This window comes from Stegostoma tigrinum, chromosome 22, assembly GCF_030684315.1.
Source record: "Stegostoma tigrinum isolate sSteTig4 chromosome 22, sSteTig4.hap1, whole genome shotgun sequence".
Taxonomy (NCBI): Eukaryota; Metazoa; Chordata; class Chondrichthyes; order Orectolobiformes; family Stegostomatidae; genus Stegostoma; species Stegostoma tigrinum.
In genome coordinates this window covers 39,935,825-40,224,182 of record NC_081375.1, presented here as the reverse complement: position 1 = coordinate 40,224,182, position 288,358 = coordinate 39,935,825, and the positions used below count along the sequence as shown (strand labels likewise).

Here is a 288,358-nt window from a genome sequence, read left to right as displayed (position 1 = left end):
GCCAAGCTGTTCCAATACTGTTACAACACTGGTATCTACCTGACAATTTGGAAAATTGCCCAACTATGTCCTGTTCACAAAAAGTGGGACAAATCCAACCCGGCCAGTTACTGCCCCATCAGTCTCCTCTCGATCATCAGTAAAGTGATAAAAGGTGCCATCAACAGTGTTATCAAGCAGCACCTGCTCAGCAATAACCTGCTCAGTGATGCCCAGTTTGGGTTCTGACAGGGCCACTCAGCTCCTGACCTTATCACAGGTTTGGTTAAAACATGGACATAAGAGTTGAATTCCAGAGGTGAGGTGAGAGTGACAGGCCTTGAAATCAAGGCTGCATTCGATTGAGTGTGGCATCAAAAGCCCTAGTCAAACTGGAATCAATGGGTATCAGGGGTTAAACTCTCTGGTGGTTGAGGTCATACTTGACTCATAGGAAGATGGTTGTGGTTGTTGAAGGTCAATAATCTCAGTTCCAGGACATCTCTGCAGGAGTTCCTCAGGGCAGTGTCCTCGGCCCAACCATCTTCAGCTGCTTCAACAATAACTTTCCCTCCATCATTAGGACAAAAGTGGGGATATTTGCTGATGATTGCACAATGTTCAGCACCATTCGTGATTCCTCAGATACTGAAGGAGTCCGTGTTCAAATGGAGGCTTGGGCTGTCAATTGGCAAGTGACATTTGCACTGCACAAATGCCAGGCTATAACCATCACCAATAAGAGACAATCTAACGACCACCCCTTGACATTCACTGGTGTTACCGTCACTGAACCCCCCACTATTAACATCCTGGGGATATCATTGACCAGAAACTCAACCAGAGTCAGCACATAAACACAGTGGCTACAACAGCAGGTCAGAAGCTAGTAATACTATGGCAAGTAACTCACCTCCTGACCCCTCCAAGCCTGTCCACCATCTACAAGGAACAAGTCAGGAGTATGATGGAATACTCCCCACTTGTCTGTGTGAGTGCAACCCCAACAACACTTAAGAAGCTTGACACCATCCAGGACAAAGCAGCCCGCTTTATTGGCATCACATCCACAAGCATTCACTCCCTCCACCACCGAAGCTCAGTGGCAGCAGTGTGCACTATCTACAAGATGCACTGCAGAAATTCACCAAAGATCCTCAGACAGCACCTTCCAAATCCGCAACCACTTCTGTCTAGAAGAACAAGGGCGGCAGACGTATGGGAACACCAGCACCTCCAAGTCACTCACCATCCTGACTTGGACATATATCGCGGTTCCTTCACTGTCATGGGATCAAAATCCTGAAATCCCCTCTGTAATGGCATTGTGGGTTACCCTACAGCAGGAGGACAGCAGCGGTTCAAGAAGGCAGCTCACCATCACCTTCTCAATAGCAACTAGGGATGGGCAAGAAATGCTGGCCTGCCAGCGACACCTACATCCCACAAATGAATAGAAGAAAAGATTATCTGTGAAATCATGTTGTTATAAGATACATGACAGTAGAGTAGTATGACAACACTGTTTACAAGTATGGTCACTAATTTCACATGCTCTGGTATAAATGCTTGAACGTTCCAAGAAACAGTTAAAACCTATGGTGGAATGAGATCAAAACAACCCTTCCGCACTTTATCATTGATGTTAGTTCTGTTCCAGTCAAGCTTGTCAAACAAATAAAAGAACAGCTTCGAATTCACACTGCCCTCAGAAAAAATATCTAAGAACTTTCAGCAGGGTTTTCAAAATAAACCTCAATATGAACAGTATGTGCAGAATTTCCTGTGGAATGAAGCGTACAATAATATGAGTTATGCATTATTGGAAATAGCTATTCTAAACAATTTATGCAGTCATATAAATGTAAATGATGAACAAGTGACCATTAATCTGTTAAATTTTATTGGATTTCTGACATAAAACATAATTTTCGATAATGTTTATGCCATTATTTGAGGGAAAGATGCTGAAGTGACAGTATATCACTTAGATATTATGATTACATTTCACATTGTCATTTGTTTGTTCACTGAATTCTTATATCAGCTTGCCGGGAACAAAATAACAAGTCAACTTTGAAGTTTCTTCAAGGGCAGCTAAAATCTTTATAATGTAGAATTGTAATAACTAGAAAATTCCAACTGAATGAAGATAATTAGCTGAGTATAGTTTAAAATCTCTGCAATGTGAACTTTTTAAATTGTAGATATACTGAAGTGTGGATGGTAGTAATGGTGTGGAGGTGCCAGTGTTGGACTGGGGTGAACAAAGTCAGAAGTCACATTACACCAGGGTCTAGTCCAACACATCAAGTGACTTCACCCAATGAAGGAGCAACACTCTGAAATCTTGTGATTTCAAATGAACTCGTTGGACTATAAGCTGGCATTGTGTGGCATTATACTGAGAACAGAGCTGAGATCTTTTGTGTGGCTGTGGTCATACGTAACTGAAACACAATTCAGAAGTGATTTGCAAAGTTTCCCACGAACCAGCCACCCATGTTTTACATTGAAATTGATGTTGTGTTAATATTTCTGAAGATGTGAAACAACTCCAAAAAGTCAGAAAATCTCAACCAAAATGTAATCACCTTTTCATCCCTATTTTGGTGACATTACCTCATACTTTGGTGAAGATAAACACTGTTGATTGTCTTGCATTGTCTGACTATTTTCCATGCCTAAATTGATTTGATTAGATTAGATTACCTACAGTGTGGAAACAGGCCCTTCGGCCCAACAAGTCCACACCGCCCTTTGGAACATCCCACCCAGACCCATCCCCCTATAACCTACATGCCCCTGAACACTATGGGCAATTTAACGTGGCTGATTGATGTGCTGTATGCTGCTTGATAATTTAACTAAGTGAGATATCATAGATTGACCTGAAGCTGTCCTCATCCAAAAGCCACATATGCAAACATTGGTCATTAGAAGAAGTGTCTACCCAGCTGAATTGTCACCTCTTATTTCAGGGACACAGGCCAACTCTCGCCCTGAAACTGTCACCATCAGGTGAGATCATTTGCTTAGCATGAATCGGTAACACAAAGCTTTCCTGAAGATTGGCTCAGATTCACATTCAAAGGTATGTTTATAAAAAGGACCATAAAAGTTTTTTGGCCAATGCATTGGTCTTGATCTTTAAAGAATCTGAATTTGAAGAACTCTGGAAAAGCAGTTCAATCCTTAGCCATGTCAATTTTCTTTTGTTGAAGGGATATGGGCGTGACTGGCTAGGCTGGCATTTATTGTCCACCTCTATGTGGCCTTGAGAAGATGGTGGTGAGCTGCCATCTTCAACCATTGCAGTCATTGTGGTGTAGATACACCCACAGTGCTATTAAAAAGGGAGCTCCTGGATTTTCTGGACTGTGAAGGAATGGCAAAAAAATCTCAATTTCCAAATCTTCAACTTCTAATTGAATAGAGAGATAAAATTCTTGCTAGCGAGGGGCAAGAATCCCATTTGCATACATTAGCATCCTCATTATTATGTCAGCTGTGTTGGATGATACTGATGCCAACATGCTATGTGCAAATTTTTATATAAAATGGGTGTGGGGTGAAAGATTGAGACTAGTTGGTGAGGGGAAGAGAAGAGAAGGAGACCCTGGGTGGGGGCAGGCGCAGATGGCTGTCCTGTTCACCCCAAAATTGGGCCTTCTTCCTTGTTCCTTCTTCCAGTTGTTGGGAACTGAGCGGAGGTGTTCTGCAAAGCGGTCCTCAAGCCTCCGCTTGGTTTCCCCAATGTAGAGGAAGCCACACCGGGACACAACTGCACCTCCCAGTCGCAAACCATTTCCACTCCCCCTCCCATTCTTTAGATGACATGTCCATCATGGGCCTCCTGCACTGCCACAATGATGCCACCCGAAGGTTGCAGGAACAGCAACTCATATTCCGCCTGGAAACCCTGCAGCCATATGGTATCAATGTGGACTTCACCAGTTTCAAAATCTCCCCTTCCCCCACCGCATCCCTAAACCAGCCCAGTTCATCCCCTCCCCCCACTGCACCACACAACCAGCCCAGCTCTTCCCCCCCACCCACTGCATCCCAAAGCCAGTCCAACCTGTCTCTGCCTCCCTAACCTGTTCTTCCTCTCACCCATCCCTTCCTCCCAACCCAAGCTGCACCTCCATCTACCTACTAACCTCATCCCACCTCCTTGGCCTGTCCGTCTTCCCTGGACTGACCTATCCCCTCCCTACCTCACCACCTACACTCTCTCCACCTATCTTCTTTTCTCTCCATCTTCGGTCCGCCTCCCCCTCTCTCCCTATTTATTCCAGAACCCTCACCCCATCCCCCTCTCTGATGAAGGGTCTAGGCCCGAAACATCAGCTTTTGTGCTCCTGAGATGTTGCTTGGCCTGCTGTGTTCATCCAGCCTCACATTTTGTTATCTTGGATTCTCCAGCATCTGCAGTTCCCATTATCTCTCATTCTCCCACTGACTGGATAGAAACAAGATGGTGGCAATTCTCAATGAGAAAGTCAGACTCCAATTCACCACTCACTCATCCATTAGTCACTAACATTTCAGAGCAGCTACGTGGGCTGCAACCACACACCCATTCACCAGTGCCCCAGGTTTCTCATTAGCTAAGTGGTGTCTGCCATTTCCAGAACAAGTAAAGCAAACCATGTACGGAGTCATGGACTGCCGGCTCTTGACTAGGGGCACGGCTCTAAAGATAGTGCAGGCAGTACAAAGTCCTGACAGTGTCAGGTACTTTTGCCTGTGGTGAGTGGAAGAATCTAATGAATGAGATACAACTGGGTCATGGTATACAGGTAAAGATGTGAGTTTTGGAAGCTAGCATGAGAAATCTTATTGGGCTCATGGAGAGAAGCTCTCTTCAAAAGATACCAAAAATTAGTCATGGCAATTCTTAATAAGGTTCAACCCATAAATCAAATTCTGAATGGGTGTTGTTTGGTGAGGAATTTTCAGTTCATGGTGTTCCACTGTATCTGTTACTCGTACCCTTGATGGTAGAGGTCGCAGGTTTGGAAGGATTGTTGATGAATTACTGGAGACAGTCTCGCAGATGGTGCACACTGCTGCCACTTTGCATCAGTGATGAAGGGGTTGGTAAATGTGATAAATGCAATACCAATCAAGTGGGCTGATTTTTCCTGATGATATTAAGCATCTTGAGTATTGTTGGCTCATCCAAACAAACGTACAGTATTCCATCACAGACATGTTCTATGCAGATTATGGATAGGCTTTGAGGAGACCAGGAGGTGAGTCACTTGTTTCAGAAATCTATGCTTCTGACCTACTCTTGTAGCTACAGTGATTATATGTTTGGACCAGTTCACTTTGGTGTAAAAGATAATCCTCAAGATGTAGATAATTGGAGATTCAGCAATGCTAATGGTGTTGAGTGTGATGGGAAGATAGTTAGACGCTCTCTTGTTGAAAATCATCATATGGCTGCTACCTAAGTGAAAACAAATCCAGTGTGTACTTTTCTGACGGCTGTGAAGGTTGAACTTTAACAGTGAGGGGAGGAGAGGCTGTTAAAAATCAAATTCTTCCTTAATTGCACAGCTCAAACACAAACTCCCAGGAAACTTTCATCCTGCCATTTCCATCATTCAAACTTCGCTATAGGAGTCAGATAGTGAAGTTCAATTTTAGAATTATTAATCCAGAAAGGAAACAAAGATGTTTGATCTATTTAAAAGATTTATTTCAGATATTTATTTGTATACAGAATAACGATTGGCATAATGTACAACAGGAATTTCATTGGGGTTTCAAACCACTTACTGAAAGATCAGAGTTTCCAAACAAAAATGATATTCAATGACCAGCTTCTAGCTGATACTTATTTTATGACGTGCACTTCACTAATTTATTCCAAGTCACATTAAAAATATCAGGCAAGTTAGCTAGAAAGGTAGAATTGGGTTGTTAACTTAATGTTAATTTTCAGTTTTGCAAAATGATATTATTAGAGGAATGAACAGGGTCTAGTTAAAATAATAACTCTAAATATGTACGAGTATGAACTACAAAGTGTTCTCCTGCTGCTTAACTACCAAGTCAATTCATCAAAGAACAGGAAGCTTTTCTTTGCAACTGCATTCCTGAGCCATGCGTGATTGATGCTGTTAGGTTCTATCTCAAGATAGAAATAAGACCTTGAAATCCTGTTGGATATTTGCATCTTGAGTAAGTCTTGTTTTTATTTTCATTTATATTAATGTATTGTACTGTGAAGACTATCTGGGTTTTTGCGCTCAATGTCCTGTCCGTTAGAACTAACACAAACCCACATGGCCAGTTAAAAGTAGTCATCTAATTTGGACTCTAATGGTACTATATTCTCAGTTATTTTCTTCCAAATGGTATGAAAGTTGAGATTGAGTTCTTTTGAATTCCAATATACATCTTTCTTCTTCCAAGACCATCGCTCCCATAATTGAGATTGACACGCTTCTGCTCCAGTTCGATAGCTGATAAATTCCATGTGTGATCTGCAAACCCCGCTTTTTATCAGGTAGATAAGTGTTGGGTAGATGAGTTCTTTGCAGATTCCTGCACTCTCTCTGAAGTCTGGGCCCCAAATGACAAATAGAGCACATATCGGCCACCAGCAGGCTGCCAGATAGACAATCTAGTTCTTGGCACCTCAGGGAAAATGGTTGGAAAAAGTGGGCTTTGTTGCTCATCTTGCCCACAACATTGCAGTTTGTAAATGGCAAAATTGGAGATGCTGTTTGGAATGCCCAGCGTTCTGTGAGGTAAGTCCTGTTCTGATACACTGACAGCGATAACTAGCTGCTTGCTCAAACTTCAGATACCAGAAAATAAACTGAGACTATTTTACAAGACATACTTGTAAATAGACTTTTAAAGTGTATTATAGTGTATGCAGATTCTGATTGTGGTTAACTGCATGCCTGTGAGCAAAATCAGGAAAAACCGTAACAAGAGTAGGATGGTATTGACATTGACTTTTTGCAATATGAGTTTTCTTTACTTCCTTCATAGTCTTGTCTACTTTAGCTTTAGCTTTGTTGCTCCAATTCAGGTTTTCTTTTCTTCATGTATGTTATCCTGAAAACCGATAACGAAATAATTGTGTGATGTTGAATCTTAAAGAAACACCTGCACATCTCAAAATATCCATCAGTCACTCAGCACCTATCGTGAAGTGAGGGTATTTCTGCAGAACCTGCTGCATAAAGCTTCTGTACAATATGACAATTGTTTCCAATGTAAACTTCAACAGAAATAACTGAGCATTGAAAAAAATTGTGCAGTTTGTCAATACTTTGGAGGAATAAACCATAACAAAGAGCTTAGGTCCTAATAACGTACTTTGTAACATTATTTTAGAGAGAGATACTTGCTTGACCAAACTGCTGACTAGCATTAGCTGCTATATTTCTTTAGCCGCTTTACGTCCTTGCATCCTTACCATTGGCTGGAAGTGTTTTAGTAGCAGGTTTAACTGTGACACTCAAAAGAGGAAGTGTATGATTATTCAAGTACAAACAATGGCTGGGCTATTAAGATGGAAAGGCAGCAGTTTGGCACTAAGTTAAAATGCCCAGAGACCAGTACAGATGAAATGGACCGAATAGCCTGTTTTTACATGGTCAGAATTCGGTGATTCTGTCAGGTGTTCAGGTTTACAATGGCCAATTGCCTTGGCAGATTACCAATTTAACAAAATTGGTTCATGCCAGAGGACAATTTGACAGTTGTTTCTGATAACTCTTTACCGAGAGCTGTACACTTGCGTACGACCGAGGGCGCCCATCTCCACGTCATCATACACAAAGCAGCAGCACATGGACACCATTTGACACTACTCCATGTACTTCCAGGAGCTCTCTGTCATTGTGAGTTGTCTGAATATTCAAGCTGCTTCCCTTCAGCAAATCTGAAATGAAAGCTCACTCATGGGCTTGAGATTTCCCTGGAGGCAGCTTTGGAAGTTTAGGGAGTGAGGAAATTCTAGCCTCCTTGGATTTATCCAAGAGGTGGACAGCAGGAGGCAGCCAATTGAAACTTCAATTAACCCCTATTTTAACCTTCAATGACGTGTTTTGAAACCCTCCCTGTCTGCATTTTGTTTCCTCAGAGAATGAGAATGGAACAGGATATCAGAGCAACTTGATTGGTATATGCTGAGGTTAAAGCAGTCCTTTTGTACTTTGCAGCACAACTGCTGGGGAATGATTTCGGTTGGAAATACTTGCCCTCAGTCAGATCTGGACTGATTATTGGGGTTTGGCTGCACATGCCTACATCAGTGTCATTTTCCAGCCTTTCCCCTTGCCCCCTTCTCTGTCTCTTTACACCACTTCTCAGTGTGGCTACTTCGACTACCACTCCCTTTCCTGATTGACTCACCCATGAATGATGCACATCTCACATTTCTATAATGGTGAGTATAGAAGCAGACTGTTCTTTGGCTTCTCCCATGAGCTGTCACTGGCCATGGGGAGGGTGAGGGACTTTAGCAGACCACAAAAATTGGTCTCCATATGTGAAATATTTTCAGTTATGGACAATTCTGGCCAAAGAGCTTAGTAGTTAGATTTTTTTTATTCTCAAGGCACACACATAAATGCCGTTTTCCAGCAAATAACCAATTGTATGCTCTACAATTGTTTCCTCTACATTGGGGAAACCAAGCGGAGGCTTGGGGACCGCTTTGCAGAACACCTCCGCTCAGTTCGTAACAAACAACTGCACCTCCCAGTCGCAAACCATTTCCACTCCCCCTCCCATTCTCTTGATGACATGTCCATCATGGGCCTCCTGCACTGCCACAATGATGCCACCCGAAGGTTGCAGGAACAGCAACTTATATTCCGCCTGGGAACCCTGCAGCCATATGGTATCAATGTGGACTTCACCAGTTTCAAAATCTCCCCTTCCCCCACTGCATCCCTAAACCAGCCCAGTTCATCCCCTCCCCCCACTGCACCACACAACCAGCCCAGCTCTTCCCCCCCACCCACTGCATCCCAAAACCAGTCCAACCTGTCTCTGCCTCCCTAACCGGTTCTTCCTCTCACCCATCCCTTCCTCCCACCCCAAGCCGCACCCCCAGCTACCTACTAACCTCATCCCACCTCCTTGACCTGTCCGTCTTCCCTGGACTGACCTATCCCCTCCCTACCTCCCCACCTACACCCTCTCCACCTATCTTCTTTACTCTCCATCTTCGGTCCGCCTCCCCCTCTCTCCCTATTTATTCCAGTTCCCTCCCCCCATCCCCCTCTCTGATGAAGGGTCTAGGCCCGAAACGTCAGCTTTTGTGCTCCTGAGATGCTGCTTGGCCTGCTGTGTTCATCCAGCCCCACATTTTATCAACCAATTGTATGCACTTTGTTGCAAAGGTTCTTTAAATTATATCTTCCTTAACTGACCACACTTCAATAGTTATTGATTGGCTGTGAAGTGTTGTGCGATATCCTGAATCATTATATAAATGCAAACTCAACCTTTCCTTGAAGTAGCAATTAAAAACTTCCTGCTCCATGCACGCAAGCTACATGAGGCATGGGGAGATAATTAGATAGAGACCCAGATGGTCTGGCAGGAACAGCACATTGTCTGTGGGATATAATACAGATCAACATTTCTCCTATCGCCTCACCATAAAAGCATTTTCTACTCTATGCTTCACCAGAATAAGCAAAAATGGAAGAAATTGATTTATCATTATTGTCTATTCTTCCCACACCATCACATGAATGCTTTCTCAGCCCTTCTCACATAAAAAGAGATTAATGCCTGACAGTTTTCTTCCTCAAATTGATGTCCTTATGATGGGAAAGAGCTGTCAATTCTCAGTAAGAGTGCTTAATTTGTGTTTGTCATTTTGAACACAGCCGTGTTAAAGGGATTCCACTCCTTTAATTATAGAGGAGCTCTGAAAGGGAGCAGTTGTACCATTTTAAAATATAAATAGTTGCTATGAGTGATGAGAGCACTGCAAACATTTACTGCATTCAGCTTCACTTTAATGACAGCTGTCTGCAAAAAAAAACAACAATGCTTGTTTGCAGTTTCTTTCATCACTTACTATTTAAGTCAGTGGTGAACAGTGATTTGGAGAGTGGTAAACAACAGATGTAAATAGATGAACAGATGATCAATAGATGTAACATTTGCCTTCTGATATTTGTATAGGAAATTATTTCTCAATTATTTAACTGTCAAATACTATCATGTTTGGCTGCTAACCTAACATTTAACAATTCTAACAGGAGATGAAATCAGAGACAACACTTAATTTCTTGGTGAGCATTACCACTCCATATTGTGATCAGATACCAATTCAGATACCACTTCAGCCTTATTAATGAAGAAACTAAGTGTCACATTTTTGACACTTTTTCAGCAGACAAATCATGTTTAGATTCTTTGATCAGCTTTGCCATGAACTCCACCAGGAATTTTGCATTGTTCATGATTCATTTGGATCTATATAATCTTTTAATGTTCATGCACGTTATCTTTTACTTTCTGGACCTTGATGGCAAGGCCAGTTTTTATTGTCCATTCCATAACTACTCTTGAGAAGGTGATGTAAGCTGCTGCCTTCACTTGCTGCAGTCTATGTAGTGCAGATGCATAGCCAAAGCTTCTGTGAAGGGATTTCAAGATTTTGACTCTTTGAAGAAGCTATGGTAAGTCAGAATACAGTGAGACTTGGAAGGGAATTTGCGTGTGCTGATGTTCTCATGCATTTGCTGCCCTTGTCCTTCTAAGCAGTGGAGTTCATGGGTTTGTTAGGTGCTGTCAACAAGATCTTGATGAGTTACCGTGAAGTAGGAATATGGTGCATACAATCTACGACAATCAAATAATGTGTGCAGATCACCTTTTTAAAAGAATTATTGTTTTCTCATTTCTAAGGGAGCTTGGTCATGTGTGTTGGATGAAACTAAGGGACATTGCTACCCAAATGTTTGGTCTTGTGATATAAACCCTAAGGCTAGCTGCTGAAAGTGATCTCACATATGTGGTTTATCTGAAATCTAGCCAATGTGAACAAGGGATTCAAGGCTATTTAAGGCCTGTAAATTTCTCTTTATAAATATTAGGTAAGATTGTCAAAATGCATTGCCATTGTTCAGGAAACATATGGTTTACAAATTCTAGAATGCACTTTCCAGCAAAAATCATCACATCGAACATAGAACATAGAATATAGAATATTACAGCACAGTACAGGCCGTTCGGCCCTCAATGTTGTGCCGACCTGTCATACCATGTACGTCCATATGCTTATCCAATGACGACTTAAATGTACCTAAAGTTGGCGAATCTACTACCGTTGCAGGCAAAGCATTTCATTCCCTTACTACTCTCTGAGTAAAGAAGCTACCTCTGACATCTGTCCTATATCTTTCACCCCTCAATTTAAAGCTATGCCCCCTCGTGCTTGCCGTCACCATCCTAGGAAAAAGGCTCTCCCTATCCACCCTATCTAACCCTCTGATTATTTTATATGTTTCAATTAAGTCACTTCTCAACCTTCTTCTCTCTAGCGAAAACAGCCTCAAGTCCCTCAGCCTTTCCTCGTAAGACCTTCCCTCCATACCAGGCAACATCCTAGTAAATCTCCTCTGCACCCTTTCCAAAGCTTCCACATCCTTCTTAAAATGCAATGACCAGAACTGTACGCAATACTCCAAGTGCGGCCGCACCAGAGTTTTGTACAGCTGCAATGAACAGGAATTGTATACCATGTAATGCAAAATGCAATTAAAGACCCTGAATCCATATGATATTATCACAGTAGGTGGTACCTAAGAAATTCTTCTGTGTTAACCTTACACAGTTATACAGCAGCTGTCTCATTTAAACCTATGGCCTCTGCACATGTTTAGGAAGTGGGGGACATTCTGATCTCAGTAAATTGACAGCACCGGTGCGAAATAGTGCCTAAATGGGGCTTTAGCTGAATTACTTGCCTATGCCATCCAGGTTTCTCTGGAAGATGAGTCCTTGCAAAAAGCAACTGGCTTCCAGAAGCTAATCATGTGACTGAGCTGCTTGGTATATAAACAACAGAAAAGGGGGATACCAAGATGTTAGTTACAGGAGAATTAGATTCTTAGGATGTGGTTCTCTTCCAAACAGTTTAGGTTAGCCGGCTGCAGGGAAGCTAACTTTCAAGCATGGATTTAAGTATGTCAGGAGAGATGCATCTTACCAAAGTCTTTCATCTTTCATTCATTAGGACAACTAATGCAAGATGAAAGATTTCAACAAAATGTGTCCTTTTTCAGCAATAATATCAAATAGCTTTAGGATTAGTTCATTCAATCATAGAATCCCTACAGTGTGGAAGCAGGCCAATTGGCCTTCTGAGTCCACACCAATCCTCTAAAGAGCATCGCACCTAGATCCAGAACCCCTCTGCTCCCATTTCTGTAATTCTGCATTTCCCATGGTTAACTCACTTTGTCTACACATCCCTGGACACTATAGGCAGAATTGAGTTTTTCCTTGTTGGATTTAAATTTTAAAATATTTTCCTTGCCCGTTAGATCACAACCCATTTCTCCTTCAGCATCATACTTTCTCCTTTTGTTCAGCCTACTCAGTGCTGGAAAATTGCTATCCCTCTCATTTTTTGCAATAATGAGGTATCTATGCCTGTTGTAGTGTGCGCTCTGGGGCCTTGCCCAGGCTGAGTGACCAAAACCCAGTGATCAACAAGGTGAAAATCACCCTTCCAATTTTCATGTGCAATGTTATCACATTTTTACAAGAGAAACTGCTATAAACCTGACTACTTGGGGTGACACAGTTGTTCGCACTGGTGCCTCACAGCATCTGAGGCCTAGGTTCAATTCCACCCTTGGGTGATGGTCTGGGTGAAGTTTGCACGTTCTTTCTGTGTCTGCTAGGTTTTCCATTGGATGCTCTGGTTTCCTTGCACAGTCTAAAGATGTGCAATTTATATGGATTGGCCAAATTGCCTGTAGTACATTTAATGGAGCGAGAGTCACAGACCCCTGAGAATTCAACCAGATAACCATCTCTCAGGTCAGTCCCAGAGAATTTTGTAAGGAATTGGCATTCTTACATTTCATCTTCATTTTAGAGATGAGTAATTCAGCATTTTGGGAATTACACCAAAAGAGGTGATGAAATTCCACAAATTATATTGACCAAACAAAACAGAGAAACTCAGCAGAGCTGGCTGCATCTATGAAGAGAACATAGAGTGAACATTTCAACTTAAGTGACCGATTTTGAAGATGGGTCACTGGAGTTGAAATATTAACTCTGTTTTCTCTTCACGGGTGTTGCCAGACCTACTGGGTTTCTCCAGCAATATGCATTTTTGTTTCTTTCAGATTTCCAGCACTGGCAATTCTTCATCTTAGTTCCATTAATTATATGATTTTATTACACACTCTGTGGGACAGGAGGAGCAGGAATGGTTCTCATTGGTACTACATGTAATGTGTGATCATCTAACCCATCCCTTCCTCATAACTGAACCCTCTTTCCCCACCCCCCACCACCCTTCTTGACCCCTCCTGCAACTCACATCACCCATTTATAATGCAAGATCTATCTATCACTTGTTCCCAGGATATATTCTTGCCCATGTCTCATCTGGCTTTCAGGCAAGCAATATTTGAAGTTTTGAAGCTAATTTCAACAGGGTACACAGGGAACCTTTACTTTTTGGTTTCATAATTATAATGCACTCACCACCTTGCGCTCTTTAGAGCTCTGAGTAAACATCAGAGTCCACATTACCCAATAGTCAAGTGATCTGTGGTAGGAAAGAGTGGATGCTGGAGCCCCTTTAAGAGGCTTACACAATGGAATCTTAATATGATGTACATCTTGCAGCCTTGAAGAAATAAATGCCTACAACAGAGGAGTGACTCGTGAATATTTGGACACTGCTTTATTGTGATGTTGAATTATATCTTGAACAACGTGTAAGAGCTTTAAAAAGGACACTGGCCAAAGAAATACTCACTCAAAGAAATAAAATTTGTATGCATAAGCCAAACTTATTTTAAAAGAAAAAATTGGGGTGAACTGGTTAACCTTTATTTCTTTCCACGAACCTGACTTGCTCATTTGGCATAGCAAGGTGTGGAGCTGGATGAGCACAGCAGGCCAAGCAGCGTCAGAGGAGCAGGAAGGCTGATTTTCTGAAGAAGGGCCTACGCCTGAAACGTCAGCCTTCCCTGCTCCTCTGATGCTGCTTAAGCTGTTGTGTTCATCCAGCTCTACACCTTGTTATCTCAAATTCTCCAGTATCTGCAGTTCCTACTATCTCTAGCATCAATTGGCTCTGTTTTTGTGAGGTCATTCTCCCTTATGGGATAAAACATATTTTGATTTGCTGTATTTTTTCCCATTTATTTTTAGAAGTTACTTTCTTTGAAGCCCATCTTTAAATGCCACAGGAATAAAAAAGGTCTGGATCTTATTAGAGTCAAGAGCAACTCCCATTGCTGAACACTGTGCTTCAAATTGAGGAAATGCTTTTGTTTTCCATTGTCAACAACATACAAACAAAAATTGTTATCAAATTCACAAAGATATACCATCATAGTTTAGTAACTTTGTCACACAATCTTCTTTAATGTTTTTGCATTGATTTAAATCAAATGGCAGATTGTCATACCATGAATGAAAATAGTAACATTCAAGGTGATTTTTTTTAAGGCTGCAGGGCTCACTCTAGCATCATTACTGTCATTAAGCAATGTACATACCTGCTGGTAGTGATAGCAGAGAGAGATATCTGCTTAAACTTCTATTTTGCCAATCTCTTGTTATAATCAACAGACATTCTCAGATTCCCCCTGTTCTAGCATAAAGACCCACAAATGGAGTTTTGTTGTATGAAGCAGTTGAGACTTAAAAGCTCCAGAATTCTCTTGGTTGCAAATGTGAAACAAATAATGCCCTGTGATTTTCCATTGAAGAATACATTTAGGGTTGAACAATACATTTTCTTATCATTTGTGTTTTATCCTGATTAACTCCAAAGGTAGACACTTGTCCTGAAGTTTATCTTTGTTGTCTTCCAATGATTTCAGATGTGATTCCTAACTTTCTCAGGAAAATGCTTCATTTGATTCTTCTCGTTAGTTGGTGCACACTTTGTACATAATTTTAACAAATTCACAGCAAGACTTCTTTTGGTATCTTACAGATTAATGGAAATACAGAACCACGGAACACTGTTATAAATGTCCCAAAAAAAATCTTCTTTGCACATTAGTTTTCTAGTTTGACATCTTATCACAAGATGATCCCTAGCTTGCCAAAATTTTGACATTATATTGATAAGTTATCTTCATTAGTTTGCCACATGACGTTCGATATTGTGTTGCATGCAAACAATCCTACAAAACAATTACTATGTAACAACGACGATCTGGGATCAAATGTTGAAACCAAACATTCCTACCATTCACTATACTTGGCCTTTCCTGATTTCCATTAAGGTCACTTGTTAAAATTTCCCACCTGAACATTTCTCAGAAAATTACAAAATGCAGTGAAAAATTGTGACAGGAGTAACTCAGCTAGTCTCATGCAGAAAGCAAGACTTAAATAGAATTAGATCTTTTTCGTTCCAATAGATTTTTAGTCCCTAAATTCCTAAATGAAAGATTACAGTTCAATCCAGTTTAAAATTGTGAAAATAACATGCCAGCTTGTTGAAAAAAATTAAAACAGTAAGGTCTCGTGCATTTTTTATAATGAGGTTTATCTATAATACAAAAGAGTCAGCTTAGTAATACCTACTTCCTTCACTTTTCTTGTCTCTGGCATCACCCTTCTCAATCTTGAGGTCTTTTCGACAGGTGAGCAGAGTCCAAAACTAGTGGGCATGTGTTTAAGGAAAGAGTTAAAATGGACCTAAGAGGCAACTTTTTCATGCAGAGAGTGGTGCAAGTATGGAATGAGCTATCAGAGTTGGTAATGGAGGTTGGTACAATTACAACATTTAAAAGGCATCAGGATGTGTATATGAATAGGAAAGGGTTAAAAGGATATGACCCAAATGCTGGCAAAAGGGACTAGATTAACTTAGGATATCCTACAGCATGGACGAGTTGCATCGAAAGGTCTGTTTCCATGCTGTAAATCTCTATGACTATGATTGGTCTGTTTAAATTTAACTTTTTTATTACTTTGGAACATATCACTGTTAATTATGAAACAAACTTGCTACAATCTTGCATATCTAATTGAATCACAAAGTTATGTGAAAATCTACATAACAAAATCTACCCTGTTCTCTGATCTTAGAATGCTCTGACATTAAACTAGCCACAACCAGAAAGTTAAGCTCTGGAAAGTTAATTTTGGACCGGTATGATAGTTTCATGTGAAGGTCAAAGTGACATGTGGCACAAGGAAAGCTTGATTATGAAGGGAAGCAGGGAAAAGGAATATTGTGAGAAATGGAACTCAGAACTTGAACAGAGACTAAAGAAGGGTGCATTGTTACCAGGACAGCTCTGTTGAGGTCATTGAACATTTTTTTTTGGAATTGCAGCCATGTTCTAGGAGTGGGATACAATGAAGGGATCTATGTAGGAAAATTGTCCATTATCTTTAACCCGGCCTCGTGCCATTTTTATCCTACAGTGGTCATTGTTGTCTCCTCCATGGGGTTTATGACAGGCAAGCATACACAAAATGGTTGACTTTTACATGTTTGCAGAAATGTCATACAAACCATTCCATTGTATTCACTAAAGTAGTTCACTACCATGATAGCCAATAAATCCTGGCTTTGTCAGCAACATTTCACTTTCCATGACTGAATGAATTAAGAAAAAACAAATGTTAAAGATCCCTGCAATCATATGTGTTTTATTGGGACAACATATAGTTCATGGTAATCTGCCCTCAGAAATATATGACACTAAGGTTCCGATTATCTATTTTGTCACTGTCTTATGATTGAGCCTGGCATTGTCAAGTGTCTCCAGCAAAAGATTCTATGTTCATTCTTCTGTCAAACATTAACAAAAAAGGGGAAACCACTACAAGCTCCCTCGCCGTAACTGAAACGGCTCTCCTGTTATTCTTTTGATCACCACCAACTACACTTTCTGAAGAAGGGTCCAGACCCAAAACATCATTCTTCCTGCTTCTCTGATGCTGCTTGGCCTGCAGTGTTCATCCAGCTCTACACTTTGTTATATCAGATTCTCCAGCATTGGCAGTTCCCATCTCTTATCTCTACTTCCCTATCACAATCTCTTCGACCAAACTCCCGTTCCATGCCACCTGGAATCAATAAAATAAGCTTCCAGTCAAACCATTCTCCTGTTGCTAATAGATGTTTTTTTTTTCTCATTTTTTCCTACATCCAATCGATGCATGGCACCATGGGGGTGCCCTTTCATCGATCTTCTCCAATCAAGACTACTAGGATACCCAGAAACCTGCTTTTTGCTGTGCTGACATCCCAGCAATGACAGCAGCTAGAATTCATTTGCAGGCAAGCTTTAAATAAATGTGAAAAACAATTGAGACAAACATGTAACTATCATTTTTCATCAAATGCATGCAGATAAAAATCCTGCCCTATTAAACATCAAATGAAAAATAAACTGAGATTCTGCTGTCTCTTGCTGAGCCTCTTTAATGGCCCTTTTGTGCTTTAAGATCAAACAGACACCCTCCCATCTTCGCAGCTATGGCTAAACTTATACACAAGTGCACACATTGTATCCCAGAACTGCTTTGTGTGCTGGAACACTCGTCCTCAGAGCATATATCCCGTCAGCTCCAATTTAATTGCTCCCCAAAACACTGGAAGAGCACACCCAGATCTGAGGAGGGGTCACCAGACCCAAAACATTAACTCTGTTTTTTCCTTCACAGATGCTGCCAGACCTACCGAGCTTTTCCAGCAACTTTGTTTTTGTTCCGGATTATAAATTCATACCTGTTTTAGGAATAAGGCCTTCAGACAATGCTGTTAATATGGCCATAACACAATCGTTTAGAAGGTGTGATTACAGGGGATAGATACCAGAAGGTTGGTAATACGTAATATAAGTAAAATCAAGCTTATTTTGCAAGAACTAAAAATAAAAATGATGCAAATCAGGACCATTTCCTTTTACCTGTTCATGCAAATGTCAAATTGTTGTCTTTATTGGCCAGTGCTGGTTGTCTTTCCTCAGTCTGGCTGCATCAGTGTCAGGGCACTGATGTTTTATGATTCCAGCTTTGATCTCTCATTAACCAAGTAGTTTGGATTTGGTCATCCATATGCACCCCTGAGATGACGATCACTATGTTTAGACATGCTGAAATATTGAGTTCATCTTTACTGCAGTAATTAATTGCTAATCATTAGATATAAACTTAACTTATTTGCAAAGTAATTTGTTCTGATGATATTTTCAGGATTTTCCACAAACAATGCTGCAGTTTAGAAACCATTCTGGAAAAATTAATGTCAAGTGTGTTTTTTATTTCTTCAAACGGTTTTGCTGATAAAGACGCATCATTTCAATTTTGACAAGTTATGCCTATCATATGAGCTTCACCCAATCAAAGAGCAGAAAGTGCCTTCAGGTTTTCTCTGTCAATCGGCAGTGTTTCAGTAGCTGGAAGGGCTAGTTGGAAACCTGCAACTTATTAGATAATTTTTCATTCATGCTCAATAAAATAAGTTTTGAAAGAGCTATCTCAATGATTGGACAAATTACTGTGAAATAGAAAGAAAACATTCATAACTTATTATCTGCTGAAAGAAAATTCCGACTCCTACATCATGTTTTCATATATAATTTGTCAAGATAACAAATTAGTGCTCAGTAAATGATCTGCTTTTAAAACTCTGTTGCAACGTTACACAAATATTGCTGAATACTTCCTCTGCAATATGTATACATTGACGTAGCCCAAAGCCCAAAGCCTTAAATTAGTGGGCAAGGAACATATTCTGATCTTAGTGATCAGCTATAGGGTAAAATGTGAAATATGAGTTGCATTAAAACCACACGCTTTTCCTTCAAAGATATTGGCTGAAGGTTTCAGTTACTAATACAGCTTGTTCTAAAACCAAAATATGCAGTTTTCTTTCTTTATTTGAACCTCCCATTTGATGATCTTTCAGTTTGGGTTTAAATTGATAGCTTAAAAGCTACTCTCAAAGAGAAACTTACACCAAGTGATTCAGATGTCATTCACACTTTCTCAACAAATTCCAGTCATTATTTTGTGAAAGAAAAATTATGGAAAAGTAAACTAGTATCTTAATAACTGAAATTGCAGGTCTTTGCTAGCTGGGCAGTTTTGAAGTCCCTAGTCTAAGAACATAGGACGTGATTACGGTTTATATTGCGAATACCTTATCCAGATTTCAGTCCTTCTGTACCATGTTCACAATCCAAGATACTCCCCAGAGATAACAAATTCAGTTTAGAGTGCATTTTCTCTCTTTGAAACCTCTTTGACACCCAATCAGGTGTGACCCTCCAGAGTGTCTCTCTTTCTGCAGCCATTTTAACTCTATAATAAAACCAGGAACTGCAGGCACTAGAGAGCTGAAACAAGCAAAAGCAGAAATTGCTGGAGAAACTCAGCAGACCTGGCAGCAACCATGGAGAGAAGATAGCGTTAACGTTTTGAGTCCAGTGACCAGAGTCCAGTTCTAGAGAAGGGTCACTGGACTGACACGTTAATGCTGTTTTCTCTTCACAGATGCTGCCAGGCCTGCTGAATTTCTCCAGCAATTACTGATTCTTTTGCTTTTTGATTTTATAGCCTTGCTTCTTTAAAAAAAGTTATATTAAATATCAATAGGCCCAAAGGTGATTCAGGGTCATGATCTGTGGTCACGGCAATCAATAAGCCCATTTGAATCCACATATCATCTTGACCAAACATGGATATCAGAGAAAAAGAGGAGAAGTCAGAGTAGGTGCTCATACCAAGGCAACATCAGACCAAGTGTAGAACATCTCTCAATTACCATTTTCTTCTGAGGTTGGGCAGAATCTTTTCTGTAGTCTGACTGATTTTTCCGATAAGATTTCTGGTTTGCCAGAAGTGAGGACCTGATGAACTTGCCAACTCACCTTCTCACTCTTCTGACCTACAGTGCAATGTTAGGGACTGATTAAGTGCTCATGGTGAGTACTGATGAGCAGAGGTGGGGTAAAATCCCAGCAGCAGGAATGCTGCAGAGGAAGATATACCCCCAAATGGATATGAATTTCGAGGAAGGAACTGCAGAAATGCAAACCCTCCAACACTGTTACATAAAGCACATCAACCGAAAAGCACCAGACAGAAGGCAATTCATTAACACAACATTGTAAGATGGGCATCTTCAATGAAGAGCCTGTGCAATTCTTAGTGTCTGGCTTGTATTGACACTCAGTAACATATGAAATGTCTTGAAAAGATATGCGAGGATTTGTGTTCGAATTAAGCTCATCTTGCTCACATGGTATAGGAAGTCCCTGGATTGAGAATGGCTTCTGTTCTTTGTTCACAAGTCAATTAGTACAGAACACAATTCAGGAGAATATAACACAGCTATTTATAAGTTCAGGACATGTTCACATTTCAGATCTTTAAAATTACACCTTTGTATGGTATTGCAATGCAGACTGTGTTGAAGCCAAAGTTTTTAATTCCCGGCACAGAATAGCATGGTCACACCCTAACTAAGAACTACTAAGCTAATTATGTACCTCAAGATAGTTGGGGATTTGCTCATGATCATGGCATTGAAACATTTAAGGATGGGGAGAGGGGAATCTAATAGAAACTTGCAGAATATTGACACATTTGGATCGAGTAGATGTGGAGAAGATGTTTCACTCATAGGCGAGACTAGGACCTGAGGACATAGGCCTCAGAGTGAAGGGACAACACTTTAGTACTGAAAGGGGGAGGAATTTCTTCATCCAGAGGGTGGTGAATCTGTGGAACTCATTGTCTCACATTGAATGTATTTCGGACAGAGATAGACAGGTTCTTGATTAGGCAGAGGTTCAAAGATTTCGGGAAGGTAGGAGAATGGGTTGAGAAACACATCAGCTATGTCTTAATAGTGGGCTGGACTCGATGGGCCAATTGACCTAATTCTGTTCGTATGTCTTATGCTCTTATAGACACTGTTTCAACTAAACTAGTAAACAGCTTATGAAATGGATTCTCAATCTAATGTCTCTAATTTCCCTTGTTTGCATATTCTAAACAGATTCTGCCCTGACTGGCCAGAATTTTTTTCCTCTCATGCCTGTTGTCTGTTTGTCTCGCCTCAAAGGAGATTATTCGATCTTTGGTGGTCAACCTTTGCAGTTTCTTAAATCTGGGAATGGTCATGAAGGTATCAAATTAACACACACAGCAACAACGCAACATTAATTTATCAATGAAATAAAGTCATTGTGGAACATGCCAACAGTGACATTATCTTTTTGATCCATTAAAGTGCAACTGCATTTGCTGCAATAGTTATTCAGAATACTTACAGGAACCCACCGATTTTTTTTTCAATTCCATTGAAATGCACTTTACAAATAAGCAAATATTGTAGATACTTTGTATTCCGTGGCATGTTTGTTTTTCAAGTGCATTGTGTTTCTCTTTGGTTTGCTGCATAATTAAACCCATCAGGCATGAAATACCTAACATCAAAGCAAATATAACTTCATAATGAACCTTAAAGTGATGTTCCTATCTCCAGGCAATATTAAGAAGCTGCACTGCCTTTATGATTAAATTGGTGAATACATATAGAAATACACACTCAAAAGGTGATGTGATCGACCACTAGGTACAAAGGTTGTTCCCCACCAAATTCAGATGAATTTTGGTTTAAGGGCTGGATGACACCTTAGCCAACTGACGTAGACATAAGGCATTTTATTCCATCAAAACCAAAACTTTTGAGTTTATCAAAGAGTTTTTTTTTCAAAAAGGGATAATAGGCTAGCACTCAACTAAGATAAAGGCCTGATTTATGAAATGTGGCAACTGAAGGTTCTATTGAGCATAACAGTCCATGTATGTCTATTAAAGAATGTAAGTACATGAAGATATTATCCTGCTATAAGTTGGTACTGGCTGCCCTAACAGGCTGAATTCTCATCAATCTATGGGACTTACAATTCAATAGAACTGTTGACTGATCCATCTCATATCAATATGGTTAAGTGTGTAAGTTGCACAAATGTTTGATTGTCTCACAAGGATATTTCCTTTAATATGAAATAACTTTGAAAAGCATTTGTCTTGTGACCAACGTAAACAGTGGCCCAGTAAAAATTGTATCGCAAAAGCAACTTTCTGTAATTACTTTGTTGTTTCATCTGTGATGCAGGAAAAGAATGACTGTTCTAGATATTGTTGAATGGTTAGAATCGACTGATATTCAAATTTAAATTTTTGTTTGTTCGTTAACTCTCTAAACTTTATTGTTACAGTTCCTGTAGAGTTCAATCGCTTTTAAAAAATCCTATGACTTTCCCAGCAACCTTTACAATGTTTTTAGAGATGAGATGAACCCAAGGTTTCATGTTTTGAGGTGCTTACTGTAATAAACAAATCAGCATTGATTAAACAATATTTAGTAGGAAACAAATACAATCTGTGTGTTTATTACCATAACAGAATCTCCATGCAGCATTCATGCTTTACAATGTACCCTAAATAGACAGGTAGTCTTGAGTTAAAGCCCATAGCTCTTCATGGATCCAATAAGACCTCTTAACCCTCTTTCACCAATGTGAAACTTCCAGTGCCCTTTTAAACAAGGTACTCTTCACTCAACCCTTCAAAACCAGCTGGATTGGGTTCCCATTGCAAGTTTCTCTTTAGAGAATTTGTGTGCTCTAACACTGCACAATCCTTGTTTCCTCTAAACTTTCTGCTTTGTGGTCAAAAGCAATCTTCTACTTCTCCTTGGCTGTGTGCCCAATCTTTGTCTTCTGTCATCCAAAAAATTCAGGGTGACTGTTTCTACCTCTATCCCATGTCACATCTGCCTGTCACCAGGTAACGTTCATAACGCTCCTAACTTCATACCACCACACCATTCCAAGACAATTTGTTTTGCCTTAAATCAAAAGAGAAGGAGATGAAAATCTAGAAAGTCTAACGGTCATAACTATCCATAATTGCAATTTAATTAATAAGGAATCTTTAAAGAAACATGTTGAAGAATGACTCAAAGGATCATTTTTCTTCTGCAAATTCCTTAAAATATTTCAATTACATTGAAAAAATGTAACTGAAGGCAAAGTTTTTGTTTTGGCACAAATTGTACTTGCAATAATGCAAGTTTTTGTCAAATCTTTTACTCACTGAAACTCATTAATATATGATCAAGTATAAAATCTGCCATGAGCAATCAGACAGCATACTGGAATGAACTTATTAAAAATGTCTTTAAGTAATATTCCTGAATATATTTAAGAGTGATAACTTGATGGTGTGATTTATACAGCTGAAGGCAGGTTTATTACAAAATAAACATTTTAATCAGGGTGTCTTACCCAACATTTGTGAGTAACCCAATCTGAAGTAAATTAAAATAACAAAATAAATTATGTAGAGCTATTTACTAGCTTTATTGCTATAAGGCAGTCCATTTCTGAGTAAGCTTAGCAAGAAAATACATTCAAAATCTTTTAAAACATGCTTGCATGTTTCCTTATATGGAACAACCTCCCTGACCAATATCAGCAGACATCATTGGGATCAAAATGTTAGGAACACAGGAAGTCACAAACAAAATTTTGATGACAAACCCCATGATTCAAATGAGCTTCCATGGAAAGAGTGGGCCTTGCCTATTAGATTCAGGGTAAGCCAGGATCCCTCCACAGCCAACCTCCTCCAGAGGCCAGAGTACGAATCACTTCTATACTTATGGAGAGACACAAGCAATGCTGCACATTATTGAGATAACAAGGTGTAGAGCTCGATGAATACAGCAGGCCAAGCATCTTCAGAGGAGCAGGAAGGCTGACATTTCGGGCCTAGATGCTTCTTCAGAAATGGGGGAAGGGAAGAGGGTTCTGAAATAAATAGGGAGAGAGGGGGAGGCGAATAGAAGATGGATAGAGGAGAAGATAAGTGGAGAGGAGACAGACAGGTCAATGAGGCGAGGATGGAGTCAGTAGAGGTGAGTGTAGGTAAGGAGGTAGGGAGGAGATAGGTCAGTCCAGGGCGGATGGACAGATCAAGGAGAGGGTATGAGGTTATTAGGTAGGAAATGGGAGTGGGCTTGGGGTCGGCGGAGGGGATAGGTGGGAGGAAGGACAGTTTAGGAAGGTGGGGACGAGCTGGGCTGGTTTTGGGATTCGGTAGCTGTCCTCTCTCCCTATTTATTTCAGAACCCCCTTGCCTCTCCCCCATTTCTGAAGGGTCTAGGCCCGAAACATCAGCCTTCCTGCTCCTCTGATGCTGCTTGTCTTGCTGTGTTCATCCAGCTCTACAACTTGTTATCTCAGATTCTCCAGCATCTGCAGTTTCTACTATCTTTGCACATTATTGACGAGTGTGCTTTCCACAGAATTGGTCATGGACTAATCACCCTAAACCTACAATATGAGGAGGCTATCCCATGCTTCAGAGATTTGTACTGTGAAGTAACAAACAATGATAACTTTGCAGGAGGTGGAATCTGTACTGAAAACAACAAATGCTGGAGATCACAGCAGGTCAAACAGCTGCCATGAAGAGAGAGCAAACTAACATTTCAAGTTGAGATGAATCTTCATCTCGAGCTGAAGTGAAGTGTAGAGGGGACAGCATTTATGCAATAGTTTGGGGGGGTGCGGGTCGTGGGTATAGGGTGCTGGTGAAGAAAAGTTGTTGATAATTCAAATTAAGTGATTGGAATGTGAGAATAGTAGAACAATGGTATGTCTCCTGCAAGACTTGAAAGGGCAGACATTGGGATGAGGAGAGGGGAGAGGGGATATGATAACAAGCTAAAAGAATGGGAAGAAATAGTTCACAATTTAAAAGTGTTGAACTCAATATTAAGTCCAGAAAGCTGTAAAGTTCCTAGTCTGGAGTTGAGATATAGTTGCTGCAGTCTGCTCTGTGATTCACCAGAATACTGCAGCATGCCTCTCAATGGCAACTTCCCATGTATCTGTAGAAGGTGTAACATTTGTCCCTTCACCACCCCCCGGTCACCATCCAAAAGCCTAAACGGCCTTTCCAGGTGAAGTAGCATTTCACTTGTACCTCCTCCATTATCTTTCACTGGTGAACTGATCTCAGCAGGAGTAGGGACAGCTATCTATTTCCCCTCCACTGATCCACTTGAACCGAGATGTGGCAAAAACATTGATATTCATTTGTTTTAATCTAGCACCCATTCTTGATGCATAAAAGTGCTCCATCTTAACACCATTTGTGTAAGCTGTAAATATTCAGCACATAAGCCAAGTTTCCAGTGCAAGAAAAGCTCAGAACCATGCTCCCACTTTGTTGTCATTGACTAATTCTGTATGTGTCAACGAGCTCACTCACTGCTACTCTGCAACTTCCAATCTCGTCCACATTCACTCATCTGAGATTTTTGAAGGAGGAATTAATTGTCTATTAAATTCTCCTGGTTGGCTTTTCAATAAAAAAGCCATCAATGAGAAATCCAGTAGGCTCCAAGGCATTCTGGCAGGGGAGTGTAGATTGTTTAATCAACTTGTTCAGGGATGCTATGATACACATGCTGGAGGTGTGAGACTTGAACCTTGGGCTAATTGTTCTGGGGTAGATATTACCGAGAGGTAGGACACTACCACTGTGCCACAAGAGAGGCCTTACGGGAAAGTAGATAACATTAGCTAAAACCATTAAGGCTTTGTTCTGGTGATGTTAAAGACTGCCACAAAGAGGGAGTTTAATTGAAAGTTACAAGTTTTTAAGGAAAATGGGCAACCAGTTTATTTTATATCATGTTAAAAAGGAAACCATGAGGATAATGCAACAGTGCATTCTTTATTGTATAAAATGTTATTTAGAAATAAAAGTACCGTTGTTTCTCATGTCATGTCAAGAGCAATGTCTACACAGAGAATGGGAAAACAAGACCTAAACAACTTGTGTACTCATAACTATTCATACGGTAGATGCTCTTGTTTTTTTAATTAACTTAAGTTTTTTGTTTCAACTGGAGCAATTTTTCAGTAACATGTGAATGTCTTTGTAACATTGGTCATAATAAGAGACATGTTTTTCAATGAACAAAGTTAATTGTTCCCCAGGATAATGGATTTTGTGTTTTACTCTGCTAGGGACATCTCAAAGTAATTGATTTGAAGTACATTGGAGATATCCTCTGCAAATAATGATGTTATACCAATGCACCCCTTCAACTACACCAAGGGCAGCTGCAACTACCAAAAGTCTCTTGTCAGTGCCCCACCCATTCTCCATAAACATCAATGATGCCAGGTGCCATTCTTCATGTAACCAGCAACAGAAATAACACCTACTTGATCAGCAAATACAGAAACACGATGAACAGGCAGGCTGAATGATTTTGGGGAACCTGGGAAATGTTTTTGGATTCCCTACAATGATGAGACAGCAGTCTGAAAAGTTATGCATTGAGACAAGGCCACAAGACATGAAGACACGTTGAGCTCAAGGCAGAACAATGCATGACAGAAGTGATCTGACTTAATTAAATTTAAAAGAAACTATTTGGTGCTTAGTTGGAGCTGCAATAAGGGCTGATCAGCAGGAATCTAGTCAAGCAAATAAACAACATAATAGATCTTTCTCACAATGAATACCTAACTTTTAGTTGACAGTTTAAAACTAATTACACCATTTTCCAAAAAGAAAATTGAACACTTGAATACAAAATTTGCTTTGTTGTCAGGGGATCTTAAAATTAGCTTAAGACTTGAGCATATAAAAATATTAATTTTAAATGTTAGCTGACTTTTGACTTCATTAAATGTTCATCTTTTATTGAATTTTACTTGTAATTTGGCCAAATTACCAATGATTCTGATGACAAATGCCATAAAGTTAACAAATAATGTTTTATCTGTACGTACCCTTGATTGAAATATAGTGATTTCCAGTGAACAAGGGAAATCTGGAATATTTTTGTTCTAATAACATATTGCTATCTTGGTTCAAAATTTATGCCATTGTCTTATTTAATTACCTCTTCTCTTAAGACAATCTACTTTTCTCCTGTTCAAAATGCCTCGGTGGAAAGAAAAATCGAACATTTAAAAAATTCGGAAACTTCAATGTGATTAAAAACTTAGTTTAAAGATTAGTTCTAATGATTTGAATTGTTCCTGGTATGTGAATAGAAGCTTTGGATAAGTTCAACTAAAGTTAAAGTGATCTGCTATCTAGATAAGAGCAATTAATTCAAATGAGCCGTTACTGGCTTCAGAAAAATAAAGTTGAAGAAGAGTAATATTCAGCTTGAAATATTGGCCAAGATGTCGTGTTCACTGCACTAAGTTTGGGTGATGATGCCTTGAGTGGCATGTAAAGCATTATCCCCAGCCATGTCAATGAGAAGGGCTACTGGATCAAGCTCAAATTACCCACCTTAGGAGTTGACTGGCTCACCATAATATGGATTCCAGGGCCTGAGAAAAGAGGGTGTGTCGGGAGCCAAGATATGAGGCCTGGTGCTCTTGAAGACCCACTGTGCTTGGTTCAGGTGGGAGCTGTTATCCTTGGGTCAGGAATGGGGCCACAGAGTTAGCATCAGAGTTTGGGGCAAGGGTGGAGCAAGAAGCAGCACTGGACCCTGTGATTTCTGCTTGACACTGATGTCTCCCTCTGCCAGAGGCTCCCAGTCAATCACAGGCCAACATTTTCTAAGAGCTGAAGATCATTACTGGAGGTTCGGGCTGCTTAGCCACAATTGTCTGTAACAGTGAGAAGGTAATCAACATCTTTTAGGAGACCACGGGACCAGTAGAAGGGGATGGGGGATTGTAACAAGGGCATGGGGTAGCTTCTTGCAACTGTACTTATTCCTCAGTTACCCTGGAATTAGGACAAGTCGAGCTTCCCACCAACGCAGTCTTCCCTGTTGAGAAAGCAGCAATGTTTCTAACCTGCTGGGAAGGCTGGTATTCATGTTGGTGTTGGGTTAAGGATCTTAAATGGCCATTTATTGCCCACTTAAGAACTTTAATTGGTGGCAAGTTGGTCTTCCCAACCATAATCTGATTGCTGGGATGGCAAGAAGGTGTGGTAACATTTCTGGTGTCATCCTGCTTGAGTATTTACCATTCCCACCACTGGTGTCCCAAAATGTTAAAGGCTGTAGTGGTTGAAGGGTGTAGGTCTCACCAAAACCTTCTCCAGGACAATTGGAGACAGGTAATAAATTATGGCCTAGGCAGTAATGTTCACAGCCCATTAATGAACAAGAATACTGTAGAACCTAGATATGTGAATCTGTCTACCATCCTCAAAGTTACACTGTTGATGATAATTCATGAGAACATGGCACCATCCTGGACCCAGGGCATTTATCATCCTGATTTTGACAAGCATTTAATGAATTTGATATGAGAATCTACCCTGAGGCACTGCCCCCTCCCTCCTAGAGAGACAGAGGAGTTTGTGCAGGCGCTGCAGGAGTGTTAGGTTACTGTGGCTGAAGAGTGGCATAGCATTAGCACCTGGAAATTTGCCTAAAGCAAGTAAGTCAATAGCTTTGCTAAGCTCCTACATGGTGGGTCTGCTATCCAGCTCTACCATAAAAGATAGGCTTTCTATGGCATCTAGGACTAATTAGGTGAATGTGTTTCTCCTAAAGCACAACTCAGAGTAACCACCTCTTCAGCTATTTGTTGTGGTTGGTGATGTCCTAATTTGCCACTGTTTCCAATGGAACTCTTCTTTGCTCATGGATCCGTCACTTTTTTGAGCTCTTCAAATATGACCTTTAAATCACTCTGTTAAAGGACATCTGGATATTCTGGCCAAATCGTAGCCAAACAGTAGGTTGGATTTTATTTTCAGTGGCTTTTAAATGCAGTCTGAGACTTCTTACTTGGCTCATTGGTCCAAACAGAGAGCTGAATTCCAGAGGTGAGGTGAGAGGGACCAGCCTTGAGATCAAGGCTATATTAGACTTAAGCATGACATTCAAGAGCTTTAGCAAAAGTATAATCAATGGGAAGCAAGGGAAAGCCTCTCCACTGCTTGGAGCCATATTTGGCACCTAGGAAGGTGGTAGTGGTTTTTTGGAGGGCAGTCATCTCACTTGTAGGACATCTCTGCAGGAGTTCCTCAGCCTGCTGTTTTTGACCCAATCATCTTCAGTTGTTTCATCAACGACCTTCTCACCATCATATTGCCAGAAGTGGGGGCAATCATTGGTGATTGCATAATGCTCAGCATCATTTCACGCTCCTCAGATACTGAAGTAGTCTGTGCCCAAATGCAACAAGACCTACACAATATATGGGCTTGGGCTGACAAGTGCAAGTGATATTCACACTACACAAGTGCCAGGGAATGACCATCTCCAACAAGAGAGAATCTAACCATCACCCCTTGACATTCAATGGTATCACCCTCACTGATAACTCACTTCCTGACTCCCCAGATCCTGTCCATTGTTTCCAAGGTACAAGTCAGCAATGCCATGGAATAATCTCTACTTCCCTGAATGGATGGAGCTCCAGTAAGACTCAAGAAGCTCAACACCATCCAGGGTAAAGCAGACTGCTTGATTGGCTTCACATCCACAAACACTCACTCGTCCACCTCCAATACTCAGCAGCAGCAGTTTGCACCATTTACAAGATGCACTGTAGAAATTCACTGAGACTCCTTTGACAGCACTGTCCAAATGCCTGACTACTACCACCTAAAAGCACAAGGACTGCAGATACATGGGACCACCACCACTTGCAATTTGCCCTCCAAGCTAGTCACCATCCAGATTTAGAAATATGCTATCATTCCTTCAGTGTAGCTGGGACAAAATTCTGGAACTGTCCCCTAAACATCAATGAATGCTGGCCCAGCCAGCATGCTCACATCCTGGGAGGGAATTTAAAAAAATTCTCTTTTAATGAATGAGAGCAGACCACTTAACTTCAATGGCAGGTTCTATCACAGTGATGTTAGCTGTAACTCTGTCAATATTTTTCCACTCGTGTCCCATTTGATGAGCATGCAGCCCAGCTGATGGTTAAATTGTAGAAAAGAGGAGAAAGGGGTGTGGGAACCGAGCAGATGAATGAGATTAGTATACAGGTCATGTGGAGGACAAAAATCAGCATGGGCCAGCGTGGACTGAGCATTGTGTTCCTACGTTTGATTTCTGTGTAACTCTAGGTAATGAAAGATATGATGTAGCATCTTGTGGAATGTTTGTAGCCCCGAGCAGTGCTCGTAGTTGCAGCCATGAATTTCTTGGCACTTCATCAAATGCACAACTGAATGTTGTCCCAAATTACACACTACTCCTGCACAATATGTTCAGGAGGATATGTTCACAATATGTTCCAAATTCATAGCATGATAATTTGTTGATCAGTTCTTTAAAAGTAATTACATGTTTACAATAACATTCTTGCTAATTGAATGGAAATGGATGGGACTACAACATTACACCACTATGTCAAAAATGGCATTCAATGCCATTTAACTACTTGCAACATTTCACAGCTTAAAAATTTATGAGAGATCTATAATGAGGAAAATCTTACCTTTGGTATAATGAGGTGTTGTTTATGACCCCATTCACTTCCTTTACAGCATTTCCTGTTTCTTGAAGAAACAAAATTTCTCCGCACATTCTGCCAGAAGTGAAACTCACCCAGAGATCTTACATGCCAGAACACCACTTACTTTCAATACAGTACCACTTGCAAAATCATAGATAGAGATCTTAAATTCTCCTGATACTTGTGGCAAAAAGACAAGGCTTTGTGCCTGCAGCTAGCTCTGAGAATTAACCCGATGCCATACAGAGAACCTTTCACAGAGATTCTAAAGAAACAATGATCAGAATAGAACATTATGCCACTTGTCGTGAACATTGAATTAAGTCTACTTTACCAGAACAATCACAGTGCTAAAAGAGGTGGTTCTGGAAATATTGGATGCATTGATAATCATCTTCCTAAATTTGATAGACTCTGGAGCAGTTCCTACAGATTGCAGCATGGTGAATGTAACCTCATTCTTTGTAAAGGCAGAGAAACAAATAAAAAGCTTTGGGCTAGTTAACCAGCCACCAGCAGTGGGGAACAAAGTGCTATAGGTTATTACAAACAATGTGATAACAGATCTCCTAGAAAGCATTAAAGGGATTGGACAAAGCCAGCATGGGTGTTAGAAAAGCAAGTTATGGTAAACAAATCTACAGGAGTTTTAGAACATCGAACATAGAACATAGAACATTACAGCACAGTACAGGCTCTTCGGCCCTCAAAGTTGTGCTGACCTGTCATACCAATCTGAAGCCCATCTAACGTACACTATTCCATGTACGTCCATATGCTTATCCAATGACGACTTAAATGTACCTAAAGTTGGCGAATCTACTACCATTGCAGGCAAAGCGTTCCATTCCCTTACTACTCTCTGAGTAAAGAAACTACCTCTGACATCCGTTCTGTATCTTTCACCCCTCAATTTAAAGCTATGCCCCCTCGTGCTCGCCGTCACCATCCTAGGAAAAAGGCTCTCCCTATCCACCCTATCTAACCCTCTGATTATTTTATATGCTTCAATTAAGTCACCTCTCAACCTTCTTCTTTCTAATGAAAACAGCCTCAAGTCCTTCAGCCTTTCCTCGTAAGACCTTCCCTCCATACGAGGCAACATCCTAGTAAATCTCCTCTGCACCCTTTCCAAAGCTTCCACATCCTTCTTATAATGCAATGACCAGAACTGTACGCAATACTCCAAGTGCGGCCGCACCAAAGTTTTGTACAGCTGCAGCATAAACTCATGGTTCCAGAACTCGAACCCTCTATTAATAAAAGCTAAAACACTGTATGCCTTCTTAACAACCCTGTCAACCTGGGTGGCAACTTTTAAGGATCTGTGTACATGGACACCGAGATCTCTCTGCTCATCTACACTGCTAAGAATCTTACCATTAGCCCTGTACTTTGCCTTCTGGTTACTCCTACCAAAGTGCATCATCTCACACTTGTCTGCATTAAACTCCATTTGCCACCTCTCAGCCTAGCTCTGCAGCTTATCTATGTCTCTCTGTAACCTGCAACATCCTTCTTCACTATCCACAACTCCACCGACCTTAGTGTTGTCTGCAAATTTACTAACCCTTCCTTCTACGCCCTCATCCAGGTCATTTATAAAAATGACGAAGAGCAGTGGACCCAACACCAAATCTTGCGGTACACCACTAGTAACTGTTCTCCCAGATGAACATTTCCCATCAACCACCACCCTCTGTCTTCTTTCAGCAAGCCAATTTCTGATCCAAACTGCTATATCTCCCACAATCCCATTCCTCTGCATTTTGTACACTTTTCAACAAATTAACTCATAGAATTAATGGGTATGTTGCATTTGGATTTTCAGAAGGCTTTTGATAAGAGGTTAGTGGCCAAAGTTGAAACACTTTGAATAGGGAGACTAATGTATTGGCCTGGATTGAGAATTGGTTGACAGATAAGAAACAGAGATTGGGAATAAATGGATATTTTGCCTGGTGTCAGGGGGTGGCAAATGGGATATTGTAAGGATTAGTATTGGATTCAGCCTTTTCATAGTGCATATATGTGACCACAATGAGGAAGCAAAATATAACACTTCTGCAATTTTGTTGATATCTGAAAACTAAGGATTACGAGTAGTAAGGGTAGTGTAAAGAGGCTTCAAGGTGATTTAGACAATTTGAGTGTGTGGATAAACAAATAGCAGATACAGTACAATGTGGTTAAATATGAAGTTTTACACTTCAGTGTGAGAAATAGAACTGCACAGTATTATTTAAGTGGCAATGTGTGGAGATATGTAAATACCTAAAGGGATCTGGGTATTGCTCTACACCAGTCAATAGGTAGGCAGTTGGGAAGGTAAATGACATATTGGTCTTCATTGCAAGAGTTCAGAAGTAGGGATGCATCCTTTAGTTATACAGAGTTTGGTGAAACCACACCTGGAGTATTGTCAGCAATTTTGTTCTCTCGACATAAGAGAGGATATGCTTGCCTAAGGGAGTGCAGTGGATTTGACTAGACTGATACCAGGATGGCAGGACAGTACTATATGGATAGATTGGTTTGTCTATGCCTGTGTTCACTAGAGTTTAGAAGGATGACAGGGATCTGATTGGAATGTTTGTAATTCTAACAGGACTGCACTGACTAGCCACAGAGAAGAGGATTTTCCTGGCTGAGGAGTCTTGAACCAAGGGCCACAGTCTCAAAATACAGGGTAAACAATTTAGGACTGAGATGAGGATTTTTTCACCATAAAGGTAGTGAGCCTCTGGAATTCTTCACCAAAGGAGGTTGTGAAGGTTGAGTCATTGAGTGTATGCCAGAAATAGGCAAATGCACTTTTAGATTTTATAGGCACCAAGGATATGGGGAATAAACAAAAATATGGCATCAAGATAGGGGATCAGAGGATCATACTGTATGGTGATGCAGGATCAAAGGGCTGAATGGTCTACTTCTGCTCCTTGTTTATATGTTCCTATGTAACAATGTATCTTAACATCAAAACCATATTGTGCTCTGATTGTAGCTATAACAATTCACAAACACCCAGATATCCCAGACAAACGATCACGCTAAGACCATCAGTTCAATTTTGGTTGGCTCAGAATCATTAGCTCACTCCTTCTTTCTAAAATGTCCCTCAAAATGAGTAGGACACTGTCCATGAAGTAAAATTGTCAGAGCCTCCATGTACAGTCTTTATACCAGGGGTGGAGGCTGTTGTACTGCAGCTGCCATGTGCTTCTAGCTGACCAAGACAACCTCCTTCACTTGCTGCTTTCCTTAGATGTATAGGAAGTATTCAATGGACAGATAGCTATAAAGTGCTAAGCTCACCCAGAGTGAACACAGCCTATGCCATCACAGAAACTAGTCTTCCACCCATTGACTCCATCTATACTTCCTGCTGCCTCAGGAAAGCAACCAACATATTCAAAGATCCCTTTTTTCCTTGTTGTACTCTCCTCCACCCTCTTCCTTCAGGTGAAAGTTATAAAAATTTGTATACATGTATGAATAGATTTAGGTGCAGCTTCTTCCCCACTGTTATTAGACTTCTGAATGGACCTCTCAAATTTTAAATTTAATGCTGATCTCACGCCCTGGTGAACTTCTCTCTGCAGCAGTAACTTTGGTATTCTTCGCTCTGCTCTATTGCCTGAATGCACTTTGTATGATATGTTCTGCTTGTACTGCATGCAAAACAAAACTTTTCACTCCACCTAGGTACATGTAACAATAATAAATCAAATCAAATAAAAGATTTTGGCTCAGAAGTCAGGATGCAACTCATTGCACTATAATAAACATTTCCCATTATAAACTGCTCACTGGAAGCTGGGTTTTGGTTACCTTACAAATAGATTGATTTTGCAGAAGACCCTTGTGGCAAATAAAAATTGAAGGCTTTTGTTCCATTTTTGTGAATTGGCTTTAAACATGGGCCCTACAAATAAAAAGGGTGTCTTATTTTGGTATAACATTCTCTTCAGATATAGTATTATTATTATCATCTAACAGCTCAGTTTGGGAGTTTAATGTTCAAGGATGATGCCTTCACATATTGGACCACTTAGGATTCTGTGCGTAAATCTGATTCTGTGCAATAAGCTTCCAATTATGTTTAAAATCACAAAATATCTTGCGGCAACTTAATGAATGTTTTCCCTGATCCTTGAGCCCCCTTATTTCAATACTTAAATTTGAAATTAGTTTGGATTCACACGAGTGTGGAACTGTAATAGGAAATTTAATTAGTTACTGCCTTCAATCTTCTCAGAAGTATTGCAACAACTTCACCCTGTAATTTAAGTGCTAAAAGTCAGCAGGGTATCACAATAAATGAGGGAACTGCATATAATCACCCTCCTCTGCCTAACAATGATGCAGTTAGGTCATATTCACACCTCATTAAACTGATAATAAGACACGGTGGGTGGATAAAATTGTTTTAAGGCATATTACAAATGTTTCTTCAACAGGAATAGTTAAGGATTAGCTATTGTTAGAAAACTTTCCATTTTTTTTCAATAATTTGCTTCTTAACTTCCTCCCCCTTCTAAAATCATTAACTTAGTCTGGTATAATAAAACAAAGAACTGTGGATGCCAGAGATCCGAAACAAACAAAACCAGAAATATTGGTTAGAAAGCAAAAAAGACTGCAGATGCTGGAATCCAAGGTAAACTGAAGTCCTGAAGAAGAGTAAATACCCAAAAAGTTGACTGCTCCTTTCTTCCAGATGCTGCCTGCTTTGTTGTATTCTTCCAGCCTCCTTTTTGAAAACCAGAAATAGTTTGTTTCTCTTTTATGTTGTAAACTAAATCTGCCTTGTGGTTGTAATGAAGGCAACCAATGTTGAATAATATTCAGTGGTAGTCCAGACCGTAGGTTAAGTGAATGTGCAGTGTGGATGAGACAAATTCATTTCCAAATCTGAATATATACATTTCCAATTTCAATAGTTGACCCCTTCCCAGGAAGCAAGCTATTGACATTAATTGCAGTCATAGCAGCCTTCAGAGATGATTAATTAAGACACAACCAATTAATTGAACTAACACTTTCTTAGTTCCAATATTTATAGACAATAAAGTTGTTTAGCAATATTACTAACCTTTGAAGTTTCTTCTATGTATTTTACTTTTTTTTAAAAAAAGCAACAAATAGTTTTCATTAGGATGTATGTAATATTGAGTTGTTTATCACGTGTATGGAGAACACTTTTTAATATGTTCCCCCTCAAAATTTTAATTAAATTCTCTGTGTAGGTGTACATCTCCTGCTCTGCCTCACTGTTGCTGCTTTCATCCCTGCCCTTTTGGATACTGTCACAGACCCATAGAGATTATCTGAGCTGCTGGCAATGACATCTTGCAGATCCATTGCAATTAAAGGCCAACTACTGAAGACAATGGGCCTCTAGCTGTGCCATTGTCTGGAAACAGTCTGGACTTGACCCAAATATGTCTAGAATTGACTTGTCTTTACCTAACCAGAATGAAGCAATCACTTGCAGGTTCTGGCTTGTAAATCAAAATGAAATTGCCAATGAAATAATTATAATGCATCTTTAACAGTGCACACAAAGTGAAACATTTAGTCCTAATGCAAACATTCTCTGTAATGTTCCCTTTTCATATATCTTACCATATCTTAACTTGTTGGTAGTCTGCAGAATACCCTTGTTACTTGAGAGCTGGAATTTGGCACTGTGATTTTTGACTATTTCCCTATCCATTTCGTGGACAGATCCATTATCAACAACAATGGGGTAGGGATGCTGTAGATTTCACACATGGTAATTCATTACCAAATAATTATTCAAAATTTACATTACAAGATTAAAAACCAAGGCAGTACACAGTGGGTAATAGTTCTACCTTCTTGTTTGCTGCTCCAAGAACTGATTTCAATTCACAAATGTTTTGTTTTGTATTACATGAACACTTATGATCCAATTATGTTTGAATAACATCTTGTTTTAATAAAATGTGGGAATGAGGCAGACTACCAGAGTTACTCTCATTAAACTTAACATCACTAAAATAGCGCATCTCTAAAGTACCATTAACATTGAAAAACATCTCAAGGTACTTCTCTGAGGCATAATCATAAAAAGCTGGATAGGATTCAATCAAGAAGAATATAAGAGTAGTGAGCAAAAATGTCCTCCACAAACAAGGTCTTAAGGAGGATCTCTAAAGGATGTGAAGAGGAAAAACAGCAACAACTTGCATATGTCTAGCACTTTAAATATAATAAGATATCTGAATTCATTTCACAGAAGCACTACAAAACAAAATTCGACATTGAGCCCCATCAGAAGATAATCAGGGAAATGGCCAAATGCTTGATCAAAGAACAGATATTGAGAATTGTCTTAAAGAAAGTGAAAGGACACATCTTGTGAAGGAATTTCCAGATTGTAGGACTGAAACAGCTGCAGGCTTGATCACCAGTGACTGGGCAGAGAGATTGGAGGCCCACACCAGGCCAGAGTTGGAGGAACATGGATTTCTGGTAGGTTATAGGGCCAGAAGGAATATAAAGATATAATAATGGTACATTAGCATTATTTTATTCAAGAAATGTATTCAGAGCCCAAAGAATGAATTGCACTGTGACATGCGTTGCAAATGCAGTTGAAAACATGCAAACAGATGTAGCAACAAAAACATACAAATGAGATCTGCAGGATACTAAAATAAGGATAATCTTGAACTAAAAAGATATAAAATAACAAATCCTACAAAAACAAAATTACAAAAAAAAGGTTTACATGTGCCGAAGTACTTGTAAAATGTAGCAGTTGTGAAGGACCCAAATCATAAGGAATAGAGTTATACCTGTCTTATATACTCAATGATGTTGAACAATTTGAGTAGCCAAACTTAAAAAAAACTTAAACATATGGTTCAGAATTTTAGATTTGAGGCATTGAGGGACCAGGAGTCAATATACATCACAAGCACAAAGATGATGGATGAATGGACTTAATGACTGTAGAGTCTCAAAGCCTGTATAAGGTGGATAATGGGATCCATTCTAAGGGAGTATTGGAATAGTTACATCTGAATGTGATAAAGGATTGGATGAAAATTTCATTAATTCAGCTCAGCAATGTATGATTTTCTTAAAACATAGTTTTCAGAAAGGCATCACGTCCAATTTTTTTACCCCTTCTTTCTCTGTTTCTTAAAATTGTGTTTTTCAACATTTGGACAATTTGAGCTACTTCATAATTTCTCCTGCCGACGTGTCTTTTGGCTCGTAATTGATTTTTGACAGCTCTCCATACAGCAGATTTTAAACCAGGATATATGTTCCAGACTTTATTTCCAGTGTCTTCAAAGAACTGACAGTTGGCCCCTGTGGACAACTTCAGAATTGTTTTTCCCACGTATTGCACTTCATTTTAAAAAGTTTGTAGGGATGCTTTCATCCAAAAGATTAATTGCATTACGCTGATGTTAAAAAAGACACCCCCAAGAGCATACCTTTAACTTGGTGTATTAATTCCACTTTATGGGTTTTGAGATATACTATCTGTTGTAATAATATTTGCTGTTGACTTTAAGGCAGATTGGAAGAAATATATAAAGAATAGTTAATTCACCATCACTCTCTCTGCTCTACTAAAGGTAAAACTGACACAGATGTCTTCCTATTCCTTAAAGCTTGAGTGTAAAACTCGAATAGTAATAACTCTGTCCATTAATGTTAGCTTAAATGCGATAGTTCAGCAACATGATATTTGATACCATTCAGTACATATAGGAGAAAATGAATGAAAATGTTATAGTTTCTGGTGCAATGTACAATGGAGATATAATCCCACGGCGTGATATCCCACTTACATTATGTGCAGCCTTCAGCTCTTAGGAGGTTTGGTTTACTTCCGAAGCTGTGTTTTTGCTGTGAAACCAAAGTTAAAGCCTGAACTGCAGCAATCATCTTTCTTTTTAAAAAAAAGCCTACTAAATGGATAGTTCATTCAAAAAATGCTTCCAAAATTTGAATTAACTCTAAATTGAATTTCCTGGAATGAGACAACCACTGTGAATTGATAATTCATATTATGTTTTCATCTTTGTAGACACCATCACCTGGGCGTAATCCATCATGTGCAAACAGCAGAAGATGTTTGGAGAAACGAGTTTTTCTGTGTTTGAAGATGAATGCATGCATTAAATGGCAATGCTTCAACTTGACTGATGCTGAAGATTCTGACATAATTGTCAAAAAAGATAAATTTGAGAGGGCTGCAGGATTTCCATGTTGCATAGCTGAGCAGAACTACATGTTGTTAAATACAAAAAAAACTATGTCCAATTTTGATATTGCAGTCGACTAAGCTTGAATTAACGTATTTGCACAGGCCAATTCTCTGTGATCCATGATTACAGTTCATCAACATTCCTGATAATTTTGGGATACAAATATAAATAACCTTTTCAATCAAAGCATAATTACCTGCTGAGCTTTGTCAAAGCAAGATGCATTTTTTAAGAAATAGGTTTCGTTTGGTAACCACAAATGGGCACTGACTTACATGGAAATTATTTGGTTGATTCCTGTTCTGAACTTCAACAACCAGCTTATCATCTGAATCATCTCTCCAAGTTCAATATTTCTTCCCCCAAGGAAATCTCCTATGGTTTTTATTTCCAAATATCCTCTGGAATGAGTCACATCCTGATGTTTCCATCTTGATCAAATCTTTTAAAATTTGAAACAGAGCTGCTATCATTTGCAATTGCATAGCACAATTTTTTTAAAAAAATCAACTGTAAGAATTTTTATAGAACTGTACAATAGAGAACAATATCAATTGACTCACCATGTCTGAGGTGTGTCTTTGAAAGTGTTATCTGATTTGTCTGTCACCTCTGAAATTAAATCAAGAGCTGCAGATGCTGGAAAACTGAAGCAAAAGCCGAAACTGTGAGAGAAACTCAGCAGGTCTGGCAGCATCTGTGGAGAGAGAAATAGCATTAATGTTTTGAGTCCAGAGCCTTCTCTTCAAAACAATCCTACACTGCTGCTGCTTTTCAAATAGAAGCCAATTATCTTTTGACAGTTTATATTACATTTTCTTCCACCAGACATTCAGACAATGTACTCTGTTCGTAACCACTTACGCATAAAAAAATTCTCCAGACATTACTTTGTAAATTGTCTGAAAGCTGTCATTGGTGTTTTTGCCATATTGCCAGTGGATAAACTTCATTCCTATCTACTCTCCAAAACCCCTCAATTTTGAATGCCTCTATTATTAGATGTCCCATAAATCTTCTATATTATCAGACCAATGCAAATTCTCTGGTTCCCATAAAAATTAAATCTCTCATCCCTGATATCATTCCAACAATGCGATCACTCCAACATCTTGACTTATCTCCTGAGATGAGGCATCAGTTGTACACACTAGTTAAGTCAAATTGCAACCAAAGGCTTGTAAAGGTTCATGGCAGGAAAGATAGTTTATGCTTACCTGAAAAAAGGGAAGAAAAGTAAAACAGAAAATTCAGCAATTTTCCAAACTAAAAGAAGATCAACATTTAACAAGTTACAAAGAGATGAATCGATGAAAATGTAATATAAACTGTCAATTCCTGTGTTTGATTTTTTTCCCTCTCTCATGCCTGGTTGTGAGTAAGAAGAACCTTTTCACCAAAGGGCCAACAAGTACGATCTGAATTATTGTGGACAGCTAACGTGTTTCACTAAGGTGAACACTGGGGCAGGCTGGGCATGTGCACACCATGACCTTGTGACCTGAATAGAGGCTTCACATAGACCAAAACCAGAAATGCATCCATACAATTGGTACAAAGCTTGCCAGACCAGACAGTGCTAGATTAGCGAGGTACAACTTGTACCGGGGTGCATGTTCACAACCTCACTTGCCAGATGTGTTTTCAGTTGGGGAAAGCATAAAATATGCTTTTAAAGGGTAGATGTGAAGAGGATGTTTCTCATTATGGGACAATCTAGAACCTGGCATCACCATTTAAAAATTAAGGGTCACTCATTTGAAATAGGGATGATGCAAATATCTTTTTCTCTCAACAGGTGGCGAGTCTATGGAACCCTATTCCTGAAAAGGTAGTGGTAACTGGGTCCTTGAATAATTTTATGGTGGAGAGATAAAGGGCTTGAAGGGTTATCAGTGTATGTGGAAATGTAGATTTAAGATTACAATCAGATCAGAGCTAATTCAAATGCAGAACAGGCTCAAAAGGGACTGAATAATCTACTCCTGCCCCTAATTCACATGCTCATATGTCAGTTGGGTCTACCCATGCCTGAGCTGGTCCTAAAAGTATGGAAAGCTGGTGGACACTGAAATTGGGAGCCCACCAACCATTGTTTGGATAGTTGGATTTGTTAACAAGCCATTTGTCTAATACTACAATTATTGTGGTCTGGCAGGAAGTGGGCAGAGTAGTTGGAAGGATGTGATATTTTACCTCAGCTGAGTAAAAGGTGGGAAATATGGGGTATATACTTCCAGGGCTTCATTGCTCACCTTAGGGATTCATCCGCAAGATATTACTTCTCTTTGTCATTTCCCACCTGCCTGCTTCCAATCCCTGTCCTCCCTTGGCCTCCCATTGCCCCATCCATCCTACCTCTACCTGTGATATGGAGGTGCCAGTTTTGGATTGTGGTGGACAAAGTCAGAAGTCACATGACACCAGATTACAGTCCAACAGGTTCATTTGAAATCACAATCTTTCAGAGCACCTGAGATTCAGATATTCACTTTTTGAAGGAATAGCACTTCAAAAGCTTGTGATTTCAAATAAACCTGTTGGACTATAACTTGGTGTCATGTGACTTTTCACATTTTTACCTCTACCTGACCTCTCTATCCCAATCCTTGCATTCCCCTCCCCATCCTACCCTTTGCCTAGTCTTGCCAATATTAACACAGATGAAAGATCCTGGGACCCAGCTGGCTGCAGGATACATGGACAGTTTTAACAGTCCCAGTAATGCCTACTACTGAACTCAGGCACAACTCGAACTGCTAGCCAAACTGATGGGCTAGCACTGGTTTGAGGGAAGGACTTCTTCCAACTGGGATGTCCAATCTTCACCTGTTTAAGATTACCCATTGGGTTTTATGACTGAGGGGAGGCCTCAGTAATTAACAGTAATCTGTTCGGGATAGAGAGAGAGAGAGAATGGTTCCAAGGTCCCAGCAGTGAGGAGCACGTCTGACCCCTTTGCCGTATTATTCCATGAGATGGATATCATAGAGCCTGGAAGCATAACAAAGATTGTATGAGATAAGATCCAAGCTTTATGGTGCACTGGGCAAAATGAACATCATTTGCAAATGTACCATTGAATACACTTGTTAGTGTCTGTTTCAAGTGCTTGATTCAATTCTGGAAGAAATGGGGAGATATTGGAAGAGTATAAAAGAAGTCAGCAAAGACCAGGGTTATCCTCAAAAAGAGTCAAATACAAACATGGCTATGTGATAAACCTGGATGGAGAGAGTGCATGAGCAAACACTTTAGTGATTAGCAAAGAGTCATGTGATAGGCATAAACCCCAGCTGCAATCCTGACACATAACTTAGCAGCTAGCATATGCAAGGATGACAAAGCTTCGAGTCCACATGCACACCTCAAAGTAATGAGGGACTTGAACACTGTAAATCATCCCTGATCAGCTGTTACTGTGGACAATATAATGAAGACAGTTTAATTAGTTTTGTCTTCTGTTTCAATAAAAATTGTTAGGTCACTTTGACAGAAATGATGGTAAAAAAATGTTGGTAAAGAAAGAAAGACTGGTATTACAGGCGAAGGATTGTAAAATATAGCTGGAATCAAATACACAGTAATGATTGCACTGTTAAGAAAATTGCTAGTAATGAAAAGAACATGGTACCAAATGAAGAAAAAACTTATCACATTCCCAATTGTACAAAATCATCCCTCTGATTTATCCATTGTTACGGCTTTAATGTTTAAAAGCACAATATTTGTGATGTGTGATTGTGCAGGAAAGCTTATTCAATAACTAATTTTACAGTCATCATTTATCAACTATAAAATGTTGTTTCAATGTTTGACGGACCAGAAGACAGTAACAGCAGGCACATGTTTGATTGTGTTTGCAAGGTACAGCTATAGTGACCAATGCATCAACTTGTTTAGCAAAGAATTAATTGCCACTAAAATTATGCTTGATACTTCTAAAGATCAGCTAGAATTTGCTGAGTGCGTTTATCGTAAGAAAAATTATGAAGGATTGAAAAAGGATGTTTCATTTTTGCTTACTACATCATTCCAATTAATAAGTTGAATATCTTTACATGCATGGTCCAACAAATCTTATATCAAATATACAACATAATGCGAAAAATCTTTGCACATTTCACAAGGGCATTACTTTCATAAAACCTAGGAGGTAAAGCAAGTTCATTATAAATCAACATCTATTCTGACAGGGATAAAGTTAATTTTATCCTTTACTTCTTTAGTGGCTTTATTTGTAACAGCTTTCAGGTGTTTTTTTTAAAGTTTGAGACAGGTGGTTTTCTATATTAACATCTTAAATCAGCATTATTACAGTCCAGAAAAGTTTTAAATCAGAGTATTATAGGCAAGAAAAAGAAACAGCATGTCATACCATTATATATATATATATATATATATATATATATATATATATTATATATATGTAAATCAGCCTGCAAATTCAGACTGTTAGAGAGAAATGTAAGGAGTTGCGAATATCCAGAACCATCGGCTCTACCTATGCTGCTCTACCATTAGTCCCATACAAAGGAGATATAACCCATGTTTTTTGCACACTTTTCATGAACTTTCTGGATTCGCACATATTATTAATATCATTCCAATAAACAACAAAACTGGTCAACAAGGGAGTTAAAATGAAGAATTAAACCTTATCTTCTTAATCCTTAATAGAAATATTCACGTGACAAACAAGGCAATATATCTCTGCAGAGATGATATGGGATTTTTTAAAATATCAAAAGGCAAAAACACTGTGTGGCCTAAGAGTCCAATTTCAAAGGATAAAATGGGAAGATATCACTCAGTCCGATAGATTTATCATTAATGAGATTGAAATGCTGATAGTCAAAGAATTGATAGAATCTTCAAATCAAACTTGAACTTGGGTAAGAGTTTTCACTCGATCAAGTTCCCACTATACATTCACCAAGAGTGAGATCTTTTCAGCCTGCTCAGCTTTAAGGTTTCTTCCCTTTTCAGTCTAACTTTCTGAAGTCTTTTTCTCCCACTGACAGACCCAGGTGCACATGAAAAAACAAACAGCTTCAAAAGAGCATTGGAGCAAATTTTTGCAGATGCTAGAATCTGTACTGAAAACAAAAAATGCTGGAGATCAGACGACTGATCTGGATGACTCTTCAGCAGAGTCAGTTTGCTTTCTCTCCATAAATGGTGCTTAATTTGTTGTGATCTTCAGCACTTTTTGTTTCCAAAGGAGTGTTGCTAGGCAACATGCAGCATATAGCTCCATCTCCTCAAAAAATGTCTGTGAAGCAATTGAAGTCATAAAACTATCTCTTACCTCTCTTAGAAGCCTGGCTTGCCTTCTCTCCACAAAGTCACGTAACATTTCATAAACAGTATGTAACCACAACACCCTTTTGACTTTCCATTTCCAAGAAGTCAAATGGTAAACACTCTGCAATTCAGAAAAAAAAATATATACATATTTATGTCTTATACTCAACAGACTTTTTCTTCCCCCTCACTAAATCATCCATTGCAATCAATTCAGTAACCGTTCGAATCCTTCTGTCAATTCTGGTTGTCTCCTCTAGGGATTTTCGAGGACTATTTGTAACCGACACACATCAACAGCCTATTTAATTAATAGAACATAACAGCACAGTACAGGCCCTTCGGCCCTCAATGTTGTGCCGACCTGTCATGCCGATCTCAAGCCCATCTAACCTACACTATTCTATACTATATTAATGTTGTACTCCTTAAGTGATTTACTATCTTTTTAACGCAGTCCCAATCAACTATATTGAATTATTTAAAATTTGAAAACTTATTCCTTTAGGTGATAAATAGTTCATTGAGATTTTCATAATTATCCATTTTTTTTCTGTTTATTATTTTTCTTGTCTATTTCAGTTTTCTCTCTCTCAATCCAATATTTTTGCTCTTTGGTTGTTATCTTTCTGTTTCTGTTTGACTGCAATTAATCTTTTATCACAGTCCTCTCCATATTTATTTTTCAATTCCTAATTTGCTTCTAAGTTAAAGTTGGTTCCACCACTCATTGAATTTGTCAATGCCCTGCTGCCCTAATCAGCTTCTGGATATCTGAGCTGATAATGTTGTGAAATGTCTTCAACTGTGCAGTGCAAAAAAAAACACCTTATTTTGGGCTGATAACCAATATCTCATCTGCTGAGCACAGAGCTACCAATGTCCCACATCACTCTTGTCTGGAAAAACTATTAATATTTAGAAATCCAGCACTTCATAGGCCATAGGTCTTCATCCAGGATCAGGACACCTTAGTCAGAAATCACTGCCTCCAAAGGCTTAGCTAGAGTAAAGGCAGAAAGGTGGTGAAGCCACCCCCTCTGCCCTTAAGCTGTGTTATATTTCTCTCAGTCACAAAACTCACCACAGCAAATGGCACAAGATTCTGCCCAATGTTTTACAAACAGGGCATGCATACTTTCTCCACTCCATCATAATGGAAAATAAAACAATTTGAGTATGCTCGTGATCATAAGTGTACGTAAAACAGAAGTTATTTGTTCAAGAGAGATGGTAAGAACTGCCCCTGGTGGAGTCTGAGATGACAAGGTATAGAGCTGGATGAATACAGCAGGCTAGGCATCAGAGGAGCAGGAAAGCTGACATTTCAGGTCAGGACCCTACTTCAGAAAATTTTCTGCTGTGTTCCTCTAGCTCCACACTCTGTTATCTTCTAATTCATTCAAGTTCACCCTTAACTCTGTAGAATATTAATCCAATGAATTTTCCAATGGTTTTTTATTCATGATAGGCCATGTGACCTTTAGTAATTTTCAAATGAAATTTGTGACTAACAATCATCTTTAATAATAGTTGTATTTAAAAATGGTTGTACTTAATATAAATTTGGTTATATGAATACTGTGATTTCTAGTGTGTGTCTTAAGCTGGAAGAAACTCACCTCTTGGCTGTCCACTCAACTGTAAGTCAGAAATTAGAGATGAGATGGAATATTCCCCTTGCTTGGATGAGAATCACTTCAACAAAACCCAAAAAGCTCAATACCATCAAGAACAAAGAGTGCCAATGTGACTTGCTACCATCTAACACCTTCAACATTCACTCTCTCCACCACTGATTTAAAATAGCAGCAGGGTGTTTCATCTATCTGTAAGAAGCAGTCACCAAGGCCCCTTCCAATGTGTGACCACTTCCATCTAGTCAGACAAGGCCAACACAAGCAATAGAAACACCACAGTCTGCATGTTCCCATCCAAGTCACATACCAATAATCGCAAAACATTGCGGATTCCGGAAATCTGAAATAAAACAGAAAGTGCTGGAGAAGCTCAGCAGGTCTGGCAGCATGTGTAGGGAATGAAACATTTTGAGTTCAGGCTGATTCTTCCTAGCTCCAAAAGAAACATCATACCAGAGTCAAAAGAATAACTCTATTTTTCTCTCCTCAGATGCTGGCAAACATGTTGAGTTTTTCCAGTACTTCCTGTTTCATTTCAAGCTGTACACCATCCTGATTTTCAATTACATCACTACTCTTTCATTGTTGTTGAGACAATATTCTTCAAGTCACTTCCAAACAGCACTGTAACTGCCCCTACACCACATGGACAGCTCAGTTCAAGAAGGTAACTCAACACCGTCAATTAAAGATTGGCCATAAATGTTGACAGTCAGTATTGCTCACATTCCACAATTTTTTTTTACATTTTCATTATTTCCATCCCTTCCATCCTACTGTTGCAAGTACATTGATTGCCAAACATGTAAAAGTTGATGGTAGGGAAGAAACAGACAGCCTATCAGAATTCAACTTCATTGAACTATTTTACAGTTGTACAACATGTTTGTTTGACAATATTTCAAGACCATTAATCAAAAATGTATTTTCTATATAAAGAAACAAATTGAGAATGCAGGATCAGTTTAAATTATACCCAATCTCTGTTGCCTCATACACGTATATGACCAACCAAGAAAATATTATTCCAACTTGGTCAAAATAAATGGTGTGCTCTTTTTAACAAGTGTGTAGGGGAAGTTTTATATATATACACATGCACTGCATTTCACAGACAATGACTTGAATAAACTAGTAACTGATTGCTACAATGCAACCATAAAATGGATAATGAGATTGCACAAAATACAACGTAACATGATAATGTTGGCTATCAGCTTCCAAAGCATTTACTGTAAAATGGAATTGGTTAAATGATATTTGAGGCAATTGACTTGCGAGTACTTGGAAAACATCATATATTTCTCTACCCATTTAACTGCATTCACCAGAACAAAAGCGATGTAGACAAACTGTCAATAAATCATATTAAAATTTGATTAATCACTTTAGCATAAGAAATGTAGGTTGGAAATCTTCTATCTGCCTCCAAACAGGCATTAATTATCATACAGGGCTAGTGTGGTGAGCTATCGCTTTTAAAATGGAATGTAACATCTAAGAGTGTGGTTCAGGCAGGTTCAGTTGGGACATTCAAGCGAGAACAGGAATGTTATCTGTAAAGGAAGCATACGTACGGCTATGGGGAGATGGAGAGGGTGTTTCATTCAATGAAGTGTTTCTAAGATAGGATGAAAAGTAACAATTGTGTGTTTCTGTGAAAGTTTATTGCAGTGTCTAAAATTAAAGACTGCTATTTTGTATTCTGTAGGTCATTCATTTGTCCCAAAGGTTATTGGCGTAACTTATGGCGAAACTGCTTAGCAAATGTTTATTTCATTAGATTCTTGCACTTCATGCCCTCATTTTAAACTGCTGCTGGAAACTGTTTTCACATATTCTAAACAGGTCTTTATAAATAACCCTATTGGCCATAATATCAAAGGTCTCTTATGCCTGTCTCATTAACCTTCCTCTTTATTTGTCTATTTAATACAGAACTGGTAAGTGGTTCCAGGCTGTTTAGTCAGGATAGTAAGTCTCTGGAAAATGATCCATGCAGACACTATTATTTCCTTCTGTTCTTCAATTATGTTGTATTTCTTGAGAATACTATTTGTGATAAATGATAAGACAACCTCAGCTATCTTTGTGAAATACTCTGGTGGATGTTGGTGAAACATTGTCTATGAAAGAAATGCAAGAGACTCTTTGGAATCTTTCATCCAAATTGAAAGGGCATACTTTATCTCATATGGTTGATATCTTTTTCTACTATTTTATCTTCTCTCCTTTGTTGTTTTTTTCTAAGCATAAATGGAGGCTTTAGTTGAGTGAGCTCTGAGGAAGGGTCACTCAACCCAAAATGTTAACTCTGTTTTCTCTCCACAGATGCTGCCAGACCTGCTAAGCTTTTCCAGAAGTTTCTCTTTTTTGTTTCTGATTTATTTGGATTCTTCATTCTCCTGCAAAGACTGGAACAAAAGCAAAATATTGCAGATGCTGAACATCTGAAACAAACACACTGTTCTGAGGAACTCACCTTGGACTTGAAATGTTAACACTATTTTTCTCTCTACAGATGCTGCCAGACCTGCTGGGTTTCTCCAGCATTCTCTGTGCTTGTTCCTGAAAAGACAGGATAATATTAATGAAGTTCTATCAGTCCTTATTCGAGAGGAGTGGCCTTTTTGCTTGACTAGACTGCTGTCAATTATCATTATTATTATCACTGCCATTTCAGAGGACATTTTCCAGATTAACTTTATTTTTAGTTGTATATGTTATTGAACAGCCAGGATATTTCGCTTTGCCATATTCTCTGTTTTGTTGTGGTCAGTGTTCTCAAAACCTAGATGGTAGTAAAGGTCCAATTTGGGCAAAACTGGCTGGTATATGGTCCACAAACTATGACAGATGATTGAATTTTAAATTCCAATGGCAATGAGGAGCCAAATAGCAGGCATTTTCCCAGAAAATTAAAAACCCATGTCAGTGACTTACAGCTTTAGGCAATGAGAAAGAACAAATTATGGGTAAAATTTTCTGTTAAAATGTTTTCTCGAGTGCCATTCATGATGTCCAGTCTGCCATGGCTCACAGCAATATTTTCGATTCTCCACCACATGTAATTGAACTCTGCAGCATCTTCACCGCGGAGTCATACGGCAGGAGATACAACAGCATCTGCCACTGCTGGGATTTCACAACATCGAGGTCACTGGTCCCATATTTTGGTCCCAGCTGCACACCACTTTAGACACTGCAAGCCAATTTTCATTGCTTTGCAGCCTTTGGTGTTGCTGCATTATCAGCAAGGATGTGGCCCAGAAAGGGAAGCCGACTCCTGCTTTTCAGACAGGAATATGGGATTGTGTTGGACGGATTAGTGGCGAGTACTACCAGCTTCTGTCCAGTTGATTGTCACACAGGCTGTGTCACCAGATATCACCATCTTCTCTCTGCCACATCACACTGTCAGGCCACCTCTCATTCTAACACTAACATTGAACCCTGATGCACTCCTTTGTCCTGTGCCTAACAGAATACAAACCTGTTCTGATCTTTAGGGGTCTAGGCCCGAAACATCAGCTTTTGTGCTCCTGAGATGCTGCTTGGCCTGCTGTGTTCATCCAGCTTCATACTTTGTTATCTTGGATTCTCCAGCATCTGCACTTCCCATTATCTCTGATCTTTAACCCCCTTGGTTATGGTATAATTCTGGTGAATTTCCATTACACCCCCAACAATCCTACTGTAGCCTTACTGAGGTATGTTTCTCAGAATTGAAAACACTGATCCAGGTGCAGTCTAGTCAGCGCTTTATATAACAGAAGCATAACTTTGTATTCACCCCCTTTGAGATAACAGCTGGAATCCATCAACCTTTTCAATTACTTTTTCGGGAAATACTAGTTTTTAGTGATTTCTAAATTGCTTTGGTAAACCACAGTTTCCCACTGTTTAATGCAAATGTTTGCTCATGTGCTTTTCATTTTATTTTCATTTTATTGACAGTTTCTTGCACAGAAGCTTTTCAAATACATTCTGTAAATTCCATAGTCAGTCCCATACCTATCATAAAAGCAAAAGGTTCTTGGGGTACTTAGGTTGTGTCTCTGTCTCTGTCAGTATGCCTGAACTGGACTCCTACTTGAGGTATCAGAGATAATGGGAACTGCAGATGCTGGAGAATCCAAGATAATAAAATGTGAGGCTGGATGAACACAGCAGGCCAAGCAGCATCTCAGGAGCACAAGAGATGCTGCTTGGCCTGCTGTGTTCATCCAGCCTCACATTTTATTATCCTACTTGAGGTATGTCAGGATGTATCTGAACAATTTGATGAACAATGTTTATTGTAAAGCCAAATGCTAGTGAAATAAAATTAAAGCAGAAAGTGCTTGAGAAACTCACTAGGTATGGCAGCATCTGTGGACCGAAAAACACAACATCATGAAGGAGAGCGAAATTGAACTTCAAACTACTTCTCTCTCCGCAGATCTTGCCAGATGCTCAGAGAGTCTTTAGCATTTTCTGTTCTTGTCTCATCATTATTACTTTTGTGGGATCCTCAAAAAGTTCAGCAAGTATCACATGATGCTTCCTTTGCAAATACACATAACGCACAACAGAGTTAATTATATTAATCCAAAGCTTATTTCCCCACCTCTTAACTGACAATAATATGTCGGTTTTTTTTCCTGTCTGCCTCCGCTGCTGTGATTGCCTTCCAAGTCAGCCCTCTGACCAATGTGGCATATGGAAACTGTCAAGGTTTGGCGGTGGCAGTGGGATGGGGAGGTAGTATAGAACATGGTTCAGCACAGGCCCTTCGGTCCACAATGTTGTGCCAACCAATTATCCGACTACGATCAATCTACCCTGCATACCCTACATTTTACTACCCTCCATGTGCCTATCCAAGACTCGCTTAAAAGTCTCTAAAGTATCTGACTCCACTATCACTGCCGGCAGATCATTCCACACGCCCACCACCCTCTGTGTGAAAAACCTACCTCTGACATCTCCCCAATACCTTCCTTCAATCACCTTAAAATTATCCCCCTCAATAGTCATTTCTGCCCTGGGAAAAAAATCTCTGACTATCCACTCTATCCATGCCTCTCATCATCTTGTACACCTCTATCAAGTCACCTCTCATTCTTCTTCTCTCCAATAAAAAAAAGCCCTAGCTCCCTCAACCTTTCCTCATAAGACATGCTCTCCAGCCCAGACAGCATCCTGGTAAATCTCCTCTGCACCCTCTCTAAAGCTTCCACATCTTTGCTGTAATAAGGTGACCAGAACTGAACACAACATTCCAAGTGTGGTTTAACCAGGGTTTTATAGAGCTGCAGCCTTACCTCACAGCTCTTAACTCAATTTCCCTGCCAATGCAAGCCAACACACCATATGCCTTCTTTACAACCCTTTCAACTTGGGTGGCAACTTTGAGGGATCTATGAACGTGGACCCCAAGATCCCTCTGTTCATCCACACTGCCAAGAATCCTGACATTAACCCTGTATTCTGCATTCAAAGTCAATTTTCCAAAATTAATCACTTCACACTTTTCTGGGTTGAATTCCATCTGCCACTTCTTTGCCCAGCTCTGCATCCTGTCAATGTCCTGTTGCAACCTACAACAGCCCCCCACGCTGTCCACCAATCTACCAACATTCGCGTCATCAGCACACTTGCTAACCCACACTTCTTCTTCCTCATCCAAGTCATTGTGATCTTTATAAAAGAGCAGAGATCCCAGAACAGATCCCTACAGAATGTCACTGGTCACTGAGCTCCAGGCTGAATACCTTCCACCTACAACCACCGTCAGTCTTCTATTAGACAGCCAGTTTTGTATCCAGACAGCCAAATTTCTCTGAAGCCCATGCCTCCTTTCTGAATGAACCTATCATCATATGGAACCTTAACGAATGCCTTGCTAAAATCCATATACCTCTACCCCTCACAAAGCCATGCTGACTATTTCTAATCAAACTGTGCTTTTCCAAATAACCATAAATACTATCTCTCAGAATCCTCTCCAATAATTTGTCCACCACAGAAGTAAAATTGACCAGTCTGTAATTTCCAGGATTATCCTTATTCCCTTTCTTGAACAAGTGAATGATATTTACCACCCTCCAAACTTTTGGTACTGCTCCAATGAACAGGAGGGGTCATAAAAATCATTGCCAAAAGGGCAGCAATCTCTTCACTCACTTCCTCGGGTACATCCCATCTGGCCCAGGGGACTGACCTAGCCTCATGTTTTTTCAAAATTTCTAGCAAATACTCCTATAAACCTGTCGAGCGTATCTGCCTGTTTCATGCTGTCCTCACAAACATCAAGGTCCTTCTCACTGCTGAATACTGAAGCAAAGTATTCATTAAAGACCTCCTCTACCTCCACACACAAGTTATCTCTACTATCCCTGATTGGCCCTACCCTCACTTCGGCCATCCTCTTGTTCATGACATACGTGTAGAAAGCCTTGGAGTTTTCCATGATCCTACCTGCCAAGGCTTTCCTCATACCCCCTTCTAGCTCTCCTAAGCCCAAACCTCAGTTCCTTCCTAGCTACCTAGTAGACCTCTAGACCCGTGTCCAATGTTGGCTTCCTCAACCTTAAGTAAACTTCCTTCTTCCTCTTGACTAGACGTTCCACCTGTCTTGTCATCCAAGGTTCCTTCACCTTCCTTGCCTCAGTGGGACAAACCTATCCAGTATGTGCAGCAACTGCTATCTAAATATCCTCCACATTTCTAGCATGCATTTCCATGAGAACATCTGATTCCATTTGGTGCTCTGTAGTTCTTGCCAAATAGTACTGTAATTCCCCTTCGCTCAATTAAGTACTTTCCCATACTGTCTGCTCCTATCCCTCTCCATGACTATAGTAAAGATCAGGGAGTTGTGATCACAATCACCGAAATGCTCTCCTACCGAGAGATCTGACACCCAAACTGGTTCGTTGTCAAGCACCAATTCCAATATGCCTCCCCTCCAGTTGGCCTATCTACATATTGAATCAGAAATCCTTCCTGGACACACTTGACAAAATCCATTATTATTAATCTGCTCCAAAACTATTTGCACTTCGGAGGGTCTAGTCTATATGACGATACGAAGGTGGGTCACATTGTGGACAGTGTGGAGGGCTGTTCTAGGTTACAAAGGGACATTGATACAAAGGGACATTCTCAGCTGGGCTGAGAAGTGGCAGATGGAGTTTCAACCCAAAAAGTGTGAGGAGATCCATTTTGGAAGGGCTAACTTGAAAACAGAATACAGGGTTAACGGAAAGATTCTTGGCAGCATGGCGGAGCAGAGGGATCTTGGGGCTCATGTTCACAGTTCCCTGAGAGCTGCCACCCAGGTGGATAGAGTTGTTAAGGCAGCTTATGGTGTGTTAGCTTTCATTAATAGAGGGATTGAGTTCAAGAGCCATGAAGTAATGGTCCAGCTATACAAAAGCCTGGTTCGACCACATCTGGAGTATTGTATCCAGTTCAGGTCACCTCACTACATGAAAGATGTGGAAGCATTAGAAAAGGTGCAGAGGAGATTTACCAGGATAATGCCTAGAATGTCAGGAAAGTCTTACGAGGAAAGGTTGAGAGAGCCAGGGTTTTCCTCTTAAGAACCTCAAAGGATGAGAGGTAACTTGATAGAGGTGTACAAAATGATCAGAGGTATAGATAGAGTAGACAGCCAGAGACTTTTTCCTACTATGGAGGTAACTTTTACGAGGGGACATAATTTTAAAGAGAAAGGAGGTAGATATCAGGGAGACGTAGAGGTGGTAGGGGCGTGGAATGTGTGGCCAGAGAGGATAGTGGAATCAGCCTCATTAGGGATATTTAAGTAGCTATTAGATAGGCATATGGATGAAAGTATAAGGTAGTGATGGAGGTTAGATAGACCTTTAGGTGTAGAGTGAAAGTTCAGCACAACATCATTGGCCGAAGGGCCTGTACTGTGCTGTACTGTTCTATGTTCTATATTAGGAAAATTGAGGTCAGCCATGAAAACAACCTTCTTAATTCTGCACCTTTCATTTTAAATTAGGTCAAGAAAAAGAAACAGCAAAGGATAAGGCTGGCAAATAAGGAGGTTACCCTGACCAAGGGGATTGGCCATAAGGGGAAAAGGCAGTGATGAGGGTTAACAGCTTGGAGAGGGCAGTCGGCAGGGGAGATCCAGCATGGGAAGGGGGCTATGACCAAATGATTTGCATGCAAGGCAGGCTACGAAATAAGGACGAACATCACTGGAGATGGCAGGGATGGCATGGGAGGGCATTTTTTGCAAGGGAGAAAATAAGAAGGAGGGGTTGCTAGGATTGGGATAGAAAGAAGGAAAACATATTTTTATAATGTATTTCATGATCATCGGGTGTTTCAAAGTCATTTTCAACCAATTTAGTGTTTTTTGATGTGTAGCTACTGGTATAACGTAAGCAATGCAGCAGCCAATTCATCCACAAAACAACCTCTCCATTGATAGCAATGTGATTGTAACCAGACAATTTTTCTGTGTCACATTGTTTGAGGGAAAGTATTGGGCAACATAGCCATCCAACACTTCCTGGAAATACTTCCATGGGTTCATGCACATCAACACAAGCAGACAGGTGGCATCTTGGTTAAACAGACAGCACCTCTGCAGCAATATTCGATCAGTCCTAGACCGGTATCATTGACTTTTTGTTTAAGATCCAGAGGGAAGAGGTGGTTGTGGTGTGGAAATGGTGGAATAGCAGAGTGTGGAGACTTATAGAAATACTGCAATACTTATTTTACTAAAAAATCTCAGTTAGTTCTCTAATAATTGAACATAATTCCTATTTTCCCTATGGGTAATGAAGGTGTTCTCAGTTTTAAATGACACTTCAGCAGAAGTATATCCAGTTAAAAAAAATTAATTCAACCCCATTAATGAACATTTATTATTCCGTTTCTGCAAAACATGTTCTCATATACTGCTAATTACAAAGTGAAAAAACACATACTTTGCGTTATTGTATTCACATACATGCTTCGAACGTCAATATGACTTGTGCAATATGATCATAGGAGTTGTTAAAATCTGCAGCTACCTTCAGAAAGCCAAAAGCATATTATGCTCTGCTGCAAGGTGTAGAGCTGTATGAATACAACAGGCCAAGCAGCATCCGAGGAGCAGGAACGCTGACGTTTCTGGTCGAGACCCTTCTTCAGAAATGCAGGGGGGGGGGGGGGGGAAGAAGGGGGTGCTGAAATAAATAGGGAGAGAGGGGGAGGCAGATAGAAGGTGGATAGAGGAGAAGATAGGTGGAGAGGAGACAAAGAGGTGGGGATGGAGTCAGTAAAGGTGAGCGTAAGTGGGGAGGAAGGGAGGAGATAGATCTGTCCAGGGAGGACGGACAGGTCAAGGGGTCAGGATGAGGTTAGTGGATAGGAGATGGGGGTGGGGATTGAGGTGGGAGGAGGGTATAGGTGGGCATTTATTTGAAAAGAAATGCATATCAAATTTTATGTTTTAAACAAAATAGTTAAAACTGCCATGTTTTTATATTCACTGTTTGATATTTCAAAATCCATGACTTGGTTTAAATCAATTCTGATCCGTGAACTCTAATTGCCTGAGTTCTACAAGACCATCTTTGTTTAAACATTCATGTTTGAAGTTTCATTGGCCACAGACACAGATCCAGCTGTTTCTGAGGACCCAATTCAAGAGTCACATGAGCTGTCATGAGAAAACAATCAAGCTAGATATGTTCATTCGTTCTTTTCTCAGAGCTGGAGTTTGAAATTCTTGAGTTGGTCTCACTGTGCCTTTATGATAATGCATGTTCCCTTCAAGTCAAGCACAGAAGCCACATTTTGTATTAAACTAATTTGCAGTCATTCAAACATTGAATCACCCTTTTATACAAACAGTGACCATCACTCTAAATAGCCATTACGATGACTGAAATGAAATGACAACTGTAAAGAATTGTACACAATTGTCACAGTTTTAACCTTCTCTATCTGAATAGAAAAGACTATTGCAGGCTTTAAAAAGAGATATAGTACTTGCTTCTTTGCTTAAACTGCAAATGGTTTTCTGACTAGACCTGTGATGCATTCATCACTGGCAGACAAGGACATTATAATTACGTATGTTCAAATGTCAGGGTCACAACAAAAGCTCCCCACAAGATTTTAGACCTGAGTTTGTCAATAGTGGCAGCAAAAAGATACTGCAAACTTGGATAGTTTCAGTATGTACAATGGTTTATTTCTGTTATCAAAGTAAAGCTGCTCTGGGCCACACAAAGATTCTCGTGCCACTACTTTGTACATTTCTCTTGATTTCCCCTTCACCGAAAACATTTTGTGCTGATTTCCATTCAATAGCTCAACCAAGTAAGCAGGATGTTCTCTTATACCATTAAAATGGAGGCTAAAGTATCTTTTGTTGTGCGCCATATTGTTCAATTGCTTAATTCTGGTTTCTGTTGCATCTTTATAGTAGTTATTCAGTGTTGTTCACACAAAGTCTTCTTATCAACGATGAATGAAAATCAAGCATATCAATCTAAACTTTATATATTGAGGAACTGCGCACATATAATCTGAATTGAAAAAAAGTCCATGTAATATTTATTCCAATGAAATGATGAGAACGTCCACTCTTACATCTTTAATCTTGCTGTAAAATCCTTGAAAAAAGTTATGCCTTAGTCAAAGAGGGATACTTAGGTTTTTAATGGTATATTAAGTTCATTATTATTGCTAAACAATTCACTATCCCTCAAAGAGCAACGTGATATTTTTTGAATACAATGTTTCTCTATCATACAAAATTCCAAGTATTGTTAAAATATTAGTTTATATATAGAATAATATCACGCCTTGCAGCCTTCCATCTACTAGGAACTGCTCACAGTTTGGGTCTCCTCCGCACTGATGAGAACAAACACAGACTGAATGATCACTTCAAGGAACATCTCAACTTTGACTATCGAAGCAACCAAGGCTTTCTAAGTGCTTGTCATTTGATAGGAACATAGGAATTTGGGACAGGAGTAAGCAATTCAGCCCTTCAAGCCCGCTCCACCATTTAACATGAACATGGTTGATCTTATCCTGGTCTCAACTCCACTTTTCTGCCTGTTCCCCATAGTTTTTCACCCCACTTTTCGTCAGGAACATATTTTTTTTTAATCTGTTGATTGATTCTGCATCCACTGCACTCTGGGGCAGTAAGTTCTATTTCAATACACCTCTTGTTCCTACGCTCACATCTCCATCCTAGGCCCACGGTAGCATTCTCGAGAAGGTCAACACAAAGCCAGAGGAACAGCAGTCATTATTTAAATAGGCACTTTACAGTTTTCAATATTCAACATAGATTTTAATAACTTAAGATATTGGATACTGTCCTCTATTTTGATTACATTATTTCCAAGAGTCTTGTTCACAAATGTTTGGTCTCAGCAAAACTAATCTTTCTTCCTCACTATCCATAGCTATCACTAACACCTATTTAACATCAAGACCACAGCTTTATTACTATTAGCATTCCTTTTTTTGTTTTACTCAGATCACCTTCACCATCTGTTCCAGTTGCTTCTCTTTTCCCTATGTCAACAACATAAAAACTATTGTTTCCAAGCCCTATTGAGTTCTAAAGAAGTCATGGGATTCGCAACATTAACATTGTTTTCCTTTCTCCAAATGTTGCCAGATCTGCTGTGTTTCTCAAGCATTTTCTGTCTTTATCTCAGCGGTGTAGTTTTTGTGTCTTTTTAAATCTGTCCCATTACATGCTTTCAGAATTGACTTTTGCATAAATATGAAATTACCTGTTATATTAGAGCTTATGGTTTCTTTTCAACTGCACACAGATCCTGTCATATTGGGAAGAATAAATCACTTTTTTAATGCAACTTATATTTTAGGATATTTTGGCTTCCGCATTAGAGCCATCCGTATGTCCAAAAAAAATTTGCTTCTTTTAAAATGAAAAACAAAGGATTTAATGAGGTTTGAGTCTTCATTTGCTGTCTGTTGGAATATTTCAAGGTGATTATTTGATCACTGTTTTGGATACCAGGTGATCCCTTTGACTTAGCATCAGATCAAACAGATGCTGCGAAAGAAGTACATCGTGGAGATTGTGAGATCTTTAAAAACAGCAGCACATACAATGGCTTCATTATTGACTACAGATTCCAATCCATTAATCTTTGTGGAATACTCATTTGTTGCACATTTTTGAACTCTAATTAACACCAATTTCTTTAGCACCTCAGTATATTGAGAACAATATGGTGGAGATGGCAGCTTAGGCAGTGTTTGGGCTTCTGGCCCATCAACTCCCTTTGGGCTGACTGGCCGCATCCTTCCTTTTTTTATTATTTCATCCTATTATTATTTCTTAATTTCACCTTTTATATCAAATTCATCCTTTCTTTCTGTGGCTGAGGTGCGACAGTTTCAGTTGGACAGCCCTGGGTCCTCGGTGGTTTCGGCAGTCTCCCGGATGTTGGCAGTTTTGAGAGGTTGTTGGTCCTCCGCAGTTGTGTCAGCTTCCCCAGCTTTGGAGTTGAGCAGGTCCCAATCTTCAGCAGTGACTAGTTCATGAAACTTAAGAGTTGTGGAATGAACAAAACAATGACATTTGACTTTAACTTTGCCGCCTTCTTTTACATTTACAATTTATGTACTTAAGTGGAGCTGTTTTTGTGGTGGCCGACACGTTTTATTGTATTTTCATGAACAGAAGTAACAATAAATTGCTATGTCTACAGATAGTGGTATAGCCAAAGAACTACCTATGTAGTTTCAGGGAACCAACAAGACGTGAAAACTCAGAAGTGTTTCCACAATAATGGTCAAAATAAAAATATTAAATTAAAAGACCCACTGTGCATACCAGCGTCTGGAATTACTATCAGAATAAAGTTTATTAAATGCAAACTGTACGAAAAGACAGGGAAGGGTTTGATTTTGTCAGTACAATTAGAATCTGTATCCACTTGAAAAGAAAACATGAACTCTTTATTCTACAGGTATTTCCGGTATTTATGCAAAAGGTTAATTCTGTAGTTGAGTGATGGTACAAATTAGAATTAGTCACAAACTAAACTGTTGAAGATCTACAAGCTGTGGCTGAATAAAACAGCAATATCTTTATATTACCATCTACAGGTAAATAGTTTTAGTGTATCTTTAGGCAGTTAGAATACTTGGTGTTGCAGGGGGTGGACAGTCATTGAATTAAAGAGGAACTTCATGAAATATGAAGAAGTTAATCTGAGAAGTGGATAGTTCCTATAGCTTGATCTATTCCAATCAAGCCATAAATATTGAAGATGATTGCAAGTGATTAATACATGAATTATTACTGAATGTATTCAGGATCTTGTACAAAGGTGCCATGTTATTTCTTAGTTTTGTTTTGAAAAATATTGCTTTCACTCCTGAAAGAATTATTTCAATACAAACAGGAGTAAATGAACATACAACATTACAGGCCCTTCGGCCCTCGATGTTGTGCTGACCTGTCATACCAATCTCAAGCCCATCTAACCTACACTATTCCATGTACGTCCATATGCTTATCCAATGACGACTTAAATGTACCTAAAGTTGGCGAATCTACTACCGTTGCAGGCAAAGCATTTCATTCCCTTACTACTCTCTGAGTAAAGAAACTACCTCTGACATCTGTCCTATATCGTTCACCCCTCAATTTAAAGCTATGCCCCCTCGTGCACGCTGTCACCATCCTAGGAAAAAGGCTCTCCCTATCCACTCTATTTAACCCTCTGATTATTTTTATATGTTTCAACTAAGTCACCTCTCAACCTTCTTCTCTCTAATGAAAACAGCCTCAAGTCCCTCAGCCTTTCCTCGTAACACCTTCCCTCCATACTAGGCAACATCCTAGTAAATCTCCTCTGCACCCTTTCCAAAGCTTCCACATCCTTCTTATAATGCGGTGACCAGAACTGTACACAATACTCCAAGTGCGGCTGCACCAGAGTTTTGTACAGCTTCACCATAACCTCTTGGTTCCGGAACTCAATCCCTATAGTAATAAAAGTTAAAACACTGTATGCCTTCTTAACAGCTCTGTCAACCTGGGTGGCAACTTTCAAGGTTCTGTGTACATGGACACTGAGATATCTCTGTTCATCTACATTTTACTTCTGGTTTTAAAGTTGAATAATCGATAATTAAAATTAATCTTCTATTAAGAGCAGAGAGCTATGAAGAAAATGTCAATTAAAAGACAAGACTAAAAGTTGCACATTGCTTGAACAGAGGAAGCAAAAGTAATCAAAAATAAATTTAAGTTCCTTATCATTGCAAATCTTCCATATAGATAGGATCTCTTGACTTCAGTTCATGAAAAAAACTGGAATCCTTTCAATGCTTGGTTTCACCTCAATATAGTTATGTGAATTTGTGTACATTTACTAAGTTGGGAGATGCTACTCCTGAAACGTAAGATACTTTTCTGATTTACATTGCAAATATTTCATAATTAGATAAAAACAAGACAGATAAAGAGTTTAACCTCATCCATTCAGTTGTAAAAATATTTGACATTGGCTTAAGAATTACCAGTTCTGAGGGGCATGCAAAATGGAAAGATTCTGAAGTTGGTTCTGCAATTACAATGTACAATGAACTTGCCGGAGGTCGAAGTAAGGCAGGTAACATGCAAACATTGTGCTGACTGCTAATTATGTCAATTGCAGCAGGCAATCCAGTGCTGAGTGCACTTAACGATAAGCTCATCAAGGCTGCTATTATGAGATTAGGAATTCAGTTGCACGAATTGCTCGAGCATAGTCACATGCCAAGTGGAGCACTCCTTTGCAGTTTTACTATATTACACATAGCTTACAAAGCTGTGCATGTTCTGACGATGGCAACCTGACCCAAGGTGAAGCTCACTGGCCTAGTACAGGTGCCTGCATGCTCCCCTGTTTATCTTTTCTTTAAACAAAAAGAGAAAGAAGTCTCCACCTCTAGAATGTATTATTTATGCCATTTCTCTGATGCAGCATAGGCCAGTGAACAGCAATGTGCTCACTATGTCATGTATTCCAGCCTTGAAGGATTTGAGCACAAACAATTCCAGTGCAATGGTCACTTTCACAGTCCCTGGTGGTGCCAAATATACACTGATCCAAAACTGCAGCTCTGGCTGGTCAATCCCTTGTTGAAGACCCCACTGAATTACAAAGAGCTCCCAACATATGGAGAGGTAAATGAAGTGTTCCCGTAAGATCACTGTTGGATAAGGCCTCTTTCTTAGAGCCGTTCTCCCCTGACTCTTGGAATAGCATTTGCTCTTTGCTGAACAGGGGTGAGAAAGAATTACTACTATAACCTAAACACTAACACAATAACATGGGTTTTACAATAGCAACTGATACTTTTATTGTGTGCAACCTTTACTTAATATCATTAGCTTCTCCATATCATTCCAGATGAATCAGCACACACACTGCAAGTCATTGGTGAGGTCTTTCAGCAATAGTGGTGGGGCCATCTCCTGTGACTAAACCCACTTCCAAATATATATGGGTAATAGTAGTCATTGACTTGAGTGAGAAGGTTCCAAATGACTGGGATGGCAACAAATCAAATTTGTCCACTGACTGATGATGACCTGTCTACTCTTTGTACTTTGAGCTTGGAGATAATATCAATGCTAATTCACTCATCAAGACGGGACATGGCATGCATTGTGCAGCAAGTAAGCAAAAATAATGAGTGGCAATTTGCCACTAATCCATAAATTGTGACCGGTAGAGAGCCAAAGTTTTTTTTTCTATCAATGCTGTATGAATATGCATTTTGAAATTTGGGATATTTTGTCCTTTGCACTTTGCTCAGGGCTGTCTGGAACCTTGGTGAATGATTGGATGATAGATTATCTCCTTAGCCAGGGAGATTTATAGACCAAGAAGTGATAATCCAGGAAGATAAAATAAAAAAAAATTAGCAGCTTAAAAAATCTACCTGGAGTTTTAACTGTTCCCTTTTATAGAATCACAAAATTGTTGCAGCGCAGAAGGTGAGGCAGTAGGGTTAACAGTGTTATTAATGTTCAATAAATGTTGAGCTGGATAAACACAGGTCAGACAGCATCCAAGGAGGAGGAAAATCAAAGTTTCAGGCCAAATTCCTTCGTCAGGACTGGGGAGGGAGAGGGGGAAGGGGACCCAAGATATAAATAGAGGCAGTAGGGTTGGACTGGTAGGGTAGGTGGAATGGAGATAGGTGGATGTAAGTGAGGGTTGTTTTCGTTGGTCAGTGGGAAGGGTGAAGTGGATAGGTGAGTAGAAAGATGGACAGGTTGGGGTTGGAGAGATTGTGAAGCTGGCAAAGTCAATATTCAGGTCATTGGGCTGTCAGCTCCCAAGGTGAAGTAGCCCCTCCACCTCCCTAGTCCTGACAAAGGGTTTTAGTCCAAGATGTTGATTTCCCTGCTCTTCAGAAGCTGTCTGACCTGTTGTACTTTTCCAGCGCTATATTTATTGATTCTAGCTTCCAGCATCTGCAGTCCTTACTGTCTCTGAAGTAATTATGTCACTGGACTAATAATCCAGATCCCCAGGCTGATGGTTGGGGAAGTTCTGAGGAAGGGTCACCGGACCCAAAATGTTGACTGTGATTTTTCTTCACAGATGCTGCCAAGCTTGTTGAGCTTTTCAGGCAACTTCTGTTTTTGTTGTAATTGATTGGGGATGTAAGTCTGAATCCCACCAGGGCAGATGATGGAATTTGAATTGAATTCAAAAATCTGAAATTCATATCTAACCTAATGGTGTCCATGAAGCTATTGTTATAAAGATGGATGTTTCCCTAATGGCCTGTAGAGAAAGAAATCTGCCATCATGACTTGATCCAGCCTTCACGCAATTTCAAACCCATAGCAATGGTCCAGAAATCTCCTCAGTTTGATGAAACTACAATAAAACCTAAGGTAGTGAGTGAAACCAGACTGACCGCTTAATGTGCACTTAGACACCAGAAACTACAACACAAATACAGTTCTGTTGGCCATGCATAGTCCTCCTTCATAAAAACTCCTCCAAGGGCTTGTGCCAAAATTGGAAAAGCTGCCCCACAGACTACTAATACAGCAACCACGTTTCTATTGTGTTGTGTTCCACTTCTGCAGTGCTAAAGGGCATATTTTTTTGTACAGATCTAGCAACTGGAATTCCGAGAGATTGCGAAAGCCATCAGCAGCAGTAGAATCATAATTCAACCAGAATCTGTAAATTCATGGCCCAGCAAATGCCCCACTCTATCATCAAGCTTGGGTGCAAATCAGGTTCAATGAACAGTGCAGAAGGGCAGACCAGGAGCAGTACCAGGAATACATAAAAACAAGTGTTAAAATGGCGAAACTACAATACAGGATTACTTACATGTCAAACAGTGGATGCAGCATGCAACATGCTGAAATTGACAAAGCACATCAATCCTACATCAATGGGTAAAATCTCAGCTCTGCAGTCCTGCCACTTCCAATCATAAATGGCAGTAGATAATTAAACAAATAAGCAGAGGAGGCTCTAGAAATATCATATCCTCAATCATATGGTGTCCCAGCACATCAGTGAGATTTAGGTGAACATGTTTTTAGGAGTGGTATGAATTATCCTGCATCATGGAGCGATTCACAACTCATGATGTGCCCTTACCTTTCCACAGATTCCTTAGATATGAAATGGCAGTGGATCAAACTCACAGGTCTTTTCTCAGTAAATGCCAGACTTTGGGATCTGATAAAAATGTTTCATACCAATCTGTAATGCACAATAATAAGCCAGCTAGGATGACCTATTTACATATCTACACAAGAGCAAATGAGTTAAGAGCATTGCTCTCCCATTATTTTGTTACGGCATAATTTGCAGATTGTTATCTCTCTTCAGGATAAAGCATCAGCATACGGGGCAAGGTCTTGCCTTTAAGTACAGCACATGAATGAATGAATGAACGAACGAATCTCCTTTCACTCCAATTTAAGGTAGCAGCTCTTGGGAAATAACCACTCTTTGAAGTATGCCAAATAAGCCATGCAATGAAACAATGAAGCCAGAAAGTTTTGGAAATACATTATTGATTGTCTTTGAAAATCAAAATAACTGTGGATGCTGTAAGTGAGGAACACAAACAAAGTTGCTGGAAAAGCTCAGCAGGTCTGGCAGCATCTGTGGAGAAGAAAACAGAGTTAACGTTTTGGGTCCGGTGACCCTTTCTCAGAATGCCTTTGATCTTCAGGACCAAGCAGTTAGAACTGCCTGCTCTGTGTGCTTGCAATATTATTTTTCATAATTCCAGCAGGTGCAATGCATGCAACCAATTCAAAATTGCAGCAACAATCATAGACACCCACGATTTTTAAAATTTCCTCAGTGAATCCCTCTATCTTTTCAAAACAAAAGTTTACTACCATGTGAGGTGCAGTCCTCCTTTAAGTATTTCAGGCCAGTGTTAATCCCTTAAAATTCTGCACTTTGTGATCTGGCTTCCAACCACTCAGCAAAACAAACCTTTCCCCTCTTACTTCTGAAATGACTGCTTCACTCTTAGAGACAGGTGAGGATATAGCAAAAACAAAGTCAAACCATGTCTTTAAGGTAAATAGTGACTCCCAATTGCAACTGATACTGTTATAAATACCCGTAACCTTTATTAAATGTGTGCTTTTAAAAACTCATATATGAGGTAAAAGAAATTACCCAATACAGAAATAGCACCCTCAGTTAAAGCAATCTGTGAATAAAATATTATGATAATACAAAGAATCAGCAACTCTGTATGTAAAAATAACAATTTCTGTGAAAGGGTTTTGCAATTTTGAGATAACAAGTGTCTAAAACTTCTAAATAATTCCAAGTTAAACTGAACTCTAATGCAGATGTGCTAGAGTGCTCATTCTATAACATTTTGTAATATGTAGCTAATAGTTTAAATAAATAACTCAAAAAAATGCATATTTGAACATCAGGATAAAGTAGCAACAGCATCATGTCCACATTTACTCAGTATATCTTTTCATCTTATTATTTTACTCAAAAAAGTCTCATTGGTAATATTCTACATGCTTAATATTTCAGTTATCCCAGCCGAAGTTCTGTCCTGTCATTTGGTAAAACTTCATGTTGAAAGGCCGGTAAAAGTCCCTCAGCCTCTGAACCACCTCTGGGTCAATGTTGGGATGGGTTCTGCCTTTTGTTTTGCCCAGGCAGTGGGGTTTGCTGCTGCCCTCTGGCTTCTTCAAGCAGGGAAAGCCCTTGGTCTTGTTGAAATAGAAATGTTTGTCTGTGATGATTCTCTTCAGACCCAGAAAATCTTGTACTTTGCCTAGTTCACCTGCTGGGTCACTGATCAGCCTCTCTCCACTCACAAACAGAATCTGGCCCATGGGGAAATAAAGAAGCCAATTCTCCAAGTGTTTGGCATAGATGCCAATCTGAATAGCACTCCACGAGGTGTCAATCAGGCCTGTAGTCCTGTTTTTGAAGGCCAAACTCTCAAAACTGGGGATATCTGGTTTCTTCGAGAGAGTTTGCGTATAGTCAGAAATAGCCCGCGTGACAGGATCCCGAACAACCACTATCAGCTTGGCATCCTTGGACATTGCATAGATTCTGGCAGCTGCTTCCTTGGTAACAAAGTAACTTGGTGTTTTCTCCATGGTGATTTGTCCATCCAGTGTTTTAGGCATCAGGCCCCTGTAGAAACATAAATTTATATCTTGAAAAAAAATCACATAAGAAAAATTATCTAGAATTCAAATATTTTAATAATGCTAAAATTTAGTTTGGGTACAACGGAAATACAATTTAACTTTCACAGGGAACAAATTTCCTCTATATGTTCTCACACAACTTTTTCTCCCTCCCCCGTTCAAATCAATAGACAGTAAAATTAAACAGGGGTATGACAGCAACCAGTCCACTACTTTTCCTTTGCTCAGGCTGGCCTTTCGTCCCCATAGTTCTAGATATTGTTTTTTGAGCTTTTATTTTGTGCAAGAAACATTTTGGACAACAATTCAAGAAAAATGAAATAATAATTGAGTTCCTTTATTTCCTTGACTTTTACATTTCCTGTGCGAGGCAATGTGCCTCTTTTGACTCCCTTATATGCTGTGCTGAATGCTGATTGTTTGCATGAACTATCAACATTAAGTTGTATTTTGTATTGAGGCTTCCAAAGTTGTAGGCCATTCCAAAGTGTTTTACAGGAACATAATCAGACAAATCTGACACTGTGCAGAAGGAATGCTTAGAACGAGGAAGTTTGATCAAATAGAGAAGTTTCATGGGTGAATTTAATGGAGCAAATAAACCTGGAGATGCACAGAGCTTTAGAGGGGCAAGTTCAGAGTTTAGGGTTCCAGACAGCTGAAAACACACCTTGCAATGGGTAGAATGTGTAAGAAGTCTTTTGTGGAAGAATGTAGAGTTGTTGGAAGGTTGAAGGATAGAAGATATTAGAGAGACAAAGAAGAGTGAGATAGCAAGGCATTGAATATAAGGCTATGAATTTTAAAATCAAATCTCTGCAGTATTTTCATGTTACACTCAATTATAGTTGAAGCCTTTTATATTTTCACTTTTAGAAGATCGTTACTGTCAATCTTACATTCCCAGCATTTGTTTTCTATTCCCTGAATTTGTGCACATTGATTGGCATTTGCTACTTTTAAACTCAATTCCCCAACCCTTCCTGTCCTATTGTATTTGGACTATTCTTTCACTTTTTACAGCTCTTCTCTCCCTCAATTAATTAAGATAACTTTGTTTCTGTCTCAGCTTCCAAACTCATTTCTATCCAGTATCGGAGTTAATAGCTCCATGGAACCCACTGACTGTCTTTTGCTGTTCCTTTACAGTTGAATGTGTAATTATCCTTTGTGCCTTCTGATTGAGCCAATCTTTGATTTGCTCTTGAGATTTAAACCAATTAAAGCACAATGCTGGGTCCGATGGGATCTCACTGTTTACACAATACATTCACTTTGGCTTTATTTGAGAAAAACTCAGAACCACCTTGCCAAGAAATTTTATGGTTCATACAGGATTTTCATAAACTCCAAATAAAAGAGAATCTAATTTGCAAGTCTTTATACAGCAACTCCTTAATTTTCACTCAGTGATTTGAACTCAAACAAAAGCAACAAAATACTTTCCAAAAGCACAGATTGCCCACAATAGTGATTATATATAGCTACTTCTCAAACAGACTTAAACAGTTTCCATACTCCACAAGCATTTAAAAAAAATGACCACAAAGTGTTTTATGAATGATTTTAGATTTTGTCATTGTAATGTGTAAAACGCTATCAGTGAAAGATATGATTTGCTTGGCATTTTTCAAACACAATTAAGCCTGGTTTTTCTTAACACGAGCCTATCATAGCGACAGAGTTTCCTTCAGTGTTGATTTTCTAGAATTTAGTCAGTACTTTTAAAAATCTTTTTAATCGCAAGCCTGTAACACGGGCCTAGAAATTAGCTTGGGTACAGTACGTGGGGTTCATTGTGCATGACCAATAGATGCAATAACCCTGCAAATTGATGGCACTTGGCTTTTCTCCTCTTTAACAGACTCTCTATGAGCCAGAGCTGGCCATAGCTCCACAAACAGCAATAACATTTAACGGTGGGCCATCGGCCTCACAGATTCCAGGCTTCAAGTACAGGCCGAGAGAGGTGAAAGACAGGTGACAGGTAATCATAGCACCTGTGCCATCTGGAGTGGGGGGGGGGGGGGGGTTCTAGTCCATTTCAGTCATATTGTTTTTAAAAATTGCATGGCTTTGATGGTCACAGGGAAGACTTCTAAGCAGAGCAGGCCACTTACACTGCTTATTGTCAACTGGTTTCTCTGATGTGGGCATGTCGGGTGTTCAACTGAAACGGGCAAAGTTCAAAGTCACACAGTACCAGGTTATAGTCCAACAGGTTTATTTAAAATCATCAGCTTTCAGGGCACTGCTCCCTCATCAGGCAGCGCTCTGAAAGCTAATGACTTTAAATAAGCCTGTTGGAACATAATCTGGTGTCGTGCGGCTTCTGAACTGGTCTCAGGGGGAGCCTTTCAACAGTGTCTATTTTCCATAGCTAAGAGGTCTACTGCTTTAAAATAATCTCCACGGATTTGACAATGGGATGCCTGAGCAGGTTGGGGACCAGCTATCCCAATAAATTCTGGTGTCTTGCAACAATTTTCTGTTAAAACCAGGTGTGTAAAAGTTAACAAAATCACAGAAAAACACAAAGTTGGTACTGGTCCAAACTCATTTATGTCCAGTGTAGAAAGGTATACAAAATGATTTTGGGCTAGTTTAATCATTTCAGTGCTTTAAAGCAGTTTTGTTTTCCTTCATATACCTTGATGAAATGATGAAACTCATTTTGTACACATTAACATGGAACTCCAGTTCAGAACAATACAGTGTTTCCATGTTTTATTGTCTTTTTTCCCCTCTATAGCATAATGTTAAGCAACTCTAATAACCCATGTAGCCTGAATGCTCTCATACTCCGGAGCCGATGAGAGAGTTCCAGATTTGGAGCCTGGTATGGTGTTGAGTTGGTTGGTGTTATCTGATGCAATGAGGTTGTAAAGGAGGCAAAATTGTACAAGCTTTCTCAACCTCACACGTAAGGTATCATCTGGCTTGATTGACTGAGATATTTTTCTAGTTTAATTGTCCATCAGTCTTTTTCTTGGTGGGGGAGGACAGGAGTGATGTGGGGAATTGCTCTGTTCCCATAGAAAGGGAGTCTATTCAAGTAATTGAGTGGGGCAAAATGTGAAAGCAGAATTTTTCTACAGTGCTAGATTGTTGTACAATGCAGATCAGTTAAAGCAATGTTGATCGGTTCAACATTTTTACAAGCATGTTTAGAAGTTTTAGCCTTTAAGCGTTGTTTTAATGAATTCTAGGTCAAAGAGAGGTTTCCAAGTTGGCTGATTATGAAACAAGACCACAGCTTTTAAAAATCCCATCTGATAAGTGAGGAGCCTTGGCAAACCATTAAAATGAACTTTTACAAACTGAATAGACAAATGCTCCTTGAGTAGAGAAGTGGCAGTTAAATTAACTTTCATAATAGATAAAGTGAAACATCTTGCCAGGTTCTGAGATAATGTTCATCAGTAATGTAATATCTATTCTTATGTGACCTTGGACCATACTCATTTTTAATAGACACGCACAATATATTTATTTATTCCTAGCCTTGCTTTTATCATTCATACATCTATTTGTTTAGAAGCCTAATGTTAACACTTGCTCAGGCTAGGCAGGCAGCTTATGATGTAAACCCATCACTTATGGTATTTGTGTATATGCACCTGTGGATGGTGCAAATCATAATTTTTCAGATCCCATTCCCATGGTCACCTTAGAACATTACATCTGTGCAAACTATGCACAGGGACGTCAAGTACTAATGTGATGTGTGTCTGAATTTCTTACCCAGATGTCGAACTTTCCCAGCATCCCGTAAGGGTCAAATCTTGCTCAACCCTCTCCATAGGTCACCTCCATGCCTTCTATAATATGGCACTCAGAATTGTACGCATTACTCTAGCTAATGTCCGACATGATTATAGTCAAATCACTCATCAGGAATGAATTAACCGCAGTTTGTTTTATTTAAAATGGTAAAACACATTACTAGTTATGAAGCAGACATGACAGTAAACCAAATGAAGTATGCACATGCAGATTGCAAACCCAAAACCAACTAAAAGGGTCACAACATTGTATACTCACAGCATATGGAATCCTTAAAGTTGAACTTTCTTAAAGGCAAAGTACACATACAACAGGACTTGGGAAATAAAATCATTCCCAAAAAGGGAGCAAGAGTCTGCAGTGCAAGGCAAAGTCTTCTGATTGAAGTAGTGAATGTGGAGGTGCGGGTGTTGGATGATGAGCTCATTGTCATACCAAAGTGGATGATGATCAAGATGGGACTGTAAAGGGATGACGTTGAGACCTCAGCAAAGGATTAGCAATCCAGTGTCAGAGAGGGGATAGGGAAAACAGAACAAGAAATTGAGACATCATCTAAAATTTCAAGCTCCATGTGCATGGGAACGATAATAAACTCCATCTAACTATCATTCCTCCTGAATGCTTCGCTGCCTTTGACTTTGTCAATTTGCCTATCAAACATTCAATATTAGGTGATCAGAATTTTCTTCAATAAAATGTCAGAAAAACACCAAACACTGTCTTTGGCCTTTACCACAAAATCCACAACAATGCTACTGGGTTCTGGCACAGATACTGGCAACTTTCTGAATCAGGCCATTCATAACCTTGGTATCCTATCTCAGCTTGAGATAAACTTCCAAATACATATCTACTCCAACAAAACTATATCATTTGACTTCAATAATATCATCTGGCCCCAGGTGATGTGTGGCTGAAATTCTCATCAATGCCTTTGAAAATGCTGGCCTCATTATTCCTTAACTACTCCTCACACTTAACATACTTCCCAAATTTGAACTTGTCTAGAATTCTGTCATCAGCACTTCAACTCACACCAAATTCCACTCAACGATAGCAAAAATCATCTTCAACGAGGGAATCTAACAATCATCCTTTAACATCCAATGGTATCTCCATCCCTGAATCTCCTAATATCAATATCTTGGCAGTTACCACTGACCAGAAACTGAACTGAACCATATAAATACTGTGGCAAGTAACTTATCTCTTGATTCCCCAAAGATTGTCACCTATAAGTCAAAGATTGGACGGAATTCTCTATGTTTTTACGGATGAGTGCAGCTCCAACAAAACTTCAGAAGCTTGACACCCTCCAGGACAAAGCCACCCATTAGATTGGCACTACATCCACAAACATTTAGTCTCTCCACTACTGATGCTCAACAGAATCAGTGTGAACCATCTACAAGATGCACTGGAGAAATTCATCAAGGCTCCTTGGACAGCACCTTCCACCACCACCTGTAAGTTCCCTCCATGCTGCACACTGCCCTGATTTTGAAAGATGCCACCATTTCTTCAGTGCCGCTGGATCAAAATTCTGCAACTTCTTCCATTATGGGTCTAGCTACAGCAAATAGAATTAGAGGTGCAAGAAAGTAGCTCACGACCACCTTCTCAAGGGCAACTAGGGATGTGTAAGAAATGTTGGACCAGCCAGCAATATCCACATCACATGAATGAATAAAACATCAGAGGGAAGAGCAAGGAGGAGGTTTCAGAAGCCCACCTTGCCTCTCATCCATGCTTCTGAAAGCCCCCAGATTGGGGCAATTAGATGTCCACCTTCCCAACCCAGCAGGTAGGTTGTCATGGTTTCCTAGTAGAAGCTAGTCACATTTCTTGCCTATCACAGGTTAGCGAGGAGGTGCCAAGTTGAAGTTTATAAGTATTCAATATTTGGTCATTTAAGAGCCTTAATGGGTTACAAGAAGATCACCCAATGGAACATCCTCCCCAAAACATAACTATTAAGGTGGCAACAGTGGGTGAATTTCTCTCCAGGGCAAATCTGGCCAACTCTTTACAACTTGCCTAATTTTCCTTTCTAGATACTTCCAGTGAGGTGAAAATCATGCCTGAAGTTTATTGTACCACTAAAAAAAAGCTAAAATAATCTGATATTTTCCCAATCTCTTTTCCTTACCAGAAGACATACAACTTTTCTTTCTGTTTTCAAATCACGTGTCAGTAGGGTGAAGTCCCTGAATGTGCAAATATTATAGCAATGACTGATCGCAACAGCACACATACAGCTGGGATAATAATGGAATGATCGAGAGCAGGAGCCACAACAGACTCGCCTATCTTTAACCAACCGCATTGCTACCAACAGCAATACCCCATACCATTACTCCAGACAAGATCTACTTAAAATAGCATACAGCCACTATATGAAACCGGATCCTTGTCAGACTTTACAGCTGAGACAGGAGGGTCAACATTCTATCATGGATACAGGTAAGCTACAAATTATAAGGTCTCGGTATAAAATTCACTGGAAAAACCGGGAGGCTGTTGTTCAATGCTCCACCAGCATAGAAATATATTCTCTCCAGCACCACTGAACTGTGGCTGGTGTGTGTACTATCTACAGAACGAGATACAGCAACTCCTCATGGCTCCTTAAGCAGTTCCTTGTAAATCTACAACCTCCACTACCCAGAGGACAGGGCAGCAGGTACATGCAAACAGCAGTCCCTCCACTTTCCTCTCTATCTCTCCATTTTCTTCCACTGAAAGCCAAGATGGGAGATTTCCTTTGGGGGATGTCATTACTGACAGTGACGGAACTATACAACAAAAGGTTAAGTAGCAGAACAGTTGTAATAATGGTTGCTCTAAAACAGAACAACAACTGAAAAATATTTTTCTAAGAAACTAAAAACAAATGTCAGAAGAGTTTTAAGATGATCCATTATTTTTCTAACATGACCTTTAACTGAGCTTGTGCTCACACCAGCCTTGACCACCACATACTCTTGGAAGTGAGTATGATTCACAGCGCAACACACACACAGACATCAGCAAATTGTATTCAGCTCATTCTTTTCTCATTCTCATGTCAATATTTATAAGACTAGGTGGTAGAAGCAGAAACAGGCCATTCAGCCCACTGAGTCTATTCCACCATTCAATGAGGTCATGGCTGACCTGATAATCCTCAATTTCCCTTTCCAGTCTTTTCCCCATACGCATCTGTGCTCTTACAGAATAAAATCCATTGCAGCTTTGAATAAACTCACAACCACCTCAACTGCCCTCTGTGGTAAATAATTCCACAGATTCATTATCCTCGGAGAAGAAATTTCTCCATTAGCTCTGTCTTAAATAGACTATTAATGAAGATCACACCCACCTGAACCCCACATTCCCCGCCCCAGTTTCCACAGAAAGAAAGTCAGTGCACAATGCGGGTGGTGATTCAACACATTTGGCTTTTGATAATTTACAAATGGGTTTTGAATAGAGCAAACAGGCTTGGTTGGAAAATCCTCAGGCAGTCATGGCTCAGAACTGATTTTGTTTCAAGGGGGTAGTGCAGCGGTTGGCACCGCTGCCTCACAGCACCAGAGACCTAGGTTCGCTTCTACCCTTGGGCGATGGCTTGTGTGGGTGTTTGTACATTCTCCCTGTGCTTGTTTCAGTTTCCTTCCACAGTCCATAGGTCTGTGCTTTGGGTGAATTTGCTATGCTAAATGGCCCCATGGAGTCCAGGTAACTGTAGGGCTAGGTGGATGAGCCATGGGAAATGCAGAGTTACAGGGACAAGGATAGCGGAGTGGGTTTGGACGGGATGCTCTTTGCTGGCTGGTGTGGAGATAATGGGCTGAATGGCCTACCTCCACACTGTAGAATTATTGTCATTCAAATTAAGATTCTTTGTTATTTTATTATTACGCATTGCAAAATAGATGGACTTTTTGATGTGATGGGAACAGGCTGTTTCAACATGCCACCTTCAGACAAGCGCCTAATTAAGTTAGGCACTGTGCCCGGATACATTCACTCTCTTTTGGCCACTTAAAAACACTGGTTTTCAAGGCAATAGTACTAAATCAGCAGATTTTTGTAAACAGGCTCATTCTCAAAACAATGTCCCAGTCTGTAACTGAACCAGGTTGAGCTGTTACTCTTCTTCATCAAAAATCACTCAAACTGAGCAACTTGAATGACAAACAGCAGCTTTGTTTCTTTACTGCAGTAATTCGTGTTGCAGGATGGAGAAGATGAATATTATGAAAAACTAAGACATCACAGGATGGAAGAAAGTGTCTGATAGCAACTGGACTGGCACACAGTTATGTTCAGATGGCGACACTAAAACTTGAGGCAGTTGCCACAGAGGTGCCTTGGGAAAGGCCACTTTCTAAGGTGATCCTGCTGTGGGACACAAAGGGGTCTAGAATCCTTCATGCTGTTTGTTTGTCATGGAATGAACATTATAAATAAAAGCTGCAATCGCAAACATACTGAGGCATTTTAGAGTGCCAAGTGTATCGAAAGAAATTGATCTCATTTGCACTTTATGTGAGGTCAACTGCCTTGGAACGTATTTTCATATAAGTTATGAATATTCAGGGGAACAAAAGTGCCTGATAGCTATTTGATTTTCTGGCATGCTCAAATGTTAATAAGAACATCTGTGGCAGACACTTCTCCTGGTTTTCACTGTAGTTCCATGAGTTTTGTTTGGAACCCATTTTATATCAAAAGGAATCAGTCTTGAATGAATAGTATCAGAGATGATGGATAATGGGAACTGCAGATGCTGGAGAATCCAAGATAATAAAATGTGAGGCTGGATGAACACAGCAGGCCAAGCAGCATCTTGAATGAATATCTGACAAAGATATTCCATCTGTGTTCAAATCATATTGGAATTTGCTTCAGGAAAATTGTGTCACCTTGCCTCATCACTAGTACCTAAATATTTTATTGCAGTGAAAATAATTCCATTACCTTCCCTTTTCTCCCTGTAACCTCAGAATTATTATGAGAAAAGGAAAAATACATGAGACTATGATGGCAGCAAACTTACTCCATCTAGACAATGTGATTTACTGGATCGAAAACAGAAATTGCTGGAGAAACTCAACAGATCTGGCAGCATCTGTGCAGAGAAAGCACAGCTAACATTTCCAGTCCAGTGATCAGCAATTTTTGTTTTTGTTTTATCCACAGTTGTTTGTTTTATTTTAGTGATTTACTTCAAAATGACCTGACGGCGTGGGTCATCTCCAACAATTAGAGATTCAACAGGTTGGACTTGAAAAGTGAATTGTGTGGGTCTCCTGACATGTAAATTGAAACATTTTGCACCATAACATTTTTTTATATATGATTATCATAGATTATTCAGTACCATCTTTTGAAGATTGCTTTGCTCCAAGTTGATGAAAACACCCTTCACTCTGTCAACAAAGTAGGCAAAGATTCATAAGATCTTACAGTAGATGATGAAGCCATTTGGCCCCTTGTGTCTCTTCCACCTCTTTAAGCATGAGATATTTAACTCAATAGCTGAGAACTTCCCTTTGCAACATTACCTTTGTTCTCAGAATAATTGTTAGTGAACATGCATTTGTTTGAATCTGTGACAATGTTGTACTGAAGATCTGCGAGTTAGCCTGGCTGCTTCTCATGAAAGACAAAGGGTTCTTGTATTTACAATTAATGTGTTCATGTTTATAAGATTGTGGTTTGGGCCAACTGCGTATGGTTGGATTATTAATGATTTACAGCTGTTCTCTGCCACTTCAATCTATTCTCAAGCTCAGGGAATTTCAAATTCAAAAGTCAAAAGAACAGTTTAATTATTTATTAAAACTTCTGGCACTGCTTGAAGGAGAGCTTTGTGTACAATACTTCAGCTCATAATAGCACTGCACAGCAAAGCAGGTTACATTCTGATAGCTAAATCCCAAATGAAAAGAGACTTGCCTGCACCACTTAGTGTGATGCATAAAGAACATACAGATTGTGGATATTTGTAAAGGATGACTTTAATTAGCTGGGAATCTGCTGGAACCCAAAATAGGGAACAATTTATGTGGCTATGGAATGTTGGTCAGGTTTACACCAGATGTTTTATTTCAGGCTAAACACCACTTTAGGAATAAAAGATAAAATTTGACAGAAATTTTATTCCAATCCAAAGTGAGTTTAAGATATTACTTTAAGTTTTGATGACATGGAATTCCCCATTAAGCAGGAGTTTATCGACGTAGATATGGTCTTGATGCAGCTCAAAGTGAGTACCACAGAAAATTTTGGCAATTACAGGCAAATGGTGTATCGTTTATAATCCTGAGCAATGCAGCATTACAAAGTGAATCTGTGTCAAAATGCTGGTTTTCAAATCTCTTCATACCCTCACACTTCCTGACTCCTGTTATCTTATAAAGCTCTACAAACTTCTGACAAACCTGCGATCCAACTGTGGCCTCCTGCATTCCCTTTTCCTTCCCACCACCATTTGCAGCAATATCAGTGACAATCCAGGGAGCTCAGAAGTCCCTTCAAAATTCTTTGCCTCTCTACCTTTCACCACTCTTTAGGAAACCAGTATAGTTACTGATAACTAATAGGATATGGTTAATATTACAACTTTAGAAGTAGTTAACATTACTTTCCAAATTTTATTTAAAGTGCTGCTTATTATGATTGTTTACGGATGTAGTAAACAATGGTTTCTTCAGTTAGGGCATGTTTGTAAAATATTGTACTGTAGATGGGTCAGAGGTGTTGCAACAGGAATAGGCTAGTTTTCTTAGATAGACCCTTGGACCAATGACTTCCTGTAACTTCACAGTTGTGAATCCTGAGGTGGCTAAACTGTCTAATACTGGATTCACTTGCTTCGCTGTAGGTAGAGAAGCTGGTGTTTGCTAAGGCGGGGGTAGATGGGGTTTTTGAGTTCTCACTAATTTCTCCCACTGCTTGTGTTTGGAGATACCCAATGGTTGGCACCTTCACATTCACTTCATCTCCACTTCATATGATCTCAGCCAAGAGATTTCTGTGACTCAGGAGAGATGGCCTCCTGGTAACTGTGTGTCCTGACAAAGCTCGGAGTATGGCATTTGGTTTGGAAGTCTTGTGCACATGATGTGGCCTACCTAGCACAGCAGACCAACAGTAACAAGTGCCTCAATGCTGGGGCATTGGGCTGAGAGAGAACACTGATATTGGAGTGTCTATCCTGCCAATGGATTTGCAGAATTTTGTGGAGTCAGTGCTGATGATATTTTTCTAGTGATTTGAGATCTTTGTTGTACATAAGGCCAATAAGAAATAGGAACAGAAGTAGGCCATTTGGTCCCTTGAGCCTGCTCTGCCACTCAATAGGATCACAGCACATCCAACATTTCTCACATTCATTTCCCCACCTTTTCAAAGTAAGTCTTTATTCCTCGACTGATCAAGAATCTATCAATCTGAGCCTTAAATACACATAAAGACTCTGCTCCCACAGCTCTCTGTGGAAAGAGTTTCAAAGATTCACAACCCTTTGAGCAAAGAAATTCCTCCTCATCTCAATCTTAAATTGGCATCCCTTTCTTCTGAGACTGTTCCCTCTGGTCCTAGACTCTTCCATGAAGGGCAATGTCCTCTCAGCATTTACCATCTCAAGCCCCTTAAGGGTCCTGTCATGTTTCAATGAGATCATCTCCCATCCTTCTAAACTCCAGTGAGTTGAGTCCAAACCTGTTTAGGACTTTTCTCATAGGACAATCCCTCCATACCAGGAATTGCCCTAATCAACCTTCTTTGAACTGCTTCCAATGAAATGGTATATTTCCATGAATATGGGAACCAAAACTACCCATAGTACCTCTGATGTGGTTTCACCAGCACCTTGGAAAGTTGTACTAAGACTTCCCTACTCTCGCACTCCAATCCCCTTGAAATAAGGTCAACATTTCATTAGCCTATCTGCCTAACTGCAGTACTTGTGTGCTAGTTTTCTATGTTTCACACGCAAGTACATCCAAGAGTTTTCATGCTGTAGCTTATCTCCATTTAGATAATACTGTTCTTTTGTTGTCCCTTCCAAATTGAAGAATTTCAAATTTTCCGTCATTATATTCCATTTGCCAATTTTTGTTCACTTATTAACCTGTCAATATCTGGATTTCTAAAGCTTTTGTGTGAAGTCATACTCCCTCATTTTACTACTGAATGGTTCGACTTTCACTTTAAGATCATGCCTTCTTAATTCTTGAATCCTTTATGAAAGATAAAAGCTGCTGTGTATTCATTTGTAAGGAGGTTATAAGGAGAAGTTGGATAAAATTGGATTGTTTTCGCTGGACCATCTGAGGCTGAAGGATAATCTGACAGAAGCATTGAAAAAATCTGACAGGCATGGATAGCAGGGACACCCTTTTTCCAAGGGTGGAAATGTCAAAAATTACCGAGAGTAGGATGAAAAAGTGAGGGGAAAAGTTTAAAAAAAATGCAGAGAAAAGTTTTTTTTTTAAAAGAGTATGGTCAGTGCCGGGAACATACTGCCAGGAGTGGTGATAGAAGCAGATATGCCAGCAATGTTTAGGAGGCACATGACAAATGAACAAACAGGGATTAGAGGGATATGGACCACATGCAGGCGGATGAGATTAGTTTAGAATGGCAACATGGTCAGCCCAGACATGGTGAACTGAAGGGTCTGTTCCTTGGCTGTACAGTTCTATATTGACATTGGTTATGATTGTACTCAGTTAGCTTAGTGCATCATTCAATCTCAAACTAAAGGGAACACCAGTTTGTGAAAAAAGCCTTTCCTCATAATTGGCCTCAGATGTTAGCGTAGTGGTAACGTCATTAGTCTAATAATTCAAAGGCCTAGTCTAAGGCTTCTGGAATGGTTCAACTCTCACCACGGCTGCTAGTAGAATTCAAATGGAATTTACAAAGTTAAAAAATATATTTATAAAGGCTAGTCTTAGCAATGGTGTCCATGAACTCTTAAGTTGTTGTCAAGTCTATGTGGTTCACTGATTGCCTTGATGGAAGGCAATCTGTCTATTCTAGATCTGTCTGACTCCTGAGTCATGGCCACCTTAACTCTCACTGAATTGAACAGGACTGTAATCTACAGACAACCATTGATTTTCTACACTACAGTCTCTCTCCCAGCATGAGAAAAAAAATAAACAGTGAAGATACAGTAAGAGTATGATAGATAAACCAGAATGGTGAGTAAAATTCTCAAATCGGCAAATTACTGATCTTGTCGCAAGATATTCAAATGAAGAATGATACATCGCTGACCTACAAACAGATGATCAAGACAATAAAATGGCCCAATTCTTCATTACTTTAGGAAATGAATATTTGAAAAGAGTTGATTCCTCACGTTTTTCTGACAACAGTTGGAGACATGCTGAGCAGATCATCAATCTCAAAAGATTGGTTCAAGGTTAGGGTAATATTCGAATTCACAGGCTTGAATTTCAGTTTTACACACATACATACATATGAACATACAAAACTGCAGCCGTGGAGCATTTGGTATTTCAAGCCTGTTTCACTATTCAACAACATCATAGTCGATCTGTTTATCTAGTGAGAATCTATCCAACTCTGCCTGAAAAATGATACAATGACCCCTGCTTCCACTGCTGTCTGAGACAGAGCGTTCAAAAACTACACAACGTTCTGAGGCAAAAAGAAAATTCTTCTCTTCTTTGTCCAAAAAGACTGACTGAGGGTAAGCAGTCTGAAAATAGTGCCTGTTAAACCCAGCCTGTCTAACCTATCCTTATTAGATGACTCACTCATTTGAGGTATCTGTCTAGAAAACTTCTCTGAAATAACTTCAATGCAGTTGCATCCTTCCTTAAATAAGAAGAACAAAACTGTACACATATTTGCAATGTGGTTTCACCAATGGCATGTTTAACAGAAGCATAACATCCTTACTTTTATGTTGAATTCCTCTCATTATGAAGTTAGTCATTGATTATATGCTGTATTTGTCTTTTGTCTCATACACTTCCTACCCAACTGAATACACTTGATTACTTGTGGAAAAAAAATGAAGGAATGGTACAGAAATGTGATTGAAAAGCACATAGACAATAGAAACAAGAACAGAAATTGGGCCTTTGGGTCACTGGACCCGAAATGTTAACTCCGACTTCTCTCCACAGATGCTGCCAGATCTGCTGAGTTTTTCCAGCAATTTCTTTTTTTAGTTCCTCCAACAATCTACAGTTCTTTCAGCTTTTATGACGACTATTATTTCAGTTTCATTCAGACAAACTGTACGCATTCAAAACAATAACACCAATACATCAATATGTGGAATGATGGAAAATAAACGTGCCCAAATAGATTGTACAACACATACTAGAAGCAATGTCTGTTCTAGGGCAGAACAGAAGGCAAGTTCAAATTGGATATGATAATCTACAGGTAAACCAAGATGATGTTTCACATACTGGAACAATTGTGTTAATATCAGAAGACAATATATCCATAATGAATTGTTCATTCCAATCTATATTAGCAGACTACACACAACAACATGAATGTATGCAACAAATCCCGAGTACACAATCTGGTCTTATACAAATTCACTGAAATGCATCATATTGTGTAAACATAAGACCTGCACAAGTGTCATTTATGATCTGTATCCACATAGGTTTTTCATAAGAAATCTTATCCTTTGATTGAAAAGGGGGAATGTTGCGATCTAGAGATTACAAAGTTTGGAGCTGGATGAACACAACAGGCCAAGCAGCATCTTAGAAGCACAAAAGCTGACATTTCAGGCCTAGGCCCTAGTACATATCAGCGAAGCGTATACTTATTTGGAGAGTTACATTATGATACCAGTGTGTTTTTATCCCATGTGATATTGTTGCATCAAGATATTGAAACATCATGAATAATGCTGCTATACTTTGAATATAATAAGCAAGTCAGTCAGTAGATCAGCTTAAGCCCAAGCTATAACAATGGCTATGGTAAAGTAGTAATAGTAGTTGTTTGGTAAATAAATCTTCTAATATATGTTCTCAGTAGGAACCTAGTCTCAGTGTTCATGTTATGAGGATGAAAAGAATAACTGTATAACCCCAAGAACACACCAGACTTTTCACAAAATAAACAACAGAGCTTTTGACAGGGTGATCTTCCTGTCAGAGTTTGAGATTGGGATGAGCAGTAATCTTTCCAAAGTTTAGTTGCACGAAGTTAAGATTCATGGAATATACTGCAGAAGCTGTATGACAGTTGCATTGGACAAGTTGAGAAAGATTATTGGAGGTGCAGAGCTGAGTATCATCAAAATAAGTGAAGAAGCTAAATACCGATGTTTCAGTTCTGTTAGCACAAGATTATAGGTAGACAAGGGATAGTAAAGAATTAAGATGGATCTGGACCCCCTGACGACTTTAGGATGATGGTAATGGGTTCAGAAGGCAAACAACTGCTAGAGATATTTTTGATGTGAGTGCATCAGTAAAAATGGAAGCAATTGTAAACCATCTCAATGATTGAACAGTGCTGAAGATGAATGGTGTGGTTACCATACAGGCAGAATGAGAAGGGATAATGTGCTATGATTGTAACCACATAGACATGAATTTGGTTAGGACTAACTTGTTGCTGTGAGAGGTGTATTAGTCAGCAAAGGAGGATTAAAACCACCCCCATCCATTTTATGCAAAGGAAAACAGGATATCAATTTGAACACGAAATTTCAGACCTTAGATTGGGATTTAATGGCCAATTTAGATTCTCAACGGACAATTAATTCTGTCAGATAAGGTCTATTAGCCACTGACTGACACTATAATCATTTAAAAATCACATTAAATCAAATGGTTCTTTTAATCTGCAGCACTGGACTTGGAAATATTGGGTCAGATTTTCAGTGCAAGGGGTGAGACTTCAGCATCCAGATGTCACAGCAGCTGTGCAATCTCCAGGACGTGTGCTATGTATACTCACTGAAAAGGTGCAGAAGCCCATGCAACATTGTTCTTGAGGGCTCACTGCTTCAAATGCCAATGAAGGAATTAGTGCAAATTTGGGATAATTTCCCAGTCATTATGAACTAATTACACTTTTAAAATTTACACCTGTATTTTCAGGCATAATGGGCCACCTCTGAAGTTGTGAATTCTTAATGAGGAGGAGAAGTTGAAACAATTTGGATTTTTGACAGTATTTACGAGAAAACCTTTTAAGAAATCCTTGCTTATTTATGCTGAAAAGTCATTGATTTCTACTTTATAATAAGGTGTTTGAAATATTACATTTTAAAATGATTTCTGATCAAAATTACCATACTACTAAAAATGCACTGATGTTTCTCATTTTGCAAAACGAATTGTGTGTATTAAAAACTTGATTTTTCCAATGCCTTTTCAATGGGGTTTTCCAAAATCTTTTACTCCAGCAGCCTTATTTTACTTAGTCTTTGTGGTGCAGAGACTATAAGCCTATAATCACCTGCTGTTTATGTCTGAATCAGGCTATGTTGCTAGGTCTCGTGAAATGTTGATGATATTCTTGCTCTAGCTTCATGTGGAGATTTTTAGATGTCAATGGTGAGCACTGAAGCCCAAAATCTAGGTCCCTGCGGAAGGACCTGACATTTTACATGCATTGGATACTACCTCGTACAGAAGGTACCCTGCAACGATCATTAGGGACAAAGTAAAACATTGTAATTGTCTAAGACTGTTGGAAAATATATTTCCAGATAGTTCTTTTTTCTCCTGTTTATCCAGTTGCCATTCACATTGCTTCAGGTTAAGTGGCAAGTTGTGAGAGATGGACTGAAAAAAGCCAGGAGGATTTTCCGTCTCTGTCACTGGGTGAAATCCTCTGGACCTGGAAGTGGTAGGTGGGAGGTGGGAAAGAGACTAAATTATGTGGGATTGTGGTGGACCAGAATTTTGGATTGTCAATCTGTCTCTGTATATCCAAGATGCTTCTTTTTGCTGTAGTCGTATCCTTAAGACTTTTGGGCCCCTCTTTTGTCATTGCTGCCCCACCACCATTGTGCCCATGCCCTTGCTCAAATTCAAGTCAGGAAGGCTGAAGCTCCACCACCATTTCGAGACCCTAAAGCGGTTGACTTTTAGTGCCTCTTCCCTCCTGAGCTGCAACTACTTCAGCTCCAGGTGAGACAAAGAGAGAGTTAGCCAACACCCTGGTTAAGTACTGCAGGCAAGTTGTCAGTTTTGGCAGGGGCCCTGCCTCAATCTGGGCACAGTGCCAGGGATGGCTGTCCACAGTCATTGCTTCTGACCTTTCTGTTGTCCTCTCCGCTCCTCATGGGGCCTACCTGCTGACAAGCCATGATCCAAAACTTAACTTGCCTGTTCATAATTTTTCGTCCAGGAAGTCTGGTGGGGTGTTTCCCACAGTTCAAAGCAGCCACTCAGAATTCTGGAGGTACCAACCTTTGATTGGGCGATATTTGATGGCAGCCTGTGCTTCCTGATTTGGAGCCCTAAGTCCAATGGAATGTCACGGGCTGCCAATCAACTGCCCGATCGCCAGAATATTCCTTTCTCACCTTTGTATCGCCTGGCTTTCTCTCTCAGAAACTCTCCTGCTTTTAGACTTGGTTTGAAAATGGGGAGATTCCACCCATTATTTGATGAAGACTCAGCATTTAATTTACTTCCTAAAATTTGCGAACATGATGCCTGTGGGTGAAGCATCACAGTCTGAACTTGTGTAGTGAAGTATATCAGATACGGATATTAATGCTCCCTGCTAATAAGACAAAACTTTTTCCCCAGCTTTCTGGAGGCTGTAAACTTTGTGGAAAATTGTAAAAGATTAAACAGCATTTGAAAGTTTTCAGCAGCTTTCAGAGCAAGTGAAAATAGTGAGGAGCGTAAATAATCTTTTGCTGTGTTTTTGAAAAAGCAACATTGGATCTGATTTCCAACTTGAAAGAGAAAGAAAATCTTGAACCTGATATAATGATAGACGAGACTGAGAGGTTCTAGAATGGTAAACAAAACCTGATTTATAAAAGACAATGATTTTTTTTACACAAGTAGAATACAGGAAAAATCATGATTTGTGTGAAATTAAATGAAGAACTTGCATTAGTACCTGTGAAGCTGAGAATTGGCAATATTGGTGATAGGTGCCTCAGCCATTTGTATGGTTTGAAATAATTCTCTGTGGCAAACTCGGGTACATTTAATGTTAGTCAACATAATACACAACTATGGATCAGAAGTAAAAGATGAACAGCAGCATTGTGGAAGCACTTCAGGACCTTGGAGCAAGCTTGCAATGATATCTTAGCTGCACATCGCTGAATATAAATACCACGGTGTAGGTAGAGTTAGAACAGCAAGGCAGATCACTGGAGTTTGCATGCTGGAGTGGAAGATTTATATGACCGTATGGACGTGACACAAAGGAGAAAGATTAGTCCTTACCTAATATAATTATAAAGTAGAGACTGGTACATCTATGATTATAAACAATTTAGTGTCAACGCACAATGGATAATGGGATAATGTTACTTTAAATTCTCAGCCTAAAGACAGACATTGGCTTAGCCTCCTCCTGAACCAGTCTGCAAAGAATCCAGTTTCTTGGTGTGGTATCAAGCTATGTGATAAAAGAAATGGAGCAAAGTGTTACATGGTGAAGAAAATAGAACCACTCTTAGAATATGCAAGAAAGAAGAATACACTTTCTGACGTGAAATCCGAAATGGAAACAGCGAAAAAGGAATATAGTAAATTATGTATGTGATTGCAGCAAAAGACCTGCCTTTCAGGAAACTAAAAATAAATGTGTCAAAAATAATAAGTGCAGACAAATTCAAGTACATTTTGGAAGAAAAAGTAATTTGGAAATACATATGTAGAAGCAATAGCCGCAAAGGCTGGATGTTGCTGTTAGTTGTAAATTAAACAGTTGTACCATTTAAATTAACACAGAAACACAAATGGGCGTCATATCTGAGATCACAAGCAATTACACCATAAGAGTTTGGCAGCAGTAATACTACTTAAAGAAAGTTATGTTGCTGGCTTCACACAAGAAAAGTAAACAGAAGCTATCCTTTGTAGTATGCCAAAAGATGTCCATACAATTTTTCAAGTGAAGTTCTTTGGTTTTCTTTTTCTCAGCCTTTACTTTTTAACCAAAAGTACTATGGATCACTTGCACGAGAATGCAAGAAACAACTTTAAGGACATTTCTGCTTGCTTCTGAATGCCAGATTGATATCATAATTAATAAAAAAGCTGGTCTTTTAAGGCACCCCTGAGGACAAGTGCCATTTGCACTCTAGGAAAAAATAAAAGTGGAACATGATAGAATAAAACACCTGGAAGCACATAAACCAAGAGAATGAGCAAACCTGATTGCAACTGTTGAGGAAAGGGCTTGTAAATTGCAAATTTGCCTGGAAACTACATCAGGAAATCATTAGAAATTGGAAGTGTGCCTGAGGACTGGAAAGTGGTTCACTAAAAAACAAAGAAATATAAAGAACTGCAAACGGTAAACCTAACATCTGTTGTGGGTAAAGTATTAGAAGCCAACTTGAAAGAGGGAATAATGAAAGACTTAGATAGATGTTTCATGATACCAGAGAACACTACGCATTTATAAGAGGAAGTTCCTGCCAAATAAATGTCTGTTATTTCTTTGAGAAAGTGGCAACTCTTACTGACATCAAAACACTGGAGACAATCTCAGATACAACAGCATTATATTAACAAGCCATGTGCTCTCCAGTGTGCTGCTACAATTGCAGAAGTCATAGGTGCTTTTACTGTACATAAACGATATTGAACGGAGGACAGAAACAAAGCTGTAAAAAATTGCAGACAATACAGAAGTAATATTGAACAAACAATTGGAAATTAGTCCAAGGAACCGTAAGCACATAAATTTTAGACTATAAAGTATAATGGGCTCATTGAAGCTAACAGCACAGCACATACGTAGTGGCAGTAAGGAAAGCCATTTGAATTGATGTACAGTCAGAGTGATAATGTGCAAACCTCGGGAGCTGATACTGGTTCTGCACAAGATATTTATATACAACTGTTATCTAAACAGTTCTGATCACTGTTCTAAAGCAAAAATATCCAGGCATTAGGGTCAGTACAAACTGAGCAAGTTTAGAATAATGTATATCCATTGTGGGGAACAGCTGGAGTTGGCCTAGATTTTGGGCTTCAGTGCTCACCATTGACATCTAAAAATATCAGAAATAAAACTTCAACAATTATATGTTCAAAACAGTTACTGATTCTAAAACCAGTCGGTATGGATTCAAACGTAGAAGGAAGCAGCTGTACAGTAAGCTCCAGTTAATTCTTATACATGATGATGGAATAGAATTTCCCAAGAAGCAGTGAAAGCAACTCGTGTGGAAAAATCCAAGGGTAAATGGGATAGAGGTTATTGAAGCATATTTGGTTTTCAGCCAGCCTAGAGGATGAAAGAATCTTTTCCAGTCTAATACCTCCTTGTGTTGCTACTTTGGGCTACGAAAACACAAGTTTTCAGATTTCTAACTCAATAAAATTAATAAATAATTTACTACTGCTAAATACTGTATCGAGTTACGTATGACCTCAGATTTCTGACAATTGAAGTTGAATTAACTGTGGTGTAAGCTGCACATCTGCAACATTTCTAATGGGTATTTGCATTTTTTTCTATTTTGTCTCTGGCATTGTTTCAGTTCCAGATATAGATCGAAAAATGTTATGGAAAGGTACATATAGAACATAAAACATTCATGGATGCCACAAAACCAAGAATTAGCTCAAAGAGGAATATGTTGTTTGAAGGTGGGACTGCTGGAAGATTTGGATTGAACTTTTGCAAAATTACAAAGTCATTACAGCACAGAAGACAACTATTCGGCCCATCATGCCTGTGTTGGCTCTTTAAAGGATAAGTTCATCTAGCGGCTATTTTACCACCGATCCCTGGAGCTCTGCACATTCTTCCTTTTCAGATAAATCAATTCGACTTTGATTGTCTCGACTGAACCTCTCTTCACCACACTCTCAGGCAGTGGATTTCAGGTCCCAACCATTTGCTGAGAAAGTTTCTCCTCACGTCACAATTTAAATCTGTGCCCCATACTCTTGATCCTTCCATCAATGGGAACAGTTTCTCCCGATCCACTTAGTCTAGACACATCATGATTTTGAATACCCTATCAAATCTCTTCTCAACCTCTTCTTCTCCAAGGTAAACAGTCCCAACTTACAATCTGTGTGGCTGGAACTGGAGACAATATTCCAACTGAGGCTGAACCAGTATTTTATGCCGGTTTAACATAACAATACCATTAGTACTGAATGTCCCTTTTAAAGAAATCTAGGATGGTGTATCAGAGATAATGGGAACTGCAGATGCTGGAGAACTACAATCTCAAACTGTTCTGCCACCCACAATGACTTTTACACATGTAATCCCAGGTCCCTCTGATCCTACAACTCCTTTAAAATTGTGCCTTTGTCTAATGTTGTGTCTCTGCATTCTTCCTATCAATGTAAAACATTTCACATGTTTTTGCATTTAATTTTATCTGCTCCTTGTCCATCCACTCAACCAATCTGTCCAGGCCCTTTTGAAATTCTACGTGATCCTCTTTTCAGTTCACAATGCTTCCATGTTTTATGTCATCTGCAAATTTTGAAATTATGCCCTGTGCACCAAGGTCTAGATCATTAATCAGGAAGAGCATGGATCTTATCATCAATCTCTGGAAACTATAAACCTTCCTTCAGTCATAAAAAACATCCATTAACTACTACTCTGTTTCCTGTCACTTAGCCAATATTGTATCCATGGTGTTCCTGTCCTCTTTATTAATGCCATGCTGATAATGTAACAGATCATTTGTCCCGCTTAAAATAAACCACAAATAGCATCATTTAAACTTCTGTTATTAGCATGCCAAATCATCAATATGTTGAACCTCATGCCAATTGCTATTAAATAGTCTAAGGTGTGTCAAATTTACATAATGAATGAAAAAGTGATAAATTGATACGGACCTACCTAATCAAGCCTTTCGTCAAAAAAGACCATCGTTTCTCAGCACTTACAATTTTATTTCCACAGTCTCAGTTTTAAATTACTTTAGTTGAATGAATTTGTGAAGAAGTCAGTATGCACTGTAAGGATACATTCGGTGAGTATTTTGGAGAGAAATTCAACTAAGGTCCAAAATGGATGGCAAATTAGTGAAGCAATTAGTGAACATTATGCATACAGCATTCATTTGAGGCCTAATTCGACCACAGAGGTTATTGTGATTTGATAACACATTGTTCCACAATGCTAATCAGTCTATTGTTTCACGTTGGGCAATGCCAATGAATGAATTGAATTTTTTTTTGCATTCATCCCCAAAAACAGTAAAACAAGGGCTCAAAGTTACATTGTTTAATATTGAAATAGCAGTGCTCAAAACAACATTTGCAATTGCTTTCTCTGCTAGTTTAAAAGACTATTTCAAAAATGTCATTGAAAAATAAAAGTAGTGTGTCATAACTCCAATACAACTTGAGAGCCATAATCTGCAATGTGGCAGGAGAATTTAACATACAGAGCATAATGACCTTGATGGTAGAGTTCATATAGGTTAAACCTCTGATTTCATTTTTTTTTCATTATTTAACTTCTTACATTATTATTTCGTTTGATGGCAGTCCTGATTCTGCAGTATCTAGAGTGATTTCCATTTGAAATAAATTAAAGTAAGGACATTTACAATCTGAATATAATTTCCAGTGGAAATCAAATTCCAAGTGCCTAATGGTTACTGTAATAGAAATGGTCAACATATTTCCAAGGGCTGTTATTTCACTTAAAGAAGCTATTTTCTACAGCAGTACATCACTATCACTCACGCTCAGATCTCTCACGCAATTGACTGTGACTGCTGTTTTACAAAGATGGTTTGAAAGGTGAAATAGTGTGGGCTTTTTAAATTATGTCTGATGTAGGTTGGGATGAATCCACCTAAATCAAATCTAAGTAGCAGACACTACAGCAAATTGAGACTGTCTCATCTATTTACACTGGGAGGGCCTGGTTAAGAGCATTTCAGATTTGTTCAATCTATTCAATCTTAATGGATAATCAACATTTCCATCATCTGTTATCAGTAAAATTTAAGCTATATCCAAGTCCCAAAATGCGAAATTGTTATTTTCCTTGACCAGGGAGCTGTGTAGTACTAACATCACCTCATTGTTCAAGCATAGTGACCCGTTCCTTCTTTCACATCCCTTAAGCACCATCATCTAGAATCACAAAATTTTGCTCTTAAGGGTGGCCATTCAACCCACCATGTCGTATAACATCTCCTGAAAGAGTGACGCAGCAAGTCCCGCTCTCTAGCCCTACCTCGGTAGCCCTCTGAATTCCTCATTTTCAATTATATATCCAGTTCTCTTTTGAAACCTCCATGTAATTCGCCTCCACCATTCTCCCGGATAGCTCATTCCAAATCCTAATAACTCTGAGTAAAGAAGTTTCTCCTCACCTCACTTATAGCTTTCTTGCCAAAAATTTTGAAATTGTGACCCCCCTCGTTATTGACACACCAATGAGTGGACAAAGGATATCCTTCCTTACCCAGACAAAATTGTTCATGACTTTGAACACCTCAATAAGGTCATTTCTTAATTTTCTTTGCCCCAAGGAGAATAAACCCAATTTCTCTAACCTTTCCTTGGATTTAAAATCCCTCATTCCTGGTATCATTCTAGTAAATCTCCTTTGTACTCTCTTTAGGATTTTAGCATCCTTCCTTTTAAGGAAGGTGCCCAGAACCGAACACAAATACTCCAGGCATGGTCTGGCCGATGATTTGTAAATATGGAGCATTACTTCCTTACTTTTATACTCTCTACCTCCACTTATAAGCAACGTTAGTGTGTGATTTACACACTGGCAGAACACAGCAGATTGTTTATCCTTTTGTGGTGCTGGAGCCTGTTATCTTCAGAAAGCTGTGGCTTTGACTTCCAGGCTGCCTTTCAAGAACAGTTTCCACTTGCCTGGCCACTTTTAAATAATTATGCACGTGAACTCTGAGGTCCTTTTGCTCCTGCTTTCTCTTCAAAGTTGTACCATTGAACCTTTGTCTTTCCGTACTTCTTCCAACAAGATGCATTACCTCACATTTTGCTGCATTGGACTTCATTTGTCAGGTTTGCCCATTAGGCTAACTTCTCAATGCCCCTCTGATTCACTCAGTGTCATCCTCATAATTTACTGTGTTCCCTAATTTAGTGTCATCTCAATATTTTGAGTTTTTGTGGTCAACACCCACCTCCAAATCATTTTTATGAATCAGAAAAAGCAAGGGTCCCAACACCGGTCCCTGGGGAACACCACTTTCAACTTGCCTCCAATCTGAGAAATAGTCTGTGCTTTTGGTCTGGTCGTCAACTTCTAATCCATGCTGCCAAGGACTCAGCTATCTCAAACATTTCTAATTTGTTAACCAAACTACCTTCTGGTACTGTATCAAATGTTTTCTGAAAGTCCATAATATAATATCGGAGATAAAGATTGATCTACAGCTGAATCTATGGATGGAACCATGTTCTTTTTGAGACGACATGTGGGTCTATAAGTGGGACGTAATTCCACTTGGGAGCAGGTCAGGTTGGCTTGCATGATTATATTCCACTCAGCTTATTATGTATTCACACATAGGTAAAATGGCAAATCTTATGGGTCAGCAGGTAGGATGTTTTGCCTGACATTCAGACCTTCCCAGGCCAACCTCCCGGTGTCAAATTTAAAAAGGATCTTGTCAGCACTTTGTTCTCTGAAATCCAGTAGCAGGACTCAACCTCTGCTCCTGATCACTCTACAAGCCTTGGAGATGTCAAAAACCAGGCAAAAACCAACTCCACAGTTCATATAAGCCTCCCTAGGGCTTCTCCTTAAAGCTGTCCAGGAGGGAAAGGCTTTTCCCTTGGCACAGCAACAGGGTGGCATCTAGGCGAGCAAAGGCAGCCTAAAAGTCAAAGCAACGGCTGTCTGAAGGCAACCAGGCTCCAGCACCACAAAAGGATAAGCAATCTGCTGTGTTCTGCCAGTGTGTAAATCACACACTAACATTGCTCCAAGACCCAATAAGTGGGAGTTATTATTATAAAGTTGTCTCTGCAGAGGACGGATGCAGCCAAGGTTGGGTGCCAGCAATCTCCAAGGTATGTTTCGTATGCAACCAACATTTCTCACTTTGACCTAGCAATCAATATAACACGACCTAAAGAGAGTTGTGCTGTCTCTCATACATCAACCAATATTCACACCTAAAACATAAAAGTAATCTTAACACAAAGCAGCTCACGCACCATCCTCTCACTGACCTTGAATCACAACCTGTAGAAAGTACACGCCAGCTTTCCACCACAGACATGCATGGGACAAGAAACTGCCACAAAAAATGGCCTTGGGATGAAAACTTCACAGATACTTTTGGCTCCCACATCATATGAAGCCTTATCTTGCATCAGTTCTGGTTCTTTGCTGACACAACCAGCTCTCAGTTAGAACCCACTAACTCTTAAATTTCTCCATATTACATTCTTCTGAAAAATAACACACAAACTCATCTTTTTCTTTATCTATCAATGAGGCCTCAAGCTGACATCATTTAATGCTTCTGTTCTTCCAGTGGAGAGGAATAACCGATGTGAAAATGCACAGTCAAGGATGACAGGTGGTAATAGATACCTGGCCTTGTCCAAGCAGCAAGCCACTGGTCTGGTAGGAAAGCAAGGAGAATGTGCTTGTGCTGAAGGGGAGATTGGATATCCACCGTTATCTAGTGGAAAAAAAACATCCAATTTGCTATTCCTAGTTGCACATCAAACACCAACATCTTAATACAAGCATGGGTAGGGGTGACAGTTCATGACACTTAAATATTTACGTTTTTTCTAGGGAGTATCCAGATCCTATTAGATTTAGATCTGCTAGATCCCAGATCTGTTAGCGAGGATACAAAGGAAGGCCCCTGTCCTCTTGGTCATCTTTACCCGCCCCTTAAGCCACACCTCTGAGAACGAAGTGTTGCAAATCTCAGAGAATGCAGGTAAAGATCATATTCCCAGCCGTCCAACAGTTCACCTTGATCGATCTGTTGAAAGTACACTTGGCCTGTAGTTAGAGCAGGAAGCAGTAGCTGTGGTCTCCAATACTGCTGGATTGCTGGAGAATAAGCTCTTGCTGAGCACAGTACAGATGAGAAGTCTCTAGACTCAGATATTAGTTTGAAAAATGTTTTTGAGAAGATGGATTTGAATGTTTCCTCCACTTCTTCCCCCTTTTACTCGCCCCCTTTAGAATACAATTTTCCTCCTGTGACTGTTGATAGCTTTCTCCTCTTGTCTGGTATTGCCTCTGTCCTCATTCAGTCTCCCCCTGTGACTTTCAACTGTCTCATTATATCCATTGACTTTTCTACTCTTCTCCATGATTCCACTCGCATCCAGTTTCACCATCTCCCATGATATTCACACTCTTCTTTATGTTCACAATCCAATCCAAATCTCGCTTCTCAACCTTGTTCTTACACACCCCTTACTCAGTTTGCATGCTCATTCTCCCTTCCCAGTACACAAAGCAGTTCCCATTATCTCTGACACAAAGTCATCTCATTGTTTCCCCCAACCATTAATATGTATTTGCCCCTTCACTGTGACTTATCCCTCTGCATCCCAGTTTACTCCCTCCTTCCCTCAGAATGCTTCAAGTGCCCATGACAGTCACATCCTTTAAGTTCCAGCCCACTTTTCTGTGAAACTTTCCTCATGAGTCCTCCTCAAGTAGTACCTCCTCATCTGTACTGTGCTCAGCAAGAGCTTATTCTCCAGCAATCCAGCAGTATTGGAGACCACAGCTACTGCTTCCTGCTCTAACTACAGGCCAAGTGTACTTTCAACAGATTGATCAAGGTGAACTGTTGGACAGCTGGGAATATGATCTTTACCTGTATTCTGTGAGACTTGCAATACTTCAGACCCCTCGGCAGTTGAATCCCGGCTGCTTGGCATCGGACAATGTGACTGCTTATCTTTGGAAGGCCAGTGGGTCTGGTCAGTCTCCACTGTTCACTCCATAAACATTTACGAACCACAGGAAAGACTACATCTAACTCTGGCTTCTCTTCAGATGGTTGGCCTGTTAATATTACACCTTTTTCACTCTGTGTTATAAAAAATATGAGCAAGTCTGCAGAGACTGTGACTTCTTATGAGCTGGTCAACCCAGTGAGGCTTCACCCTTTACGATGCACGCCTTTAAAATCTGTAAGCAAGACTGCACATGATGGAGCATCCTTACGAACTGATTGGCACTGACAGGCTTCACTTCTAACACTGTACGTATTTGCACAAAGTCTTGGTCATGATAGAGCCAAGTGAGAGGAAATTAATATCTAGCAGAGTTTGGAGAAAGACTTTTATTACACCAAAAGGACACCTCAAATGCATAGTATAATTTTTGAACACATACTCCCATTTTTACTTAATGATTGCGCCCATGAATGTGATTTCATTGTGCTGAGGCGTTAATGAGTATGCATAGCATATTCATAGATTCAAGAGAAGTTCTGAAAATGTAGCTTGGGAAAGCTGACTCACCTGAAAGGAACTTAGTCCCATAGTGTTCATCAATAATTGTGAGCCTGAGTTTTTGTCTCCTGTTCAACTAAGTTCTTACACTCTCCCTACTAAAAGCTCAGAAAAGGCCTGGTGTCTTCTCTTAGTTATTATATGCTGTGGTAAACAGAAAGAAAGAGTAGAAAAATTATTTTATTTATATATTGAATTTTGTCAGCTCAGAGTAAGTACTTCTCAGTCAAGTGTTACTGAAGTGTAGCCACTGCTGCAGAAAAAAGATAGTCAACTCAAGTTTAATAAATTCAAAAAAAGAGTGATCATACAAGTGACTGGAAAATCTGTTCTTGGTCAGTCAGAGTGATAATTGTCAGTAAGGATAAGAGGGAACTCCCTTGAACTTGTTTGAAAAGTACCACACAATCCTTGACATCCAGCTAAAATTGTTCTACTGTCTCATCTGAAAGATATTGAGGTGTCAGTATGGATGAAATACTCATATGACTAGAATGGGACTTGAACCAACATTCCTTTGAAGCAGAAGAGGGAGTCTAAGTGCTGAGCTAAATCTGAAAGATGAATGACTGTACAGAAACTCGCACACACACATTTTATGGTGGATTAGACACAGACCACACTTTCCCAGCATCTATGTGACTGTTTCTTGTTGGAACATCCAACCCTTCCTTAATATGAATGGCTTGATATGAATATAATGATGATTGAATAATGGATGGTGTAAATATCTATCTCTGTACAAACAGAGGACAGGAGATGCACATTAAGGGCTGTATTTTCCTGTCCAATTAATGGCAGGCATCCAGGTGAGTCATTGGCAAAATAGGAAGCAGTCATATCAGGATAGCATCCCGATATATCAAACTTCCAGAGATATTTCCCAGGGGAAGGTGGGGGCATTGGGAAGTAGGCTGGCTGAAAATGAGTGCCAATTAATTTCATGAAGGAATTTTCTGAAAAACAGTCATATCGGACTTGAACCGTTAACTGTTTCTTTTTCCACAGTTACTACCAGACCTGGTGGGGTTTCTACAACATCCTTTGCGTTTGTCTCAGATTTCCAGCATCCTCAGTATTTTTCCTTTAAACATCACTAATTATCCTAATTAGGGGTGATTTGTGTGATATTCCCAGCAGTTGGTGGCATGAGAGCACCTACTACCATCCCTGTCTTTTCTATACACTGGATTGTCGCAGTCTGTCTGTGGCAGGCTGCACCCTGAAACTGAGGCTCTGACTCAGACAGAAATACCATTCCCAGTTGTCATGCTTCACTACAGATCCCAAACAGTCATTAGAAAGAGAGGCAGTGATTTCCCCGTGTGGCTGAAGTTACAAGTAATGCGATTGACCTTAATTATTTATGAGTTACTAAAATTAGGTGGATTTGCCTAGCAAAGTAATATTAGAAACAAACTGCAAAACAATGACTAGCTGAGAGCAATACAAAGGGAAATTGACCAGTATAATTAAAATGCTTTGAATTCCTCACTTTTGTAAACACATCCTTTGGCAAAATGATATCATGTGTAGATAACCAATTCCTCTCCTAATTTTATGCCCTTATACTTTTATGAAGTGCAATAATATGAGTGATTAACAATCTAAATTGGTATTTACCACTCAACTGCAAAAGAATTAGGCAGCAAGAATGCAGTCAGGGTAGTAGGTTCATGTGACGGTAATTAATGCCCTTTTCATACATTAATGCTACTCCTACTCCTCACTGTACATTTCCCGTAGCAGTCGCCATGGCAACCAATATCTCATCAATAGCCAATCCAACATCAGTGCACAATGGTATTACCATAACCTCAGACACAGGAAACAATTTCTAATAATAGCTCAGAGCAAAGCTGAATCCTGTAAAGATAATCTGTTAATGCCTCAGAGCTGCACAATAAACCCGAAGTTCACTGTAGAAAATAAAGATAACTGGTCCATGTCTGCCTCTGGGGAAAACCCGATGCTACATGAGTTTGTACACTTTATGACATATAAGAGGTAACGTAGCACTACTCTGCAAAACAACCTCCCATACAAGTAAGTGGCTGTTTAATTTCCTTGTTTTCATTCCTTTAAGGCTTGAAAAAAAAAAATCAGTGATCGAACAAGCTATGGCATGAATAGAATACATTTTAGAGCAGGTAATGTTAAACTTTTTTACTTTACTTTCTTACTTTAAATTTTATGCCTGAATAACTAATAAAATATTACCTCATTCATTAAGTATTTTCAAATTCTTGTCACAGTCTATATCTTTATTTATCACTGCGTTAAGGACAAGTACCATTACACAAAACAAGTTTCACCCTCTACACAACCATGGAAAGTGATATTTTACATATTCTGCCAGCAAGAGACTCTTTGCCCAACAGAACTGAACATAAAATGCAACATTAACATGAATATGAAATCATCAGTGATCAGGGCTTCTCATTCAAAAATTACACTTAAACAAGTCTCCACAGTACCAAGAATAGGTGAGAAATTGATAATTCAATGTGAAGACAATTCCCAAAGTGATAAGGTTGCCAAGTCCGAGTCAATGTTATTGCTTGGTGATAATGTCAGGCTCTGTCACATGTTTAGATTTCTAGACTAACACAGTAATGGGGCAGTATCTGTCCTACGGCTGGTTCTATGTATAAGCAGGAACAGTGCAAGTCCAATAAATTTTATGCACTGAAATGTAACCAACATGGTTTTGAATAGGGGTATGACCTAAGCCCTATCCAAATGGGTAATGCTTCAGTAATGTATTTCAATTGGAGCTTCATTAGGACACCGATGTTTTTGAGATCTTCTGCGAGAAGGAGATTGTTAGCCTGGCAGAACTGAACAAAAAGAGCAACATAAAACTGGATATAAAGTCATCAGTGATTGGGGTTTCTCATTCAAAAATGTCGCTCAGTCCTCGTACCAGAATCTCTTGGATTGGCTGCCTTGCATTTTCTATATTCTCGGGGTTGTGCGTAGAATTTTCAACATGCAAATGGGCAACTGCTTACTGTTTGGGAAATATTAAACCTGGTGCAATTGAAGAAAGTCTGTCCATTCATGGCAAGTTTAACGTTGTGATGTGGTATCCCAGCAAAGGCAGACAGCTGTTTGTCGTGCTTCGTAACATTTCACATCACCCTCGCTGTCACTGTCAGGTGGGAATGCACGCAGTTCCAGTGGATTGCTGGGCCTGTGGCCATTCAGTGGGCCTGAGGACAGAGAGGAATGCTATTGGAGGCTGAGATTTTCATTTTTTGTTGGAGATTTGTTCAAGTAGATTGGAGGAAGAAAATGCAGTGAGAACATTTGGCAGGTTAACTACTTATGATGTCACAGTCTCTAAGGCAATTCTCTCTGTACATCACAAATGGATGGATTGCCAGCTTTGAATACATACAGCACTGGCGAAACCATTTGAAGCTCGCATTAGGTCTGAGTTACTGGTGCTTGGAGAAACTGAAACCACAGCAGGCAACAATCCTGTGACCCAGGCTCAACTACTAATGAGTGCAGAGATAGTAGGAACTGCAGACGCTGGAGAATCTAAGATAACAAGGTGTAGAGCTGGATGGACACAGCAGCATCAGAGGAGCAGGAAAGCTGATGTTTTGGGCCTAGACCCTTCTTCTTGCCATTACTGCAGCGTGCTGTAGAGGAGCAGAGAAAGTATTTCCAGTGAAGAGCTGGAAGGGGGTGCCCTTGAAACTGAGGAAGAGACCAACGAGGGGAACATGTACACAAACTGTCAGCAAACCTTTAACTCCCGGTGACGTCTGTCTGGTGAGGCTGTTGTTTTTGAAAGCTGATCTGTCCAAGTCTGTTCTGTTTTGGCCTAAGTCTAACTATGTAAATCTGATTAGCGGATACCTGTGATGCATTGAGCCATTTAAGATTCATGCAATTTTGCTTTTTGAAAAATGTTTGGTTAGTTCAAGTGAAAGTAACACCTTGATGGCGTACTGCTTCTTTGTTTAGTTAGAGTCACAGTACTTGATGTTTCAGAAATACTTTTCTGAACGATTATGTTGTTTCAGGTTACCTTGTTGATTCTCAGCTATAATCCACATGATTCCATGAGCATCTGGTACTGGCGAAGGAAAGAAGATCTAACTGCTGTCAAGAATGTCCATATTTTTTCAGTGTTCTTCATTTTCTAATTAAGTGCAAAATTAAAACATAGAAGGATATTCCTTTTAATGATTTTCTTATGGAATAAGTCTTCAGAATGGTTAAAAATAACATTTCACAAATCCTGTATTTACTTCACTACAAAGTGTCAGTGGTGCTGGATTTTAAAGCCGATATAAGTGGTGACAGGAACACTGCACAAATAAAGCACTACCATTCCTTTTTTGACAGCATTGGACAAATGCTTTTCACTTTGACCTTTCTCACTGCTACACTTGCTCATCCCAGCATGCTCCATGCAGCAGCTTATTGGCTGACAACAGGTCACGTCAGGTGTTTGTAACCCTCCTCGTGTCATGTGATCTGACATGGAGGTCATGTGTTTGCGGTCAGGAAGTAACTGTGTTTCCTCAACATGTGTGAAAGTCATTCATTAGTTGGAAACAAAGGCTCTGATACAACTTATTTGGCTTTCCACGTGACCACATTACAGGAAAGCCCTCAAGTCTTAAATTTCCACAATCTGCATGTGGTTTCTTTTACTGTAACATCGATAAATCTGAGCTTGTGACTCTCAGATTCCTCAGCAGAATTAAATCACATGGAACCAAAGAATGTTTCCATTCATAGTCTTATGAGAGTCAAAAAACATATCAAATGCCAGCTACATTTTTATTTTGGTGACGAGAGTCCATTCATTCAAGGCGACTGCAATCCCTCATAGTATAATGCATTTCTCATACTCTGCCACATTTTCACAAATCTTGCAACTGTGCAACTTGATTTGATATACTGTAGTGAAATGGAAGAGTCATTTTAGTGGGGACATCTTTACAAATAATTAGTATAACCATCCAGACACTTCAATTGGCTTCTGGCAGGACTAGGCTGCTGAATCAATTCTCTCTCTCATTCATTTCGTGAGAAAGCAAAGGTCTTTTTAAAGTAAACATTGCTTGTGTTTTCCAACATATTTTCTTCTGCGCATGAAGGTCTAGAGGCTCCTCTGGGAGTGTGCTATTGGCTTACTGCTGCCAGAAAAACATTTAAGTTCATCATTTCCTACTGCCAGGAGTAAGCTCATATTCTTAAATATTTAAAACATTACTGCTGGTATTCAGCAATTCTCCTAACCAAAGTCAAGAACAGCGTGACACAAACAGGAGAGGAAGTTTGATCATTCCAGCCATAGCCCACCTACACAGAACATGCTAACGACCAGCTACTGTGTTTAAGTCCACAATCCTAACTCAATTATAAAACACATACTTTCCCAAAACATAGTAAGGACCATATTAGATATAACAGTGGTCGCCCATGAGAAGGTTGTGATCAGTCTCATCTAGTAAGCAGCCTGTGGGGTCAAGATATTGCCCACAAAGCTGTCATCTGGAGGACTTTGCAGGCATGACAAGATATGTCCAACTCAGTGATACCTGATTTGTAGGCAGTGTCCCTATATATATGCTACCGTTCACTTTCTTTGCAGCTGAGTCGATAAGTTTGAGAGGTATTACTGAGGAAACCTCAGCAACTTTGGATAGTTTGTAAAGCAGCCTGCGACAGGGGAGATGGATTGGGTGTGTAAGCTAGTGAATGGGAAGCTCATCATGTGGGCGGTCTTGACAAGGGTAGCTCTGAAACGTTTGAGCATCATTGCAACTGCATCTATCTAAACAGAGGCGAAGATTGCATCACACAGAGACAGGCCATAATGCGGACTGATTTTACATGTGGCTACTCTCAGTTGTCCAGTGTAATCACAGCGAAGGATCTGCAAAGGCCCCAGTAAAACGGCAAATGATCAGGAGAGCCCTTGAAGAATTCTAACTCATCAAATGGGGTTATAGTAAACAGAATGAGACCTTTTCAGGGATGTTCAGTATACTGGGACAACATGGAAGAAGCCTCTACAAAGCTTTGAATTCAGTAGCTTATTTTCAGTAAAGTAAATATATTACTCTATCGTAACCTGACTTAAATTAATGAGGGCTATGTACTATGGTCAATGTGCAAATGTATATTAAAATAATGAAATAATTTAGTGCTCTAGGATATATAATTATGACAAAATCATATGATAATTCCCAGGCTTCAAAAGGGTTTTCTATCAAATGTACGAGTAATGTGAAAGGCTCACAGTCAGAAAACTAGGTCAATGGATTTAAAAGCAATGACTTGCATCCTAAAACAAACGCTCTGTGCTCTGTTAATCAGGTGCACTCAAGAACTGAAAGTGATCTGAACATGGATTTGCTTTGTTATGATGTTGCCATCTCCATCCGGCTGAAGAATGGCTTCAGGTGAAACTGCAGGTGGAGGTGAATCAGTTGATCCATCTGTTAGAATTCATAGAAGAAAAGTCAATTTACAAGTTGCTAATTCATCTCCCAAATGAGACGGGCTGCCCTTCTAGGCACCTAACAAGAAGAGAACAAAACTAACATGATTAGGAGTTTATTACAACTTAGTCTTGATGAACAAATGCTTTAAACTCCATAGCGCACAGGCATTCACATTCAGTGGCAATTTAGGCACTGGCAGTTATATTAATCACAATTGCCATGAGTACAAGAGGAATGAGGGTGGAGTTAAATTAAGAAAGTTTGTCCACTCTTAAGCCCAATCTAAGTGTGTTATTGTTTGATTTACTCTTTTTGTTTTTATTCCCATTTTTTCCTCAGGTGGACCGAAGGGTGTTCCCCAAGTCCTGGATTTTAGACTTCAGTTTTTGAAATAAACCTAGCAAAAACCTATTTTAAATAAAAGATTGAGTTGATTAACAAAACATCCAAAAGGTGGGGGAATTACTTTGCTAGCCCATGCACAAACACTCAGGAAATAAAGGAAGATAGCACAGTAGAGCAGCTAGGCTAATAATTACAAGTTTTGGTAAATCCAGAAATATTAAAATATCAGTTCATGTAAGTTACACTTCCCAAGATCAGGTCAGATGGTAGTATTCTTACTGAGCTGGAATTAGTAGGTTCCTTCTTCTAAGTAAAAGGCCAGTAATTTAGAGACTGAGATGGAGAATCCAAGGCAGGCTGCCATCTCAGTCTGGAGTCCTGCTCACCTTCGGGAGGTCAAACAGCAACAGGCTAAGCATCCCAGAATGGTATGTTTAAATAATTCTGTCACCTTCAGGTGCTGATGGCCCAGCTCAGTGGGCTAATTGGAAGCTTGTTAAGCTAACAATGTAGTTTCACCGCTAGCGCCAGAGTTTCCATTGCGAGACGACAAGGTAACTGGAAAAGCATTGCAGCCTCATTTTAGAACAATAGGTCTTGATGTTTGATTTGTCCATGACTAGCTATTGTCTCAGAAGAAAGCTCATCACTTAGACAATGCGTCATATTAAAGGGAATGTCTACACAATGTAGGGGGCTCAGAAACTTCAGGAAATACAATTATTTGAATGATCTTATCCATTTTACGAATGCAACAAGGTCTTCCATTTTTTAAAAGTAATGGAATTTAAACTCACGAGTATTGAAGTTAATGTAGTTTTCTTTGGGACTCCTCTTTGTGACATCTGGCCATGCCTCAGTTCATATGCAGCATTCTGACATTAACATTTGAAGTGAGGATGGAAAGTGCATATGTTCCAAATCTCATCCTTTACGCAACAATTATTTTCCAGCTTCTTTAAGACTGGCGCTTGGATTCAAAAGCTTGAACCAGTCATCCCTGGTTATCTGAAGTCTGAATTTGCATCAGTTAAGATTGTGGCAAAACAAATTGATCGGGGAACAATTCTATTAGATGGAAAAAATGTGTTCATTGTTAAGACATTGTATCCTTAATTTCCACCATCAAAAGACCCAACCATTACCTTCTTTATCCAAACTTAGGTTGAGATTTAAATTAGATTAGGCAGCACAAAAATCAGCATGGACATTTGTCCAATTGGGGCTCAGTTTTAGGCAACTTTAGTGGATAAAGAAGGTAATGGTTGGGTCTTTTGATGGTGGAAATTAAGGATACAATGTCTGATAAAGACATTTTCTCAAAAGTTTGTTGCTAACACTTTGGATAGAACCTAGAACCTTGCAGGACTCTTCAGCAGCCTCGAGGGTGGTAGTGGAAACTAGGTCAAAATCTTTCTTAAAAGTACTTGCATGGATTTCAAAAGAGGTTCGTGTGATTCCACGGTGGTTATGATTAACCCTGCATCATCATCCTCCAATCAGATAGCTCACTCCAATCTGACCCTTCTCCAAATCTCCATGATTGAAGTGTCTGTGAACAACTGCCTGATATTATTGTTTTAAGTAAGTTAAGGCATGGCCAGCACCAATGATAATGGGAACTGCAGACAGTGAAGAATCCAAGACATCCAATCCCCACCCCTGTCTGCTTTCCGGAGAGACCACTCTCTCCGCGACTCCCTTGTCCGCTCCAAACTCCCCTCCAACCCCACCACGCCCTGCACCTTCCCCTGCAACCGCAGGAAATGCTACACTTGCCCCCACACCTCCTCCCTCACCCCTAATCCAGGCCCCAAGATGACCTTCCATATCAAGCAGATGTTCACCTGCACATCTGCCAATGTGGTATATTGTATCCATTGCACCCAGTGTGGCTTCCTCTACATTGGGGAAACCAATGCAAAGCGGTCTTGGGGACTGCTTTGCAGAACACCTCTGCTCAGTTCGCAACAAACAACTGCACCTCCCAGTCACGAACCATTTTAACTCCCCCTCCCATTCCTCAGACGACATGTCCATAATGGGCCTCCTGCTGTGCCACAAGGATGCCGCCTGAAGGTTGCAGGAACAGCAACTCATATTCTGCTTGGGAACCCTGCAGCCCAATGGTATCAATGTGGACTTCACAAGCTTCAAAATCTCCCCTTCCCCCACCGCATCCCAAAACCAGCCCAGTTCTTCCCCTCCCCCCAATGCATCACAAAACCAGCCCAGCTTGACCCCTCCCCCCACTGCATCCCAAAACCAGCCCAGCCTGTCTCCGCTTCCCGAACCTGTTCTTCCTCTCACCCATCCCTTCCATACACCTCCATTTCCTACCTACCACCTCATCCTGCCTCCTTGACCTGTCCGTCTTCCCTGGACTGACCTATCCCCTCCCTACCTCCTCACCTATACTGTCCTCTCTACCTATCCTGTTTTCTTTCCATCTTCGGTCCGCCTCCCCCTCTCTCCCTATTTATTCCATACCCCTCTCTGATGAAGGGTCTAGGCCCGAAACGTCAGCTTTTGTGCTCCTGAGATGCTCCTTGGCCTGCTGTGTTCATCCAGATCCACAATTTGTTGACCAGCACCAATGACTCAGGCTAAGTAATGAGCCCTGAGGAAAATTTCTGCCAACCTTCTTTGTTCCAGCAAGCAGCAGAAAATCTCAAAGAGCCCCAGACCAAAATACACCCAGTTATGTTCAGCTCCACATTAGCAAAAGGAGAGCAACGGACAAAGTAAACACTTATGTACGAATTCAGAAAAAACACAGGCTGTTCGGAACCTATTCTGTCATTCCAAGAAATCAGGCTCATCTGATCCGTGGCTTCAGCTCCACTTTCCTGTCAAACAAACTTGAAAGCCTTGTCAATCAAAAATCTATTCAACTCAACCTTGAATATGTTCTCAAAGATTCAGCCATCAGTGAGCACTAGAAAAGCGGATTTCACAGACTAGAGACCCTCAGAGAGAAAAATTTCTCGTTTCTGTTGTAAATTAGAGGTCCTTAAATGGTTCCCTAAAATGGCAGCATGGTAGCTCAGGGAATAGCACTGATGCCTCATGGCACCAGGGGCCTCTGTTCAATTCTATCCTTGAGTGACTGTCTGTTTAGCGTTTGCATGCTCTCCCCACATGTGTGGGATTCTTCCCACAGCCCAAAGATGAGAGTATAAGATGGATTGCCTATGCTAAACAGACCCATAGTGTTTAGCCTAGGTGGGTTAACTATGGTAAATACAGGTAGGGATTGGGTAAGTTGTTTTTTGGAGGGTTGGTGCAGCCCAGATGGGCTAAATGGCCTCTTTCTGACCTGTAGGGATTCTACGATTCTAAATTGTGTTTCTTGGTTCTACATTCCCCTATAAGGGAAAACACCCTATTGTTATCTAAAGACATTTATTTGTTTATTTTCCTCTTCACCCAGGGACATTTTTCAGTAAAGCTATTAAATGTTTAATCTAAAATTTAGAGGCCAATCTGGAAATAACACTTTTCATATTCACGACATAATAGTCACTGGACATAGCCATCCAACAGAGATTCCATTAAAACTGCTACAGTAGGAGTTTTAACAAACACACTTTCTGTTACATGAACGATTATTGAGGCCATGGCCATTAATCATAAGCATTTTAACTTAATTTTTTAAAAATCTTTGCTTTACACCAAAACATAGCTGCATGGATCACCCCATTAATTACATTTAACACTTCTGCACGCCATAAACTCTGCTTAATCTTTTACAATTTAACCCCAATGAAAGCAATGCAGATGAAGTTTCCCCAGCTGTTAACTGTGACACACTAAAGTGTTTTCATTTTCTGTCATTCTCAGTCATTAGCAAAGACCTACGGATTTCTGACTTCACTTTGTAAAAGTTTTATGGAACAGCTGTAGAAGTAATTGGTTTATTTAAAACGAAACCATGTTAATATAAGACGGAGGAATTTAGATTCACATTAACTGGATGAAGGATGGCTTAACAGAACTGATTGCAAGAGTACATCTGTGTTTTGTCCTACCCGGTCACAAATGGATGATAGCATCCCTTTCCTGTAATGAGCCATTCTAGCAGCTTATGGAGTAGCAATTGAACTTAATTTCAATATAAAAGATGTGGGAGAGTTGACTCACTTTAAGAGGTGCACAGAATTTAACAAACCTGTGCATCTCCTCAAAATTTTGAATTTGACATTTAATTTTACACTGTTTCATTCCTGTTAGTTCCTCCCAATTGCATTTGAAAGGTACCTGTTTGCTGAGCTCAAGATAATTAGAATTGGGCTGTTTGATTCTGCAAATGGTTTTGAGCTCATTATCCCTCACTTGTTTGTTGAAACAACCTTTTTTTTGCACAATGATTTCTGCCACAAAAGTCTAACCCTCACTAGGTATGATTCCAAGGGTGTGAGTTTTCACTATCATGTTCCCAAGTAGTTATTTTTCATCTGTATACCTAGCTGTTAAGTCCTGACAGGCATTTCACTGGCCCAACTATACACTCGTTGGGCCTCCACACACGTGCACTTGGGAATAGTGACTGAAAGCTATCATGAATGGAAAGCTTTGCTGATTAATCCCTTGCCAATTCAGGGACATTGCAACCAGTGTTTTTACCTCTGTCTCATACTGCTCAGTCAACGCAATGTAGTCTTTTGCTCAAATACTGCTGATATTTCCTGGTTTGTAGTGTATATTAGGTCACTGACAGCAGCACATCTGACAAACCTATTTTCAATACTTCCAGGAGAATGTGGACAAATTCAGCAGATGTTTGACAAACAGCAGGTGTCAGTTCAAGGAATAAGTGGAAGTCGGAATAGAGAGGGAAAATATGCTCTAAGTGTCCCCATAAAAGTTGAAATGAACTGGGGAAAACTCATGTGTTTAAAATTAGCAGCACAGGCAAATTGAAACCTTTCATCCCCCTCATCAAACTCCCACCCCCGCCCACCTCAAGGGAAGTGGCTATCACTGTTCAGACTTATTACCGATTCAGCAGGGAAAATGTACTATGTTGCTGTGATTCTGAAGTGTCCATTAGGACTTTAGTGAGCCAATTAGGCTTTGAAAAACAATAATTAAATGGTTACCATTAGACCAGTTTTTATTCCATTTTTTATGAATTGATTTCAACTTGTACTGTCTGCCAGTGGTGGGAACTGAAGCTATCTCCCCAAGGCATCAGTCTGGTGGCTGTAGATTAATTATTCTGGTGATAGCCCCAACACACCACCACCTCCGCAACATAGATAACTCCTGAAAAGGAAAGCAAGTCATGATAACTGGTCTAACACCAAAATTAGCCCACAGTTCAAGTATTATGTTCAGGTTTGAACATCCAATCACTAAGGATAGAACAACAGTTCTGAAGATGCAGCACTGCTTCATTGGAATAATACCAAGGATGCAGTGGGGAGATATGAAGGGTGACTTCATAAACCTTTCATGGAATTTCCAGAGCAAACTCTTCTATATTTATGAAGGACTACAACTGGATAATACTGATTAATATTTACCATTAGACACTGGGAACAAATTTAAGATAATCATGGACAGAAATAAAAGTTAGAAATCAAAACTGTTAGAAGGTGATTAAAATGTGGAATTTAACAGCAGTTAAAAAGTGTCGGCAAATTCTTTGAAAGGAAATGAGATACTTGCCTGAAAAAGGAGGAAGATTGAATGCTATTACACGCAAGGACAGGAGTATCAGGATAGTGAGCTCATGTGAACAACTATGAAAATGGTCTGTTATCATGCTGTCAGATTCCACAGTTCTACATACACAGGAAAACTGCAATCATTTATAGTAAAACAAAATATGAACTGGACTTCACAGCACCCAACATGAACTTGATCATTTTTAGGAACTAGGCAGCTCCATCACACCACTCATTGCATTTAAAGTTTATTCAGTATCTGATATTAGAAAGGAAATGTGTCACAGACAATACCAGGATTTACACTGAACCCTAGTTCAGTCATGACCATCCAACTCTTAAGATTACTGCCCAGCAATAAGAAACCAGCCAGGAATTCTGGCTAACATGAATAAAGTGATTTCACCTGTTTCTTAATGGAGGTTACAACACAGGTAGCTGAAAACAAATATGATAAATCACCTTCCTCATAGGTCAGACAGTGTAGGACTTTGTTCTGAATGCAGGAGTTTGAATTATTTGAGTGACTTGATTAACTGAAAACGCATTTTCTTTGGTTCCCCATCCCCTTGCCTCAAGGCGCTGTCTCCTGCTGAGATAATTCTGTGGGCACTTGCAGCATTTCCTAAATGGTCATTGCACGTCTAAGACCAGACTATCACGGTGAATCCATAGTCTGTGGTGTTACATCACCCTGAATCTGACTTCAGGCTTGCAATCATCACAAAAAATGGCAGCCAAAGCCCTCAGTTTAAAGACTTCAGATTGGATATCAGGAACTGGACAGGAGTGTGTGACTACAGACAAAGGAGGTAAAAGGTAGCACTGGAGGATCCTCAGCCTTTGTATGTGTTTCACAGATACAAGTTTTGTGCAGCCTTTGTGAATAGGAATACGTACTGAATAGAGAATGAGCAAGCTGATCACAGCACTGTAGAACAAGAGGCCTTTCAAGTTGGGGACTGTACAGGAATCCAACTTATGGGACTTATAATTGAAGGATAGCTACTGTTTCCTATGAGTCAGTGTCCTATGGTCATGTGGCCTGCTTGGCATCATAGTTAAAGACATTTTGTTTTAAGTGGGGTCTGGGGGGCTGGAGATATATTTGGAATGGGAAGAGAAGAATCCAATTGTCATGGCTCATATAGGTACCAACGACAGTAGGTGGGGCTAAGATCAGAAAGGAGCTCTTCTGTGATAGGGTTATCAGCCAGGGGTGAGAGTAAAAAGATGCAAGCAAATTGCAACCTGTTCCAAAAGGCTAGAGAGTTCAATGCACAGCTCAAAGATTGGTCAGGGTGAAATGGTATTGATTTTATAGGACTCAAACACCAACCCTGGGGAAACAGGGAGCTCTTCTTTTGGAATGGCCTTGAATTTGATTGTGTTGGGACCAGTGTCCTGGTATATCAAATAACTCAAGCCTTAGACATGGCTTTTAACTAAATGATGGAGAGTTCAAGTGAGGTGAAATTTAGAAATTTCAACACTGATTTGTGCAATGTAGGCCAATTCAGTTTACGAACTTGCTGGTTAAATTTCTTTAACATTCAGTTAATCCAGTTTTAAAACCTTCTAGTATTACTGTGTACTGTCATTAGCAGCTTGTTCACATTGTTCAACCAAGTTATTACTTAGAAGCACAACACCGCACCCATTAGACCCAAAGAAGTTCAATGTGTTGCCTTTTTCTGTCCTCACCTTCAAGGGTCAAAAGCTGCACACCAATTTTAAAAGCAAAAGTCAATGAACATGCTTTGCACAAATGTAGGTTTCAGATTGTCTGTGATTCCTCCCTAAAACAAACAAGTTACTTCTCTACAAATGAAGTACACATCCCTCTGGTATACAGATATTATGCCAGTTATACATGGTTGAATATTGCAAAGGAGAACCAAGTAGCTTTGAAGCTCCCTACCCTGCTGGCATGTAACAGTTGTTTCCAAACCATTGCAATGTGATGAGGTTTGTGGGCCCTCATTGTACTGTAGCTTCAGACTAATCTGGCTCCTCTGTGCGTTAACAAAGATTCTCTAGGATAACTTGACTCCGTGTGCATCTGTATACATAAAATGAAGTCGCCCCAAGAGCACTGGTGTGTAACAAGCCACTGGAACTTTAGAAGAGACAAATCATATTGAATATTTCTTTTCTTCACAATGGTGAAGAATACGGTGTTTATTTCAATGCAGGACTCCTACCTTCAACTAATAAGAATATGGGTAAATTTTGGACACATTTACGAAAAATAAATTGTAGAAATCGGCAAAACATTCATGTCCATCGCAATATACATTTCTTTTGCAGGAATCCAAATGTTCCCTTACCTGAATTGATGAAGTCAACCTATTTAGAGCAGTATTTTGTTCAAGCTGTTGTGAAAGTTGGCTTTTTTTCTCAGTATGAGTCTGTTTGAACAGTCATTTTAAATATGGGAATGTACTAATCATGCATTTTGATCTGATTCACTAACAGGAACAGATTCATTCACAAGCCTACAGGGCCTGTGTCTCAGGTCCAGCCAAATATGGCTGTTAAAAGTCACCATTACCCAAAAGAACTTTCTATTTATGAAATGTGATTTCCTTTATTATTAATAGCATGCAATAATGAGATAGATCTATTTCTTCCTGCATCTTTTTATGAACATCATTTCATGGATTGTTCAGGGTGGCATTAGGCATGTAGAGAAGGTTCAATGCTATTGTTGCTCAAGACCCAAAGAATTCATCATTTGGCTTTGATCCTGTTGGATACGATGCCCAACATGGAAGTGAGAGCCTCAGATCAAAGCTGAGCTGAAAGAAACAATAAAGGTAATTTTAAAGAAAATCAGCATGCTGAAAGGACTATTCCAAACAAATAACCGAAGCATTTGAAATTTGTTTACTTGCATCATTTGTTTGGCACTGACTTGTTCACATCATTAATTCAGGTTTAAAGGAAATAACATAATGGAGCAGATTTAAAGTAATTATCATATTTTACTGAAATTGTGCAAGATTTCTGCTGATCTAATATCACCCCGAGTAAGTTGAGACCCTCTCGTCCAAAATGTATTGTGAAATTAGCTACTGAGCAGGTGAGCACTCTTTCAGGCCAAATTCTCCCTGAGGGGAGACAAGAGTATAGTGGGATTGTTACTGGATTAGTAAACTACACTCCCAAGCTGGTGTTTTGAAACATGGGTTCAAATCCTACCGTTGTGAATTTTGAATTCAGTTAAAAATCTGGGACAAAAGAGTGGTCACTGTGTTATAAAGCACTTTATGCTTCTCCAGTAATTACCCCATTGTGGAGTTTGAAAGCACCCTGAATTCAGGAATAATTTACTGTAAATATTTCAGTCACAGTTGGTTGTTGAGCTAAATTTATGAACTTTTCCCCTCTTAAGTAAAAACAAAATGCTAGGTAAAATTGAGATAATAATCATACATCCTGTCAGGAAGTGCTAGAAATACATAAAGTCATCAGCCTCGAAGAAGACTAAAAAAAAAATCAGTTAACATGTGTGGCTCAGATTCTTTGGTTTGAATTATGCCTTGGTTTGACAGAGAGGATGAACTTGAAATGTTAACCCATCTTCTCTGTACTTTTATAACTATAATAAACTGCCCTGTAATAAATATCAGGAGAAAGTCCTAATTTATATGTTTATATTGTTAAATATAGAACTTCACATTTATTGTAGATGTTCTGCTATTGCCATAAATTAAGTAAATGGAAACTGAGCGCATTTGTTTGTTTCAGATTGTTAGATAATTTTACAGGAAGTATTTTAAAAACATGGTGCAAAGTGATGTGTCGGCAGACAAAATCTGAATATTTGAGTTAAGATATCAAACTTATCTGGAAGAGTAAATCATTTTGCACTTCAAATTGTATGGCTACTGTCCTGTCAAATTCTGAGGTAATGGTAGAAAATTGTTTATAACTGGTGAACAGCAAAACAAGCAAACACCAATTAAGTTTACCATCGTTCCAATGAACCACAGATGAAAGTTTCTTACATCTATTGCATTCAGTCCATTAAAAGGTCTGCCATTGTAACTTATGGTTGGCTTTAGTATTAGGACCTCACAAAATCAATCAGCCAGTGTTCTGAAAGAAGCATCAGCATAAAGCGGGTGATTTGTTGCTGTTTGTGGATTCATGTTAGTACAGGGTGGCTGCTGGTTTATCCAGATAACACCATCCACTTCTCTCCAAAATTATGTTGCATTGAAAACTTGAATGCTGTTCAAAGAATTGGGATGTTCCATAAAGTCAATCACTTCTTTATTTTGAATGATATGTGAATTACAAGTGGATGTTGGGGCAGTTACGTTGATATTGATATAGCATTTCTCCGAAACGGTAACCCATGTAAAATCTACAGGAATACATTTATATTAAAATAGCAGCATATCAAACCATATGTCTGCCATTAATTAAACTTTTAATTCCATTCTCAGGATGTACACAATTCTGGAGAGACCCTAATTATTGCCTAAGATTCTGGTGAGACCACTCCAACTGGTGATGGTGCTCCCATTATGATACTAGGCCAGTAATTGCTGGATATTAAATCCGTTTCATTTCCAGGCTCTAATTCTTGTCATTTTATTTAATTCTACAGATAAACTTAAGCAGATTATAGGTTACATCTTATTTATTATACACAACATTTCCTTAAGTATTCATTGATTATCCAAAATACATGGTTCCAAAACCACAGTGAATATATCTCTGTTTGTTTTACATTGCATTGTCATTATACAGTCGCTCTCCCTCTCACCACAGGAATGGAAGGTTTTCCTATGGCTCCTGCCCATGTGTTTGCCTTTAATTGACAGGAACTGCTCATACGAGATAAGGGAAAAGTTAACCTGCTAACTTGGACCCCAACTCTTGAGACAACAGCATTCCTCCACAGTGAAGAAAGTTTCATGGCACCATTCATCCAAAAAATACAACATCCGAGTGACAATTCATCATGAGATTTAAATGAATCTGTCCTATGATTAAAGCGACACCTTGGACAAAATGCAACTCTCCATGTTAAGATTTAGCCTTTTTTTAAAAAACTGTTTTTGGAAATTTTTCAGAAGTAACAATTGATGTGTTTAATAAGTAATTTTGGTTTGCTGTCCTTTTTGCCTGTAGTACAGTTCATCCATTTCTCATGCCAAATTTTTTACAAGGATAACATGCAATAAGGCTGAGTGTCCTGCTTCACTCACCTACCCTGCCTGCTCTATCATCATCCACCTTTCTCCCAACACACAGAAAAAATGTACTCACTCACATATACGCACACCTTATCAGGAACATGTTCCAAGGCCAATTTCTGACTTCCTGCTTTGACGTCTATTGGATGGAATATAATGCTACACCGCTGTGTGCTTGATTCTACCTCAGGTTTCGGACAATAGGTGGATTTCTACAACTGTTTTCACTAGAATATTGGGGTTAATTAAATAAGGTGAATCATTGCAACAAAGAATGAACAGAAAAAAAACTGCAATCATGGTGGCATTCAAACTGATATCTCTGAGCATTGGATAACAAATTGTAGAGCTGGAGGAACACACCAGGCTGGGCAGCATCAGAGGAACAGGAAGGATGACATTTCAGGTGGGGGTCCCTTGTTCAGAAATTTCCGCTGTGTTCCTCCAGCTGCACACTTTGTTATCTCTGACTCCAGCATCTGCAGTTCTTGTTACCTCCTGAGCGTTAGCCTGGTCCTCTGCAGTACTAGTCCAGTGATATTCCCACTATACCACTGTCTGACATCTGCCAGTCATCCATCACCAACCTAAGTATCACCAGCAAACTTTGTCTTTTATCCATGGCCATTTTCCATCACGTTTAAACTCCCAGTCATCTAATGAGGTGCCTGTTCTGACCAGCAATCTGAAGGTGGTTGCTGCCTTTCTGTACTATTGATGCCTGGAATCTTCCACCCTTGAGCTAAAATCACCTCCTGTCCAAAGATGACATTTGCATTCAAAAACGAGATTGCAAGAGGAATACAGCTGAGGCACAGAGTGGGGACCTGGAATCCATCTATGTGCTGGGTTCCCAATTCCCAGTTTGAAAATCTGGCCCCATACAATTACTGGTCAATAATGGTCATGTCTGGTCAGATTCTTCATGTGGTCAATGCGGGTTTATAGGAGCAACAGAACAAACTGTTGTGTCAGAGTAGATAGAACTATTTCCTTTAATATCCTGCAGCTTCACATCAAAGTGAAATTGCATTCTGATTTAATCAGTCTGTATATTATTTGAGACAGATTAAGTAATCAGTTCCTAAGATTATTCTCATCTTCGATGTGACAGTGGTTTTAAAACTAAAATCTATTCTGTGTTTAATGAAATCATGGTATTTGTTTCTCTTTATCAGATTTTCACATATGTGCTATTGCCTGACATAAATACATATTTTCTTCAGTTCTGAATCTCAGCAACAGTGTCAGTGTGTCAGACTGGTAAGCAGCACTTAGATATTAATAATCAGCTGTGTGCTCAACTATCTGCTAAATTATAATGAGTATTGAAAGCCTATACTTGGTAAAAACAGACAACTCACTAATTATATTAATTATTGTGTGACTTCCGTGGCTCAGCCAACTATTTGTTAAGATGCCTAGCCTGTCTTGCTTGTCATTTCACCATGCAATCTCTTTATCGCTGTGTATTATCTACAGTACAGAAATACAACATTCAACCCAAACAGTCTAAATATTTTTAATCAGTCTGTTCAGACCTGTTGTGATATACCTCTGGAGCAGATGAGAAAAACAGCTGAGTTCCACAGAGGGGGTGAGTGGCTACCTTTGATATCAAGGCTGCATATGGTCAAAAGTGGCATTAAGGAGCCCCACTAAATTGGAGTTAATAAGGAATAAGAGAAAACTTTCCACCAGTTGGAGTCCTACGTCACTCAAAGAAAAACGGTTGTGGTTGTTGGAGATCAGTCTAGGATATTACTGAAGTTCCCTAGGGCTGTGTTCCAGGCCCAATCATCTTGAGTTGCTCTGTCAATAACCTTCTCTCCATCATAAGGTCAGAAGTGGAGATGTTTGCTGATGACTGCATAATGCTCAGCACCATTCGCAGCTCTTCAGATATTGAAACAGTCCATTTCCGAATAAGTTTGGGCTGACCAGTGAAAAGTAACATTCAACCTTACAAGTTACAGGCAACGAACATATCTATAACAGAGAATCTAACCACTGTCCCTTGACATTCAGTAGCATTACCATCACTGAATCCCCCTTTATTAACATCCTTGGGGTTACCACTGGCCAGAAACTCAACTGGATAACCCTTTAATTACTATAGCTACAAGAGTAAATCAGAACCTGGGACTCTTGCAGCAAGTAACTCACCTTTTGACTCACAAAGTTTGTACATGACTACAAGATACATGTCAGGAAAATAATGGTGACAGCCTATTGGTATTATTGCTGGGCTGTTAATCCAGAAACCCAGATAATGTTCTGGGGACTCGGGAGATGGTGGAATTTTCATTTGATAATTACCTAGAATTAGGAGTGTAATGATGAGTATGAATCCACTGTTGATTGTTGGAAAAACCTATGCAGTTCACTAACGGCCATCCTTAACTGGTCAGGCCTACATGTGACTCCCAACCCACAGCAATGTGGTTGACTTTTAACTCCCCTCTGGACAATTAGGGATGGGAAATAAATGCCGCCGAGCCAAAGACACCCTCATCCTGTGAATGACTAAAAACAAAACTCCCCTCTTGACTGGATGAGTCAGTTCCATCAACACTCAAGAGCTTAACACCTTCCAGGACAAAGTAGACCCACTTGACTTGTGGCACAAACTCCCTCCACCACCAAATCTCAGTCATAACAATGTGTACTATTCAGAAATTCACTGAGCTCTTTTAACAGCACCTTACTAATCCACAACAAATACCACTTTAAAAAACAAGGGCAGCAGATACATGGGAACACCATCACAGACAGATTCTGCACATCAACAGTATAAGTTCTATCACCTTCTCTCCAATATCTCTGACTCACTATCTGTTGCTGTACCCACATTTCACCAAAGTTCATGCTCTATCACTCACATAACTGTCTGCAACATCTTCCAGACTTGCTCTTCCCTAGCCCAACACCTGACGCCCTTTTTGCTTCCTATTAATTCACTCAGAACACTTCCTTACCAGCTCTAGCAACAAGGCCGTAATACCCACTTTCATCTTCTGCAATACCCATCTCTCTTTCTCTCTCTCATTTTAGGAGGAAAACAGTCAACAATAGGGCAGAAAGACTCAATGTGGGTAATGTGCTGCCCATCATTCAGCTCCTCATCTCTTGTGAGGAGAGCATCCTGAATCTCTGACTGCCCCAAGTAGGACCTGGACTGGTATCAGAGACTGTCCTTAACTGACTGTGCTAGGGCCCCCTGCAGAAAGGCTATTGCCCTTAATTTGATTGAGACCTGCTGACAACTATGACAAGCATCCTGGCTTTGTCTCTACACTAAACAGCAAGTCAAGGCTGCAGTAATATACGGCAGGCGCCTCTAGCTGTGGGGGAGAAAGAAACATAAAATGTCTAGGCAGACCAATGTGAGGCAGGGATGCTGCCAGCATCCAGGTATGCTAAGAGTGAGTGAGCACGATGAAAACAAGTGACCGATCCAGAGCTTGATCCAGTCTCTCACGTCTATAACAATTAGTAGGGCAGCTGGATGTGCAGCACTAAACTGCAAAACATTCTGAAAAGTGGATCAGAGATAAGCTATAAGGTTTCTTAGGGGCTAATGCATATCAAATGCCAATGTCTATGAATATGGGGCACGTATAGACAGTTATCAGTCTGTGTGAGGATCATAAAGGCTGAACACAAATTTTGATACTTTCGGTCTACAATTTTGACAACAAATCTAGGAATATATTAAACCTTTACTAACTAATTTACATAATCAATAGAAAATTTGCTTGCTGAAAGCTCAATCAAGTCCTTTGTATCTCAGCAAATGGTAAATCTTCATCAAAGGATATTAAGAATTATTATTCTTGAACTAATGCAAAGTCATCACTTTGCAATTGGGGAATTGGAGGATTGTCAACACAACATAACATAAATCGAAGGTTTTGGAGTAGATCTGTAGCTCGGGTTGTGGAATGTTAAGGTTGGCTTGCCTGCCGAGCTGGTTTGTTGTTCCACAGACATTTCATTACCATGCTTGGTAACATTCTCAGTGCAGCCTCTGGTGAAGCATTGATGTGTTTACCCACCTGGTTTTTAAAACTCTGAGAACCATTGCAATGGACTGCCTCACTTCTGGGTTTCCTCCATAGTGGAATGTATACAGGGTCGAGTTTAATGTGTTTATTAACAGCAAGCTTTGTGTAGCGCCATGCTTCCAGAATTGGTAGCACAAGAATTCCTGCAAGCATGGCACTCCACGAAGCATGCTATTAATGAACACATTAAACTCAAACCCGTATACATTCCGCTACAGAGGAAACACGGAAGTGAGGCAATTCATCGCCACGGATCCCAGAGTTTAAAAACCCGGTGGGAAAACACACCAACGTTTCATCAGAGGCTGCACTGAGGATGTTACCAAGCACGGTAACGAAACGTCTGCGGAGCAACAAACCAGCTCGGTGAGCCAACCAGCCTCAACATAACGTGAATGTATCATGCGCTAAAAGCTCTTGATCTATCAAGGGAGAATGACAAATATCAAAGAATAGTAAAAAGCCACTGGGGGTTGTAAGTAGTAAAGAGATTTGATAGCCTCCAAGGCATATCAGGCACATTTGCAAACTGGAGTCTTTTAGGGGTACTTTTTGAAGGCTTTCTTAACACAACCTCCTTGGCTTCCACATCAATTACTAGCTAGAGACAAAAGCTATGTGTGCGCAGATCCTTCTGACTGGGTAACTTTCCCTATGATAACATGTTAACCACAGACTACAGTATGTAACGCGGAGAGCTGTTCTTAAGAAATCATCGTATGTGGAAGAGCTCATGTATTTGCACTGGCCATCTGATTTAGGGATGAACAAAAAAAAAAATTACTTTATGCTCCCTAGTTCAGAAGCATCAAGACTTGTTTTACTTGGTGTCACAAAGCGCTGCTTTTAAACTTATTAAAAGATATTGTGCAGAAATGGTTTCTGGTGCAAAACCTAATGGTGAGTCAAAATTCTCATCATCTCCAATCTCAGAACTATAACGCCTTAGTGCATTGCTGGGTATGAATTGAAGTGTCCATTTTCTGTGCTTACACTCTCTATTTCACTAATGTTGAAGCAGACAATAATGTTGGTTCTTACTGACTTCTTTGATTGAAGGCTCTAATTTCCCCAGGGAAGTTGGAGTTTCCTGCTTTTGTTGCCTGCTTCGTCTCCCAAAAAATATTTGTTTAGATGAAGTTCAAATATCAATTATTTCTTTTAGACGAAATTTATTTTTACAATACCTATTCCCAATTTCTTTGGCTGTTATATCTTTTGATACTTAATTTTCCCTAACCTCCATCCTATCACAGAGATTCCCCTGCCCCTGGCTTCCCCATCCTACTTGCTGAAATCATTGTGTTTTTATCTTTCTTCAATTCTGCTGAAACATTATTGACCTGAAGAATTAACTTTCTCCCTCCACAGGTGTTAATAGACATACTGAATATTTCCTCTCTTTTCAAGTTCTTACTTCAGATTGACCACATCCGTAATATTTTATGTATAATTATTTCTGGTTTTCCATTCCTCCTTTGCTAGAATTTCTGTACCAGTCCTGCCGATCAGACAAATATATGTGGTTAAAAAACACTTGCAATTTTTCACTTTAGCGTGGATGGTTTTCATGTCCTTTCACTTATAACCACGCTTATCCTTTCACAGTTCTTGATCACAGAAACAAAGTCACTAAATTTTCAGAACAACTCTATTGTTGAGAGAGACAGACCTTATCAAAAAGGTGAAATACTTTTGAAAGACAGCAATATATCCAATGATGAATTTTGCACAATAGCCCTTTTAGACGAGCACATGAATTAGGAGCAGAGGTTAAGAATTCAGTCCTTCAAGCCTGCAATGCCATCAATAAGATCATGGTTGATCTACTTGTTCCAAATTTGACATTATCATCTACTCCCAATAACATTTAATTCCCTTCCTAATCGAAATCGCTCCATCTCAGCCTTAACAATCTTCCCCACCTCTACTGCCTTTTCAAGCATAAAGTTCCAAAGTTGCACAATTTCTTGAGAAACCTTCTGTGCTAAAAGGGTGATACTTATGTTAAGGCAATGCATCTGGTTTGGGACTGACCAGCTGGAGAAAACATCTTTTCCACATCCAACTTGTCAAGAACATTCAGGCTCTTTCCACTTCAATCAAATCACCTCTCACTCTTCTAGATTCCACTAGGAACATGTTTAGATTGTCTAAACTTTCTCATAAGGCAACATTCTCATTCCAATTATCAATCTAGTCGATCTCCTCTGAACCACTTCCAATGTACTTACATCCTTCCTTAAATATGGAGAATAAGATTACACACTGTATTCAAGATATGATCTCATAAATGTCCTGTAAAACTGAAGTATAACATTCTTCCTTCTTTGTTCATTTTCTCTTTTAACAAAGGATAGTATTCTGCTGTGTTTCTAATTTTTTGCTGTATCTGCATATTGACATTTTTCTGACTCAGGCACTAGAACATCTACGACGCTCTGCATCGTTGAATTCTGCACTTGTTCTCAATTTAGGTATTACTCTTTTCTTCACACTCTTCCTGTCAAACTGAAAAACTTCACATTTTGACACACAATTCTCAACCTTTCAGGCTTTTGCACATCTATTCAACTTGTTTATATCAGTCTACAACCTCCTTTGGTCCTGTGCACAACATACTTTCCTACCTATTTGAATGTCAGCTCTTAAATTTAGTTACTGTGAATTTGCTTTAGTTATCTTAGATAAATAAATCCTGCCAAAGAGAAAAAGACCCATTTCTACTTTGTTTCTGTTTTTTTTTTGCCTGCATCAATCTTGTATTTGCACTACTATGTAACCCTTAACATCATATGTTTCTACTTTGCACAGAAACCTTTTATATAGCTCCTTATCAAAAGTCTACCGGAAATCCAGATGCAATGTGTTAACGGGCTTCTCCTTATCTGCTATGCATGCTGATCTTACAAAAAACTCCCATAAATTCACCAAAAATCTTTAGACAGCACCTTCCAAACCCATAACTGCATAGGAATACAAAGACAGTGGAGATATGGAAACATTACCATATACAAATTCTGCTCTAAGCCACTCACTATCTTTGGGGATATTTTCCCCATCAATCTGTTCAGAGATAATACTACACACCACTGGAGCAGATAGGACTTGAGCCCAGATTTCCAGGTTTAGAGGTAGGAACAATACCATTGCATTTTGAGACCATCTTGGAAACAGACCACCGTTCCTTCAGTATCATTACATCAAACTCCTGGAATTTGTGCTTAATGGCATTGTGGAATTATCTACACCACATGAACTACATTGATTAAAAAAAGCAGCTCACCATCACCCTCTCAAGGGCTACTACAGGCAGACGATAAATGCTTGCCTAGCCAGAAATGTCCACGACCCATAAATTTTCCTTGCTCAAGGCTGCATTGACTCCTCCAAGTTAATTTTTTCCAATTGGCCAGTTATGACTTCCTTTACGAACAATTCCACCACCTTCCCATGACAGACAAAAAACTAGCTAACTGCCCCACTGTTTCTTCTTTTCTCCCTACCTCCCTTGTGGAATAGAGGAGTCAAATTTGCTGCCTTCCATAACCTAACGAATTTTGGAAAAGTAACATTAATACATCTATTACCTCATTACCCACCTCTTTAAAGACCCTATGAAGATGACCTCAGAGTACGTGGATTTATTGGTATATGCAGCTCCATCCTTTAGATCAGACCCCTTTCCTCATGATTGTACACTTCTTGATTTACAGATATTGTTGGGGTGATTTTGTCTCGTCTATAATGAGCACAGGAGCAAAATATTTATTGATTACATATGCTATTTCTTTGTTATCTATTATTAACTCTCCACTTGAGTCTCTGATGATTAAACACTTACTTCATTATTATTTTCCTTTTTAAAAATAAGTCGAAGCACTTGCTATCCATTTTAAGTTTTCTAGCTCAATTCCTCTTGTACTGTAATTTCGAAATATTGTGCAATTGTAGGTTTTTTTTCTTTATATTGTATGTTTTTCTTCTTTAAGTAACTATGAATGATGGATCTTCCTGTTGAAACTTTTTCTTTATAGTAGCAATAATTATTCTGACTTTTCCGAAGTGACCCATTAAATATCTACCACTGTTTCTGTATTACTCCGTCTCCTATTCTAGTATCCCAGCTTACTTCAGATAATGCAGCTTTTGTGCCCACACAGAGTTCCCCTTTTTTCAGTCGAAAATGCTAGGTGTTAGAGTCTTCTTTCTTTCAAACTGGATGCAAAATTCAATTATGATGAGCTTGCTGCTACCTTTATCTGAGGTCATTACTTTACCGGTGTCAATTCTGTTGCTTAACGCAAAAGCAAGTCTAATATAACCTGCTGTCTAATTAGTTCCTGAATGTGCTGCTCTACAAAACTATCTTGAAAGCATTCTACAAACTCCTCAGCCTGTCGACTATTGCCGATCTGATTTTTCCATTTATTAATGCACTTTATAACCATATATAAGGGTAACAGGAGATCATTAAGTTTGATGCTGTGGAGAAATGACAATTATTCACAACATCATCCCTATCAATTAAGCCATCAGCATTGAGTTTAAATACACTGCAAAATACTTCCATTTACGTAAAGGAATTTCCTTTTAACTGTCTCTAAGGATTCATGTTTAAAAATACAAATAGTACAGATAATTCTGAGGTGTCTCATAGAGCTTGGTTAGCGTAGTGTTGTGATGCATCAAGTCATTCATTTCACTTTAAAGGTATTCAGTTATCAAACTGATTTCAATGCATCCTAAATATTACGCAAATACTGGATCAAAAGAGCATCTCTTGATTACTAAAAAAAGTCTGAAGTCCACTCCGACCCAACGACAACATTACACCTAGACAAAGGGATTAAATCTTGTTGTTGCCATGACAAACATCACTGCTGAGAGTGCAGAAGACTGAGTGACACCAATGGCAGGCTATTGGAAGTCTTAAAGATCACAACTTAAATTGAATATTCCACGGCAGAACAAAACAAAAGACAAAAGCTAAAAGCTAAAAACAACTTGGAAAATGCTTTCCTTGTAATGTCAGAATCTGCTGTCCTGTTAACTTTTACTTATGATTAACACTTTAGGATGTGATCCGAATGCTAGAGCTGGGAGTTATTAATTGCCCCAGGATTTCACCAAGCCTACAAACTCTCAATAAGCTGGCAATGCTCACTAATATCAGAATATTGGCACTGTAATTTTACCAAGTAGGTTCTGTAGTAACGTTCAAAGGGATGTTATATCTCTTGAAAGACAAACATTTACAGGGGGAAGTGAAGAAAAAGGAAGGGGCTAGATTAATTTGATAACTCTTCCAAAGAGCCCAAATTTGCATTAGGCCTCATTGGCTTCTTCTCTGCTTTAATTTCGTATAATTCATTTAGAACATTTTTGATCCAAAGCAATTTATTGAGCTGCCAAATGCAAAACAACAAGGAAGCAGTCCGATAACACAATGAGAGTGCGGTACTGAGCCATATAGAATAAGAACATCTCAGAATCAACTGTTGATCAAAGCTTAGTTTCCTGCTGTACGTTGAAAAGAGGTAAAGAGGGACATGTGATATGATTAGCTTCCTTCATGTCCTTGAGCTTAGAAAGGGAAACTGGCCAGGGATCCTGTATCTGATCAATATTTAGTGTTCTCTGCCGGCAATATGCACTATGAACATTAGATGAAGGCATTGCCGGAGCGTCACTGTCACTCGAGGAGTCATAATCCAACATTGACAGCTTCAGAAAAGAACAGCAATGGGGGGAGGCGGGGGGGGGGGGGGGGGGAGTGACACTAGTTTACAAATCATTAAACGTACTTTAAAAGTCTTATTTGATACAGGCAAGAGCTGAGCTGTGGCATACATGAAAACCCAGCGAGTGGCCAGACATTACATAACATTCTCCGGTTGGATAGAATCTCCCCAAAGAGGAAGCTAGTCAGGGTTCCTGCTCCTGATCACTACCCAATGAATGTATGGGCATCAGGTCAGCATCCAGAGCAGGGTCAGCCATGTCTCCATTCTGGTCCCTGATCTCCATGATCAAATTGATGTATGACCCTCACTCTGAAGCTCATAACTAAATAATGTCTGAGTAATGGAGCAGTCAGAGCAACATATTTCCAATTAGTGATTATTAAACATAAATATGTTTTATTTTATTTTAAACATTTTTAACATTTAATTTCAAAATTTCAGTTTGATATTGAAATAAGCATGATCTCATCAGGTTTGACATGCGATGTTAGTTTTTATTCTTTCTGTCTGGTCACCTTCCCATGTTTTTGGAAGTGCAGATTTATTCAATTAATGGTACTGTGGAGTCAATGGCGATTATTGTTAAGATGCTTCTCATTTCTAGTTAGAATCAGCGGCAAAATCCCAGAGCATTATTAAATGTTTCAAACAGAATAATATTGTTGCTGCTTGTTCTATCGGTTTCTGTGCTCATTCATTCAGCCTTCATGACGGCAATTAGGAATGGCCTGTAATCATTGGCCTCGACAGATGCTGACATCCCATGTTTGCTTTAAAATAAATATCATAATTTGGAATGGCAGCTACTTGGACCTTTTAGTTGGCATCTCCAATGTTGGAGATACACTGAAACCATTCAATGAATCCAAAAATTGAACAAAAGCCTGTAGTAATATTGCTTATTGCTGAAAATTCGCAAGTAATAAAATGGAGTATATGACATGGGAAAAAAATATGATTCCAAAGTAAGGTAAAACCAGTACTGTATGAGTTACTGTTTAACAGGTGTCAAAGGGATAGATTTAACAGCTAGAGTTATAATACAAGCCTACCACTAACACTGGGGTAAACCCAAAGGGAAGTTTCAACAAGCTAACTGGGGGAAATTCACTGTTGCAATGTTAGCCTCTCAACTTCATGTAGCACTCAATAAAAGTGAATGACGTTTTGAAAGAAACATATAAAAGGAGTTTTTCAAACCCTATATAAACTTTCCAGACTCCAAAATGAAGTATTAGTAAACTTATCTTCCAACTCATTTCTTCATTTTATGTAAAGCTCTTGCCTGGAATTGAAGCATCAGCTTGATATGCCATGGGGCTGTGTCATGGGTTATCACCTTGAGGGTTCTGCAAAAATTAATTGCTCCTGGATGAATGACCTCTGCCATGTCACAGGACTGGTGATGCTGCATGAACTTGTGTGAACAGTACAGCAAATGCTGTTTCCCCAAATCCAGGATCACAGAAATCAAATGATGCTGCTACTCAGATGCTAAAACAAAAGTATACACAAATGCATGCATGCTCCTGAGCCTCTGTATATTACTCTGAATATATGTGCTCCCCCCAAAAAATGGGCTAATTCAAAATGTTGTCAGGAGAAGAGATGATGCACTTCAGCACTTGCAAAGTACCCCCTACCTCAGTCACAGAAGCCATTTAGCAAAAACTGCAGGCACTGCATGGAGGAGAATAAACTTCTGTTTGAGGCCACAATCTACAGCTCCTTCATTAAGATAGGAGAACATTTCTGTTGCACATAAGCAACAGCACAGATTGACGGGGCTGCATGGAGTACATTCTGAAAGATCTGATGCATTTCTATGTAATCAGCAGGGAAAAAACATCAAATAAAATCAAAAGGAAATTTCTTTTAAAAAGTGTTTTTACTTAGTGAGGAAGCAAAATAAAGGGTGAGCCATGTTGTGTCCTTGTATCCCTCTCAAGCAGATTTGAATGGATAAATCAACAGCAGCAGCAGAAAGTTGAGAAGAAATCTCTGACCATTCTTAGTCCGGCAAATGTGCATGGCTGGGATGAGACATAAAACAGAGCTTTCTCAAAAGTAAAATTTAAATGAGATTTCATCATCTTTTTCGTGCTGTCTCTGGTGACTGTAAAATTTTGTACATCTTGATGAACATTTATACTGAATTCAACTTGTTTATGTGACATGATTTCTGTTTACAGTTTCACATACTCTTGCACAGGATATCATAAAACCTATAGGTGTTTTCAGTGCACGTTAAGATCAATTTACAAAGGCACAGTTTGTCTCTGTGAAGAATTATTGATGGTACTGCACCCTGAGCTAAATCACATTACTCATGCACCTCCCACAGTTACTGTTCCTGCATGCATGGCAACAGAGCCTTTCCAAACTATTGATGGTATTTCTACTCCACATGAACAGGGCACAGCAGAAAGCTTTCGTGCAAAAAGCACGTGCAAGTCTCCAACATCTCAACTCAGCAGCAATCCTCCATTGTGTGAAATATTCCAGGGAACCTACAGTCTGGAAGCCCGCTGATCAACGCAATATTTGCTGATTGAAAGAATATGACTTGACTCTTATTGGTGCTGTTAACTTTACCCCAGCACAATACAATACTCAGTCTCTGTGTCTCTCAGTATAACATAATAATGTGTACAAACACAACAGAGTCATTTAAAAGGTTGGTTACAACAATCTACATTAAAGCTTTTGTGAAGATTTGTAGCTCGGATTGTGGATGAGTTTGCAGACTTGCTTGCCGAGCTGGTATGTTTGCTTGCAGATGTTTCATTACCCTGCTACGTAACCTCGTCAGTGCGCCTATGGTGAAGCGTTGGTATTCTGTTCTGTTTGTAATTTATATGACTCAGTTTGCTGGAGTGGTTGGCATTACTTCTGGTTCTGTTCTTCAGTGGTTTGTCTATCAGATCCTGTTCAATGTGCTTGTTGATGGAGTTCCGGTTGGAATGCCAGTCCTTCAGAAATTCCCTGGTCTATCTCCGTTTGATTCATGCTATTATGGATGTGTTATCCCAGTCGAATTGGTGTCCTTTTTTTTCCCCTGTGTATATTGAGACCAGTGGGAATTGGTCATGTCTTTTCGTGGCTAGTTAGGGTTCATGTATCCTTATTGTCAGTTTTCTTCCAGTTTGGCCTATGCAATGTTTCTCACAGTCCTTGCATGGTATTTTGTATATTACATTAGTCTTGTTGGTTGTGGGTATGGAATCCTTTCTGTTTGTCAGAGCTGTGACAAGGTGGTTTTTGGTTTGTGGGATACCCTGATACCTTGGGCTCTGAGTAATCTTGTGATCATCTCTGATATGTCTCTGATGTACGGTAAGGTGACTAGTGTGTACCACCACAAAGCTTAAACTGTAAACCATCGATTAACATTCTACAGGCACAAAGAACAGCTACACAGAACAGCCACAGAATGATAAAGGTTACAATCAACCATGCCCACAAGCCCTTCCACAAATACAAATGGAAAATTGCACGCCAAAAAAACTTTATATTCCAATTTAACCAAGAATGGCCATCCACATTGGAACAAGCCATCAACGTACAACAAAAGACCAGGACAAACAAAAGAATAGCCCTTCAAGAAAAACTATCCAAACTCACCGACAACAATGACACAGACAACACAGAAACATAGATCAAGAACACGTCGGACCAACCACTTACAGACACTGAGAAGACCGTCATTGTATGCAAACTGAATTATAACTACAGAGATGCCAAAAAATAACACTGACTTTCTGGCTGCACTGGAATCAGCACTAAAAGACAAAGGACTCATGGAGAAAATGCAACAGTCGCAACACTGAGCAGAAAAGGTAAATGAAACACATTCAACACAGAAGAGAGGAAAGCCCTAGAAAGACTTGAGAAAGACAGAAACATTGTAATCTTATTGGCGGACAAGGTAAAGTAATCCTTAATACAGCCCACTATATCAAGAAAGCCAATGCACTACTAGCCGATACCAACAGATACCAACAGATGGCGACAGACCCAGCACCAGATCAAAACAACCGTGAAGAAGTTAGAGATAACAAGGTGTAGAGCTGGATGAACACAGCGCAGCAAGCAACATCATAGGAGCAGGAAAGCTGATGTTTCGGGCCCAGAATTACACAACTCAGGAAACATCAGCAAGATAGACAAGCAAAAAATGAAGCCAAAGGGATCCAACACATCCCGCTTCAATGGGCTCCCCAAGGTACACAAGCCAGGGGTTCCCCTCAGACCCATTGTCTCACTACCAGGGACACCAACAAAACGTCAGCTTTCCTGCTCGGCCTGCTGTGTTCATCCAGCTCTATACCTTGTCATCTCACATCAACATACAAGACTTGCCAAAGATCTACAGTACAAACCGAAATACTCAGTAGACAACACTACCCACTCCATCCACTCCTCCCAATAATTCCTCAACATTATCAAGGACACTAGGATAGAAGATATGATATGATAATGAAATCCTTCGACATAACAGCACCATTTACATCCATAAACATCGACCTAGCCATAGAGACAATTGCCACACTGCTGGGTGAATTGTGAAGGCAGACTACCCACAACACTGACAGCATCAACCAGGACAGGACCCTGAAACTACTCTGCCTCACAACCCACTTCACCTTCAACAGTCATTTATTCAAACAAATCAACAGAACACCAATGAGATCCCCAATACCAGGACTGACAGCAGAAGTAGTAATGCAAAGATTAGAACAGACAGTGCTCCCCACTATGCAACCCAAACTCTGGGTTCACTATGTAGGTGACACCTTTGTGATTATCAAATGCACAAGACTAGAAGAAATCCACCAACTCATAAACAATATCCTCACCGGGATAAAATTCACAAAGGAAGAACAGAACAACAATCGACTACCCTTCATGGACGTAATGGTGGGATGCAAGAACAACAGGGAACTCCAGACTAACATACACAGAAAGACCACACATACGGGCCACATACTTAATTACACCAGCAACCACCCCAACACCTATAAACAGAAAGCTGTGTTAGGACATTATTCAAACGGGCCACAACACACTGCAGCGATCTCGAATTGCACAATGCAGAACAGGAACACTTATATGGAGTTTTTAAAAGGAATGGATACCCAAAAGCACAATCCACCATTACCTCCATGACAGACCACATCAAGACACAACACAGCCCGACGTATTAATAACCTTATCGTACATCAGAAACACATCAGAGATGATCACAAGATGACTCAGACCCTGAGGTACCAGAATAGCCTACAAAGCAACAACCACCCTGCAACAGCTACTGAAGAACGTAAAGGACCCCACACCCACTACCAATAAAACTAATGTAATATACAAAATGCCATGCAAGGACTGTGAGAAACATTACACATATAGGCCAAACTGTAAGAAAACTGACAATAAGGATACACAAACGCCAACTAGCCATCAAGAAAAACGACCAATTCTCACTGGTCTCAATACTCAGAGACAAAGAAAGACATGAATTTGACTGGGACAACACATCCATAACAGCACAAGCCAAACAGAGGCATGCCAGGGAATTCTTGGAGGCCTGGCATTTCACCGGAATTTCATCAACAAATACATCAAAAAGGACCTGATATACAATCCACTGAAAAGCAGAACCGGAAGTGATGCCAACCACCTCAACAAACCAAAGCTTATAAATAACAAGCGGGACAGAATGCTTCACTCAAGATGCACTGACAATGTTACCTGGCAGGGTAATGAAACCAAACACACTGGCTCAGTGAGTAAGTCGACAACCTCAACAATCCATTTTCTTCCCCCTAGGGTGGCATGGTGGCTCAGTGGCTAGCATTGATGCCTCACAGCACCAGGGACCCTGGTTCAACTCCACCCTTGGGCAACTGTCCGTGTGGAGTTTGCACATTCTCTCCGTTTCCTCCAGGTATTCTGGTTTCCTTCCACAGTCCAAAGATGCGCAGGCTAGGTGGATCAGCCATGCTAAATTGCCCTGTAGTGTTGAAGGATGTGTAGATTAGGTGGGGTATAGCAGTGTGGATCTGGGTGGCATGCTCTGAGGGTCAGTGTCGACTTGTTGTGCTGAAGGGACTGTCTCCACACTGTAAGGATTCTATGATTCATCTATATCTGTGGACAAAAATTCTGATTCTGACATTTCTTGCACCCCTCCCCAAAATCCCTTTTCCAGCCCATATTCGCTTTGCTAGTGTTCCATTGCTATGAATTTTGTTTAATAAGCATCCATTGCTTCAGTTCACCATCTGAGCAGAGTGGGAGAGCTTAGGGACGAAAATTTCCCCAGTGTCTTCTCAGACCATCATCCTGAAGCGGTCTCCTAAGTGTCTCCTCCTCTGCGGGGGCAAAATGCATGGCACGCTAATTCCAGACTAATCTGGCATTTACCTCACTTGATGCACCACAGCACCCTGACCAATCCTCACAGGTTATTAGATCAGGAGCCAAAACAAAAAAAGGGATGAACTATATATTCATTCAGTTTGACAAAATGAAAATGACCTTGCACTGGGCAGCCTGCAGCTGAGTGTTTCAACACTATCACAAAAAAAAGAGTCAAATAGTACCCTGAAGATTTATGTTAAGTTTACCCAGTTCCAGAAGCAGCCTGTTCGTGTCTGCTTTGAAAATCTCGTGATGCTGAAGGCTGAGATAAGAAATTACTACATGTCTAAAGTAATACCAGCAGTGGATGTCCAATTTGTCTGGGAAGGATTGTTTTCTGAGCTGGTTTAGCTTCTGTGTAGCCATCAGGTTTGTAGACGAATCGTCTGGACAGGGAGCAGCAGTGGGGTCATATAACTCCTCTGAAGAAAGATATTAAATCATTCTGCGATCAAATTCTTGCCCTTGAAATAGACAGCATTTTACCAGTCACTTGATTAATGCATTTATTTTGGCAATATATCAGAAATGACAATTGCCCAAGATTGAGCCATCCTATTGCAACAGGAATAGATGAACATTTGTTTCCAGAACACTTCTCAGCAATTGACACCAGTTTTCCTGGCAGGATGGCACAAGTTGATACTCAGAATGGACCAAGGAGTCACTGGTGGCACTGAACTGCCGAAGAAGGCACACTGCTTTTCAGTACTGAAGGAAAAGATTTTCTCAACCAGGCATGGTATTTACCAATACATGTCCAAGTCTGATTTTTGTAATTCCATATCAGATTGTAGAATGAAGCAGGACTGACATTAAATCTTCAAATCTTAAAACAAATATGAACTGATGCACATTTATAATTGGTTGCATCATTCCAGACTTGAAATTCTGGCCCGTAGATTCACTCACCAGTCTCTTTTACAAGGTGAGACATGGAGCATGACGTGTCGCCAGATCAGATATAGCACCGATCAAATTCATGATCGATGATTCAGTTTCTCCATCCAAGGCATATCCTTTAATCCTAAATAACAGATGTTACTTGCTGCAACCACCACTATTCCCTGGAACCTCACCAATCATCAGCATCCCCCTGCCCCCAACCAACTAATGCAATATATCCACTGCCGCGCACGAGTATTTTTGTGGATTAGCTGAGTAAGATTTTAATGGAAGGAGTCACTTTGCAAATTCAAATCTCCATTATGGAGTCACAGCCATGGGACCACAGGGACTTTGGACACAATTTTTCCATCTGTTAGTTTTAATGGATAGATAATTAAGGGATTTGGAACCTTAATGAGCAAGGATCTGAGTCCAAGTGTAAGAATTTGTGAAATTAGCCTGTGTTTTAACTTAGAGCAGATTTGTCCCATGGTTCAGGATTTTTTTTTTCGGAAATTGGTTGAGACTGCTTAAATAAGTATCATTTAGGGTTTTTAGAACAATCCTTTTTGAAAAATAGGCATTTTCACTTCCTCTTCCAGTTGTGTTTCACCATTGCTCTGGTCCAATTACATCGGCCCCAGAAGCCTTCCACTGCCTCACCTAAATGGTCGCACAGCATGCAGGAGTCTACAAAGTGTCTGTTTACTATTCAATTTAATGGGCATCACTGCATACTTTATACGATTCTCCTGTGCTCTCCACACATAAGCATCTCCTAGTAAGACGACACTGGATCATAACATAAGACCATAAGACAAAGGAGTGGAAGTAAGGCCATTCGGCACATCAAGTCCACTCTGCCATTTAAATCATGGCTGATGGGCATTTCAACTCCACTTCCCTGCATTCTCCCCGTAGCCCTCGATTGCTTGAGAGATCAAGAATTTGTCGATCTCTGCCATTTCATTTCTTGACCAAAGGTATTGAGGCCAAATGTAGCTGTCAATATTTGTGCTAACAGGTCAAGATCAGCTAAATCAGCTGATCTTTCTAATAATTGCAATTTGAATTCAAAGCTATTACCTTACACCATGTTCTGTTTAAAAACAAAAAGGCACAGTAGTCTATTCGGCCCCTGGAACTTTCTCCAACATTCTAGAACATCATGGCTCATCATCTACCTCTGTAGCATATTCCCACATTATCCCAGTACGATTTGATCAAATTAGAACCTAGAAACTAACTCAATGGCTGAGCTTGCACAGCTCTCCATGGGATTGAATTCCAAACCTTCACCACTCTGTATGAACTTCTCTGTCATCACAGTCCTAAATGGCTTACCTTTTATTCTGAAACATTTCCCCCTGGTTCTAGATGCCACAGCTGGGGAAAGCATCCTTTTTGCATGTTCTCTATCGATCCCTTAAGAGATGTTGTAAGTTTCTATGAAATCACCCCTCATTGTTCTAAACTTCAGAGAACACAGGCCCAGTCTCCTCAATATCTCCTCATAGGATAGTCTTACCATCTCAGGAATCAGCCTGGTGAACCAATGCTGCACACCATATATGGTGAGTTTATTTTCCCTTTGCAAGGGGACCTGTAACTTAGGAATTCAGTCTTCCTTGTCCAACTCACCGAGGGGACTAAGGAGAAAAGAGCAATTGCACATTAATTCGGATTTCCTTTCATAAGGCATTTTGTCCAATATAGCAGACAGTTTTAAATAATTTTGGTCTCCTGATGGATAACTTCACAATGAGTGGCTGAGGTCATCATAACGTATTTGATTTACCTTTCTTTAAATAAATGGCTGAAAGTCAGTTTACGAAGAAACAAGGATTGGAAACATGCAAGCTGGTAGCTTGAAGATACTTTGTATTTAATTCAGATGTCCAATGTAATAACCTCTTTTAGTGCAAGTTACTTAAATAAAGAATAAAAATAAGAAATGAAATCACAAAGTGAATGGAACTGCAGTAGTTTCTGAAATAACACATTACTCTTCAAGCAATGCCATTGATGTGGACACTAATCATCTCATTAACTACAAGGCCATAATTGCCTGTGATGTTGTATACACACCTCTGAAACCTGAAGATTTACTCATAGTCAGCTCAACTCATTGACTCAACAAATAACCTGGTGCTGCTTAAAACTAAAATGATGGCACTTTAATGCTTCAACATTGCCAAACTATTCTTAAGAACAATCCAAAGAAGTGCTGCTGAAAATGAACACTGCCTTTGTTCTATACAGGTTCTATATGGATCAACCACAGGCCAACCCATTTAATAAAACTCCAACCATACTTTCCCCACACACTGCTTCAGAGCTCAGTGGGCATTGGGAGAAATAAAACAGAACAGAAGCAAGAGAAAGAGAAAAATTACATTAGAAAGAACAGGTGTTCAAAGCAATTTACCTTCCAGCACATTGTGAAGAAATTAACCTTCCATTAGCTTCCCGAGGACTACAAAAATAATTTAGAAACAAATTATCACAAGGTTAACTTTGTTCATCAGCTTGTAATGAGAGAAAAGGGCCTGCTGCTTTGTAGGCAAAAGGTGAATTGCTCCCATGTCTGTACTGAGCAACTTATCCTGTTGTGCCATTTGCATAGCAATCACTTGAGCCACGTCAAGAATGAAGTCTTAAAGCCACAAATGAAACATGAAGTTTGTGATTTTGTTACTGTTCTTTCTGTTTTCAGTGATCTTAGGTTTTAAATTCAAACCTTAAAGAAATGTAAAGTTTTAGATTAATTATTAAACATGCAATGCACAGTCAACTTCATGCTGTGAACATTAATGGGAAGTTGCTCTGATCTTAGAGAAAGATCTTGTAATTACATTTAACTTTTCACCTTGTGGGATCAGAAAGAATTTGCTCACCAAAATGTGACTTGTCAAATCTTGTCATTATTATTATGAAATGCAGCAAAATCCCACAATCAACAACAGAGCGCTGGATATTCCAGATCCAGATTAGTTTTCCCTGTGTCCTTATCAGGGCTTAATGCTCAACCAACATTACCAAAACTTTGCTCATCTTGTTACTCATTAGGTTGTTGTCCGTGGACCTTCCTGTGCAAAATGTTTACTGGTATTTGCTTGCATAATCACCATGAAACCACTTTAAAGTAATTAATTGAATGCGAATGTCTTCAGAAGTCTTGAAGAAATTGATAATTGATTTGAATTTTGCCTCCAGTAAGTCATTCTATCTGATGCAGTAAAGTTTATGCTATTTGACCTAACAGACGAAAATAGATATGGATAATGGGGTATTGCAGATTCCAACAGATGTTTACTTTATACAAATATTGCATTCACAGGTATAACAATGTCTGGGCTGGTATTAAGCAGTTTACAAAAAAATAGTATGCTTTCATTATCATGCCGTGCTTCACGTCAAAGTAAGAAAGATAATATCCGAGACCTTCATACTGTTCAGTCACATTCTTTGTTTAAGTGATGATATCATACACAAGTCTCTAAAAAGCATATTGACATCCAGGCTATGAAACATGATAATAATAATATACTGAAAATGTTTTTCTTGTCCTTCCTTAAGAACATCTCCACAACCTCCTGCTCCGTGCTGAAACATAGTGTTCTATGGAGGTTCCACGTGCACTGCACCATTGAGCTGCTAATCGATTGCACCACATTCTTCCCTAACCCTGTATACTAGAGTTGGTTGGTTTTTGCACATCAAATGGCCTCAGTGTCAAAGGAACCGAGATCCAACACTGAGCATTGAAATTTTTCCTCTACCAGCATTATTAACACACACTTTCATTCCTCCAAGAGATATATTTGCAACTTGCAAAGCTTAAATGTGGCATCTTATTTCTTCCTTTTCTCAATCCTATATTGTGTTGGTCGTCACAAATATAAATAATTAATTTTCCCCCAAGTTAAACCATTTTATGTAAACTAGTTACTGTTACACTGTGAGGAGAGATAATGGGAACTGCAGATGCTGGGGAATCCGAGATAGCAAAGTGTGGAGCTGGATGAACACAGCAGGCCAAGCAGCACCTTAGGAGCACAAAAGCTGATGTTTCGGGCCTAGACCCTTTTCTGGTGAAGGGTCCAGGCCGAAACGTCAGCTTTTGTGCTCCTAAGATGCTGCTTGGCCTGCTGTGTCCATCCAGCTCCACACTTTGTTATCATTGTTACACTGTGATTAATTTTTACTTGCATTATTTTACTGTACATATGCTTCCTTCACTCTCTCCCACTGAATCATCACTTTCTAAACCAAAGATTTCTTTTTAACATAAGAAGAGTACATTGTTCTGTTTACCATCCAAATTAGGGCTTTCTGCTCTTCATCTACCTTCACAGCTGACTGATTTAAGACCCTGCAGAATCCTGGTCATCACTCTTTGCACCATTTCAGTTTTCATAAGAGCTTTGCGAATCTGCAAACATCCCTTCAGTGTAAACATTGGTATAATACTGTTCTGTTTGTATTTTGGCAACACACAAAGGCCATTTTCTATTCAACGCGTTCAGGACTTGAGATCTCGAACTTTTATCACATTCATTCCCTTAACATGCTCACTGTTTCCTTTTTCTTAAAATTACTCCTCACTTAAAGAGAAATCATTTGGAGTAATTGAAGTTAACATTTAGTTAATGTCTAGTAATTCAAGTGAATGTATAGTAGTCTAGTCCTGACGTGATCAGAGAGAATATTTGCTGCAATACTGAATGGCTGCAAGCTGTCACAAATCTAATCATTACTTGGCTCACTCAGGGCTCACTACTCTGCAGCAGAGCTCATATATTTTGCAAATAATTAAAAGTTCTTTGTTTTCAAAGTTTACATACTGCTGAGCAGTAGCTGACAAGACAAATCATTTTCCAATTTTGGAGATGTTTATTAATGCTGGTGTTATTACAGATGCAGTGACAGCCAGAAGAACTATCTCAGCAAAAATATCTATTAGTCTTCCTGCTCACTAATAATATGGCATATCTTTTCATCACTGGACTGTCACTGTAAACCTATTGATTTAAGCCTCTGCCATATGGCTCACCTTCAGCTGAACTGGTCAATAATTGCTATCAACCATTATACTAAAGACAGTCGAAAATCAAATGATCATTCTCAGCTGCGGGTACCATGGATTGTCGTAACAACCCAGCAATATTTTAGGCCAATATAATTTGACTTTCAAAATGAAATTTGTCAAAAAATGAAACATAAAGCTGTTTAAATCACATATCCCACAAATCTACCCCTGGAAATTGCGCTGTGATATGTGGGGTACAGATTTACGCAAATCTCTGAATGTAACTTTGGCACAACCACAGATAAATGAAGTAAATGCCACCATTTCAAAAGGGTGAATTTAAATAATTATATTTATGTAAAACACCTTGGGACATTTGAGAGAGATAGGAATAGAAGCTATATCAATGCAACTCTATTACTGCTCCAGACACACTCCTTTCAATACATAACCTTTCTGTTGAACTGTCTGCACTAAAACACTTAGCTTGTTCTCATTTTTTTCCAAATCAATGGGACAATTAAGCATTTTCTGATTTTTTCACTGCCATGTACAGTAGTTTCAGATTTAATTTTCACTTCTCATTCAAAGTTTCTGAGTTCGATTTATAAAATTTATAACGTGACCTAACTTCTCATTTGCTCAAATTTGTGGTATCATCTGCTTTTATCCCAACTGCACAATAATCCTGCAATGTTAAATTCCAATTGTACAAGGTTAAATCACAACCAATCATTAAATCCCATCCATACTGTTTTCATTTCCAAAGGAAGTACCATGTTAAATTCTAACTGTATGTTTTTGAAACTCAGGGCTAAAGTTGCTTCTTGCATCAGTAGTGTAAAATCTCCCACAATTTCTCTATGATTGGAAGGTATTACACAGTTCACCAAGAGCTTTGTAACAGGACTCGATCATATTGTTAACCTATTAAGTCAATGAACCTTCATCAGAGCCAACAAAGAATCCTTAAAAGGAAGCTGTTTCTATCACTTCACAGATGCTGCCGCAGCTTCTGGATATTTGCAGAATTTTCTGATTTTACTTCAGATCTGCAACATCTGCAGTATATTATTTAGGATATTTTATGTTTGAGCACAAAGCAACTGCTGACTTCTCCCGATCTTAGGTTTTTCTTATGTTGTTCCCTGTTGGTAAGGTTGAGGGTCACTCAAATTTCCCTTTATTCTGAGCTGCCCATTTTTTGCACTGCGCTCTCCCTTTATAGTTGCTGCATACCAGCACAGGAGTGGATCTAACGGAGACCATGGTTTATCTTTGTATCCTGTTTGGGATCATGCCTAACTCTTGTGCGACCTGCACAGTGGTGGATGTGTGTTCATGCAATTCCTCCATGATGGGACAGACTAGGCCGACAAGTCAGGCAAATAGCAAAAAGTCATCAGTTTTCTGCACAAACCACTGCTTTCAAAACACTCTGTTCCATCGTGTACTCTTAATGTATTCAGCAGGGTCAACTCCTAAATTATCAAATGTTTTCTGAAAATCTCTTTAAAAAAACATCTCATTTTGTCTTGGTGGCATTTCCAATGGGTGTTTATGCTTAACCAGATAAAATTTTGTATTTGAGGTCCAAAGCAAAAACGTACAAATCTGCCTCTCTGTCTACTTGACCCTGGCTGTTTGAGAAAGGAAAATCATGTTGTAGTAGCATGCAAATAGATTATTAAAATGCTATAGAGGGTGTAGGAAATAATTAAGAAACTCAATGCAGTTCTGGTCTTTATATCGGGAGGCGGGGAGAATGTAATGGGCTACACGTTACGCTCCAGCTCCATAAAGTTCTGGTTAGATCGTAATACCATGAACAGTTTCAATAGCACATTTTAGAAAGGTTATATTGTCCTCAAAATATCCAATTCTACATAAAGGAGTAGGCTTAATGTATGGAGCAAGGAAGTGAGCAAGCTCATCCCATTACCTGGGAAACGTGGAAAAGTTCAAGTGTGTGGGATTCCAATCTTAAATGGCCATTGTTGTTCAACAGTACTATTTCCCATTCAGTTTTCAATAACTACTTTGTTATGTCCCTGTAAATAGTTCCTTTTCATACCCATGGCAGCTAGTGGAATTTAAATCCAATTTATGGAAACAGGAATTGAAATCTCGTCTCAGAGATGGTGAACATGAAACTAACGTTGACTACTGTAAAAACCCATCTCATTCATTAATGGCCTTCAGGGAAGGAAATCTGCCATCCTGACCTATGTGAAACTCTAGACTCAGAACAACGTGGATGACTCTGTCTTCAGAAATAACCTGCAATTAGGGGCTGGCAAAAACAAAATACTGCACTGGCCAGCTATGCCACATCCCATTAGTAATAACGAGAAACCTCAAACAGTGATCAGATTTGGATAGGGTTGTGAAAATGTTCAACAGTGGCTTTCCAAAGTGAATTGGATAAATAACTGAAAAGAAATTAATTGATGTGATATGGGTGAAAGACTGGCTAACTGGATTGCTCTTCCAAAGAGCTGATGTGGATCTGATGGGCTGAAAGACCTCATCTGTGCTTTATTACTCTTTGATGGTACAAGGGGGTTTAGTGTACCAGAACAATATCTGGAATCCAAATAGAGTGTGGAAACAGGCCATTCAGCTCAACAAATGCATAATGACTCACGCCCCTACCTTACAGTCCAACATTTCCCTTGATTAAACCACCTAACTCGCATATCACTGGACACTCTGGGAAATTTAGCATGGCCAGTCCACCTAACCTGCACATCTTTGATCTGTGGAAGGAAACCAGAGTAGCCAGCGAAAACCCACAGAAACAGGAGGAGAACGTACAAACTCTACACAAACAGTTGCCGGAGTTCAACTGGAATTCAACCTGGGTCCTTGACACTGTGAGGCATTGCTAACCATTGAACCACTATAATACTAAGAGTAATTACAGAAATTGTATTCCGTGAACTATAACAGAAGTTGCTGGAAAAGGTCAGCAGGCCCGGCAGCATCTGTGAAGAAAAATCAGAGTTAACGTTTCAGGTCCAGTAACCCATCCTCCGAGCTGATGGTAAGTAGAAAAATGTCAGCTTATGCACAGAAGGCAAGGTTGGGGGAGAGGGTAAGGATCAAACAATATGTGGGGATAGAGCCCAAAGAGAGAGAAGAACAGTGGACAGACAAAGGAGTTGATAATGGTCTGGCTGGGAGGGTGAATAGTTGTTAATGGGGGCTGTTAATGGCTAACAATAGGTAGTGTGTAATGGCAAGCTCTGTGATAACAAGGCCTGGTATGTCAAGTAGAAGACTAGGAGACGGAAGAGTTCAGGTCTTAAAGTTATTGAACTCAATAACGAATCCAGATGGCTGTAGGGTCCCCAAGAGGAAAATGAGGTCTTGTTCTTCCAGTTTGTGGTACTTTTTGCTGGAATACTGCAGCAAGCCTGAGATAGAGATGTTGGGCAGGGAACAGGGCGGTGTGTTAAAGTTGCAGGCAACTGGAAGCTCAGGATCATTTTCTGCTAGCAGAACACAGATGTTCTGCAAAGTGGTCGCCCAGTCTGTGCCTTGTTTCCCCAATGTAGGCAAGACCACATTGCGAGCAGTGAATGTAGCAGACTAGATTGTGGGAAGGGCAGGTAAAGTGCTGCTTCACCATGTTTGGGTCCTTCGATACCAGGGAGGGAAGAGGTAAATAGGCAGGTATTACACCTTTGGTAGTTACAGGGGAAGGTGCCGTGGGGCTGTGGGGAACTGTTGGGGGTGAAGGAAGTGTGGACCAGGGTATCTCAGAGGGAACAGTCCCTGCGGAATGCGGACAAGGGAGGGGAGGAGAATGTATGTCTGGTGGTGGCAGCTTGCTGGCGTTGGCAGAAATGGCGTCTGATGATCTTCTGGATGTGGATGCTGGTCGGATGGTAAGTGAGGGCAAGGGGAATCCTATCGCTGTTGTGGGAGGGAAGAGAGGGGTGAGGACGGATGTGCAGGAGATGAGTTGAACCCAGTTTAGGGCCCTATCGACGACAGTCCAGGGGAATCCTTGGTTGAGGAAGATGACGGACATTTCGGAGGCCCCCTTGTCGAAGTTGGCCTCATCTGAACATCTGTGACGGAGACAGAGGATCTGAGAGAATGGGATGGAGTCTTTATAGAAGCAGGGTGTGAGAACGTATAGTCCAGATAGCTGTGGGAGTCAGTAGGCTGATAGCGGATATTAGTGGCCATCTATCCCCAGAGATGAAAACAGAGCTGTCGAGGAAGGGAAGGAAGGAGTCAGAAATAGACCAGGTGCAAGTGAGGGCAGAGTGGAACTTGGAAGTGAAATGGATGAGTTTTTCCAATTCCAGACGAGAAAGAGAAACAGCGCTGATGATATCATCAATGTATCGGAGAAAGAGTTGTGGGTGAGGGCCAGAATAAGGACTGTAACAAGGAATGTTCCACATGCCCCATGAAGAGAACGTAGCTAGGGCCCGTCCAGGTACCAATTGCCACACCTCTGACCTGAAGAAAATGAGAGGAGTTAAAACAGAATTTGTTGATGGTGAGGACGAGTTCAGCCAAATGTAGGATGGTGGTGGTGAGTGGGGATGGTTCAGGCCTTTGCTCCAGGAAAAACCGGAGAGCCCCGCGACCATCCTGGTGGAGAATGCAAGTGTAAGGGGATTGCACATCCATGGTGAAGAGGAGGCAGCTGGAGCTGACAAACTGAAAATTCTGAAACTGGTGTAAAGCACCAGAGAATTGTAGATGTGTGGGGGCAGGGACTGGACTAGGGGAGAAAAGACTGAGTCAAGGTAGGAAGGGAAGAGTTCTACAGGTGGTGGGGACAATGGGTCTGTCTGGCCAGTCCTGTTTGTGTGTTTTTGGAAGGAGGTAGAAGCGAACTTTGCAGAGCTGGGGTACTATCAGCTTGGTGGCTGTTGGAGGGAGATCACCAGATGAAGTGAGGTAGGTTACCTCAGTTGATACAATGGCCTGATGTGCCATGGTGGGGATCATGTTCTGGGGGCTGTTGGTGGTGTGGGGTGTGGGCTGTGGGGTGGGGGTGAGGGGAGGTGGGGAAACAACAGTATGATAGGAAGCAATATCATCAAGCTGTCACTCAGACTCTGCAATCAAAATTTAAAAAGATATTAAATGAACAGATAGGGTTGATGGGGTTAACTATTTTGACTGGTCAGGGAACCTCGGACATGGAGTTATAATCTAAAGGTGCAGTCATACAAACTCAGGAACTGTTCAACATGCAGAAAGTGCAAATAATTTACCAGTTGCAATTGTTCAGGGTTTTAAGGAGTCCACATCTGAAGTATTACGCATAATTTTGTTCTCCTGATCCAAGGAAGCATGTTCTGGCTATAGGTGGAGTGGACCAAACATTTACCAGATTCCTTCCTGGGACAGCTGATAGAATTTTATACGTTTCAATCAGATCCTAACAGGATTGGACAGGGAAATGCAAGAAGGGATGTACCTGTAACTCCAGCATCAGGGATCCCAGTTTAAGGGTTTGGGGTAAGCCATCTAGGACTGACACGAGGAGAAATCCTTTCACCCAGAGTATGGTGAGCCTGTGGAATTCCTGATGACAGAAAGCGGGTTAGGTCAAAATATTGCACGTTTTCAAAAAGGAGTTAGCAAAAGTTGTTAGAGCTAAAGAAATCAAAGGGTATAGGGAGAAAACAGGAAGAGGGCACCGAGATAGACGATCAGCCATGATCATCACTGAACAGCAGAGCAGGTTTGTAGGGCTGAATGGCCTACTCCTGCTTTCTATGTTTCTATGGAATTCCTTTTTTTCCCCCAAAAGTGATGATTTGCGCTGGACCAATTAATTTGAAATTGATTTTTTTGTTAAATGAAGTTGCCCTCTAAACGACACATCATCCTGATGTGAGACTGTATCTCTTTTGCTTCACTACTGGTGGGTCCAAACCCTGGAAATCCCTTCCTAACAACAGTGTAGGTCAACCTACACAGACTGCAGCAGGTTTAGAAGGCAGTTCATCAATGCTTTCTCAAGGGAAATTAGGGATATTGGCTAGCCAACAAAGCCAAAGATTGTTACAGAGAAATAAATGCTGATTTGGCTCACCATGCCTGCACCAATTTGATTATCTCATGCCAATCTTCTGCCTTTTCCCCATATCCCTACGCATCCTGTGAATGACTTGTAAGAAAGCTTTATGATATATGAGATAAAAATGAGAATATAAAATCTAATTACAAATCAACCATGATCTCATTGAATGACAGAATAGGCATGGTAGGTTGAATAGCCTCTTCTTATGTTCGCATACCGTCCATCTTACTGTCTGCAAAGTATGCAGAAGCACCGAGAGTTAAAGCTCATGGTTGGTGGATTGCTGTAGAGCAATGGGGACTGTCACGGAGATACTAATAAATGCAAATAGGGTGAGATTTAGGGAGAAACAGAAAATATAATTTAAAAGTTCGAAACTTTTCAATGGAAAATTTTATTCAGGTATTTGTATAATGCCTACAGGTAAAGTTGAATACAGTGGAATAACTGAAGCATCTTTCTGATTCAACTGAAACTTGCGTCCAATATTGAAATACCTTTACAGTTGACATGAGACTGATTGCACCTATAGGGCAGTTCAAAAATAAAGAAAGTAGAACCAGCTTTGAAAATATCAGGAACATTTCAAAAGGAAGTATTTTTATAACCTCGGGCAAAACATAGCATCTGTCAATCCTTGGTGGAGAAATAAAATAACATTGTAATCATAAATCATACACCTGAAACCAGAAAAGGGTTGAGTTTCCATTTTAAGTCCATTCAGCACAATTGCACCCATTTTAAAAAGTTTTTCTCATCTAGATTTCCACTCACTCACTTGCACATCATAAATGCAAAATTTGCCTGAACTTGTGCTTTAGGAAAATGTTTCAAAATGTATCTTGAAAGAAAATTGATTACAAATACATCCCTTAAAATATTCAAGAATGGTAAATTGTTAGAAATTTTCGAGCTAGATTGGACTTCAATAGTCGGTTCTTTAGTAAATTAAAAGTATTATCTGTAATCCTTCAAAACCTACCAACTTGAGTACTTGGGCAACATTTAATATCCCGGAAATGAGATTGGAGGTTGGAATATATTTAATTTGGTAGGAGGGTGCTGCATGGGGACCTTATCAGCTTTCCAGTTCTGCCTGACTAAGTTTGAAGTGTAAAAATTTGGAGGCATTATTCCTACCCACTGCCAATTGATGCCTTTAAATGGTTAAGTGGTGTCCAATAATGGGCCTCATACTGTCTGCACTCACTGGTATTCAACCAACAGCAGGCAGAACCATCACCAAAGAGGAAACAAGGAAAACAAACTCAGTCTGGGTTGTTGCAACCTTCCAAAAGAAAGGTGTTTCATTTAAAGTTATTCAATGGCTGATTAAGGGACCTGACATTGGTAGAGGGGAGGCTCACTGAGAACCCAGACCCCTAACCTTCCTGACATTGTCACCCTGCAACCAACCCCCAGCTGCCATCACTGACCTGTGGTCTAGGTCGCCTTGTGATCCTCAGCCCCTGTCTGTGAATTGCCAGCAGCACTCTCAGGGTAATGGGCAAAAACCTCATTATCTTAATTAAATACACCCCTTGAGTCAAACATTCCAGTTAAGTCTTGAGGCCCACCAAATACCAACAAATGAATGTAATTAGCAGAAACTCCCCATGGTAATTCACTCACCTTGGGAGCATCTCCAGGTTTGTTGGTAGGGCCTGCCACTTGTATCAAGCTTCCAAACCCAGTTCAAAAAAAATCACGGAAATTCAGGTAATTTGAGCTTAAAATTTTACAATTATCTGCATCAGTTATGTTTCTATAGGATAAATTGCAACAAAGAAAATAACATTATCAAGGAAAAACTCCAGGCCATGAAAGTCAAATCAGTTATAATTGCAAAGAATTCAATATTTTCTTTCATGTTAAGAAATACTGGACATTAACTACAGTTTGTTTTCAGCATTACAAAATATGAGAAAGAGAGAGAGGGGGGGAGAGAGAGAGAGAGAGAGACACTGTCTCTTTCAAAATGGAAACAGGTACAGGTTTGTCAGTATTTAGGAACACAACAGTTTAACCTATGTTGTTGAGTCTTTTATTCAAGCACAAGAAGTGGTTCATGCCAGAATAGATGACCAATTTAGACAAGGTGACCACAATCTTAGAAACAAAGACAAAAGAGGGAAACAGAGAAGTAACAAAGACCTGAATCCATTGTTGGTTGTCAGGAAAACCCCCTGTGGTTCACTGATGTCCTTTATGGAAGGAAACTGTCATTCTTACCTCGTCTGGTCTACATGTGACTTCAGACCAACAGTAATGTGGTTGGCTTTTTGGTGCGGCACAGTGGCTCAGTGGTTAGCACTGCAGCCTCACAGCACCAGGGACTCGGGTTCCATTCCACCCCCAGGCAACTGACTGTGTGGAGTTTGCACATTCTCCCCGTGTCTGCTCCAGTTTCCTCCCACAGCCCAAAGATGTACAGGCTAAGTGGACTGGCCATAGTGTTCAGGGATGGGTTGTCTGGCTGGGATGCTCCAAGGGTTGGTGTGGAATTGTTGGGCTGAAGGGCCTATTTCCATACTGGGATTCTATGAATTTGGAGACAATTGTTTACATGTAAAATTGTGGGAGAAAGAGCAGACAACAGATAAAATACAATTAGGAGAGGAGAAAAATTCTGAGTGACAACACAGGAAGGTCGTGAGTTTATTCATTGTTGAGCAGCTGTTTATAGAGATTGTGTTTCATGTTCAGTAATTTTGGAAAAATGCAAACTTCTAAACATATACTAGGAAAGTAAGAATTAACAGGCACAGGAAAGGGAGCCCAGTTCTGAACAACAGTGAATAATTTATACTTTCTGTTAATCTCTATTTTTAATTCATAATATAAGAGTAAGATTAAATAAGTTCAGATAACTACAGCTGTAAGTAAAGTAACTTAAAAGTACAAGTTAACGAATGACAAGCCAGCTCAGCCAAGTGGAATCCAGTGTTGTGGCATGTGGGAGCAACATTCCTTCTAAGGTACATGGCTGTGCACACACACACACACACACACACACACACACACACAACTGCTCTGATATCCCATGCACAGCAATTGATGTTGGCACCTAACCACAGGATTGACTTCTAATTCTAGAAGTCACTATTTTGTATAGGACTCAGAGGTATATACAGGCCATGAGAAAATTAGAGGGTGTGCTGTGTGGGAGTCATGAACTTTTATCACAACCTGATGAGCCCATGTACAAAAAAGTCACTGGCTGCATAAGCTTGAGCTCTGGATTTCAGAAGTGGCTCAAGTAGATCTGTAAGAGTGGGGCAACATTTGGGGGCAATGACCATTGTACAGTGTTTAGAATGATGCTGGAAATTGACTTACTTGGTCAATCCCAAGTGAGAATAATCAGATAACAGAGAGCCAACATCAGTGGGACAAGAGGAGAGCTGGGCCAAATAGACGCGAACGAAAGGTTGACGAGAAAAATTGCAAATTAACTTTCAAAGAGATGGTTTAGGGATGGTTATGGTGCAATCCTTCAAAAGGGAAAGTTAGGATCAACAAATCCAGAGCTCTCTGGATGACAAGAAGGTAGAAATTAAGATAAAGAAAATTATGTTTACTGCTGGTGTCAGGTCATTAATATCATTGAGAACCAAGCGAAATGCAGAAGGTTCAGAGGCAGGTGTAAAAGCAAATAAGAGAAGCAAAGAGAGATTTTGAGAAAAGGCTGGCGACTAACATAAATAAAAATTTCCAACATATTTTATAAATATGTTAATAGTAAAAGAAGTAGGGCTGATTAGGGATCCAGAAGGAAATTTACATATGGAGGCAATATACATGGCTGTGGTTTTAAATCAATACTTTTCATCTGTCTTTATCTATGAAGTAGATACTGCAGAGGCCATGGCGACAGCGAGGGGAACTCTAGACAATTGGTGAATAAAGCGGAGGGTATTCTCATGTTCATTAATAGGAATACAGAACACAAGAGCAGCAAGTTTAAGTTGAACCCATATGGAACACTGGTTAGATCTCAACTGGAGTTTCCCTCGGTCATTAGAAGGATTTAAAATTGATAAGTGGGTAGACTGTTACTACTTCAAGCTGTTAAAGTATCTGGCTAGATGAGATATATCGAAGCACATTGAAGCAAGTGAGAATCAAAATTGCAGGGAAACTGACAACAATCTTCAGTCTTTCCTATATTTGGGGATGCTGATAGAGAACTGGATAACTTCAAGCATTTCACCATTGCTCAAAAAAACCGCTCAAATAAGCCAAAAATTACAGATCAGTCAGCTAAATTTTAAGGGTGAGAAAACTTCTAGAAAGAATTATTTGGAAAACAATTAATAGTCATATGGGAAAATGTAGTTAATTCAGAAGACTCAGCACGCATTTACTAAGGGAATTTTGTAGTGGCTTGCTATGTGTCTTGAAGAAGTAACAGAGAAGTTGGTGATGTGCTGTAAATGGGCTTCTAAAAGGTGTTTGATATAAAGCACCACAACAGACTTGTGAGGAAAGCGATAGGTATGGTATCAAAGGTAAAAATAACAATGTGGTTACAAAATGGGCTCAGTGATAGGAAAAGAACAACAGTTATTGGGTATTTTTCAAGCTGGAAAAAGGTTTGCAGTGAGTTTGGCATATGGACTCTTGTTTTTCCTTGTATATATGAATGACCCAGATCTCAGTAAACTTGGAGCAATTTCAAAGTTTGCGGCCAACACAAAATGGAAAAAGTTGTAAACTGTGAGGACAGTGGAGAACTTTAAAAAGGCTGAGCTGATAGCTGACAGATGGTGGTCAGTGTAGAGAGGTAATACCTTTAGTACAAACAGCATGGACACAGCACACAAAGTGTATTATTCTAAAGGACGTGCAGCAGCAGAGAAAATCTGGGTACATATGTACATAAGTTATTAAAGGTGGCAGGACAGCTAGATTAATAAAGCAGACAGTATTCTCAGCTTCATTAATAGGAACACAGAATGCAATAGCAGGAAGTTTAAGCTGAACCTATATGGGACAGGGGTTAAATCTCAGCTGGAGTATTCTGTACAGTTTTGGGTTCTATGTTGTAGGAATGGCGTGAATCCATTGGAGAGAGCACTGAAAAACTTATCAAGAATGGTTCCAGAGATTAGGATAGTTCTAAGGATAGGTTTGAGAAGTTGAGACTGTTTTCCTTCCAGAGAAGGCTGAGGGGAAATTTAATAGAAGTTTTCCAAATCATGAGGGACCTGGTCAGAGGGGTTAGGAGGATGCTGTTGCTGCTTGTGAAATAATCAAGAACCAGAAGGCATAATTCTAAAGTGTTTTGCAAATGGCAGATGTGGAAAAAAAACTCAGAGTGATCTGGGTTTGGAATGGGCTGCCTGAAAGCGTGGTGGAAATGGATTCAATTGCAGCAATCAGTATGGCATTGGATCATGATTCAAGAAGAAATAATGTACAGGGCCATGAGAGAAAGGCAGGGATTGGCAATAATTCAAAATGCTTAGAGAGCCAACTGCAGACATGATGGACCTTCCTTCTACACCAGAACAATTGTCTAATTCTGTGAAGAGGTGGATTTTTTTAAAGAGGCATTTCTAAGGAGGCGAGAGATTTAGAGAAGTTTAGGAAGGTAATTTCTGAGTTTGGGGACTTGATAAGTGAAGGCCTTACTGCCAATGGTGTGCCAAATAAAGCTAGGAATTCAAAAGCGACAAGATTTTCAAAGATATTGCAAAGATTTTGAAGAACACTACAATATAATTCCATGTGTGGATATAGCTAATTATAATGTTATGGAAATCAGTGCTTTATAAACCACATCATTTTTCAAGTAGCAGCTAGTTTCTTCTGCAAAATAATTCAAATAATGTTATTTATTTGAATCTGGCAGGCACACAAATTCTTGGTGTTCTTCAAACTTGTCAAAGAACATTAATTTTGCAGCACTTCATTGAGTTCCTCTATTCAGCCCCAGGTGACAAGGTACAATAATAATCTTGTTTTTTTGTTTCTGCATCCCTGTCAGATTATCCATTGTTATATTTTATTTGCCTTTGAAATACCAGGGAGAAAACATTATAAAGCCAACAGTAGCTCAAAAAAAAACTGGAGCGAAAATTATGTTTGAAGTTAATGTCTATTTATTTTTGATATTTCCTTTTATCATAATGAAATGTGTTATTGCATGTGTTCATTAATGTTCACTTCATTCTGCACCACCACACTCATGCAATATGCCTTTGATCTCCCAGCAGAGGAAAACTGCACAGTATTTGGGATGCTAGCTTTTTCTATTTGGGAAGAATATGCTTGTGCATGACGTTAATTTCTGGACAAGTGGAAAAGTTAATCGGCCAATGTTGAAACATAGCTTAAAATTCACAAGAGATGTGCGTTGCACTCATGGTTCAGCTCAAGCAGAAATTGGAAACTCTATTGAGGAGAGATTGTAAATTAATCTCTTGATCACAATGGGGAAAACAAATATATACAATCCTGTTAACTGAAAGAAAATGCTTGAAGACTGGAGCATAGAGGTGAAGTGACTGTGAATCAGTCTTTTGATCATGCACTATGACGCTAAAATGGACTACTAAAAATATAATCATGTTTATAAACCACATCTGTAACCAATAAATGACAACAGTTTTCAAGTCTGTCAGTTGTTCTCATAAGAAGCTATGATGTTTAGAATAAGATCATAAGAAACAGGAACAGGCATGCGCCATTTGGCTGCTCAAGCTGGCTCCACTATTCAATAGGATCACGTCTAATCCAACATTCATTCACCTGCACTTTCCTGCCTTTGATTCCCTTGCCGAACAAGAGCCTATCACAGTCTTAAATATACACAAAGACTCTGTCCCTACAAGTCTCTGAGGCAAGGAGTTCCAAAGGCTCACAACCCTCAGAAGAAATTCCTCCACATCTCAGCCCTAAATTGGTGCCCCTTCATTAGGAGACTAGAGCCTCTGGTCCTAGACACTCCCATGAGGGGAAACATCCTCTCAGTATTCATATCGCCATGCCGCCTTAAAAATCCTACATGTTTCAATGGGTTCACCTCTCATTCTTCCTTTTAACCTTGATCTTTGAATTTGCCAAACTCAAGTAGGGTGATGATGGGGACACTGCAATCACCCACTGCACCCTTGCTGATCACTCAGAAGAACAACTAGCGGACATCAGGGTCAGAGCAAAATCAAGAAGGTAGTAGCTAAATTTTGGAAGATTCTTCAATGGATGTCAAGGTTTTTAGGAAGGAGAGAATTGGAAGGAATAAACTACAGGTTTTAAACACTGCTACATTTTTTTTCGGTTTGAATTGCGCCACTAATAGAGGCTGGTCTTAAGAAAGTGACGGGTCTGGTCCAATCTATAATTCAACATTTCCTTCCTAAGCTCTAATTATAAGGGAAATCTGTTCTAATTTCAATCAACTGCATCCATACTGATACACCTCTTTACTCATTTCCTCCTGGACTTGTACAAAAAATGTATAGGTCAATACAGATGAAGGAGAAACATGTATAACCCATTTGAGTGATATAGTGTAATAGGTTAACTATTTAATGTTGATCTCTCTCTGCACCTTCTTGGCAGCTGTAACACTGTATGCTGCAGAGACAATGGGAACTGCAGATGCTGGAGAATCCAAGATAATAAAGTGTGAAGCTGGATGAACACAGCAGGCCAAGCAGCATCTCAGGAGCACAAAAGCTGACATTTCGGACTGTATGCTGCACTCTGTTCTGTTACCTGATGCGCCTGTATAGTATTATTGTGGTTGTGCGAATACTAACAATAAATGCAACTGCCTTCGCCATAAAAAAGCTCCATGTTGGGATTGCACAGATGAAACAATCAGGTTTATAATGTAATTATTGATTTACAGTGGACTCCAACTAGATTTAGACCTGGTAAAAGTTCAATTATTCATATAAGTGCTAAAACGCCCTGTTAATATAGCAATTATTTATTAAGACATTCCAACACAAATGAGGATGAAGAATCAGATGCCATTGCAGGGACAGAACTCTGATTGGTGCAAATCAGCAGGGAGTACCAGGAAAGAAGTGCGTGGAGTTAGGCGTAATGACATTGTCAAGTGGAAAGAGAAATTAACGCTACAGGGCAGTAGTTTGCAAAGCTCTACAAATTGAGGGTGGCTTTGCGGAGGAAAGGAATATTAATACTATTTGTTGTCAGCTAGTTTAGGATTTCAGGAAGAGAGGTTGGATGGGTAGCGGGATAGTGGGACAACGAAAGGTGCAGGATGCATAAATCTTACATTCTTTTGGAAAAAAAACACGTGACTAAAGCGCAAGCATTGGGCAAAGCCTGAGGAAATCTTCAAATCCATGCAGGGAATGTGCCATTCAGCCCATCAAATCTGCACCGAACAGCATCCTGTATTTCCTAACCTGCACAACCCCTGGACACCATGGGGCAATTTAGCATGGCCAATCCACCTAATCTACACATCTTTAGATTGTGGGGAGAAACAAGAGCACCTGACATAACCCACAGAAACACGGATGTGTAAACTCCACATAAGTCATTCAAGGTCAGAACTGAACCCAGGTCCCTGGTGCTGCAAGGTGGCAGTGCGAATTACTGAGCCACTATACCACCCTTGGTGGGCAAGGAGAATACAGGATGTGGCAGAAGCAGATGAGCAGGAAAATTCTATCATAGATGAACTTCTTTTTAATTTTGGAGGTGACGGTACTGAGCTAACGACTTGGGGGCAAGATGGTTAAATGTTGGCAGTGAAGAAAAAATGTTGGGTTTCATGTTTTCTGTGCAAAAATAACCCCCACTTCCTGTATTCATTTGTAAATTTCCAAAAAATAATGACTGGGTTTTCAATTTCAGCAGGTGTGTGAACAGCAGTCTATTGGCTGGCTATTAGACAGCCCTACTGATGTCCCTGAACATTGACTTCACTTCCCTTTGAAGTCAGTCAGGGTGTGTAATGGTGGGAATGGGGAAGTGAATTAGAGGAAATGGGGCAAGGTTAGGCAGGAAGGGAATGAATCAACTCCTATCCATCAAAATTGAAAGTTTTAGTCATTGCCTTTCTGAATAGAACTGTTCATCGATTTCTAATTCTTCTTCAATTTACGCAACAAGCCATCAGCTCTTCCTCTGATAGTTAGTAAGGAAGACCACCTGAGGGGAGGAGGAGTTGTTTTAACCGCAATGATCAGAGTTACAGTGAGGATGGCAGATCCCATAATGAGCCTGATTGATTATTGAAGAACAAATGATGTGTTTTTCAGGAACACAGCATGCAACACCAACACTCCCCCACCAACCCCCCACCCCATCTCTTCCCAAGCTTACCATAACCTGATCCATGTTTTTGATCCTCATTGTAATGTGTAAGGAGTTAGCATTTGCTTCTGGAGATTGTGACAGCTACGTCTATCATTCAAAATAAGTTTCTGAGTGGAGGGAATTACAGGATTTTACAGAGTGTTTGGGATCTGTAAGTCCTTATCAAATTCAAAGTATCATAAAGTAATGAATTTATCCCAAGTTTCTGCATTAATTCTCGAAGAGTAAGAAGTGCTTTCAGTGGCCTCTGATTACACCTTTTCTAAATTAAAGGACACTTGCACAGTGAAGCAGTTAATGATATCGCCTGAAATGCCATGTTAGCTGATTCTTTCCTCACGCATGTGACTTGTTGCAATTGGAAAAACAATCTTCCTAATAAAATTGCTTTTCATATAATAAAATTCAATCATGAAACTTCAGGAAATCTGTGTTTTATTTAAAAGAGCTTTAATGCACATTTTAAACGTATGTACTTTGCGCATGGCATTAGGATAAAACTATCATAAAAATGGTGCTAATTGGTCAAGTGGGATTCAGAGTTTTTCATGATTTTTTCTCCTCCACAAGGGGAAGCAAAGAGTATGTGTGCAGGAATGACACATCTTCCAAGAAAAAGATTTAAATAAAGCAGGCCATAATCAAATGGAAGGCTTTCTTCCAGAGGGAAAAGGAAATTGACTTCCACTTGTTAATAAATCATCAACACACTTGGGCTCAAGAACTCATCAGATAAGAGTTTGGATAAGGATATTCATCGTTTTGAGTTGAAGTTTTCCTGACACTGGCCCTGTCATCTTTGGAAAAGACATATCGGGGTTGAATAGGTAACTTTGAGCCAAAAGCAAACAAATGTAAAATATAAACCTTGTATATACCAGGCTCGTGTCCTCAACATCTTCCTTTAAAGTGTCAAAGCACAGCAACTTATCTAAGCCATGAGAAATGGTTGGACAGCTTTCACCTCCACTGCCTGAGGTACATATATGTGACTTCCTCGTAGGAGAGAGCACCGAATACAGAAGACAATCATTGTGCAGGGAGGCCTATTATGTTTGCCTTACTGGGCCAGAGATGACTCCAATAGGTCACACATGTCTGTGGTGTAAGGATATCTGTAAGTAACATGCCAAGTTGACTGGAATCAGAGTTAATGCATGGGATGTCCTTGCTCTCAACTGGAGGCCAGCAGTCAGGAATGGAGTGGAAAAAGCAGATGACAAAGAAAGCCCACTGGAAAGAAAATGCTTCAGTCAATCTCAGGTCAGTGCTGTTCACCTATGGAAGCTGGAGAAGGGACTGTCTTTGATGAATCAACCACTACAGCCACAACAGATCACAATCAATTCAGAAGTGACAAATGCTGTGTGCAATCCATTATCTCCTCATGGACAGATGCCTATCTGTCCATGTACGATGACAGAAACATTGTGAAAAACACTCGAGGAGAGGTTATGCATTTGCATTGATATTTTGGAAGCTTTTCTGAATCAGTTTTTCTGTAGATGAGGAATCTTAAAAGTGAAAACGCTTTATTGTATAAACTCAACCGAACAATTGCTTGCGGTCGGTGGGAACAGACGACATAATTGATAGTCCTCTATATCATTTTCAACCGACAAACTAAACCACTTAAATGTAAATTAACAGGAATAATGTACAAAATTTACTGTTCTGCACGATAAACGTTAAAGGTACTTCAACATTCTATTTTTATATAGTTCTTAAGAGGCTATTATTAGACTATTTGTTAACCTCACAACCTAGGATCACTCCTAAAATACTGAACAAGGGCAAAGGTCTATAAACCAATTATCAATCTGTATTCTGAGATATTCAATATATTTGTTTAACATTCATGCCCACTTTCCCTGTACTGTATCTTATCTTCCTATTTATGTAAGCCAGCCCCCCCTTTTTGTTTTGTTGAATGTTTTTGTTGTTTTTGTCTTAAGAAGCAATATTTTCCCTGGACACATCAGTCTCATTTTTAGGATGGATTCTGCAACAATTGTAGACCCCAACGTTCTCTAAAGCTTTACTTTTGACTAATTACTTTGAGCTTTTTTATCTTAAAACAACGTTCCCCGAGTGATTAATTATAGTTGTCATTATCCAATTAAACCCAATCAATTTGAAAAACTCCTTACATTATGCTAATACCTCCTTTGGAAAACCATGAATCTTTATTCTAATAAAGCTGAATACGGTTTACTGCATTCATACATAAAACTTTTACCAATGGCTACTGGTTGATTTTGTTCCCCAAAATTTAGCCGTTGACATTATAAATGCTGTGATTTAATATTTTCAGCTCCTTAAAACTGGGTAAGATTGTCTATCCCATTTCCTTACACCACCTAAAATTCATCTGTAATGACTTAGGTAGTTGCAAAATTATCCCTCAGGCACAAGAGGAAAGTCAGGCTGGAGTATACCAAAACATAATCTATCACTGACCAAATACTAGGAGGTGAAGAGAGGAAACATACATTTTTCCAGAGATCAAAATATGCCATTCTACTAATGATGGGGCAATGCTAATGGAACTCATTCCAACTTCTGCAAACTGTTTCAAGTGATAAGCAGCCCTGAGACTCTTTCATGTATCCATCCTTCTGAGAAAACAGGCACTCTGTAACTATGTGGTCACTGGCACCACCCCTGTCAGCAAGGAGATCCATTGCCCTGTTTCATAAATAACACCTCAGATACTCCTGAGTTCAGCACAAGCACTCTTAAAAAAAATCCTTTAATCATTTTGAGTTAAGTACTGTCATATACTGTAAGTGCTATGTAAGGTGTCAAACTACTTTGAACCGAGTGCAAAGCATGAATTTTCTTCAGTGTAAGACACAATATTGAAGAAACCTATCAATCAGTAAAAGATTTAGCTCCTGGGTATGGATAAACAAGTTTAACTTGGCTTGTGTTAATGGCTTGATATGAGCCTGTAAACTTTGAGTTTCCAAAATGGAAAATGTTATAGTTAGAAATGTATTTTAAAAGTTCATTTGTTGTGGGTTTGTTGGAGCCTAGATTGCAGCAATGCGTAAAGCAATTTGAGGTAATATAGTGACCATATCACAATTGGTCACTTTGTTATTTTGTATTGGCATTTGAACATATGAATCAGAAGCACAGTAGGCAATTCAGCCCCTCAAGCAAGCTTTACCATTCAATAAGATCATGGCTAATCTGTTAGAACATAGAACATAGAACATAGAACAGTACAGCACAGAACAGGCCCTTCAGCCCACAATGTTGTGCCGACCATTGATCCTCATGTATGCACCCTCAAATTTCTGTGACCATATGCATGTCCAGCAGTCTCTTAAATGACCCCAATGACCTTGCTTCCACAACTGCTGCTGGCAACGCATTCCATGCTCTCACAACTCTCTGCGTAAAGAACCTGCCTCTGACATCCCCTCTATACTTTCCACCAACCAGCTTAAAACTATGACCCCTCGTGCTAGCCATTTCTGCCCTGGGAAATAGTCTCTGGCTATCAACTCTATCCATGCCTCTCATTATCTTGTATACCTCAATTAGGTCACCTCTCCTCCTCCTTTTCTCCAATGAAAAGAGACCGAGCTCAGTCAACCTCTCTTCATAAGATAAGCCCTCCAGTCCAGGCAGCATCCTGGTAAACCTCCTCTGAACCCTCTCCAAAGCATCCACATCTTTCCTATAATAGGGCGCCCAGAACTGGACGCAGTATTCCAAGTGCGGTCTAACCAAAGTTTTATAGAGCTGCAACAAGATCTCATGACTCTTAAACTCAATCCCCCTGTTAATGAAAGCCAAAACACCATATGCTTTCTTAACAACCCTGTCCACTTGGGTGGCCATTTTAAGGGATCTATGTATCTGCACACCAAGATCCCTCTGTTCCTCCACGCTGCCAAGAATCCTATCCTTAATCCTGTACTCAGCTTTCAAATTCGACCTTCCAAAATGCATCACCTCGCATTTATCCAGGTTGAACTCCATCTGCCACCTCTCAGCCCATCTCTGCATCCTGTCAATGTCCCGCTGCAGCCTACAACAGCCCTCTACACTGTCAACGACACCTCCGACCTTTGTGTCGTCTGCAAACTTGCTGACCCATCCTTCAATTCCCTCGTCCAAGTCATTAATAAAAATTACAAACAGTAGAGGCCCAAGGACAGAGCCCTGTGGAACCCCACTCACCACTGACTTCCAGGCAGAATATTTTCCTTCTACTACCACTCGCTGTCTTCTGTTGGCCAGCCAATTCTGTATCCAAGCAGCTAAGTTCCCCTGTATCCCATTCCTCCTGACCTTCTGAATGAGCCTTCCATGGGGAACCTTATCAAATGCCTTACTGAAGTCCATATACACCACATCCACAGCTCGACCCTCATCAACCTTTCTAGTCACATCCTCAAAAAACTCGATAAGGTTTGTAAGGCATGACCTACCCCTCACAAAGCCGTGTTGACTGTATTTGATCAAGCCATGCTCTTCCAGATGGTCATAAATCTTATCCCTCAGAATCCTTTCTAACACCTTGCAGACGACAGACGTGAGACTTACCGGTCTATAATTGCCGGGGATTTCCCGATTTCCTTTCTTGAAGAGAGGAATTACATTTGCCTCTCTCCAGTCCTCAGGTACGACTCCAGTGGAGAGCGAGGATGCAAAGATCTTCGCAAGTGGCGAAGCAATTGCATTTCTCGCTTCCCAAAGCAGCCGAGGACAAATCTGATCCGGGCCTGGCGACTTGTCAATCTTAATGTTTGACAAAATTTTCAGCACATCAGCTTCCTCTATCTCTATCCATTCCAGCATGCACACCTGCTCTTCAAAGGTTTCATTCACTACAAAGTTGGTTTCTTTCGTAAAGACAGAAGCAAAAAACTCATTTAGGGCTTCCCCTACCTCCTCAGGCTCCACACACAAGTTCCCTATGCTATCCCTGATCGGCCCTACTCTTTCTTTGACCATTCTCTTATTCCTCACGTAAGTGTAAAATGCCTTTGTGTTTTCCCGGATTCCTTCTGCCAAGCCTTTCTCGTGCCCCCTCCTGGCTCTCCTCAGACCATTTTTGAGCTCCTTCCTTGCCTGCATGTAATCCTCTCTAGCTGAACTTGACCCTAGCTTCCTCCACCTTATGTAAGCTACCTTCTTCCTTTTCACTAGAAGCTCCACCGCTCTCGTCATCCAAGGTTCCTTAATCTTACCCCTTCTTGCCTGTCTCAGAGGGACATATTTACTCATCACTCCCAACAACTGTTCCTTAAACCATCTCCACATGTCTATAGTTCCCTTACCATGGAACAACTGCTCCTAGTCCATGCTTCCTAACTCATGTCTAATCGCATCATAGTTTCCTCTTCCCCAATTAAATATCCTCCCATTCTGCCTAATCCTCTCCTTCTCCATAGCTATGTAAAATGTGAGGCAGTTATGGTCACTATCACCAAAATGCTCCCCCACCACAAGATCTGATACCTGCCCCGGCTCGTTTCCGAGCACCAAGTCTAGAATGGCCTCTCCCCTCGTCGGCCTGTCAACGTACTGCGTTAGGAAACCCTCCTGAACACACCTTACAAAAACAGCTCCATTCAAATCTTCTGCTCGAAGGAGGTTCCAATCAATATTAGGAAAGTTAAAGTCACCCATTACAACAACCCTACTGCGTCCACACTTTTCCAAAATCTGTCGACCTATGCTTTCTTCAATCTCCCTGCTGCTATTGGGGGGCCTGTAGTAAACCCCTAACGAGGTGACTACTCCCTTGCTGTTCCTAATTTCCACCCATACTGACTCAGTAGGCAGATCTTCCTCGACAAAGGAAGCTTCTGTAGCTGTGATACCCTCTCTGATTAGTAGTGCTACACCCCCTCCTCTTTTTCCCCCCCTCCCTATTCTTTTTAAATGTTCTAAACCCTGGAACATCCAGCAACCATTCCTGCCCATGAGAAACCCATGTCTCTGTTATGGCCACAACATCATAGCACCAGGTACTGATCCATGCTCTAAGTTCATCACTTTTATTCCTGATACTCCTTGCATTAAAGCAAACACACTTTAACCGATCCCTTGGTTCCTTCCCAGGAAAATCCTTCCCACTAGCTGGTCTACCTCTTGCTACTGCCTCACCTGCATCAACGCTCACCTCTGGTATACAGCTCAGGTTCCCACCCCCCTGCCATACTAGTTTAAACCCTCTCGAACTACTCGAGCAAACCTTCCACCCAGGACATTGGTCCCCTTCCAGTTCAGATGCAACCCGTCCTTCTTGTACAGGTCCCACCTTCCCCAGAAGGCATCCCAATTATCAACATATCTGAAGCCCTCCCTCCTACACCAGCTGCGTAGCCACGTGTTCAGCTGCGCCCGCTCCCTGTTCCTCACCTCGCTATCTCGTGGCACCGGTAGTAAACCAGAGAACACTACTCTGTTCGTCCTGCTCTGCAGCTTCCATCCTAACTCCCTGAAATCACTTTTCATATCCTCAAACCTATGTTGGTGTTTCAAATTCCACATTCTCATCTATTTCTGTCCACCTTTGATTCCCTTGCTCAACAAAAATCCATCTGCCCTAAAACTATCCAAAGATCCTCATGTCCACCCACTTCTCAGGCAGAGAGTTCCAACACCGCGCCACCATTTGTGAGAAAAAAAATTCTCCTAATCTCCCTCCGAAAGGGCGATCCCTCAGCTCGAAATTTTCAATAAAAAAGACAAACAAAATGAACATGACAATGAAGTGTGTTTTGAAATAATATTAGAGTTGATTCATCACTCTAAAGAAAAATTACATTTTTAGACACAAGTATTCTTCTATCCTATCCTGTGTTGCCAAGCTTTTCCAATGCATTTTCGGAATTCCAACACAAAAGATTTTCTTTCTGTCTCTGTAGGGATGATTACATGTGTGCTCCCTTTCCGATCTAATCTTTAGCAATAAGTCCCCAGCCGTAGTACATAAAGAAGGTCTTCCTGTCAAGAAAGATCTTTGATTCAACTCAAAATCATAGTGTAGCATTTTAGCACACTAACTTGGAACAGTATCACTGTTCCTTCAGTCTCACTGGGTCAAAATCCTGGCACTCCTCCACTTTGAACAGCACGGTGGGTGCACCCAGACTGCAGCGGTTCAAGAAGGCAGTTCAAAACCATCGTTGCAAGGGCATTTGGGGAATGCCAAGAAACACTGGCTTTTCCAGAACTGTTCACATCCCTCAAGAAACTTGAAACGTAGCAGCCTCACATCATATTCACGGTGCAGCAATTGTGCTTATGTAGCCAGAATGCAGAATCAAAACCTGACCTAATGCTGGTCGATGAGAGATTTGGAAACAATAGTTCCATTCCATTTCCCCTCAAAGTCAGTTCGGCAATTAATGACAATGCTTAACTTTGAGATGTGAATGCACAACATATCCTCAGTCAAAATGCTATACATATGCTTACAAACACAACCCACTTCCTCAGATTATCTGGACAAGAATCCAAGTAGCTCTGGTGTGTTTATCTGAAAGCTGTAGTTTTGCAAGTCCTGCTCCTCATGCTTAGTGCGAAGACTTTTGCTTTTTAAACACCATCTGCTGAAATTGAAATCATAGCTAACGTCAAACATGCAAACAAGGCAATGGATCAGACCGAACAAGATCTCTTCAAGTGAGCATGCACTTTTCCATTTCAAGCTTGTTTTAACATAACCCACAACTTTAGTTCAATAACGTGAATGCATGCCGAGAAATAATTGTAAGGCAATAGTCCAGTCCAATTGTTGAGATTTGCGCAGCAAATGCTGATTAGTCACTGACCAACAGTCGAACCCTCAGATTTGAATTGCTTTCTAAGCACTAAGTGATATCTGCAATTTTCATGCACAACCTGAAATGCCAGAAATCAAATTTTTATAAAGAATGGCGATGAGACACGATCCTATTTGGGCAATTCTGATGGATGATCAATGGAATTTAAACACGCCAAAAATATGAAGTGAATATTTAATTAGCCCCACCCCCAAAAACCCCTGTTTGTTTTGCCTTTGTGATATATTGTTTTGGTATTTTGCTTAGATTTTACATTTTTAGTTCTTTATTGAAGGTAACTATCCACATAAAATCATGAGTGCAACTAAAACAAGAATTATGAGATGAAGAATTAGTAAATTTAAGTAAGCATTCCATTCTGGGAAATGCTTAATTATTTACACACTTTTGTTATCAAAGTCCCAATAAAATAAAAAGTTTTGACTAACAGAAGATTGCAACTGTGGCAGTGAATCAGCAATCTGTAGAGCTTTTAGATCTTGATTAACTTAACATTTATGGCTTTGTTAATTCAGGTATGTCAATGTGTATCAGCATTCTGGTACATTCTAACAGCAACCAGAGATGTCAGTGTGTATTCCTGGAGATTCTGTCAACGTTGAGTTGGTATATTGGAAATAATCTTTTCTTGGGCTACAGATAAAAACCAGCTCGCTGGGTCATAAACTGATGATGATTTTACAAAACATTCATCTGTGTTTGACCTGCCCTGGAAATCTGGATGCTAACACTGAATAAGGAAAGGGGATAAACAATACACGTCTGGTGTGAACTCGTCCCACTTCGAACTGAACAGAAATAAAGTGCTATCCCTTGTACCAGTGACACAGGACAAAGTTCAGTTCAGCAGCTCACTCTTTTAGCTCAACAAGAATTAAAAACACTGTAGAAATTTTAAAAGGAAAAGATTTGTTTTAAATCTATCCTTTCATCATATTTTAGCATCATAAACAAAGCCAGTATTTGTTGCCCATCCCTACTTGCCCTTTAATTATTTGGCTTGCTAGACCATTTGAGACCCACCCACATTGCTACGGATCTGAATCACACATAGGCCAGACCAGTCAAACATGGCAGATTTCGTTCACTGAGGGGCTGAAGTGATTTGATCTTTTTTTTAAGACAATCCACCTTTGTCTTATGGTCACCAGTATTGGGGCTGGGTTTCAATTCCATATTTTTATTAATTGAGTTTTAATTCTATCCAATGGCATAGTGGGAATTGAACCCATTTCAACAGAGTATAAAACTTAGCCTGTGGATTATAGCTCAATAATATCACCATTAAACTATGGACCACCTGAATGTCCTTCATTATCAGGAACCTATCCGTGCTTTCATGGTGCTGCAAAGTTATTCTTTGCTGGAATCTAGTTCTCAGCTACTCTCTGATTTCTCAATTAAACAGTTGACATTTTCATTGGAAATTTTGATGGTTGGGGTCTTAATTTCATTTGTTCAGTCTGGGAATGATAGCTCTGATGATTTTGATGGAAAGCAGCCAGTTAAATGCGTTGGCAGATTGACAATGCCACAGATTTTCTTAAATGAAAAATGACCCTTTTCAATGTTTTTAAAATATTTTTTAAGAAAAGGAATTAAATACAAGTCATTATTGCATCAAATGCAATTGGTAACCTGATGCTCTTTATATCACTGTGCAAAGCTCCTGAACCCTGCTGTGTGGCTAGACATGCTGAAACATTTCTTTCTTGTGATGTTAATCCAAATACTATGCTAGAAAACTGCAGATTGTTCTTTGGCCTTTACCAACATTATTTTGAGTTCACATAATGATGATGATTAATGAGAACTGCTCACTTCACGTAAAGACTACCATTCCTGTCACAGCATTTAACTGCTTCTTCAATGATTTGAGTGTTTATTTTCTGAGTTTTCACTGCATTTTACCAGTTTATGTTGATTTTTTAAGAAATTTAACTCTGGTTTACCCACAGCTACCTGCTGTATGTCACTGTGTACATTCGATCCAATAAATTCCTTTCCTATTGATCTCCTTGAAGAGTTCATGTTATTACCAATCATTACCAATAAAGTCAGTTGTCTGATGTTAAGGACAAACCTAGTGATCCTTGTGTTTGTTAATAAGAACTAAGCAAACACCCCAAATTGTAGCTCAACTCAGGACGTGTAGAGTTTTGGCATAACCTCCGAAGATTTGGCACTAAACTTCAGGATTCTGTTCAGCTACATGAGCAGCTACTGCACAAGACTCAGCTCTGCAACTGTTGATTTTACTAGTGTTCCCAGATCTCTGCAATCTCTACCAGTCTTTGAACAAGTACAGGAATTTGTTCATGTTTGAGGTAGACTGGATTCAAGTACTAGTGCCCCTAGTGGTTTAAATAGTAAAGACCGTTTCTAGTGAGTTCGTAATTCCATGTTGCGGTCTCAAATTCACACCATTTTCCCACTCTGGCCTTTCCACTGAACAATGTGGCCAAAATTAGCAACTTTGAAAAAATGAATTATCCATACGTGGCTGCCATAATCCATTACACATATTTGGGCACTTACATACAACATTCAACATAGCCAGATCTGCTTTTTCCTTTCAACTGCAAAATGATTGTTACTTGCAAAATCACTTGAGCGTCATCTTCAGCTAAGATTTCAGACCTTGACCAATAATTAAGTGTTGTTCATCATCTGTGGATTGTGAACAAAATGTGGACCATTATGGCTCAATGTATAAAAATGACCTGTACCCAAAATTAGGCTCCACTTTCAGTCAAATGAAATGTTTGTCAGAAAACAAATTTAAAGATAAATATTTCCAAACAGCATCAGTGCATGGGTGTTGGAGATGACAGGAGATACATTGATGCTTGACTTGAGGACACTTCATCAGTACACAGTACTAATCAGAGGATACTGGAGCTGTGGTTCTCTCACAGTCATTTTCACAGCTTCTCTTGGTTTAATTTCAGACCTGAATCTCATCACCTCTGGCTACAGCTGCTTCATGTATGGGCATGCATCTTGCTTCTTTTCTAGCCTTAATTTATTTAACACTTTTTTCCCCCCATTATCTGATGTGAGGATGATCATGATCATCAAACTACCATCATTCTTCTGAGCAGCTCTTAACTCAATCCACCACTGTTCTTGAGATAACAAGATGTACAGCTGATTTTCTGAATAAAGGTCCAGGCCCGAAACATCAGCCTTCCTGCTCGGCCTGCTGTGTTCATCCAGCTCTGCACCTTGCTATCTCAGATTCTCCAGCATCTGCAGTTCCTATTATCTCCACTAATGTTCTCGGCCAGTTTTCTCATTTGTGCTGATTCTATTTCGTTGCTTGTCTCAATGCCACAGGTTCATTTTGAAGAAGGCTCTTTCTCTTCAAAGCTTTTCTTAAACTTTTTCTTTGTTTAGAAATCTCCTGACGCAATTAGGTTCGAAGAACTGTTCTGAGCCTATACTTATTTTACATTGTTCTTTCAATGGAGAACAAATCTGAGTCGATGCTGCAATTACTGGATATGCAACAAATGAAGAGGAACTTTTTTTTTGGTTGTGCACACACATCTTCTTGCATGAAATGAGGTCAAGTACACAAACATTTCGCAATGATGATGTTCACATAAAAGCAAAACTAATGTGGTCGGTCCTAAATATCACATTCCAAATTTAAACAAAATCATTCAGAATCATAAGAATGGACAGACAGTACTACATATTAAACTCCTAAATAATAAAGTTAATGCAGTAAATGCCTGAACCTCCCTCAACCAACAGTTTGTCCCATCTTAAACAGGGGGTTTGCAAACAGGCAATGTGGCTGCATAAAGTCTATGATTTGTAGCTTAAAGTGAACCCCAACCAAACAAAACCTATTTTGGTGGCAATTAAATGGCTTGTTTCATATTATTTTAATTTTTGCTAACATTGTATTTCTTTATTCATTTATACTAGGCCAGCATTTGTTGTTCATCCCAAATTGCCCATGAACTGAGTGGCTTCCTAGACCATTTCAGACTGCAGCCAAAAGTCAGCCACACGACTCTGGGTGTGGAGTCATACGTAGGCCAAACCAGACAAGGGCAGCAGATTTCCTTCCCTAAAAGGACATTAGGGAACCAGATGGGTTTCATTTTAACGACAACTGATAATGGTTATATGGTCACTATTAGCCTTTTCTTTCCAGATTCAGTCATTTTTCACTACCTTCCAAGATGCAATTTGAAGCCCTCAGCCTGGGACTTGGGACACCATTCCAGTATCATTAACATGTAACACTAACACCACCCACTCCCCTAATTAACAACGCTTTTGTAAAAACACGCAACATACTGCCCAGTTTTTCTTCATTATTCAAATGTGAATAACAGCATCACAGCTGTTTTTCAGTCAGGATTAAAAATATTTTACAAGGATAACACCTTCATAGAAGTAAAGCCATTAAGTTTTATATTGAGAGAATCTAGCCATCACCTGTTGGCATTTAATGGCATTACCTTCCTGACTACCCCACTATCAACATCAGTTGACTGGAAACTGAACTCACTACATAAATACTGTGGCTACGTCAGAAGGTCAGAGACTAGGATTCCTGCAGTGAGTAATTCATTTCCTGGCTTCCCAAACACTGTTCACCATATACAAGGCATTAGACAGCAGACTGATTGAATATTCCCCACTTGCCTGGGTGAGTTCAGCTTTGAACACTCAAGAAGTCTGACATCAGCGAGGGCAAAAGAGCCCACCATATTGGCACTACATCCACATGCATCCACTTTCTCTACCACTGACACTCAGTATTAACATGCACCATCTACAAGATACACTGAAGAAATTCTCCAGGACCCCTTATCAGCTTTGACAATAAAATAAGTGCAGAGAGGCTGCTATCCCGTCACCAAGTCACCCTTTATTTGCTTACTTGTGCACATGTTCACTGGCTGTAGCCAGCCACCTCAGAGTTAGTCCCCTGAACTGTGGATTGGTCGGCCAGAGCTTCCTGACTGGCCGGGGTTACCAACTCCAATCAAGGACCTCAGTCAACAGGCCAAGCTGGTTCCAATCACCAGAGAACACTTGCATTGCGAAGGGAGGAGCAGCAGATACGTGAGTCACCACCATCTTCGAAGTTTCCATGTAAGCTGTACCCCATTCTGACATAGAAATATATCACCATTCCTGGAATTCGAGAAATCCTTCACCAATGACGTTTTGGATGTCCCTCCACAAATGTGAACATAGGAGACAGGGTTTGTAAACTTGCAAATGACACCAAAATTGGCAGTGTAGTGGGCAGCGAAAGAAGTTACCTCAGAGTACATGGGACATTGATCAGATGGGCCAATGGGCTGAGGAATGGCAGATGGAGTTTAATTTTGATAAATATGACATGTTGCATTTTGGAAAGGCAAATCGGGACAGGACTTATGTACCGCATGGCAAGGTCCACAGGAGTGTTGCTGAACAGAGACACCTTGGAGTGCAGGTTCATAGTTCCTTGAAAGTACAATCACAGGTAGACAGGGTGGTGAAGACAATGTTTGGTATGCTTGTCTTTATTGGTTAGTGCATCGAATACAGGAGTTGAGAAGTCATGTTGTGGCTGCATTGGACATTGGTTAGGGCACTTTTGGAATACTGCATTCAATTCAGGTCCTCCTGCTATAGAAAGGATGTTGTAAAACTTGAAAAGGTTCATAAAACATTGACAAGGATGTTGCCAAGGTTGGAGGGTTTGAGCGACAGGGAGAGGTTGAATAGGCCAGGGCTGTTTTTCTTGGAGCATCAGAGGCTAAGGGATGAAACTTATAGAAGTTTATGAAATCATGAGGGGCATAGATTGGGTGAATAGCCCAAGGTTTTTATCCCCAGGTTAGGGGAGTCCAAAACTAAAGGGCATGGGTTTAAGGTAAAAGGGAAAAGATTTAAAGGGGCCTAAGGGGCAACTTTTTCCCGCAGAGGGCGGAGTGCGTTATAGAATGAGCGGCCAGAGGAAATGGTGGAGGCTGGTACAATTATAACATTTAAAAGGCGTCTGGATGGGTGTATGAGTTGGAAGGGTTTGTAGGGATATGGGCTAAATGCTGGGATTAGATTTATTTACGTTATCTGGTCGACAGGGACGAGTTGGACCCAAGGGTCTGTCTACATGCTGAACAGCTCCATGATGCTAAATGAACTGCAACAGTTCAAAAGGGCAGATCACCGCCTCTTTCACAGGGTCAACTCGGGTTGGGCATTACATGCTGCTTGAGCCAGTAATGCCCACATTGTATTAATAAGGTTCCCTCTGAACTATGTGGCTTCATGTTACCAGGGTACGCACACCATAATCAGCCTGACAAAACCATTCATGGCACTGACTTCTGGAAATCACTGCCACATATGGAATTCTGATGTCCACACAAAAGAAAATAAATTACTGAGAACACTGCCCATGAAAGAATTTATAAAAATTACATTCTTGACTAAATATGAAGACCTGTTCCTCTTGTTATTGAGGTTGCTGACTCCTGGCCTAGAAGAACAGCTGACACAGGAAAACGCCGACAAGCTGCCTATTCAAGTCACACTTATTGTTGACTGGACATATACTGCCAGTCCTGTAAAATCCTGGAACTACCAACAGTGGTATGAGAGCATCACAGGCACCCTGATCATAAGGCTGCAGGACACAATCTTACCATCTGCTTTTCAGAACATCCAATAATTGAAGAGGAGTCATACTGGACTCAAAATGTTTCCTGCTCCACAGATGTTGTCAGATCCGAGTTTCGCCAGCATTTTTGTTAAATTTCAAATGTCTAGCAACTGCAGTACTTTGCTTTTAGCCGAGTGATGGAGAATTAATACGTCGCCAGCTGTCCCCACATCCCATGAATGAAAAACAAAACAAAGCTACAGATCTAGGCTGCAGCTGTACAAAACTCTGGTGCGGCCGCACTTGGAGTATTGTGTACAGTTCTGGTCACCGCATTATAAGGACCTGGTTAAGTTAGAAAATGATACAACTCCCTTGACTACCGAACGTGAGGATCTCATTCAAGGTCAGGATCAGGCTCGGCTGCGACATTCTTTCTGTGGGCATTACTCACATTCACCCAGAAGAATAATTATCATTTTGTGGAGATATTGGAGGAAATGGTTGTGCAATTCTACATCAGCAAGCTGTCAGGGAGGGAGTGTTTTTTTTAGACAAAGGGAATAGTTAACCCTAACTCACTATTTTTAAATAGGTTCAGGAATAGCTTTCTTTGATTTATAACAAAACTATGAAATCCATAAGTTCTTCTGTTAGTTTGTGGATTCAATTAACTATATTAAAACTGGGCAAAAGAATTAAATAACAAAAATGATTCAACTGGGATTAGTTTGCTTTCATCCATCAGCAAGAGAATCCAGCTTCCATTAGTCATAAATTGTAATCCAATAGATAACATTTTGATATATTGGTTATCAAATCTAAAGAATAAAAACCTGATCAATTCTCACTTTTCGATTGAGCTCATTACAATTGCATGAAGTTTGGTTTGATCCCAGCCTGTGCCTGAAATGGCCTGTACAAAGAGTGCAGGATGACAGCTTTGCCATCACAAGGATATAGCAGTGACATGGTGGGGAAAGATGAAACTTTTATAATGCAAGAGAGGAAGGAGAATTCAGCAGAGATGTGATGATTTCATCTTTTTTCAGTTGTCCAAGCCTATTAACCTGGCTGGTTTTATTGCCTTCAATTGATATTTCTCACTTCATCTCAAGTAAAATCGTCCTTTTGATGGAACATCATCACTGTTGTTATCTCAGAATCTGGAACTGACCTGAATATATTCAAGGAAATGAAGTAAAGAGAAGGAAGCAGCTGCCCTTTGCCTTGCCAGGGCTCAAGGGCTTAAGCTTCATCCCCCATTTTCAACAGGGCTGATAAAATATTAAAGCTGTAAATAGAAATATTTTAAAAAAAGGTTTCTGAGCCTCAGGCAATTCCAGGATTAAGTCTGATGAGGCACAGGAATTTTGCTCCTAAAATTAGTTAACTCTTTTTCTCCCGAGGCTGTGCCACTGTTACCAAGGTGACAAAGAAATACATGGACATAACTGAGACAGCTGCCTGTTGTTGTTTGATGCTGCAGTGTCAACGTAGAGAATTGAGTTGGCTTTAGCATCTGTGAAAGGCAAACCTCTTCAAGATGCAAACATATGTTTTCACTCGCATTGTTCATTTCAAATGAACACAGTGGAATTTAGAAGTGAAACATATAGATGCTGCCTCAAATAAGCAATAGTTGTAAATAGAAACCAATTTACATTTATAAGGCAATATGCATTTAAGCTGATATTTTAATAAAACTTGAAATGTGTACAAATTTCCCTTTTTGCCATTCTTCCAGCACTATAAATTGAGCGATCATATTGCACTGATAACCATTCAGCACTAATAAATCAGACTCTGCCACATCATTGACTTAGGCAGGATAATATGGCAAGAGGGTGCAAGGGGGGGGGTGTAGTGTTTCCATTTGAACACACTCAACAAAACTACATCTAAAAATTCAAACAGGAAATTTTCACCATGTTTCAGTTGATGTTGGTGAACCAAAACTTTAAATTGCAAACACTAAATTTTAGTTCTGTGATTGTATTGCAATACCTTGGTGAACGCTTCACAGTATAAACTATTTAATTTCACTCGTCAAACTGTTGAATCAATTAGCACTAAAAGAATTTCTGTTACTTTTGTATTCCATCCACTGTTCAATGGTCCGTACTTGTCTCACATCCAGGAAGGGAGGTGCAGAAATCTCCTCCAACTAATTGATGGGAGCACCAAAGCCATTGTTTATGGCTTCTGTCACAAACTGTATTTCATCAATCACAAACCCCAGCCCTCTCCTTGACAACTGAGAGAGGCTGAATCAGATTGTTTGTATGGGTGAAGTCATGTTTGTGCTAAAGATGCATTTCCAGCTATATACTTACACCATCACTAAGGTCCATCACTTGGGGAGATGGTGTTCAATGGTAATATCAGTCTATTAATCCAGAATCCTTGAGCAAATGGCAAAATTTGGATTCGAAAAAAATCTGAAATTAAATGGAGGCCTAGTGGCAGCCACGTAACCAGCGTCAATTGTCAATAAAGCACATCTGCTTCACTAATTCCCTTCAGGGAAGGAAACCTGCCATCTTTACCTGCTCTAGCCCTTTTGTGACTCCAGTTAAATGGTAATATGGTTTACTCAAACGCCCTCTGGTCAATTAGGATTAGGCAACAAATGCTGGCCTAACCAGTAACACCCACATCCCATGAATTCCTTTTCTTTACAAAAAAAGACCAATGATGTTCACTTCCCCTAACATCTTCAGATTTCCTCCCTGTGTCAGCTAATCTGCAGACGCAACCCTGTCATTTGTTACCTCTAAACCTGAATATTCTATTGCAATGCTTGCACTTCTAGTCTCTATAAACTCAAGGCCACATAAAACTCTTCAAGCCATCTCACACTAGGGGCAGGATCTCGTGCTCCTAGAGATGTTGAATTTGAAGCAGAAAGGCAATTTGGTGTCATACCCAAAACCCACAATCTTCTCACCTCCACAATTTAGAATTAATTTCGGAGCTGGTAGGTCCTTGGTCTATCGTCTCCCATTTCCTCCAACCGAAGCATTTTAATAGTCACGTAAAGACCACGTAAGGACTTCAGTTCGATGCCACTACTTTCATAATCAATATAAAAGGAGGTTCTCTTGGAAAAGTACAAACCATATTGAGAAACCTTGTGGGGAACAGTCAGAGAGATCACACAATCTTTCCTGTGCCCTGTCCTCTCCTACCTACACGAGCCTCCCTGCACCCTGTCCACTCCTACATACACGAGCCTCCCTGCACCCTGTCCTCGCTTACCTACACGAGCCTCCCTGCACCGTCCTCTCCTCCCTATATGAGCCTCCCTGCACCCTGTCCACTCCTACATACACGAACCCCCCTGCACCCTGTCCTCTCCTACATACACGAGCCTCCCTGCGCCCTGTCCTCTCCTACATTCACGAGCCTCCCTGCGCCCTGTCCTCTCCTCCCTAAACGAGCCTCCCTGCGCCCTGTCCTCTCCTCCCTACACGAGCCTCCCTGCGCCCTGTCCACTCCTACATTCACGAACCCCGCTGCACCCTGTCCATTCCTACATTCATGAGCCTCCCTGCACCCTGTCCTCTCCTAGATTCACGAGCCTCCCTGCGCCCTGTCCTCTCCTACCTACATGAGCCTCCCGGCACCATGTTTACTCCTCCCCAGCCTCGTTCAAGGCTGTTTTTGTCCCTGGTTTCTATTGACTAATGTGGCACTAAAGAGAAGATTAAGAAACGTTACAATGACAAATAGATTTTGTAGTGCAGACCACCAGTGAGTTTAGGGGCTCTTCCGAAAAAATTCTTCAGTAAAGCTGACAGTAGCTTGGCAGAGCCTTTCTGAAAAAAAATAAGCTGAATGAAATTACATCATTGGTAAAATTTATCTGAACCATTCGGATTGCCCACGTGCTTCATACAAAAGTACCCTGATACGAACAAAGTTATGATTTTATTATATTTACTGAGAATGCTCACTATGGAGAACGAGATTACATTTAAAACTCTGTGAAGCAAGGTATGTTACCAAACATTGAGTACAGCATTTACATTGCATGGATGTAATCTATCAGGGTGTATCTACCACAGGTCTCGCCTGGAATTAGGGAAATAGCGAGCAATATTCGAGCTTTGCAAATATAAACATTTGAAATATATTTAATTATGATCATCTAAGTGTGGAATCAATGAAGAAAATACTTCTATTTTTACTTGGCATGATATTCTGAGCAAGGAGACATACCACCTGTATGATTCCTCAAGTTTAGCCCACTGTAGTGGACTCAATCAAGTCCACTACAGACAAGACAAACTCTAACTACATGTGCTGATTCACAAGAACACTGTTGCCAAATGTGCAGCAATAATTACTCACGCATTTTATGACAGGTTAATTATAGCTTAACTTTTTTTCAGCAACTATTCCAAGTTTCTGACAGCTATAAATGCTAACAACTAAAACTTCTTTCAATAGTGTCACGCACATCACACACATAGCCAAATAAAATTCAACACTTGGCTCAAGTGCGATTTCTCAATGTGCCAATGGCACCAACACTGCTGTCATCAGTCTTGCTTGATTCTGTTTTATGTTATCTCTGTTAAGCCACATATTTTGGATTATGTAAGTATGCTCACAGAAATTTGATTCTTTTCCAATTTCTTGAATCCTGAGTGTACACTGCCTCCAAAATATTCACGATACAAGCTTCGCTGAATGAAAAACATATAAAATCAAAAGGAAGCAGATTAAAGACACTAAGTAGCATTTACCTTTATTTATTGAATCATTGTAATGCTTCGAAGGCAAAAAACGACTCAGAGCAAAGTCATAAGTTTTCTCGCGCCTCATTCCACCAGTTTATTTTTCTTCTCTCTGGACTCTTGAAGTGCTTTATATTCTCGAACATCAACATTCTTCTAGTATCTCACCAACAAGTGAAAATTCTCCAAACATAGAGCTGATAATAATGCTTTGTAACCATGAGGCCTTTATTAGCTCAGTCCAGCCTGTTCTCACTTGCATTTTCCAGCAGTGGTCACTCTGGAAGTGATCAGGAACAAGACGATTGACTGATTTGAGATATGTGGTGGCAGCATCTTGTTAATTTTATGCAAGGTGACCTCCTGATGAGGCCAAACACATTTCAAGATCATTCTTGTAGGGTTTTTGCAATGTACTGATGGAATTCTGGTGGATCTGGAAATACAAATAATTAGTACCAATATCTATCTTGACTATATTAGCAGGATTTATTTAAATCTAGAGACTGGGGATTGGACCCAAGATCTTCATAGTTCTGATTTGGTCACAAGAAATATAGCCATTGAATAAGGCCGAATATGACTGCTTCCTTACTTCTTTGCTCATGTTATAATAGCAGATGGTGTTCTCTTTATTGCTAAGATGAGCAGTCACTGAGAAATGATCCAGTCACTAAAACTAAGGTTTGCTTGTACAAATTGGCTGATGGTTTCATACACAAATACTATCTGATTAATTAGCAAATTTTGATGTTAATCTACATTCAATTTAGTTTCATGCATCCTCCAGATGTTAAAAAAAAGTTATGTATGGCTGAAATTTCAAAATTTGTCAACAAATCTTTTCTTGACCCAAAATTATTCAACATGGTAACAACACCAAACAATCAGGCTTAACGCGGGTCTCTGTTTCATATTTACTAGCAAAAGTGAATTTGTTTTATAATTATTGGCTATGCATGAATTGGCCCTGAATGTTCTCAAAGCCCCAGCCTAACTTTGAGGCTGTGTCCTGGGGAATGGAGGTGGTTTTGTCCAATTTGTGTTTGATCATTGTTCAACAGCTAACATGACACACTCTTGCTATTTTCAAAGAAGAATTAGTTCATGCAAATCTGTGATATTCGTGACCCAGGGTCATGAGATTGCACAAATCACTTCTTGAAGGGAAGAGAAGAGCTCTGTAGGCCAAAATTAAGTTACGATGCAAAATAGAATCTGTCCTCACTTAGCGTAAAAATAATAAACAGCAAGTACCTTTTAGGACCGGCCTTTATTTTATAATCAACGTCGACAGCTCCCTTTTAAAAGGACAGTTTTCATTTTTCCAATTACAGCTTGTCTTAATAGGCTAATCAATGGAAATAGCCGTGTTTTTGGCCTAAGGAGATATTTGTTCATGCTTAATAGCAAAGGCTACTCTGTTTTATATAACATTTGCAAAAGTATGTTCAACTTGAACTATAGTAAGTTCTCTTGAAGACTTTGATGTCGACAAAAAGCAGCAGATATTTTCTTCTGATTTTAAATCAAAGCGCACAATTTTAATGAAAGTCACTTTGCCATGTGCATCATTTGCAATTAGCAGTGCTGAAGGTTGATCTTTATTATGTATTTTTTTAATCTTAGTTCTGTTCATATCCAGATCTCTTGTGTTGTATGTAAGTTTTACTAAAAGACTTCACTGGAGAGAAAATGGGTGAGTGAACTATAGGCTGCTGTCAATGCTGAATCCTTTTACACTGCTCTCACTATTATCTTCAAAACCAAAACCCCACTCCCCCAAGCTCTGTCCAATCCCACCCCCAACTTAATTCTTTTAGGATGAGCACTTTACCAGGATTGCATTCAATTGCTGACTCAAGTCATGTCAAAATGACATCAATTGCCAAGTCTAATCCCTGCGCTTTTGAAGGATGCATCAACAAAGAACTGATAAGACAACACTAACCTTACTGTATAAGCTGCTCAGTTCCTTGATTCAAGGGAAAAAAAATTAACCGTACCAGAAATTTCATGCAGATCAATATTTTGGATAACCTCTTTAATACAAAATGAATTATTTCCTTTTCTAAATGAAATGATGACAATACATTCAAACTGTTGCTGCTGTTGTTTGAAAAAGAGAGTGTGATATGATTGCAATTCTTGCATTGAGATGTTTTCCTCAATTTATTCACATCAAGAATCAAGTTATTCAAAGCCGATCACTGTTTAGTAATTAGTACAGGTGGCAGCAAACATGGTGCCTTGAGACTTTCTATTCTGGGCAATCTCAGTGCTCGTCTATGGGCCTTTTGAAAAGGACATCAGTATTTAGGTTAAGTGCAGCTTCCAACAAAATTGTTGCCAGATCTGTTCATCATTTTTGTTATGCTGCTCAATTATCCTAAATAGCTGGAATTTCTCCTCTGCAACCACAAATTTTCCTGTCAACATTAGACTTTTAAGATCTAATTTGATTTTGAAACAATTTCAATGGACAGGATAAAATTAAGCATTTTAGAAGCTGGACTACCGCCAGCCCATCATGCAACCTCTCTCCAGGGATTGGTGGTACTGAAGAGGAGAGAGAATATGTTAATTCAGCCCATTCCAATGTCCCTGATGCATGCATTAGGAATGAGTGTCACTAAGTTTGGTTCAGAAATTTGCTCTATATCTTTCGCATAGTTTGTAAACTTTGTCACATGCACTAAGAATAAACATCACCTTCTGATGACAGCTCTGAACTCAGTGTTTCTTTATTCTGGTTTGAGTGGTTATAAGTTTACAAGATAAGTACAGATGAGAAAACTTATGTGGTACATATTAACTCAACCATTCAAACAACCCCATCGAGGTATCCTATCATTTGATCAATAATTTTAGGATTTCTACCATTCTTGATCAATCTTGTAAGAGACGAAAGGAGGTACTTGCATCTATATCATGTGTTCCACAATCTCGGGGCGTCTTGAAACAGTTTACAACCAATTAGCAGTTGTGGTATACTGTATCACGGCAATAGATCAGAGCCCTGAAGTACCTGTAGGCAAATTGCAACATGTATTTTCTTTTTAAAATAACACACACAGCCAAAGGATGACTGTGGATATAAATTCAGTGGCAGTCTGGGGAGGAGCCCTAGTATCACACACCCGAAGGTGCCAAGGGAATGCAATAACCCTTCAAAAGGATAATGGTTAAGTTAAAACAAACTGGACTGTAATTCCTTGCAGCTAAATGGCTAATAAGTGGCAAATTATTCTTCCCTCCCTCCTCAACAGAAACTGTATACTGTGGATTTTACAGAAACTGTAGGGATATCCTTTTTCAAGAATATGGAAGCAGAGAGGTTAAAAGCCAGTTTCAACACTGACCTGTGGGAAAAGGTTTACGTTCTGAAGGTCACAGCTGAGGAAAACTCTGGTCATCTTTGTACTGTAACTAAAAAGAAAGGAAGACTCACTCTTTGGAGGTGAGTTTGGGAAGATCATGCAATAAAAAAACTCACTTGTCTCGTGGAGAGTCCTTTTTATTTACTGCATGAAGGCATGATGGTTATGGCAGCATTTATTTCCCATCCTTAATTAGCCAGAAGGCAGTTTAATGGTCAATGACATTACTGTGGGTCTGGAGTCACATGTAGGCCAGCCCAGATAAGGATGGCAATGTACTTCCCAAAAGGGCATTAGTGAAGCAGATAGCTTTTTCCAACAATCAACGATTCATGATCATCATTAGACTCTTAATTCCAGACCTTTTTTTCATTGAATTCAAATTCCACCATCTGCTGTGGCAGGATTTGAACCCGAGTCCCCACAGCATGACCTGCACCTCTGGATTAATAGTCAAGCAATACTACCAGTATTGCCTTCCATTGCCTTCCCTGAAATCCTTCATGAATTTGTCAAAATTCACACTTTGCTGATTTATAATAAAATTGTTGCTGACTATTTTCCCTGTTGTCATTTGCTCATGCATAGTGATTCATGTTTTGCTTACAATCTCTCACCAGTGCATTTCAGTTCAGTTCAGTACATTGTCTGTTTGCTGTCATCCATGTGTTGGGGAGGCTGTGGCAATATGGTAACTTCTGGATTACTAACTCAGAGATCCAGGCTAATGCTCTGCACGCATAGTGCCACCTCACCACAGCAATGTGTGGAATATGAATTCAATGAATAAATGTGAAATGGAAAACTAGTTGATTAATCTGATCATGTAGCGAGAGACTCATCTACTTCACTCATATTCTTTTGGGAATGAAATCTGCCATCCTTAATGAGCCTGGCCGATACGTGACTCCAGAGCTGCAGCAGTGTCATTAACTCTTACCTGCCCTCTATTAAGTTTAAGGGCAAATAGAATGGGGAATAAATGCTTAAATTGCCACCTTGCTTGAAAGGTGTGCAAATGAATATCATAAACAAAAGATTAATTTGTTGACATATTGAATGAGTTAATTCAATGGACTAATTTCTATAGAAGCCTGAATTAAGTATTTAAAAGAAAGTGGAAGGAAACATTCAGAAGCCACAATGTCTTTACCTCTAAATTTTGCATGCAAATAGCTCCACAGCAGGCTTGAAATAATGTCAAAATTAAAGAACAGAGACAAACACAGAAGACATAATTATGTTGCCAATAAAGATTTCCCTAAATGAACTTGATGTCTTAATGGCACTAGAGATTGTGATGGTAATGAAGTTGCTATTACACGGTTATGGCTAATGAGCAGCCATTATTGAAGGGAAATGGCCCACAGGGAAATTGGTTTTGTGTTGATTTTTATCAGAAGTGTCTTGATTGTTTGATGGTGTCTCCAACTATCCAAAAACAAGCTCCCCAGCCTCCAGGAGCTGAACAGCAGGTTTTTAATTAGATTACTCATCTCTCTTTCTAAAGGTACTACCTGGCTGGGATTTTGGAGCACGATGGGTTTTAGTGGGTGACCCCCAGGAAATCAGGAGCAACACCAAATTTGTCATTTATGGGAGCCATAACATGTAACAGGAGAAGTGTATGGAAGATAGAGAACATGCGAAAATAAATAGCAACATCTTAATAAATATCCATATTTCAGACATGGTGGTGCTGGGCGACTTGAAATATATGAACATGGATGAATCCCTGGGACCTGATCAGGTGTACCCTAAAAGTCTGTGGGAAGCTAGGGAAGTGATTATCGGACCCCTTGCTGAGGTCATTGAAAGCCACAGGTGAGATGCCTGAAGATTGGAGATTGACTAATGTGGTGCCACTATTTAAGAAAGGTGATAAGGAAAAGCCAGGGAACTATAGATCAGTGAGCGTGATATCAGTGGTGGGAAAGTTGTTGGAAGGAATCCTGAGGAACAGGATTTACATGTATTTCAAAAGGCAAGGACTGATTAGGGATAGCCAACATACCTTTGTGCATGGAAAATCGTGTCTCAGTAACGTGATTGAGTTTTTAGAAGAAGTTACGAAGAGGATTGATGAGGGTAAAGCAGTGGATGTAATCTATAATGACTTCAGTAAGGCGTTCGACAAGGTTTCTCATGGTAGACTGGTTAGCAAAGTTAGATCACGTGGAAAAACAAGGAGAACTAGCCATTTGGATACAGAACTGGCTTGAAGGTAGAAAACAGTGTGGTAGTGGAGGGTTGCTTTCCTGACTGGAGACCAGTGACCAGTCAATCAGTTATTGACAGCGTGCCACAATAATTGGTGCTCGGTCCACTGCTTTTTGTCATTGATATAAATGATTTGAATGCAAACATAGGAGGTATGGTTAGTAAGTTTGCTGATGGCACCAATATTAGAGGTGTAGTAAACAGTAGAGAAGGTTACCTCAGAGTAAAATGGGACCTTGATCAGATGGGCCAATGAATGGCAGATGGAGTTTAATTTAGACAAATCTTAGGTGCTGCATTTTTGAAAGGCAAATCAGAGGAGGATTATACACTTATTGGTAAGATCTGATCAAGTGTTGCTGAACAAAGAGACCTTGAAATGCAGGTTCACGGTTCCTTGAAAGTAGAGTCCTAGGTAGGCAGGATAGTGAAGAAGACATTTGGTGTGCTTGGCTTGATTGGTCAGTGCATTGATTATAGGAGTTAAGAGGTACTGTTGCAGCTGTACAGGACATTGGTTAGGGCATTTTTGGGATACGACATATAATTCTGGTCTCCCTGCTACAGGAAGGATGTTGTGAAACTTGAAAGAGTTCAGAAAAGATTTACAAGGATGTTGCAAGGTTTGGACAGTTTGAGTGACAGGGAGAGGCTGGATAGGCTGGGGCTATATTCCTTGAAGCGTTGGAAGCTGAGGGGTGACCTTATAGTGGTTTATAAAATCATGAGGGGCATGAATAGGGTGAATATCCAAGGTCTTTTCCCCAGGGCGGGCAAGTCCAAAACTAGAGGGCAAAGGTTTAAGGCGAGGGGGGAAATATTCAAAAGGAACCGAAAGGGCAACTCTTTTCTGCAGAGGATGGCGTGTGTATGGAATGAGCTGCCAGAGAAAGTGATGGAGGCTGGTACAAATACGTATTTAAAAGGCATCTGGATTAGTATATGAATAGGAAAGGTTTAGAAGATAGGAGCCAAAAGCTGGCACATGGGACTATATTAATTTAGGATATCTGGTTAACATGGACAAGTTGGACTGAAGGGTCTATACAGTTCTACGACTCTGTTGTAATTAAATGCCTGCAGTTAGAAGCCCCACCAGGAGCAGTAGTCACTTTTAGAACTGCAACCAGGTAGCAGCACACTGATGGCAGAGCCCCTGGAATGCCAGCTAAGTGAGATTGGACTTGTCAGCTTCATTCATCAGGGTGCAGTGAAGGCAAGGGTTGTCGGTGAGGATAAGGAGCAGTACCACGATCCAGACAATGGCTTTCACCAGTGGGAGACTCACTGTAGGTCACAGAGTGCCCAACAGGTGAGCCGTCACCTCCTCCTGGTGTGTGGCTATCTCCCCGCATGGCAGACTGAACTGAAGAGTGGTTCTTCATTGGTCATTTAAAAGGCTTTATTTGGCTTAAGGAAATGAGTAAGGGCTGTTATTCTCTCTCCCTGCCACAGGCCACAGGAAAAATGCCTGCAGCTGAAAGGCAATAAACATCCCAGTTACTACCAATGTTTATGATATCACCACTGCCAAACCCCCCAAGGCCAACCTCTGAGCTCTATACAATCATGCCCACTGTTAACAAACTAGAGGCTTGTCATTTCCACCAACCCATCAATACTTCACCCAATCAGACAGCTCTACTTTTGACCAGAGTGATAATGATCGAGTGACTCCCTTATCAATCACACCGAGAAACTGCACAGCTGACAATAACTGCTTTTACACATTATTTGTATTACGTAACTATTCTCCATTTGTTACATTTAGTCGAGAAATCAGTGCACTTAAGAAAGTTGCTGCAGTTTTTGTTTATGAGCACTGCTGGCTGCTGCTGTCTAATGCGACTCTTCTTACACAGACTTTGTTCATTTTGCAGTTTGTTAAGTAAACAGACTTTGGTTTATTTTGCACAAAATACACTGTTTGAGCAAGTCCTGCTGTAATGTGCGCCCAGCCTCCAACTCATTGATTCATATCATAGCTTGCACAGCAGGGTAGCCTTGTGTTATTATATCCCAGCTCAATTGTCAGCAGCTTCACCTTTTGCATGCAAGCTTAAGCTTCTGGATTTGAGTACATAATCCAGGCTGACAATTGCTACTTTGATGGAAGGGCCACTCTTTGGATATGATACTAAATCCCTCTGGCAGTTCCAGTAGTTCAGGTGAATAGGGTATCCTAATACACAATTGTAAAGAAAAGCATCAAATTATCTGATTTACTGGACAATTTTCTTCCCTTAACAAACATCACTCAGTACCAGTTAACTGGCTAATGAAAATAAAATATCGTTGATTCTGAAAATCTGAAATAAAATCAGAAATTGTGTCTCTTTTCGGAATGCTCACTCTTTGGATCCTTCATGTCAAATGGTAATGGAACATTGATATGTGCAAAATAAATGCCATATTTACTTGCAAAGGTGCTAACAAACAACAAAAAGTGTCTTGTTTGTTTATTGCTTTTAGATGTGTCCAGGAAACATTACAAAACATCATGTAAATGTATCTTTGAAGAGAATAACCATTACTCATATTACATTGATACCTGAGGCCACCGTAAAAGGCAAAGGGCAAAATATATGTTCACTTTGCAGTCAAGGTGTTTCAGAAAAATATATATTTTGAGCCAAACAGAGTAATTATCAGGAAGCTTCCTCACACTTGTGGAATGGGACTCTGTTAATTACAGGTTATCATGAATGCATTAAGTATGTGTTTGTCGCATTCTCCACAGAATCAGGGAATGACGAAATGGTCTGGTACATTCTGGCTGTGCCGAATTTCAGGCTGGAGATTATGTCATTTGTTTTCTAATTTGCCCAAGGACAAGCCACTGAATAACTGAAGTGAAAAATCATCGAGCCGAGGACAGGATTGAGTAAAGAAGTCCTTAGCTGCAGCTGCCACAGATGTCAAATCTGTAGCAAAGGGACTAAAAACAGTGCAGCACAGGAACAGGCCCTTCAGCCCACCAAGGCTGCAGTGACTCACAACACCTTTCTAAAGCAGAAACCTTTGCCTCTACATGATCCATATCCATCTATTCTTTGTTTATTCATGTCTCTGTCAAGTTGCGTCTTAAATGTTCCTCTTGTATCTGCAAGTACCACCTCCAGCACATTGGAGTCACTTCCCCTCCTCTGTGTAAAAAACAGATCCTTTAAACTTACCCCCTTCTATCTTTAGCCATGTCCCATTTTATCTGTTATTCCTACCCTGAGAAAGAGACTCCTACCATCCAGCTCATCCAGGCCACTTATAATTTTGTAAACTTCTATCAGGTCACCTCACAGCCTCCGACATTCAAATCAAAACAAGCCAAATTTGTCCAATCTCTCCTCAGAGCTAATATCCTCCAAACCAGGCGACATCCTGGTAAACTATTTCTGCACCCTCTCTAAAGTCTGGCCATCCTTCTGATGGTGTGGCAACTAGAACTGCACATAATATTTTAAATATAGCTGAATTAACTCCTACACAGCTGCAACACGACTTACCAGTTTTTATAATCTATGTCCTCGCCAGTGAAGATAAACACACCATACAGAGATAGTAAGAACTGCGGATGTTGGAGTCAGAGATAACACAGTGTGGAGCTGGAGGAACACAGCAGGCCAGGCAGCAGAGGCACAGGAAGGTCCGGACCCAAAACATGCAAAACACCTTCTTGATCACCTTATCCACTTGTGTTGCCACTTTCAGGGCACTATGGACCTATACGTCTAGATCCCTCTTTCTGTTAACACTTCTAAGGGTTCTGCCATTTACTAGCTACTTCCTTCCTGCATTCGGCCTTCTAAAATCCATCACCTCACATCTTTCTGCATTAAATTCCATCTGCCATTTCTCCACCCAAATCTCCAGCCTATCTATAACCTGCTGTGTGTTCTGGCAATCATCAGTATCTGTAGATCCCCAAGTCTTTGCGTCATCTGCAACCTTATTAATCAGATTATCTACATTCTCTTCTAAATCATTTATATATATTACAAACAACAGGGGTTCCAGCACCGATCCCCGCAGAACACCACTAATCTCTGTCTTCTATGGCCAAGCCACTTCGACATTCATTTTACCAGCTCACCATGGATCCCATGCGACCTCATTTTCTATATCAGACTGCCATGAAGGACCTTGTAAAAGGCCTTGCTAAGGTCCACATTGACAACATTCACCCCCTGCCCTCATCAATTATCTTTGTAACTTCCTCAAAAAACTTAACCAAGTTTGTGAGACACGATCTCCCCTGCACAAAGACACACCGCCTATTGCGAATAAGTCCATACTTTTCCAAATGTGAGTAAAATGTGGGACTGCACCAATTTTCATGAAAATCTTGAACAACAATTCTGCTGTCCTCTCCCAGCAAGTCTCAAAGTGCTTCAGCCAAGGAAATTCTAAAAGGATGCCTCAAGGGTGGACAAAAGCATATAGAACACAGTTTAAAAAAAAACTTAATGACATCCAATTGTTAGCACACTGGCCCCTTGAGTTAAATGATTGTGGGTTCATGTCATTTTCACAACAATCCAGTGAGGACGGAATGAGATGAGACAAGGGCCCATCTGCCCTCACAGGTGGATGTAAAAGTTGTGAAATTGTTACTTTAGAGAACACTAAGACAGTTCTCATGTCTTGGATATTATTTATATTTCAATCAACAGGACTGGTGGCAGCGTAGTCTGTAATGCCATTCACCTAGTAATCCAGGGTCCCAGACTATTGCTGTGGGAACATGGGATCAACATCCCACTGAGGCAGATAGTGAAATCTGAATTCAGATAACGGGGAAAACCAAAATTGGACCTGAAAGCTCACTTAGTGGCAGCCGCTGCTTTTTTGTTCTCTTTTTCATACATCTGGTTCACCAATGTCCTACATTTCGAGCAGGAAGTCTGTTGTCCTTAGCTCAGCTTGGCCTACATGTAACTCCAGAGTGGCCACAACATGAACTGCTAATCATCCTCTGAAATGGCCTTAATCCAAACAAGGGATGGGTAATGAATGCTAGGCTAGCCAGTGATATCCATGTCACTGAACAATTACAAAAAGCCCCATCTTCATCATATTGATGCTTGTAGGATTGTGGTGTTCACAGTTTGGCGACTGTGCATCCTCTACTAACATTCACAAATATACGATCAAGAGAGGCTAGTCGGCCCCTCAAGTTCCCTCATTCCACAAGATCATTGCTGATCTGATTATTCCACATTCCCGGATAGATCTGATAACCTTTCAGCCCATGCTTATCAAGTGTCCATAACGCCTTTGGCTTACAAATATTCAAACTCTGTTTCCAACACTTTTTCAGGATAAGAGTCCCAAAGACTCACGACTCTCTGTAAGAAAAAAATTCTCATCTCTGTCTAAAATGAAGGCCAACAAATTAATTCATCAAAACAGTATTACAATTCCCTTAGAATCCACTAACTTATAAACCGAGATATGAGTTTTCCAACTGATGGAAATTTCCACGATAAAGGTTTTACTGTATGAAAACAATCTAAAATTGGCACAAACTAAACATGGCTTAGCAGTACCTATCACACCAAACCACACAAAGTTATTTTCCTCAATAAACAATTAACAAACAGAAAACGTTACAACGTATTCATTCATAACAGTACATGCTCAACAGTTATCTAGCCTTGTAGATGACATTCCAAACTCCTCGTAACTCCCTTCAAGATCCCTTCTCCCTGCTAAATGTCAGCAAATCCTCCAGTATCTTTGAAAAGTCCCTTCATTTAATCCCCTAATTACAAGCAAACCAATTCCTAGTAATAAGGCACCTTCTAGTGGCTCCTTGGTCTTTACATCACAACATGTTTTGTCTTTTCACACAAGGAATCCATTCTCACTAGCTACCTACTTAGTGCTTACCACATGACAGTCTTTCACTCTGCTTGGAACAGCAGTGACTATTCTCAGTCTCCCTCTACAGGTACTTCTATTTGTCTAAGTCAAAGAGTCTGTGCCAGTAAGGCCAGCTTCCCCCATTTATGTCAAAGTGTTAATCCAAAAGCGGGAAAAAAAATCAGTACAACTGGCAAATGAGACATACTGGTCTGACATGTCTAGTATACTTCAAAATAAAGCAATATGTTCATTTTCAAGTATTGTTGGCTTTATACTGGTTTGCTAGCCCTTCAGTCTCATCCTGGGTTTCTGTTTCCTGGACACCAAACCACGCAGTCCTGTCACTCGGATGAATTTAATATGATTCCCCATGCCCCATGACAGGAAAATGTGTTTTGCCTTTAGTTAGAAAAAGGTAGATTAGGGTCGAGGCCCGAAACATCAGCTTTTGTGCTCCTGAGATGCTGCTTGGCCTGCTGTGTTCATCCAGCTCCACACTTTGTTATCTTGGATTCTCCAGCATCTGCAGTTCCCATTATCACTGATTAAAACATTATTGTCTTATAAAGTCTGGTGTAAACTCCACAGTGAAAGCAGTCAATTAATTATGGCTTTCATTGGTACCCCCCCCCCCCCCCCACCCGATCTCATAAAAGATATAATAAGGACAACAGCCACCACACAATCCTTGAATTATCACACTCTGACCAATTTAACCAGCTATTAAACACTAATGATCATTCCGAAGTCCAGCCTGCTTACTTACATATAAAAGTATTATTCTGCAAAATACTTTTAAAGGCATTTTTTAACTTATTAATTTCCAGGTCAGCTTTACAGTACTGAATTTACAGACAAAGAAGCAATGCATTGGGATTTGCATTGTATTAGGTGTTCTTCTCAAGCCCTGCCTCACTATCTGCTGCCCTGAACAGAATTTTGGTTCAGGATTTCAAAATACGATAAATACACAACAGATAAGTCAATGTCTGAACAGAATGTACAGGTTACTATTTCAGCTAGACATCTCTTCTGTCAGAATCCAGCTTCCGTATATTTCCAGGATTTTCAATTGTTTAGATTTCTAATATTTGGGTTTTAGTACATTGAAATAATGCTGGATCTTCCATCAATTCCAAAATTGACGTGCTCTCCATCTTTTCTTGTCAGCATTTCTACAGATGAAGAAGAAGGTAAATACAGTGCTATTCAGCGGCGTAGGTGACGCCTCTCAATTTTTAAAAAATTATTCATTAATGAGGTGAGTACATCATTAACCAATCCAGCATTTATTTCCAATTCCTAATTGCCCAAAGGGAAGTTAAGAATTAATAACACTGCTGTGGGTCTGGAATAACATGTCAGCCAGGCCAAGTAAGGAAGGCAGGTTTCTTTCCTTAAAGATGGATTTTTCGGACAGCCGACAATGGTGTCATGGTCGTCGTAAGGTTTTTAATTCCAAACTATGCCTAAATATTATAATTCTGAATTGCAATGTTCTGTACTATATACACTTAAACTATTAAGCATTGCTATACTCATTACTTCTTGTTGAGAAAAGTCAAAAGTTATGGGTAGTTTGGCTTCATCCCTGCAAATGGTGAAGCCTTGTTTGCATTAATGACATAAAACAAACTTATCTCACATGTGGATGAATCCAATTCGCAGACTGTATAGTTCAACACGAGGACCAATTTAAAGCAGAACTCCCTTTGTCTCCACACATTTGATACTGTAATGTCAACAAATAAGACTGGTGTCACACATGGGCAATTTCTTTGGCAGTTTTAAAGTGTAAAAAGTCTTGAGCATGTGATATTAATATGGAACACTTTATATATAGCACATAACTGTGGTGATTTCAGCCCTTCATACCATTATATTCATAATATCTAAGTTTTAGAGCAATATAATTATTGTTGCTAAGCAATAATTAAATCCAGGGCTCTTCTGTATCACTTTGAAGATATTTTGAGAGCATAGCAGACTTTCAGGAAGCTATCAACACTGGCACAACCTCCCCTTTGGCACTAGAGTATGGATGGATTTTGGTTTTGGACCCAACATAATGGTGCCCAGGGCTACATGTTGTTTCCCGTGCTTGGGATACAGGAAGGGGTAGTAACCCTGTATGTTGACCTCTACTAAATTTGCTGTTCTTGCAAGACTTAGATTGTGGAGTATAATTATTTAAAAATTAAAAATTGGAACAGTGTTCTAATAAATATGCCGTGGTTCATACTTAGCAAAAGAGTCGATAACTAGAAACATGTGCGGTATTGTCCTGGCCAAAACCCTTCAAGTCTAAATGAAATGGACCATTTCTTCTAGCAGCAGCTGTGTAAACTCTTCCCACTGCAGAGATGATTATAATGGTAGTTAAAATGAAGTACAAAGTCTAATGGCACACAGGTGAGATGTCGAATTGGCCATTGTCAGGCAGCTGCAGCATTAGCCGGAAGAACACAGTTGTTCCAACTGACTTCATCATCCTTGTGCTAGGGAGGGAAATTATAAGTCAAAGTCATCTGCTGACTTGGTTTTCAGTGAATATAACATCTGGCATCTTCAAATAACACTCCAATAATCACTGTTTTGACTCACATATGAAATAAACAACAGCGTGAATACTGTGATACCAATTCGTATTGATCTCTCAGGGCATAAGTTCAGCTGGTCAGAGATGATCTGACTTGGATGACCACAGTCACAACTCGATATCATATCGATACTGTCTGTGCAATGTTGGATGAGTTGAGACTTTGTAAAGAGTGGATTGAGATTTAGGGAAACTGGTAAGCAGAGCTTTAGAAACATTGAATCTTGATACAGCAACAAATACTAGTAAAGCTATAGCCGTGAAGGGGGGTATAGTCATGCCATACTGAAAGTAAGCACTGTGGGATTTTGAGGTCAGAGGTTAAAGGGGACTCTGTGGCTGTTTATCTTTTTTATTCAAATTCAATAAAGAGCCAGGGAATGAGATGAAACTTCTACCTGAGGTGTAAAGTTTCTGGCAACTGTCCAAGAGGATGTTTTTGATGCAAACAATGTTAAAACAAGAGTGCTGAAATGTCTGAGACTCGGGGCTGGATTTTCCAAAGATGTCAGGACCGTGACACGGGCACCAAGTGAGAATCGTATGCAGCAAGTACCAGCTCAGCAACCTTACAGAGGCAGCTGCATAGTTGGCCACCTTTAAACTTGCCATCCTATCAAGAGTGGCGGCTAGCCTCCCCAACAGAGCCCCACCCGCAGTGTGTGGGCATCGCAGCAACAGGTTTGGGACCATCACTCCCAAAATTGGGTACCTAACTGTGTAGAGTAATAGTAGGAACTGCAGATGCTGGAGAATCTGAGATAACAAGGTGTAGAGCTGGACGAACACAACAGGCCAAGCAGCATTTCGGGTGAACCCGAAACGTCAGCTTTCCTGCTCTTCTGATGCTGCTTGGCCTGCTGTGTTCATCCAGCTCTACACCTTGTTATCTCTACTTAACTGTGTAAACTAGTTATCCTGCTCCTTGCAGCAGGTAACCAATCTATTTTGCTGTCTGTGTTGTTATTTTCCAGACTCCAAAGCCAAACCCAGCACATTAACACGGCATTGGAACGATTCAGTCAGAGATGTCAAGGAAGCAGTTTACACCTTAGATGGGGTATCAAAGAGTTACTGGCTGGCAGGAGTCAATATCTTCAGAAGGAGAAAATGATAAACAACAATAACAAGAATTTACTGGGAGGGAGGACCAGGCGGAGTTTTTTCTTGAATTGGTGGTAAAAGCGACAAAAGGATAGCTCTCATCATAATACATACTGTTACCTATTAATTATACAAAGCAAAGCCAGCCTTATCACCAGTGTTTCTTGCACACATCTCCTGAATCACAGCAAATACCAAGTACAAAAAGCTTGACAGGCATAATTAAACAATTAAAGTTTTAAAGCTTTATCATAATTTGTTTATCAGTATGAGTCCACCCCATCCTCAGATTATCACCCTCTGACCTATTTAGCCAGCTATTATCCTCTTCTATTCAGCAGTCAAAGGAACAAAAAAGGCCAGGATTTCTTGGTCTCAGCAGGTGCTCTCTCTGCCTTTGAATCAATTCAGCTAATAATAAACAATTAGCCTTTCTCTCCTTATAAATCCAACATGATCAAAGCATTGTGCGTCTGCGCTTGAAGGATAAGCTTATTTGTACAGGCTAATTAAGAGTCTTTGCAGTCATTACAGGGACAACAGTCTTTATTTTTGTCCATCATCCCCCCACAAACAGAGGTGCTGTTCGGTGTGATGGGCTACTTCAGTGCCATGGCACCTGCTCCCTGCATTCCCCACATGCTTCTCAGCAGCTGATAAAAGAAATCTCAAACAGGTGCAGAGGTTCCAACTATCCCCGAACTGTCAGGATTTATCCCAGTGTTTCCCTAGTTGCCCTGAGCTCGCCTAATGCTGTCTCGACTTTAAGCCAACCATGAGAGACAGTGGATCTTGCACACATGAAGAAAAGTGTTGCCTTGCATTCAGGAAGATTCTGGTGGCAAGTACTCCCAGCGCGTACACTGACATACCCACCACACATTTATACAGGATACTTGGACAGTGGTGCTAGAAGTGGTGGTGCTCCGATGACACTTTGCATTCCCAGCAAATTGACTTCACAATCACCATCCCATTGTTCACAGGAGAGCATTTTCTCCGCTCATCGTTAGTGGAGCCTGGCATGTTATCCACTTGCTCAAAGGTGCCCAAAGGCACAACCAGCCGACTACTTACAATTCCGTAGAGGCTTCAAATTTGTTCACTGGAATTTCTGGCCCTCGGTCCAACAGGGAACACTGGCATTTAAAGGGAAATCAACAGGAAATTCATCACACTGTTGTCCGATTTTGAACACGTTACTGTTTCTTTATTACTGGAACAAAATCCTGTTGAAATACTTTGACCACATGGATTCCAGAATTTCAGGAATAAGATTCATCACCACTTTCTTAACAGCAAGTAGAGATACACATAAATACTGGGCCTTTGCATTTCTGCACAGATCCCCAGAATGAATCTCCAAAACGGATGGAAAGGAGAGAAACATCCAAGAAATTTTAGGAAGGCTCAAAATGAATTTCAATCAGTAGCACTTTTTGCCAAGACTGGACAGTAGCAACTGAGAAAATATAGTCAAAAGGAAACAAGAAACAGGGATCAGGGCAGAAGGTGGCATTGCACAGAATCTAATTCTTTGATCCAGGGTTAGCAAAGTGGAAATGGTACTGAATGTATTCAGTATAAAAATAGTTTCTCCGTTGGTACTCTTACAGTCTGCTTGTGAGAGCAGCATCTTCAGCCAAGCTTGTAACTAGGCTTAGTGGTTTATATGTTATGAAACCGTGGCGTGACCAGACTACCCAAAGGACCACTTAGCAGGCTAACTGAAAAATTCAATGCTGCAACCCTTTCACCCTGTTGAATGTCTGTAGTCCTCACTTTTGCTGAATCTTCACTTAAAAGGTGCAGCTATTTCACTTCATCTCATGCCTCTAATTCTCATTCAGGACCAATCTTCCAGTAGGTTAATGCCTCAAATCATCATTACACAATTAAATATCATGATACAAATTTCAGGATTATGCATATGTCTCTTTCACTCTGATCTACAGCATTTCAAAAATCAGGGGCTGCATCTTACTATTTTTGGCGAAGTGTTAATTTCTTTGGAGTTTCAAGGAGGACATATCTCTTTGAAACCTATTAACTTTTCTCACTGCATCTTACTGGACTTTCATCATTAACCATCTACCCTATGCCTATGATCTGATTCCAGCCCCATTCTACCACTGTCCACACTCAAAACAACTTGCACTGCCTGGATATCCCAGAATAAAGTGGCATCTCAATTACCAGAACCACCTTGAAAGGCAAATGCTGTTAGTTCAGAAATAAAAAACAGAAATTGCTAAAAAGAAACTCAGCAGGTCTGGCAGCATCTGTGGAGACAAAGCAGAGTGAACATTTCAGGTCCAGTGACCCTACTTTAGAGCTTCTTTTTAATCGCTCCTGTCATTTGCTGCAGAGATGGCATGCAAGGCAAAACTGGCATCACACTAAGGCAAGATCTACAATTAATAAGGTTGTTAACAAACAACATTCTCTGTTAATGGGCAACTTGTCACTGTCAAGCAAGAATCTTGCATTAAAACTCAAAACTTAGTTCAAAGTTCCTGTTGCTGAGGTAGACCTCATTGGACTTCTCTCACAATTTTGTGATATGTTTCCCTATAAGCATGTTGTTCATGTCTTTGTAAGAGTCTGCTCAAAGCTGAGCATTCAGACGGAATCTGCAGATTATCTCAGTGTTATTTTGTTGAAGAACTTCTTTTACACAGAGCGTGGTTCATGTGTGGACTGAACTCCTGGAGAAAGTGGTGGATCTGGGTAGAGTTACCACATTGAAAAGACATTAAGTTAAACACATAAACATAAGAAATGTTTGGAGGGTTAAGTGCAGACGGGACAAGTTTAGTTTGGTATTATGGTCAGTACAGACTGGTTGGACCAAAGGGCCTGTTTCTGTGCTGTATGGCTCTATGACTGTAACAATTTGCTCTTTATGTATATTCATTTAATTTGTTTTAGCATAATTTTTAATGCTTTGTTTATGGCACTTCAAATTTCTGACTTTTCCCTACAATCATAAATTTGCTAACTCACTTGTACCGATGTTGCTCACATCCCAAAAGCAAATCTGCATCAAATGGTCAGAAGATCAGCAAACCAAGGATTAAACTTGGCACTTAACTGGTTGTTATAGTTGAGTATCACATTGTCTGGTGCATTCACCTACTGATTCTGTAAGCAATTCATTTACATTTTTGAACAGGATACTCAGTATGGAAACTAACCTGGCTAAGAAACTGGAAAGCATTTTTTCCTGGATTATTGCCAGTGTGGATATAAATAATTCAGAGAAACAGCATGTGCCAGAGGACATCCTGACTAAACATAGAATATATTCAGTTAAAAATAGCTATTTTAGTTGACAAAGAATTCACACTGGTCTAACGACATGATCTGTGAATAGGGTCACCATAATTCTTCAATCAAATTGTATAATTTAAAGGACCCTTGTAACTATTGGCTAATTACTTCAGTAAATATTGGGACATTTTTCAAACATCCTGGTGAGCCAGCAAACGTGGATTGAAACGTTGGTATTTATGAAATTGCTCAAAGACTAAGAAACTTTGTCCTAACAATTGAGAAGTGAATTTGAAATGTCTTATCATTCTGCAGTCCTATCAAAGAAACAGCACTGCTACTGCTTATGCATATAATGACAGAATGGTTTAACCTGTAGGGCTGAGGAAGGGTCACTGGACACAAAACTCTGTTTTTTTCTGTCACAAATACTGCTAGACCTGCTGAGCTTTTCCAGCAACTTTTTTTTTTAACCTGTCGGGCTGTTATCCTTTGTCACGTCCAATTCCTGTCTTGGAAACCTGTCTTCAGTGTTGCTGGGTTAGAGTCCTGGAAACCCCTCCCGAACAGAATTGTGGGTCTGCCTGCATCAAATGGACTGCAGTGTTTCAAGAAGGTCACTCACCTCCACCTTCTCAAAGGCAACTAGGGACGGGCAATAAGTGTCTGCCCAGCCAAATGATGCTCATATCCTATGAACAAATAAAAATAAATTGGTGTCCAGAACCTTCAAGAAGTAATGAAACTGAAACATTTCCCTCCATGATTGTATGTCCTCACTATACAGATGTTGCAGAGAGTACACTGAAGTTCTTTTCTTTGTTTATGTGATGTCTGTGAACGTGGCAAGGCCAGGACATATTGTCCTTCCCTTTTGTAATTAAGAAAGTAGGAATGAATCACCTTCATGAACACTGCAAAGATGCAGATATATCCATCATGATGTTAAGAATTTTCACCCTGTGGCAGGGAAGGAAAGATGCTACATTGTTAAATCAGGAAGGTGTGGGGCTAGGATGGGAACTTACAGATGGTGGTATTCTATTTGATTTTTGAATTAAGTTTAGGTAAACTTCTGGTCTCCAGTGACAGTGTAAAAAGTATTATTTGAACTCTCACTTACACTTTTTTGACCCAGCTGTTTCTCTCCTTGTTGTCAGCAGTATATTCCATTTCAAGGCTCTGTCAACTTTGCAGGCACTGAATCAGTGCTTTAACATAATCAAGGACACCTCCCACCCCAGTAATACTCTCTTCCACCATCTTCAATGGGCAGAAAACAAAAGTTTGAACCTGTATGAACAGATTCAAGGACATCTTCTTCCCTGCTTTTATCAGACTTTTGAAATGGAACTCTTTAATGTTAATTCTGATCTCTCTCTCTCTCTCTCTCTCTGCATCTTCTCTGTGACTGTAATACTGTATTCTGCACTTTGTTCTGCTGCGCTGATGCGATCTGTACATTTTGATCTGACTGTAGAGCTTGCAAAACAACACTTTTCACTCTATCTTGGTACAATTGCCAACAATAAATCAAGCAGTGTGCCTGATAGCTGTCTTTGGTCTTCTGGGCAATAGGGGTGTCATAGATTTAAGTGCAATATCTTTGCCTCATTATGATGTATTATTCTGTTTAATTTTTTGAAAATATTTTCATTACTTTTGCATTATGTTTAGGTACTGTCCTGGTTCCCAACTAAAGTGTAAAAGTATTATTTGAACCCTTATTTATACCTTGTGGCCCAAGTGTTTTTTCCCTTGTTGGCAGTATTCCATTTCAAATTTCTGTTGATTTTGCAGCCTCTTGAAGCCGAAATAGCGCTTTTTGATATTTTACTGCAAAAAAAAAAGGCTTGCTCCAAAACAGACATGTAATCTGCATTAAGTTAGGGGCTAGCCATCCTTCAATGATAGAGAAGCAAAATACGACAATGTCTACAGTACATAACCTAAAATAAGATTTCTTTTCAAAGAAAGGTGGAAACGTTAACTCTGTTTCTAGAGTACTGCTGAGAAAAAGACATTTTGTCAAAGTTTTTCATCAGGACAATTTGCAAGAATACCAATTTCAAGGAGAAACTCAACATTTACACTGAGTGAGAGGACGGTCCTATCTCCGTAGATGTCCCGGTCTTTTCCACTATTTTTTGTTCTAACTGTTCTTCAAGGCACTGCTTCTGGAGAGGTGCATGATTTTGACCATCCTCCCTGCTGACTAAGGAAAGTTGTCTTTAGGATTGTCCTGCAGTCTGGACAATCCAATGCTTTTGACTGCTGGAGATGTTTGTACATTGAGTCCCTGTTAGTCATAAAACACCAGTGCAACCAAATTCAGTGTCCAACACATGGCTTGCTTCAAAGTTTACAAAAATAGCAACAATAAGTACACCATTCAATTCTGCTGACTGGTTCAATATCCTCCTTTTCACCTTTATTTTACAATTGCTAACAACTGGCAAGGGAATGTTAGCAAGTGATTTGTGTTCATCCAATTCCCTGAATATGATTAGCATGGGTTTCTGAAATACTTCAAACTATTATTCTTGATTTACCGCAGTTGACAAAACTCAGAAATTATACAAATCTTATACAAAAGGGGCCAGAGTGTATTCTGAGCTATAAGCGGAGTACCTGGAGACAGCATTAGGTTAAGGGGAATTTTCTGCTTTAAACAGGAATTTAAACAGTGGTAAAGCCAGAAAAAGGTTCAGGATTTTCAGCTTCTGTGTACACCAAAACAGGCAATCTTCAGGCATTCACATAAATGGAATAGTTCTCAAAACTTCAATAGCTATTCCATCTAACTTTGTATCTTACAAAATGAATATGTTCACCAGGGCAATTTTCCCTCACACCTTGAATAATTGCACTTAAATCAGTCAAATGGGCACCTTTACCACTATTCCTGCGGTTTGCAAACTTCAAATTAGTAACTGTTTTACAACTGTCCTTCAATAAATCTAATGATAGCCTAACATGATGGCTGTTTCACAATTGTTTGAGCTAGGTTCAGGAGCATTTTCCATAGTTTAGTGTTGCCAGTAATTGGGTTTTGTGTACAAATGCTTAATTTTCTTCATGAACTGACACTCAAGGCTGTTGTTACTGTTGGGAAGTGAATCACAGTTCCTGTTTTAAAGAATCCCAGGGGCTTTCGAAGCCGAAGTGTGGCTCAAAGCCAATATGTGATCAATAAACTGTATTGTCAAAATAATGCAAAGGTTAAAATCATCTTTAGTAATTTCAGGATAAATAGTGTGGTCGAATAGGAATGCTCAAAAATTGCTTTCTGATTTGTACTACTCAGCCTCTACCTCCAAGAAAATGGCATTTCACCCTCTTTTTTTAAGTGTATGTGTTTTATTTCCCAAGAAATGCACGATACTACGTTAAGGCTTGTCTTTACAAGCAGAAATAACTTTTCATCAGGTTCATCCATATTAAAGACTGCCAATCAGGTTTTGAACTTACCAAGGATTTTTTTTTAATTTTGAATTTTTTTTCTTTTTGGCTTTCCTCTCTGACTTTATCTCTTTTAATACAACCATTGTTCCTCTTTTTATTTCACAACCTCTGCATGATTTTGAAATTTTATCCAAACTCTTTAATTCATTCCCTTTATCATTGCTTCTGCTTTTTGTTTCAGCTTTCTGCTGGTCACACATGTCTGCCCTGCACAATGACACACAGACCATTATGGCCAAACACTTGTTAAATACACCTGCCATGCAGAAATATAATTTCCTGGGGGGAAAGCAACAAAATAAAGTAAAATGCTTTTGATTGCTCTTCTGAATTCATGACTGTGCAGAAGTGCAGCTCTGTGGTCTACCATGCTGTGTTTGCACCCAACTGTGATCACTTGTTCTTTGTGTTGAAGACAAAATTTTCTGTCTGCATCAATCTGACAACATTGTCTTAAAATGAGAAAGAACAAATACAGCGGAGAATAACAAGCCACTGATTGGAAAAACACCTGGAAATCCACATAGCGAGCCAAATGCATTTGGTTAGTCACAGCACATTCCGGCATAGTGTGACTACAGAGGGAATTGTGATCCATTGCTGAAATCAAATCCTAGTGCTGACACTACCACAGAAGTCTCTCCTTTGATCTTGCTTTCCTGTATGAATTAACATTGCCTGGAAGGCCCACCAGTGTGAATACCTTGGATTCAATAGAGAGACACAAATCCTGAAGAACTGTGGAATCCCTTCCCTCTTCTATGAAGGATTTTTTTATATGCATTCATTCTCAAATGCCTCTACCCCACTATTGTTACTGCATCATTACACCTGTAAATAAAGCAGAAATGGGCTTCAGTTTGATTCTTAATTCTTCAGAACTACACTACATAGCCTGCAACTTCCAAGCACATGAACCGTGCTCCTGTTCTATTTGCTCACTGAAATTTGTTGGGTAACAGCATCAGCTCCAAGTGGGAGGGCATTCTATCCAGCTCTGGCAGGACACCAAGTTTATATGCAGCTGTATTAAAATCATAGTCATCGCATCTGACCACCCTCAAATTTAAATTACAAAATCCACACCTGTCACTAAAACAAAATCACTAATGCCATGTATAATCAAATCAACGTACATTAAGTTGAGTTGCAGGGCCTTGAGTTCTACCTTCCACAGTCACAATCCACCTGCAACTATTTTATTGCAGATCTCCATATTGAAATTGATTTGTTTTTCTTTGTTTTGGAGAGGGGAGACTCTCATCTTTGTTATAAGAATGTACTGCAGAGTCAGTGCAGATATTTGTTTGCAACTACAAGACCGGAAATTCCTGGAAAAAAACAGTCGGTCTGGCAGCATCTGTGGAGAGAAAACAGAGTTACCGCTTCAGGTCCAGTGACCTGTCTTTAGAAGTCTCTTCTGTTCCTAAGAAAGATCACTGAACCCGAAATTATAACTCTGATTTCTCTCCGCAGGTGCTGCCGGACCTGCTGAGTTTTTACCGCTGCTTTTGTTTCTGATTTCCAGCTTCTGCAGTTCTTTGTTTTTTTGTCGTTAAGACATTTGTTTATTTGTTTAATTGTAATTCATGAAAAGATCAATTCAACCCACCTTATGAAGCATTAAAACATTTTTCTAAGCAATCTAACTGGTCATGAGAGTAAAGTTTCACAGTCCAGACCATACAGTCATTAGACATGTGGAGCACAAGAACAGATCCTCCAGTCCAACCTTGTCCATGTCAGTCAGATATCCTAAATTAATCTAACCCCATCTGCCAGCATGTTGCCAATTTTCATCTAAACCTTTCCTATTCATGTACCCATCCAGATGTCTTTCAAGCGTTGTAACTCTACAAGACTGCACCACTTCCTCTGGCAGCTCATTCTAGACATGTACCACCCTTTGCATGAAAATGTTCCCCCTCAGGTCCTTTTGAATCATTTCCCTCTCACCTTAAACCTATGCCCTCTAGTTTTCAACACCACCCCACCACCCCAGGAAAAGGACCTCAACTATTCACTCTATCCATGCCTCTCACGGTTTTATAAATCTCTATAATGTCACCCCTCATGCTCTGACACTCCAGGTAAAATAGCCCCAGTCTATTCAGCTGCTCCCTACAGCACAAGCCCTCATACCCTGGCAACATCCTTGCAAATCTTTGCTGAACCCTTACAAGTTTAACAATGTATTTTCTGTAAAAGTACAACCAGAATTGAATGTGGCATTACAATAGGGGCCTAGCCTATGTCCTGCACAGTTGCAACATGACCTCCCAATGTCTATACTCCATGCACTAACCAATAAACGACAAGTATACCAAACACCTTCTTTATCACCCTGTCTACCTGCAACTCCACTTTTAAGGAACTATGAACCTGCATCCATCAATCTCTTTGTTTGGCAACACTCCCCACGGCCCTACTATTAACTGTTTAAGTCATGCCCTGAATTTCCTTTCCTAAATGCAGCATCTCACACTTATCTAAGCTAAATTCCATCTGCCGGTCTTTGGCCCATCTGCCCATTTGATCAAGGTCCCATTGTACTCTGAGGTAACCTTTCTTGCTGTCCACTACACCATCAACTTCAGTGTCATCAGCAAACTTACTAACCATGCCTCCTGAATTCACATTCAAACAAATTTACATAAGTGACAAAAAGCAGTGGAGCCAACACCAATCCTTGTGGCACACTGTTGGTCACAGGCCTCCAGTCCAAAAAGCAACCCTCCAACACCACCCTTTCTTTTCTACCTTCTATCTAGCCAACTTGGTATTCAAATGGCTAGTTTCCACTGTCCTCCAATTCCAGATTCACAGTGCTTTCTGAATGGTTTTACTACTGAATGCTGTGCTTGGATGTCAGAAATGTGTCGTCTTTTTTCAGAGCTCCTTTAGAGTTCCACTTTAGCCCCAAGCCTGGGTGACTAGGTGGGAAGACAATGCGTACTCAAGAGTTTCTCACTGAGCAGCAAGATCACAATTCCACCTGTGCTATCAAAGGTAAGAACTGAATTACCCCTCTGCCCTACTCTCAGAAATGTACTTTCATATTGAATGAGTTATGTAAACTGCACAGTGAACTGAAGAAGTTTGTGACATTGACAAGAATGTAAGTGACTTGATGTCCTGAGACCCAACACCACTGCAGAGCTACATGTTCATGAATCTCCCAGACTGTCATCAAGTCAACTGTAAAACAGCACAACAGGATTCATTCTCTCACAGGGATGGAATGCATGGATGTCCGATTTGCAAGGTGCCTCAACCCGGAATATCAGAGGCACGTGAATTTATCAGGGAAAGGCAGCGTGAGAGGTTACAAGGCTCCATTTGAACAACATTCCTCGGAACCATGTCCAATAATGTACGGTCCCTTTGCAGTTGTTTTAGGGCACGTCTGATCATCTGAAGGGATGGCTTAAGAGCCACATATGGCAGAAGCCAGTAAATCATCAGCTGCACATAATTACTGCTGAATGGTACAAGAAACATAGTGTGTTTAAAGAAAGGATACAAGTTGGGACATTATGTTGAGGTTGTACAGAGCGTAGGCAAGCCTCTTCTAGAGTACTGTGTCCAGTTCTGGTCGTCCTGTCAGAGGAAGGATATTGGTAAGCTGGAAAGGGTTCAGAAGAGATTTGCCAGGATGTTGCTGGGAACGTAAGGCTTGAGTTATGGGGAGAGGCTGGATAGGCTGGGACTTTTTCCACTGGATGTAGGAGGTTGAGGAGTGACCTTAAAGAGGTTTATAAAATCATGGAGGATATAGATAAGGCAAATGACAGGTTTCATTTCCCTCGCGTGGGGTTTTCAAGACCATGGGACAAATCTTTAAGGTGAGAGGAGAAAGATTTTAAAAAGACATGAAGGGGTCATTTTCTTTTTTTTAAAACAGAGAATGGTTCATGTGTGGAATGAACTCCCAGAGGAACAGGTGGATTCAGGTGCAGCTACATTTAAAAAGGTGCTTGGATAATGACATAAAGAAGGGATGTTTGGAGGGATATGGGCCAACCGCAGGCAGGTGGGATGAGTTTAATTGGGGATTATGGTTGGCATGGACTGGTTGGACCAAAGGGTCTGTTTCGATGCTGAATGACCCTGTGACTCTATAAATATGGGGAAAAATTGAATAAAATGAACTTGCATCATCTGACACATTTCAAAACCTCACAGCATTCCAAAATTTCCTTACAGCTAATGAATAATGAATTGATATTGGGTAGAAAAACTAATATTAGCCTCAGACACCAGGAAGGAGTCTATGTTCTTCTTCAAAAATCTCATGGGGTGCCAGACAAGTCTTAAGACAGCACTTCCAACAGAATCACTTGGTTTTGCACAGGGGTTTCAACATAGACTGTGCCCCGAAATCTCTGGAATGTATACCTGAAGCTTTATCCTTCTGCTTCAGAGCTGGAACTGAGGCACATTATAATGATTGTAACGGCAAAGGTGTTTCCTAGACAATGCATTATAATAGAAGTGAAGTTAGGATTAAACATTAGCCCATGTCGCATGGCTACAAAAATATAGGGGCAAGTGTTAACCAAGCCATCAACTGTTAAAGGTCTAGGCCTGAAACGTCAGCCTTCCTGCTCCTCTGATGCTGCTTGGCCTGCTGTGTTCATCCAGCTCTACACCTTGTTATCTCATCGACTGTTATTTTGTTTTTTGTTCCAGCAAATAATTAACTTCAGCACAGATGTTCAATGGACCATGCAACAGAACTAGCCTCAAAGTAGATGGAGATTACAGATTTGGAAATTCCTTTGCAATGTATTAGTTTTAACCGCGATTACTCATTCCTGTTGATGCCAATTATTTTCTTTTTCATGGCATTGCCCTATAGAATCTACTCTGGTGTTTTTGTCCTCATATCGCACTTTTCGTCCTCTAGTTTTGCAATTTGACCAATATTCATGAGCAGTAATAGAACTCTCAATTTGGTCCCTAATGATTTTCATAAGTAATACTTAACTGGAGGTTAAAGGCACAGTGAATATGGTTACGGAAAGACTTTTTTGCAATCAGTTCTCGAAAGCTTGGTCAACAGAAGTCGTCTATGGGAAATGGTCACCAACATGTTTTTCTGCCAGTAATTAGTGTGTGGTTATTTTTCACCTTAAATTTCTCTGACTGATTCTTATTCCAGATATTTTCGTCTGACTCTTGTTTGTAACAGCAATCAAACCAGCTCAGTTCAAGAGGAAAATTGTCTGATTTGGGTCCAAAATGTTATAGAACGTTATAGTACTCAATTGGCTGTTGCAGCCAGCCAGAAAGAATGATTATATTGAATTCCCCTTGAGCTACTTCTGATATAGTGCACAGGACACAGTCTCTCTGTAATCAACAACAGATTAGTTCTCTGTTGACTGGGAGCAAATCCCTCACACTTACAATCCCCATTCATAAGTATCGCAGCATTCATGACTGAGCTGCCCATTTTGTACACCAGATCTGAAAAACAGTGGTGCTTTGGAAACAGAATGAACATCACTGAACTCTTTCTGTCAACAGTTTTACATAGATTATTAGCCGTCAACTATAATTATGGCACAGAGGGATATTATTATACAAGCTACCATATTTAATTCCACAACATACTGAATGTGTCTACTATTCAATATTGGGATTTTTTATTTCCAGCAGCCTGAAGAAGCGATAAGGTACAATAGTTTATAGTAGGGAGTAACAACTAATGACCATAAAACTGGATGCCAGAGGCATAAAAGATAACACTGAAACATGTTCGAGGGAAATAGTTTAATACACCTTAGTCAGATTCACGATTATGCAATAAAAGAATATACAGACTTTTGAAAGGGAAGAAGAGTAGCCCTGAATGAACATCTCAAAGATCGATGAAATGATCACTATCAGGGTTTGTGATTTAATTAATTCGCAAGAATGATGATTTTCTATCTTCAATAGATTAACATGTGTCATAGAAGGAAAACTGAACCTTAGTTTTCGAACCTAAGATTGTAGTAGAATAACTGCACTGTATAATTGACTGAGATGTTAATGTCTTGAATTATGATTTCAATTTCTGTAGTTAAGACCTGGCAGAGAGCAAGAAAGCCAGTGTCAAGTAGTTAACTAAGTCCTTTCTCTGGAGCTGTGGGCAGACAGGAAATTCAAAGTGAGAACACCAGAAGTTATGTACAGGCATTTAGGATGGAAACATTAACTGAAATAGAGTGAGCCAAGGCCATGAGTATTGTGAATTAAGTTTGTTAACATCCACAGGGCTATTGAAATTTGTGCTGACACCAATGGGGAGTTTGCACAGATGAAAGCCTGAGCTGCAGCATTCTAAAGGAATGCTAAATTCTGGCAGGGACCCTCTAGGAGAGTCCTAGAGAAGACAAACCTTGAGACGATGAAGGCATGGACTTGAGTGTTAAATGTCACTGCAATGGAAGAAATGAATCTTAGTATTGGGGCAAGCACGGAGGCAGAAAGAGAGTTTCTGGCCAAAGATTCTGTATCCTTTTAGCCCAAGGTATCACGAGGGGTCACAATTTGGACTTGCAACACAAATACTATTGCCATAGGGGAGATAAAGAAAACAGAAGTAGTTATTGATCAGTTACATCTTGTCTAACTGAACTTAATATTCACTCACATCATTTGACTCATGAAGCCAAGAAGCACAGGAATTAAGTGGAATCAATGGATGATTACAGTTGATGAATAAGCACATATGTGTTACTTGAAAATAAGTGAGTTTTGATTTCCATCTCATTAAGGATGTTAAATCGCTTCCCCAATTGTTGGAATCTGTTCCACTACACTGGTCGGGTGTTAACAGGGATTGTATTAGGGTGATTTATTTTCATTGCACCAGTTAAACACCTATACTGGAGTATTTAGTTTGAAATAGAGCCATTACAGTAAGTGTTTTGCACTAAATATTAACCATCCTTTTTAGTTGACACCCCTCAAGGTCTTTTCTATCATCTGTACCATAGGATGGTCTTCCAACACTGTGTATCCCTCAATCTCCAGATTTCATCTCAGCCAGCAACAAGAAAGACTGTTTTCTCACTGTCTTCCTAACTGCTGATTATGTCGGCAGAGCTTTTGAAAATGTGACTCAGTGGTGATGTGATGAGTTTGCCAAAGAGCACAAAAAAAATTCTGAAGGGTCATTGAATATGAAATGTTAACTCTGCTTTCTTTCCACAAATGTGCCAGACCTCTTGAGTTTTCCAGAAATTTCTGTTCTTGTTTCAAAAAAGAATATTGTCAGTCTCCATATTGATGCTATGTAAGATAATGGTATCAGTATTGTATTAGTAATTGTTCATTCTTCAGATGTGGTGCCTGTGTCTCTTTGAAAAGATATTATTGGGAGGGCATGGGTGATTATTTACAGTCCATCCCTTGTTGCTCTTGAAAACACAGTGGCAACCATCCTTCTTAGCCACAGTAGTCAATACAGTGAAGGTGCCCCAAAATATATTTTGTGGTAGGATGCTAAGATTTTGACCCAGTGCCAAATTGGCATAACCAGCCTTTACCTTCACTTACCCTATTTTACAGCTTCATGGGCATGATCCTGAGTGAAAAATGGGAGGAGCATCACTCTTTATCACCCTTTGTACTCCAAGATCTAGCTGGAAGACGAAAAGATCTTTTAGCTCTTTCCATATACACACCATTTCCAATCAATGTGTCAAGCAGATATTTTGTTTCCACGCCTGTGTTGGTATAGCTGACTCAACTGACATTCAAAGTGCAGCATGGCACAAGAGCATCATATCAGTTACAATCCTTCCTTGCTGTCCTCACGTCCTCCTAATATCTCTTCCAAAGACACAGCTAAGACAAGCAACTTCCTGAATGTGAATAAAAACAGAAGTTGCTGGAAAGGCTCCATCCCCGCCTCTTTGAGTGGTCTGTCTTCTCTCCACCTATCTTCTCCTCTATCCATCTTCAATCTGCCTCCCCCTCTCTCCTTATTTATTTCAGAACCCTCTTCCCCGCCCCCCTCTCTGATGAAGGGTCTAGGCCCGAAACGTCAGCTTTTGTGCTTCTAAGATGCTGCTTGGCTTGCTGTGCTCATCCAGCTCTACACCTTGTTACCTCAGCTGCTGGAAAAGTTCAGCAGGACTCTGAGCCCAAAACATCAACTGATTTTTTTTTCTCTACAAATGCTGTCAGACCTGCTGAACCTTTCCATCAACTTCTGTTTTTGTTTCTTGATTTATAGCAACCACAGTACTTTTGGTTTTCTTTAATGTGAATCCCAATTTGTCTGCTACAGCATTGTCTGGTATAGAAACAATTTCCAGAGTATTGTATACAGTTACAAATAACCCATATCAGTAACACAAATGTCAGCTAACCAGTATCCTCATTCTATACCCCCACACCCCTGCACCTCCACGCACCCATAAGCTATTTTTCATGCTGACACATTTACTGGAAATACTTGCATGAGCACTAGTAACTAAAGGAATGCATTGTCATTCCACAGAGTGTTTGATCAATGGGAAATGATCCAAGGTGCTGCTCCTCCCACTCATTATGCAATGACTGGAAACAGGTTACACGAAGATTAAATGCTTCTCCTGGATTGTCAGGTAACCTTTCATTATTTCCTTTAATCCTGCATAATAACAGTGTCAGGATGTCACTGATGCTTCATTACACAGGAAACAACAGAAAGGAAGATCTAAATTTCCCTAAAGACCATCAGCACCATTTGGCGTGAATGAAAACACAAAATATTGATTTTTACCAGGTGAACAAAGAAATCCAATTGGAGGATCTCCACAAAGGAAATAATCTGTTTCTTTACAACACTTCTCGTAGTAATTTCTGATAGCTAGTTCTTCAGAAATAATATTAAAATGCACAGTATATTTTCGGAAGCATGTTTGTAAAAATTATGCAAAAGCACACATTGTGTTATTTGTTATTTCCTTATGATGTGCAAAACATTCAACCCTGGGTGTAACTGATTTGTATAGCTACTAAAGTGTGATTTAATTTACATCCCAATGAATTCACAATATTGTTTAGACTATTTATACGATTAAAGGGAGATAATGAGGACTTTTTGTTCCAACAACATGTCCATCATGGGCCTCCTGCAGTGCCACAATGATGCCACCCGAAGGTTGCAGGAACAGCAACTCATTCTGCTTGGGAGCCCTGCAGCCCAATGGCATCAATGTGGACTTCACAAGCTTCAAAATCTCCCCTTCCCCCACCGCATCCCAAAACCAGCCCAGTTCGTCCCCTCCCCCCACTGCATCACACAACCAGCACAGCTCTTCCCCTCCCCCCACTGCATCCCAAAACCAGCCCAACCTGTCTCCGCCTCCCTAACCTGTTCTTCCTCTCACCCATCCCTTCTTCCCACCTCAAGCCGTGCCTCCATTTCCTACCTACTAACCTCATCCCACCTCCTTGACCTGTCCATCTTCCCTGGACTGACCTATCCCCTCCCTACTTCCCCACCTATACTCTCCTCTCCACCTATCTTCTTTTCTCTCCATCTTCAGTCCGCCTCCCCTTCTCTCCCTATTTATTCCAGAACCCTCACCCCATCCCCCTCTCTGATGAAGTGTCGAGGCCCGAAACGTCAGCTTTTGTGCTCCTGAGATGCTGCTTGGCCTGCTGTGTTCATCCAGCTCCACACTGTGTTATCTTGGATTCTCCAGCATCTGCAGTTCCCATTTTCTCTGATACAACTCTCATGCTATGTTTTCCATTTTTCTGATATCAGTTAGATGAGTGAATAGCCATGATGCTAACAGCATTTTGTGACAAGCTCAACTTCTATTGAAGTTACAATTCAAGACATAAGCAATGTTAAACTGGCAGTTCAAAAGTCATGAGATAACAAGGTGTAGAGCTGGATGAACACAATAGGCCAAGCAGCGTCCGGGGAGGTACAAAAATTTTTCTGAAGAAGGGTCTAGGCCAGAAATGTCAGCTTTCCTGCTCCTCTGATGCTGCTTGGCCTGCTGTGTTCATCCAGCTCTACACCTCGTTATCTCAGATTCTCCAGCATCAGCAGTTCCCACAATCTCTCCCCAGTTCAAAAGTCATGGTGATTTCATTATGGTGACTTCATTTAGTCAAAGTGTTTTCTTTTCCTCACAGCTATATTTCTGTATACTGCACTACATTGAATCATATGTATTTTTATATTGTTAAATAGTGAGGACTGCTGTCCTCTCTACTGGAGAGAAAAGTTTTTATGTACGTCTCAATGGATCAATCATTGAGCCTCAGCACTCGCCTGTCATGTGTAAGGGTGCCCTGATTCAATCACATACCTGCCACCCGCCAAAGCAAAAACTTTATGTGACCAAGCCTTCAACATCAACGTGGATCTGCCAAGTTGAGAAATTTCCTAACTTGAGCCACCCACCTCCATAGCAAAAATCGAGTCTTCGATATCTAAGGCTGTTTTTGTTCTGGTGCTAATTTGGGTCAGATTGCAACAGAACGATGTCCATTAGACAGCTCCCATGTTTATTCAACTAAATCTGGCAGCAGAACCAGTCATTCACAGGTCTACAGTTCAGCTGCCAGGATAAAGGAGACAGATTTAGCAGTGTAAACCAAGACAGCCAACATACAGACATTGGTTTCCTTCAGTATCCAAACTGAACAAGTACCCAGCTAAAAGAGGCCTTACCTTTTTTTCCTAATTGTACTTCCAAAACCAGACAACTTAAAAAACATATTTAAGGGATTTATTTATTGCAATACTGGCTGAACTAGTCTTCTAGCAACACCCTTCTCTTTTTTTTATTGTATTTTGAACTCTTATTACACCTCAAGCAATGTGCATTAATTGGAGTTGGCAAAAGATTTAAGATCTTGCAAGACTCATGAAGCATGGAAGAAAATTAGTAAAGCTTTTTAATTGCATTTATCACTGCAAATATTTACAGAAGTGCCACCGTTTGGTTGACGAGTTGCAAATTTAAATGCAGAAAACAGCTTTCATTAAGTAACACGCTCACTAGATATTTGCACCCACTGAAGTCATCAATCCACTAAACATACTGTAAAAGTGTTAGAACCTACATCTTTGTAGTTGTAAGCTACAAAGATTAGCTTCTGAAGGAGTACTTATTCTTCAGATTCCAGTAGAATGGAGAAAAGTGAGCATTTACTTTTGTTGCGTTTCTACGTTCATAATGTAGCAGGACTGCATTACATATAGCTTTTGTTACTGCTGTAGGAGAGAGAGGAAGTTAATTTCATGAGGATATTTGAAATAGAGGTGTACTGTATTTAATAATACTTTTGGCAATTTGTAGTAAAATCAATCACCATTGATTGACAGGTCATTAGTAAAGGTGGACGTTAAATATCAGACAGTAATACAAAGTGTTTTGCATTAACTGAAATGCCTTATTCCTTCAAAAAAAATCAACTCATATTTTACAATGAAAAGCAAAGGAACAACCTCTGCCAATCACTGTGTAGTCAGTTGTGCAGACTTTGAGTGGGCTTGTCTGCAGAGAGCTACTCTACTTGCATCGATTTGAAATCAGCGCCCTCTAAAGGGGAAGCGTAGCACATGTGGGCAAGGAAAATTGATCAACAAATCAAGTTAGAGAATCCAGATTGAACCACAGAGACAAAGTGCGAAGTCAAAAACAGGAAGTATAAAAAAGAACACTGAAATAATTATATAGGAAACAGAATAAAGAATGAGAACATATGAAGAGGATTAAGAGAGAAAAATTACAGTAAAAGGTGGGTAAACTAGTTAAAGAACATTTCAAATTTATTTTGCAAAAATCTGCAATATTAACTTTCTTCTGATGGTATGTTACTCCACACTTGTAAAATTAAATTTGGACAGTCAGGGAATTTATCAAGGACTATCCGTGACTTATTATTACATTAAAAACTCAGTCACTCCTGATTTAATAAAACTAACGTATTTTAGATAACAAGGTGTAGAGCTGGATGAACACAGCAGGCCAAGCAGCATCAGAGGAGCAGGAAAGCTGACGTTTTGGGTCCAGACCCTTCTCCAACATCTGCAGTTCCTATTATCTCTAACTTATCTTGTTGTTTTTCGAGAGAACAGTGGGCAAGAAGCACAATTTGACACTATAACATTGATTTCTCTGTCAATTTAACTGATGAAGACTACAACAGCAGACAATGGAGAAGCCAGGCAGTGATAACAAATTTCAGATTCTTTTATTTAATTGTGCCTGTGCAGGCTTCAAAATTCTAGTTAATTTTACCCTGTAATAAAAATGATTCCAACTGGGCCAATGGCAACACACAGTAAATTCTAGTCATTGAGTCATAAGAGTTGTACAGCACGGAAACAGGCCCTGCGGTCTAACTTGTCCACGCCAGCCAGGTATGCCAAATTAATCAGGTCTCACTTGCCAGCATTTGGCCCATAAGCCTCTAAACCTTTCCTGTTCATATACCCATCCAGATGTATTTTAAATGTTGTCATTGTACCAGCTTCCATCAGTACATCTGGCAGCTTGTTCCATACATGCATCACCCTCAGCGTTAATAACTTACCCCTTAGGTCCCCTTAAAATCTTTCCCCTTTCATCTTAAACCTGTGCCCTCTAGTTTTCGAATTCCCCACCCCAGGAGAAAGACCTTGGTTCACCCTATCCACGTCCCTCATGATTTTATAAACTGAATACATTAACATATTGGGGAATCTAAAGTAAATTTACCTCTCTGCATATCACCATATTGGTTACACTCTTGTACTGATGCATTTTTGTCTATTTCATATACATTATTTGAATGCAGGTTGCAAAAACAATAATTGATAAAATGGAAAGAATGAGGTAAGGCAATGAATAGCTTTCATTTCCTGGAGTAAAACTCACACTGAGTTTGAAGATGGTTTGTTCTCAATTTGCTGGGACTTCACAAACAAACTTGTTCCCTTTATTTGAATTTTAACTTAAGTAACAAATAGCCACAGCTGGTTTGGCTGAAGCTGAGTAGAAATCATTTTTCCTCTGAAATGAATCATCCAAAGTGAAACAAGATTACCACAAACCACACTGCTCTTAACTTTGCCTTTCCGTCTGTAAGTATATGTATGCATTGCACAGCTGGTTGAGCTTCACATTACTTTCATAATTTATAGTAATATTTTGTGCTGACAAAAATACTGTGAAATTTGGGAACATAAAAGAGCTTGAATCAAATGACGCCACAAGTTTTACGTTAATGCCTTGTCAATTTACCCCAAATGTGTCATAAAAGCTAAGTGCATGTCTGTTGATCTCAAACTTCAGGGCAGAGTACTGAGGTCACAAGGACTGCAAGGAGGAGAGCACCCGAGAGAAACATTTGTAGAATGGTATTATGATGTATCACCTGCAACATAAAGTCCCAAAATCACTCACCCACCCTCATATACACAAACACATGCGTGCGCACACACAGATAGACATATGTAATCACAACACATTTCACAAACCTGGGTATGAATTTTGTACAAACGGTAAAAGTTAAGTTCAATAACAACAACTTACATTAATACAGAGCACTTAGTGAGATAAAATGCAACTGGGCAGTTCACAGGATAACTGGATGAAAATCAGCCTTCTCAACCACTGAAACCCACTGGAACGCTTCCAAATCCCTCGGATGACAAACATAGTAAATTTTGTCTCCAAGGGCTAAACAAGATAAAATAAAGTCTAACATCAAGCCACATATGGTGAGACTGGATCAGCTAATTGAACTCTTAAATAAACAGTTTTAAGCAATATCTTTAAGGAAGAGAGCAAGGTTTAAAGAAGGAATTCCACAGCATGGGGCATAAGACATTAAAGGTGTAGCCACCACTGCTAGAGTAGTTAAAATCAAGGATGCGTAGGAGGTCTGAATTAGGGGAGGAATAATACCCCAGAGAATTGTGGTGTTACAGGAGATCACAGAAATGAGGTCAAGGCCCTGTAACCATTTGAATACAACTAAGAACATTTAAATCAAGACATTGTTTGACTGGGAGCCAAAGTAGATCAAAAACATCAGGGTTGGAAAGAGGCGGTTTCAGTGATGTCACAAATTGAATGTAAGAGCAATACTGACTTAATATCCTGCCATTGCCAGAGAGAGGGATGAGAGTCAATAGTTAAAGAAAAGAGTTTAAAGTAGGGACTGAAAACAATGGCTTCAGTCTTTTCAACGCTGGCAGTAAGTTTTACTCTTTTTGGGAGGTGGGCTTTGCTGGCAAGGCCAACATTTGATGCAAATTGTTATGAAATGAAAATCTAGTTTTATATATCTGTTCTTCCCATGTTCTCAAATGACTCATGGCTTTGTGACACTGTGTGCTGATATGGATTTGCAAAATAACATGTTAGGTGTTAAATTCACGTTGCCTAGCAAAACATGCACAGAATCTGGCAAGCTCACGTACAGATTTTGAAAAGAGGGTGATTTAAGATTTAAAAAGAGGTCTTTATCTCAGAACAAAAACCAAAGTCTATTTGGCAGTGACTTTTACATCACTTATTTAAGGCTTTCCAAGTCTTGCAACCATTCAACATGACAAAAAGCAACAAGAAGCATTCCATCTTTGCTGTCTCAGATCTACTTGCAACAGCAGGTGGTAGAACAAGGCACCTAACATTGGAGTTCGAGCTAGGTGCTACATATCTGAGTTCTGATGATGTCAGGTAACAAGGTGTAGAGCTGGATGAACACAGCAGGCCAAGCAGCATCAGGGGAGCAGCAAAGCTGTTTCGGGCCTTGACCCTTCTTCAGAAATGGAACCAAATCTAGGCCTGAAACGTCAGCCTTCCTGCTGCTCTGGTGCTGCTTGGCCTGCTGTGTTCATCCAGCTCTATACCTTGTTATCTCAGAGTCTCCAGCATCTGCAGTTCCTACTATCTCATTATCAAAATTCAACTCTGTTGGGTCAGTCACATGGCTCACATGGAGAATTCCCTCATACTAAAAGCTGTACTCTACACCCACATCATAAGCCATCACAAACCTAGGCCTAAAGGCAGTCTAAAATCCAATTTCCAAACTTGCGAACTGAATCCCAATATATGGGAATCACAACCTCAAGAGGACCCAATTGGAGACGCTTCTTTCATGAAGTAATTTCCACATGTGAGAAGACAGCGTCAACTGGCTTCAGAACACGAGTGCAATTCAAAACTAATGCCTCCACATAGATCCCTTCAATATTGACATTATAAGCTGAATGCGCAATTGGTTATAAAAGTCAAAACTAGGTCTGACATCATTTGTGAGGCAATATCAAACTAGACTGTAAACCATTCCTTTTGTTGAGCACTCATCTACTGAAGCAGTAAATCAGCATCGTGTAACCATGATCATAGAGGTAAAACTGTATCCCGTTCGATTCGCTTGAAAAACAAGCAGCCCCTCGTTCATTTATTTAAAATGGGAAAGATTCCTGCAAAGGATGACAGGTGCTAACTCAAGTTTTTATTTGTTTATTCTTGAAAGTGGGTGGTGAGCTGTCTTCTTAAACTGCTGCTGTCTTTAGCATTTATGTATAACCATAGTGCTGTTAAGAAGGGAATTCCAGGAATTTTCACAGTAACAGTGACAGAACAGCAATGTAGTTCCAAATAAGGGCAGGCAGGAGGGGAACTTGTTCCTGTACATCTGCTGGCCTTTCCCTTCCAGGTGGTAAAGTTCACTGGTTTGTAAGATGTTGTCGAATAGCCTTGGTGAGTTACTCCATGGCATTCTGTAGATAGTACGGACTGCTGCCACAATGATGGAGGTTGTGAATGCAAAATTGTGGTGGACAGGTGGCCAATCAATCTCTTATCTTTAATGGTGTCAAACATCTTCAGCATCGTTGGAGATGCAGCCATCCAGGCAAATGGAGAGTTTCTGTCATACTGCTGGCCTTGTACATGATATACTGCAGTTGAACAGTCAGGAACTGAGTTATTCAGCATTGAGTTACAAGCATCTGACTTGTTCTTGTTGCCACAATAATTAAATCGCGGTCCACTTCAGTTTCCAGTCAATGATAGCCACTAGGAGTTTTGTGGTGGGAATTTAGCAATGATAATCGAGCATCGACAGCCAGTAATTGTATTCACTCTTCTTAGAGATAGTCATTGCTGGTCGCTTGTATGGTGCGAACATTACATGTTACTTATCAGCCTAAGCTTGGCTCTTGTCCACATCATGATGCATATGAATATGGCTTCTTCAGTGTCTGATGGTGTAATTATCAGTGAACACCTTATTATAGTGACTAAGTCATTGATGAAGCAGCTGATTAACTTTTGTGCCAGCTATGACTCCACCCAGAAGAGTGTATTCCTCCTCATTCCGGTTTTGTTCGTGTTCCTTAATGCCATACTCATTCAGACATTGCTTTGATCAAAAAGGAACTGTTCTCACTTCCCATCTTGAGTTCAACTCTTTTGTTCATGTTTGAACCAAGGTCATAATGAGGTGAGGAGTCGAGTACCGCTGACAAATTCCAAGCTAAGTGTTAGTGAGCAACCTTTTGCTGAGCAAGTTGGCACTTGATAGCACTTTTGACAACCTCCTCCATTCTTCCAAGAATTACGGGGGGAAAGGCAGAAGAATGGAATTGAGAAACATGTCAGCAGCATATTCAATGGGTTGAGTGGCCTAATTCTGCTCCTATATCTTATGGTCTTATCGTTTTGCTGATGATCAAGGGTAGACAGACAGGGGAACAATTGGGTCAGTTGCATTTGTCCTGCTTTTTGAGTACAGGGCACACCTAGACGATTTTCTACATTGCTGCACAGATGCCAGGAATATCTTGGCTACAAGCATGTTTAATTTTGGAGTGCAAGTCTCCAGTACTATTGCTGGAATGTTGACAGGGCTCAAACTCTTTATAATATCCAATGCCTTCAAACATTTCTTGATATCATGTGAAGGCATTCGATTTGGTTAAAGACCATCATATGATGCTGACACCACTGAAGAAGGCTAACATAGACCATCCACTTAGCACTTCTGGCTGAAGATGGATGCAAATGCATCAGCCTTGTCCTTTACTGGTCTCTCTCCTATCATTAAGGATATGAATATTAATAGTGTTCCCTCCTCCTGTTATTTGATTAATTGTCCACCACCATTCATGACTGGACACAGGAAGACTAAATAGTTTAGATCTGATCCTTAGATGTGGATGGCTTGGTCCTGTCTATTGTATGCTGCTTCTGTATTTCATCTGATGAGTAACTATTTATTAGAAAACATCAGATTTATTGTTGTACGAACTATATGTACCAGATGATAGGCCACTTCATAGGATGTCTGTGGACTTATGACCATAACCCCCTGTGAAGCAAATGTCCGGTATCCATTTACCAACATTGAGATACCAGATTGTTCCTTTAGGGAAGGGAAGGGATGACTTGTAGCTAAATCATGATACTTTCATACAACTCTTAGTGACTAACTCAAAAACCAGTGGAGAACTCAACAAGAAGGAGCAAGTTACCTGCAAGATTAAAATTGGTAAAATAAAACTGAAATACAACTCATGTTATCTATTGTATGTTTGTTGCACAAAATTGCACTTTAATAGGAAATAGCCCTCAATAATCCTGGTTATTGAATATATATGTAAATTGCCCTTGTCATTGGTCACTAAATTGGTTCTGTTCTTATGTATACACGAGGAACTGGGTAGGAAAGAGATATCGGAAACTTACTTCACTGAGAAATCTTGAGGTCAAAACTTGTGATTATAATGTAATAGATTTTTTTTATTAAAAGCACTGACAATACAATTTATGAGTTGAAAAGACAGAAGAAAAGTCATGATAATTGGAAGGAAGGCCAATGCACTGGAAATACGTACCCAATGCATTTTTTCTTAGAAGCATTAGTGGAATTTTTTTTGGTATTGTACATGGGGTATTATTAAAAAGTGCAATCTTCAGCTGTATCAAGATTGGTGGGCAATGGAATAACAGAAGCATAATGTAAAGCACTTATTCAATCATTTTAAAGTTATACATGTTATCCTTGTATAGATTGAACTGTCTTTATATTATTTATAGTTAAATTTAGTGGTTTACAAAATAGTTAGAGCAAAATAATCAAAGCCGTGATACTACAGTACGATTGCTAACAACAGGGTGCAATTACAGTATGACAAAGATATATAATAGAAATCACTGCACATGTGCATAGAAATTTACAATGGAAAATTTTGATATAGAGTTTATCACCAGAAAGTGATATTTTATAGACAGCAAGTGTGTATTAACATAAGAATTTAATATACAATGCAGACTTTTTAAAAAAATGAAATATCACCTCTCCATAGAATTAAAGAGCTCACAGCACAGAAGGCGGCTATTTGGTCAATCATGTCTTTGAACCTACTCCTAAACCAACAACTGTTGGTTGAGATCTTCATTTTCCCTGTTCAAGTTGCAAATTCAAAGATCACAGTGACTGATGCAGGTCTGTGTGAGACCAATTACCTAGCTCTCACATAGGTGGTGATATTTAAAATTGTACAGCCCTCTCCAGAAATTAGATGAAAAGTTGAATGATCACGTCGTTTGCTGCAACTTTTTCTGCGAAAAATTTACCTGAATAATTGGAGAAATTTTCTGAAGAATAATATTAATTCAAAATGAATACATTAAAAACAATTGAAGTCTAAGAATAATTGTAATAATCGTTTAATTTGAAGCAAGGTGGAAGAAACATTAAGCAAGCTAATTTTGTGGTTCTTCTTCCAAGATCCTACCAAAAGAATAATGTAAGCTCTTGGGTTTGAGTCAGAGTTCTTGCACTTCCAACCTGTAACCCTATCTAGTGACATCGTTAATTCCTATGAGATTGAAGATTAAATGAAGAAATGCTATTTCTTTCATTCTCTTGACACATAATATTCACTATTATAATGATCATTTATGCATAAAGTGGAGGGGCTTTATGAGATACTTCTGCATGCTCTGATTGTACCCCATATCAGTGTCCAAATTTTGGTTTTGGAAGGAAAATGAAGGAGAAGCCATGAAAACAATTAGTGACCCATGTATATTTCAAACTTTTTAAACTATTTCTTCACTGGTGTTCTTTCTCTTAAATTAGTCACGACATTCAACTGAACTCAGGCCTGACAAAGTGCAGTGGCTTGATTTTAAAACTGTGACTAGTAATCTAATTCCTAACCCAAATGGAAAAACTAGTGAAAACTTTAATTCTTGTAAATGAATGTATGAGATGTACCAGAGCTACATTTTGAAGTACTTAAGACTGTATGTATCACTGACAAGTTTTCCTGCTGTTTTCATCTGGGATATAATTTCAGGGGCCTGACCCCAGGCTGATTCTGAATCAAAACGGCAATGGGATTTTCAAATATAAAAGCCTCACTGGGAGATAGGCTGAATTAGCGGGGCTTAGTGTTACAATTGGGCACCATCTATGTGTAGAACACAATTGACAAAGGCAGATGGCAGCCATGTTAGGGGCTGCTGCTTTTTTAAAGGACAGGGATTAAACATTGAAGGGCTTGCAACCTTTCTGAGCATAAAAGTGACTAAATAGCCTACTGTATGCACTCCAGAACCAAAAAAAATTCAAGAGTGGTTAAAATGTGTCATCAATAAATTGATTTACATTTTCCATGCATTAAACCAGACAGCTACGCTCTAGACTGTTTGGATTCCAAACTGATTTCCAAACTGAAGGTCGTCCTCAGGCCCTTCCCAGCCTACTAACACATTCCTTGAGGAACGTAACACTCCATTGACTGGAGTTGAAAAGGTGCCCAATTCTGCCTCCTACCTTCACTTCAAAAATTTAAGCATACCTCATGGGGTTGTATCATCATGGAGTGCTTCTACTCAAATGCATACTATTTGTGCCAAGAGAGGACTGGAAATCCCAACCCAAATCTCAGAATAAGACTAACTTTGATTTAACTTTGAGCAGTTCCAAACATGGAGTCTCATTAAAGAAAACAAGGAGAGCAACTTTTTTAAAAAAAACTTACTGATCATTTGTCTCCAATGTGAACATATTTCTGCAGCGGCTTCCTATTTTAAATGACAAATGACTTTATATTCAAAAGAAATTGTGAAAATTATCAAAAAAATCTCATAATTGACCCATATATTTCTCGGCAAAAATGGGCATTTGCAACATTGATCAATAGTGGAAATAACAAAATATTGTAGGTTTTAAAATTATCAAACTTAATAAAGAATTCCATTAAATAGCTCAAAAGCTATCAAGCATAAGTCATTCACATCCACAAATATATATACTCGGATACGAACAAATTAAGAATGTTAGCTTCACGAACAGATTCATGTGGATGGAGAACCACATCTGGAAAATTAAATTTATTGTAACAGTCGACTTAAATATCTCTGTTGGTATAAGATTCCAAAGTGCAAGTAGTCTTGAACTGCGATTTACTAAACTGCAGTTAATTTTCACCATAGTCATATGGAGACAATTTCCGAATGGCGATCAGGGCCATTTACAGGGTGTTTCCACAAGGAAAGATATTTTGTTCATTTAATTATTTGTCAATATTTTTGATCAGGTAGTGCTGATGATGTCTTCAATAAAACGTTATCGCGGATTTAGGGCTTAGTATAAGCAGGACCAATAGCATCCTCTTGGCACTCAGTAAACACTCTCTGACTCAGGAGCGTCCGTTTTAGCAAGTAATACCGTCTTGCTCCATTCCATTAGAAATAGTACACCCCCCCCTCTAACTCATCCCAACCGACTGCACTAATCAATCGGTTAAAAATCGGTTAAAATCTTAACTCTACAATGGTCCTGGTCTACTTTAAAAAATGCAGGCAGCAATTTCGATAAGTTTTGCTTGGGGGGTATTTTAAAGAGTTAAAAGTGCTACGACGTTGTTCATGAAGACAGCAAGCGTGTAACACATCTGAGCAGGTTGTTTTAAAAAAAATCTATAAAGCACAAGTAATCCCATTAACCTATTACTGTTACATGCCGGGTCTGCAGGAGATTTCTGAAAACTAACCCATCCGCCTCGTTTAGTTTTGCCCACAAGCCTGAAATCGCAGAAAACCGCTGAAACGGAAGTAAACCGAGAGAAAACAAAACCTACGCCCAAAATTAGCTGTGTTCGCGGTACGAATATATCTCTCGGACGACTCCATAATCTACGTTTTAACAGATCAAGTGAAAGGAAATGAGATAATCTGTAAGAATCACTGATGGCGTTGTAGGTGTATTCTGAATGTGAGCATTTCAGTGAAAAGTTTCAACAAGATCTTAGGTTTACACACGCCACTGTGCACTAACGTTTTAAACTCTGTAAATTCGCTGTGGCTCTGAAAGGAAACTGCTATGTTAAATATACCACTGAAAAGACATGAAAGTACTTGAGATGGCGCAGGAGTTTACACATTACCCCACCCTCCCCAAACCCCGTCTCGACGAGTTATTTAGCAAAACTAAATTTCTCAGATCAGTGGGAATATTTGCAAATAAAAACTGACACGACAGCCTGACTCTTCACCCTCACCCAGGTCTTAATGGCCCAGAAATCACAAAGCAAATAACTACACGCTTTCTTAAAGTTGACAAAACATTGGCCACTGGGGTGACATTACTGCAGCGGAATTATTTGAACAGTAAAGGTTTGTTTTGATTCACAAAAGTGAAAAGACGACGAGAATGTGAGGAGAAAAAAAAGTGAGCAACTACAAAGTTAGATTAACCAGTTTCGCACAAGTTTAAATAAACGTTATGCACTGACAGACATTATAGATGTATTATGCATCAATATCTATCTAGATAAATTGTGTATAGATGTCTGCCCGCAGTCTGTAACATGTTACATTTTAAGTTAATTTAAAACAAAACACGTTTACTCTGAGAAACAATTGCTCGAGATCGTTCAGGAACTTCGAATCAACAAGTTAATGATAACCTAGTCTGTCTGTGCACGTAGCATTGTGTGTGCCAGTTTGGAGTGAAGGGCCCAAGATCCTTTACCTGTACCAACGCAGTCCCTCATCGTAGTGTCTGTCGAAAAAGTGGGGCTCTGCCCCCACTGCCCGAACGTCAGGATGGACCCGGACGAATTCGAGTAGCGCCCGGGTGCCTCCCTTCTTCACGCCGATGATAATCGCCTGCGGCAGCTTCCTCACGCCATCGCCGCTGAAGCTTAGGGTGCTGGGCGGCGGGTTCCTCACCACGGAGCCGCCGCCGCCGGTCTGCCGGTTGAGATTGAAGGACTCGAACTGCAGCCTCAGGTCTCGGAAATATTTCTCAGGCAGGTCGCCGTTCCAGTAGCCCCGCACCTGAAGCTTGTGCAGCAGCGTCTTCCGGCGGAGGGACTGCCACTCGTTAAAGTCCGCGGCCAGGTAGCGTTCCGAACCACGGACCGGTCTCGGCATGGTGTGGCACACATCCGACAGATAATACAAGAAGTACAAGGACATCAGCAACACGCAGAACATGACCACGATCTTCCGGTAGACTTTCGTGGGTAGAGCGTCCGAAAAGACTGTGCTAAGTGCCATAACGTATAGCAGTCCCCGGCACAAGAGAATGCCATGCTAGGCTGTAGCCATGTATTAGCTGAAAAGAAATATTTTATTGGTGTGTGTGTGTGTGTGTGTGTGTGTTTATGTGATCCTTACATATGTTTGCTTAACATCTAAAGCCTGATTTCTGAATTCAATTGGATGCCACTCGTTGCCCTGTTTGTTTTTGTTTGTTGTTTATGTCCGTCTAGTTTTACGGCTGCAGTCTTCAGCTTCATTTACTTGCTGGTACATTTTGTATTTTCACTCAGTAGCTTCTCTGTGTATGTGTTTCTGTTCTGTCACGGCGCATTACTCGCTACTTTGATACATTCCCACTTTCCGCCCCAGTTACACGGAGACAAATGTAGCAAAGGCTTGTCCCGTGTGCGCGCGCGCCCTGGGATTGAGAGGTGGGGGAGAGATACATGATTGACCGGTCAACAGACCAATCACAATCTCGCTGCCTCTGGGTGACTCGCCAATGAAGAGGAACCTCCCCGTGCTGCCTGAAGATCCCGGCCACTCACAGTTGAGGGTGGGCGGGATCTGGGCTTGAAGCGGAGCCGGGGAGTGATTTCGGATCTTCGCTGGGAGCTGAGACAGAGTCAGACTTGGTATCGGCTTATGCTCCCCATTCTTAAACTATCCACCGTCCCCCTCCCCTCCCCCCCCACTCCTCCGAGAGGTAGCACGAAATGCAGGAGGCTGCATTTGGCTGGGGTGTGTGTGTGTGGAGTACAGGCGCGGGGAGAAGGAGGAGGACAAACTGGTTAAATGATGGTGAATTTACACAAGGCGCTGTTTTGTTGATCAAATGGAGGTGGAGAAATCACATTCCCGGGACCCAGACAGCCCGCACGAACGCAATATGCATTATTTTTCCGGGGGGGGGGGGGCAGCGATTGAGAGTCAAATACAGACACAGTCTCCCGAAATCGCATTATATTTGTTTGTGTCACATGCGACGCAGATGAATGTTCACGATCCGGATTTAGAGCAGTGTGCAGTGATTAGCTCTCCCCTTTTCAGGGAGTTTCCCGGCGGCAGGCGTTCTCCCGCTGACCCCATGTCTCAGTATCAGGTGGTTTGAGTTGCAGAGGCCGGGGTTTGGACGGGACCTGAGAGCCCGCACCTCCAATACTGAAGCTGAGAACTAGTTCACTTTCCATCACCGGCTGTCAGAATAAGGTCAACAGCGGCAGATCGGGGGATAATTCATTAACTGTTCTTTTCTTTTAAGAAACACTCCTACAATTTATCTGATCGCAAAATAATACTTGGATGCCAATTGTTTTTTTTCTCCGCGGGGCCGTATCATCAAGAGGCTTGGCGATAGACACCGCGTTGTACGATAAAGCACAGAGAAAGGATGTTTACAATGATTCCGATACAGCAATGCAACCAACTTTTATTATGACGGGGAAGGAATTCCAACTAGTTCATCGCTTTGCATGTTGTACAGTTCAAATGGAGATATCCACTAGGGAAGGGGGCAATTATTGACTAAAATATTGAACTATGTTTAATTGCGATGTTGAATTTGATCTCCCAATATCATTACACAAAGTTTGAAAAGCCTAATTATGCGTTATGCTATACACATTATTTGACCCAACTGCAGATTGGAGCACTGTAGTTAAATATTGTTTATTGAGAACAGAGTATTTTTGGTGGGACTTGCTAAAGTGGGCAGTGTGGGAAGTCCGACCGTGTGAGAGGTTACGCGAGCTTAGAAAGTCCGCAGAAACTTTTATCTTGTGTGAGTTTCGTGGCCGCCTGGTTAGGATAGACCTCTCTCTTTCTCTCTCCCCCCAGCAAAAGCCCCAGGACATATTTTCGACTACGTATCGCTGCACTCAAACTCGAATTCCAGGGAACATTATCGTTAAATCAAACACTCTAGAATAAATGCATCCCTTTTGCAGTGAATGTGAAGACCTTTATGTCTTTATTTGACTGAAATGATGTGATGAATTCCCTTTTTAATGTAAAATAATCGAATTAACTTCTCATTCTCCACAGAATGAACGATTCCGTCGCTCTGAAAACTGGGCGTGAGTGGCAATCCACTGTATAAGAATGTATGCGTGATCCTTGGAATGGAAAACAGTTTTTTAAAAAAAACACAGTATGAAGTACCACCTAACTCCGCAAAGGCGATGCAGTGAAAGTGTTTTATCTGTTAAAAGCCTGTGCAACTGGAAGTCGAATTAATGTAGATCGTATCCCTCCAATTGTATAATAGCCATCTCTCCAAACTTTGTGTTAGCGACAATGTGGCATCTGCAGTTTGTGGGTCATTGATATAGGTTGGGGGGGGGGAAACATTTCACCTGAAATTCAATATAAAAGCATGAGGCGGGCACGGTAAAATGCTATCATTTCTATGGCCTGATTGTACCAACGGGTGCTAAAAATTCGGGACCAGATAGTGTTCCTTAAACCCGATTGTTTCTGGTTCATTTAGCTTCTGTCCAGTTTTGTTTCATTCTGTCACTTGTTGCGTGTTAACATCTCGCTCTCGCTGTCCCACAAAGCGCCATTAATTTAGCCCAGATTTTGTACAAACTTCATCTTACAGCCCACCAAGGGCGATCACTTTTATTACAACTCGCCTTGTTTTTCCTCTGTCTCTCTCCCTCCCCCCGGAGCCACCACCGTCTTTCGTCCGGTGTTTGGTTATTTCTTCACAAGGGCACAACCGAGTGTTCCACATCTGTTGCCTTTTTTAAAAATTGTTGTTGCTGTGTTTTTTTCTGGAGGTTAGAATTTGCATGAAAATAACGAAGTCAGTGCTTCAATTTGTCCGCATATTAGCGCCTGAGAAAAGGAAAACGACCCAAAAATCAGCGACCTCGGATCTACCATATGTTGCAGGACTCACAACAAAAGGACGAACTCCTGGTTAACAAATCACCTCTGTGAGAATGAATTGTGGGAACTCATAGGCCAGCAACGTTTCAAAACGGCTTTTTTTATTAAAAAGCTGATTACTAAATTTATTAAGTACTAACACACAAACGTTTTTATATTGGCCCCTTTGTTTATATAGCACTAGATTTACGTATCTCAGTGAATGCTGTGTAAACGCAGCCAATACGCTAATATTTAGTGCACTAATGATTATGATTCTCTTTTCAGCGTAAGTTTGTAACTAAGTGCCCTTTCCAAATATTTCAGGAATCGCACGTAAACAGATTTGAATTCCCGGACATAATCGTCCCGTTTCCCCATAAAATTTCATTTGTAGGAAACTAACTCGCCAAGTGTTTTGATTAACACACTGGCTTTTCACCAAGTTTTCGAAACTGAAGTGTTAGGGGTTGATTTAACTTTGTAAACTCCAGCTTTGAAAGCTAAACAGGGTCTTACAATTTAAGTTGATGGTTTGGGGTGGGTGCTGTGATGGAAGAGGAGAATTCGCAAAGTTTGGAAATTTGCGAACAAGTTGTGCGTTGCTGAGCAAGTAACACTCCTGCCACTGAACTTGGTGACGAATTTATTTGGCGAACACTTTGCCGAGCCTAATAGCATCACCCCGAGGGTGAAGAAGGCGTGAAAGTATTTTTTGAACGATTCAAGTTTCGTTGGGATAAATTGCGCACAGCTAGTTTCTTATGGAAATCATACATATCAGAACCCTCCATGTGAAATGTAAAACGTGAAATTCATTTGCTGTTTCCTAGTTACGATGCTTGTACTCCCAATTACCTAAACTCTGCACAGAAAGGTCTGGATAAATCGTTAAACTCGAAAACCTAGCGTAACAACTGTACATGAGCTAACGACTCGATTTCTCTTAACGCTCGTTAGATTTCCCCCCGTAGTGTCTTTAATATAGTAATGGCTGATTGATAAATTGCAATTGATTCTATTTTACCACGAAGACAGAAAGTTAATTTCCCGTCCAATTGTGCATATAACTTGCTATTTATTAAAATTCATGTTTCAAAACCTAATGAGCTCCTTTTTTCTGTTACACCCACAATTAGACAGAAACTTCCCTCTTTAAATTCTGAAACGGAGATTCGCTTTATGTATGTTTGGATTAGGAATATTCTTCTTATTAAGATGTCTCACTTGTTAAGTCAGAAAGTGACCCCCTACACCCCATGACGGAGCTTTGGAATTTGCAGCTCACTCGGAGGCACATACCAGCCTCTAAGAGGCAGTAAGAGCGTGCGAAAGGCAGTGTGGAGCAAAACCGACAACACCCAACGCTTGCACATCTGAGCGCCCCTGTGAAAGGAAATATGTGATAAATCATTTGGGCAGTGAAATGAGCGGAGATTTGTTAACCTTTTCACAATGCCGCAAGCCGAACGAAACCAGCATTTTGCTTCTCTAGGCGACCACGTTGTGTGAATATTAAGTGAAGAAAGCTCGGTTCAGCCGCCCCACTCCCTCACCGGAATGTGGGGAACCGCTTCCTGTCGCTGCGGCTATTTCCAACAACGTCAAACTTATCACCCTACAAATTGGAAGATTAGTGCTGGAGGAAGAATTAACTCCACCAGTGTATGCAATCAAAATAAACACTTATTTAATAAACGTTAAACGTTTGATGACCGGCTATCAATTGCGGAAGAGGTGCACTATAACAAAAGGACAAATTTGCGGTGTTGTGTTGTGACACCTTAAGGGCGTATTTAGATTTATTGGTTAATGGGTGCCTTATAGACAGGAAATTCACCCGACTGAGCGAGAATAACTCATTGCTCACAGGACAGATAGCGTTAAAATTTACAACGCTGAACCTGATATAACCAAGAATACAATACTGACACTTTAGTTAAGCCACCGTCTTATTAATAGGTACTCCAAGCTACAGTGTTTGAAGGGGAAGTTTACACATTGACAAGAACGAGCTCATATTCAAGAGGGCATGCTGTTCCTTTTCCTATAGAAAGTGGTTTAAAATTATAGATTTAATATAAACAACATCCATCTGGTCGAATTCAGTGAAAGTTGCACTTTGTTGAGAGAGCTATTTAGTTTCTACGGAGTGCAGTGTAATATCCCCAGTAATAATATTTAGTGCATATATTCAGAGAGATAAAAAGAGGTTTTGATTTATTCACTGCAATCTGACAATATTTAAATATAAGAAACCTGGTGACGTGTAATGTGTAAGTTTAGTGTTGTAACTGCCTAATTTATCAGTGGCCAATGTTTAACGCAGAAGATGATACTGTAGCTTCTCGGTTTGCCTTGTACCTCTAGTACTCACTGCTTTCCAATCCTTCGCCCGAAGCGAAATGAGTCAAACAAAATTGCTGGAATTATAAACATCTGCACCACGAATCTCGCCTCGTCACTTGGAAAATAATTAATGAAGATCATTCGTTAATATCCGGGGGGGCATGGTGGTGATGGATGACTGTTCTGGAAAAAGGGTGCTTCAGCCGTTCCCGGTGTAGAGTTAGTTTGGTCCGATGCAATGATTAAATCTTCACTTCCTTGGCCGCTAGTCAAGCGTGAAGGATGTGCGCGGAAGTTAACATATCCAAGTGACGTTATGCTTGTCAAGAAAGAGGCGAAAATACACAAGCAAACCAAACAAAAGCTTCCTTTGGTCGTTTGATGTTTGATGTAAATCGTCGACCTTTTTAGCTTTATCGTCATCCATGCTAAAGGTACAAACTGAACATTGTCACAGGTTAATGATTAGCTAATTAAGGACAGAGTTTCACAAAATAATTGGGTCAGATTTTGGCTCCTGCAAGTAAATTGCTTATGAAAGATTATTTGCTGTTATAAAGTATCCCGTTTCTCTTTAACTTTTCCCTTTTTCTGAGTGTTGTTTCTCTGCCTGTTTTTTTTGTCAATCTAATTTTCCTCTGATTCGTGCTGTTTCTTTCTCCACTGTTGCTCTTTCTATTCTCTACTTTTAATGTTAATTATCTAGACTGGAAAGATATCATGGGAGACTCAATTGGGTTAATAGGAAACTTTAATCAGCCACAAGTGGCATTTTAAGCTATCTTATTGATTTACTTTTAAAAAGGTATCTTTTGTGTTTTAAAAATGAAAATACGTTATAAAAGGATAAACATAGTAGTAACAAAGTACATAAATACCCTATCTTATTTTTGTTTTGACACTTCTGGACAGCAGAATAGATTAAAAATCACCTCAGGGCCTCACCAAGCCTTCAATGATATTCAATAGGCCTGTGGTGGGCGCAAACAGCAAAACCTCTGGGATGTGTTCACAGGTCCAGAGGTTCCCGCATTGTCAAGGGGATTGAAATCAGAAATAGGGACTAGTCCACCGATAGCTAGCCCCACTGTCCTTTCATAAGACTTCATCCCAGAAGAAGGCCTCTCCAAATGTCTCCTATGCCTGTTTCGTTCATTTGTGACCAGTGTCCTTCATTTATTCTGGACCTCTGGTAAGTGCACTGTCAGCTGCTACCACTGCTCCTGGGTGGTGCTGAAAGCAACAGTAAGTTGCAAGTCTCTGATTGGTGAGCACCTCTTAAAGAAATTCAGCAGCAAATAATCCCTTGCTTAAGTCTCAGTTGAAACATAACCAGTTTTAACTCACCAATTTCTTGCTGGCAATTTAAGATTCTGCTATGCCATTCCCAAAATGAATGTAAATTATAGGTGGGATTTCCAGCACCCTCCCACCCCTCCCCAATTGTCCCCTGAAGTATTTGGTCCAAAGGAAAGCTGCTACTGGCCATCAGTTTGGCTGGCCCTGCTCAAAGGAGCTGGTACTCATTCTCACCAACTCTCCAGCTGTGAGAGGGATGAATGGAGGAGTTTCCACCAGCTGGATAAATGTCTATCTTTCTCTCTTTGGCTTTGGAAAAGACAAGTGCAGACCACAAGTAGATCAGGTGGCTCGTAGTGAATATCGTTGGCCCTTTGAGTTAAACTACATATGTGACCTGATGTACAGGAGGAAGTTTGTATAAATCTGCATATCTGCCTCGTTATGAGATTACCAATTCACAATTGCAGTAAACTGTGGTGCCAAAATCGTGCAACCTGAAGACTGGGGAACAAATTTAATTCACAGTGTTTCCCATCAGATTCACTGCTTCACTAATTTCTCGGCAAGTGTGTATTGGGTAAATAATTCTTGTATCCCTTACTGCATGATTCAGACAATATTTTAGCTGGATTGATGCAGAGCACATGTGGGCCTTGCCTGGAGCTGAGTGAGGCACAGGGACTGTTTGGGAAGATTTTAACATTCTCTTTGTTACTATTTTTGTCCCTGCTACATAAACCAAAAATATGTGAACTAAGGGAATACATATCAGATTGTTCTGTGATAAAAATATTCAGCAGATTTTTTTTGTTGTTGGGGAAAGAACGGAGATGGAGGTCATTTTAATATAAAATTCATCAAGTGCAAATGATCCTGATAGTTTCAGTTTGTGCATTTGTATTTATTTTAGGAAACAAATAAAAAATAAAATGCATGACACTCTCAGACCATTACTTTATGCTCGCCTATGTTCAGAATACTTTGCTGCTACCTGTATATGTTTAAAAATGATATCCAATTCAGAACATTTCTGTTAATAATCCATTAACATTGTCACAGAAGAAAATCTATAGTTAAATGTGTTACTGTCAAAATACTTGAGCATTGTGTGCATGTGGACAATTTTCTGACATTAGAACACGTGGCAGAGATTGCACGTGAATAAAGGTAGAAAGTAAGAAAGACTTGAATTTACATAGCACATTTTACATGTCTGTGATATCCTGAAGCCTTTTACAACCAATGAAGTTGCATTAAGATAAAAAAAAACATAGCAGCAGGAGTAGACTATCAGGCAGTTGAATCTGCCTCACCATTCAAAGGATCATGATTGACCTAATAATCATCAACATCACTCTCACATTTTCCCTCCAACCCTCAGTTCAGTTAATAATCAAGAATTTTTATATCTTGGCCTTGAATGTACTTAACATCACCTCAACAGCCCTTGGAGGTAGATAATTCCATCAATTCATTCTGAGAAAGAAACTCCTTTTCATCCCGGTTTTAAATGTACAACCCTTATTCTGAGATTATGCCCTCTGGTTTTAGATCCAACCACAAAGGGAAACAACTTTTCTGCAAATCCCCTTCAAAACCTTCTATACGTTTCAAAAAGGTCACCCCTCATTTATCTAAATTCCAATAAGTTCAGGCTCAACTTACTCAACCTCTCCTCATAAGACAGTCCCTCCATTCCCAGTATTCATTCAGTGAACCTTCTGTGATTTCCTTCAACAGCTCATATATACTTCCTTAGTTTAGGGCTCAAAATCATTTGCAGTATTCCAGCTATTATCTGACTAATGCCATATATAGTTTTAGCAAATTCTCCCCACTTCTATACTCCATTCCCTTTGAAATAAAGGCAAACTTTTCATTTCTTCTCCCTATTACCTGCTGAACTTGGATACTAGCCTTTTGTGATTGCAGCTGAAGGACACCAAAATACATTTGCTTTTCATCCTTCTACAACCTTTCTCCATTTAAATAACATTTAGTTCCTCTATTCTCTCTGCCAAATGCATTACTTCATGTTTTCCCACATTATGTGTGGAGAGATATGGGCCAAATGCTGGCAAATAGGGCTAGGTCAGAATGGAATATCTGCTCAGCACTGATGAGCTGGACCAAAGGGTCTGTTTCCATGCTGCATAACTCTATGGCTGTGTTCCATCTGTCAAGTCTTTTGCCCATCGACTTAATCTATCATATCCTTCTTGTGTCGTTCTCATGACTTGTCTTTCCATCCATTTTTGTGTCACTCACATATTTGTCTACAGTACATTCACTTTCTTATCCAAGTCATGAATATATATTGTAAATAATTGTGGCTCCAGCACTGAACCGTTTGGCACACCACTTGTTACAAGTGATGGCCTAGTGGTATTATTACTGGACTGTTAATCTAGAGACCTGGGTAATGTTCAGGGGACTGGGTTTGAATCCTGCCAAGGCAGATTATGGAATCTAAATGCAATAAAAATCTGGAATTATTAGTCTAATATGACTGTGAATCCATTGTTGATTGTCAGGGGTAAAAACCCCATCTCATTCACTAATGTCCGTTAGAGAAGGAAACTGACGTCCATGACTAGTCTGGCCTTTAATGTGACTCCAGACATACAGCAATGTGGTTGACTTTTAACTGCCCTCTAGGCGATTAGAGATGGGCCATGACCCAGTCACCCAGCCAGTGGTGCCTTAATCCTGTAAATGAACATACAAAAAAAAATGGCACCCTGAAAATGTCCCTCTTATCCCAATTATCTTTCTTCTATTAGTTAGTCATTTCTCTCTCCATGCTAGCATGCTACCTCCAAACCATAGGCTTTTATCTTGTTAAGTAGCCTAATGTGTGGTACCTTACCAAACACCTGAAAAATCCAAATATATTGCATCCACTGCAATATAGGCAATGCAGCAGTGAATCTGTTCACAGAAATTTCCTACAAACAGCAATAAAATTTATGACCAGAACATTTCTTTTTTGGGTATGTTGAGTGATCAGTGTTGATCAAGAAGTAAGATAAAGCCATCTAGTTGTAACTGTTTCCCATTTCAGAGGAAATACTGATGGCAAAAACATATTTCTGCTCTACACAGGTCATTTGAGGAAAGTGTCAATTTAAGAGCCAGGACAGTGATTCAGAAAAGCATGTCACAGACATATATTGTTCAATACTGCCTCTGAATCTACTGATGGTACAGTGGCCTTGAAGACGTTAGACATAATCTTCCCAAGGAAGGTGTTTCTGATAACATACATCAGCTGCAATGAAAGCTACATAATGTAAATGATGTATTTATGATTATTATAGGTAAGCTGGACTGTATCCAGGAAATAAAAGGATGCAAGTTAAAAATAATATTTTAGAAAACATTTTTAGAAAGTAATGAGCTGGATAGCCTTTCAACAGGCACATGGACTATGTGAGATTGGATGAGCTGAAAATCTGGGTAAACATTTTAGTTTAAACCTTTAACAGAAATAAAATTGAAAGATTTGTAATTTGCAATTCTAATGAAAGGTCTCAGCCTGAAAGATTTAACAGTTTTGCTTTTTAACAGATGCTGATTGACGTTATATATTTCTACCATTCTGATTTTACCTCAGATCACTAGCTTTTATTACTTCCTTCATAATTTATTTCTTTTAGTGTTTAATATATCACATCATGGCCAGTAACGAAGAAATATTAAATTGTTGCCATCCCTGATCCATTGCTTCGATCTATTTTCAGTTTTGTGCATTGCATTTACAATTACATGCTGCATTCATATTTCATAACTGTGTTTCAATTGTGTAACCTCTTGGAAACCCAACATCTATGGGCTACACAGCTACTGAGCAAAACATTACAGTCTGTTATATATTCATGCTAATAGACTTGTTTCTCCTTCTCTGCTTGGTAGCTGCCACAATCAGCTGGATCCATGGCACGTAATGGAGTTAAAACATTCAAAAACTAATTCAATCAATGGTTGAGAATTTTTAAACTAATAATGAGCATCTGAATTAAGAGACTATGTTAAAACCTTGAACATGTTTCCTAGTATATCAGTTTGTATAGAATACATTATTCCAATTGCCTCTAGGTTTTTTATTTCACTTTTGAGTCAATGAAGGCCAATTCTGTAACACATACTTGATGCAGCGTAATATTTTTGAAGTCAATTTAATACCTTGTTAACAAATGGTTATAAACAATTCTTAAATTGATCAGTGGATTTACAGCAGTTGTTAAAATTATGTTCCTTCTGCAAATTCATCAAATGCTTTGTCCCAAGTGCAATTAATATTTACCACATTGAACAATCAGCACCAATTGTAATGATGATATAAATGACCCGTATTCTTATTTTTCTGGATTAACAAATACGGTTTTCATGGAACAAATACTAGCAGATGCTGCAGAGGAAGTTAAAAGGAACAATTTAATTCTGGTGATCGGCTGATGTATATAAACTGCTCAGGCTGCATTTTTGTGGTTTTGTGATGTCATCTAACCTTTTGATAGAATGAAAAAATCTAGCAGCTCCCTGCACAGTAACCCTTATCACACACAAAGATCCTTTATTTCGTCGTGTTAATACTTTTTTTATTTTATGTATTCATCTGCCATTAAATTCTTTCAGAAAGGAAAATTCTAAGATTTAAGTATAGGACAACCTCACTCCCCATAATCTCACAATTTTGCTAGTATTTGTGTTGGCCAGTATTATCCTACCCATCATCATTTGTCTAGATACCACTTGCCATATTATCAGACAGATAAACTTTAGACAGTCTTAGAGATACCTCCCATTCCTGTATTTCCTAAAAGTGATAGTTATTGACCAGTTTAGAAAAGAATATGAATGATACATAGTTAAAGAGGAGTAATAGTGCATGTGAGCATTGGTTTAGACTCTCTGAAGTACTAAGCACAAAAAGTGGCTTCAGCAAAATGAACTGAATGGCATATTCTAACTTCCAGTTACTACAAGAAAACTTTGTATTTCTGAAAGTTTTGGAGAACAAAGCACTTTTCAGCAGTTTTCATTAATTATCCAGTATGAGGTTATCAAGCAGTAATGAAACAATATCACGCTTCCCCCATAGTCTTAAATCAGCCAAGAAATTAATGTCGGTAGTTTTTGTAAACAAATGCTTAACAGGCTGTCATGCATTCCTCAGTCTGCTATTTTAGCACAGGCATTAGTTTAGCTTGTCTGCTACAACTTTGATTTTCCACATTAATCAGCTTTTAGTGTTCTTAGACTTGTGAAAGGAAAAGGATTCTTAAACAATTGTTATGGAACGACCCTCAGTATTAGTGATGAGGCTATAGGTTTTAAATTTACCATATCACTTGTCACTTATTGATAGAATCATCACATTTTTCTCACCCAAGCTCTATAAATCAAACTAATCTAATATGCACAATTTAAAATTCTACATTGTAGATCTTTCACATTGATAGACACTTTGTAATTTTCAAGCCTATTTCCTATATTTTGGATAGAGTGTTAATGATAATTAATATGAAAGCAAGAGAATTAATTTATTCCTCTACCTGGCCTAAAATGACTATCCATTGAATATTTTCAACTTATTAATATATCTGACAGATCGTTTTTGTTAAAAAATGATGTTTATTGGAGGTAAATTATTTTGAGACCTGAAGTTGGCCTTTTTAAATTTTGTTTGCACATGAGGATGGTTAACTAGGCTTGTGAATGTCAAACTTCCTAGAGAGGGGTTATCAGGTCAGAGTGTGTGTAAGGGTTAAAAGGGCTGAGTGCACAATGAGGTTATCAAACTGCCGATTGAACAGATTATTTAATTTGATATATTTTCACCTGATAATAAGTAATACATTCCTAACATCTGGGTGTACAGAACTATTTACAAACTCCAGTTAACTCTTAAAAATTAGTAATCTAAAAACATAGCATTTTTGTTGGATGCTATATCTCTATTCTTAACACTTTTTGATATGGGATATGTTTAACTGGAGGCATTCTTCCATACATTTGTGATTATCTATCAAGTTTGTTACCATCTCCATCAATTATATCATCGCTCCTCTTGATTGGGCATGAACAAGTTCTGTATTAGGTTTTAAATGTTTTTTTTCTCTGGCTCATACTGAGAGAAATATGTTTAAAGATGTGTGTTTTAGTGGCAGAAATTTAATTTCAATATCTGAGAATGTCTGTATTAAAGCAAATGTGCAAGGTTAACCAATCTCATAGATGATGTGGAATTGGCAAGTTACTGCACTGCAATTTATAAATTGCACAACACTCCTGTGTATCAGTAGTGGAAGGAATGAATATCACCTCACCTCCACCTTAACCATCACACAAGTGGTTTGGTCAGAATGGTTCCAAACCTTTCCAGTGTGTTTGGAGCTCTGCTCATCCATGGTAGTAGGAATGTACCTTCCTGTTTCTGCCTTTTGCCTTTGAGTTGGTGGATAGGCTTTGGGGAGTTATAGATGTTTGAGGACTCCCACCGCAGGATTCCCAATCACTGCCCTGCTTTCATTGCCATTTAATTTATGGGGCTGGTCCATGCAGGTTTCTGGTCAATGGTAATCCCAGGATGTTGATATTAGGGAATTCAGCAATGATGATGCATTTGAATGTCAAGGAGAGATAGTTAAATTCTTACTTGTTGGAGATAACTATTGTCTGGTTCACGCCAGGTACTAATACTACTTGCTAATCAGCCTAAGATTGAACGTAGTCTTGCTGAATATCGACAGGGATTGCTTTGCTTTGTGAAGAGTTGTGCATGGCATTGAAAAGTGTGCAATCACAAAGAACATCCCTAATTCAGATCTTATGATGGATGGAAGGTCATTGATGAAGCACCTGAAGATGTTTGGTTGTATTATGCCACTCTGATGAACTCCTGCAGTAATATTCTGGGCTGAGATGATTTGGGCTTCAACAACCACAATCACCCAAAAATTTCATGGTCAATCACTCTCATCTCACCTCTAGAATTAAGTTCTTTTGTTCATGTTGGACTCAGACAATAAGGAGAACAATAGCTTAGAAATATCTTTCACTGAGGACTTCTGGCTGAAGATGGTTGCATTCATGGTAGTCTTGTTTCTTTCCTCCTATTTGGCTTTGCCAATGTCAGGATGCAGATGTTCTTGGAGTCTTCTCCTGTTATTAATTTAAAAGTTCACCACTATTCATGACCCAACATGGTAGAACTACAGAGCTTTCAATTTGACTGATTAGCTGTTGGTTGCTTAGCTCTAACACTCTCTTGTACTGAATCTTCACCAGCTGCTGCTGCTGACCCATTCTCCTACACCCCTCTTTGAACTAGGGTTGGTCTTGAAGGTAAGAGTGGTAACAGTAACGTACCAAGCTGTAAGTTTGCAGATCATGGTAGAATACAATTTTATTTCTGGTGATGGCAAGCAAAGAAACAAAAGAGAGTCTTTGATTTGATAAAAATGAGACAATTCAGAATTACTACCAGCATCTGCCCTCAAATACAAATAGAGGGAAGATGTTATGATCTTTTCCTCAAAAGACAGGGTCAAAGATTGTGATCAGATGACTGCTTTTGGTCATAATTCTCTGCTTGCCATTTTCACCTCCTCTTGATCCAACTTTATTTCTTTACTAGAGATAACACAGTGTGAAACTGGATGAAGGCAGCGGGCCAAGCAGCATCAGAGGAGCAGGAAAGCTTGGCGTTTCGGGTTGGGACCCTTCTTTACTTGTCCCTTTACCATCAATCATCATCACAGTTGTCATTTAGTCCCGGAAATCTCCACGTTGTTCTCCCAATGCATATTTCTCCTCCCTATGCACTTGCCTAAAACTTGTTACATTGCTTTTTTTTAATCCTCAAACAAACTGTTCCATCAACATGAACCATTGGTTTGAATTTCGTGGTGTTGGCAGGATGAAAACTGAGGGTGTGATGAGTGACCCGAGGTGCCACCATATCAGAGGCTGGCAGTTAATTCCTATTAAGGAACCCTCAAGAACTGCCAATCAACAACAACTTCATCAGCTCCACCAGGAAAAGTAACCACTACTGGCACCAGATCATACATTGCCGAAACATAAGCCTTCACAACTAAATGAGTGGGGTCTGACCCAGGCTTAGCTAGCAGACTATGGTCAGGGTAGGTGACAGAGTTGTTCAAGGAGCTACCACCACCATCAGGAGGTCCTCTCTCGGCCCAAAGACTTCCTGAAGAAGAGCCCCCATGAACTCCATGCCTCTCCAACCACTGGAGATAAACGTGAGGCTGCCAGGGTTTATCTGGTAGTTCTCTCATACAGCAGAGAACTGTCTCAAGTCACATTTAGGCCAGACCAGAGATAGATGGCAGATTTCTGCTCTTAGTGGACTTTAGTGCCCCAATGGACTTTTACAACTTTAAATAGTATTACATGACACATTTTTTTAATTCCAAAATTTTATTGAGTTCAAATTTCACCAACTGGCATGATGGAATTCAATCTCATGTTCCTAGAATATTAGCCTACATTCAGGTTAGCGAAAGCATAGTACTACAATGAAACCATGTCATCTATTGGCTTCCAACAAAATGAGCATAGGTTTGATATAATTTAATACATATAAGGTGTCAGCATTATCTGGACCTGGCTGCTGATTCTCACGCACAGGAGGATCTATTTCCTTGTCTGTAATCCTTAAATTAACAAAGACATCTTGTATGGTATTACCAAGTGAAAGCACCCTTCCAAATTAAATATTTTTTGCAGTTCTGTGATCTGTAAAACAAAATAAAAACCAAAAGAACAGCAGATGATATAAAACAGGAATTCGAAAGAGAAGTTGCTGGAAAAGCTCAGCAGGTCTGGCAGCATCTGTGAAGCAAATACCAAAGTTAACATTTTGGGTCCGGTTCTGAGGAAGGGTCATCGGACCCAAAGCATTAACTCTGATTTTTTCTTCACAGATGCTGCTAAACCTGCTGAGTTTTTCAAGCAACTTTTGTTTTTGCTCTTGGGTCGTCCTTTGTTTCCTTGAATTGATCTTGGAACTATAAGGTAGAACTGTGGCAGTGATCCTGATCAAGGAAGAAGAGAGCGGAAGAGTTACTGATAAGGCAGTCATTAGGTAGTGGAACATTTTTCTGACCACAAATGTGACTCCACAATGATATGTTGCCTCCGGTGTGCCAGGGTCAGGAACATCACTGAGGAGCTGCAGGGCATCCCGAAGGGAGAGTGACAAGTTAAAGGTTGTGGTTTACATTGGTGCCAAGGAAATAGATAGAATGAGGAATGAGGTCTTGCATCAATAATTTAGGGAGCTAGGCTGCAGACTACAAACAGCGTCTCAAAGATTACTCGTGGTGCCACATATTAGTGAGTACAGAAAAGGGAGAATAGAGTTAGGCGAAAGTGTTTCTCAAGAGTTGGAGAGTTTAAGATTCCTGAATCACTGAGGTCATTTCTGGGGAAGATGGAACCTCTACAATTGGGACGGTCTGCTCCTAAACCAATTTCCTTGTGGCCGAGTTTGCTCATGCCATTGGGTGGAATTTAAACTAGTTGGTTAGGGAGAGGGGATACAATAGGGCCATGGCATACTTTAGGAAAGGAACCGAGGAAGAGTGAGCTCAGCCATGTTGAGTTTCAAAAGTATAATGTAAAGCCAGATGGCCTCTACTTTGTTGCAGAGATATTAGGAACTGCCGATGCTGGAGAATCTGAGATAACACGGTATAGAGCTGGATGAACACAGCAGGCCAAGCAGCATCAGAGGAGCAGGAAAGCTGATGTTTCAGGTTGAGACCCTTCTTCAGAAATGGGGGAAGGGAAGGAGATTCTGAAATAAATAGGGAGAGGGGGGAGGTGGATAGAAGGTGGATGAGGGAGAAGATAGGTGGAGAGGAGATAGACAGGGAGTTAGGGAAGATATAGGTCGGTCCTATTAATGTGGACTTCACAATCTTCAAAATATCCCAAATCTCCCCTCCCCCCACCACATCCCAAAACCAGCCGCACTAGTCCCTGCCTCCCTAACCATTCCTCCCACCTCAAGCCCCGTCCCCATCTCCTACCCACCAACCTCATGATGCCTCCTTGACCTGTCTGTCCTCCCTGGACCGACCTATCCCCTCCCTAACTCCCCACCCATATTCACTTTCACTGGCTCCAACCCCGCCTCTTTGACCTGTCTATCTCCTCTCCACCTATCTTCTTTTTCATCCATCTTGTATCCACCTCCTACTTTCTCCCTATTTATTTCAGAATCACCTTCCCCTCTCCCATTTCTGAAGAAGGGTCTCAAACCAAAACGTCAGCTTTCCTGCTCCTCTGATGTTGCTTTGCCTGCTGTGATCATCCAGCTCTACACCGTGTTATCCCTGGCCTCTATTTTAATGCTCAGAGTATTAAAGGTACGACTGATGAGTTAAAGACCTGGATTAATACTTAGAATTGTAATATTGTTGCCATCACAGAGATGTGGTTGATGAAGGAATAAAGCTGACAACTCAACATTCTGGGGTATACAATCTTCAGGCAGGACAAGGCACGATGTAAAACAGGAGATGACGAGTGATCATAACATTAGGTCATTGCCTTCCCTGATCTGCAGTAGGACATTAGTGAGGGGGAGGAAGGGTTTTCCAAATGGATTTGAGAGCAGTACAGGCCTAACATGCTCCCTTTAGAGTGAAATGGAGGAGCAACAAGCCCCAAGAACCCTGAATGTCAAAGAATATTTGGACTAAATAGGAAGGAAATGAAAGATATTTAAACTGTACAAAGAGAGCAAACTAGTGGGTGCTTTATGGAGTATAGAAAGTATAGAGGATACCGAAAGACAGCAATTAGGAAAGTAAATGAGAAATGAAAAACCTCTATTGGGTAAAATTAGGGAGATCCTGAAAATGTTCGATAAATATATCAAGTGGAAGAGGATAACTAGGGAAAGAGAAGGGGCCATTAGGGACCAAGGTGGAAATCTATGTATTAAACAAATGCTTCACATCTGTCTTCACATTGGAGAAGGAGGATTTAGGTATGGATTCAAGAAGAAGGACTGTGAGATTCTGTGAGCAATTTGACACAGGGAATAAATTGTTATTGGAGATTTTGGTGGGATCAACAATGGTCAAATACCCAGGTCCAGATGAGTTATATCTCAAGCTACTGTTGGAAATGAGAGAACATATTACAGGGTATCTGACCAAAATGTTTAATTCCTCTCTGATAAGAGGGTAGAGGCCAGAAAACTGGAAGGCAGTTAATGTGTCTCCACTGTTCAAGGAGACTACAGGGGTCAACCAGGGAATTCCAGAATGTTGAGTCTCACATCAGTGATTGGAAAATTATTGGAAAAAATTCTGAAGAAGAGACTTAATCTCCATTTGGAGAGGCAAGGTTTGATCAGAAATAGTTATCATGGCTTTGTCAGAGGGAGATCATGTCTTACAAATTTGATTCAATTTTTTCTAGGAGGTGGCCAGGTATATCGATAAGGGTAGTGCAGTAGATTTAGATGTAACTTATATGAATTTCAGCATGGCTTTGACAAGGTCCCATGCAGGAGACTGATAAATAAGGCTCTGGAATCCAGATTAACTTGATGAAATTGGCTTAGTGACAGAGGGTGGTTGTAGAAGATTGCTTGTATGACTGGAGTCCAGTGTACGGAGTATACCACAGGAATCAGTGCTGAATCCCTTACTGTTTGTGAATTATAGGGATTAAGAAGAAAATGTTAAGGGATATGATAAGTAAGTTTGCTTATGACACAAATATTGGCTGGCTGATTGACTGTGAGGAAGAAGGTCCTAGATTCCAAGAGAATATAGATGGATTGGTCAGATTGCAAGATCAGTAGCAGATGGAATTTAACACTGTTAAGTGTGAAGTTTTGCAGTTTGGAAGAAGTAACGAGACAAGGGAGTACTCAACGAGTGGCAGAACACTGGGAAGCTCAGAGGAGTAAGTGGGATCTTGGTGTGCTTGTCTACTGACCCATGAAGGCAGTAGGTCAAGCTAAAATAGTGGTTAACAAGGTATAGAGAGCACTCGCCTTTCTCAGTCAAGGCATAGATTATAAGACTAGGGAGGTTATGGTCCAGCTGACAGAACTTTGGTTAGGCCACAGCTGGAGTACAATGTGCAGCTCTGGTGACTGCACTGTGGGAAGTATGTGATTACACTGGAGGTGCTGCAGAGGAGATTACACAGGTTGTTGCCTGGATCAGACCAATTTAGCTATGAAGAGAGACTGGTAATGCTCATGTTTGTTTTATCCCAGAGAAGGCTGTGGGGGCCTGGTTGAGGTGTATAAAATTGTGAGGGTCACGGGCGGAGTGGATAGAAAGCAGCTATTCCCCTTAGGGAATGGGTCAATAACAAGGGAATACAATCTTATGGCAAAAGGCAGGAAGTTCAGAGGGAATTTGAAGAGAAACGTTTTGACTCGGAGGGTGATAGGAATAAGAAATGCACTGCCTGGGAGAGTAGCTGAGGTGGGAAACCTCATAATCTTTAAGAAATACTCAGATGAACACTGGAAATGTCATAACATTAAAGGATATGGACCAAGTGCTGGGAAGTGGGACAAATGTAGATTTAGAGTAGATTTTATTGGTTTAGATGCAATGAATCTTCTGTGTTGTTTGGTTCTTTGAAACTGCTTTGCCAGTTATGCCAGTCACAATAAAAAAAACTCCTAAGAATGAGTTTTGCCATGCTACTGTACAGAATTATTAGTATGCAGAAGGAAGCCAACCAGCTCATCAATGTCTGCACCAGATCTATTATCTAGAGCCTTTTCCCTGTTTCTCTGCACATCAATAATATCCGAATACCCATCCAATGTCCTCTTGAATCCCTCATCTGAACCTGCCATCGCTATATTTCCAGGTAGGAATCATGCTGAACATGAAGATGGCATCACATCTTTTAGTAATTCTAGCTTGTGTTTTATTGTGTCAAAATTAAATAGCAAAGAAGATTTTGTTTAAAAAAAGATTGTATGTCAAGGCTGGGTAAACAGATGAGGTAGAAAGAAATTGGGCCTGTTGATGGGATTAGTTGAAACAGGGATGGTGGAAGTTCATCTGCAGCCTTACACTGGACATGTTGCATCAAATGGACAGCTGCCATGTTATATGTTCAATGCTTTTTTTCTTTTTTTATAGGCCTTTCAGTGAAACTGAATAGGTTACAATCTACATTGTCTCATTGATGTTTTATCTGTTGGATTTTTTTTATTCGGATGTGTGTGAACATTTTCCTGTTAAACACTGATATCCCATTCTGTCCCCCTCCTGTAAGAAAATGCAGTCAATTCTTTATTTCAAGACTCTGCAGGCAGCCAATTCCACAGAGAATTATAAGAAGTAAAATTACTGTAATCTTAGATAGAGTAACTCCACGATTATCTTGTTTCCCCTTCAGATGATTCATCATACTGGCACTGAGTAAATGACGTTTCAAATTGAAGCTATTTTGCTATAATGGCCTATCCGTATATAAACACCCCATGCTGACTGTTCCCTGCAAGCATTTGGTACAGGCAGAGTAAAAATATTGCCTTAAAGTCTGTGCCATATGTAAACATCTTTAATTTACTACAGATGCATGGTTTCTCAAGGCAATCTTTGACTGTTTTGAATGGTCAGCTCAAATCAACCAACTAATAATTTGTTTATGCTAAGGCCCAGCACCTTAATCTTGGCTAAACCATTGAATCCATAATGTTTAATGCTTTCTTTTCAAAGCTGCTCCTCCATCATGTTTTATTTTTGTGGATGTACACCACACTCCAATTTACAATTGCCAGACACCAAATACACATACATGCAAATACTTTGTAGCATATATTTCAAATGTATACACACTACATGATGCAGCAGCAAGCCCATTAAGTGTTAACCTTGAGTTACTTTCCAATTGGTTCCATTAGGAAACTTTAACCATCATTGGGCTGATGCTACACAACTTGGAAAGTTTATTGGTATAGTAAGCCAATTCCTAAAGATCATTAATATCTGTGAGTGCTTGGTTGTAGTAGTGAAATCCTATCCAACATCTCTAATATAACTAAATCACAGGTGTTTCCATAGCTCTCCACAATCCCGATAAAATCATTTGTAGAATTTATGAAGAAAAGTAAAAATATTATTCAACCATATCCTTGTAGAGTGATTATCTTCTCTTCTCCCACACCCAGTTTTACCTTCACACAGTTGACAAAATAACCTGAAATATGTAGAGGCAGAGTTTTGAAATTGGAGTTGAGGGTTATGAAGAGCTGGCTGAAGGAGGCATTGAGGCCTGGGGCAGATCAGCCATGATCTTATAGAATAGAGGAGCAGGCTTGAAGTGTTGAATAGCCTACTTGTGCTTTCATTTCTTATAACTTTCAAACGTTCTAAAGTGAAATTGATGATGTTAAAGAGTTACTGTATTTTCTAACGTATTCTGCATGATAAAATGTTAGATTAGCTTTGAAAGTTATTGTTTAATTTTAAATACACAAACATGCCAATGTTTATTGCAAAAACTTAAGAAGATTGATTAAAATCTTTGGGGACTTCCTTGTTGCGAAGGAAAAATCATGCATAAAAAAAGACAAAAAACAGTATGATGCCTTTTTCCTGATTCAAACTGATTTTAATCATTAAAGAGAGGCTTACTGCACGAAAGGTAACATTCTCAGCCTGATACAGTTCATTGATTTAATTTGGAAATCCAATCAACAAGCCTATTAATAATCTAGCAAAATTTGTGTATCATACACCATACAGGAATGAATGGCTTCAGTAAAGTGCATTCACTCAAGAAATGGCATAAACATAATATCAACCAACAATGCAATGTTCCATCTGTGCTAGGGTGTCTTGTGGGACAGTGATGGTGTCCATCTGGTCCAAGAGTCTCCAATGTCAAATCCTGAGACAGTTCCAAGTCTCACCTAAGGACTTGATGACCACAGAAGGTGTGTCCTAATAAAGGTGAACAGTTTGATGTTCATTCTGTAAATGCTTCTGATCTGACATAATAGGTGGAAGAGTTTTCTGGTTAGGTAGAACTGCATGTTAGTTGGAACGCCATACTATCCCCATGTCAAAAGCCTCTAAACACAAGTTCTTGCTATGAGCAAGGGCCAATCTTGAGCTGAGGGATTACCACTAACTCTCGCACTCATACACACGCGCACTCATACACACACATGCATACACATACACACACACTTTCCATCTGCACCAACTATATCTTTTATTGTAATCTTGAGAAACAAATTGATTCATTTATTCAATAGCTTCCAGGAATCTGGAATTGTTTTCATTGCATAAGATATTACAGCCAATTATAAGCACTTTCCAACATGATAACACTTTCCAGTCATCCGAAATTTTAATGTTGATTACTTTTCCGATGCTGACAGACTTCCTAATTTTACACCAGTTCAGAATCATGTTGGGGATTGATTTTAGCCACTGTGTTAATGGAGTAAGATTATTTAAAAAAAAACAAACAGATAAAAGCCTATCAAAATTCAGAGGACCTTGACGAACACAGAATATTTGAAGTCTGAACAGATATTTAGCCCTGTTACTGAGTCAGTTGAGGTACCACTAAGGCTGAACTTTTCCAGAAATCACCATATGCCAATTTCAGGGAGTTTCACAGTGGGTTTCTTTTCATGAACCATAGTAGGTACTTTCATACTTTTCTCTGCAGCTTGCCTCATCAGCTGTGCAACATACCTCTATGGTGCCCAGTTTGCGCGAACTGGCACAACTGGTCCTTGTCACTTCTGGGAACCTCCCAGAGCTCCCCGTGCTGCCACATTTAAAGCCCAGCCATGCACCAGGTCATGTGCTACTAGCTGGGAGCTGTCCTTCATTATGGGAGCGGCACTTCTGAGGGTAGTTGGTGGCATTGCTGATGCTTTGTTACAATGCAAGTGCACATTCAAATATCTACAGTTAGTTTACATCATCAGCTGCTTGATGAACAGTTAGTCTTACTATAGCTACAAGCATCAAGCGAACATGTTATCCATCCTCAGTGTCATGCCACCTTTCAGCCCTACCTATGGTGGTGATACCTGGCAGATGCCAGCTGCATTGGCAAATCCTACTGCCACGAGGAAGTGAGATGATGTGGTGGAATTTGTTACCTTGTTGGGATCCCACACATGATCACAGTGGATCCTTAGAAATAGCCAGTTGCATCATAGTTTAGAGTGGCTGTCACCTTGATAGCCACATGGATGAGATGGCCACCCACTTCACCAGGCCACAAGAACCATTCCAGCAGTTGGTGCTGTTGTGAATTGGTATAGTACTTGTGGATTGGAAGGCAGGACATTAGAACTTGTTTGTAAAATGATAGGGTCAAAGAGTGCATGGTCCCTTTAAAAGGTATTTTTTTTAGGCTTGGAGATTAAAAAATAATGTCTATAGGCGGCAACAAATGCACAGAGAGTTCTTGAAATTGAAACATTGTATTAAAAGGCAATACAGCTTGCAGGCAAAGTAGCATTTTTATCAAGGCAACAGGATTTTGAATTTAGCCAATTGATCTAAACCAGGCCCTTGATGCCAAAGCCCAATTAAATTTAAATCTGATGGTTTTGACAACCTCAGAGCAATCCTATAGCAAGAAATTTATATGTCATCAAGGGTATAAAAGAAGAGGGCATTTCAAATTGGATGAGAGCAAACTGCTGTCTGCAAAGAGAAGTGCTCTTAACAGCCATCAGCTCTAAAGAAAGAGAAAATCACCAGCTCTCACAGAAACCTTTAAGATCTCATTGTAAGCAGAATTTATATAAAGGTGCTATGGCACTCTTAGCTAGTATTCCCAACACAATAATTTGACAGAGAAAGGGATTCCTGAATGGAAAATATCGGAGAAGGCAAAGAACATTCCAGAAGACTTATCCTGACTGTAATTTTGAGAGATTAAGTTTTAAATTTTTTGCTATTACTTAGGTTTACGGAAGTGGCCTTTTATTTATTGGAAGGGCATACCATTTGAATTTTGTTTTATTAGGGAATAGTTAGTAGTTAAGGGGAAATTGTTTGGCTTGTTAATAGCCCTGTTAATTTGTTCCCTGCCAGAGTTAGATAAATAAATTGTTACTTGTTGCTTATAAAGTGAATTTCTTTCATTTAACCATCCCCTTCATAACAGTGCTGTTCTGTGATGGTGTTTCAGAGCATCCTCAATCTGTAGAAACACTACACCACTCACCTGGTGGAAATTGTATTAGGGAAGACAGACCCGGCCTCCTGTACCCCCTGCACACTCTGAAAGGCCATTCAGCTGTGATGTTTTCATGTAAAGGCTGATCAATAACCACTGGACATTGCTGCTGGTCATGATCCATGTGTTTCTCTTTACCCTGTCTGCAACTTGGTAGCACAATTACATTGACTCCTGCTGCGGCTGGATCTGTTGGTTATGGTTCCGTACAAACCTTTGCAGGGAATATCAGAAATAGAATTAAATGAGAGAACTAAATGTAATATCTTGCAGAAGAAACAAAAGTAGGCTTTGAGCTGTGAGAAGGAAACAGAGATGGTTTAGTGTGAGTTGGACAGATTGAGTGAGTGGTCAAGCCCATGGCAGACGAACTATAACACGGGTAAATATGAGGTTATCCGCTTTGATAGCAAAAGCAGAAAGGTACTTTATTATTTGAATGGTGATAGAGTGGAAAAAGGGGAAGTACACCAGTCATTGTAAGTAAACATGCAGGTGCAGCAAGCAGTTGAGAAGGCAAATGTTATGTTGGGCTTCAGAGTGGGAGGATTCAATTAAAGGAACAGAAATATCTTGCTGCAATTGGCCAAAGCTTTAATGAGACAGTACCTGGTGAATTGTGTACAATTCTGGCCTCCTGATGCAAGGAAGGATGTTTATGCTATGAAAGGAATGCAATGAAGTTTTATCAGACTGATTCCTGGGATAATAGAGCTGATATATAAAGAGACACTAGATTGATTAGGTTTACATTCATTGAAGGTTGGAAGAGTGAGGAGTGATCTCATCAAAAGCTATAAAATTCTAACAGTACTAGGCAGGATGTTACTGATGGCTGAAGCATCTAAAATGAGAGGTCACAGTACCAGGATATGAAGTAAGCCATTCAGGGTTGATATGAGGAGAAATTCCTTCATTCAGAGAGTGGTGACTTAATGGAATTCTCCGTCACAGAAAGCAATCAAGGCCAAGCAATGAATGTTTTCGCGAAGGAGTTAGATGTAGTTCTTAAAGCTGTAGGGATCAAAGGGTATGTGGAGAAAGTGTCAATAGGTTCCTGGAATGGCGGTCAGTCAGAATTATATCGAATGGTGGAGCAGGATCAATGGGCCACAAGGCCTACTCCTGATCTCATTTTCTCTGTTTCTATGTTTGTAATACAGGTCCTTAGTAATGTGAGCAGGAAGCATTCACATCAGCTTGCAAATGATGGCTGAGTATAGTGACAGAGTGGTACATTGAGGACTTGAACAATGAGGGCCACACGGATCTTTGGCAGAGGAAACTTATTCCAATAAATTCAGCACAAGTGCAGCACATGCAAATACAGTAGGAGATTGCAACTAATGTTTGCTTATTGATATCATGTCCCCTTACTCCAACTTATTAACATCAATTAAGAAAGGCAATATTGCATATAAGAGCTTGTTGGTGAATGTTTATAGTTCAAATTAAAAGAATACTAACTCCGTGTCTTTTTGTATTGTATGAGATCTTGGAATGTCTTTGTGAATATTAGGACACAGGTGCCACTTTTCAGATCACCTCTGATTACTTCTGTTTCACAGAGATAGCACTTGTACCACAAACTTGGACATGGCATAGATCTTATATGCAGGGTTAGCAAAGTGTGGAGCTGGAGGAACACAAGCAGGCCGAGCAGCATTAGAGGAGCAGGAAAGCTGACATTTGATTCGGAGCCCTTCTTCAGAAATGGCTGAATCTAGTCTTTCTGAAGAAGAGTACGGACCTGAAACATTAGCTTTCCTGCTCCTCTGATGCTGTATGTCCTGCTGTTTTCCTCCAGCTCCATACTTTGTTATCTCTGACTCCGACATCTGCAATTCTTGCCTTCCCTTTTAGATGCAGCATGTTGTGATTACTAATGTAAGTAATTGTAGTAAGTGCCTCTATTGTAGTAAGTGCCTGATTAAAGCCTTGCTCCTTAGAGGGTCTTTCATCACTCACAAGTAGGGGTCACATATTCAGACAGTTAAAACACATTCTGAGTGTGCTCACAGTCATTTTCAATTTCCATTACGTATTTATGATTCAAATGAGAATAGAAGGCAACACTGGTCATGTTTGGTGTAGTGAGTTACTGGCTCTGCCTCATAGACCAGGGCCCTGTTAAGCCTTTACATTCCTTTCTTTGTTACACTCCCTGTCAAGTTTATAAATACAGACCTTCTGTATATTCCCACACATCTCTTTCACTGCATCTTCATTTCCCAACCTTCACCAGTTCTGCAGTATAAACATTGTGTTGCGTTATCCCTCCATTCCCCATCAAGTCCAGTTTGGTTGTAACTGTCAATGATCAGCCTTCCCATGTTGCCCAATGCACTTTTATTTCCCCACCTGACATGCTGAGTTGCTGCCCCTCTTTGCAATTATTGTTCCTCAGCATGTTGCCTCCATTTCCCACAATAAACTTCATTAACTTCATTCCCACGGCAGTGTTCTCTGGTAAATGCCCCGCTTCCTCGACATTCATCGGCTATCTCCCTTGACCTGACTGTGGACTACCTCCCTTAGACTTGGAGCCTTGGCCATTTGGTTGAAGCACATGCAGTGTGGTTGCTGAGTAAGCTGTTGGCACATGATGCAGTTTAAACATTGATGTAACACTGTGCTGTACAGCAATATGTTCACCCCCCTTGATTGATCATCCCTGCCAGCCATGAAAAGCTGCCTGGCTTTACGTGTGTGCTAGACTGTAAGGGAAAACAGAAGTACTGTGAGCCTTTAAGTCCTGAATGAGGGGGAAAGCAATAAAAGAAAAACAAGGCAAGGCAAAGCAGAAATGCTATGAATGTTCAAGTAAGTGCAAAGTGAGTGAGAGCTGAGAGAAACCAAGGAACCTGGAAGTGCTACGTGGTGCAGTCTGAGATGGAAGCTTGCCCCTGTATGCAAAATGTCCAGACTGCATACAATGAAAAGTGAATCATTGTAATGGAGAATTGTAGTGTGAGTAGATCAGACATGTGCCACAATGATGTAACAAGACTAGTACATGTCCATTGCCAAACTTCATGAACTGGGATGGTGCAGGTTGTCACTGCCCATATTGGCACCTGATGTCCAAGATGGTAGTGTGGAAGAACAAGCTGAAGTCATAGGTACCCACTTTGACTTTCATGTTGGGAACTGTCCCTGCCTGGTTTTTCTTTGGTGCATGACAGAAGAGAAAAATACATAACACTGAGATGAGATTGGATTCTAATGGCATTATAAATAGACTCTAGTCATTTACTAATGAGATTCCCATCTCATTATTCAAACTTGGTTAAAAACGAGGATTTTGGACTTGTTACTAGTCAAATGGATGATGCATCAATGTTAGTTATTTGCTTTTAAAATACTAAGAAACAGTTCTGCTGCTGTAGAGATATCATGCAAAAGCTATAACACCAAGGCATCTATGCAGCTAAGATGATAAACCATTCTTTCTTCAAAGCAGGAGTAGGTCACTCAAGAAGCTGTTCCAACTTTGAGTTCACCTGAGAATGAGCCTCTGGAAAGATGTTAACAAGAGGCCTTGCAATATATGGAGAAAGCTTTGTTTTACAGGACTTTAATGTCACATAAAACATCAATGCATTGAAGAAACTACAAGCCTGCCACAAAAGACCAAGGCAAATATGCATTGTAAATTGCATTGCATTTTTCCTTCATCTGTAAATAATCTTTGTGTGTGAGTTGAAGGAGTGAGACATTACAATAATTTATAACATCTAGAATAAGAGTATGATCATAAATAATCCCTTATTTAAATTCTCAAAAAAGTTGCTGCTAGATATATTTAAATCAGAACAACAACTCCAAGGATAAACTTAAACACAGCATTTTACGTATAAATCTCACAAACAATAAAAGGCAAGGCATACATTTTATCCATGACAACATTCTTCAATGTTACTTTGATTATGGAGAAGGGGAATCTTTATTGAGAAACACAATTCCTAAACACCAATTGGAATTCTACTGTCATCTTTGGAGCAGCATACAGCCTGGTCCAGCTTTCACACATGTAACTGCATGGGCTGGTGCTCTGATGCTGTTGCTATGTCAACGGCTACGGTTGTTCATAACTGTTCTTTCAATTTCACTGATGCTTCCATACAAATAAGAGCCTTCGAAAAACAGGACTCAGAGAGCAATACCAGACTCAGCGTGGCACCAATACGTTCTCTGTGGGAAAGCAATGTTAATGGAATATGCACTTATGAGTTATGCATTTAAGTAAAACAGACTGTGCTGCATTTGTTCTCCCTTCAATTAGCTCTTGACACTATGCAAAAGTGATTAATTTACAGAAGGTTGCTGTGTCAAAAGAAAAGACAAATTGAAACTTAATTTACTGTGATATGGCAGTCCTAAAATTCACTTGCCAGCTTGTAAAACAGATAAGTGTAACCCCAACAGAGCAAATCTACTGTTAGCTATGCAATATTAGAAGAGGTTACGTGGAGCTCTTATCTAATCAACTGATGTCACAGATAAGTAACAGTCATTGTGTATACTCTTTACCATGTATGATTTAGGGTTTCACCTAAATAGCATAACTATGGTTTTTCAAGGTCTGCATATTTCACAATATACAAATAATAATTGGTAATTCAGAACCCCAAATCTATTCTACCAGCCAGTGAGTTCATAGCTGATTGTTATCTTAACCCTGTTTATGTAATATTGTTCCATAACCCCTTTTACTCTTGCCTTACACAAAAAAAATCAGTTTTTCCACAAGTGACCTAACTTCCTTCGAGAGAAAATTCTGGATTCCCACTAATCCTTGTATGCCACCAGATGGTCGTGTTCCTCTTTACTCAATGAAGATGTCTTTTCAGAATAATTCTGTGGCATAACCAACTCTTCTTCCTACAATCAGGAGGATCCAAGTGTCACTTTACTAACCCTCCTAATCACTCTGTATGGACCGCTGAATTTTACTTGCAGAGGTTCACCTTGCAAAGGCAATAATAACCAATACTTCACACTCTAGAGGCAGAAAACCCATTTACCCCAGATCTGTTGACCAGCTCGAAGCTAGCAACTCTCCATTGCTGAGAATGCAACTGGGAGTGATCGCTACTGCCAGTAATGCACCCACCAAAGACTCATATCAATGAAGGACCTAGGCCATAACAGGGTGAGGATGAGACTGGGTTGAGATTGCAGGCTAGGAGCAAAGAGGATTGTAAGAAATGGTAGGCTTCCGCCATTCCTCTTCCCTGATGCTGTTCTCCTCAATCAGGCGTTGTTAGCCATGTAAGTGAGATTCAACTTCCTACGGTCTACTTCCAAACCACTCTTGGAAGCCTGTTACCCTCTCTAATGCCACTGGTTGAATATCAGCCATGGCAGAATGATGCCCATAATAGGCTTAATGAGCATCTGATTGGAAAGTCTACCCACAAGATTTCCCACATCTGGCTTGATTGTGTGGACATAAAAAGGCAGTGGGATCCTTTTCTATGCTATCCCACCTGACTAAGTGTCCACTACGTGTTCACCACGAAACCTACTGCTGGAGTTTGGTGTGAGATGGGGGTGCATTAAAATCTGCCTGAGAAGTGGGAAGGACTGTTAATATTTCCTTTTCCGGTAAGACAAATCCAGACCACACCTTATTGTGGTAGAAGATCCAAATGGAAGACTTGCTGACATCATCCTCTTTCCCATTCGGGGTTCACAGAGTCAACTTGTCCTGATGTAGTGGAGGAAACCCATTTGGCAGGTCAATAAGAAGAAGTTCTTTTCTTAAACATGTTAAAATGCATTTAATTTCCAATTTATTGTATGATAACAGCTAGGTACAAGTTGCAGTGTTATGATAGACATTGTTACAGAGGCTGTAAGAGAGACTTTGATTTTGATCATTCTTCTTTGATACCAAGTCTGTTTCTTTTCACCTGTACTGATGTGACAACACTATATTAGGCAACGTTTAATGTAATTCTCAGCATTAACTCTTTCAGATCCTTGCACCCTACATAACACTGCCTACAGAGGAGATCTGTTCCAAAGGAACTGTGACCAGCTAAGAGGGAACTAGTGCATTAAATTTCCTTCATCTTTATGGCTTAGTTTTACACCAATCAACTGAATCATGGAAAAGCCACCATGAGATTTGATGGATGTGAGTCCGTGTATTCTTCTCAATGGTTGAAATCCGAAAGCCAATTAACAATAAATGTGAAGAAGGTGGAAGATAAATCATTTTAGCTGTGCTTGTTATTGTTACTGATCTCCTTGTCTATCAATAGACAACATTGTTCAAGTTACAAAAAGCCAAATGCCAGACTATTTTATGTACATTCCCTGCAGGTCTGGCACTATTATACGAAGTTCCCATTTTACAATATGAAAGACTGGAACATTTACTGTTTCAAGACAGACATCAGACTTGATCCAGACAATTTGATAGTTTATTGACGACCTGAATCCCACAGCGCTGCCTGTGATAGCATAGATAAATGGTGTCTTGTTCTCTAATAAGTAGTTTTCTTCAGAAGTATAAATTTTAAAAAGGTTTTGAAACGTTGTCAGTTTGGTAAATTAGTCAGGTTGACATTTACAACTGAGACTGACAGCATGTTCTACCTCATTCCCACAATTCCTGTGTTTCCTTGAATTAACGGCATGTAAATAGCAAAGACAGAAGTGAAGTTTATCTGAAGAAATTTTTGATTTTCCCAAACTCACAATTTTAATGCCAGTAGTAACACTTCAATTTTGCAATGTGCTATTTTTAAAGTGAGCTGAAGCTGATCAAAAACTCTAAGTTGAGTTGTTTTCTGTAACTTTCAGGAATTACAGGGTATGATTTCAGATTTGGACCTCTATCCTTGTCTTTAATCTGACATCTTGACACATTTTTGTTTCCTTTATTGAAGAATATAAATGCGTAAAACATGAGTGGTTTTCATTCAGATGATATTGGTGTCACTGGCAAGGGCAATGTTTATTTGCAGAAGTAGTTGCTCTTGAGAAGACGGTATTGAGTCTCTTGGCTCACTGCAGTGAATGAATTGCCAGGGTGTTATCAGGTAGAAGTCTCCAGGATTGACTCAGTAACAATGAAGGAACAGTGACAGGATAATGTTTGACTTGGAGAGGAACCTGGAGCTGGTGGTGCTCCCATTGCATGTGCTACAATTAAGCAGTTTTTTTAAAATGAGGTTGGCAGCTTTTGGTGTAATACATAATCTGCCCAGTGCTTTTTTTCTCCGAAAGTACCTACAGCTATGCCTGTTGCAGACTAAATCAAGTTGACTTCTATGCAGGAATCCCATTATAGAAGAAAAATAATATAACAAGAAGGCTGAGTCAAAACCTCACAGTTGTCAGAGAAATCCAAACTTTTATGTGTCCTGACAGCAATTCAGTTCTCCTTCCCAGATGCAGTATGAATCCATTATGGATTGATATTAATTAATTAGTACTCCAGAGAATTGTTGACAATTGATGAGCTATCCTGACAAGTGAAAGGGATCTCGAAAGTACATCTGCCACTGAAGAATGGGATTTTCCTCACTCAAGCCCATACAGGCTCCACTGTCAATGCCCAAATAGAATGGATTGTTATTTATATGTTAGTTATGTTTACTTAAATGTATATAGGGGTTTACGAAATAACTGAGGATTCACTGGTGCCAAAGTTACTAAGACAGAAGTCGCACATTTTTCATATTTCATTGGCACATATTAAGAAATGAAATGAAAGTAGCCCTTCGGAAATTTGGGCCATGTTTCATACTGACACTGATAGCTTTGCAGAAAGAACCCCTCAATTCAAAGTACGATAAAGAAAAATAGATCCATAAGTGTCATAAGATGGACACGAGTTGAACTTCCACTTATAAAATAGGACTTTCAATTGCACTGATGGAGCCCATGACATAATTCCCTTGGGAGCACTGCCACAATATGTTAATGTATTTTGGATGTCCTGAAGGCAAACTGAACAGTCTTGTTATCAAGGCCAAGGATAACAACAAAGACAATATTTGTTCCAATTTTTCTGATATTAGAGCATCAACCATATCTGGTGTTCTTTATTTGAGTTAGTACTTATTTGTAGCAATTTCCTTCAATTGCAATGGACCAGAGCACTCCCGAGTCCCTGAAACCCACAATTACCCTGCTTAAGAATTCCCAGACAGAAACAAATCAAGTGGATATAAATAATATAATCTGAAGGCATTGTGGTAACAGTTAATAGCTCAAACCAAGGATCAAACTTTATGTTTTCCTCATTTCAGCAGCTCACTACTATCGCTAGTGGCTACATTTTCTGATTGAACTATCATGTAGAAATGCAACTTTAAAAGTCCGCCTTGAAGTTTTATGCTGAACAGTTTTAAAGTACTTGTACATGGTCTAACAAAGACACGTCTATAGATTTTGGATTAAGTCAAGTCTTTAAAAACATTTGTGGGGCCCGGTAGAACTTAGAACAGTTTGTGTAAAGTGGATCTGTGTCTTGTATAAATAAATTTAAAATAATATAATAATGCCACTGTTGGGAAGACCTGTCTGGACTTTAACGTACAATGACTCTGTCTATCTGTGTATTTGTAATTGAAATGGATAACAGCTGTAATACCTTGGCTATATATATTGCATATGGTGCCTTGTTTGTGCAACACAAATGGGGAAAAGTCAAGTGCGAGTTTCAAAGAAGCCCAGCTTTGTAAATGTCCTGAATCAAAATATTTATAGACTCAGGGTTAATTATGACATCATCATGTGCATCACTGAGGGCAAGGAGGAAATCATTATGACATCATTGATTTAGCAACAAGCAAAGGCCCATTAAATGGTATAATCTGTTTTAGGAGGCATACCAGCCATTTAGCAACATTGGCATTAGACCAACCCCTTTCATGACAAGAGTGGCATTGTCTGAACTCCTACCATTAGACACACAGCAGACTGTAGTCATGCTACTTCAACCGTATTGCTCCTCAGCCTTTCGATATGATTTTCTCCAAGCAGTAGCTACAAAATTGTGATTGGCCTGTCAACATAGGTGGCCTAAGAAATGCCAAAGTTGGCAGATTTTTAATGTCCTGATCTTTTCCTCCTCACATGTTGTATCAATTATTTATTGAGCACTATGTTACTGAACGTCAGGGTTAGATAGAAAACACATAGAAAGTTTTATTCTTTTCATCAGCCTTGTTTGCATGATTCATGCCTCACCCATCGTTATTAAATTCTTTTCCTTATATCAAAATAAATCACAACTTTCTCTTATTTCATTGCCTGATCATATATGTTCCCACATTCTCCAAGGATAACTTTTAACTAATTAACTGGAAAGATGGCCTCCATAGAGCCTCAGAAGTACAGGTTCTTGAATTGTCAGGTTTTAGATCCCTTGTATCTTATTTGGGAGCAAACTTTGCTGAATGCACGCTGTTTAAGACAGTAATTTTTTTAATAAGCCTGTAGAACTTATTAGTTATTTGTCTAGAATGAGATCATTTTTGGTGTGTGTACTTTATTTTCATAAGATTTCCTACAAGTCCTTTATTCATTCACGTAGCTATAGTTGAGTCTATGGTTTAGGAGATTATTTCTGTTTCAAAGTTTCTCTAGTAATTTACATTATTAGATTATTCTGACATTTACCACATAAGTTGTATGTTATTCAATAGATAGATCTATTATACAGTGAGAATTTGATAGTTCACCTCTGCTTTTGAACAAAAGACTAACTTATTACATAAATGTAAGAGTCCTAGGTACTAACCAAAAAAGTTACTTTTGATTCCACAAATCACAATTGCTATAGAATTTTGCAGTTTCTTTTAATAATCAATGTATGTAAAGTGTGGCTCTCGCATCCATTTTCTGCCAATTTGCCACTTTTGTCTGTCATTTCTTTTATCTAAAGGTGATGACATAGATCAAGATACCATTCCTGACTGGTTGTACTCTTACCTGCTAATTTCCAAAATCAATTCTTCGCCTGTGTCTCTAGACCAAGGAAACTACCAATCCTGATATTACAGCTAAGTTTGTTCTTGATCTCATGGTCAAATGTAAGTTTACTGGGTGTGAATAAAATGTGATCCAAAGCAGGAATTTAATGATTGTTCCTTGCTTTTGCTAGTCAGGCAATAAGGGAAGGTTTGAATCCGTCTGAGTTTAGCTGACAGTACAGGTCAGGAAAAAACTTGGACATTGCTTGATTTGTTTGCTACTGGATTGTGAATGCGCTGTTAGGGGCCTGATACTAAGAATGTTTTCAGTGTTGGTTGTGGAATTTCATTTGGGAACTCAGTGTTTTCCCGCATGCCGTAGAATTTAACAACACAAGGAGGTGTTGTTTTGTTTCCTGCTAGTATGCTTGATGTGTTTGGTTCCCTATCAAATGGGGAGAACTTCAGGGCATGTCCCAGGAACAGGAACAAGCAGGAAGCCTGCAGCAGGTGGTGGGAGTGAAGGAGCTTTAGGAGTCACATGGAGGGAGGCTGCAGATGGCAGGGACAGATGGGGTGGGTTTTGTGGTAGGATAGGGAGACAAGAATGCCTGATGGAGGATAAGTAAGTAACTTGGTGGGCAAAAAGCAAAGAACTGCAGATGCTGGAAATCAGAAACTGTTGCAAAAACCAGCATATCTGGCAGCATCTGAAAGCAGAGTCTACATCGCTGTTGATCTGCCAGGCTTTCAGAGACTTGTAATGCAACAGGCCAGAGGTAAAGCTGAAAGATGGGCTAAATATGCAACTCAGTCTCATAAAATTCAAATCTACCTCTTGGCTGCCTATCCCCCACTGCAGTTTAATTAAAGCTTTAAGTGGTTTAGAAGGATGGCGCTGAGTTGGTATCAGATTTGCAATTTTAATGGTGTCTTCATTTATTCAACCCTAATCCACTCATTTATGAGATTTAACATTGCCCATGATGTGTACTTTATGAATTAATTTTACACACAGCCACCAAGTCATTGTATTTTGAGGTTTACGACTTGACCAGTAAGTAGGCAAAATGAAGACGTTTTCTTGTTTTGAGTTGAACATCATTAAAATAAAATTGAGAAAGGTTACAGATAAAACCAAACCATGCCATTTTATAAAAGGTCTAACAGAGAAATAAAATGAACTTACATTTATATAGCACCTTCTATGTAACAAAATATCCAAGGGCCCTTTGCAGGAACATTATTAAGTAAAATGTGAGGTAGTATTTAGACAGATGACTGAAAGCATATTCAAAAAGATAAATTTTACAGTTTCGCAAAGGAGGAAAGCAATAGGAGCATGGTGTCACAAAGGTACCCCAGAGCTTGGGACCTAACGAACTGAAGGTCCATTCAGCGATACAAGTGTATCTAACATTGGGAATATTCTGATGATTAAAATGAGAGAAGTATCTTGGATGTTTGAAGTGTTCAAAGAAATTTCAGATATGTAGGAATCTGGCCACAAAGTGATTTGAAAACAAGGATTAAAATTTCAAAATCAAGGCATTGTTTCACCTTAGTAATATACTATTGTTATAGCAATATACATTATTTTGCACAATACAATTACTCACCATTGCGTGAGATAAAAATGTATTTAATTTGATGTATAGATGAGCTCTGTCAACACTACAATAGGCCAAAGCTAATCTGATCATATATTAATTCTGCAACACACTGTTTCTTGGAGGACGTGACATTGATTCTTTACTATGTTCCATAGCACAAATGACCAATCCTGAGTATGCCTCGTAAATACAAATATTGTAAACTTGTGGTCACCTCAGTTTTATAATAGTTTATTACCTTAATGATGATTCATAAATAACTCAGGAGGTCTAGAGTTAGGAGGAGAAAGTAATGATTTTGAAATGAAAGAAATAACATCATCTATTTATTTCAACCAATCACCAATTAATCATAATTACAGGAAAAGCCCTTTTTAAGTAATAGATACGTTCCTGGAAACTGTTACTTAAATTGGGAACATGGATGTTGAAGGAAGTATTCCTGTTTAAATATACAATATCAGGAGTTGTATTCATGAGCCAAGACTATCAGCCCCAGAAATTAATATAAAATTTAAATGCACCCAGCCTAAATAAACAAAATACAATGTACGTTATGCATATTTCACTAAAATAACACTTGTTACCAATGAGGAGAGAAGAAGTTACTGAGACGGAAGCTGACAGGTTTCCTTCTCCCTCACATTTTGTTTCTTGTGCCCTATGAACATCAGGACTTGTAGCAATGGATTGTGTCCCTATCCCTGAGCCAGGAGCATCAGGTTCAACTTCCATTGCCAAGACTTTCAAGGTAGAGGTGTTGATAATGTGGCCATACTTGAATAACAATCTGTGAATCTTTCATATATGCACAAACTGCTAGCTGTAAGATTTGGAGAGATTCCAATATAGAAGGGGTTGGTAATGAAATCCGTTGAGCCTGCTCTGCAATTCAGTACAATCTTGACTGTCAGCAACTTCAAAGACATTTTTACCCCAAATCCATTTATGAGTTTTGTATTTATATATTTGTCAATCTCTAATTTAAAAATAGTCAATGACCAAGCTTCCACAGCCCTCTAGGGGAGAAAATTCCAAAGATTCACAAATCTTTACATAAAAATGTTTCTCCTCATTTTAGTATTAAGTCCCTTAATTTGAAATTTTGTCTCTTGGTTCTAGATTTCCAACCAAGAGAAGCATCTTACTTATCTGTACCATAGCTATCCCTTTAAGTAATCATTTTTCATTCTTTAGAACTCTCGAAAATGCAGCCACAATTTTACTAATCTCTTCATACGACAGTCCAATCATTCTGGGAACAATTTGCTGAACTCATCTATGGCAACAATAGCCTTCCTGATGTTTGGTCCCAAAACTGTCCATGGTATTCAAAGTGCATTCTAAACCAATTTCTGCACAATTGAAGTAAGATTTCATTACCTCTGCGCTCAAATTATCTTGTGATAATATCTAACGTATTCTTTAACCTTCCTAAATGCATACTGCATAACAAGAATATCCAGATCTTTTTGTGCATCTCCTCCTAACTTTTTACCATTTAAGAAATCGTCCGCACGCCTGTTCTTACTACTGAAGTGGATACCCTCACATTTTTCATATGTTCTTGCTCACATGGTAAGTTTGTCCAAATCCTTTTGATGCTGCTGAGCATCTTTCTCACAGCATGGATTCCCACCTTGTTTTGTTTCATCCACAAATTTATGTCTATTATACTTCATTCCCATATGTAAATCATCTATAAATATTGTGAACATCTGGGGCTTAAGTACCAAGCCTAGTAGTACCCCACTTGTCACAGTCTGCTAAAACAGCAATGACCCATTTACTTCTATTCTGTTTCCTGCCTGTGAGCCAATTCTTTAACCATGTCAGTGCATTAATTACTGCCAACCCATGTAGTTTAAATCTACACATAAACCTCCTCATGGAAATTTTATCAAAAACCTTCTGAAAATCCAAGTAGACTACATCTACCAACTCTCCTCGACCAATTCTGCTAGTAACACACTCAACAAATTCCAACATATTCCATTATTGAGCTCAAGTCACATGTTTTCTTGGAAATGATTAAACATGATTTCCTATTTACAAAACCCATGCTGATTATACTAATCTGACGATTATGATTGTGTCCATTTATCATATCCTTTATACTGGATGTTAACATTTTCCTGACTACAGATAAAAGGCTAATATGCCTGTATTTCCCTATTTTCTCTCAATGTAAGAAAATTCTCCCAATCTTCAGATTTATTATTACTTCTGATAAATTTATAAGCTTTTTATTTTAATTTTACAGGATTCTTAACTTACTCTGTTGGGCACACCTAGATGGCCTTTTTGGATGTTTGTGCCTTGAAGGAGTGTATCGTTGTAAACTTTGGAATGATTCTTTAAAAATTATCTGTGGCCTATGCATTTTCATATTTTTTTAATGTATTGTCCAAAGTCACCTCAGCTGATTTGTCTCTGATACCTTCATAATTTAATATTATTTTTCAAATTTAACATTCTGTCTTCAGATTATGTTCAGATTTCAGGTGTTGGCAAAATTGACCATGTCAGATCCCAAGTTGAAACCTGACTTGATAAGTTTTATTTTTGCAATTTGTTTACCATGGTGATTAGTTACTGTCTTCCTTTCTGTATGTCCCAAAAGTTCAAATTTGTAAATATTTCATCAATAAACTGCCCAAATTAGCTCAAGTCACATGCTTTCTTGAAAATGGTGCAGGATCTGACAACAGCCTGAACAGTATAGGCTATGCCGGGAAATATGGCAGTATCACAAAAAGTCTCAGAGACTTGTCCTGATGTTGGGAGCAACTTGCTGCATGTTATAACCAAGTTTCAGTCTTCAAGGTGAGATTCTCACTAGGGAGCAGTGCATTGCCTATAAAGGAGAGTTACTGCTTGTTAACAACCTCATTAACAGCATATCTTATCTCATTAATATGCAGTTTCCAATTATACCACAGATTGTGAGTGAAAAAGGAGTAGAAAACTCTTGACATAGAAGTGAGAGCATGTATCTGGCAACTTCAGCTTGTTGTTTGTTTTGAATGACCTACATGTTGGACTGTAGTCATAAACATGTCATGGCATGCACCATGAGAACTGGTCATGCACACCCACATTCATGGACATTGGCAGCCAATGTGTGTCAGCTTTGAAGAACTCTCACGGAATATGTTCAATCCAGTTGCAGTACACACCTTCATTTCAATGCTGCACCTTGAGCTCACACAACAATTATAATTTTCAAGCTTCAATGACCACAGTGTGCACTCAGGACACACAATCAGCCTCTGGTCTGTACCAGTTATATCTCCTGTCTGTTAGTTTGCTGTTATAGTGTTCATTCAAATGTGACAAAGATTAATAATTAGTTTTTAAAATTTGGGAGGCTACTAGGATGTTCATAGCATCTATGCCTTCCCTTCCCTACCCCTGCCTTGTCTTGTCTTTTTGCACTTTGGTCCTCAGCCTGAGATACCAGGATCACAGTACTAGTGTATAGCCATGCTGTTTTGCACAGACACAAAGCTAGGAAGTTCTTGTCATTGTCAACAGTTCTCAGTCAAGACATGGAAGATAGCCTTTGCTCAAGGGGTCCCAGTCAAGGCTGCCTCCATTACTAGTTGAGGGTCTCGGACACAATCTGTAGACATTCAGAACAGAGTCTGGATTCTCTCCTCATAAGGGTTGAGGAGCTGAATGACAGGCAGCCCACCACACATCTGGACTTTTTCTGCCTTTTGACGGGCTGTTTTGCCCCTGGGATGAGAAAGGGGCAAATATTAAGGAAGATGAGAGAGGGCGGCACAGCTGTTATTTTTGGTGCAGGTGGAGAGATGTTGTGAGTGAGAGTACAAACAGCACATATGGAATCCAATTTTAGCGGTGTCAGCATTAGGATAGGCGATAGCAAGCAAAGGAAGATACAGCATTCAATAGTGAGAGCAGTATTGCAATGTCTTGATGTGAGGTGGGTACCAGAGATAGGGTGAGTGCGAGGTAAAGGAGAGCAGATGGTGCATTTACCCTAGCAGAGTGGAAAAGGACATTCCTCTTACATTAGTGTGTGCACCTCCAGATGGCTGAGACTGTACTAACCTGGGTGGTAAACTTGGACCAAGCTGGCACGGTCCATGGTCCTAAACTGCTCTGCCTGTCCTGGGAGGGGATATCCTGCAACTGTGCCACCCGATCCCTTGAAACCCTGTCTTGGATCACAGAGTGTATCCAAGCAGTTCTTTTCAGATTCGGGGAAATATAATTAAGAGAAAGCTCAACCACAGCGATTTGCTTAAATATGAATATTTATGAAGTAATAATAATGGTTAGTGTGATGATAATAATTATAGTGGTAATAATAAATGGAAGGGAAAAGTAAAAACACAACAATTTTCATGCCCTTCAACTCATCGGGGCTCCACGATCGATGGCTGGTTTGGAGGCTTAAGTTCATTCCTGGCACCGTTCACGATCCTAGCCTGAGGTGAAGTCCAGCAATTTGGAATGAAACTCTCTGTCTCTTACACATTGTAACAAACAGCCAGCACAAAGAAAGCAGATACAGAAGATAAAACACAACTACAGAAAAACAAGCTGCAGGAACTATCTTTGGCCCATAAAAAAAATGTTAACAAGACTCATCTAAGGTCTTGCAGCTTGTCGAGCATCATCAACAATTTTAGTCATTCAACCCATCCTATACAATCTATTTTCCCACATGGGTGTCAAATATCATCATTAATATTTAGGCCTTCAGCCCATCCTATGCAGACCCCCAGACTGTTTTCACAAAGACAGGTGCCAATGTTCCCTCCTCTGCTGCATCCAGGGCAAATATCAGGAATTGTGCAGAGGCAGATCCAGACTAACAGTTGTTGCCCAGATCACAATAGCCTTTTGAAGATGGTGGGATCAGGGACGCCAGCCCCCTCCAGGATATCCTGACAGTGGCAAGTTGTTAGTGACATGGAGAGTGGTAGAATGGAGCTGGAATCAGGTGAGAGAGACACCATAGTGGTATGTAGTTAATGAGTCGGTTTGGCGAGATATGGCAATAAAACCATCAAGTTCTCTGTGAAACTCAACTAAACTGAATCTTGGCAAAATAACCTAAATTTCAGCCTATGATGTTTGAACTCTGTTCAAAAGTGACCTTCTGATGTTTAAAATGTAAGCCACATTTACAGAACTGAAATCAAGCGCTCATTTATTTCTATTTTAAAATCCAAATTCCAAAATTTTAACGACTAATTATTAACCTTTGTAGCATTTGAACAGCCTTTTAATCAAACTTGGTTAGGGTGAGATTTACCTTTTTTTTCTGGCAAAGTGTTGTTTAGAGAGAGATTCAAGGTGGGTGGTCCATGTTGACTTAACTCTCACAATCGTTGCCTCTTCAGCTCGTTTGCTATGTAACTGGCTTCTTCAGTGCCTGGCTCTTGCAATTGTGTAAAATAAATAACAAAAGTGTTTACCATCGCTGGGGCTTTACAACGTTCATGTTACTGATGCCATTTTTAAGTTCGTGCTCCACAACATTTCAGTTACTGCAAGCCATGAGCCGGCCCTTACACTGGTCCTGGCCTGTTCGAACTCGGCATAGAAATGGAAGCTTGCAAGTTGTTTTTTCCATAGGGACCTGGAGCTGCTGGTGGGCAGGTGATCAAGAGAAGGACAGTGCTGTTAGTCCACACTACCAAACAATGCCAGGCCACCAAATGCAGTTGGAGATCATGAACCAGCTTACAGCAGTATTCTAGGTGAAAAGAAGTATCTAGCAATGCTGAAAGATGGTGAAGGATCTTCTATTCTTTGCAAGGATAAGTGCGAGCATCTTCTCCCTGCTACCTCACATTCCCAGGGCTATACACTCTAACTTTGCATCTCAGCAGCTCTCAGTCCCCTCATCTTCCCAAACCATTCATCCTTACTGCTCCCTGACCTTTCGAATCATTCCCTGGGGATACCTCATCTCCTCTTCTGCCCCTGCATCACCACTAACGCTTCTCCCATCTATTTGCATCATTCTCAATCCCTCTCTGTTACATTGCAGAAAAAATTCTGTTGTTGAAAAATTAGCCATTTGTTTCATTATCATATCAACAAGAAAACATTTATTAACCAACAGAAGAGTTCAAGGAGTGTAGAAATTGAAAAATTCCTTTATAATGTGAGCTGAAGAAAGAAAGAAAGTCAAAACCCAGCTGGACTGGTCATGTAGATCAGCAGGATCTGTCTGTCCTGTCAAGCAGAATGGTGCACAAGTCTGTAATGATTTCTTGGGTGTTCCTGCAGATCATCTCACCTTCATCCTCAGAGGATTGCACTCAATCTCTCATTTCATCTGCATCCAGGATGACTGTGACTTATTTCATTCATTCTTGAGATGTGGGTGTTGCTGGCTAGGCAAGAATTTATTGCCAATCTCTAATTGCACAGACGGCAGTTAAGAGTCAAACACATTGGAGCCCAAACCAGGTAAGCATAGTAGTTTCCTTCCCTAAAGGACATTAGTGAACCAGGTGATTTTTTTTTCTGACAATCAGCAATGGATTAATGCTCATCATTAGACTTTTGATTCCAGATTTTTATTGAGTGCAAATTCCACCATGGCAGGATTTGAATCAGAGTTCCCAGAACATTATCTGGGTCTCTGGATTAACAGTCCAGCAATAATACCACAAGGCTATCACCTCCCCTAAGTTGTCTCCAGTTGTGAAGGATAAAATATGTCATGATAGTGCATATAACCCTCTCTGGGTTGTACTGCAAGGCCCTAATGAAGCAGTCTATGTATCAAAGCCTCATCTTAAGAAGGCCTATGATTTGTCCTACTATGGCCCTGTAGGAGGCATGGGGCAATGTTGTATCTCCATTCTGCATGTTTGCAGGTTTTGTAGTTACCATCAGCCATATTTGGGCAAAGTAGCCTTTGCTGTATGGTCCGTGGAACTAGGAACTAGGCAGAAATCTATAAATTCTCATTATAGTAAGCATCATGACAGCTTCCAGGACATTTGGTATTCTCCTCCGGAATCTGGCACCAATGGTCACAGATGAACTGCATATTAATGGATTTGGAAGCCTTTTCAGGTGATGAGCTCTGCAGGTTGGTGTTAGGGTGCTTTCAAGACAATGTTGGGTCCAGTCTGTAGCGCTCTGGACCCTGAAGAAAGTCAGCAATGCTGGAGAATCTCACTGCCTGTGCTGTTTGTCAGACCTCGCCATGGGAGGAAGATAGAAACTAGTTTAATCAGGAGAAAATGGCATCCATGATTGCCCAGATGCATTTGTGGACTGAGGATTGGAAGAAGTTGCGCAGGTCCTCAGTTATTCCTTGGAATAAGCCGTTGCCATAAAATGCAAGAAAAGCTGTGACTTTAATAGACACCAGAACACAATTGCCTCCAATCCTTCTGAGCACAATTCCTGCTCCAACAGATGATCCCATTTTGCTGATGATGGGCCATAACATCCAAAATTCACACCTGTACTGGATCTCTGACAGCTGTAGATAATGACAGTGAGTCTGATATTTTTAGAGTCTGCTCATTCTCATCATCCTGTTTGGTCCAGGCAAGAGGATCTTTAGCTGTTGGTTCTCCCACTGGAGGCTGCATGGCAGCAGTGAAGTTCACTGTTTTTGCTGGACTCACTGACAATGATTTAATTGATGTCTTCTTTGACACTGTCATTTATCTAATTTGCAACAATGCCACAGAAATCCTCCAAGCACTGATTCCATCTCATGTGAGTGATCACATAATCTGTGGAGAATGTCAGTAATAGAATAGTATGTCAATACTAGCACTCCTGATCCTTCACATCATTCGCAATTACATTACATCCTGTAGCCTCACACATTGTGGTCAATGTCTTCTCTCAGTTAGGAGCTCTGTAACCTTATGTACATCAGCAACAAAACAGCCATTGCCACACTGGGTGCATTAAAATGCAGAAGCCTCTATACCATTAAAGCAGGCCTCCTAGAACATCACAGGATATATCATCTAATCCTCACAATGAGGTGTGAGAGTGTGATAGCTCTGAAGCAATGTTAGGTATGAAAAGTGACACTGAATTGACAAAGTTAAGTGAGATTTTAATGGTATTCCTGCATAGCTTTGCCGATTTGACATTACAGAGGAACAGTTGATGCAAAGTATGTAGTCGTCATGATTGCTTGAAGCCTTAATTTGTAATATTAATTATTCCCAAAAGAATGGTTACCTTTCAATCAAATTCATGGATGAAGTTATTACATAATCTGTGCATGCATGATTGTTACAAGTGCCTCAAGCAGGGCTTCACCTGCAAATCATTATACTCTGTCCCCAAAAAGAAAACAGTAACTCATCCTGCCCACTCTCCACACTGTGGCAACTATTTTGTCCCCTTATTGTGCACTTGTGCAGTCTGGTGTGAAGTTAGCAAGACTTCACCTTTGTGTCCTCATGAGTTAGTTGGAGGCTCCACTTGAGCCTAATAATGACTCTCCCCTATCCTTCATGTTCCCTTTGGTATTACAGTCCTCTGTTCTTCCAGTTTCCCCCATTTCCATTCAGCCCCTTTATATTTTAGTTATTGTACGCCATTTATTCCCGACTTATGGATTTTCAAATTGCTGTGCTCTTACATTGGTACTTCACTATTTTCAGATTGATGCTCAGGTGATTGTAAGTTGTGTGAGTCCTGTCTCCTGCAGCTCCTTATTCCTTCATATGATATATGAGATTCCACCCATTGATCTAAAGTTGCCCCCACTACTATCTTCATTCCCTCAGTGACACAGTCCAATGAACCCCAAACACAGACTGGAGCATCCTTATTCCTCAGGCCTGCCTTAGTCCGCCCAGCTGCCGGACAGATGCCTGGACAGCACCTCAGCCGAGGTTCTTGTGAAACTGGGCTGTTGGCTTTAGACCTGCAGACTGACTGTGGTTCAGTTCCAGACTGCAAGGACACTGAACCCCAGATTCAGCTTGGGCCTAGTGCCTGACTGAGCGTGAACTGTGATCAGAAAAGCCCTTTGACTGAGTATGGCTGCACTTCCTAACTCAACGTAGTCTCTCCTTCATTCCATTTTGACTTTTAAACCGTGATCATCTGGTTGAATCACATACAGTGTGTTTGCCTCATAAGCTGCTGCAGATGCTGTCGGTATGACATTGATGTAGCCCAATACCATACAGCAATTTGTGCCCCTGACCGCACTTAACTGTTCAGCGCTCCGAACACTGACAAAATTGGCCTGCTTTTTCCTTTGAGAAGTACAAACCAAAGAAGCTAGCAGCTTGTAAGTTATGGCCGATAGTCCTATGCACTAAAAAGCAATATAAGAGACAGAGATTTGAAGTCAACATAAAGTGAATTGATGCCAGGAAAACAAGATGAGAGATATAAGAGGGAGAAAAGGTGAAAGAGGATGGAGTCCATGGAGCTTGTGGGGAAATGATGGTGATGGAGGAGCTGGGTGAAGCTCTGGAGAAGCAGGCAGTGAGCTACTGCTAAAAACTGAAAGGACTGCAATGGTGTAAATGAAGCACAAAAGCAGAAATTGCTGATAAAATTCAAGAGATCTGGCAGCATCTATGAAGAAAAAAAATCAGAGTTAATGTTATGGGTCAGGTGACCCTTCCTCAGATGACAGGAACGGTTCCACTATTCTGAGGAATGGTCACCAGACCCAAAATGTTAACTCTGAGTGAGCTACTGCTAGTTAACCACACTGACTTTCATGAAGAAAATAGAGAGCTGCTTAAAATTCGGTGGAGATTAGCTCACAATGAGATGAAAGTGCATGGAAATATAATTCTCCTTGCTCATTAACAGGATTCAGAATTCACCATTTAAACCTTAAGAGAAAAGTTATACTTTATTTCCCAACTTTGGAAATCTGATTTTTTTTTCATTTTTTGCCATACTTTCACAACTTTCTCGTCATTGCCCACGCTGCTCAAACTGAATGTAAAGCTCTGTAAATTAGCCATTCTTCCCTAAAGATATTCTTACTGCACCATTATTAATCAGTCTCCTTTTGCTGCATAATGCTAAATAGAAAGTAGCCTGTCCTTCAGTGGTTTCCTCAACGTACTATTCTAGGAAACCATTCCTAACACTTAACAGAAACTCTACTCCGCAACATTGATTACATCTCCTGCACCTATGATTACTGCATTACTCATGTAATATGCTTTTCAAATTTGGTTGATGTTGCTAATCTTGCAACTTTACTTGTCACTTTGCTACTCGCTGCTCCCAGCTTTAACACCTCCCAATTTAAGTCACACTTTACATTCCCAAACCCTGACCAACAACAATAGTAAACCTGGCAATGAGATATCATTCCTGATCCTGTTAAGTATAACCTGTCTAACTTGTAAACATGTTGCTTGCCCCAGGGCTGATACCAATGCCTCAGAAATCTGATTTCCTCCCTCCTCCACCTATTCTCCAGCTTAATGCTCAAATGATCAGATTTCCCGGTTCTGTGCTCACTGGTGTGTGGCACTGGTTAGATTAGATTAGATTCCCTACAATGTGGAAACAGGCCCTTTGGCCCAACAAGCCCATGCAACTCCTTGAAGTATCCCACCCAGAACCATTACCCTATAACCCACACACCCCTGAACACCACGGGAAATTTAGCATGGCCAATCCATCTAACCTGCACATCTTTGGACGAGGAGTAATTCTGCAATTCCTGATCTTAAGGTCCTGATTTTTAATTTCAATTTTAGCTCCCCTAAGTCTGCTTTCTGGGCCTCTTCCTACCTGCATCATTAGTACCAATATGGACTCCAAGTCATCTGACTGTTCAGCCTTCCCCAGAAGGAAAGCCTGTGGCTGTTCTGTGATATCCTTCTGGTACCATAGAGGTAACACGCCTCAGACCTGAAACGCGAATCCTGCTTTCTTTCTACAGATGCTGCTAGACCTGCTGACTCTCTATAGCAATTTCTGTTTCTATTTCAGACTTCTGACATTTGCATTTCTTTGTTTTATTACAACATCCTGTTTCCTACTGTGGAAATGCCTGTCTATTCCCCTGAATATGGAACCCTCTTTCACTACTACTCACCTTCTTCCCCTCTTGTATAGCTGAGTTGGTCATTGTGCCACAACTTTATCCATGGATGTACTCCATTGGGATACCGTTGCTCTCACCAGTGTCCATAATGCAAAAAACAATTAACAAACAAGAAAGATTCAAGGAACTCCTCAATGCCAGTCTGGTTCTCTTAGACTCCTTCACCATCATTTATTCCCTCTCTGCCTGTATGCTTGTAGTCTATGTTTGAGCCATCGTCATAAACATGTTATCCATATAGTTCTCTTGTTCATGAATGTGCAACCGTGACTCCCACTGTCGCATGAGTTCTAAAACCCAGATCTCAAGCTTGTTCAGCTGGTGACACTTCCTTCAGATGTATTGGCCTAGAACCTATGAAGCATCCATGACTTCCCACTCACTACTGAATGTATATTCCACTTGACCAAGCTGACATGCCATAACGTAATTTTAAAACTGTTTACTGTGATTAGAATAGGTAGAATAAACTATTACTCACTAATTAGTTTCTTACTCTATAACAAAATAAAACCCGATCATTGGAGGCCATTAAAGTTAGAAAAAGGATGGAAAGAAAAGAAAAAAGTAAGAAAATGAGGAATGTCCAGTAATATGGGAAGTGGAGAGGGAAAGGCAATACTGAATTGCTCCTTCCAGGAGTTAGCACAGAAGCCATGGGTTGAATGGCCTTTATGAATCTGCGTAAAATTCTTGAATGGATTTTTGCACATGGTGCTTTTCCTTTTTTTGGTACAACTCCCCACAGCAGCTGGATGGCCCTTTGAATTTGTCTGCTGTTGTTTAAACTTATGCCCAAGGTAGGATAATGACCTTAACAAGTTTCACTGTTTCTTCAAAGACGTGGAAGGCCCTCAATATGCGTTATAACGTTAAATGGTTATTTTTCAATGTTTCCTTCTCTTCTCCATCTTCCCTTTAAAGAGATCACTCTCATTCAAGCTCTATACAGAAGTTAATATTACACCAGCAAGGTTCAATTGCATGTTAGCGATATTGAATATTGACATTATACAGTTTCTTACTGACAGCTACTTCACCTCATGATTTGTACCTTTCAGTTTAGTGTTTTATTCCCATTTTCTTTACTAAAAGGTCAGCATTCTTAGATGATGATGTGGCATTGTGGTAATGTCACTGGATTAATGTTCTTGGGGCATGGGTTTGAATCCTATCATGGTAGATGGTGAAAATTGCTTTAAACAAAAACATGGAATTAAAATCTAACAGTGACTACACAGCTCCTGTCACTTGTTATTAAAATTCCATCTGTTTCACGAATGGTCCTTAGAGCAGGAGATCTGTCATCCTTATCTGGTCTGGTCTACATGTGATTCCAGATTCACAGCAATGTGGTTGGCCCTCACTGCCTTCTAAATGAACCAACAAGCCATCCAGCCCAAGGGCACTTAAGGATGGGCAACAAGTGTTGGCCTTGCCAGTGATGCCCAAATCCCAAGCAAGAATACAGAAGTAGATTGCTGCTGATGTGTAGCAGTGTTATTTGACTAACTAATGTCTTATAGGATGAATGTATATTTTATTCTCTACTGGACGGATTATAAAAATAATAGTAGAAATATGCTATTTTCAATCAATAGAACATTCTACAATGTCTATACATGTATCTGTGAGCATATGTGAGGTGGAAACCCAATGATGAGGAAGAGAGGTTAGAGGAAATAACTAAGAGCAATTTTAAAGAATGGTAGATTTTGAGGAGATTTTTGAAGAGAGGAAGTGATGCATCAAAACAGATGGTTTTAGAAAGATAATTTGAAAACCATCACTAACCCTGGCTGAGAAAAGCTTGGTTAACTCGTCTGGCTTAACTGTGCTGAAATCATTCTATATCACAGTCTGAAATGATGGAAATGTGATTTCATATACATTACATTGAGTTATTTGGAAATATTTAATATGCATTCATCTTATAAGACATTAGTTGGTCAAATAATCACAGTAAGTGAAGTTTCTTTCCAAATCTCCACAATTACTGATACATTCACTGGATTTGAATGAAATGCTGATTTGTCTGTTTAAATCAGATTATATTCAATATCTATGTTAATAAAAATAAAAGTAGCATTTCATCACAGGCTAGCAGCAAAATTCTTGAAATCCTTTGTGCAATAGAGTAATTCGCTCAGCAATTAAAACACTAATGCAATTTAGGATCATTTGATTCCATTAAAATCTAATTTATTCATCTACTGTGTATTCCACCCCATTGAAATAATGCACAATTCACGCAAATAAGTGTCTGTAAGTATATTACTGATTGCATCATCTGATTCAAACATTTGTTATTCTTATTGTAAGGCATTCCTCAGAGAGTAACTCTGTTAATTTGATATCAAGTGTAACATAGCAGTAGGCTGTTTATTACACAACATTTCAAATGGTCTTTTTTCACAAATTACAAATTATGCAAATAATGCTGAAAGGCACCTAGGGCTTTGCAGAGATTGAATGAAGTTGCTACGGTTTACTTGTGGATCATAATGGAACAGAATTATATTACAAACTGCTGTTACGAATCTTGTACTCAAATTACCATTTTCTCTGCATCTGATGGATGAGCCTTTATAATCAGTCGAGACAATCAGCTCTTCAGGGAATTAACTCCTTCATACCCTGGTAGTCCCCCTTTGTCATCATGAGTTTGACACTTTCAGGCATTAAAATTGTGAAATCATTTTCATTGCAAGTTGTCATTAAATGAATGCTGGTGTATCTAATTCACCCTGTTTAATTTTCATAAATTATAATTAAATCAATAAAACTCTGATATTTATTGCTTTAGTTTCAAGAACCCCAGAACACACTTTTTTGAAACAGTGTGTGAGAGGAGTGTCTTTTTGTAAGAAGTGACAATGGGGAATCTGGAGAAATGGAAAACTAACATGAAATTGAATATGGAACAAACAAAATCAGTGAACCTAGTTAACAGGGATCTGTAACCATGAGTAATTAGAAGAGGGATTCAACAAGAGGAATGTTTATCAGCAGGAGTGGTGAAAAAGAAAGAATTTTAGAGGCCTTGGCAGATCAACCATGATCTTATAGAATGACAGGGTAGGTTTGAGGAGTTGAATGCCCTTCTCCTGCTCCTAACTTGTCTGTTTTTATTTAATGAGGCAAGGCACTGCCTTCAGCAAACGTGCACGTGGTCATCATCATGACAGGAATGTTTGTACGAGTTTACATTGTATTATAGATGTCATCCTGTGTGCTCCAAATAATATTGACTAAGTAAGATATACTGATATTCATGCACTGCGCAAGACTTCTTCCACTCTTCTTCATCGAACAATATCGACATAAGCTTCCATTTCCTTCTCTATCATGTGCTAATCTTGAATGTTAGTGACTACATCGACAATGGTAGGAACTACCACTCTCTTCCACTCTTTCCTGAAAAGCAAATTAAGAGCATATTATCCTCGAGCTGGTCACCTTCGTTCTAAGTGCACCATTCTTCCCTTCCATCTACCTTTTCTTTGAAGAGAAATGAAAAATCTCTGATATCCTCCTGTGATTCTAAGGACAGGATTTCTTCAATGAAGGCTGATTCGCAGGGGTTGGCAACAATTTTAATTTCTGCAGCTGATGAATAAAGCTTTAAAGCTACACAAGCACCTCTGCTTAATAAAGAATGGGGTTGATTTGAAATGGCATAGGGGGTATTGGGTAATCTCTTCTTTTATATTGAAAGGCAGCACACAGCAGCCCTCAAACACTTAGCAGAATACCCCTTCGCCATAAAGTTGAATAAAGACAGTCATAAAAATTCAGGCGTCACTCTTTGTGTGGTCTCAGAAATAATGGGCTCCTCTGCATGCAATTCCAGTTAAAAATTTGTGTTATTGTTATTATTCATGGTATCTGAATATCTGAAACTCTCTTGTGGTTGTACCACTTTCCCTAACATGGATCAAACTTGTTTACTTCTATGACTGCTGCACATCAGAGTGATCTGATTTAAAATTTCCTTCAAAAATTTGATATCTGATTTTGCCTCTCTCGGCAAACATAATTGTCAGTATTACCTACTGCGCAGGCTTGGAGCTGATAAGGTGTTTTCTATCAAACCCTGAACACAAAGCAATAGTACTGTTTACATCCTCTTTCCACCAGTTCTGTTGAATTGTTTTCTTCCTGGTGCATTAGCAGCTCTCATAATGACGAATCAAGTCAGATTCATTGGCCTGACCCTCGGAATCTCTCTGGCCCCATGGAATAAAAATAATATTTTGTTTGCAACATTCAGCCTGTCAGTGGAACTGCACTGACTTGGCTGTTGTAAGATTCTCAAAAGACTTTAAGAATTCGCCCAGCATGCGTCCATTCTAATAAAATCTCTTATGATCTCATCTCTCAATATTCCATATTAGCAATTGTCAGTAATCTGTGGTTTAGAAAGCAATCGATGATCTCCCCTGACTTCTATCTGCACTGATTGACGTTGGCCCACGCTATGGAAGGGCGAGCAACAAGCTAACATACAAATCCAAGGGCTTATTCACTTCTCAATATTTGACCATTTCTTCTTTGATCCACTGCCTCTTACAAATTTGTGTCAGCCCTGCTGCTGATTGCAAACAGCAATATGTTAACCTGATACTTGTCAGACTCCTGAGGAAGTCCGGAAGTAATCAAGTATTGACTGAAGTGGCAATGCCAATTGATCCAGTGGAGAGCTTGGTTGAGGCCCCCCATATGGTGCACGGCCGCAGGAATTGCTATGTCTTTTTCAATCACTCTATTGACTTCTGGCTTCAGCAGTTGTGGGACTCCAGTAGTGAATAGTTGCTCCAATTATTAGTGCAGGGAATTTTACAAATGTACTCTGCCAGAACAATGGCTTTTCACTTTCTCAGACTTATCAGCATTGAGTGTATGATTCACAATTCACCACCACCATGTATAAATAACATGACTAGGTTCTGAATGCTTTCAACAGACAAGGACTGGAAACAATACTAGAGCAAATTAATGAACAGTTGTTCATTGTTTATGCACTTTAAGGAGACATGGTTCTGGGGAGTCCATTAGAAATTTCTTCCCATTGGAGTTCCATGGGTTTTGATGTCTCTACTAACAATTAGCACAATAGGTATTGTGCTACAGCATTATGCTGGAGATGGCTGAAATGGCAAAGAATTACCTGTTGAATGCTTAACCTGAGAAGAATTCCACATTAAAAAAATAAAGAACAGAACTGTTGCTCTGGCAGGGAGGAAAAGTTTGAGAATAGAAACACATTAAATAGACATTATAGAGGTGGAAAAAAACACTTTTCAAATTCTGATATAACATTGTTGACTTGAAATCCCAACTCTTTTTCTATCCACAGATACTGACAGACCTTTACAATATTTCCAATATTTTCCATTTCTAAACAAGAGGAAAGTACAATTGATTGAGAGAGAAGGAAAGGAAAATACATAAAATGTTTCTGTGTTCATTCAGGCAATGTGGGCTTTGCTGGTTGGACTCTAATTACCCTTGAAAATGTGGTAATGAGTTGCCTGTTTGAACCACTGTAGTTGTTTTGGTGTAGGTAATCCACAATGCTGTTAGGGACGGTGTTCCAGGACTTTGGCCCAGTGACGTTGAAGGAACAGCGATATATTTCCAAGTCTGAGCGCTGAATGGGAAATATATTCGCATACAACATCTTAGACATCTGTGCCAGGTACAGTAGGATCTGTCAAAATGTCTATATTCTGGATGGCTGTCATGTTCTTTTTTCATTCCAAAGGCCAGTAGTCTTACAAAGATGATTAATGGGAGACAAGAGTGGCATGATGGCTCAGTGGTCAGCACTGATGCCTCACAATGCCAGCAACTCAGGTGTGGCTCCAGCCTTGGGTGACTGTCTGTGCAGAGTTTGCACATTCTCCCAATGTCTGTGTGGGTTTCCTCCCAGTCCAAAAATATGCAGGTTAGGTGAATTAGCCAAGCTAAATTGTCCTGTAGGTCCAGCTATGTGCAGACTAGAGGGATAGTGTCGGGGGTTGGATCTGGTGGGATGCTTTTTGGAGGATTGATGCAGGCTTGATGGGCTGAATGGCTTCTTTCTACACTAAAAGAATTCTATGACAAGGCCTAGCCTCTCCAACCATAGCTGATGACTCCAGTATAAAAATCCCTGTGTGAGGCTGCACATGGCAGGCTGTAGAAATGAAAACAGAAGCTGTTGGAAAAACTCAGCAGATCAGGCAGCATATGTGGAGTGAAAGCAGAGAACTGGGGAGACGAGTAAACAAACAGAACATTACCCATTCCTTTGTCTGTCCAACTGTTGCTTTGTCCTTCTGGGCTTTATCTCCACCCTCAATTACTCTGCCCCACTGCAAACCCCTCTTCATTTTCTGCAAAATACCAATTTAATCCAAACTATCATTAGTTCTGAAGAAGAGTCATTGGACCTGAAAAATTAATTCTGCCTTCTCTCCACAGATGCATTCGGACCTACTGAGTTTTCACAGCAATTTCTGTTTCTGTTCCTGATTTCCAGCATCTGCAATTCTTCGTTTTCTTTTATTAAATGCAGTCTATTCTTTGCTCAGAGCAATCATGAAGCAGACTGTAAGCATCATTGAAATGAGGTTCCATTTCTTGGATACATCTGGGGAGTCTTGCAGTGTATTCCAGACAGACTGTGTCACATAATCCTCACATGCTGTACTCTGCTGAATTAAAACAGACAAAGAGAGGGTGTGACAGATGCTGAAGAGCTGGCAAAGCTGTAGCTGAGTTTAAGGAAGAAGCAGAAGACATTGAGCAGGAGGAACATCACCTTCACCATGACAGAGTGCTGCAGCATTGGGTGGAACATGCCAGACAGGAGTTATTTGCCATCTGCTTTCAATAGGTTTAGTTGGGTGAAGACATTATTCATTGAATGTAAATCTGTGGTTGCTCCAATGTCAATCAGACCCTGTGTAGTCCCAAAAGCAAATCAAACTTCTTTTTAGAACATAGAATGTGGAACATAGAACAGTACAGCACGGTACAGGCCCTTCGCCCCATAATATTGTTACGAACTTTTACCTTATGGTGGAGGTCTATCTAACCTCCACCCCAATCTTATACTTTCATCCATATGCCTGTCTAATAGCCGCTTAAATGTGTCTAATAAGGCCAACTCCATTACCTTCTCCATCAATGCATTCCACACTCCAACCACTCTCCAAATAAAGAACCTACCTCTGACATCTCCCCTATATCTACCTCCACTCACTTTAAAACTATGCCAGCTCGTAATAGCCACCTCCCCTAGGAAAAAGTCTCTGGCTGTCTACTCTATCTATACGTCTGATCATTTTGTACACCTCTATCAAGTCACCTCTCGTCCTTCGTCCTCTGAAAGAGAAAAGCCCTCGGCCTCTCAACCTTTCCTCATAAAACCTTCCCTCCATTCCAGGCAAAATCTTAGTAAATCTCCTCTGCACCTTTTCTTTGTAATGTAGAACAGCCCTCCACACTATCCACAACTCGACCCACCTTTGTATTGCATGTGAACTTGCTGATCCACCCTTCCACTCCTTCATCCAAATCATTTACAAAAATCACAAATAGAAGAGGACCCAGAACAGATCCTTGTGGTACACCACTCGTAACTGAGCACCATGTTGAATATTTTCCATCCACTCCCACCCTTTGTCTTCTAAGGGTCAGCCAATTCTGAATCCAATCTGCTACATTCCCCTCGTCCCATGCCTCCTTACTTTCTGCATGAGCGACCATGGGGAACCTTATCAAATGCCTTACTTAAATCCATGTATACCACATCCACTGCTGTACCTTCATCCACGTGTTTGGTCACCTCTTCAAAGAATTCAATAATGTTTGTGAGGCATGATCTACTCCTCACAAATCCATGTGGACTATCATGAATCAAACTGTGCCTATCCAAGTGATCATAAGTTCTATCTCTCAGAGTTGTTTCCAATAATTTTCCTACCACTGACGTAAGACTAACTGGCTTGTAATTTCCGGGGTTATCCCTATTCCCTTTTTTGAATAAGGGAATGATGTTTGCCTCTCTCCAATCTTTCAGCACTATACCCGTACAGTAGAGGCAAAAAGATCATCACCAAAGGCCTTGCGATCTCTTCCTTCACTTCCCATAGAATAGAATTTTGTTTGTTTTTTCTTAACTTTTATCAACCAACAAGAAAAGCAAACATTAACTACTGCCTGAATGCTTCTCAACATCTGAGCCAAACCAACAATGACAGCAGGCTATGTGTGAAAGAAGAGCAGTACTACTTCAAATAGGGGTCTAACATCTTATAAAATAAAACGAAGAACTGAGGATGTTGAAGATCTGAAACAAAAGAAAAACAGAAATTGCTGGGAAAACTCAGCAAGTCAGGTTTGCTGTGGAGAGAAAGCAGAGTCAAGGTTTCGAGTTCAGTGGCCCTTTAGATGCTTCTCCGTTGCTTCAGTGACTCTTTAGATGCTTCCAGCTTTCTCTCCACAAATGCTGTCTATCTGCTGAGTTTCTCCAGCAATAGTGTGAATGGAAGGGAGCATCTGTAGATTTATTCTTGTAATTGCAGTTGCAAATAGTAATCGATTAGACAAATGACGATTTAAAGTACAAATATAGTTGTATATAGATATGTGATATCGTTATTAGAATGAAACGTGACCAATGTGCCCTCAGAATATTTTATGTTTTTTGCCCTCCCATTATGATAAGGTGCAGTCTCGAAGTCTGCAGTTGGGGTGGTGGACCTGGTTGACCTTGCAGTGAGTGCAGATGACCCTGGAACATTTGAAGATAGAGGGCCCAGATGACCAGCCCAGATACAGGCTCATCCTCCTCAGCTGCAACATCCACTGTGTTGGGGGTACAGGCCAGGTGATGGTGGTGGAGCCAAGTACCTCTGAATGGTCCTGAGAGAGGACTTCATTGTGGGTAGGGTCTGTAAGTGGTTTCTGTTCCCACTGGCTTACTGGCTCCACCCTTTCTCTTTGTGAGGAAGGAAATACTTGGAGAGAGTCTAAGGACCCTCTTTCCTATTGATGTTGACCAGCAATGTCTAATACAGTGGAATGCAGATCTATATTAATCTCAGGCAGCCATTGTACATTCTGTTTGAGCTGGCTTTTTGTGACAGCCATGAAAACAGCTAGACACAATCGAGCCAGCATAATGCTTCTCCAATCTTCAACACAGCTGACTGAATGTCTGACAAACCAGCCTCATCCAGGACCTGCACGTTTTCACAAAGTTATTACCAGCCGACACCAAGGGGTCCTTCTAAAATATCTGCTGGGAGCTCCTGGATTTTCTCTTTGTAGAAGATAAGATCAATTTGGCCACCTCCCCCACCTGTCACGGCTCTCTCAGCCATGTTGCGGGCCACTTTCTCCTACAATAGGACAGAGGGAAGGATTGAGAGAGACAAAGGTACCAGCTATCAGTTGTGTGCAAATGCAGGGGAGATATTAAGGTATCCGAAACGAGTGAACTGGAAGCAAAGTTGACAAGAAGAATTGGTATTTTGAGAAGATGGTGTAGGTGTGAGCCATTGAGGGAAGATGCTGTATTTGATAGAGTGGGAGACCATGAGCTTTGGTGGGAGTTGGTGCAATTTCTGATTTAGGGTAAGATTAAGGGAGCTGAGAGAAGATGATTGTACTTGCCCTTGCAGAATGCGACATTACATTAGCTGTCTTGCAGCCTCACTGCACATTCATCTCGCCCACTGCACTGACCCAGGTTCACTGAGTGTTTGGAACTAATTAATGGAGAGCAGGATTGAAATTAAGTCTGAAAAAAAAACTTTAAGGCACATGCATAGACAAAATCCTCAGTGAAGTTATCCTTCCTTTCTCTCACAGTGTACCGAAGTGCAGTCCCAGTTTGGGTACAGGCAGCCTACTCTGTCATTGAGTTGGAAGACTTGCTTTTTCATCCCCATGGGATTTTGGGTCTATAGGGCCTGTTCTGTTCAAACAGAGCCCCACCCACCTCAGCTTGGACTTCTATATGTTTCGGCATGATCAGAAGGGAAGCTTGGGTATCTCTGGAGTTTCCTGTGAGGAAGCTTCTGGGAATCCTTGGTATGGCTCCTCCTCTGGATATCTGCTGACATCAGTCAGTCTCTGTGAGAAGAATGTGCAGCTGGAGTAAGCTTGAGGCCCATCATCCCTCTTTTGCTTTGGCCGTTGATGCTGAGCACCAATGGCTAAGTGATGGAGAACAAGTCTGTGTGTATTTCCACAGACACGAAGTGTGCTGGGCCTGGGTCTCACCACTTGTACGCATGCCAGAGACAGCATGGAACAGAAAATGTTGGGCACTCTCCATCCTTCGATCCAGTTTACCATCTATCTCCATCAAATCTGCCTGCAGTTACCAATCCTCTCTGCATAGTGTTCAGGGACATGTAGATTAGGTGAGTTATAGGGGGATGGGTTTAGGGGGTGCTCTGAGGGTCAGTGTGGACTTGTTGGGCTGAAGGGTCTGTTTCCACACTGTAGGGATTCTATGATTGTGTTTGGTCAAAGTTTTAATGGTCAAAAGCATTGGATTATCTCCTGTCTGAGCTTGAACAAATACGAGTTTTCTGCTGGGTGCCTGGACTTTCTTCTACCTCAATCCGCTGTTAAGTGGCAGCAAATTGTTCACCAGATGGTGCACCTGAGACTAATCTAGAAAGAGAACATATTCAGGTGAAGTCTCAGAGCTCGAGGATGGTGCAGGAAGTGGAAGCCTTAAAGCTGTGTCCTCTGAGTGTTCGAGATAATGGGAACTGCAGATGCTGGAGAATTCCAAGATAATAAAATGTGAGGCTGGATGAACACAGCAGGCCAAGCAGCATCTCAGGAGCACAAAAGCTGATGTTTCGGGCCGAGACCCTTCATCAGAGAGGGGGATGGGGAGAGGGAACTGGAATAAATAGGGAGAGAGGGGGAGGCGGACCGAAGATGGAGAGTAAAGAAGATAGGTGGAGAGAGTATAGGTGGGGAGGTAGGGAGGGGATAGGTCAGTCCAGGGAAGACGGACAGGTCAAGGAGGTGGGATGAGGTTAGTAGGTAGATGGGGGTGCGGCTTGGGGTGGGAGGAAGGGATGGGTGAGAGGAAGAACCGGTTAGGGAGGCAGAGACAGGTTGGACTGGTTTTGGGATGCAGTGGGTGGGGGGGGGGAGAGATGGGCTGGTTGTGTGGTGCAGTGGGGGGAGGGGACAAACTGGGCTGGTTTAGGGATGCAGTAGGGGAAGGGGTGATTTTGAAACTGGTGAAGTCAACATTGATACCAATAGGCTGCAGGGTTCCCAGGCGGAATATGAGTTGCTGTTCCTGCAACCTTCGGGTGGCATCATTGTGGCAGTGCAGGAGGCCCATGATGGACATGTCATCTAGAGAATGGGAGGGGGAGTGGAAATGGTTTGCGACTGGGAGGTGCAGTTGTTTGTTGCGAACTGAGCGGAGGTGTTCTGCAAAGCGGTCCCCAAGCCTCTGCTTGGTTTCCCCAATGTAGAGGAAGCCGCACCGGGTACAGTGGATGCAGTATACCACATTGGCAGATGTGCAGGTGAACCTCTGCTTAATGTGGAAAGTCATCTTGGGGCCTGGGATAGGGGTGAGGGAGGAGGTGTGGGGGCAAGTGTAGCATTTCCTGTGGTTGCAGGGGAAGGTGCCAGGTGTGGTGGAGTTGGAGGGCAGTGTGGAGCGAACAAGGGAGTCACGGAGAGAGTGGTCTCTCCGGAAAGCAGACAGGGGTGGGGATGGAAAAATGTCTTGGGTGGTGTGGTCGGACTGTAAATGGCGAAAGTGTCGGAGGATGATGCGTTGTATCCGGAGGTTGGTACGGTGGTGTGTGAGAACGAGGGGGATCCTCTTAGGGCGGTTGTGGCGGGGGCGGGGTGTGAGGGATGTGTTGCGGGAAATACGGGAGACGCGGTCAAGGGCATTCTCGATCACTGTGGGGGGAAAGTTGCGGTCCTTAATGAACTTGGACATCTGGGATGTGCGGGAGTGGAATGTCTTATCGTGGGAGCAGATGCGGCAGAGGCGGAGGAATTGGGAATAGGGGATGGAATTATTGCAGGAGGGTGGGTGGGAGGAGGTGTATTCTAGGTAGCTGTGGGAGTCGGTGGGCTTGAAATGGACATCAGTTACAAGCTGGTTGCCTGAGATGGAGACTGAGAGGTCCAGGAAGGTGAGGGATGTGCTGGAGATGACCCAGGTGAACTAAAGGTTGGGGTGGAAGGTGTTGGTAAAGTGGATGAACTGTTTGAGCTCCTCTGGGGAGCAAGAGGCGGCGCCGATACAGTCATCAATGTACCGGAGGAAGAGGTGGGGTTTGGGGCCTGTGTAGGTGCGGAAGAGGGACACGTAACCTACAAAGAGGCAGGCATAGCTGGGGCCCATGCAGGTGCCCATGGCCACCCTCTTAGTCTGTAGGAAGTGGGAGGAGTCAAAAGAGAAGTTGTTGAGGGTGAGGACGAGTTCAGCTAGGCGGATGAGAGTGTTGGTGGAGGGGGACTGGTCGGGCCTGCGGGACAGGAAGAAGCGGAGGGCCTTGAGGCCATCTCCATGCGGAATGCAGGTGTATAGGGACTGGATGTCCATGGTGAATATGAGGTGTTGGGGGCCAGGGAATTGGAAGTCCTGGAGGAGGTGGAGGGCGTGGGTGGTGTCACGGACGTAGGTGGGGAGTTCCTGGACCAAAGGGGAGAAAATGGAGTCCAGATAGGTGGAGATGAGTTCAGTGGTGCAGGAGCAGGCTGAGACGATGGGTCGACCAGGGCAGGAGCAGGCTGAGACGATGGGTCGACCCACAGCTACCTAGAATACACCTCCTCCCACCCACCCTCCTGCAAAAATTCCATCCCCTATTCCCAATTCCTCCGCCTCCGCCGCATCTGCTCCCACGATAAGACATTCCACTCCCGCACATCCCAGATGCCCAAGTTCATTAAGGGCCGCAACTTTCCCCCCACAGTGATCGAGAACGCCCTTGACCGCGTCTCCCGTATTTCCCGCAACACATCCCTCACACCCCGCCCCCGCCACAACCGCCCTAAGAGGATCCCCCTCGTTCTCACACACCACCGTACCAACCTCCGGATACAACGCATCATCCTCCGACACTTTCGCCATTTACAATCCGACCCCACCACCCAAGACATTTTTCCATCCCCACCCCTGTCTGCTTTCCAGAGAGACCACTCTCTCTGTGACTCCCTTGTTCGCTCCACACTGCCCTCCAACTCCACCACACCTGGCACCTTCCCCTGCAACCACAGGAAATGCTACACTTGCCCCCACACCTCCTCCCTCACCCCTATCCCAGGCCCCAAGATGACATTCCACATTAAGCAGAGGTTCACCTGCACATCTGCCAATGTGGTATACTGCATCCACTGTACCCGGTGCGGCTTCCTCTACGTTGGGGAAACCAAGCGGAGGCTTGGGGACCGCTTTGCAGAACACCTCCGCTCAGTTCGCAACAAACAACTGCACCTCCCAGTCGCAAACCATTTCCACTCCCCCTCCCATTCTCGAGATGACATGTCCATCATGGGCCTCCTGCACTGCCACAATGATGCCACCCGAAGGTTGCAGGAACAGCAACTCATATTCCGCCTGGGAACCCTGCAGCTTAATGGTATCAATGTGGACTTCACCAGTTTCAAAATCTCCCCTTCCCCTACTGCATCCCTAAACCAGCCCAGTTCGTCCCCTCCCCCCACTGCACCACACAACCAGCCCAGCTCTTCCCCCCCCCCCCCCCCCCCCCCCCACCCACTGCATCCCAAAACCAGTCCAACCTGTCTCTGCCTCCCTAACCGGTTCTTCCTCTCACCCATCCCTTCCTCCCACCCCAAGCCGCACCCCCATCTACCTACTAACCTCATCCCACCTCCTTGACCTGTCCGTCTTCCCTGGACTGACCTATCCCCTCCCTACCTCCCCACCTATACTCTCTCCACCTATCTTCTTTACTCTCCATCTTCGGTCCGCCTCCCCCTCTCTCCCTATTTATTCCAGTTCCCTCTCCCCATCCCCCTCTCTGATGAAGGGTCTAGGCCCGAAACGTCAGCTTTTGTGCTCCTGAGATGCTGCTTGGCCTGCTGTGTTCATCCAGCCTCACATTTTATCCTCTGAGTGTTCAGTTGCTTTCTCATCAGAGATAAGTGTTGAGCTGAATGTGGATGGCCCTGCCCTCCTTCTCATTTGAGTTTGTCGGGGTCACTGCTTAAGAGAAGAGAGGGGATGAGTTATGAAAAGAAGATAAAAGCTTATTCAGGCAAAGAAGTGGGTTATTAGAAAAGTTAATGGGAGAATGGGAAAGCACAGTACATTGAATCTCACTTGGTTCATTGCTCATGAAGGTTTCAAAATCCTCATATGAGTCCTGTTCCCTGATCAAATCCGCCATTTTCTCCTCCTGCAGAGTGAGAAGCTTAACGTGTGCTCTGCCACTGCTGGTCTTGGCTCTCTTATCATGCTGGCTTTGAGATCTTCTCTTGCAATGAGGCAAAGGGAAGGATTGAGGATGATGGAAGTGAATGGGGGAGTCTTTAGTGGGGATGCAGGGCCAGGGAAGGAGATCAAGTGTCCTCAGGGAGTGAGTAGGACATGGTGGGAAGTGGTTTGGGAGGATAAGGACGCTGAGGGCTATCGGCATTTCATATGCAATACTGAGAGTTGCAGTCTGTGGACCTCGTTTGACGAAGTCCCACATAAGAGCTTAATGGGCAAGATTAAAGCACTTGGGATGGAGAGAGTGTATGAGATGGATAGGAAACTGGTTGGCAGAGAGGAAACAAGGACTAGGAATTAATGGATCCTTTGCAAATTGGCAGGCAGTAACTTGTGGGGTGCCACAGGGATCAGTGCTGGGACCCCAGCTTTTCAAAATATATATTAATGATTTGGATGAGGGAATAAAATGTAACATCTCAAGTTTGCAGATGATACCAAGTTGGCTCGGGGTTGAACTGTGACAAGGATGCGGAGATCCTTCAACATGATCTCTACAGGTTGGATGAGTGGACAAATCAATTACAGATGCAGTATAATTTGGATAAATGTGACATCATCCACTTCGGAAGCCAACATAAGAAGGCAGAATATGACCTGAATGGCAGAAAATTGGGAGAGGGAAGTGTGCAGCAGGACCTGGATGTCCTTGTGCACTTGTCACTGAAGGTAAGCGTGCAGGTGCAGCAGGCAGTAAAGAAGGCAAATGGTATGTTGGCCTTCATTGCGAGAGGTTTCAAGTACAGAAGCAGGGATGTGTTGTTGCAATTGTATGGGGTCTTGGTGAGACCTTATATTGTGTGTAGTTTTGGTCTCCTTTTCTGAGGAAGGATGCTCTTGCACTCAAGAGAGTGCAACAAAGGTTTACCAGGCTGATTCTGGGGATGGTGGGACTGATGTATGAGAAGAGATTGACCAGGTTGAGATTGTTTTGCTGGAGTACACATGAATCAGGGAGGATCTCTGAGAGACTTACAAAATTCTAACAAGACTGGACAGGGTAGATGCAGGGAGGATGTTACCAAAGGTGGGTATGTCCAGCATCAGGGGTCAAGGGTAGATGGTTTAGGACAGAGATGAGGAGATATTTCTTCATCCAAAAGATTGCAAAGCCTGTGGAATTCATTAGCACAGGAAGTAGTTGATACCAAAACATTGAATGTATTCAAGAGATGACTACATATAGCACTTGGGGTGAATGGGTTCAAAGGTTATGGGGAGAAAGAAGGATTAGGTTATTGAGTTGGAAAATCAGCCATGATCATGAAGAATGGCAGAGCAGGTTCAAAGGGCTGAATGGCCTCCTCCTGCTCTTATCTTCTTTTTTTCTATGTTTCTCTGTAAAGGTTTATGCGAGCATGAGACATGGTGGATGTTTGACTGTGAGATAGAAGTGAAAAAATGGTAGCACTTTATTCAGGATCGCCAGGCACTTCCTTTCACCCACAATGCCACCATGTCACTGGTCCTCACCTCCATCCAGGCTGGCTGCATCTTGTGGCAATGTCTCATTTGCTTTGGAGGTCTAGAAGGAAAAGCACAGCCCTCCACTCAACTGCCACATCCGCTAAGCCCTCCTGTAAGTCCCTGCTGGAGGAATGAGCTGTGAGCTTCCCTTTCTGCACCATTTGCTGAGTCCAGACATAGCAGGACCACAGTATAAGGGGCAGTTTCTGGCTTGAAGTGTCTGAACTGCTGCGGAGATGTGGGTTGAAAGATGTCACCAGCAGCACGCACATTGCAAAATCCCTAGCAGCAGTGAGCAGTTCCTTCATTCATTTTACAAAGGTCGCCATGCAGGGTGATTAAATAGTTAAAGAGCTGAAGAGTGAATAATTGTGTGAGAAGCAACGACATAGGCTATGGTGAACCACCTGCTTTGAATCTCCCTGACAATAACACCTAGCCAAAAAAAACAGCCTCCAACCTCATTGTTCCCCAACTCCGCACGGCCCGTTTCTATCTCCTTCCCAAAATCCACAAACCTGCCTGCCCTGGTGGACCCATTGTCTCAGCCTGTTCCTGCCCCACCGAACTCATCTCCACCTATCTGGACTCCATTTTCTCTGCTTTGGTCCACGAACTCCCTACCTACGTCCGTGACACCACCCACACCCTCCACCACCTCCAGGACTTCCAATTCCCTGGCCCCCAACACCTCATTTTCACCATGGACGTCCAGTCCCTATATACGTGTATTCCTCATGCAGATGGCCTCAAGGCCCTCCACTTCTTCCTGTCCCGTAGGCCCAACCAGTCCCCCTCCACTGACACCCTCATCCGCCTAGCCGAACTCGTCCTCACCCTCAACAGCTTCTCTTTCGATTCCTCCCACTTCCTACAGACCAAGGAGGTGGCCATGGGCATCCGCATGGGCCCCAGCTATGCCTGCATCTTTGTAGGTTACGTGGAACAGTCCCTCTTCCGCACCTACACAGGCCCCAAACCCCACCTCTTCCTCCGTTACATTGATGAGTGTATCGACACCGCCTCTTGCTCCCCAGAGGAACTCGAACAGTTCATCCACTTTACCAACACCTTCCACCCCAACCTCAAGTTCACCTGGGCCACCTCCAACACATCCCTGGACCTCTCTGTCTCCATCTCAGGCAACCAGCTAGTAACTGATGTCCATTTCAAGCCCACCGACTCCCACAACTACCTAGAATACACCTCCTCCCACCCACCCTCCTGCAAAAATTCCATCCCCTATTCCCAATTCCTCCGCCTCCGCCGCATCTGCTCCCAGGATGAGGCATTCCACTCCCGCACATCCCAGATGTCCAAGTTCTTCAAGGACTGCAACTTTCCCCCCGCACTGGTCGAGAACGCCCTTGACCGTGTATCCCGCATTTCCCGCAACACATCCCTCACAGCCCACCCCCGCCACAACCGCCCAAAGAGGATCCCCGTCATTCTCACATACCACCCCACCAACCTCCGGATACAACGCATCAGGCTCCCACACTCACGCCATCTACAATCCGACCCCAACACCCAAGACATTTTTCCATCCCCATCCTTGTCTGCCTTCCGGACAGACCACTCTCTCCGTGACCCCCTTGTTCGCTCCACACTGCCCTCCAACCCCACCACACCCAGCACCTTCCCCTGCAACCACAAGAAGTGCTACACTTGCCCCCACACCTCCTCCCTCACCCCCATCCCAGGCCCCAAGATGACTTTCCACATTAAGCAGAGGTTCACCTGCACATCTACCAATGTGGTATACTGTATCCATTGTACCCGGTGTGGCTTCCGTTATATTGGGGAAACCAAGCGGGGGCTTGGGGACCGCTTTGCAGAACACCTCCACTCGGTTCGCAATAAACAACTGCACCTCCCAGTCGCGAACCATTTTAACTCCCCCTCCCATTCTTCAGACGACATGTCCATCATGGGCCTCCTGCAGTGCCACAAGGATGCCACCCGAAGGTTGCAGGAACAGCAACTCATATTCCGCTTGGGAACCCTGCAGCCCAATGGTATCAATGTGGACTTCACCAGCTTCAAAATCTCCCCTTCCCCCACCGCATCCCAAAACCAGCCCAGCCTGTCTCTGCCTCCCCAACCTGTTCTTCCTCTCACCCATCCCTTCCTCCCACCTCAAGTCGCACCTCCATTTCCTACCTACTAACCTCATCCCACCTCCTTTACCTGGACTGACCTATCCCCTCCCTACCTCCCCACCTATACTCTCCTCTCCACCAACCTTCTTTTCTCTCCATCTTCAGTTCGCCTCCCCCTCTCTCCCTGTTTATTCCAGAACCCTCTCCCCATCCCCCTCTCTGATGAAGTGTCTAGGCCTGAAACATCAGCTTTTGTGCTCCTGAGATGCTGCTTGGCCTGCTGTGTTCATCCAGCTCCACACTTTGTTATCTTGGATTCTCCAGCATCTGCAGTTCCCATTATCTCCTCACACTACATCTTGCTTACTCTACCATATTTTTCTCATGAGAACAGAGGGGACCTACCCTCCCACCCACTAGACTTGTAAACCCCTCAAGAGCCCACACACTTAGAAGATACGATTGCAGCAGTCATAAATTGTATAATGAATCATTTGCCTTAACACAACAACACACAGTGCTGTCATTTTTGCCTTAATCATTTGTCTGAAAAAGTGGGGCACTGTGTGTACTATATCTTTGTTTTGTTCTCCCTATTTACATTCAATTTGTCGAAATGCAGTGATCACCCTTTCTAATAGCAGCTACCTTCACCAACAATGAGTATTGTGTGAAATTAGGAAGAAAAGAATTCAAGCATTTTTAATTGAAGTGATAATTATTGCAACTTTAAATAATGCCACAGTTGGCTATTATGAGGTAAACCAGCTAAATAAGAGTTGGCATAAGAACCTTTGAAAAGAGTAGATAGTACGTTTCTGTATTTTTGTCTCCTTTGTAACCTTTGCACAAATGAAGCCATTGTTGTGAAATATATATAGTAAAACTGTCTGATAGTGTTTCATTGTAACAGCATCAAAGGGATTCAGGTGATATTGTAAACCACAAAACTAAAGCTTAAACAGCTTACAAAGTAATTTGAGCACTCAGATTGGGTTTCAGCTTTTATAATATATCTTGGTTACCTGCTGTTTGCTGCAGTATGTGAAATGTTAATGAGAACAGTGTTGAAAAAGATGACACTGTACTTTTCAAACTGGTCTTATCTATTGCATGCTTATCGCATTAACTGAATTAAGAGTTTTTTTTAAAACTTGGAAGCTGACTCTATAGTAAAATTTGTGATGTCTACCAATCTGACAGTACTAGGTTTAAAATGTCTCATAACAAACTCTATTGTGAAATCAAAGCCCAATAACATTGATATGAGTCAATATGCTGCAAATCCGTTGCTGCATGTGTTGAAACTGGGCACTGCATTCAGTAACATTTTACATTTAAAAATAATTTACTTGTCAAATGAATAAACAGATCCAAACTGTATTACTGAGAGTGAGACTTACTGTAAGGATAAACTAAGGATACATGAACATATAAATGTACAAATTAGAATCAGGCCACTCAGCCCCTTAAGCCTGCTCTGCCATTCAATAAGATTATGGCTGATCTGAATATCCAACTATTCCTGTTAACCTTCACCCTTGCTTATTTAGAATCTATCTACTTCTTCCTTAAAAATGTTTAAAGACACTCCTCTTGTCTTTTAGCAAGGAAGAAAGTTCCAAAGACTACCTGTGAGAAAAATTTCTCTCTATCTCTAAAAACCAAAAGAACTGAGGATGCTGTAAATCAGGAACAAAAACAAAGTTGCTGGAAAAGCTCAGCAGGTTTGGCAGCATCTGTGAAGGAGAAAACACTGCTAATCTTTCAGGTCTGGTGACCCTTCCTCAGAACTTTTTGTTCTCCTTATCTCTGTCATAAATGGGTGACTCATTATGTTTAAACAATGAGCTCTAGCTCTAGATTGTCCCATATGATGAAATATCATTTCCACATCCACCCAATCAGGATTTCCTAGGTTTCAGTCAAAAAATACTGAAGCATTAAAATTAACATTTTAAAAATGGAACAATTGCAGCCTAGGTAAGATAGTGCAACTTCCAAAAGTGTGAGTGTAGACACCGAACAACCTGCAGAGCCATGAGCTTATATAATCCATGAAGGGGCAACCAGCAGGCAACAGTGTGCAGGAGAAACACTATCTAGAGATGTAATTGTTGCAGTCCAAGGTCTATCTATGACTGAGTTCTTTCAAAGCAACGCCCTTCAGTAATTTTTCTTTCATGTAAGAAGAATAGGAAATAGCAAAATGAAAATGATCAGCTAGGTTAGTGTATTAAAATGCAATCAAGGGAAAGGTGTATTGGAAGGAAAACAACTATTGCATGGCTGGAAGCTGCAATAATTTTTTTTCCAATAGCTGTCTATTTTAATTTATTCCTGATCCCTTCCTGGGAAATTGCAATCCAAAAATTTCATTCTGCATGCAATTTTTTTTAAGAAAAGGTAAGGTGTGCCTTTTGCATATTATAGATGACTCTGAGGCAAAAATGCTTTGTTTTGTCATTGTTCTGGGCAGCACACTGATGTAAGGATATGAAACATAGAGGGGTTAAAAAAGATTAAGAAAATTATTCCAGGGATGAGGTATGTCAGATGTGTGAATAGTTTGGCAAAGCTTGATTTCCTCCACAGATACAAGAAGCTTGAGGCGTGATTTGATAGAGTTACTCAAAATGCTGAGGAGCCTAGATAGATTAGATTGGGAGTATATGCATGAGATGTGATGGAGGAAGATTCAATTATGGCTTTCAGAGGGAAATGGATTTATCACTTGGAGATAAAATCAAAATTGAAGAGCTACTGAGAAAGTGCGGGGCAATGGGGCTAAGTGAGTTACTTCTTCAGAGACCTGGCATGAGCTTGAGGAGACACATTGCCTTCTTGTGTGATATAATCATTCTAAGATTGGTTTGCAGTTGGCTGGTGACCCTTTCAAAGATGGCCAAAGGACCAGGGAGGCCTGATCACTGACCCAATGGCTGAGTAGGAAGTGGACAGAGATCTAAACATGGGGATGTCCAATTTCTGATCCAGGAAAGGGAGATGGATGCCTCATCACAAATGGAGACCTGATCCTGATCCTGAAAGGAGAATTCAGTTTAAAATTGAATTAGGTTTGGGGTTTGTATGTGAGGCTGTCTGATACTGAGGGCATTTGGAAAAGTGATACAGAAAACACTGCTCCTGCTCCCAGTCCTCATGGAATGCTGAAAGGACACCTGTTTTCTCCCGAGATAGTGGGAACTGTCAATGCTGGAGAATCTGAGATAACAAGGTGAAGAGCTGGATGAACACAGCAGGCCAAGCAGCATTAGAGGGGCGGGAAAGCTGATGTTTTAGGTCTGGACCCTTCTTCAAGGGTCCAGACCGGAAACATCAGCTTTCCTGCTCCTCTGATCCTGCTTGACCTGCTGCGTTCGTCCAGCTCTTCACTTTGTTATCTCAGATTCTCCAGCATCGACAGTTCCCACTGTTTTCTCCTGAGGCTGCTCATGCATCATGGCAGCTTGTGCATTTCCTGGGTCTTTTATCAACTAAATCTAAGGTTTTCACTGGCATAACACTACTCGGGAGTATGTTTGATGCCCCTGCCCTACAGCCCACCTGAGTAAAACCTGAAGGCAATTTCCAAATAGATTTGAATCATTTGCAGTTATAGCCCCATTGCTCTGTCAAAATACCAATTCTATTCCACTGTTCCTGCCACACTAAAATTCTGCTCCATTAACTCAGATTTTCCCTTTACAGCTGCTGGCTAAACTGCTGACTATTTCAACCTTGTGCCTTTTCATTATTAGAGTCTGTGTTGCCAAAACCAAAATGACCACCAAAGATAACTGCCAATGACCTGTGCATGCACAGATGCTAGTGATTTTGTTTTTCCCTCATTTGTGGGAATGTGGATGTCGCTGGCTGGCCAGCATTAATTTCTCGTTCCCAGTTTACACTTGAGAAGGTGGTGGTGAGCTGCCTTCTTGAACTATTGCAGTTCATCTGCTGTGGTTTGGCCCACAAATGCCATTAGAGAGGGAAGTCCAGGAATTTGACTCAGTGACACAAAAGAACAGCGATACATTTCCAAGTCAGGATGATGAGTGGCTTGGGGAAGAACTTGAAAATGATGGTGTTCTCATAAATGTGCTGCCCTTGCCCTTCTGGATGGAAGTGGTCGTGGTTTTGGAAAGTGGGTGTGAGGATCTTTGGTGGTGAATTTTTGCAATGTATCTTGTAAATAGTACATGCTGCTGCTACTGAGCATCGGTAGTAGAGGGAGTGAATGCTTGTGAATGCAGTGCCAATCAAGTGGGCTGCTTTATCCTGGATGGCGTCAAGCTTCTTGAGTGTTGTCAGAGCAGCATTCATCCTGGCAAGAGGGGAATAGTTCATCACGCTCCCTATTCATGCGTTGTAGATGTGGACAGGCTTTGGGGAGTCAGGATGTCAATTACTTGCCACAATATTCCTAGCTTCTGGTCTGCACGTGTAACTACTGTGTGTACGCAGTGAATCCAGCTAAGTTTCAACAAACCACCTTGACAGAGCCAATCTCCACATTGCAGAGCCTTTTGGCTCTCCCACAGGCCATCCTACTCACAATCCCGCTGTTCCCAAGGCTGTGACATCCTTTCCACTGCTGCCGAGCCTGCCATTTCACTCAGTGAGTGGGGCAATGAGTGAGGTGGTAGGTGAGGCATCAAGGACTTTTGCTGTGGTAAAGCCACAGATGGTGAAATTAATTCTGGCATATGGTAATGTCTGTTGATTTCGGTGAGCTGACTGTCAGGAGTTTAACTCTGCCTTGAAGTGGGATTAGTATGGACAGTGGCATCTTTATTCTTGGCAATGATCACCCTATTACTTTGCAGTTACACATGCACAGCTGCTGCACCAGCTAGTGGTGGCATTGGTAGGAAGCACAGCCTTCTATTACAAAAACTCGTATTGTCCCTCCCTTAAAAGAGGCGCTGACCTTCAGGAAGTGGCATCATGGCAGCACCCAGAATTCTTCTCCCAATACAGTCCAATTCCCAATCACACATTTCACAATGTCAGACACATGCTGTCAGTTTCTGACACAAGGTGAAAATCTCCTTACCAGGGAACATGCAGAGTAACCTGGTCCTGCCAGTTCAAGAAATAACAAGCAGATGGAGATATGGCTCGTGGAAGTTGTTATTTATTGACTAGAAACAAATTACTCTTGTTGTGTTTTTGTACTTGTCAAGATGAAAAATGTGTTAGAAAATGAGAAATGCTGCTATTGTTTACCTTGAGTGCTGGCAAGGCAGGTAGATTAAAAATGGTAGTAGCAGTGAGATTCCAACCAGAGAAACATATGGAAGAGTGTATTGGAGAAATGTGCTAATTGGCATGCTCAGCAAGGGGTTATGTATGAAGGGAATGCAGGCTCAAGGAAAGGATTTAACTTTGGAGTGCTAGTTTCTGGCCTTCTGAAGCAAGAGATCAGTGAGTTTATTGTATATATATTAGATTTAAGGTACGTGGTGACATGTCAAAGATTGTAATGCCCTGCGTATTTGGGTGACAGCCATGAGGAGCTTTGTTCTTGTGGTTTAAGATGTCAGTCAATTTTTTTTATTATACAGCCTTGCAGCCCATGCCTAGTTATCCGATATTTGCTATGCAATACACTGATGATATATGTTAGCTCCTTCAGGTACTGACTGAATAGTTCCAACCTGGATACAAATTGGGTACATAGCTAATAATGTGGATGCCAAACTTTCTTTCTAATGTTGGTACTGCTTCCAAATCAACAATTATTTTATGCATCACTTCAGAAGGGCATACTGTACCAGTAAAATTTTAACTCAGAACCATCAAGATTATATTTTCTCTGTAAACACTGACAGTTATATTGCACTGTATTAAGCAGCACTCATATTTCTGCATAAAGCTGATCTACTGCTCATTTTGGTGTCAATTTGCACTGCAGATCATGAAATATGGCAGAAACAAAGAGTCTCTGATACTTAAAAAACACACCACAGTTTGTGGCTATGGGAAATCCAATTTATCTCCCTTGGGCTGGCAGAATAAAATCACACTAGTGTCTCAATTTGCTCAAACCAAACAACTTACATTTACATTATATGCTCTTGATTGGGAAGTAATTTGGGTTCAAATAAAGTACGCTATACCCAGGAGTTAAAATGAGTCTCAATGGCTATCCACTAAATTGGTTATGAGTAATAAATAGAACAAGTCTATTATTTTTTGCAGATAATGAGTGTATATTCTGGGATGGTTTTAGTGAAGAATTGAAGTATTCTTTTGTATTTGAAGTCCTTTCAGAAAATCATAGCACAAAGTAGAAGGCTGAATGTAATTTAGTCAGTAATTGACTCATTTAAAACAAGAGTCATTAATTTTCATTTAGGGCGATAAATGTGTGTTTCTCTAAATCATTTTAGATGTTGCAGTTTTCCAAATGCTGCAAAGTCAGAAGAAAAAGTATTCTAAGTCACAGGCAACTGAGTGGCCAACCAGAAATTTGGCAGACTTTCAATTGCAATTCTTAATTCTTTAGATATCAGAAGGTTATGTTTTTCAGTAAAATGAGAGCTGTCAGTAGCTCGTGACAGCTCATATTGTTCCTAGGTTAAGTGCAGTACTGAATGGATGCATCACACATCCCTTGCTGTTACAAACTACTTTAAGTCCCAATCTACAACAGCCCTTGTATGTGAATTAAAACAGAAAATGCTGGAAATGCTTGGCAGGTTTGACAGGATCTGTGGTAAGAGAGAAATACAGAGTTAACATTTCAGGTCTCTCATCAGAATTGGGATAAAATAGAGATGCAATATGTTTTGAACAAGTGGAAGTGGAGACTGGGATGAAAGTAGGAAGGTCTATCACTGAGCGGAGGTCAGGAGAGATGAAGTAACTAAATGTTTCATGGTGCATGACCAACAGAACTAGGAACAGGACAAGAAGATAAGGATGTGGCTGGACTGTCAGGATGCTTTGTAGCATCTGTCAGAAAGCAAAGAAAAGGACATAAGAGAGATAAAACAAACCAACACAGAAAAATGAAACAACATGGTCGAAGGTATGATCTGAAGTTGCTGAATGCAACGTTCTAGAAGGCTTTTAACTGCTCGGTTGAACAATGAGGTGCTGTTCCTCAAGCTTGTGTTAAACTTCAGCCTGAGGCAGACCACATACAGAAACAGGAAGACCAAGACAGTCGAGAACTAAAATAACAGGAGATTAGACAGATAGGGTCACATTTACATTACAGACAGTACGAAGGCATTCTGCAATCAGTCATCCAGTTTGCATCTGATCTTCCCAAAGTAGTGAATACTACATCATGACCAGCAAAAATAACATATTAAGTTGAAATAGGCATAAGTTCCTTTTTCATGACGAGTGAATATTGAGTTGTTGGATAGTGGAAAAGGAGAAAGTAAAACAGCAAAAGGTACCATAGGAAATCAAAAGGATGTTGGGGATGAATGAGGATTGGAACAGGGTAATGCAACAGGAATGGTATCTTTGGACAGTTAAAAGGTGGAGGTGATTTTTTTGATGGTGGCATCATATTAAATGTGACTAAAATGATGTAGGATGTTCAGTCGACTACAGAGGCCAATGGAGTAAAACATGAGAATGGGGTGAACACCATCATGCTTTTGGGAGGAAGGAGAAGAGGATGAGAGCAGAAGTGCCTGAATTACATTGGGCATCTTAGAGGGCTCATCAACCACAGGAGGGGAGAGGAATCTTTGGTTTTGTGGTAAAGTGATGCCCTACTGGAAGCACTAGAATGAAGAGTTGTATTATCCAAATGGATGCAATGAAAAATGGTGAAACTTGGAGGCTGGAATAGTGTCAAAACTGAAAGCAGAGCTTGAGGATATGTAGTTAAGGTACCTGTAAATATTTGGTTTCTCATCTTTTCCCAGTTACTCTGCCAATTCAGTGTGATATTTGAGTGATTTAGGCTTAGTTTGAAATGAGACTGGCTGAGTTTATTTCTCAGAGGATAATTTATGGACAAAAAGAAAATTTCAGATTAATCTCAGATTTATTTCAACCCATGTTAAGAGGGGCAGAAATAAAAATTGCACAAACATTTAGTGTTTGAAAGTATTGAAAATCAGGTAATGTTACTAACAGCACTGTGCATGCCTAGCTAAGCATGATCAGGTTCAAATCATTCAATTTGGATAGTGTTGCAGTAATGAAAAGCACATTAAGCCAGAGTCTTTTTGGTGTAATTGATACGATTTATAAATGTCAAATGTTTACAGGTGGCATTATTTCTTTTCTTTCCTTTTGACTCTTTAAGAAAACATTGCAATCAAAGGGTGAAATCTTAAAATAACATACCCACAGACAGCAAGGAGGGATGCAATGGATCAAAAGCATGAAGCGGGCTGTACCTCAACCTTTTCACTCATCCAGTGAGCATTGCCTTGTTGGTCACTGACAAAGTATGATGCTTAGTCCATTGGAATGGAAGCCTTGCTCGAGGAGGCTGTCGATGTCAGCAACAAGCACCATGGAGGCCTAAGTCTCTTGAGGCACGAATTCTGACACATTGAGAGAGCTGATTCACTGCCTGGAGACCCTGTTTTGGGGGTTGTTGTAAGATAAAGCTTCACCACAGTTCACTATGGTATAAGTTCTTCCTGGCAGATTTGATGCCAGTGTCCTCTATTCTGAGATCTACAATTGTTCTGGTATGGTAGTTGAAAACCATCTAGTGGACTAAAGTAAAGAGACCCTTGTCTTAATCCAGAACTAGTAGGAACTGCAGATGCTGGAGGATCTGAGATAACAAGGCGCAAGCTGGATGAACACACAGCAGGCCAAGCAGCACCAGAGGAACAGGAAAGTTGATATTTCATGTCTAGACCCTTCTTCAGAAATGTCAGCCTTCCTACTCCTCTGATGCTGCTTAGTTTGCTGTGTTCATCCCGCTCTGCACCTTGTAATCTTTGGTCTTAATCCAGTTGTGGATTATTACATTATAACAAAATGGCCAACTTACATTGGGATAGTAGATGCTGTGGGTTTGAAGGAGACTGCTGCGCTACATATTATTCCTTCAAGACCTTTCCTGCCTGAGTACGTGTGGCATCAATATATCGGATGATATTTAATATACCCCTCAGCATTAATCCTTTCAGACCGTTACATCACTGTACAACATTGGGATGGCCCTTTTACACTGGATTTTTAAATCCACCCTTCAGTTCTGTGGAGTGACATGTGCCTGGGAACAAGATAGTGCAGTTGCTGATGTTGTTCCTGATGCTATTGCTGGTAGTGTTACTTCTCGTGTTGATGAACAGCACAAATGGGAACTGCAATGTGAGACTGCATCAGCTGCTCTCACGTCACAATGAAGACTGAATCAAGGAAGTGCAGCTCAAGGTGAGTGAACTCCGACTCAGGTGAAATGACTTCCAAATGTTTGTACTTACCTGTCAAGCAAGTCAGAGCACATTTTCAGAAGAAGTGCTGTGATCTCCTGGCTCTCGCCTGGGCACGCTTGCAACCAGTCAATTTCGCTCTTTGAAGAACACCCAGACTGCTTGCTTTACTGAAGAAACATTTCCAACTGTACATATACCAAGCAGATTCCACTCACCAAGGAAAATGCAACGATTGGCTGATAAAGTCAGAAACCTTCTTTTAATTATAGATTTAAATATTTTAATATGTTCATCTCCTTTACCCACGTATCCACCCCACCCTTCCCACTGACCAATCCCCATTACCTCTACCTGCATCCAGCTATCACCATCACACCTACTTTCCCCCAGCCCCTCCCCTCTTTCCTCTTTTTATTTCCCAACTCCCTTCCCCCTCCCCAGTTCTGATGAAGGGTCTAAGCCCGAAATGTCGACTCTCCTGCTCTGCTGATGCTGTCTAGCCTGCTGTATTCCTCCAGCTCCACACTGTATCAACTCTGACTCCAGCATCTGTAGTTCTTGCTATCTCCTATTTTAATTACTTACTAGACAGCACTGTGAGAGGTCACTTCCTTATCTATAAACCTAGAGGCAGTGGGCTTATGTTGGATTCCCATCTTGACTCCACTTTCTGTGATTTTAAATCCACAAACTTGCACACAAGCATGTCTCACTTTGCCATTTTAAATTCTGCCTGTAAATTCAGTGGACCAGCTGCTTTAGTTATTGATTTACACTCACCTTTAGGGGTTACTGGCTTTTAAATATTAATAATCACTTAATAAGTTTTACAAGAATAATCCTGGGTATGAAGGGCTTATCACATAAGGAGCGGTTCAGGACTCTGGGACTGTACTAAATGGAGGTCAGAAAGATGAGGGGAGAATCTGAATGAAACTTAGAGAATAGTGAGAGGTCTGGAGTGAGTGGATGTGGAGAAGATGCTTCCACTAATAAGAGAGACGAGGACCCTAGGGCACAGCCTCAGAGTGAAGGGTCAACCCTTAAGAACTGAGATGGGGAGGACTGTGGAGACCAAGACATTGAGTGTGTTTAAGACAGAGCTTTTGATTGGTAAGGAGAGCAAGTGTTCTGGGAGAAGGCGAGATAATAGATTTGAGAAACATATCAACTATAATCTAATGGTGGAACAGACTCAATGGGCTGAATGGCCTAACTGCTATGATGCCTTAATATCTTATGGAGTAATCATCTACTTAATTAATCTTCGCTAATTAAAGTGAAGTCATATCACTTTTTTTAAATATGAGAGAATAATTAATCTATAACCTCTTAACCTGACAAAGTGTTTGTGAGATCTGGTATTATCAAAACTTCTGAATGTTCCATGCTACCTCATAATGAACAGTACATTTTGCAATACTGGTGATAGAGTTTGTCCCTTTCTTTCTTGTCTCAAAAACAAGATGTTCACTATCTTAGCTCCTAATCCAAAATCCATCTTTCCTACCCTTACAGCAGGGTACTTCATCATTGTCTCTGCTGTGTTCTCTCTTCCTGTTTCTCTCTACATGCCTCTCCATCTTCCTTAAACCTAAGCCAGAGAGTCTTGTTTTCTGTTTTCACCGCTTCAGCTGTGCATATGTTTCTTCTTCCCCAAACTGAAGCACTGCCAATAGTGACTAAACTACTAAATTAAATAACATTGAAGAAAGGTGATTCAGGAATTTGGAAATAATGAAAGTTTCAGATAAACACAAATTCTTTCTTCAAAAATCAGCATAATAAAAAGTTTTCTCATTGGAATGGGACTCGTGCACATTTAAGGATTTACTGTTTGTATTAGAGAAGATGTCTGCATATACACGAGTGTTCCAGCTGCATGATGTTTCCACGGAAATTTTAGTTTTAATTTCAGCGTCAATAAACAGTTCTGGTAGCTGATGAATGATTGCAACACTGTTATATATTCATGACCAGAAATGTTTTCTGGTCAGTTTTCAAATTATTCCATTCGTAGAAAATTACTGCAGGCTGGATTTTTACCTTTGAGTTGGGCAGTAAGGGAATTTCCCAGCTTGGCATGTTCACTGAGCCAGCAAAGATGAGATTTTCATTTGAGAAGGGCAAGTGCTGAGCAGGAGTCCAGTCAACTACGCTAAATTTTGGAGGTAGACATTGAAGGTGCTAAGGCAGTTTGTTTAAAAGGCTCGTCTTAATGCTTTCAAACTTAGTTATAATAAGGATCTCAAGCTCTCATTCCTCATTTGCCTTACCCTCAACATACTCCCAACAGGTCCTCAAATTCTCCATGCTAAGTGATGGCAACTCTACTCTTATTATCCATTGTAGAATTCCCTACAGTGCAGAAAGAGGCCATTCGGTCCAATAAGTTAGCACCGACCCTCCGAAAAGCATCCCACACAGACCTAGCCCCCAACACGTTCCACGTAACCCTCCGTTTACCATGGCTAATCCACCTATCCTTCAAATCACTGGACGGTGGGGACAATTTAGCATGGCCAATCTAATTAACTCATACATCTTTGGACTGTGGGAGGAAACCAGAGCACCCGAAGGAA

The 288,358-nt window shown here is 40.3% G+C and overlaps 1 protein-coding gene and 1 long non-coding RNA gene across 2 annotated transcripts; one reads left to right on the top strand and one right to left on the bottom strand.

The window, feature by feature from the left end:
• Positions 1-64,569: 64,569 nt before the first annotated feature.
• Positions 64,570-212,305, bottom strand: LOC125463877 (heparan sulfate glucosamine 3-O-sulfotransferase 3A1-like). Its single transcript, XM_048555649.1, has 2 exons — positions 211,401-212,305; positions 64,570-65,618 (listed from the first exon to the last, which is right to left on the bottom strand). The coding sequence occupies exons 1-2, from the start codon at positions 211,928-211,930 to the stop codon at positions 64,997-64,999; spliced, it is 1,152 nt and encodes a 383-aa protein (XP_048411606.1). The 5' UTR covers positions 211,931-212,305; the 3' UTR covers positions 64,570-64,996.
• On the top strand, positions 94,982-97,234 carry LOC125463878 (uncharacterized). Its single transcript, XR_007249925.2, has 3 exons — positions 94,982-95,079; positions 95,159-95,222; positions 97,113-97,234. It is a non-coding gene; the product is annotated as an uncharacterized LOC125463878 (long non-coding RNA).
• Positions 212,306-288,358: the final 76,053 nt, after the last annotated feature.

What these genes read in the sequence shown, in the direction of transcription:
- LOC125463877 (XM_048555649.1), bottom strand. Translation starts at nt 211,930, where the DNA reads ATGGCACTTAGCACAGTCTTTTCGGACGCTCTACCCACGAAAGTCTAC. An exon ending in GAGGGACTGCGTTGGTACAG is followed by an intron (nt 65,619 to 211,400) that starts GTAAAGGATCTT and finishes ATGTTTCTACAG; the next exon opens with GGGCCTGATGCCTAAAACAC.